This window comes from Ranitomeya imitator, chromosome 2 (assembly GCF_032444005.1).
Source record: "Ranitomeya imitator isolate aRanImi1 chromosome 2, aRanImi1.pri, whole genome shotgun sequence".
Lineage (NCBI taxonomy): Eukaryota > Metazoa > Chordata > Amphibia > Anura > Dendrobatidae > Ranitomeya > Ranitomeya imitator.
The window spans coordinates 637,537,083-637,825,440 of NC_091283.1; the positions used below are offsets into that span (position 1 = coordinate 637,537,083).

Genomic DNA, 288,358 nt, shown 5'->3' on the forward strand with positions numbered 1-288,358 from the left:
ATCCGTATTTTTGGGGCTTCCATAGACTTTCATTGACGTTTTATTTGCGCAATACGGTGACAAACGCAGCATGCTGCGATTTTCTACGGATCAGTTTAATACGGCAGATAGGAGCTGGGGCATAGAGAATAATTGTACCGTATTTTTTGCGAGTTTTACGGACGTAGTTTCTGCGCTCTTACGTCCGTAAAACTCGCAAGTGTGACGCCGGCCTTATTTGTATGCTATTTTCATATTCTCTTTTTTTCATGTTTTGCCAATATCCGGTGATATTGGAGGGAAAATAAAGAAATGTGTCTGTTTCACATTTTTAGTATAAATCATTTTATTGGTCACAGCAATAAAGATTAAAGGTAAACATTACAAACTGGTAAATCTGTGCAATGGTAGGCGGTAATTACAAGTCGAACAAGAAGAGCATTGTTGTAACAATTAAATCTTATACTTTAACTGTCTGGTTAATAATGCTATTGGCTGACCCGAGAATATGAGATAATAATAATAGAAAACATCCGGGATAGCTGGTAACCGTTGATATGTTCTTTTGTATTCATTTAAAATACTATATATATATAATCAAACTGGATATGGGGAAGACAAACATAGAAAGGGGAAAGGAAGAAGGACAAGAAGAAGGGAGGAATGGAAGAGGGTGGGGGAAATTCGGGGAAGCAGTGTGGCTGCCTCCGTATCCTAGCGGACAGAACACACGTTAAGAAACGGCCCGGATGTACACGAGAACAAGCTATACAATGTGTCGGGTTCTGGAAACCCAGAGGTCTAGTTCAGGAGTTTCCCTAAAAGCGATCCAGGGGGCCCATATGTTGTAGGTTTTTTCTGCGTTACCTGGTGACTGGTTTATCAGCTGCTCCATTCTATAGATGTTATTAAGTTCTGCCACAAATTCTGTACGGGAAGGAAATTTTTCTTGTTTCCAAAACCGAGGAATTAGATTTCTGACTGCAGTAAGAAAGTGTCTAAGGATACCCTTCTTGAACCTAGATATTGACAAGTCGCATAGAGACAACAATGCTATACTTGGTGAAGGTTGGATCTGTATGATAGACAGCTTGTTATGAAGTTCAAAAACAGCCAACCACAAATCCTTTATGGGGGGGCAGTCCCACCAGATATGCATGTAAGAGCCTATCTCCTTTAGACATCTCCAGCAGGTGTCAGGGGTCGTGGGGAACACCGCATGCACCATGGAGGGGCATCTGTACCATCTTGCTAGAATCTTATAGCTCCTCTCCTGTGATACCGCGCATAATGACGATCTAGATGAGAAGAGAAGAATTTTTCCCCTATCTTCAGATGACAAGGACCTTCCCAGATAGTCCTCCCACTTCGAGAAAAACAATGGCCAACCCTGCAGTGGAGCCCTCCCCTCTTGGAAGATTTTATACAGCAGCGAGACAGTATGATCCGGGGGATTTGCTGATATACAAAGCTTCTCAAAGGGAGTTAGCGGTCTGCTGATATTGGCTTGCTTAGAGATTGAGTGGATATAACTTTTTAGTTGTTCATAGAAGAACCAATCAACAGAGTGTGATTCCTCCTCTAGGAATAATTCCCGAAGGGTCTTCATACCAGTTTCTTTTAAGTAGTCATGGATGATGGGATTGGAATCTTTTCTCTTATGTAGAAATGTCTCTCTATTCAGCCCCGCCGGAAAAGCAGAATTGTCATAAATTGGAATTAAGGGGCCCGGGAGAGTTGTGATCTGAAGGTCTTTGTTTCGGTTTTTAATAAGAAGCAGTATGTTTCGTGTGAGGAAGGGTATGTAAGTGCCTGGTCCTGGCCCCCTGTCTCCTGTCCAAAGAACAACTCGGGAGTCGCATCCATTAAGATCGTTTTTTAGGTTTACCCATTTTTTGTTGTTTTTACTGTGATAAAGGTCTAGAATACAAGTTCCCATTGATGCGTAGCTATAAATTGCGAGATCCGGGAGACCCAATCCACCCGTCAGTTTAGATCTACTTAATGTTGTATATGAAATACGCGCCCGGTCATGAGACCAAATAAAACGAGTAATCATTTGTTTGAGGCGGGAAAAGAAAGAAGCCGGTAGGTATAGGGGGATTGTTTGGAAAAAATATAAGAGGCGAGGCAGGAGGTCCATCTTAACTGCGTTGATCCTACCCAGCCAGGACAATTGGAGCCTGTGCCATTTCTCTAAATCTGAGTTTGTTTTCTGTAGGGTTGGTGCTAGGTTGGTTTCGAACAACTTAGATGTTTTGCTTGTAATTTTAATACCTAAATAAGTAAGGGAATCAAAGCACCATTTAAATGGGAAGGTCTTCCTAAGATGATTTACCAAAGGGAGTTGGAGTGAAATGTTTAGGATTTCGGATTTATGGGAATTTATTTTGAAGTTGCTTAGAAATCCGAATTTATGTAGCTCCGAAATGATGTTTGGTAGACTCGTAGAGGGGGCCGTAATATATAACAGGATGTCATCTGCAAAAAGCGCTAGCTTATGTTCTTCGGAACGAAGTTTTATACCAGTGATTGATGGGTTGTTTCTCAAGGCCACAGCTAAATGCTCCATTGTTAGAATATATAAGAGGGGAGAGAGAGGGCCCCCCTGTCTTGTACCATTCCTGATCGGGAACATTTCCGATAGTGTGCCATTTACCTTGACCTGAGCACTAGGGGAAGAATACAGGGCGGAGATCCTACGCAGCATGTTCTCTTTTAGGCCAATTTCCTCTAGAGTCTGAGAAATAAATTCCCAATGGACCCGGTCAAAGGCCTTTTCAGCGTCAATTGACATGATACACAGGGGGTCCCCCTCTCTGCCCGCTCTGTCAATTAGAGAGATGGTTCGGATTGTATTATCCCTCGCCTCTCGCCCTGGGACGAAGCCCACCTGATCCTGGTTTATTAATTTCGGTAAAAGGGGACATAGTCTATTGGCTAACATTTTTGCATATATTTTAATGTCTAGGTTTATTAAGGAAATCGGACGGTAATTGTCGCAAGTAGAAGGATCCTTGCCCGGCTTAGGGAGAACTGTTATGTGAGCGATGAGTGCCTGTGTAGGGAACGAGCCCCCAAGAGAGACATAATTACATGCCTTCAGGAATATTGGGCTAAGCAGTGAGTTGAATGACTTGTAGAAGCCTGCTGAGTACCCATCAGGGCCCGGGCTCTTGCCCTGTTTCAGGGCGCTGATGGTTTCAGACACCTCCTCCACTGAAAATTCCTTTTCAAGATCAAGTAGATCACCTTCAGGCAGAGTGGGTAGTTTATGTTCCTGTAAATATGATTTGATTTTATTACGGAGAGAATGTAATGGAGCCTCTTTATAGTGTCCTGCTATGTTATATAGAGATTTGTAGTATTCACTGAAGTTGGAGAGAATATCTCTGGTATTAAAAACTTTCTTCCCCTCTTTGTTTTTAATAAAAGGGATGTAAGTGTTGGAATTGCGTTGATTGAGAGCTCTGGCCAAGAGTCTACCACTTTTATTGCCGAGCTGGTAGAAGCGGCTCTTAAGTCTTTCTCTGAGGCATTTGGATTTTTGGTCTATTATAGATAGCAGTTTTTGTCTGGCCGAGGAGAGCCTAGTAAATGTGCTAGCCTCAAGATCTCGTTTGTGTTTGTTTTCTAATTGGTGTATTTGTTCTGTTAAGCTAAGTATTTCCGCCGCTCTTTCTGTTTTTAGCCTAGCGCCATGAGAAATGAGGACGCCTCTTATTACACTTTTCAACGCCTCCCATTTTACAGTGGGGGACGTGGTGTCTTCCTCGTGGTCAGTCAGGAAATCTGTGATTGTTTGATCAATCTTGGATTTACATATGGGATCTTGTAACAGATTTTCATTCAAGCGCCAAGAGAAACCTGGTCTTGAGGCAGAATGAAGTGAGATTGTTAAGTAAATAGGAGCATGATCTGACCACAGTATCGACCCCACATCCGCCTTTACCTGCATGTCAAGCAACCTATGAGAAACAAAAAAGTAATCTATTCTACTGTAGGTGTTATGTATTTTTGAGAAGAAGCTATAGTCCTTGGTTGTTGGATTAAGAACCCTCCAGACATCTACCAGTCTCATGCTGCGCAGCTGGGATCTTATTTTTTTAATAGAAGATGCAGGATATGAAGACTTACCCGAAGAGACATCCACCGCAGGGTTTATAGGAATATTAAAGTCGCCCCCAAGTATCACAGGAGAGGAACCGGCAAACTCCTCAAGGCGTCTTTTGCATTCGGCTCCAAACTTCTGTTGCCCTTGGTTTGGAAAATAAACGTTAGCGATTACAAGTTTATGAGCTGCCCATGTGATGAGTAGGAAGATATATCTGCCATTTTTGTCAATTTGTGAATCTAAGATCTCAGGCACAAAGGATTTGTGGAAGGCTATTGAGACACCTTTTGACTTTGAAAATGGATTTAGGCAGTGATACCATTTAGGGTAATTTTTCGTAATACAGTGTGGCACCACACCAGTTTTGAAATGTGTCTCTTGGAGCAGTAATACAGATACCCCCTGTTTGTGACTATCAAATAGGACCTGTCTTCTTTTTTCCGGTATGTTTAGCCCCTTAACGTTGAAGGAGCAAAATTTAATTTCATCCATTATCAAATACCTGTACGTCATTCCGTAATACCATGCGCCCCATCCGCCAGAACACGCGACAGCCAGGGGTAGTAGGGAAGAAACAATAGGAAGGAAGGGAAAAAGGCGGGGTAGAGAAGAAATAATAGAACATGGAAAGCATAAAAGAAGGTGCGTTGGGATTGACGCACCGGGTCATACTTTACATCTGTGTAGTTAGGGCAAAAGAATGGAGGAGAGGTCTCCTCCCCTCCCTTCACCCGCGCACCTTAGGTGAGTAAGGGAAGCCAAGGGAAACACTGACCCTCCCAGCCCCCCCGAACCTGGTAGGTCCCATAAACGAGAACTTATAAACACATAACGTTTGGTTAAACATGATAATAGTCCCTGCACCGGCGAAATGTCCCGCATGCCATCAGCGAATGCAAAAAAAAAAAAAAGGAGGGGGGGGGGAAGGGGGAGGGGAGGGAGGGAAGGGGTGGGAATTTAGGGGGGAGGGAAGAAGGACAAATTCACCGATGACAGGCAGGACACCACGTGCCCAGGTGCTTAAAAAATAGAATCAAACCTCCAAGGCGAGCCCATGGTAAGACAGGCCGCCCCACCAGGAGACTCATCTGATTAACAATAAGTGTTCATGAGACTACTCAACTGCAGTAGAGTATCTAAATGCATTGCAGCAATGAATAAAAACTACTTGGAACTAAGAAGAGACTGAAACAAGAAAAGAGAAAAAAAAAAAAAAAACTTCATGGAGGCTCTGAGGAGCCTTCGGTAGTATGGCGATTCTTGGAACGGGGAACCTTGAGCCACTTTGGAGGAGCATCTGGGAGTGTAGGAGCCAGAGGCCAATCCGGAAGATTTATTAATGGAAGTTCAAACGTGCCCAGGAAGTTAGCCAGGTCCCCAATCCGGCGGAAATATGCGCTTTTGCCACCTTTGGATGCTGATAGTTGGAATGGGAACCCCCACCTGTAGGGGATGTCTCTTTCCTTGAGAACCTCCAGCAAGGGCTTCAGAGCTTTGCGCAAAAATAGAGTGCGCCTGGATAGATCTGATAGGAGTAGGATTGGCTGACCTTCAAACTGGAGGGATCCCTTTTTCCTAGAGGCCATCATGATGGCCTCCTTAACTCTGAAGTAATGTACCCTACAGATGACGTCTCTGGGGCGTGACTCAGACGTGGGTTTAGGACCAAGGGATCTATGAATCCTATCGAACTCGATGGTGTTGTCCTCGTGGTCGCCGAGAATGTCCAGAAATATTCTCTGGACTGTACGATCTAGGTCCTGAGGACTGACAGATTCTGGTAGGCCACGTATACGGATATTGTTACGCCTATTGCGATTTTCCAGGTCCTCAAGACCAGATGACATTTCCTCCAATTTCATGGTGTGGTCCATTAAGATTTCTCTGTGGGCCTGAAGTTCCTGTGAGATATTCTCCTGGGTCTTTTCCACATCTTCTATACGCGATGTGAATTCTGTCTGCAAATTATGTATCTCCTTTTTGTACGAGTTCTCAAGCCTACACGCAAAACTTTCCAGGTCCGTTTTGGTTGGAAGAGCTTTAATGTATTTACTCAATTCAGCTATATTCATGTCCTCCGGCATGTCTTCATCTCCGCCACTGTTGTCTGTTGATTTTTTAGGGGAGATATGTGCGGTCTGTGGCTCTTTTGAGGAGGAACTATTTTTATGCGGTGTTTGCGACATTGCTGATCTGGTGTTCCTTGTTTGGAGTGGCTGGTTTAAGAACCGTTCCATATCCTCAATAGGAGGCTCCTTGTGTAAGCTTATGGGTTGCCCAGAAGTCTTCTTAGTTTTACCCATATATGTCTGCTGCTATTAATCGCCTGTGGTAGAGTTCAGGGGAACATGGGGGTGCAGCGATCACCGCATCAGGCAGAGCCCCCCATTAGCAAGCCCCCTCCGAGGTGCATTTAATTATAATCTTTAAATTAGTGGGGCATATACAATGTCCTGAGCCAGAAAAAGGAACCTCTAGATGTGATAAACAGTTCCAACACTAGGTGTCACCAGAGGTCTAAGTTTGTAAATTATAAGCTTGTTAGGTAGAGTGCTGAGGCTCTGCTTTCTGATGTAATGTAGATAAGGCACGATGACAGCCCAGTAAGGGGCTATGGTAGAGTGACTGCTCTGCTTCTACAGCAAGGATGGGAGTGCCTGCCCTGATATGGTGCTTCTCTATGAGGTGCTCCGTCCCCAAGATGGCGTCTATCCCTCCAGTGGCGGGAAAACAGTCGGCACCGACGGAGCAAAGGCGCACTCGCGGCAATCTCGCCGATGGAGCCCCAGGGGATCAAAGGATGAGACCGTCTCTCCCTCAACACCTCCGTGGCTCGGCGGGGGGTCTGCAGACTCCTCACTGCCGCCGCTCTCCTCACCACGTGCTGCCTGCCTGCAGGGGTTCCGGGTAAGCACGCCTGCGATGCTCTCTCCGTGGGTGTCGCGGGGAATACAGGGGCGGGATGGTCTCCCCTTCACTACCCCCTTAGCTTGGCGGGGGGTCTGCGGGCTTTTTGCTGCCGCCGCTCTCCTCACCATGCGCCGCCTGCCTGCAGGGGATCCGGGTGTGCACGCTCGCGGTGCTCTCTCTGCGGGTGCCGCGGGGAATACAGGGGCGGGAGAGTCTCCTCTTCACTACCCCCTTAGCTCAGCGGGGGTCCGCAAGCTTCTTGCTGCCGCCGCTCACCTTGTCACACGCCGCCTGCCGGGCCTCCCTGAGCCGGTAGCTGTGCCTGAGAAGTCTTCTTTGTGCCGGCCTATGCTCGATGCGCTGTGCTGCAGAGCCTCTCTGTGCCTACGGATCCGGTATAACTTCTCCGGGCACAGCTGGGGGTCTCCCTTAATCCAGGCTCGCTGCTAGGGAATTTCGGGTGGTCTGTGATGGTTTAAGGTCTAGGGGAAGACCTTTTATCTCCTATTTACTGGAGGAGCTCTCCACCATGCGTCCTTCTTCTCCGGCTGCTAGACACGCCCCCCCGTTTCACATTTTTATTATTTTATGACCTCAATTGACCACTTAATTCATTCTAAATGTATTTCCCTTTCTGTAACAATTATTATTAATTATATTGGACACCATTTCTTTCCATTAGGATGGGCCTATTAACCCCTTAATCCCATATGACGTACTATCCCGTCGAGGTGACCTGGGACTTAATTTCCAGTGATGGGATAGTACGTCATTTGCAATCGGCCGCGCTCATGGGGGGAGCTCACAATCACAGCCGGGTGTCAGCTATCGCAGCTGACATCCGGCACATTAACCCCCGGCACACTGCGCTCAAATATGATCGCAGCATTCCAGGGGCATAGGGAAGCATCGCTCAGGGAGGGGGTGTGCTTCCCTGAGACCCTCGGTACAAGGCAATGTGCTTACCTTGTACTGAGCGTCTCCTCCCTGCAGGCCCCGGATCCAAAATGGCTGCCGGGCTACTTCTGGGTCCTGCAGGGAGATAGCTTACAAGCTCCTGCTCAGAGCAGGCGCTGGTAAGCTAGGAGCAGTGCACGTCAGATCGCTGATCTGACACAGTGCTCTGCAAAGTGTCAGATCAGCGATCTGATCCTATAACATGATGTCCCCCCTTGGACAATGTGATAATGTAAGAAAAAAAAATATTTAGATGTGTAAAAAAAAACAATAATTCCTAAATAAAGAAAAAAAATTGTTCCCATAAATACATTTCTTTATCTAAATAAAAAAAAAACAATAAAAGTACACATTTATTATCGCCGCGTTCGTAACGACCCGACCTATAAAACTGTCCCACTAGTTAACCCCTTCAGTGAACATCGTAAAAAAAAAAAAAAACGCAGCAAAAAACAACGCTTTATAATCATACCGCCGAACAAAAAGTTAAATAACACGTGATAAAAAAAGACAGATATAAATAACCATGGAACCGCTGAAAACGTCATCTTGTCCCGCAAAAAACGAGCTGCCATATAGCATCATCAGCGAAAAATTAAAAAAGTTATAGTCCTCAGAATAAAGCGATGCAAAAATAATTATTTTTCTATAGTTTTTATCGTATAAAAGCGCCAAAACATAAAAAAATTATATAAATGAGGTATCGCTGTAATTGTACTGACCCGAAGAATAAAACTGCTTTATCAATTTTACCAAACATGGAATGGTATGAACGCCTCCCCCAAAAGAAATTCATGAATAGCTGGTTTTTGGTCATTCTACCTCACAAAAATCGGAATAAAAAGCGATCAAAAAATGTCACGTGCCCGAAAATGGAACCAATAAAAACGTCAACTCGTCCCGCAAAAAAAAGACCTCACATGACTCTGTTGACCAAAATATGGAAAAATTATCGCTCTCAAAATGTGGAGACGCAAAAACTAATTTTTGCAATAAAAAGAGTCTTTTAGTGTGTGATGGCTGCCAATCATAAAAATCTGTTTAAAAAATCCGGTAAAAAAGTAAATCAAAGCCCCCTTCATCACCCCCTTAGTTAGGGAAAAATAATAAAATTTAAAAAATGTATTTACTTTCATTTTCCGATTAGGGTTAGTGCTAGGGTTAGGGCTAGGATTAGGGCTAGGCATAGGGCTAGTGTTAGGGTTAGGGCTAGGGTTAGAGCTCTGGTTAGGGTTAAAGCTAGGGCTAGGGTTAGGACTAGGTTTAGGGTTAGGACAAGGGTTAGGGTTGGGGCTAGGGTTAGGGCTGGGGCTAAAGTTAGGGTTATGGTTGGGGGTGTGTTGAAGTTAGGGGTGTGGTTAGGGTTCGGATTAGGGTTAGGGGTGTGTTGGGGTTAGGGATGTGGTTGGGATTAGGGTTAGGGGTGTGTTTGGGTTAGGGTTTCAGTTACAATTGGGGTTTCCACTGTTTAGGGACATCTGGGCTCTCCAAACGCGACATGGCGTCTGATCTCAATTTCAGCCAATTCTGTGTTGAAAAAGTAAAACAGTGCTCCTTCCCATCCGAGCTCTCCCGTGCGCCCAAACAGGGGTTTACCCCAACATATGTGGTATCAGCGTACTCAGGACAAATTGGACAACAACTTTTGTGGTCCAATTTCTCTTGTTACCCTTGGGAAAATAAAAATTGGGGGGGGGGGCTAAAAAACCATTTTTGTGGGAAAAAAATGATTTTTTATTTTCATGGCTCTGCATTATAAAGTGTAGTGAAACACTTGGGGGCTCAAAGTTCTCACAATACATCTAGATAAGTTCCTTGGGGGGTCTAGTTTCCAATATGAGGTGACTTGTGGGGGGTTTCTACTGTTTAGGTACATCAGGGGCTCTGGAAATGCAACGTCACGCCTGCAGACCAACCCCCAGCACCAAGAATATGTTATGCAGTATATATTATGTATAATAGGTTCCATGTGAAATGCATCAGTCCACAGGCTGCGCCCCTGGGCAGAGGGGACACGATATTCCCCTTTTGTCCTCCCCCACCTTTGTAATCCCCACAGTAAATATCAGCAGGCTCCGGCCCCCTGCGGCTATTGTAATGTATGTCTGGCCTGCTTTTTCTATTGGCTTGCCCTGTGTATCTGTGTTATATATTCTGTGTGCTGTGAATAAAGTGTGTTCTTTTAGACTGGAAATACGTGGAGAAGTAGCTTTTATATGCTCTCACGTAATCAAGGAATTCCAGCCAGCGTCCTTCATTCAGAATCCAGCAAAAGCAGAGTGGACCTCCTGAAACACGGGGTGGTACTGAAAGAGCTACCCCAGCTTGGTAGACCCCGTTACACTGGTGGCAGACAGCGGGATACCCCTTCTACAGGAGGAAAGGAATGAATGGAAGACAACTACCAGAAGTTAAAGAGGACTACATTAAAAAATCTGGTGGAAGCCCGAGGGTTAATCGCCAGCAACAAAACAAAAGCGGATTTGATAGCAGCCATCATGGAACACGACAGTGCAGCGCCCCCCAATGTGAACGTGGAGGAGACTGAATTCCAGAGGGAGGTAAAGAACAGACTGGCGTTCTATGGCCCAAACCCTGCAGTAGAGATCATTCGAGAGGGGATGGCTGATGTGCGTACTGATCTGAAGGAAAAGATGGCCGAGCGGACCAGGATAAAGCTAGCCAAGATGGAGATGGCAGAGCAGACCAAAGTGGACCTGGCCAAGATGGAGATGGCAGAGCGGAGAGAGGAGAGTCAGCGAGCAGGGGGAGCTCTGGCCTCCGCCCAGGTACCTTCAACAGTAAGCCACAAAAAGATCCAGTATAATGCCTTCCGACAGTTGGGGGAGGCAGAGGAAGACATTGATGGCTTTCTGCAGGACTTTGAGCAGCAGTGTGCCCTTCATCAAGTGAAGCCGGAGGAACGGGTTCAGATTCTGGCCAGCAAGCTGACAGGCCGGGCAGCGGACGCCTATCGCACGGTACCTGATGACGACTGTATGGACTATGAGCGGATCAAAGAAGTGATCTTGGCCCGGTATGCGCTGACACCAGAGGCATACCGACAAAAGTTCCGCGGACTTATAAAACGAGTAACCGATACCCACGCTGAATGGGCCTGTAAATTACGGTGGTCACTGCTACAGGTGGTACAAGGGAGCCAAGCAACCACTAAGGAGGAGGTCCTCCAGCTCTTCTTGTTAGAACGATTCTTTAATGGACTAAACCCCGAGACACAGGAATGGCTTCGGGAGAGGCGGCCAATGACTCTTGAGGAAGCCGCTCGTCTGGCCGATGAACATCATGACGCCAGGAGGCCTCAGTTGTCCGGATCAAAGATGGTCACTAGGGGTCCGCCCATGGACCTGGAGGGCCCCAAACCACCGAAGATTGTAGGAGGACCAGCTAGAAACCCGACCTACCACAGTTCCCCTGGGGCGCGATGCCACACCTGCCGTCAGCTGGGCCACATGCAAAGACAATGTCCCAACCGGACTCAGCATACCCAGTGGCCAAAAGCGGGAACAGCTACCTTCCGCCGGACTGCTGTACACTGCTACCAAGGCGAAGCTGACCCGGCATTGGGGGCTACAACTAACCAAGGGCTGAAAAAGAGTTGTGCTTATAACATGTTTAAGCCCAAGAAATCACTCACAGCAACGAATATAAGTAATTCATATTTTTGTAATATCCATAGTTCGGTGATTAGAAACCTTATGATATAGTCTATATTTTTATTATTCCATATAGTTATAGATTTATAGAGCCATACTTTTGTTTTTTATTTTTTGGATGAGTTTTCGGTACTTGGGCAGCATCACTTGATTATGTATACTAATTTTTATAGGCTTATTATTATTATCTAAAATATATAGATGTCCTCTTATGATATAGTAATAATTTCTAGGTTATAATGCCCCCCTTTTTTGTACTATTGTTAGATCTATGTGATCTGATATGGGAGCTAGTATTTAATTGTGCATATAGCTCCGCAGCAACATAATGAAAGGATGCGAGAAATAGGATTCTATCTGCGGGCAGATACCATGATCACATGATGCGGTGTCCGATAGTGTTATTGTGGGATCATAATAAATATATAATTCTCCCCTATACAGCTTTGTTATTTTTGCCCCTTAATAATCTTTTATACATATACTTGCTATTTTGGTAGGTAGTTCCGGTTCTGTGTGCTCATGCCGCATCTTATGTTGTGCGCATGCGCCGCCGGGACCCTGTGGTCATGGCTGCTACGTCTCTGTGCCCTTGGCAACACCAGGTACACATCCTGTGCGTCCGGTCACGTGACGCGGCCGCTTGTGACTTCCGGGTTACCTAGGCGGCGCATGCGCCGTTTGCACTGCAGCTGCGGGCATCGGCGTTTCAATTAGTGTGGGCAGTATAAAACCCCCCCAGATATCAATAGACACTTACACCCCCTGACGAAGGAGTTTAGCGTCCGAAACGCGCGTCGGGGTGCACCATACACTATTTGGCGACCAGTCCATCCAGCCCATATACCCTAAAGTAAGTGGCTTTATATGTGAATTATTGCACCTTATTTAACCCCTTTACCCCCAAGGGTGGTTTGCACGTTAATGACGAGGCCAATTTTTACAATTCTGACCACTGTCCCTTTATGAGGTTATAACTCCGAAACGCTTCAACGGATCTTAGCGATTCTGAGATTGTTTTCTTGTAACATATTGTACTTCATGATAGTGCTAAAATTTCTTCGATATAACTTGCGTTTATTTGTGAAAAAAACGGAAATTTGGCGAAAATTTTGAAAATTTCACAATTTTCCAACTTTGAATTTTTATTCTGTTAAACCAGAGAGTTATGTGACACAATATAGTTAATAAATAACATTTCCCACATGTCTACTTTACATCAGCACAATTTTTGAAACAAACTTTTTTTTTTCAAGGAAGTTATAAGGGTTAAAATTTGACCAGCAATTTCTCATTTTTACAACCAAATTTACAAAACCATTTTTTTTAGGGACCACCTCACATTTGAAGTCATTTTGAAGGGTCTATATGGCAGAAAATACCCAAAAGCGACACCATTCTAAAAACTGCACCCCTCAAGGTGCTCAAAACCACATTCAAGAAGTTTATTAACCCTTCAGGTGATTCACAGCAGCAGAAGCAACATGGAAGGAAAAAATTAACATTTTACTTTTTAGTCACAAAAATGATCTTTCAGCAATAATCTTTTTAATTTCCCAAGGGTAAAAAGAGAAAATGGACCTCAAAAGTTGTTGTCCAATTTATCCTGAGTACGCTGATACCCCACATGTGAGGGGGAACCACTTTTTGGGCGCATGGCAGGGCTCAGAAGGAAAGGAGCGCCGTTTGACTTTTTCAAGCTATATTTGGCTGGAATTGAGATTGGACGCCATGTCGCGTTTGGCGACCCCCTGATGTGCCTAAACAGTGGAAACCCCCCACAAGTGACCCTATTTTGGAAACTAGACCCCCTAAGGAACTTATCTAGATGTGTCATGAGCACTTTTATCCCCCAAGTGCTTCACGAAAGTTTATAACGCCCGGGCGTGAAAAAAAAAATCCAATTTTTTCCACAAACATGATCGTTTAGTCCCCAATTTTTTATTTTCTCAAGGGTAAAAGGAGAAATTGGACCCCAAAAGTTGTTGTCCAATTTGTCCTGAGTACGCTGATACCCCATATGTGGGGGGACCACTGTTTGGGCGCATGGCAGGGCTCAGAAGGAAAGGAGCGCCGTTTGACTTTTTCAAGCTAAATTTGGCTGGAATTGAGATCGGACGCCATGTCGCGTTTGGCGACCCCCTGATGTGCCTAAGCAGTGGAAACCTCCCACAAATGACCCCATTTTGGAAACTAGACCCCCTAAGGAACTTATCTAGATGTGTCATGAGCACTTTTATCCCCCAAGTGCTTCACGAAAGTTTATAACGCCCGGGCGTGAAAAAAAAAAATCCTATTTTTTCCACAAACATGATCGTTTAGTCCCCAATTTTTTATTTTCTCAAGGGTAAAAGGAGAAATTGGACCCCAAAAGTTGTTGTCCAATTTGTCCTGAGTACGCTGATACCCCATATGTGGGGGGGACCACTGTTTGGGCGCATGGCAGGGCTCAGAAGGAAAGGAGCGCCGTTTGACTTTTTCAAGCTAAATTTGGCTGGAATTGAGATCGGACGCCATGTCGCGTTTGGCGACCCCCTGATGTGCCTAAACAGTGGAAACCCCCCACAAATGACCCCATTTTGGAAACTAGACCCCCTAAGGAACTTATCTAGATGTGTCATGAGCACTTTTATCCCCCAAGTTATTCACGAAAGTTTATAACGCCCGGGCGTGAAAAAAAAAATTCCTATTTTTTCCACAAACATGATCGTTTAGTCCCCAATTTTTTATTTTCTCAAGGGTAAAAGGAGAAATTGGACCCCAAAAGTTGTTGTCCAATTTGTCATGAGTACGCTGATACCCCATATGTGGGGGGGGACCACTGTTTGGGCGCATGGCAGGGCTCAGAAGGAAAGGAGCGCCGTTTGACTTTTTCAAGCTAAATTTGGCTGGAATTGAGATCGGACGCCATGTCGCGTTTGGCGACCCCCTGATGTGCCTAAACAGTGGAAACCCCCCACAAATGACCCGATTTTGGAAACTAGACCCCCTAAGGAACTTATCTAGATGTGTCATGAGCACTTTTATCCCCCAAGTGCTTCACGAAAGTTTATAACGCCCGGGCGTGAAAAAAAAATTCCTATTTTTTCCACAAACATGATCGTTTAGTCCCCAATTTTTTATTTTCTCAAGGGTAAAAGGAGAAATTGGACCCCAAAAGTTGTTGTCCAATTTGTCCTGAGTACGCTGATACCCCATATGTGGGGGGGGACCACTGTTTGGGCGCATGGCAGGGCTCAGAAGGAAAGGAGCGCCGTTTGACTTTTTCAAGCTAAATTTGGCTGGAATTGAGATCGGACGCCATGTCGCGTTTGGCGACCCCCTGATGTGCCTAAACAGTGGAAACCCCCCACAAATGACCCCATTTTGGAAACTAGACCTCCTAAGGAACTTATCTAGATGTGTCATGAGCACTTTTATCCCCCATGTGCTTCACGAAAGTTTATAACGCCCGGGCGTGAAAAAAAAAATTCCTATTTTTTCCACAAACATGATTGTTTAGTCCCCAATTTTTTATTTTCTCAAGGGTAAAAGGAGAAATTGGACCCCAAAAGTTGTTGTCCAATTTGTCCTGAGTACGCTGATACCCCACATGTGGGGGGGGACCACTGTTTGGGCGCATGGCAGGGCTCAGAAGGAAAGGAGCGCCGTTTGACTTTTTCAAGCTAAATTTGGCTGGAATTGAGATCGGACGCCATGTCGCGTTTGGCGACCCCCTGATGTGCCTAAACAGTGGAAACCCCCCACAAATGACCCCATTTTGGAAACTAGACCCCCTAAGGAACTTATCTAGATGTGTCATGAGCACTTTTATCCCCCAAGTGCTTCACGAAAGTTTATAACGCCCGGGCGTGAAAAAAAAAATTCCTATTTTTTCCACAAACATGATCGTTTAGTCCCCAATTTTTTATTTTCTCAAGGGTAAAAGGAGAAATTGGACCCCAAAAGTTGTTGTCCAATTTGTCCTGAGTACGCTGATACCCCATATGTGGGGGGGGGACCACTGTTTGGGCGCATGGCAGGGCTCAGAAGGAAAGGAGCGCCGTTTGACTTTTTCAAGCTAACTTTGGCTGGAATTGAGATCGGACGCCATGTCGCGTTTGGCGACCCCCTGATGTGCCTAAACAGTGGAAACCCCCCACAAGTGACCCCATTTTGGAAACTAGACCCCCTAAGGAACTTATCTAGATGTGTCATGAGCACTTTTATCCCCCAAGTGCTTCACGAAAGTTTATAACGCCCGGGCGTGAAAAAAAAAAATCCTATTTTTTTCCACAAACATGATCGTTTAGTCCCCAATTTTTTATTTTCTCAAGGGTAAAAGGAGAAATTGGACCCCAAAAGTTGTTGTCCAATTTGTCCTGAGTACGCTGATACCCCATATTTGGGGGGAACCACTGTTTAGGCGCATGGCAGGGCTCAGAAGGAAAGGAGCGCCGTTTGACTTTTTCAAGCTAACTTTGGCTGGAATTGAGATCGGACGCCATGTCGCGTTTGGAGAGCCCATGATGTGCCTAAACAGTGGAAACCCCCCACAAGTGACCCCATTTTGGAAACTAGACCCTCTAAGGAACTTATCTAGTTGTGTGGTGAGAATTTTGAACCCCCACGTGCTTCACTAAAGTATATAATGCCCAGGCGTGAAAATAAAAAATCCTATTTTTTCCTACAAAAATGATATTTTAGTCCCCAATTTTTAATTTTCCCAAGGGTACCAGGAGAAATTGGACCCCAAAAGTTGTTGTCCAATTTGTCCTGAGTACGCTGATACCCCATATGTGGGGAGGAACTACTGTTTGGGCACACGTTGGGGCTCGAAAGGGAAGTAGTGACGTTTTGGAATGCAGACTTTGATGGAATGTTCTGCTGGCATCATGTTCCATTTGCAGAGCCCCTGATGTGACTAAACAGTAGAAACCCCCCACAAGTGACCCCATTTTGGAAACTGTACCCCCTAAGGAACTTATCTAGTTGTGTGGTGAGAATTTTGAACCCCCACGTGCTTCACTAAAGTTTATAATGCCCAGGTGTGAAAATAAAAAATCCTATTTTTTCCCACAAAAATGATATTTTAGTCCCCAATTTTTAATTTTCCCAAGGGTACCAGGAGAAATTGGACCCCAAAAGTTGTTGTCCAATTTGTCCTGAGTACGCTGATACCCCATATGTGGGGAGGAACTACTGTTTGGGCACACGTTGGGGCTCGAAAGGGAAGTAGTGACGTTTTGGAATGCAGACTTTGATGGAATGTTCTGCTGGCATCATGTTCCATTTGCAGAGCCCCTGATGTGACTAAACAGTAGAAACCCCCCACAAGTGACCCCATTTTGGAAACTGTACCCCCTAAGGAACTTATCTAGTTGTGTGGTGAGAATTTTGAACCCCCACGTGCTTCACTAAAGTTTATAATGCCCAGGTGTGAAAATAAAAAATCCTATTTTTTCCCACAAAAATGATATTTTAGTCCCCAATTTTTAATTTTCCCAAGGGTACCAGGAGAAATTGGACCCCAAAAGTTGTTGTCCAATTTGTCCTGAGTACGCTGATACCCCATATGTGGGGAGGAACTACTGTTTGGGCACACGTTGGGGCTCGAAAGGGAAGTAGTGACGTTTTGGAATGCAGACTTTGATGGAATGTTCTGCTGGCATCATGTTCCATTTGCAGAGCCCCTGATGTGACTAAACAGTAGAAACCCCCCACAAGTGACCCCATTTTGGAAACTGTACCCCCTAAGGAACTTATCTAGGTGTTTGGTGAGAAATTTGAACCCCCACGTGCTTCACTAAAGTTTATAATGCCCAGGCGTGAAAATAAAAAATCCTATTTTTTCCCACAAAAATGATATTTTAGTCCCCAATTTTTAATTTTCCCAAAGGTAACAGGAGAAATTGGACATCAAAAGTTGTCCAAATTGTCCTGATTACGCTGGTACGCCATATGTGGGAAAAAACTGTTTAGGCACACGTTGGGGCTCGAAAGGGAAGTTGTGACGTTTTGGAATGCAGAAATTGTCTGCGGTCGTCATGTTCCGTTTGCAGAGCCCCTGATGTGCCTAAACAGTAAAAAAAAACCACAAGTGACATCATTTTGGAACCTAGACCCCCCCCCCCAAGGAACTTATCTAGATGTGCCCCCTTTTTGGAACTAATGTACGCTTTCTTGTAAAGTAAATTAGTAGTGCATGGAGGTGTGGTACAATCTGAAGCAATCCTTCATACACAGGCCAGGTTTTTCGGGGCAGGTGTCGCATTGATAAATGGTGTCCTTGCGTATTCCCCTTTTGTAACACACTCGGCACCTTTTTTGCGGCTTACCTTTTCTGCCGGTTGGCGGGACCACCCCCGGAAAATGCTGGCCTGGTACGATACGAGCACTTTCAGTTCCGGAAGTACTGGGGCCCTCTCCTTCCGGAGTACCAAATATCAGGGCCTTAACCACTACCTCCTGGAACTGAAGGTACGACGTATCGGTGTGGCGTGCACATCGTAACAGCAGGAAAGCGTTGAGCATTGCCATTTGTACGATGTGGACGGCCAACTTTTTGTACCACACCTTGGCCTTTCTCAAAGCACTGTATGGTTGGAGGAGTTGATCAGAGAGATCAACCCCCCCCATGCTTTTGTTGTAGCCCAGTACACAGTCCGGTTTGCAGACCTGTGTAGAGGTACCCCGTACAGTGCTGAGGGCTCTGCCATCACCATGTATGGTGGTCAAGAGAAGGACATCCCTCTTGTCCTTGTACTTGACCACCAGCAGGTGGTCGCTACATTGGGCCTTGCTCTCACCTTTTCTGAGCATCTGCCGAAGTAGCGTCTTTGGGAGGCCTCTCTGATTTTTGCGCACAGTACCGCAGGCTGCGGTACCTCGCGCAGAGAGGGATTTGTAGTGTGGGATGCTGGTATAAAAGTTATCAGTATAGAGGTGATAACCTTTATCCAGCAGTGGGTGCACCAAATCCCACACGATCTTCCCACTCACTCCCAGGACAGGAGGACACTCAGGGGGTTCAATCCTGCTGTCCTTCCCTTCATACACTCTAAACCTGTGGATGTACCCTGAGGCACTCTCACACAGCTTGTAGAGTTTGATTCCGTACCTGGCCCTTTTGTTGGGCAGGTATTGACGGAATCCGAGCCGCCCCTTAAAATGGACCAAGGACTCATCCACGCAGATGTCCCTTTTGGGCACGTACACTTCAGAAAACTTTTTGTTGAAGTGTTCGATGACCGGCCGAACTTTGAACAGACGGTCAAAGTTGGGGTCATCTCGTGCGGGACACTGTGCATTATCGGAATAATGCAGGAATTTATGGATGGCCTCAAAACGTCTCCGAACCATGGCCATTCGGAATACTGGAGTGTTATATAAAACATCTACACTCCAATATTGCCGCATTTCTGGCTTCTTCACGATCCCCATGTGGAGGACCAGGCCCCAAAACTGCATCATTTCAACTGCGTCTACAGGAGACCAGTTGGAAAATGATGTACCGGGGTTTTGCTCCAAAAATTGACGAGCATACAAATTAGTTTGCTCCACCATGAGGTTAATAAAATCCTCAGAGAAAAAGACTTTGAAAAAGTCTGTTTCTGTGAGGCCCGTGGTGTCAAACTTGATTCCTGATTCTGCCACAAAATCAGGAATCAGTGGCTCGTAATTTTCGGGGGGCGAGGTCCATGTGGGTTCCGCAGTGGGGAGCGCTGGTTCAGGAGTGGTGGGGGCTGCCTCATCTTCTGTCCTGGGGCGTCTGCGTGGTGGTTCCGCAGGACCCGAGGAGGAAGAGGAGGAGGAGGAGGAAGAGGATGAAGAATCAGAAAAGTGAAGAAAAGTGGGATCCTCTCCCTCGCTATCAGTGTCGGAGGCAAGGAAAGCATATGCCTCCTCCAATGAATAGCGCTGTTGGGACGAACGGGACGAGCGGGACATTTTTGTGTGAATATGGTGATTGGGTGCACTTTATTGATAACTGTATGTGTATGTGTGGGGGGATAGTGATTTGTGCAAACTTATCTGAAAAGAAAATGCTAAAAGGAGAAGAAAAACCTGTAAAAAAAAAAAAAAAAGGCAGGCACAAACTCTGATAAGAGAACTGCGTCACTTATCAAAGTTTGGCGGCTGCGGGATGTGTGTACGGAGGTTGCGCAAAAAGGCTGAAGGGAAAAAAGCGAGCGCGAGAGTTGATCGGTGAACTGCGTCACCAATCAACGCTCGGCGGCTGTTAAATGGGCGCACGGAAGGAGGTGCAAAGGGGGGTAAAAAGAGGGGGAAGGGAGATGGGGGTGGAAGTGGGGATTGGGCAGGGATCAGTGATCAAAACGTACGGTTGTAGTCAGGTGGCGCAAAAGGGGGGTAAAAAAAAAAAAAGGAAAACGGCAGGCACAAACTCTGATAAGTGAACTGCATCACTTATCAAACTTTGGCGGCTGCGGAATGTGTGTACGGAGTTGGCGCAACGGGGGTGAGGGAAAAAAAGCGAGCGCGAGCGTTGATCGGTGAACTGCGTCACCAATCAACGTTCGGCGGCTGTTAAATGGGCGTACGGAAGGAGGTGCAAAGGGGGGTAAAAAGAGGGGGAAGGGAGATCGGGGTGGAAGTGGGGATTGGGCAGGGATCAGTGATCAAAACGTACGGTTGTAGTCAGGTGGCGCAAAAGGGGGGTGAAAAAAAAAAAAAGGAAAACGGCAGGCACAAACTCTGATAAGTGAACTGCGTCACTTATCAAACTTTGGCGGCTGCGGAATGTGTGTACGGAGTTGGCGCAACGGGGGTGAGGGAAAAAAAGCGAGCGCGAGCGTTGATCGGTGAACTGCGTCACCAATCAACGTTCGGCGGCTGTTAAATGGGCGCACGGAAGGAGGTGCAAAGGGGGGTAAAAAGAGGGGGAAGGGAGATGGGGGTGGAAGTGGGGATTGGGCAGGGATCAGTGATCAAAACGTACGGTTGTAGTCAGGTGGCGCAAAAGGGGGGTGAAAAAAAAAAAAAAGGAAAACGGCAGGCACAAACTCTGATAAGTGAACTGCGTCACTTATCAAACTTTGGCGGCTGCGGAATGTGTGTACGGAGTTGGCGCAACGGGGGTGAGGGAAAAAAAGCGAGCGCGAGCGTTGATCGGTGAACTACGTCACCAATCAACGTTCGGCGGCTGTTAAATGGGCGCACGGAAGGAGGTGCAAAGGGGGGTAAAAAGAGGGGGAAGGGAGATGGGGGTGGAAGTGGGGATTGGGCAGGGATCAGTGATCAAAACGTACGGTTGTAGTCAGGTGGCGCAAAAGGGGGGTGAAAAAAAAAAAAAGGAAAACGGCAGGCACAAACTCTGATAAGTGAACTGCGTCACTTATCAAACTTTGGCGGCTGCGGAATGTGTGTACGGAGTTGGCGCAACGGGGGCGAGGGAAAAAAAGCGAGCGCGAGCGTTGATCGGTGAACTGCGTCACCAATCAACGCTCGGCGGCTACTAAATGTGCGCACGGAGGCGGCACAAATGGGGGTGGAGGGGGTAAAAAGAGGGGGAAGGGGGGATTGGGGTGGATGAACGGAGATTGGGGTGGATGAACGGGGATTGGGGTGGATGAACGGGGATTGGGGTGGATGAACGGGGATTGGGCAGGGATCAGGGATAAAACTTACGTTTAGTTGTCTTCTTTCTTTAGCAGGGATTGTGGTGCTACAGGCTGCTGTGGCACCACAATACCCAGCACGGCAGGGAGATCCAGGCACAAAATCCAGCAGGGAGATCCAGCAGTATGACCGCTCTGTAGGAATCCTCAGCTAGAATGAGGACCCTGCAGAGCGGTCATACACAGGTCAGGCAGGTGACACAGACAGGTCACAGAGCGGTCATGCTGCTGCTGTGACCTGTCATTGGTGGGATCGACCATAACATCGATCCCACCAATCAGAGCTTTCCTGGTGACCTGGCTGTGACCTGCCTAGGATCGGATCTGTTCGCGCCATCCTAGGCAGGTCACAGCCAGGTCACCTGCAGGGCACAGAGCGGTCACAGCGTGATCGCCGCTGCGCCCTGTGATTGGCGCGATCGACGATGACATCGATCGCGCCAATCGGCTCCTGCAGGCCCTGCTGGGCCTGCACTGTGTCCTATCCTAGGATCGGTGCTATTAGAGCACCGATCCACGCAGGTTCCGGCAGGGCACAGCGCGGTAATACCGCGCGGTGCCCTGCGATTGGCGCGATCGATGCGATCGGCGATCGCGCCAATCCGGGGTGTTCTTGCCGGTGCCTGGCGTTGCCAGGCACCGGACCTAGGATCGAGTACATCGGTACTCGATCCTAGCCTGTGACCTCATTGTTTCAGCCGCTCCGATTGGCTGAAACAATGAGAATGGCTGTGATTGGCTGTTCAGAATTGAACAGCCAATCACAGCGATCGAGAGGGCGGGTGGGCGGCGACAATGCCCTGGATGCCGAGGCCATCTCCCCCCAGGTGAGATGGCGTCGGAATTTTAATGCGATCACCGCGACTTAAGTCGCGGTATCGCATTAAAGGGCAGGACGTACTATCCCGTCAAGGGTCAGATAGGCCCAGGGCACCTCGACGGGATAGTACGTCCAAGGTCACAGAGGGGTTAAGAGAGTCTCTTTTGCACTTTATGCAGTTGCACTTTCTCCTTAGTTTGCACCTTTATTGTTCTTATTCTTGGATGCACACTGTTGCACTTTATTACGAATTTTTATACACATTTTAAAACAAAAAAATGTTATCTTTTTTCACTAAAAACTTTTTTTCATAATAAGTCCTTACTGGTACTAATATATTTATACAATAGGTCAGCCAAATAGGTATGGGCACTAATTGATATTACATACATATATATTAAATGATATAATTTTTGTTTTTAATAATAAAATAATTTTTTTATGTATACCATGCAATAAATAAAATATGAATTACTTATATTCGTTGCTGTGAGTGATTTCTTGGGCTTAAACATGTTATAAGCACAACTCTTTTTCAGCTCTTCTGTAGTGTTGTACTACGTTGTTGACACATTTTGGTGATCCTGGGTATCGTGATTTTGGGTTTTATATATCTATATATTTATTATTTTATTTTCTGTGGTACCTCAGTACAACTAGTGTGTTTTACTAATAACTAACCAAGGGGTGGAAGACATGGAGGAAGTGCTGCATGAAGTAGACCCCGTGCAGGCAGCCCTGGCAGATAATCGACAACAGCATCGACAGGTTGTGTGGGTTAATGGGAAACGCATGCAGGGACTAAGAGATTCCGGAGCAACTTTGACCCTTGTGAAGCCTCATCTCCTCCGGGACCAAGAGAAGACGGACCGGACAGTGGCAGTCCGTGTAGCAAGGGAAGCCATACATCGACTGCCCACTGCCAGGATTCACCAGAACTGGGGAGTTGGGGATGGCCTTGTTGAGGTCGGCTTGATGGAGGATTTGCCTGCAGACGTTTTGCTGGGAAATGACTTGGGGCCCATGTTGCCTGTGGTGTGGCTTTCCAAACCCTCTGAGTTGGGGTGTGACCTCCGGTACCCTCTGAGTTAGGGTGTGGCCTCCTTATCCCTCTGAGTTGGGGTGAGACCTCCGGTCCCCTATGATTTGTGGTGTGGACTCCGGCATCCTCTGAATTGGGGTGTGGCCTCCAGTACCCTTTGAGTTGGGGTTTTGCCTCCAGTACCCTCCGGTTTGGTGGATGAGTTGAGGGCTGAGCTGGGGTGTAGCCTCCGATCCCTTTTGAGTTGGGCTGCTGCCTCCGCTACCCTCTGAGTTGGGGTGAGGCCTCCGGTACCCTCTGAGTTAGGTTTGTCCTCCGTTACCCTCTGAGTTTGGGTCTGGACTCCGGTACTATCTGAATTGGGGAATGGCCTCCTTAACCCTCTGAGTGGTGTGGCCTCCGCTCCCCTCTGAGTTGAGGTCTGGCCTCCATTACTCTCTGAGTTGGGGTTTGGCCTCCAGTCTCGTCTGAGTTGGGGTGTGGCCTTCAGTACCCTCTGAGTTTGGGTGTGGCCTCCATTCCCGTCTGAGTTGGGGTTTGGCCTTCAGTCCGCTCAGAGATGGGGTGTTCCCTCTGAAACCCTCTGAGTTGGAGTGTGGCCTCGGTACCCTCTGAGTTGGGGTGTGGCCTTCATTATCCTCTGAGGAATTTGTGTGTGGCCTCCGATACACTCTGAGTTGGGGTGTGGCCTCTGGTACCCTCTGAGTTGAGATGTGGCCTACGGTCCACTCTGAGTTGAGGTTTGGCCTCCAGTACCCTATGATTTTGGGTGTGGCCTCCAGTCTCGTCTGAGTTGGGATGTGGCCTTCAGTATCCTGAGTTAGGGTGTGGCCTCCGGTCCGGTCTGAGTTGGGGTTTGGCTTCCGGTCCATTCAGAGTTGGGGTGTTTCCTCCGTACCCTCTGAGTTGGGGTGTGGCCCTCATTATCCTCTGAGTTGGGGTGTGGCCTCCGGTACCCTCTGAGTTGGGGTGTGGCCCCTGGTACCCTCTGAGTTGGGGTGTGGCCTTCATTATCCTCTGAGTTAGAGTGTGGCCTCCATTACCCTCTGTGTTGGGGTGTGGCCTCCGTTCCTGTCTGAGTTGGGGTTGGGCCTCTGGTCCACTGAGATGGGGTGTTGCCTCCGAAACCCTCTGAGTTGGGGTGTGGCCTTGGTACCCTCTGAGTTGCGGTGTGGCCTTCATTATCCTCTGAGTTGGGGTATGGCCTTCGATACCCTCTGAGTTGTGGTGTGGCCTCTGGTACCCTCTGAGTTGGGGTGTGGCAACTGGTCCCCTGTGAGTTGAGGTTTTGCCTCCATTACTCTCTGAGGTGGGGTGTGGCCTTAAGTACCCTCAGTGAGGGTTCAGTTCAGAGCTCCCAGGCTCGAATTCATAAGAGGGCGCCCTCTGCTGGTTGTCCTCATATGAACTCGAGCCTGGGAACTTTCTAGGAAAGTTCCCACGATCTAGGGACAACCAGCAGAGGGCGCCTCACCGCAAATGAAGGTAAATATAGGTCATTGACCTACTTTACCTTCATTCCCCGGGGTTTTGCAGCCATGAACAACGCTGCATTAGCAGAGCTCGTGGCTGCAAAATATTTTAACCCCTTCAGATGGATTTACATTGTTGGATGTTACAGATCTTTGGAAGGAATGGATATTGTTGGTTTATTTTTTTTTTTTGTTACAGATCGAGGGTCTTCAGTGAGTGGATTGAGCGTAGAATAAAATATTACAACAACCTTTGTGATTTTTTCATTAAAATAATTTTGAATAATGTGTTTGTGTTTTTTTTAACCCTTTACTACTATTGGATTAATAATGGATAGGTGTCATAATTGACGCCTCTCCATTATTAATTTGGCTTAATGTCACCTTACAATAGCAAGGTGGCATTAACCCTTCATTACCCAATATCCCACCGCTACACGGGAATGGTAAGAGAGTGGCCAAGTGCCAGAATAGGCGCATCTTCCAGATGTGCCTTTTCTGGGGTGGCTGGGGGCAGGTGTTTTTAGCCGGGGGGGGGGGGCCAATAACCATGGACCCTCTCCGGGCTATTAATATCTGCCCTCAGTTACTGGCTTTACTACTCTGGCGGAGAAAATTGCGCGGGAGCCCACGCCAATTTTTTCCGCCATTTAACCCTTTAATTTAATAGCTAGAACGGCCAAATTTTGCATATACACACTACTAACATTAGTAGTGTGGAATATGCAAAAAAAAATGGGGATATGAGATGGTTTACTGTATGTAAACCATGTCTCATATCATGTCGGGTTTAGGAAGGAGATAGCAAAAGCCGGCAATTGAATTATCGGCTTTAAAGCTATCTAGCGCTGTATGAAGTATTAACCCCTTCACCCCAAAGCCTGTTTTCACCTAAGTGACAGGGCCAATTTTTACAATTCTGACCACTGTCACTTTATGAGGTCATAACTCTGAAACGCTTCAACGGATCCTGGTGATTCTGACACTGTTTTCTCGTGACATATTGTACTTCATGATAGTGGTAAAACTTCTTCGATATGACTTGCATTTATTTGTGAAAAAAACAAAAATTTGTCGGAAATTATGAAAATTTAGCAATTTTCAAACTCTTAGTTTTTATGCCCTTAAATTAGAGAGTTATATCACATAATATAGTTAATAAACAAGATTTCCCACATGTCTGCTTTACATCAGCACAATTTTGGAAACATAATTTTTTTTTGTTAGGACGTTATAAGGGTTAAAAGTTGACCAGCGATTTCTCATTTTTGCAACAAAATTTGCAAAACCATTTTTTTACGGACCACCTCACACTTGAAGTGACTTTGAGGGGTCTATATGACAGAAAATGCCCAAAAGTGACACCATTCTAAAAACTGCACCCCTCAAGGTACTCAAAACCACATTCAAAAAGTTTATTAACCCTTCAGGTGCTTCACAGGAATTTTTTGAATGTTTAAAAAAATTGAACATTTAACTTTTTTTTCACAAAATTTTTACTTCAGGTCCAATTTGTTTCATTTTACCAAGGGTAACAGGAGAAATTGGACCACAAAAGTCGTTGTACAATTTGTCCTGAGTACGCCGATTCCCCATATGTGGGGGTAAACCACTGTTTGGGCACATGGCAGAGCTCGGAAGGGAAGGAGCGCCATTTGACTTTTCAATGCAAGATTTGCTGGAATTGAGATCGGAGCCCATGTCACGATTGGAGAGCCCCTGATGTGCCTAAACAGTGGAAACCCCCACAAGTGACACCATTTTGGAAAGTAGACCCCCTAAGGAACTAATCTAGATGTGTGGTGAGCACTTTGAACCTCCAAGTGCTTCACAGAAGTTTATAATGTAGAGCCGTAAAAAAAATTTTTTTATTAATTTTCACAAAAAATGATCTTTTTGCCCCAAATTTTTTATTTTCCCAAGGGTAAAAGGATAAATTGGACCCCAAAAGTTGTTGTGCAATTTGTCCTGAGTACGTCGATACTTCATATATGGGGATAAACCACTGTTTGAGCGCATGGCAGAGCTCGGAAGGGAAGGAGTGCCATTTGACTTTTCAATGCAAAATTGGCTGGAATTGAGATCGGACGCCATGTCGCATTTGGAGAGCCCCTGACTTGCCTTAACAGTGGAAACCCCCCACAAGTGACCCCATTTTGGAAAGAAGACCCCCTAAGGAACTTATCTAGATGTGTGGTGAGCACTATTAACCCCCAATTGTTTCACTAAAGTTTAGAATGTAGCATTGTGAAAATTAAAAAATCATTTTTTCTTTCCACAAAATGATGTTTTAGCCCGCAATTTTTTTTTCCCAAGGGTAACAGGAGAAATTGGACCACAAATGTTATTGTCCAATTTGTCCTGAGTACGCTGATACCCCACATGTGGGGGGGAACCACCGTTTGAGTGCATGGCAGAGCTCGGAGGGAAGGAGCACCGTTTGAAATGCAGACTTAGATGGAATGGACTGCAGGTGTCATGTTGCATTTGCAGAGCCCCTGATGTACCTAAACAGTAGAAACCCACCACAAGTGACCCCATATTGGAAACTAGACCCCCCAAGGAACTTATCTAGATGTGTTGTGAGAGCTTTGAACCAACAAGTGTTTCACTACAGTTTATAACGCAGAGCCGTGAAAATAAAAAATATTTTTTTTTCCACGAAAATGATATTTTATCCCCTATGTTTTTATTTTCCCAAGGGTAACAGGACAAATTGGACCCCAAAAGTTGTTGTCCAACTTGTTCTGAGAACGCTGATACCCCATATGTTGGGGGGAACCACTGTTTGGGTGCACGGCAGAGCTCGGAAGGGAAGGAGCGCCATTTGAAATGCAGACTTAGATGGATTGGTCTGCAGGCGTCATGTTGCATTTGCAGAGCCCCTGATGTACCTAAACAGTAGAAACCCCCCACAAGTGACCCCATATTGGAAACTAGACCCCCCAAGGAACTTATCTAGATGTGTTGTGAGAGCTTTGAACCAACAAGTGTTTCACTACAGTTTATAACGCAGAGCCGTGAAAATAAAAAATATTTTTTTTCCACGAAAATGATATTTTATCCCCTATGTTTTTATTTTCCCAAGGGTAACAGGACAAATTGGACCCCAAAAGTTGTTGTCCAACTTGTCCTGAGAACGCTGATAACCCATATGTTGGGGGGAACCACTGTTTGGGCACACAGGAGAACTCGGAAGGGAAGGAGCACTGTTTTACTTTTTCAAAGCAGAATTGGCTGGAATTGAGATCGGACGCCCCCTGATGTGCCTAAACAGTGGAAACCCCCAATTATAACTGAAACCCTAACCCCAACCCTAGCCCTAACCCTAACCCTAGCCCTAACCCTAGCCCTAACCCTAACCCTAGCCCTAACCCTAGCCCTAACCCTAGCACTAATGGGAAAATGGAAATAAATACATTTTTTTACATTTTATTATTTTTCCATAACTAAGGGGGTGATGAAGGGGGGTTTGATTTACTTTTACAGCGTTTTTTTGGCGGATTTTTATGATTGGCAGCTGTCACACACTAAAAGACGCTTTTTATTGCAAAAAATAGTTTTTGCATCACCACATTTTGAGAGCTATATGAGGTCTTGTTTTTTGCGGGACGAGTTGACGTTTTTATTGGTAACATTTTCGGGCAAATGACATTTTTTGATCGCTTTTTATTCCGATTTTTGGGAGGCGGAATGAACAAAAACCAGCAATTCCTGAATTTCTTTTAGGGGGGGCGTTTATACCGTTCCACGTGTGGTAAAATGGATAAAGCTGTTTTATTCTTCGGGTCAGTACGATTACAGCGATACCTCATTTATGTAATTTTTTTTATGTTTTGGCGCTTTTACACAATAAAAACTTTTATATAAAAAAATAATTGTTTTTCCATCGCATTATTCTGAGAGCTATAACTTTTTTATTTTTCTGCTGATAATGCTGTATGGCGGCTTTTTTTTTGCGGGATAAGATGACGTTTTCAGTGGTACCATGGTTATTTATATCCCTCGTTTTGATCGCGTGTTATTCCACTTTTTGTTCGCCTGTATGATAATAAAGCGTTGTTTTTTGCCTTGTTTTTGTTTTTGTTTTTTTTTGCGGTGTTCACTGAAGGGGTTAACTAGTGGGATAGTTTTATAGAGCGGGTCGTTACGGACGCGGCGATACCAAATATGTGTACATTTATTGTTTGTTTTTTTTTACACATAAATAAATGGATTTATTGGGAAATGTTTTTTTTTTTTTATTTGGGGATTTTTTTTTATTTTTTTTTACACATTCTATTTTTTTTTTTTTTACTTTCTAACATTGTCCCAGGGTGGGACATCTCTGTATTAGATCAGATCGTTGATCTGACACTGTGCATAGCACACTGTCAGATCAACGATCTGACAGGCAGCTTAGCTGGCTCTCCAGCGCCTGCTCTCAGCAGGCGCCGGCTAGCCAGGTCACTTCATGACCCGGAAGGAGTCCGGCGGCCATCTTGGATCCGGGGACTCCTTCCGGGTCACCGGAGCAACGCGATCTCATTGCGTTGCTCCGGTGGGAGAGCGATCCCCCTCTATGCCGCTGTCACTACTGACAGCGGCATCAGAGGGGTTAAATGCCCGCGATCGGCTATAGCGCCGATCGTGGGCATTGCTGCGGGGTGTCAGCTGTCATATACAGCTGACCCCCGCACCCGATCACCGCGGCGCTCAGCGCGAGACCGCGGTGATCGGTGCGCCGTACTAGTACTGCTGCTGGCACTAATGCAGTGCCGGCAGCGCAGTACTAGTACGGCGCATGTCGCGAAGGGGTTAATATATATATACATATATGTATCTACTGACATATATATATATATATACATATATATATACCTATTCTATGTGTACACATTTATTCTACCTATTCTACTGTAAGCTGTCAGTGTGATTTTACTGTATACCGCACTGAATTGCCGGCTTTTCTCTCTAACAGCGCTGCGTATTTCTCGCAAGTCACACTGCTGGTCCGTGTGTAATCCGTATTTTTGGGGCTTCCATAGACTTTCATTGGCGTTTTTTTTGCACAATACGGTGACAACCGCAGCATGCTGCGATTTTCTACGGCCGTAGAAAGCTGTCTAATACTGATCAGTAAAATACGGCTGATAGGAGCAGGGGCATAGAGAATAATTGGGACGTTTGTTAGGCGAGTTTTACGGACGTATTTTCTGCGCTCTTACGTCCGTTAAACTCGCTAGTGTGACTCCAGCCTAAGGGCTCCTTTTCACTTGTGAGAAATACGTGCGAGTATCGCAGGTTGAAACCAAGCTCTTGGGCTGCATTTGGGAGCAGAGCGTGCAACTCCATGTATTGCTGTGCGGCTGCACGCTCCGCTCCGGAGTGCCGGTGCCAGAGGTTGGTTTTAACAAGCGAGACTCGCACTTATTTCTCGCAAGTGAGAAGGAGCCCTAAGGCTATGTGCACACATAGGAAAAGTGGTGCAGAATTTTCTGAACAAAATCTGCATCTCCTGGCAGAATCCGCAGCTGCGGATTTGCCGCAGTTTTTATGCAGATTTTGTGCGGATTTGCCGCGGTTTTTATGTGGATTTTGTGTGGAATTGATGCGGATTTTGTGCGGATTTTCTGCGTTTTTTGCCACTGCGGATTTCTATCATGGAGGGGTGCAGAAACACTGCAGATCCGCACAAAAGAAGTGAAATGCACTTCTTTTAAATCCGCCGCAATTCTGCACTGATTTTTCTGCACCATGTGCACAGCTTTCTTTTTTTTTAACATTGATTTACATGGTACTGTAAATCACAGTGCGGATCTGCAGCGTTTCTGCACAGAAAAATCCACTGCGGATCCGCGGCAAATCTGCATCATGTGCACATAGCCTAATTGTTCTACTCCTGGTTTTGGCTTACAAATACTGAGGTAAAAACTCACCAAATACTGAACGTGTGAATGTGGCCTGATTAGAATGTATGTCCAGCTTTAGGTTTTTTGATGCTCCAGGGTTTACCTCTCATGATCATACCTGCACCACATACTAAAATACATTGCAATATACCATCACGTGCCTACACGATCATGTTTCTTTGAGGCCGGGTCTATATAGTAACATATTCCTCACAATGCATCTGTAGTCCTATTCAAGACTGCGTCCAAATTATATATATGTCACAATTGTAGAATCTCAAGGAACAAATAAATTGTGTGAAATAACAGCAGTTATTAAGGATGATCGAATAGCTTCGGATAAGTGCTTATCTGAATAGTTATAGCGCTTACCGAATAGCAGCATCGGTAACCTGGATACCTGGAGCGCTCCCGATAATCAGCTGCATGTGTCACGGCTGTGTGACAATCACAACAAACAGGCTCTCCATGCGTGTGTTGTGACACTGAAACAGCCGTGACACATGCAGCTGATTATCGGGAGCGCTCCAGGTATTCGGTAAGCGCTGTAGCTATTCGGATAAGCACTTATCGAAAGCTATTCGATCATCCCTAGCAGTTATCAATTGTCTAAATGCAATACCTCAAGGTGGCCACGAGGGCCTGACTGGTCTACATCTGATTAATTGCAAGTGAGTGGTAGAATGAAGTATATAATTAGTAAGGCCATGTGCACACCCTCAGTATTTGGTAAGTTTTTTACCTCAGTATTTGTAACCAAAACCAGGAGTGGGTGAGAAATACAGACGTGGTGACATGTTTCTATTATACTTTTCCTCTGATTGTTCCACTCCTGGTTTTGGATTACAAATACTGAGGTAAAATACTGACCAAATACTGAACGTGGCCTAATTAATATTATGATAATTAGCTGACAACCCTGCTATAAACCTGGCGACTTCTGACATCCATTACCCTAACCATGTGACACCCTAGTTTATATGTATGACCCATAAGTTACATGGCGCCTCCCAGTCTATAACAATCCCTCCCTGAGTGCTCCTCCCTGCACAGAATGGCAGCCTTAAAATTTTCAGATGGTTTGTGGTTGCTGCTCTTTGCCATGTGGCTCCTGCTTGGGCAATATACTGACTCCAGTGGGACAGACTATAAGTGTGGGGAGGAAGGGGTACAGCTAACGGTGGCCCCAACTTATCTGGGGGAAGAAGTCTCCTTCCAAGTTCGAGGTGAGCATCTGGTGGGCATTGGTGTAAAGGGGATTTCAAGGAATAGTCTAAGGCTATGTGCACACGTTGCGGATTAGCCTTAGGAATTTCTGGTGCGGATTCTGCCTCTCCTGGCAGAAAACGCACCGGCGGATTTGTTGCTTTTTTGTGCGTTTTTGCTGCGGTTTTTCTGCGGATTTGCTGCGGTTTTTTTACCCCTGCGGTTTTCTATAATGGAATGGGTACAAAAGCGCTGAAGATTCACAAAAAAGTGACATGCTACTTCTTTTAAACCGCAGCTTTTCCGCAAAATGTGCACAGCTTTTTTTTTTTTTCTCATTGATTTACATTGTACTGTAAATCCTTTGCGGATCTGCAGCGTTTCTGCACCACAAAAAACGCTGCGGATCCACACAGAATCCGCAACGTGTGCACATAGCCTAAGGCTTTGGTCTTACAATTAGTTTTTGATGTTGCAGATTTTCTGCACCCATTAAGTACAATTTTACTTGTATTTGTTTCTTTGTTGGCAGAACTGTGTTGTCTGCAACTTTTTGCGTGAATATATATATATATATAATGTATATATGTGTTTTATTCTCTATCAGTCTATATCACTTATAAACATTACTCAGAATGGCATATGAATGTTGATAGATCTGGCACAAGTTCAGAGTTGCTCAATTGTTGCCTTTATATTTTTGTGGGCCTTTTAAAGGAAAAAGTCGCACATTTCCTGTAAGATGTAGCATGTCAGTCTTTGCTTGTGCACAAAGAAATACAGACTTTGTACTCCTACGGTTTTAAGTACTTTTGCAAGTGATGAATAAGTACTCATTCAGACGCCAGTGTTTTGTTTTTGTTTTTTTGGTTTTTTTTTGTGTATAATTAACCCCTTAGCGACCGCCGATACGCCTTTTAACGGCGGCCGCTAAGGGTACTTAAACCACAGCGCCGTTAATTAACGGCGCTGTGGAAAGTGTATAGCGCTCCCCACAGGCCGATTTTCTCCGGGGTCTCGGCTGCCGAGGGTAGCCGAGACCCCAGAGAACATGATTTTGGGGGGGGTTTTTAACCCACCCCGCATTTGCGATCGCCGGTAATTAACCGTTTACCGGCGATCGCAAAAAAAAAAAAAAAAGCGATCTCTTTTTAATTTCTCTGTCCTCCGATGTGATCGCACATCGGAGGACAGAGAAAAGGGGTCCCAGGTGGCCCCCCAATACTCACCTAGCTCCCCCGATGCTCCTCGTGTCTCCCGGTGGGCGCCGCCATCTTCAAAATGGCGGGCGCATGCGCAGTGCGCCCGCCGGCCGGCACCGGGAGAATCTTTGGGGTCTCGGCTGCCGGGGGTAGCCGAGACCCCAAAGAGCATGATCGGGGGTCGGTTTTAGCGACCCCTGTTTTGCGATCGCCGGTAATTAACTGTTTACCGGCGACCGCAAAAAAAAAAAAAAAAAAAAGTAAAGTGTAATTCTCTGTCCTCTGATGTGATCGCACATCAGAGGACAGAGAAATAGGGGGATTCGGGGACCCTAGCATACTCACCTAGGTCCCTGGATCCTCTTGCTGCTCCTCCTGGCCGCCGGCAGCAGAACATGGCGGACGCATGCCCAGTGCGCCCGCCATCTGTCTCCATCTGCCGGCCGGCAGGAGAACAGCAGTTAGGGGTAGGGTTAGGGGTAGGGTTAGGTTAGGGTAGGGGTAGGGTTAGGTTAGGGGTAGGGTTAGGTTAGGGTTAGGGGTAGGGTTACGGCTAGGGTTAGGTTAGGGGTAGGGTTAGGTTAGGGGTAGGGTTGGGGCTAAATTTAGGGTTAGGGTTGGGGCTAAATTTAGGGTTAGGGTTGGGGCTAAATTTAGGGTTAGGCTTCTTTCACACTTACGTCGGTACGGGGCCGTCGCAATGCGTCGGCCCGACATACCGACGCACGTTGTGGAAATTGTGCACAACGTGGGCAGCAGCTGTAGTTTTTCAACGCATCCGCTGCCCAATTTATGTCCTGGGGAGGAGGGGCGGAGTTACGGCCACGCATGCGCGGTCAGAAATGGCGGATGCGACGTACAAAAAAACGTTTCATTGAACGTTTTTTTGTGCCGACGCTCCGCCAAAACACAACTGATCCAGTGCACGACGGACGCGACGTGTGGCCATCCGTCACGATCCGTCGGCAATACTATGGGCAAAAAACGCATCCTGCGGGCACATTTGCAGGATCCGTTTCTTGTCCAAAACGACGGATTGCGACGGAATGCCAAACAACGCAAGTGTGAAAGTAGCCTTAGGGCTAGGGTTAGGGTTGGGGCTAAAGTTAGGGCTAGGGTTGGGGCTAAAGTTAGGGTTAGAGCTGGGATTAGGTTTAGGGTTTGGATTAGGGTTGGTATTAGGGTTAGGGTTGGCATTAGGGTTACGCTTGGGATTAGGGTTAGGTTTGGGATTAGGGTTAAGGTTAGGGTTGTGATTAGGGGTGTATTGGGATTAGGGTTAGGTTTGAGGTTAGGGTTGAGATTAGGATTAGGGGTGTGTTGGATTTAGGGTTTTGATTAGGGTTATGGTTAGGGTTGACATTAGGGTTGTTTTGGGGTAAGGGTTGTGATTATGGTTAGGGTTAGTGATTAGGATTATGGATCAGGTTGGGATTAGGGTTAGGGGTTGGAGCTAGAATTGGGGGGTTTCCACTGTTTAGGTACATCAGGGGGTCTCCAAACACGACAGCCAATTTTGCGCTCAAAGTCAAATGGTGCTCCCTCCCTTCTGAGCTCTGCCGTGCGCCCAAACAGTGGGTTACCCCCACATATGGGGCATCAGCGTACTCGGGATAAATTGGACAACAACTTTTGTGGTCTAATTTCTCCTGTTACCCTTGTGAAAATAAAAATTTGTGGGCAAAAAGATCATTTTTGTAGAAAAAATGCGATTTTTTTTTTTTTTTTTTTTTTTTTTTTTTTTTTTTTTTTTTCCACGGCTCTACGTTATAAACTTCTGTGAAGCACATGGGGGTTCAAAGTGCTCGCCACACATCTAGATAAGTTCCTTAAGGGGTCTAGTTTCCAAAATGGTGTCACTTGTGGGGGGTTTCCACTGTTTAGGCACATCAGGGGCTCTCCAAACGCGACATGGCGTCCAATCTCAATTCCAGCCAATTCTACATTGAAAAAGTAAAACGGCGCTCCTTCACTTCCAAGCTCTGCGGTGCGCCCAAACAGTGGTTTACCCCCACATATGGGGTATCGACGTATTCAGGAGAAATCGCACAACAACTTTTGTGGTCTAATTTCTCCTGTTACCCTTGTGAAAATAAGAATTTGTGGGCAAAAAGATCATTTTTGTGTAAACAAAAGCGATTTTTTTATTTTCACGGCTCTACGTTATAAACTTCTGTGAAGCACTTGGGGGTTCAAAGTGCTCGCCACACATCTAGATAAGTTCCTTAAGGGGTCTAGTTTCCAAAATGGTGTCACTTGTGGGGGGTTTCCACTGTTTAGGCACATCAGGGGCTCTCTAAACGTGACATGGCGTCCGATCTCAATTCCAGCCAATTCTGCATTGAAAAAGTCAAACGGCGCTCCTTCACTTCTAAGTTCTGCGGTACGCCCAAAAAGTGGTTTACCCCCACATATGGGGTATTGGCGTATTCAGGAGAAATTGCATAACAAAATTTATGGTTACATTTCTGTTTTTACACTTGTGAAAATAAAAAAAATGGTTCTGAATTAAGATGTTTGCAAAAAAAAGTTAAATGTTCATTTTTTCCTTCCACATTGTTTCAGTTCCTGTGAAGCACGTAAAGGGTTAATAAACTTCTTGAATGTGGTTTTGAGAACCTTGAGGGGTGTAGTTTTTAGAATGGTGTCACACTTCATTATTTTCTATCATATAGACCCCTCAAAATGACTTCAAATGTGATGTGGTCCCTAAAAAAAAATGGTGTTGTAAAAATGAGAAATTGCTGGTCAACTTTTAACCCTTATAACTCCCTAACAAAAAAAAATTTTGTTTCCAAAATTGTACTGATGTAAAGTAGACATGTGGGAAATGTTATTTATTAACTATTTTTCATGACATATCTCTCTGATTTAAGGGCATAAAAATACAAAGTTTGAAAATTGCAAAATTTTAAAAATTTTCGCCATATTTCCGTTTTTTTCATAAATAATCGCAAGTAATATCGAAGAAATGTTACCACTAACATGAAGTACAATATGTCACGAAAAAACAATCTCAGAATCAGCGGGATCCGTTGAAGCGTTCCAGAGTTATAACCTCATAAAGTGACAGTGGTCAGAATTGCAAAAATTGGCCCGGTCATTAAGTACCAAATTGGCTCTGTCACTAAGGGGTTAAAAAAATGGACTAGCCCAACCCAATCAGTGTTTTGGACCAACTCTTGGTTGGTGTGTTTTTGAGCAAAGGGGTGTTTTTCATATGAGAATTTCTCATGCATCTAATTATGAATGGCATCTGTGTGCAGTCCATACATTTTTTTTTTTTTTTTCCCAAGGCCCCAAAACTGGCATTGTGGCATTTAAGCTGTGACTAAGCTCCAAATTGGACTTATCTCCGAGATGTTTTAGCATGGACCTCCGTTCCCAAATATACAAGCATATGTAAACCGCCCCATAGACTCTATAACAGATATGCATTACATCCATTAAAAAAATGGACAGAACCTGTAAATGAAAAGCTAAGTCCGAAGACTAAGGCATCTGAATAACTAAAACTATGCTTATAATAATGAACATTAAAAAATAAAGGAATGGGGCCTAATGATTGCGGGTTAGGATAGCACACTGCACTACAAGTCTACATGTGGGAATAATGTTGTAAAATAGAATTTAATTTGTCATTTGATGTAAAAAAAAGTTATGAATACTTTGCAACTTTAATGTGAAATTGTACTTGGTCTAATTAAAATTAATAACTGCTGATGCATAAAAATGAATGAGATATGAAAAACAACTTTTTTGGAGACACTCGGATAACTCTATATTTTGGTGCTTATGTAGGCTGTGGCCAAGTTCACATGAACGTTTAACCTCTTTACAAAATTTGCAGCATATATACGTCATGGAAGGGGTAGGCGTTTCCGACCAATGCAGTATATTTACATCAAGTCAATCATGCAATCACTATGATTAAACGCACAGTGATTGCATGAAGGTACCTGCTGTTTCTGACAGCGGGACACCAGGACTCATCGCCTTGGGGGTTCGCCACGCCCCATACTCCACGCAACTACGATCACTGTGATTCTCTTCAATTCTGAACAGAAAATCACAGCAATTTCAGTGTTTCGGGCAATTACATTGCCTGAAATATTGAAGTTCTTTAACAGCACTAATCATAGGCTGGTGCCTAGCAACGCCAGTGTTACCAGCCCCAGCACTGATTGGTGCAATTAGACGATGACAGCGATTCCTACCAATCAGTGTGACTGCTCTGCACTTAAATAGTTCTAGCTTTGCCACAGACAAATTTTGCCTGTGCCATTGCTGCTGCTGTGCCTGTTGCTGTTAGGGTATGTGTCCACCTTCAGGATGGCCGGCGGTTTAGTCGGAGCGGCTTTGCAGCTCTGCGCTAAGCTCCGCCCTTTCTGGGGACACGATGATGCCGGATGTGTTTGCAGCTGTAATGACCAGAGGTCCGAATATGATCCAGTGAGTCACAAACCAAGACCAAGGCAGAAATCTCCAACGGTATTTACTCAAAGGCAAAATAATCAAGGTAATATGGAGAATATTAAGGCAGATGCACCCCAAAGATACACTAGCTCAGCAGCAGCTGAAATCACTGTGCCACTCCAAGGTCTCCTGAGAACTGTATACTACAACAGACTAGTAAGAAATTTACCTAACAGGCAACTAAAAACAGGAACAAGTGTAAATTGAATGTAGTGTTATTAAGGGAGCCCCTGGAATGGCACATTGAGTATAACTTACACAACTCTAATATAAGATACACCTCTAAAGTAACAACTTAACACTCTGAGCAGAGATACCCGGGTATCTATAACAATGGTACCGTATCATGAGATAGATTTCCTCTCAGGCAGGAATCCGCACAGGCTGTAGCCAGTCCATATCTTCAGCGCCAATAAGTTACAGCAAGCTCCTCTTGTCTTGTCGGCCGATGCCGAGCCCAAACGCCGGGGACTTAGTTAGTGGTCTCACGATGTTGTCTCTGCTTCTGTAGCTCCTAGGAATGCTTCCACGACAATCCGTCCATCTCTGTATCAGCCGTCTGTCCAGACTTGTTTCTCCACTCAATGCACAGGGAATCCACAGACTTCCAAATTCGTACTGGGTTCTTAGTAAAGTCTCAGTCTTTTCTTAGATAAAGGGTTAGCTCTTCTCCAGGAAACGTTAGCAACACAAGTCTCTCACAGAGTTAAACAAAAGGTTAGCTCTTCTCCAGGGGAACGTTAGCAACAAAAAGTCTCTCAAAAGCTTCTTTTCCTCCAAAAACACTTGCAGGAAATCCACACACAGTCTCTTCTTTTAAGATCTCACAGCAGCTTCTCCTTTGCTTCCCGCCTTTTCTCTCTCAGCTCACTTCCTAGTTTCACTTCACACACGAGACACTGGACCCCACCCCCCAGCACACATTGTCTCTGGGAGTTTTGCACTGTCTGTCTTCTGCTGCAACAGGCAAAAACCACAGGGTCCTAGTGCCCTCTCAGTGGGACTACAGTTCACCCTCTTACACAGTGCCCCAGAGATCTGGTCGTTGCAGTATGACACTCTGCCACTAAGGTGAGTGATGGTACGTCTGATGGCACTGAAGGAATTCTAGTGACCAGGTATCACCAGCACACATTACACTTCGGCCACTAGGGGGAGCCAAGGGCTTTATTTATTGGGCCACTCCTCACACTGGTAAAACTAGGGGTTGGATAGGAAGTTAGTCAGAAGCTGACTGGGTTGGATTCAGGCAACATCCCGTGGCAGGGGGTGTTGCAGGGAGAAGATACAGGGGGGTCCCTGTCAGGCGTGGGAACCTGGCAGGTACCTAGTGAACAGAGCAGAACGTTACGGAACCGCGCCTGCACACCCCGCGGCGGTATCCTAAGAAAGAGACACTAAGCGAAGGATATTATGGAACAGTGAGAAAAGAGATCTAGCACAAAGGAGAGCCAGTAGGAGTCATGCTGTGAGACCGAGCCAACATCATACTGAGGCGTGTAGCCGGAACACCGAGGGAGTAACTGACTCTACACTTTACTTCAAACTCCGCAGGACAGTTAATTATAGGTTGGCTGTCTCACCTAAACACCTACGAAGACATAGGGGGCTGTTGTGAATTCTGTGGCCAAGCTCCCTCCTGTGGTCGAGAGTGGTACTTCGGCTGGTTCTGTCTATGAGCTTCCTTTGGTGGATGAGAGTGGTACTGCAGCTTCTGAGTTTCCTTCCTCAGGTGATGAGGTTAAGTCGTTAGGTGCTGCTCTATTTAACTCCACCTGGTGCTTTGATCCTGGCCTCCAGTCAATGTTCTAGTATTGGTCTTGCTTCCTCCTGGATCGTTCCTTTGGCCTGTCTATCCTGCATAAGCTAAGTTTTGCTTGTGTTATTTTTGTTTGCTATTTTTTCTGTCCAGCTTGCTATATTGGTTTTTCTTGCTTGCTGGAAGCTCTGAGACGCAGAGGGAGCACCTCCGTACCGTTAGTCGGTGCGGAGGGTCTTTTTGCCCCTCTGCGTGGTTGTTTGTAGGATTTTGTGTTGACCGCAAAGCTATCTTTCCTATCCTCAGTCTATTCAGTAAGTCGGGCCTCACTTTGCTAAATCTATTTCATCTGTGTTTGTATTTTCATCTTACTCACAGTCATTATATGTGGGGGGCTGCCTTTTCCTTTGGGGAATTTCTCTGAGGCAAGGTAGGCTTATTTTTCTATCTTCAGGGCTAGTTAGTTTCTCAGGCTGTGCCGAGTTGCATAGGGAGCGTTAGGCGCAATCCACGGCTACCTCTAGTGTGGTGTGATAGGATTAGGGATTGCGGTCAGCAGAGTTCCCACGTCTCAGAGCTCGTCCTTTGTTTTTGGTAATTGTCAGGCCACTTGGTGTGCTCTGAACTTCAATGTCCATTGTGGTTCTGAATTACCTGTTCATAACAGGGGGCAACTGTGGGAGAGGGGCGACTCTAGGGTCCCGGAAGAACTCCAGGCCTTCCCGTCATACGGGTGCGTCCTAGCCATAACATACCTGGGGGACGTTGAACTAGAAACATCTGGAACGAATTAGAAAGAACGAACGAACGAAAACAGAAGTTGAGGACTATTCCGAATGCTCAGCAGGGTAGCACTACAACACCCAGGCGCTATTGGTAGGCAACGATTTCCACCTGCAAAGGGAATTCTAGATGTGCCCATCGGACCGGCCGGTCTCAGATAGCCCTGTTAAACGTGCTCTAGATTGAGGATCCTGAAGTCTGCAGTAAAGAGACTGCAACCTTGTGTCCTCGTTATTGACTGCACCTCACACCATCACCATCCACCTCACTGGGAAGCCCTGGGGACATACTTCACCTGTGGGAAGGTATACCATCCAGCTGCCATTCCATCACCCCAGCGGACCCCACAGCAGCGTCGGTCACCCTGACCGAACACCACAGGTGGCGTCACGAAAACCTTGACAGACTCCTATCCCTGATAGACTGTCCCCTTTTACTGGACGCCCCTTAGCAGGGTCGCGGACCAGGTCTAGCCACCGTGACAGCCTCAGAACCGAACTAGAGAAGCCCGGTACCGAGAACGCGTGGCCCTGTCTGGGGGCCCTCCATGTTCATAGCACACATCCGGGATCATCGCACCCATCGCATAGGGCCCTGTGCTATATCTTGTGGCGACCTCCCTATTTGAGGTGGAGCCGCATATTCATGACTGTAATGGGAGGCTCCACGTGACCGCATACAGGAGAAGCTGCGGCCAGGACAGGACACTGCGAGGGAGCGGGCAGGCGCACAGGGGGTGGGAGGGGGGTGGGGACAGGGATCTTTATTTTAAACACGAGAAACAAAAAAAATTAATTTTTCATATCTTCTCTACAGCAAACGCTGCTGCAGAGAAGATATGAATCGCGGCTTCAGCACCATGTGGGGGCTTACTGTAGCGCTGTCTCCTGCACGGCACACAGACAACGTCCGTGTGTGGTACGTGTTTTACACGGACCCATTGACTTTAATGGGTCCGTGTAATCCGTGCGCTCCCACGAACACTGACATGTCTCCGTGTTTTGCACACGGACACACGGTCCGTGAAAACACGCTGACATGTGCAGAGACACATTGATTTCAATGTGTCTACGTAAGTCAGTGTCTCCGGTACGTGAGGAAACGGTCACCTCACGTACCGGAGCCACTGACGTGTGAAACCGACCTAAGTGATACGGAACTGCCATGCAGACTCCCCAGTACAAAAAATGAGCCATGGACCTTACTTCCTGAAAATTGACCAGATTCTGGATTTTGTGGTGCAATCAGGAATCCAATTCTACACTACCGGCCTCACAGAAATTGACTTTTCAAAGTCTTTCTCTGACAACTTTGTTGATCTCATGGTGTCTCAGACAAACTTTTACGCGCAGCAATTTTTATAATTTGCCATCTGGTCCCTGTAGACTCCTTAGGCTATGTGCACATATTGCAGATCCATAGCATCTTTTTTGCTCGGAAATACACCAAATCCGCAAAGGGTAGCTCAAGCAATGTTAATCAATGGGAATCCTGAATTGGTGTGCACATGCTGCAGAAAATTCTGCACTTATTCACAGCGTTTTATTTTCTGCAGCATGTCAATTCATTTTGCGGATCTGCAGCGTTTTTCGCACCTATTGACTTACATTGAGTCAGTCAAATCCGCAGCTAAACCACATGTGTAAAAAGATTTGCATGCTAAAAACACTGCAGAAAGGAAACGTCAGGAGGAAGAGTGTGTGGGTGAAGAATGTGTGTGGGGGTGGGCGTCTGGTTGTGGGTGCAGCCAGGCATCGTTTGATGGGACTACTGCTCCCATCCGGCTATGTCTGCTGTCACATATAACAGTGACAGCATGAGTCAGTGATGGGACAGTAGTCCCATCATCCGGCGACTGTGTTCAATTGTAAAACAAAAAAAAGACCACTCTACCTAGCCTCTGGTGATACTCCCGCAGTGTGAAGTACATGAAGGGCTAATAAACCTATTGAATGTGGTTTTGAGGGGTGCAGTGTTTTGAATGGTGTCACTTGGGTATTTTGTCATTTTGCTCCCAATCCTCCCCCCCCTCCCTCCCCCCCTTAAATCACTTTAATTTTGTTGGAAAAATAAGAAATTGCTTATCAACTTGTAACCCTTCTAACGTTCTAATTTTTTTTGCTTGTTTCAAAAAGCGTGCTTACACTGTGTTCCAAATTATTATGCAAATAATATTTCCTCATATTTTCTCTAAATTACCTATCTGAATTGCAGTCATTGTTATTTTCCAGTCATCTACTATTCTAGTATAATTGCAATGTTTTGGAACAAACTGCCTATGAAAACAGTATCTTTTTAACCCCTTCACGACATGCGCCGTACTAGTACTGCGCATGCCGTGTCACCCCCTTTGATGTGGGCTCCGGCAGTGAGCCCACATCAAAGTCGCGACATGTCAGCTGTTTTGTACAGCTGACATGTGCGCGCAATAGCGGCGGGTGAAATCGCTATTCACCCGCCGCTATTAACCTGTTAAATGCCGCTGACAAACACAGACAGCGGCATTTAACCGGCGCTTCCGGCCGGGCGGCCGGAAATGATGTCATCGCCGACCCCTGTCACATGATCGGGGGTCGGCGATGCATCAGGAAGGTAACCATAGAGGTCCTTGAGACCTCTATGGTTACTGATGCCGGCCTGCTGTGAGCACCCCCCCTGTGGTCGGCGCTCACAGCACACCTGATGATCACTGCTATGTAGCAGAGCCGATCAGGCTATGCCAGCTTCTAGCCTCCCATGGAGGCTATTGAAGCATGGCACAAGTTAAAAAAAAAATGTTTTTAAAAATATGAAAAAAATATAAAAAATATAAAAGTTTAAATTACCCCCCTTTCGCCCCATCCTAAATAAAACAATTAAAAAAAAAAAAACCTACACGTATTTGGTATCGCCGCATTCAGAATCGCCCAATCTATCAATAAAAAAAAAGCATTAACCTGATCGCTAAACAGCGTAGCGAGAAAAAAATCCGAAATGCCAGAATTACGTTTTTTTGGTCGCCGTGACATTGCATTAAAATGCAATAACGGGCGATCAAAAGAACGTATCTGCACCGAAATGATATAATTAAAAATGTCAGCTTGGCACGCAAAAAATAAGCCCTCATCTGACCCCAGATCACGAAAAATGGAGACTCTTCAGGTATCGGAAAATGGCACTTTTTTTTTTTTTTTTTTTTGTAAGCAAAGTTTTGAATTTTTTTTCACCACTTGGATAAAAAATAACCTAGCCATGTTAGATGTCTAGGAACTCGTAATGACCTAGAGAATCACAATGGCAGGTTAGTTTTAGCATTTCATGAACGTAACAAAAAAGCCAAGCAAAAAACAAGTGTGGGATTGCACTTTTTTTGCAATTTCACTGCACTTGGAATTTTTTTGCAGTTGTTTTGCATGTGGACAGAATACCCTCCCAGAGCTGTTGCTTAGATGTGAACTGCCTCCCGCCATCATAGCCACTCCTTTTGATGATGCTCCAGAGGTTCTCAATGGGGTTGAGGTCAGGGGAAGATGGTGGCCACACCATAAGTTTGTGCTCTTTTATGCCCATAGCAGCCAGAGATGCAGATGTGTTTTTTGCAGCATGAGATGGTGCATTATCATGCATGAAAATGATCTTGCTACAGAAAGCACGGTTCTTCCTCTTGAACCATGGCAGGAAGTGTTTTAGAAACTCCACATAGATTATGGAGTTCATCTTTACCCCTTCAGGGATCATAAAGGGGCCGACAATCTCTCTCACCATGATTCCAGCCCAAAACATTACTCCACCTCCTCCTTGTTGGCGCCTTAGCCGTGTTTTCATGGGGTGTCCATCAACCAGCCATCCTCCACTCCATCCATCTGGACCATCAAGCGTTGCCCGGCACTCATCGGTGATCAAAACAGTTTGGAAGTCAGTCTTCATGTATCGTTTGCCCCACTGAAGCCGTTTCTGCTTGTGCGCAGTGGATAGAGGTGGTCGACAGGATGGCTTGCGCACAGCTGCAAACCTCTGAAGGACCCTGCATCTTGTTGTTCTGGGGACGTTGAAGGCACCAGCAGCTTCAAAAACTTGTCTGCTGCTATGACAAGGCATTTTTGCAGCTGCTCTTTTAACCTTACGCAATTGCCTGTTGGAAAGAGTCCTCAATTTTTCCTTATCAGCACGCACATGTGTGTGCTGGGAATCAGCTACATACTTCTTGATTGTGCGATTATCACGATGAAGTGTCTTGGCAATGTTGATTGTAGTCATGCCTTGACCTAAATACTCCACAATTTGTTGCTTCTCAGCAGCCGACACATCCTTTTTCTTTCCCATTTTGGCCAAAAACGTAGGCTGCTTCAGGCCGGTTTCACAAGTCAGTGGCTCCGGTACGTGAGGTGACAGTTTCCTCCCTATGGGAGGTGGAGCCGCATATTCATTACTGTAAATGAGCGGCCCCACGTGACCGCATACAGGAGAAGATGCGGCCAGACCAGGAAGCAGCGACAGCCAATGAGGGAGGCGGGTGAGTATTTTCAGAACAGCGGAGGGGGCGCACAGGTTGGGCACATAGATCTTTATTTTAAACACTTATTCATATTTTCTCTGCAGCAAACGCTGCTGCAGGGAAGATATGAATCGCGGATTCAGCACCAGTGCTTAATGTAGCACTGTCCCCTGCACGGCACACGGACTGCACACGGACAACGTCCGTGTGCGGTACGAGTTTTACACGGACCCATTGACTTTAATGGGTCCATTTAATACGTGTGCTCCCACGAACACTGACATGTCTCCATGTTTGGCACACGGAGACACGGTCTGCAAAAAATCACTGACCTCTGAACAGATGCAGTGATTTTTATGTGTCTACGTGTGTCAGTGTCTCCGGTACGTGAGGAAACTGTCACCTCACGTACCGGAGACACTGACGTGTGAAACAGGCCTTAGTAACATTAGAACATTGCGGACAATATAGACAAGGATATGTACTTTGTCTCTGTGTGGTCAATACAGATTGTCGTTGTTCCCTTTTAGCCGAACCAATGTCGGCTCCAACCAGTATATTTTTGATGTTTGGTGGTCTCTTATAACACATCAAATGAGGTATTGAAAACTCTGGAATAAACGGGTAAGCTTTACCCAATAGTGGCCAATGTTCTAAAATACAATTTTTAAGAAAATTAGTATATGGATGGTAAGTAGTTACAAAGGCGACTTCTTGGTTTATTAGTCTGTATAGAAGATTGTTCCATAGCTTTATCCACGACAGCAAATGGATAACCACGATCCAAAAATTTCTTCCGCACTTCAGAAATGCGATGGTCTCTCAAGTCAGTCACAAAACGTTAGACACGATGAATCTGGGATTTGGGTAATGATCGTTTGACATAAACAGGATGACAGCTAGAGAATTCTAATAAGCTATTTATATCCATGGGATTCATATAGAGATCAATCTTCAATGTACCGCCTTCCCTAATCATCACCAAGGTGTCCAGAAAATTGATACTGTAATGATCTTTAGATGTTGTAAATGTCAAGTTAGGTATCTGAGAATTCATGTCCTGAAAAAATTGTCAAAGAGGACTCGTCTTCTGCCCCATATCAAAAAAACGTTGTCTATGAATCTCTTCTAATACAATGAGTGATGTCGATAGATTGAGTATAAACAAATTGCTCTTCAAAAAATAGCAATAGCAAAAAAGTAGCTCGGGATCCCTGTGTTGCACTGCGCATGCATGTATTTTGCCTTTGGGTTTTTCAGTACTAGATTCGGGTCTTTGACCGGATATTACGTTGCGGTTTTGCAGCATTTATACCCAACTTCTGGCATTTGTCTACACTCCACCGCTCCCAGTCACTGGACGCACACTGGCACCGCGCTGTTACAGGTATCGTTAGATTGCGGTTGTTATGAGATTACTTTAGCTTATGCTTAATTGAATTTCGGTCTGCAAGTGATTATTCTTTTGGTCTTTAGTGTTACCCTAATATACTTCCTGACATAGGATATACAACATACTGCATCTTTATACAGGTACTCATTTTCCAGTCCCCAGTGTGTTTCTTTGGGCAACATCTTGGTGGTTTAATTCTTACTTTCTGTTGGCTCCCTGTTTTCTTTTTTAACTTTTTTATTTTTTGTCTTGTTGGGTCTCTTCTTGGTATCGATATATCTTACTGTCTACTATCATCCACCGGTTTGAAGAATTATTTTATAGTGTTTTTCTTGGGACATTACAGTGGCTTTTTCTTGGGGCTATACATTGGTTTCTGGATTTTGGCTATATGGATTTTCACTACCATATGATGTTTTATTCATTATTGTGTTTTTGATTGATTATGTTATTAATCTCTTATTATACATTGTTTATTTGTTATCTATTATAGACTTCCTTGAGAAAGGCAAGATTTGCCGAAACGTCGGTCTTTGAGTCTGTTATGTTATTGAGAGGCAGTGAATAAATCCACTATCTTCAAATGAGAAAAATACTGTGAACTTTTTTTCTTGCAGTCTATTCTCATATGTATATATATTCTTTGAGTTGTCGCTGCAAGGTCTTTTGTTTCGCTTGGTTACCGGGTTACCTGTACTTCCGGTCAGCGGTTATATTTACTTTGATCCTAGTAGCTATATACATGTATCTCTCAGCTTAGTTTACCGCTCCATATCGCGCTTTTTCTTACCCGTATCCATTTGCATGTATCCCCTCTCTTTTCTGTTGTGTATGCGGCTCTGTAGAGCTTACCGCTCGTCTTTGTGTATTATTTTTTTTTCTAACGTTGCCTAATTACCACCACTTCCGGTCGGGCGTTCTATGCTGCCTTAATCCCTCTTATATACAGAAGGTTCGCCGTATAATCATATCGTATGAAGGACACTTTTCCTTTTCCTCCTTCCTCCCCTTGTTTTACCGCGCCGTTTATAGTAACCTGTGTGCTCATTACAGTGAGCGGCGCTCTGCCTTGGTTGCTAGGTAGCGGTTACTTCCTGTTTTCATGGGACGCATGACAGGAAGTTCCTCCATTGCTCACGGAGGTATTTGCTCCACATGGAACCCGACGTGTGACATCATTTAACCAGTGAGTTTCTCTGTTACCCGGCATTTCCTTGTTTTGCTTGTGTTAGCTATGCATATATTATGTAGTATACAGCGCGCAGGATGAGCGCCGATATTGGCTCTTGCCGCATTTCAATCAACCACAGCTGCCATGTGTTAATTAGCGCCCTATAGGAAGTGTGATATGTGCTTACGTGCCCCTTTTTTTTCACACTTGGTTTCCTATTTAAGTATGGCCCTGGCCGCAGTTACTCTATGCAGGACAGCATAGAGGGTGGCATGACTTTTTGTCCCTCCTTTACCAGCACTTAGCAACACCTCCTTATACAAGCAGGTCCCCTGATGACTTGAGCTTGGAAGAAATGCGTCTGGATGACAAGACGCAGCTATTCAGCGCGGCTTTTTTAGTGCATTTCCGCAATGTGGGCACAGCGGTTCCTGTTTTCCATAGGGTACATTGTACTGTACCCTGCATGGAAAACAGCTGCGGACCCGCAGCGGCAAAATCGCGGCGGTTCCGCAGTTAAAAATGCATAGTGTGAACATGGCCTAATTGAACAGCGGGAATATTGCCTCATTAATGTTTATGCACCCGACACTGCTAATCCCTCTCTTTTCGCTAGACTCATGGAAGTTGTTCATGGCTGGCGTCCCACTAATATATTATTGGGTGGAGATTTAAATACCCTTTATGACATCTGCATCTCATGGCAACACAAGTCTCATTCATACTAAAATAATGACACAACAAAATATTGTGGAATAAAATTGGTCGTGATGTTTATTCTTGGGTAACTTAAATATAACAGTAAACATACCAATTGAACAATTCATATAAATAACCAAACATTCCAAGACTCCATTAAACAATCCATCCAGGAACTGGATGATTTTCCCACAATATAAACATCACGACAAAGAGAACAGCTCAAGGGAGGGAGGGTGGGATCTTCTTCTTCAGCACTCGCCTCAGAGTGCCTAAAATCTGCCAAGACAGGCTTTAAATACACCGGCAACAGCCCAGCAACGCACTGTCCACCAATGAACAGCGGTTAAAAGGGCGCTAAAACAGACTGGACTAAACCAGTGCTTCTAAAAATAACTTAAATTTACCCAGCAACTCGCTTCAAAAATTAACCCTTTCACAGAACTATTCCATCAACATATTCATAGCCTGTGTGGCCATGAGACACCCCCCCCCCCCCCTTTATTCCCTAATTCTTATGGGGGGGGGCTGCCATGGCAACACAAGTCTCATTCATACTAAAATAATGACATAAAATATGGTGGAATAAAATTGTCCATGATGTTTATTCTTGGGTAACTTAAAAATATAACAGTAAACATACCAATTGAACGATTCATATAAATAACCAAACATTCCAAGACTCCATTGAACAATCCATCCAGAAACTGGATGATTTTCCCAAGAGCCTCTACTCAGAGTTGAGGCCCCCCAAAAAACACACAGCCATTTCTCCACAATATTTTGTAAATTCAGGTTAAAGATGTCAAGGCCAATGTTGGCTAAGTGAGAAAAATCCTGGTGATACAACCCCGGTAAAAAACCTTGGAGGTCATCATGCCTAAAAGAAAAACCATTGACTAGTGGCAAGAACTTTTCCATGCTTCTATTAACTCTCTTGCGAACTTTATCCATAAATCTGAATTCTGGAGTATTCCACAAAAGCCTGGGAATGATCTCGGAAACAACAAAACCTGGATAAGGAAAAGATTGCCTAAGACTAAGAATATCGGCACGCATGATGGCTAATAAGTCCAGGGTCTTTAGTTTCCCGAGATCATTCCCGCCCGCAAGAAACACTACCAAGTCTGGGAATGGAAACAGATTAAAACATTTTTTTAAATTCTAAATCTAAATTAGACCATCGTAAACCACAAACTCCATGTCAGAAGATCTGCATCTTAGAAACATCGAAAGACAAATTTTTGGAGTAGCATCGTTGACACGCTCTCTTCTGGGCCCAATAAATGAAAGCGTGACCGATGACCCAAATTATGAAGGGACCTGAAAATGAAATACAGATTAGTCATCGTATAAATCATGCCGAATATAAAGTTTAAACCTCCCCAACTCCCATTGTCCAATTTGCCTGATTTGGGAATCACAAAAGCCGGCCCTAGACGCCTCCGTAGCTGCTCCAATCCTGAAGTAATGAGATGTTATTCTAAGATGTTGCTTCTCTAGAACTCTCAAACAATTCTTCAGAATAAAATTAAACTGAAAAATTGTAGGTGGAGAACCGTCCTTATGCAAAAATAACGGCCCTCCTTTTTAGTTCTAACAAGTAGCCATCTTTTAATGTTTGACACCGGACAAATAGCAGTATCAGCAAAAGAAGCAATTTTCAAACTTGCTCCCCTGGCCAACTGATCTGTTTTAGACCTTTTAATGAATAAAATAATAAAATTGTCCCTGAGTTTTTAATGTGAAAGCAGTAAACCTGAGGGTTGCGATTTTGTACCAGATACCACCTCCCCTATGCGGAGGGCCCCGAAAAATGTCAAGCAAAACGCAGCATAAAATAGGCTTAGGGCCGAGCAAAGATCTTTCAACAGTGGCAGAGAAATTGGGCATCTGCTGTCAGGCTGAAAGCTACCTTTCTTGTAGCCTTTCAGAGGCTGCTTAATCGGAAAAAGGGAAGCCAAAGATGATTCGCTGCCAAGTCTAAGAAAAAATGAGACTCCCGCTAGGTGTTTGGTTACGGCAGAATGATAGGCCCTGAGTAATTAACGACTCTCCGAACTTCAGAACGGAAATAGTGCTGGCTACCTTTTTAGGATTAAAAACATTTAAACTACAAAATTCAGTCCATAATTTCCATGCAGCCGAATAACTGGCCCATGATCGAACAGATAACGAATTTCTAATAAGATAGGGGATCAAATTGGAATCACTTTCCAAATAGACTGAGGGCAGGGTGTCCCTTCCTGATCTGCATCGGCCCCCTCCCTGTGCGATGCTTCCCTATACCGCCGGCACACCGTGATCATGTTTGATCGCGGTGTGCCAGGGGTTAATGTGCCGGGGGCAGTCCGTGACCGCTCCTGGCACATAGTGCAGGATGTCAGCTGCAATAGGCAGCTGACACTCGGCCGCGCTCCCCCGCGTATGACTTACTATCCCATCGGTGGTCATACAGGCCCACCCCACCTCAACGGGATAGTACGTCATATGTCAGAAAGGGGTTAAGATCCCAGTGGCGTATCTGGGGGAGGGGGCAGCCGGGGCATGTGCCCCGGGCGCAGCCAGCAGGGGGGCGCAGTCGGGCCGCCTGATTCGGCGGTCCGCGGTGTCTCCCCCGGCAGCTGCATTCTGCCGCCCCCGGTCTGGGAGTCAGCTGTTCTCTGTGCCGACTGTCAAGCTGACAGCCGGCACAGAGAAGCTGCAGAGCGCCGGCTCCCAACGTGTGCAGAGGTGGAGGGGAGCCCCTGCAGAGTGGCTGCGGCAGGCAGGGAGAAATCCCTGCAGCTCCGCTGCCCAGCGATCGTTCTTCCTGCTTCCTCTTGCTTCCTCTCACACAGATGCGCCGCTGGATGACGTCATCATTCAGCGGCCGGCTGTGTCAGAGGAAGGCGATGAGATGCTGCGGCAGAGAGCGAGGAGAGGTGAGAGGGGTGTGTGAATGTGTGTGTATGTGAATGTGTGTGTGAGAGAGAGAATGTGTGTATGTGAATGTGTGTGGCTCAGTATTGGGGGGGTGTGTGTGTGTGTATCGCGCTGCAGGGGAATGTGCAAAGAAGTGAATGGTGTGTGTGTGTGTGTGTGTGTGTGTGTGGGGGGAGGAGAGGGCAATGATGGGGCTGACGGGGAGAGAGCAATGATGGGGATGGTGGAGGAGGAGAGGGTAATGATGTGGCTGACTGGGAGAGAGCAATGATGGGGATGGTGGAGGAGGAGAGGGTAATGATGTGGCTGACTGGGAGAGAGCAATGATGCGGATGGTGGAGGAGAGGGCAATGATGGGGGGAACATGTCCTTGGGGGGGGGGGGCCGAAATGAATTCTTGCCCCGGGTGCCAGAAACCCCAGATACACTTCTGTAAGATCCACATCACATAAACGTACTGAAACAGGAAAGCTCTCACCCCTTCGATGGTGTCTGGCGTCTGAAGGTCCATCATGTGTGCAGCCTGCGCTCAAGCCTTTCGTGTTAGGTGAGCCTTTCTTCAGGGTCCTTGTCCTGGCTGGGTCGCAGGCTTGGGGGTGCTTCATGCAGGGCGCTCGCTGTGGATGAAGGAGCTGCCCGGATTTTCAAATTTAGCGCCGCAGGCTACCCCTGATGACGCCGCCGTTGCGTCTCCTTGCTGAGGTGGGAAGTCTTGCGCCGGGCTGCGAGACTTCCTATCAGAAGGCGGACGGGACTTCCTGCTCGTCTCCGTCTGTCGGCTGGAGCGTGACACCGATTGAAGGTGAGTATGCAGACCTGGTCTTCCATCTTCTGCCGCTGCTGTGGGAGTCGGCTGCCGCTTAGGTAAGCTTGGGTTAGAAGGAGGAGGGAAGGCTTCTGGAGCTGCCATTATAGGTTTTACAGCAAGGCAGCTCCTCAGCCATTCCGCTCCGTCCTCTTCCCCAGCCCTTGACAGGATCTTCTGAAGTAAATCTTCCATGGAGCTGGTATCTTCTTTCTTCAGCACTCTCCTCAGAGTGCCTAAAATCTGCCAAGACAGGCTTTAACCGCTTCATGACCCAGCCTATTTTGACCTTAATGACCTGGCGGTTTTTTGCAATTCTGACCAGTGTCCCTTTATGAGGTAATAACTCAGGAACGCTTCAGCGAATCCTAGCGGTTCAGTGTCATATTGGGCTTCATGTTGGTGGTAAATTTAGGTCGATAATTTTTGCGTTTTTGTGAAAAAAAAATGGAAATTTGGCTAAAATTTTGAAAATTTTGCAATTTTTATTCTGTTAAACGAGAGTTATTAACTATTTTGTGTCACATAAATAACATTTCCCACATGTTTACTTTACATCAGCACAATTTTGGAAACAAAATTTTTTTTTTTTTTGCTAGGAAGTTATAAGGGTTAAAATTTGACCAGCGCTGTGATTAAAATACTCACCTAGCTTCCGGATCCCTCACTGCAGCGTCCTCTCCTGGCCGCAGCGTCTCTTGTATGCGGTCACGTTGGGCCGCCGATTACAGTACGGAATATGCGGCTCTGCCCCTTTGGGAGGCGGAGCCGCATATTCATGATTTTAATCAGCGGCCCCACGTGACCGCATACAGGAGACGCTGCGGCCAGGAGAGGACGCTACAGCGAGGGATCCGGAAGCTAGGTGAGTATTTTAATCACAGCGGGGGGGCGCACAGGGGGTGGGAGGGGGGGGGGACCTGGATCTGCATTTTAAACACTAATATTCATATGTTCCCTGCAGCAAACGCTGCTGCAAGGAACATATGAATCGCGGCTTCAGCACCGGGGGGGGGGGGGCAGCGCTTAATGTAGCGCTGTCTCCTGCACGGCACATGGACTGCACACGGTTAATGTCCGTGTGCGGTACATGTTTTACACGGACCCATTGACTTTAATGGGTCCGTGTAATCCGTCCACTCCCACGAACACTGACATGTCTCCGTGTTTGGCACACGGAGACACGGTCCGCAAAAAATCTATGACATCTGAAAAGATGCATTGATTTTTGTGTCTACGTGTGTCAGTGTCTCCGGTGCGTGAGGAAACTGACACCTCACGTACCGGAGACACTGACGTGTGAGACTGGCCTTACAACGAAATTTACTAAGCTATTTTTTTTAGGAACCACCTCACATTTGAAGTCAGTTTGAGGGGTCTATATGGCTGAAAATACCCTAAAGTGACACAATTCTAAAAACGGCACCCCTCAAGGTACTCAAAACCACATTCAAGAAGTTTATTAACATTTCAGGAGCTTCACAGCAGCAGAAGCAACATGGAAGGAAAAAATGAACATTTAACTTTAGTCACAAAAATGTTTTAGCAACAATTTTTTTATTTTCCCAAAGGTAAAAAGGGAAACTGGACCCCAAAAGTTATTGTACAATTTGTCCTGAGTACGCTGATACCCCATATGTGGGGGGAACCACTGTTTGGGGACACGGAAGGGAAGGAGCGCCATTTGACTTTCAATGAAAAATTGGCTCCAATCTTTAGCGGACACCATGTTGCGTTTGGAGAGCCCCTAAATATTGGAGCTTCCCCACAAATGACCCCATTTTGGAAACTAGACCCCCCCCAAGGAGCTTATCGAGATGCATAGTGAGCACTTTGAACCCCCAGGTGCTTCACAAATTGATCTGTAAAAATGACAAAGTACTTTTTTTTTTCACAAAAAAATTATTTTGGCCTCAATTTGTTCATTTCCACATGGGCAACAGGATAAAATGGATGCTAAAATTTATTGGGCAATTTCTCCTGAGTACACCGATACCTCATATGTGGTCACAAACCACTGTTTGTGCACACGGCAAGACTTGGAAGGGAAGGAGCGCCATTTGACTTTTGAATGAAAAATTAGCTCCAATCGTTAGCGGACACAATGTCTCGTTTGGAGAGCCCCTGTGTGCCTAAACATTGGAGCTCTCCCACATGTGACCCCATTTTGGAAACTAGACCTTCCATGGAACTAATCTAAATGTGCGGTGACTACTTCAAACCCTCCAGTGCTTCACAGAAGTTTACAACGCAGAGCCGTGAAAATAAAAAATCATTTTTCTTTCCTCAAAAAATGTTTTAGCAAGCAATTTTTTATTTTCACAAGGGTAACAGGAGAAATTGGACCCCAAGAGTTGTTGCCCAGTTTGTCCTGAGTACACTGATATCCCATATGTGGGGGTAAAGCACTGTTTGGGCACACGTCAGGGCTCGGAAGGGAGGGAGCACCATTTGACTTTTTGAATGCAAGATTGGCTGGAATCAATGGTGGCGCCATGTTGCGTTTGGAGACCCCTGATGTGCCTAAACAGTGGAATCCCCTCAATTCTAACTCCAACACTAACCCCAACACACCCCTAACCATAACCCTAACCACAGTCTAATCTTAACCCTATTTCCAACCCTAGCCCTAATTCCAACCCTAACACTAAGGCTATGTGCCCACATTCCGGATTCGTGTGATTCGGCACCATTTTTGAAAAATCCGCAGGTAAAAGGCACTGCATTTTACCTGTGGACTTCCAGTGTTTTTTGTGCGGATTTCACTTGCGGATTCCTATTGAGGAACAGGTGAAAAACGCTGCAGAATCCGCACAAAGAATTGACATGCTGCGGAAAATACAACACAGCGTTTCCGCGTGGTATTTTCCGCACCATGGGCACAGCGGATTTGGTTTTCCATAGGTTTACGTGGTACTATAAATCTGATGGAAAACTGCTACGAATCAGCAGCGGCGAATCCGCTGCGGATCCGCAGCCAAATCCGCACCATGTGCACATAGCCTAATTCTAACCCTAACCATAGTTCTAACCCTAATTCTAGCCCTAACCCTAGCCCTAGTGGGGAAAAAAAATATTTTCTTTATTTTTGTCCCTACCTATGATGATGGGTGATAAAGAGGGGGGGGGGGGGGGGGGGTATTTATTTATTTATTTTTTTATTTTGATCGCTGTGATAGGTTCTATCACAGCAATCAAAATGTACTTGTAACGAATCTGCAAGATGGCGGCGCACATGGAACAGATGGACGGACACCGGGAGGGACACAGAAGGTCGGTAAGTATGATGGGGGGGGAGATCGGACTGCGGGGGGAGCGGACAGTAGGACGGAGGTGAGCGGAGGACCGTTTATGACCGGACGGAGGGGAGGAGATCGGTGGCGGGGGGGGGGGGGCAGATCGCGGTCTCCAGCCATGGCTGATGCTATTGCAGCATCGGCCATGGCTGGATTGTAATATTTGATGAAATATTACTATCGCTCTGATTGAAAGTGAAACGTCACTTTCAACAACCAATCAGAGCGATCGTAGCCACGGGGGGGCGAAGCCACCCCCAAGTACAACTCCCCCTGTCCCTGCAGGTCGGGTGAAATTACAATTAACCCTTTCACCTGGCCTACAGGAGCGCGATCCGACCATAACTGATATGCTGCGTCACAGGTTGGATTGGCACAGGTTTTCTTGATGCATACGGTGTCAAAGGTCGGGAAGGGGTTAAATACACTGGCAACATCCCAGCAATGCACTGTCCACCAATGAACAGCCGTTAAAAGGGCGCTAAAACTGACTGAACTAAACCAGTGCTTCTAAAAATAACTTAAGTTTAACCAACAACTTGCTTCAAAAATTAACCCTTTCACAGAACTATTCCATCAACATATTCAAAGTCTATGTGGCCATGAGACCCCCCCCCCCCCCCTTTATTCCCAAATTCTTATGGGGGGGGGCTGCCATTCTCCTACTGGAGCGCTCTTTACCTTGCTAGATAGGCTTGATCTAGTTGATGCTTGGAGATGCTGCCACCCTTCGGAGAGAAAATATACATTTTATTCTAGAGTACATGATGTTCATACCCGCATTGATTACTGGATATTCTCGTCCCCTCTTCTTTTCTTCTTGAAAACAGTTGATATACTCCCATCGGTTATATCAGATCATTATCTGGTTTTACTTATTTTGGAACTCCCCACTAGTAGAACTGTTTTTCTTTTCGTTGGCGTTTTCCCTCATATCTTTATACTTCGGATGACTTCAAACGCTATATAACTGGTTTGTGGGAGACTTTCGTGGAGGATAACTTTGAACACTTGGACGATATTAACCTATTTTGGGACACTGCTAAGACTCTGCTAGGGGGACATATTATCTCCTTTGTGTCTTAAAAAAAAAAAAAAAAAAAATTGTTCTCCCTGCAGCCTCTTAGACCAGTTTACTCAGGCATATAGGGATTTTAAGCTACATAATACTCCCTCTTTCAGAGAGCTTGTCTTACAGCTAAACAAAAAATAAAAACACCCTCCTGCATGAACAGGCACCAGGGCCGGACTGAGCATCGGGCACTTCGGGCAAATGCCAGAAGGGCCGGTGCTTGTAGTGGGCCGCTCGATCAGCGCATGCTGGCTGAGTGGCAAGTACCAGCATCAGAGAACAGCAGCATGCAAGCTGAAAGGTAATACCTGCCTGTGAAACTGCTTCTTTAGCTCTCACTGGAAGCACACAGCGCAGTGACATTATCTCGTGTGTGTGTGTGTGTAATGTGTGTGCAGTATCTGTAGTGTAATACTTGTGTGTGTAATGTGTGCGAGTTATCTGTAGTGTGTGTGTATAATGTGTGTGCGGTATCTGTAGTGTGTGTGTGTGTATAATGTGTGTGTTATCTGTAGTGTGAGTGTGTAATGTGTGTGTGGTATCTGTAGTGTAGTACTTGTGTGTGCAGTATCTGTAGTGTGTGGTATCTGTAGTGTTTGCGTGTGTGTAATACTTGTGTGTTTGAGTAATACGTGTGTGTGTGTGTGGTATCTGTAGTGTAATACTTGTGTGTGCGGTATCTGTAATGTGTGTGTGCGCGGTATCTGTAATGTGTGTGTGTGTGGTATCTGTAGTGTGTGTGTGTGTGCGGTATCTGTAGTGTGTGCGGTATCTGTAGTGTGTGCGGTATCTGTAGTGTGTGCGGTATCTGTAGTGTGTGCGGTATCTGTAGTGTGTGCGGTATCTGTAGTGTGTGCGGTATCTGTAGTGTGTGCGGTATCTGTAGTGTGTGCGGTATCTGTAGTGTGTGCGGTATCTGTAGTGTGTGCGGTATCTGTAGTGTGTGCGGTATCTGTAGTGTGTGCGGTATCTGTAGTGTGTGCGGTATCTGTAGTGTGTGCGGTATCTGTAGTGTGTGCGGTATCTGTAGTGTGTGCGGTATCTGTAGTGTGTGCGGTATCTGTAGTGTGTGCGGTATCTGTAGTGTGTGCGGTATCTGTAGTGTGTGCGGTATCTGTAGTGTGTGTGTGCGGTATCTGTAGTGTGTGTGTGCGGTATCTGTAGTGTGTGTGTGCGGTATCTGTAGTGTGTGTGTGCGGTATCTGTAGTGTGTGTGTGCGGTATCTGTAGTGTTTGCGTGTGTGTAATACTTGTGTTTGAGTGTAATATGTGTGTGTGTAATAATGAGTAATGTGTACGTAATGAGCCTGTGTTGTCCACCATGTGTGCTGTGTACATGTATGTGTGTGACTATTTGATGTGTATGTAATGAGCTTGTGTTGTCCAGCATGTGTGCGGTGTACATCATATATGAAGTGTATGTAATTCATTGTATGTGGGCTGGTGAATTTATTTTTTTTGTGCCAGGGCTGCTTTTTGGTCCCTGTCCGGCCCTGATAGGCACACAATCAATTAGCCCCTCAATGTAACTGATATTTTCGGTGGGGTAATAAACCAGGTCGTCTTTTGGCATCCTTGACTAAGTCATTCAAAGCAGCTATTAGAGTCTCTAATATTACATTACCCGATGACTCTATTACCCATGACCCGACTCAAATCTGTGTGGTTTTTAGAGATTTTTATGCAGATCTTTATGGCCCATCCCTATACTCCAGGGAGGATGGATACAAATTTTTACATAAGGCTCGTCCGACAACTTTCCACTTCCCAAAGGGAAACCTTAAATCAACCGATTTCTCCTGGAGAGGTGGGTTCAGTCATCAATTTTCAAAGTTGTTTAAAGCACTCGGCCCAGATGGGTTTTCTGTGGAATTTTATAAAATGCTACCACCTTTACTCATTCCCCACCTAACTTCTTTTTTCAATCATATTATTGATTCGGGTCCTATGCCTGACCGATTCAACAAGGATTGTTTATCTTTGTTGTTAAAACCAGGCAAGGACCCACTTCTTCCTGCCTCGTACTGTCCAATCTCCCTTCTAAACGTGGATTTTAAATGGCTTACCAAAATCCATCGCCAATAGACTTAAGTCAATTCTTCCTGATATTCTTACCGCATCTCAAACGGGCTTTGTTCATGGTCGGTCTATCACTTATAATATGAAGACAGCATTGGTTGCAATTATTCATAGTTACCAGGCCAAAGCCAAGCAGCATATATTGGTCAGTCTTGATGCTGATAAAGCTTTTGATCAAGTGTCCTGGTCTTGTCTCATTTGAACGCTTAACCCCTTTCTGCCATTGGACGTACTAATCCATCCATGTGGGGTGGGCCCTACTTCCCATGGACGGAATAGTATGTCCAGCGCGATCAGCTGCGCTCACGGGGGGAGTGCGGCTGATCGCAGCTGGGTGTCAGCTGACTATCACAGCTGACATCCGGCACTATGCCAGGAGTGGTCATGGACCGCTCCTGGCAAATTAACCCCCAGAACGCTGCGATCAAAGATGACCGCAGCATTCTGGTGGCACAGGGAAGCATCGCGCAGGGAGGGGGCTCCCTGCGTGCTTCCCTGAGACCCTCGGAGCAACGCGATGTGATCGCGTTACTCCGAGGGTCTCCTACCTCCTCCTCCCTGCAGGCCTGGAACCAAAATGGCCACAGGGGGCAATCCGGGTCCTGCAGGGTGGTGGCTTTCAAGCACCTGCTCAGAGCAGGCACTGGCAAGCCTCCCTGCAGGGCCTGTCAGATCGCTGATCTGACACAGTGCACTGCAAAGTGTCAGATCAGCGATCTGATCATATATATAGTGATGTCCTCCCTGGGGAAATGTAAAAAGGTTAAAAAAATGTTTACATGTGTTAAAAAAAAAAAAAAAAAAAAAAAAAAAAATATTCCAATAAAAACATTTCTTTATGTAAATGAAAAAACAATATAAGTACACATATTTAGTATCACCGTGTACATAACGACCCTACCTATAAAACTGTCCCTCTAGTTAACCTCTAAAGCGAACACCGTAAGAAAGGCAAAAAACGACGCTTTATTATACCGCCAAACAAAAAGTGGACTAAAGCGATCAAAAAGATGGATATAAATAACCATGGTACCACTGAACACGTCATCTTGTCCTGCAAAAAACAAGCTGCCATACAACGACATCAACGAAAAATTAAGTTATAGTCCTCAGAATAAAGTAAAGCGAATTTTACCAAACGCGGAACGATATAAGCGCCCCCCCAAAAGAGATTCATGAATAGCTGGTTTTTGTTCATTCTACCTCACAAAAATCGGAATAAAAAGCGATCATACAAGTCACATGCCCGAAAATTGTACCAATAAAAACGTCAACTTGTCCCGCAAAAAAACAAGAGCTCACATAACTCTGTGGACCAAAATATGGAAAAATTATAGCTCTCAAAATGTGGAGCGTCTTTTAGTGTGTGACGGCTGACAATCATAAAAATCTGCTAAAAACCCGCTATAAAAGTAAATCAAACCCCACATCATCACCCTCTTAGTTAGGGAAAAATAATAAAATTTTAAAAAATGTATTTCCATTTTCCCGTTGGGGTTGGGGCTAAAGTTAAAGTTCGGATTACATTTACGGTTGGGATTAGGGTTAGGGGTGTGGTTAGGGTTAGGGTTGGGATTAGGGTTAGGGGTGTGTTTGGGTTAGCGTTTCAGTTAGAATTGGGGGTCTCCACTGTTTAGGCACATCAGGGGCTCTCCAAACATGACATGGCGTCCGATCTTAATTCCAGCCAATTCTGCGTTGAAAAAGTAAAACAGTGCTCCTTCCCTTCCGAGCTCTCCCGTGTGCCCAAACAGGGGTTTACCCCAACATATGGGGTATCGGCCTACTCAGGACAAATTGGACAACAACTTTTTGGGTCCAATTTCTCCTGTTACCCTTGGGAAAACACAAAACCGAGGGCTAAAAAATGTGTGGGGAAAAAAAGATTTATTTTCACGGCTCTTTGTTATATACTGTAGTGAAACACTTGGGGGTTCAAAGTTCTCACAACACATCTAGATAAGTTCCTTGGGGGGGTCTAGTTTCCAGTATGGGGTCATTTGTGGGAGGTTTCTACTGTTTAGGCACATCAGGGGCTCTGCAAATGCAACGTGGCCCCTGCAGACCAATCCATATAAGTCTGCATTCCAAATGACGCTCCTTCCCTTCCGAGCTCTGCCATGCGCCCGAGCGGTGGTTACCCCCCACATATGGGGTATCGGTGTACTCTGGACAAATTGTACAACAACTTTTGGGCTCCAATTTCTCCTGTTACCCTTGGGAAAATACAAAACTGGGGGCTAAAAAATAATTTTTGTGGATGAAAAAAAAGAATTTTTATTTTCACGGCTCTGCGTTATAAACTGTAGTGAAACACTTGGTGGGTTCAAAGTGCTCACCACACATCTAGATAAGTTCCTTAGGGGGTTTACTTTCCAAAATGGTGTCACTTGTGGGGGGTTTCAATGTTTAGGCACATCAGGGGCTCTCCAAACGCAACATGGCGTCCCATCGTAATTCCAGTCAATTTTGCATTGAAAAGTCAAATGGCACTCCTTCCCTTCTGAGCTCTGCCATGCACCCAAACAGTGGTTTACCCCCACATATGGGGTATCAGCATACTAAGAACAAATTGTACAACAACGTTTGGGGTTCAATTTCTCCTGTTACTCTTGGTAAAATAAAACAAATTAGAGCTAAAGTAAAATTTTTGAGAAAAAAAGTTAAGTGTTTTTTTTTTTTTTTTTTTTTTTTGTAGAAAAATATTTTAGAATTGAGTCCTCAGTGGTTGATAACTTTTTAATGGCTAACTGAAAAGATGGTAACAAACTGCAAGCTTTCGAGACTACTCAGGTCTCTTCACCAGGCATAGACTAAAAGAAATTCTGGAGAATCACATATTTATGCACAACACATCATAGAAAAAAAAAAACATGGATAAAACAGGTGACATGAAGCAGAATTACCATGAGTGATAAACAGTTATGTCCATAAATATTGAACCAGTTCTTAGATAAGAAATGTTTTATTGTCCTCTGATTGGGGTCTGGTTCTGTTGGGATGACCCCACATGGTCCAAGGGGCAAATTCCTTAGTTCCTTAGTTGATGTAAAAAGACATAAATCCATGCGACACATTCATTCCTGCACTAAGACTGTCAAAGGTCATCATCGGTTTATATTCCCATATTCTCCTGTCTCTCAGATTTGAAGTTACCTTTTAAAACAAGGAATTTCATGTCCATGGTGCTATGATCGGGGAGACAAAAATGTTTGGCCACAGGTAGATCCATTCTTTTTTCTCTTATTGTGTGGCGGTGAGAATTCATTCTTGTTCTAAGCTCTGCACTCTGCTCTGCACTCTGAACTCTGCAGTGATATGGAACATTTTTTCAGGAGACTGCGCCTGAGGGAATATTTCAATGATACAGAAGATTCAGAACCCACCTGGACTGAAGGAAAATGGATCCTTACAACAAAGAGGTCAGACTGGACACCTCCACCTAGACGCAACCCTCATTTGGATATATAGACTCCTTCATTTGATAAAATCCACCATCATAGATACTAACAGGAGACAAGCATCCAACATCAGTGAAAAATAGTGAAAAACCAGCTCACCTATTAGGCATTTGTTGTGGGGAAGCCCGGATACCGTGCAGTCATCACGTGGAACGATAAGGCAAACAGGAAAAGAAATCCAGCTTCCAAAAATATCAAGATTTATTGAGGATAAAATCCAAAGTCCAATGACATGGTTCACAGGAGAATGAGTAGCAGCAGGCTACGCGTTTCGAACAATGAGTTATTTTTCAAAGCTGCTCACTATGCATCACAGTATGGTTAAATAGCAGCTGTGACAAATCACAGTGAGTAAACCTATCACCTAACACATAAGTGAATATATACAATAAAAACATCAAAATAACAGAGAAAGAGGAAAATTAACATACAAGTGCATCAAACATTACATACAAGCTAAACAATGTTGATATCTTAATAGTGGAACATGATTTCTTTGCGAGCATTCAAGCCCGCAGGATAGCAAGTGTTAAGGCAGAACATCCAGTAAGCTTCACGCGTCATTAAGCGTCTTTTGAAGTCTCCTCCTCTGGCTGACATCGCAAGCTTCTCAATGCCGACAACCCGGAAAAATGCTGTGCTCCTCTGGTGACAGGTAATAAAATGCTAAGAGGCATAAGACATGGAGCGATTACTGTCAGTAGAGACAACAATGTCAGTAATATGCTCAGAAATACGGATCTTAAGCGTACGAGTAGTGCAACCTATATAACGCAGTTTGCATTATGTGCATGTTATCATATATACCACATTTCTGCTGTTACAATTAATAAGTTGCTGAATTCTATATTCCTGTCTGTTGTCGCTATCATGAAAATGTGCAACAACAGAGTGAGCACATGTTCGGCATCTAGGGGCACCGCAGCGGTAAAAACCTGTATGATATAACCAGGTGCGAGAGACATTACCAGAATTGAAAAAACTGGGAGAAAGAATGTCAGATAAAGTGGTGGCCTTCTTTGCAACCACTTGACACCCTGAAGACAAAATCTTGGAAAGAATTTCGTCCTCATATAGAATAGGAATGTTTTTTAGAATAAGAGATTTAATACTATTATATTGAGGACTGTATTTAATAGAGCAAAATATATTTTGATTTTGATTAGAATTCCTCTCCTTATCTTTTGGCAAGAGCATATCGCTCCGTTTTTTCCTTTTCACTATATTTTTAGCTCTATCAAGCGACCAATTAGTGTAGCCTCTTTTTTTTTAGTCTCTTGCAGCACGAATCAATTTCTTGCCTGAGAATACCAGCATCATTGCAGTTTCTAGTTATCCTGGTTAATTCACCTACTGGTATAGACTTAATAGTATGTCCAGGATGGCTACTAGACGCATGCAAGATGCTGTTACCAGACAATGGTTTACAATATGTGGAAGTGGTGATAACATCACCTACAATACCACGCAACGTCAGATCTAAAAAAGAAATTACATGTGAATCAGTGTTGCAGGTAAAATGAAGATTGAATTCATTGGAATTAAAATAACTCAAAAGTTCCGGTAAGGCAGATACATCGCCACTCCAAATAAGGAGCATATCATCGATGTATCTGCCATACCAGAATATATCCAACAAAAACGGATTACAGTCCGAGTATAGAAACAATTCCTCCCAATATGACATGACCAAATTGGCCACGGATGGTGAATGTTTACCTCCCATAGAGACTCCTTTGCATTGGAGAAAAAACTGTTGGTCAAGAGAAAAATAATTGTGAATCATCAGAAAATAGCTTGCATAATGTAATTGCACAAATCAATAGTATAATTGCTATATTTGTGCAGATGAAATTCAAGCGCTTGAATGACAATATTCTGTGGAATACATGTATAAAGAGAGATGACATCACAGCCTATCCAATGAAAACTGTCACTCCATACAGTATTAGAAAGTTGGTGCAAAACATCCCTTGAGAGTCTCAGAAATCCTGGAACTCTCATGACAAGAGGCTGCAACAAAGAGTCCACCCATTGACTTAAATGTTCCATAAGGGAACCCATCCCGGATATAATAGGACGCATTGGAGGAGGTGTAGTACCCTTATGCACTTTGGGCAAGCCGTACATCGTAGGTATAATAGGGTGACCCACCTTCAAATATTCCACATGCGTTTTAGTTAGTATACCCAAAGCTGCACCATCATCTACTAGGCTAAACAATTCATTCTTAAATATGCACCGGATCAACGGTTTGACCTGTTTCATACATTAATGGACGTTAACAGATTCATTCGTAACTTAACAGTTAAAAGACATTTCTTTGGACAGGAATCGGTTACAACTGTGGGTGTTTCTGCTGTTCAGAATGAATATTGTGATCTCACATTTAATGAGCAATGTCTATTGAGAAATTTGAATGATCTAAATAATCTCAATGTATCCTGTTGTGAGTTCTGTTTTTGGGCTCCCTCTGGTGGTTACTGATGGTACTGGGTGATTTGTGTTCTGGTGTCCACCTGTTCTATTAGGATTTGGGAGTTTCCTATTTAACCGGGCTTTCTTGTCATTTCCCCGCCGGCTATCAAGGTTATCAGAGTGTTTTGTTACCTCAGCTTCTGGCTTCAGTAATCTTCAGGACAAGCTAAGTTTTTGATTTTCTTGTTCCACGTTTTGCTTTATTTTTGTCTTGTCCAGCTTGCATATAATTGTTTCTTTGCTGCTGGTTGCTCTAGTGGGCTGTAATTGCTCCTCATGATCCATGAGTTGGAACATGAGCAAGTAATTACAGGATGGTTTTTTGCTGACCGCGCAGTTTACTTTTGTATCCTCTGCTATCTAGTTTTAGCGGGCCTCATTTTGCTGAATCTGTTTTCATACTGCGTATGTGCCTTCCTCTCATTTCACCGTCATTATATGTGGGGGGCTGCTATTTCTGTGGGGTATTTCTCTGGAGGCAAGAGAGGTCTGTGTTTCTTCTAATAGGGGAAGTTAGATCTTCGGCTGGTGCGAGACGTCTAGGATCAACGTAGGCACGTTCCCCGGCTATTGTTATTTGTGTGTTCAGGTTTAGGGTCGCGGTCAGCTCAGGTTCCATCACCCTAGAGCTCGTTGGTGCTTGTCCTTTTGTGATTCCCTGCCATTGGAATCATGACAGTATCCATGAATAGAGATGTAAATCAAGCTGAACAATTTAACACCAAAAATCCATTATTCTATCCCATTCAATCGAGAGTGGATTGCATGGACAGATTTCAAGCTGTTATTGAACGGGATTTGAGATCCCTAGATATATCTGTTCAGCAGAAAACATGTAAAGGTAATCTCAATTCGAAGCAGCGTAAAGCTCTTCAAGAAATCCGAAACATGGACGAGATCACTATAAAAAAGGCAGACAAAGGTGGTTTAATTGTAGTGATGGACACTTCTACATACAAAGATCAAATTAATTGTCTGCTCAATGATAGTACGACATATAGGAGATTGCCTTCAGATCCCACACTTTCTTTTTAGAATGAATTGTTTAGCCTAGTAGATGATGGTGCAGCTTTGGGTATACTAACTAAAACGCATGTGGAATATTTGAAGGTGGGTCACGCTATTATACCTACGATGTACGGCTTGCCCAAAGTGCATAAGGGTACTACACCTCCTCCAATGCGTCCTATTATATCCGGGATGGGTTCCCTTATGGAACATTTAAGTCAATGGGTGGACTCTTTGTTGCAGCCTCTTGTCATGAGAGTTCCAGGATTTCTGAGAGACTCAAGGGATGTTTTGCACCAACTTTCTAATACTGTATGGAGTGACAGTTTTCATTGGATAGGCTGTGATGTCATCTCTCTTTATACATGTATTCCACAGAATATTGTCATTCAAGCGCTTGAATTTCATCTGCACAAATATAGCAATTATACTATTGATTTGTGCAATTACATTATGCAAGCTATTTTCTGATGATTCACAATTATTTTTCTCTTGACCAACAGTTTTTTCTCCAATGCAAAGGAGTCTCTATGGGAGGTAAACATTCACCATCCGTGGCCAATTTGGTCATGTCATATTGGGAGGAATTGTTTCTATACTCGGACTGTAATCCGTTTTTGTTGGATATATTCTGGTATGGCAGATACATCGATGATATGCTCCTTATTTGGAGTGGCGATGTATCTGCCATACCGGAACTTTTGAGTTATTTTAATTCCAATGAATTCAGTCTTCGTTTTACCTGTAACACTGATTCACATGTAATTTCTTTTTTTAGATCTGACGTTGCGTGATATTGTAGGTGATGTTATCACCACTTCCACATATTGTAAACCATTGTCTGGTAACAGCATCTTGCATGCGTCTAGTAGCCATCCTGGACATACTATTAAGTCTATACCAGTAGGTGAATTAACCAGGATAACTAGAAACTGCAATGATGCTGGTATTCTCAGGCAAGAAATTGATTCGTGCTGCAAGAGACTAAAAAAAGAGGCTACACTAATTGGTCGCTTGATAGAGCTAAAAATATAGTGAAAAGGGAAAAAACGGAGCGATATGCTCTTGCCAAAAGATAAGGAGAGGAATTCTAATCAAAATCAAAAGATATTTTGCTCTATTAAATACAGTCCTCAATATAATAGTATTAAATCTCTTATTCTAAAAAACATTCCTATTCTATATGAGGACGAAATTCTTTCCAAGATTTTGTCTTCAGGGTGTCAAGTGGTTGCAAAGAAGGCCACCACTTTATCTGACATTCTTTCTCCCAGTTTTTTCAATTCTGGTAATGTCTCTCGCACCTGGTTATATCATACAGGTTTTTACCGCTGCGGTGCCCCTAGATGCCGAACATGTGCTCACTCTGTTGTTGCATATTCTTTTCATGATAGCGACAACAGACAGGAATATAGAATTCAGCAACTTATTAATTGTAACAGCAGAAATGTGGTATATATGATAACATGCACATAATGCAAACTGCGTTATATAGGTTGCACTACTCGTACGCTTAAGATCCGTATTTCTGAGCATATTACTGACATTGTTGTCTCTACTGACAGTAATCGCTCCATGTCTTATGCCTCTTAGCATTTTATTACCTGTCACCAGAGGAGCACAGCATTTTTCCGGGTTGTCGGCATTGAGAAGCTTGCGATGTCAGCCAGAGGAGGAGACTTCAAAAGACGCTTAATGATGCGTGAAGCTTACTGGATGTTCTGCCTTAACACTTGCTATCCTGCGGGCTTGAATGCTCGCAAAGAAATCATGTTCCACTATTAAGATATCAACATTGTTTAGCTTGTATGTAATGTTTGATGCACTTGTATGTTAATTTTCCTCTTTCTCTGTTATTTTGATGTTTTTATTGTATATATTCACTTATGTGTTAGGTGATAGGTTTACTCACTGTGATTTGTTACAGCTGCTATTTAACCATACTGTGATGCATAGTGAGCAGCTTTGAAAAATAACTCATTGTTCGAAACGCGTAGCCTGCTGCTACTCATTCTCCTGTGAACCATGTCATTGGACTTTGGATTTTATCCTCAATAAATCTTGATATTTTTGGAAGCTGGATTTCTTTTCCTGTTTGCCTTATCCAACATCAGTGCCCAGGAGAGAAAGGCAATACAGTCTCTGAAAACCAACAAAGAAATCATCATCAAACCTGCTGACAAGGGAGGTTCAATAGTCATGATGAACACATCAGACTATATGAAGGAAGCAAACAGACAACTTAATGACACACGCTGCTACAAAAAATTGGGAGTCGTAACCTACACAGGACTATTACAAGGAACTAAACAAGTTGGTATCTTGTCTGCCTGACAAATCCACAAGAGCCGATGACCTGATACCAGAAAATCCAAGAACAGGGATATTCTACATTCTTTCCAAAATCCACAAATCTGGAAATCCAGGAAGACCAATTATTTCATGTGTGGGCACCCTTACTGAGCAGGTATCTGGATTGGTAGAGGGTATTCTTAAACCCCTGGTAAAGGATACACCCAGCTTCATTCAGGACACAACCTATTGAATAAACAATCAGCAATAGGTCCTCTATCAGAAGGAACCATCATGGCCACCATGGATGTGGAATCTTTGTACTCCAATATCCCACACCAGGATGGATTAAATGCCTGCAAATTATTCCTGGAAAATACAGGGACTGATGCGGATTCTGTGGTGAAACTTATAAAATTCATCCTCACCCACAATTACTTTGAATTTAACAACAAGATCTATCTACAGGAGACTGGCACAGCAATGGGAAGTAAAATGGCACCACAGTATGCAAATCTTTTCATGGCCAAGCTTGAAAGTTACTTTTTGTCCTCCTCTCCCATCAGGCCTCTGGCCTACTACCACTACATTGATGACTTTTTTAATCATCTGGACGGAGTCTGAGCCACAGCTGAAGACGTTCCATGGACAGTTTAATCAATTTCATCCTACCATCAAATTGACACTCAACTACTCCTGCACTGAAATTAAGTTTTTTGGACACCACCATTAAGCTGCAGAACAATGAAATAGACATCCCTGTATCAGAAACCAATCGACTGTCCAACATACCTTTTTTAAATGGGACAGTTTCCATCCAAAACACACAAACTCTATTGTCTACAGCCAAGCTATCAGATACAATCGTATATGTTCCAATCCAATGGATAGGGATGAACACCTTGGTCGCCTCAGAAAGACCTTTTTGAATCAGGGCTACCATCCAAGAACAATTGAAAACCAGATTACAAGAGCCACCAGAATATCAAGGAATCACCTGCTACATTAAAAACCTAAAGAAGAAAATAACTGGGTACCTCTAGTAGTCACCTACAATCCAAATCTGGAGGTGCTAAGGGGAGCTGCACGGAAATTACAACCTTCACTACAAAAAGATGCCCGCTTACAATTCATTTTTCCAGACTCCCCAACTACTGTGTTTTAGACAGCCCCCAAATCTAAGAAGCATCATTGTCAAAAGCTCCCTGTCCTCTCCAACCGTTACAGGAACCTTTCCTTGCAATCAGAAAAAATTTAAAACCTGTCCATTTCTAGTGACCACAGACAAGATAAAGATCCTCAATTCCCATCAGGACTACAAGATACCAGCAGGTACTTTCAGCTGCGTCACTTCTAATGTGGTGTACCTAATTATTTGTACTAAATGTCCAACTGGGGGTCTGTATGTGGGGGAGACGGGGCAAAAGCTTAGAACAAGAATTAATTCTCACCGCCACACAATAAGAGAAAAAAGAATGGATCTGCCTGTGGCTAAACATTTGTCTCCCCGATCATAGCACCATGGACATGAAATTCCTTGTTTTAAAAGGTAACTTCAAATCTGAGACACAGGAGAATATGGGAATATAAACTGATGATGACGTTTGACTGTCTTAGTGCAGGAATGAAAGTGTCGCATGGATTTGTCTTTTTACATCAACTAAGGAACTAAGGAATTTGCCCCTTGGACCATGTGGGGTCATCACAACAGAACCAGACCCCAATGAGAGGACAATAAAACATTCCTTATCTAAGAACTGGTTCAATATTTATGGACATAACTGTTTATCACTCATGGTAATTCTGCTTCATGTCACCTGTCTTATCCATGTTTTTTTTTTTTTTTCTGTGATGTGTTGTGCATAAATATGTGATTCACCAGAATTTCTTTTAGTCTATGCCTGATGAAGAGACCTGAGTAGTCTCGAAAGCTTGCAGTTTGTTACCATTTAATGGCTAACTGAAAAGATGGTATCAACCACTGATGACTCTCAATTCTAAATATTTTTCTATCCATTGGCTAACATGGTACCTAAATATAAATATCTCTCTCTCTCTCTCTCTCTCTCTCTCTCTCTCTGTATATATATATATATATTCTATCTATATGTATATCTATAGATCTATATATATATATATATATATATATATATATATATATATATATATATATATATATATATATATATTTTTTTTTTTTTTTTTAAACATTCCAAGAATTCCTGTGAAACATCTGAAGGGTTAATAAACGTAATAAACTTCTTGAATGTGGTTTTGAGCACCTTGGGGGGTGCAGTTTTTAGAATGGTGTCACACTTGGTGATTTTCTTGGTTATTTTCTATCATATAGACCCCTCAAAGTGACTTCAAATGTGATGTGGTCCCTATATTTAACCCCTTTACCCCCAAGGGTGGTTTGCACGTCAAAGACCAGGCCAATTTTTACAATTCTGACCACTGTTCCATTATAACTCTGGAACGCTTCAACGGATCCTGGTGATTCTGACATTTTCTCGTGACATATTGTACTTCATGATAGTGGTAAAATTTTATTTGATATTACCTGCGTTTATTTGTGAAAAAATCAGAAATTTGGCGAAAATTTGGAAAATTTCGCAATTTTCCAACTTTGAATTTTTATGCAATTAAATCAGAGATATGTTACACAAAATACTTAATAAGTAACATTTCCCACATGTCTACTTTACATCAGCACAATTTTGGAACCAAAATTTTTTTTGGTGAGGGTGTTATAAGGGTTAAAAGTTGACCAGCAATTTCTAATTTTTACAACACCATTTTTTTTTTTTAGGGACCGCATCTCATTTGAAGTCATTTTGAGGGGTCTATATGATAGAAAATACCCAAGTGTGACACCATTCTAAAAACTGCACCCCTCAAGGTGCTCAAAACCACATTCAAGAAGTTTATTAACCCTTCAGGTGTTTCACAGGAATTTTTGTAATGTTTAAATAAAAATGAACATTTTAACTCTTTTCACAAAGTTTACTTCAGCTCCAATTTGTTTTTTTACCAAGGGTAAAAGGAGAAAATGGACCCCAAAAGTTGTTGTACAATTTGTCCTGAGTACGCTGATACCACATATGTGGGGGTAAACCACTGTTTGGGCGCATGACAGAGCTCGGAAGCGAAGGAGGGCAATTTGACTTTTCAATGCAAAATTGACAGGAATTGAGATGGGACACCATGTTGCATTTGGAGAACCACTGATGTGCCTAAACATTGAAACCCCCCACAAGTGACACCATTTTGGAAAGTAGACCCCCTAAAGAACTTATCTAGATGTGTGGTGAGCACTTTGACCCACCAAGGGCTTCACAGAAGTTTATAATACAGAGCCGTAAAAATAAAACAAAAAAATTTCCCACAAAAATTATTTTTTAGCCCCCAGTTTTGTATTTTCCTGAGGGTAACAGGAGAAATTGGACCCCAAACATTGTTGTCCAATTTGTCCTGAGTACGCTGATACCCCATATGTGGGGGGGGGACCCCTGTTTGGGCACATGGGAGAGCTCGGAAGTGAAGGAGCACTGTTTTACATTTTCAACGCAGAATTGGCTAGAATGGAGATCGGACGCCATGTTGCGTTTGGAGAGCCCCTGATGTGCCTAAACAGTGAAAAACCCCCAATTATAACTGAAACCCTAATCCAAACACACCCCTAACCCTAATCCCAACGGTAACCCTAACCACACCTCTAACCCAGACACACCCCTAACCCTATCCCAGAATAGAAGAAAGACAGCGCCACAACGGTCAGTGATGAAGACCTTACGTGTTTAATCTGCCTCCTGCGGCGACGTTTCGGTACAATAACCTTTATCAAGCACAGTGTAACACATGTTCCAACCACCATTATATACAAATAGCACCACCCCCTATTTAGCGGTACACCAATAGGGATACAGCACCATACTGAAAAAAGACATACATATAAATACATATCAAAATCACATTACAAATACTTTAACAATGACTATACCTAATCTAACAAAGGTCTACTAGCTCCGATCGCTCTAATGTCAGAAATCCAGCCCACAATAGCACAGAAAGCTTCCCCACCTTACAGTTGTAAACAAATGACGTTCCTCCAACAGACATGCAGCATTCCCCGTAACCAGGATACCAGCCAACCCCCAAGATGACCTCAGAACGGCTGCTGTCCAATCATATTCACAGTTCCTTGTCATGTGATCGCAAAAGTTCCAGCATACAGAGTGCATTACTGCGCAGGTCCAGTCCTCTCTCCTTGTTGTCCTGACGAAAATATCCACTGCGCCTGACTGAAACGGTGTTCGTGTGGGACCAAATCAAGAGCGGTACTGCGCAGGCTCCAAGTCCTCACCAAGCGCTCGTATACTTTGAAAGGCAGAGGCAGCAGTGCACATGTCCCACATAACTCGGGTGCATCGTAGAATAATCAGATATCTGCAGATGTACTTTACTAATGTCTTTACTTCCACAGTAATAGAGAATCCAGCAGCGCAAGAGTCTGTTAGCATTAAACCTGGAAACTCATGATAAAGAAGCAATGATGGCAAGAATGCTAATTAAAAAAAAAAAAAAAAAAAGGGCACAGGCAAATCTATATAGAACAGCACCAACACATCAATAATAAATATAAGCATATATATGTATATATAGAGAAATCGAGCATTTATCATATCACAATCTTATACATATAAAAAACACTTATCTCATTATACGATGTGGATAAAAGGCTAAGGAGATATTATACATGTCTGTAACCATACCAACATAACCAATAGTCTTCTCTCAAGGAAAAAGGCAACAAAATGATGAAGGAAAAAAGGAAAGAAAAGGGGTATAGCAGCACATTTTCAAAAGTGAAGAACACTATTGCATATAGAGGAGAACGTCTATTATATATAGTCCAAATTACTTGGTCGGCTGAACTCCCAAAGCGAGCATTCATCAATACAAATAGAGTAAGTATACTACAGCTCATAAAGAATGAGACTCCTAAAACCAGAATAGAAAAGTATATAACATAGTTAAAAACAATATACTAAAAAGGATACTGCAGAGAATATAAAACGGATGCTAAAGACAACAGCTCTGTTGGTACTCTATGTTCATTCCCCTAGGATGCAGGGTGTCAAGCTCAAAAATCCATCTCAGTTCTTTTCTCTTCAAAAGTGCAATACGGTCTCCACCCCGTCGCATCACCGGTACATCATCAATAACTCTGTATCTTAATTGGTTGACTGACCCATTTCGTGAAAATGTCTCGGTACAGGTAGTTCCAATATTTGAGTCCTAATTGTACTCTTGTGTTTGCTGATCCTAGCCTTGACCTCCATTGTGGTCTCCCCCACATAGAAGAGACCACAAGGGCAGGTCAAGACATATATCACAAAATTGCTCCTACATGTGTACCGTTTCCTGATCTCATATCTTTTACCGGTATAAGGATGACAAAACGAAGCCCCCTTAATCATATTACTGCAAGATGCACAGCCTAGGCACGGAAAGTTGCCAAGACTAGGTTGGCTCAATGTCATTTGTAGGTCTCTCTTGGAACTCCCAATATCAGATAAAACCAATTCATCTCTCAAGTTCTTATTCCTCCTATAAGAAAACAATGGAGGTGTTTGAAATCCGGCAACATTAGTGTGGCCCCTGCTCAACAAAGGCCAATGCCTACGTATAATGTCTGAGACACTAGAACTCATGCCACCATAAGTGGTTACAAAAGGGATTCTTTTATTCGACTCAACCCTTTCTTTAGGGGCCAAAAGATCTTCACGTCTAACGGTCAAAGCCCTCGAGTAAACCCTTGATAGAAATTTCCGGCACATTTCTTCTACAGGGCCTTCTCAAAAAATTAGCATATAGTGTTAAATTTGATTATTTACCATAATGTAATGATTACAATTAAACTTTCATATATTATAGATTCATTATCCACCAACTGAAATTTGTCAGGTCTTTTATTGTTTTAATACTGATGATTTTGGCATACAACTCCTGATAACCCAAAAAACCTGTCTCAATAAATTAGCATATTTCACCCATCCAATCAAATAAAAGTGTTTTTTAATAACAAACAAAAAAACCAACAAATAATAATGTTCAGTTATGCACTCAATACTTGGTCGGGAATCCTTTGGCAGAAATGACTGCTTCAATGCGGCGTGGCATGGAGGCAATCAGCCTGTGACACTGCTGAGATGTTATGGAGTCCCAGGATGCTTCAATAGCGGCCTTAAGCTCATCCAGAGTGTTGGGTCTTGCGTCTCTCAACTTTCTCTTCACAATATCCCACAGATTCTCTATGGGGTTCAGGTCAGGAGAGTTGGCAGGCCAATTGAGCACAGTAATACCATGGTCAGTAAACCATTTACCAGTGGTTTTGGCACTGTGAGCAGGTGCCAGGTCGTGCTGAAAAATGAAATCTTCATCTCCATAAAGCATTTCAGCCGATGGAAGCATGAAGTGCTCCAAAATCTCCTGATAGCTAGCTGCATTGACCCTGCCCTTGATGAAACACAGTGGACCAACACCAGCAGCTGACATGGCACCCCACACCATCACTGACTGTGGGTACTTGACACTGGACTTCAGGCATTTTGGCATTTCCTTCTCCCCAGTCTTCCTCCAGACTCTGGCACCTTGATTTCCGAATGACATGCAAAATTTGCTTTCATCAGAAAAAAGTACTTGGGACCACTTAGCAACAGTCCAGTGCAGCTTCTCTGTAGCCCAGGTCAGGCGCCTCTGCCGCTGTTTATGGTTCAAAAGTGGCTTTACCTGGGGAATGCGGCACCTGTAGCCCATTTCCTGCACACGCCTGTGCACGGTGGCTCTGGATGTTTCCACACCAGACTCAGTCCACTGCTTCCTCAGGTTCCCCAAGGTCTGGAATCGGTCCTTCTCCACAATCTTCCTCAGGGTCCGGTCTCCTCTTCTCGTTGTACAGCGTTTTCTGCCACATTGTTTCCTTCCAACAGACTTACCATTGAGGTGCCTTGATACAGCACTCTGGGAGCAGCCTATTTGTTGAGAAATTTCTTTCTGGGTCTTACCCTCTTGCTTGAGGGTGTCAATGATGGCCTTCTTGACATCTGTCAGGTCGCTAATCTTACCCATGATGGGGGTTTTGAGTAATGAACCAGGCAGGGAGTTTATAAAAGCCTCAGGTATCTTTTGCATGTGTTTAGAGTTAATTAGTTGATTCAGAAGATTAGGGTAATAGGTCGTTTAGAGAACCTTTTCTTGATATGCTAATTTATTGAGACAGGTTTTTTGGGTTATCAGGAGTTGTATGCCAAAATCATCAGTATTAAAACAATAAAAGACCTGACAAATTTCAGTTGGTGGATAATGAATCTATAATATATGAAAGTTTAATTGTAATCATTACATTATGGTAAATAATGAAATTTAACACTATATGCTAATTTTTTGAGAAGGACCTGTAATCTATCATCGATACGAGTTTCACATGACACAATCCTCCTCACCCTCAACAGTTGGCTCCAGGGAAGGGACTCAACCATCCTACGTGGGTGTGCGCTAGAAAAATGCAAGAGGTTATTCCTATCCGTTTCTTTAACATAAAGATCCGTATGTAAACACCCTCCAGACTTGTATACACAGGTGTCAAGAAATTGCATCTTATCCTGAGAACAATCCATAGTGAATCCGAGACCAGGATGTATATTGTTCAAATAATGGAAAAAGATCAAGATCATCCCTGTCACCATCCCATACCAGGAAAATGTCATCAATGTAACGCCGCCAGCCCCTAACATGACCCCAAAAACACGAACCGTACACGTGTTCGCCCTCCAAGACAGCCATATAGATGTTAGCATAAGTGGGGGCCACATTGGACCCCATGGCTGTCCCGCGGCGCTGCAGGAAATAATCACCGAAGAGAAAAAAATTCCTCCCCAGGATGAACTCCAGCAGCGCCAGGATGAACCGTGCACAATCCGGAGCCATGCCGGAGCCAGCGAGCGTCACACTGACCGCAGACGTGTACGGTTCTTTATGTTAAAGAAACGGATAGGAATAACCTCTTGCATTTTTCTAGCGCACACCCACGTAGGATGGTTGAGTCACTGCCCTGGAGCCAACTGTTGAGGGTGAGGAGGATTGTGTCATGTGAAACTCGTATCGATGATAGATTAGAAGAAATGTGCCGGAAATTTCTATCAAGGGGTTACTCGAGGGTAGACCTTGAGAAATTTAAACAGCGGGCTTTGACCGTTAGACGTGAAGATCTTTTGGCCCCTAAAGAAAGGGTTGAGTCGAATAAAAGAATCCCTTTTGTAACCACTTATGGTGGCATGAGTTCTAGTGTCTCAGACATTATACGTAGGCATTGGCCTTTGTTGAGCAGGGGCCACACTAATGTTGCCGGATTTCAAACACCTCCATTGTTTTCTTATAGGAGGAATAAGAACTTGAGAGATGAATTGGTTTTATCTGATATTGGGAGTTCCAAGAGAGACCTACAAATGACATTGAGCCAACCTAGTCTTGGCAACTTTCCGTGCCTAGGCTGTGCATCTTGCAGTAATATGATTAAGGGGGCTTCGTTTTGTCATCCTTATACCGGTAAAAGATATGAGATCAGGAAACGGTACACATGTAGGAGCAATTTTGTGATATATGTCTTGACCTGCCCTTGTGGTCTCTTCTATGTGGGGGAGACCACAATGGAGGTCAAGGCTAGGATCAGCAAACACAAGAGTACAATTAGGACTCAAATATTGGAACTACCTGTACCGAGACATTTTCACGAAATGGGTCAGTCAACCAATTAAGATACAGAGTTATTGATGATGTACCGGTGATGCGACGGGGTGGAGACCGTATTGCACTTTTGAAGAGAAAAGAACTGAGATGGATTTTTGAGCTTGACACCCTGCATCCTAGGGGAATGAACATAGAGTACCAACAGAGCTGTTGTCTTTAGCATCCGTTTTATATTCTCTGCAGTATCCTTTTTAGTATATTGTTTTTAACTATGTTATATACTTTTCTATTCTGGTTTTAGGAGTCTCATTCTTTATGAGCTGTAGTATACTTACTCTATTTGTATTGATGAATGCTCGCTTTGGGAGTTCAGCCGACCAAGTAATTTGGACTATATATAATAGACGTTCTCCTCTATATGCAATAGTGTTCTTCACTTTTGAAAATGTGCTGCTATACCCCTTTTCTTTCCTTTTTTCCTTCATCATTTTGTTGCCTTTTTCCTTGAGAGAAGACTATTGGTTATGTTGGTATGGTTACAGACATGTATAATATCTCCTTAGCCTTTTATCCACATCGTATAATGAGATAAGTGTTTTTTATATGTATAAGATTGTGATATGATAAATGCTCGATTTCTCTATATATACATATATATGCTTATATTTATTATTGATGTGTTGGTGCTGTTCTATATAGATTTGCCTGTGCCCTTTTTTTTTTTTTTTTTAATTAGCATTCTTGCCATCATTGCTTCTTTATCATGAGTTTCCAGGTTTAATGCTAACAGACTCTTGCGCTGCTGGATTCTCTATTACTGTGGAAGTAAAGACATTAGTAAAGTACATCTGCAGATATCTGATTATTCTACGATGCACCCGAGTTATGTGGGACATGTGCACTGCTGCCTCTGCCTTTCAAAGTATACGAGCGCTTGGTGAGGACTTGGAGCCTGCGCAGTACCGCTCTTGATTTGGTCCCACACGAACACCGTTTCAGTCAGGCGCAGTGGATATTTTCGTCAGGACAACAAGGAGAGAGGACTGGACCTGCGCAGTAATGCACTCTGTATGCTGGAACTTTTGCGATCACATGACAAGGAACTGTGAATATGATTGGACAGCAGCCGTTCTGAGGTCATCTTGGGGGTTGGCTGGTATCCTGGTTACGGGGAATGCTGCATGTCTGTTGGAGGAACGTCATTTGTTTACAACTGTAAGGTGGGGAAGCTTTCTGTGCTATTGTGGGCTGGATTTCTGACATTAGAGCGATCGGAGCTAGTAGACCTTTGTTAGATTAGATATTGTCATTGTTAAAGTATTTGTAATGTGATTTTGATATGTATTTATATGTATGTCTTTTTTCAGTATGGTGCTGTATCCCTATTGGTGTACCGCTAAATAGGGGGTGGTGCTATATATATATATATATATATATATATATATATATATATATATATATATATATATATATATATATACATACATGCATGCATGCATGCATGCATACATACATGCATGCATGCATGCATGCATACATACATGCATACATACATACATACATACATACATACATACATACATACATACATACATACATACATACATACATACATACATACATACATATATACATATATACATATATACATATATATATATATATCTCAGACGGAAAAACCCTTAGACAAAATATATATATTTTGTCTAAGGGTTTTTCCGTCTCTGTCTGTCAGTCTTTCTGTCCGGGAAATCCCACGTCTCTGGTCGAGGCCTGGCGGCCTCGACCAATCAATCAGCAACGGGCACAGTGACGATGATGTCATAATGGTTGCCTCGACCAATCAGCGACGGGCACAACGACGATGATGTCATAATGGTTGCCATGGCGACGATGATGTCATAAAGGTTGCCTCGACCAATCAGCGACGGGCACAGTCTGCCGCAAATCCTGGAATCATTGTCCATATACTACGGGGACATGCATATTCTAGAATACCCGATGCGTTAGAATCGGGCAGCAATCTAGTTTGTATATAATGGTGGTTGGAACATGTGTTACACTGTGCTTGATAAAGGTTATTGTAACGAAACGTCACCGCAGGAGGCAGATTAAACACGTAAGGTCTTCATCACTGACCATTGTGGCGCTGTCTTTCTTCTATTCTGGGATATGGACTTGCAGCCGGGCTGGACCCCTTGGCATTGACTTGCGCCAATATGCGAATGGAAGCTGTTTGGACATAGGGTGCGGTTTTTCTCTTTTTGGATTTCTACACCCCTAACCCTAATCCCAACCCTATTCCCAACCATAAGTGTAATCTAAACCCTAACCCTAACTTTAGCCCCAACCCTAACCCTAGCTCTAGCCGGAAAATGGAAATACATTTTTTTAATTTTTTTTATTTTTCCCTAACTAAGGGGGAGATGAAGGGGGGTTTGATTTACTTTTATGGTGGGTTTTTTAGCAGATTTTTACGATTGGCAGCCATCACACACTGAAAGACGCTTTTTATTGCAAAAAATATTTTTTGTATTACCACATTTTGAGAGCTATAATTTTTCCATATTTGAGTCCAGAGTCATGTGAGGTCTTGTTTTTTGCGGGACGAGTTGACGTTTTTATTAACATTTTCGGGCACGTGACCTTTTTTGATTGCTTTTTATTCCGATTTTTGTGAGGCAGAATGACCGAAAACCAGCTATTCATGAACTTCTTTTGGGGGAGGCTTTTATACCGTTCCGCGTTTGGTAAAATGGATAAAGCAGTTTTATTCTTCGGGTCAGTACTATTACAGCGATACCTCATTTATATCATTTTTTTTATGTTTTGGTGCTTTTATACGATAAAAACTATTTTACAGAAAACATAATTATTTTTGCATCGCTTTATTCTGAGGACTATAACTTTTTTATTTTTTCACTTATGCTGTGTGGCGGCTCGTTTTTTGTGGGACAAGATGACGTTTTCAGCGGTACCATGGTTATTTATCTGTCTTTTTGATCGCGTGTTATTCCACTTTTTGTTTGGCGGTATGAGAATAAAGCGTTGGGGTTTTTTTAGGAATATTTTTTTTTTTTTTTTTTTTTTTACTTTGTCCCAGGGGGGGATATCACAGATCGCTGATCTGACGGTGTGCACAGCACTCGGTCAGATCACCGATCTGTCTGAGAGCTTTGTAGGCTTACCAAGCGCCTGCTCTGAGCAGGCACTTGGTAAGCCACCTCCCTCCCTGCAGGACCTGGATGCCGCAGCCATCTTGGATCCGGGCCTGCTACAGGGAGGGAGGTAAAGAGACCCTCGCAGCAACGCAATCACATCGCGTTGCTGCGGGGGTCTCAGGGAAGCCCACAGGGAGCCCCCTCCCTGCGCGACGCTTCCCTATACTGCTGGCACACCGCGATCATGTTTGATCGCGGTGTGCAGGGGGTTAATATGCCGGGGGCGGTCCATGACCGCTCCTGACACATTGTGCCGGATGTCAGCTGCGATAGGCAGCTGACACTCGGCCGCGCTCCCCCCGTGAGCGTGGCCGATCGCTATGACGTACTATCCCGTCGAGGGTCAGATAGGCCCAGGGCACCTCGATGGGATAGTACGTCTAAGGTCAGAGAGGGGTTAAAAGAAGAAAAAATTTTACTGGTCAACTTTTAACCCTTAACTCCCTAACAAAAAAAATGTTGGTTCCAAAATTGTGCTGATGTAAAGTAGACATGTGGGAAATGTTACTTATTAAGTATTTTGTGTGACATAACTCTGTGATTTAATGGCATAAAAATTTAAAGTTGTAGCGTTGCGAAAATTTTCAAAATTTTCGCCAAATTTCCTTTTTTTTACACATAAACGCAGGTAATATCAACTAAATTTCACTACTATCATGAAGTACAATGTCACGAGAAAAATTCAATATCACTGGGATCCGTTGAAGCGTTCCAGAGTTATAACCTCATAAAGGGACAGTGGTCAAAATTTTAAAAATTGGCCCGGTCATTAACGTGCAAACCACCTTTTGGGTTAAAGGGGTTAAATATAGACTGTTTGGCTTTACTTTCTGTCATGGTTCACACCGTGCTGCCAACACTGTCATGGATCTCTTTATCGCCCCCCTACTCACACCAATTTGTCACGAACTGGGGTTGTTTGGTTGCCTCTGGTTCCTTCTGAAGGGGATTTATCTATATCCCACTTCCCAGTTCCGGTTTGTAACTTGCAGCTCTCCGGCGCCCCCCTTACCCTCAGGTCAGATTAGGTACTGCACCTAGGGTAATTAGTCGCCAGAAAGGCTGCCTGCTATGTACTGGCTATTGGACACAGTGCAGCAAGGGCAATATAACTACTCCCACACAGGCAGGAACAATAATTTTCAACATCGCTGCAAAGATTCCCAATCGCACAGAACAAGTGCTGCCACTAGCTCCGATTAATGGCTCCGGAGCCAACCCAAATCAGTAGCGTAATTCACGTCAGAGGACACAGTTCGTTATAGAGCAGAAGAGACAAGCTAGCAATTAAATATTTTACTCCATCAAAAAATTAGGCAGTGTTTACAAAGTATAAAAATATATTAGAAAGGAGACCATTTGAATATACATTAGATTACAAAATAAAATAGGATTAAAGAAAAGAGCATACTTACAGTTTGTCATGGTATCATCTTGTCTGGCCTGTGGCTTAGGAGGATAAATACATCCAGATGCATGGAACAGCTTTGCCAAGCTGGTGTTAGATCGCTTCCCGGGCCAAGACTGAAGGCTGTGCTAAGAGTATAGTGACTTGTATACTGCTGAGCTTGTGACATCACTAAAGGGCTGGTTAATGATAGGCTCAAAGGCATTCCTGAGTGAGAGAGGAGGGACAACGGGTGGCTTTGCAAGATTGGTCACCTGCAGTTTAAAGCCACACCCTGCTCACACACTAGTTTCAAGTTACCCAGTGTCGCTGCTCTAGGCTTTGCCTTTAGGTGGAGGAATGCAGAGGGGGGAATGGGGGGTCGCAGCTGCATTGTGTGTGTAGAAAGCCATGTCCTTCTGAAACTAAACTTATATGGCATTTTTGGCATTCTTGTGACCGACCTCTTGAAAGCTACATTACGTATTAACTCCATGTTACCGTATGATGGTCACACAACCATGACTCTCGATATTTCATAGAGCATATAGCACCCCAGAGATTCAATATATTGTAAAATGTCCCCCTCAGGTGATTTTTTTTTTTTTTTTTTTTTTTTTTCCCCCCGCCCTAAATGTTTACATTCTCCAGCTGATAGTTTTCATTGTCTCTGGGACTGTCCAAAAACATGGGCGGTCTGGCATGCACTCTTGCAACATCTCACTAATGCATTTGGTGTATCATAGTAGCATAGTTAGCAAGACCGAAAAAGACATTTGTCCATACAGTTCAGCCTTTATTCCGTCAGAATAAATCCCAAGATCTACATCCTTCTAAAGAACCTAATAACTGCAAGATACAATATTGTTACGCTCCAGGAAGACATCCAGGCCTCTCTTGAACCCCTCGACTGAGTTCGCCATCACCACCACCTCAGGCAAGGAATTCCAGATTCTCACTGCCCTAACAGTAAAGAATCCTCTTCTATTTCAGACGCAGAAAATGCCCCCTTGTGACTGTCACCTTCACTGGTATAAACAGATCCTCTGAGAGATATTGTCCCCTTATATACAGTGCCCCGGGCCCCGGAACTTTTCAACCTTTTCTCACATATCATTCTTCAAACATAGATACCAAATGTAAATTTTTGGTGAAGAAACAACAAGTGGAACACAATTGTAAAGTTGAACGAAATTTATTGGTTATTTTAAACTTTTGTGAATATTCAAAAACTGAAAAGTGGGCAGTGCAATATTATTCGGCCCCTTTACTTTCAGTGCAGCAAACTCACTCCAGAAGGTCATTGTGGATCTCTGAATGATCCAATGTTGTCCTAAATGCCTAATGATGATAAATATAATCCACCTGTGTGTAATTAAGTCTCCGTATAAATGCACCTGCTTTGTGATAGTCTCGGGGTCTGTTTCAAGCACAGAGATCATCATGAAGACCAAGGAACACAACAGGCAGGTCCGTGATACTGTTGTGGAGAAGTTTTAAAGCTGGATTTGGATACAAAATGATTTCCAAATCTTTAAACATCCCAAGGAGCACTGTGCAAGCGATCATATTGAAATGGAAGGAGCACCATATCACTGCAAATCTACCAAGACCCGGCCGGGTCTCTACACTTTCATCTCAAACAAGGAGAAGACTGATCAGAGATGCAGCCAAGAGGCCCATGATCACTCTGGATGAACTGCAGAGATCTACAGCTGAGGTAGGACAGTCTGTCCATAGGACCACAATCAATTATACACTGCACAAATCTGGCCTTAATGGAAGAGTGGCAAGAAGAAAGCCATTTCTCAAAGATATCCATAAAAAGTGTCATATAAAGTTTGCAACAAGCCATCTGGGAGGCTGTTGTGAATTCTGTTGTCGGGCTCCCTCCTGTGGTCATGAATGGTACTTCGGCTGGTTCTGTCCATGGACTTCCTCTGGTGGATGTTTCTGAGTTTCCTTCCACAGGTGACAAGGTTAATTCGTTAGCTGGCTGCTCTATTTAACTCCACTTAGATCTTTGCTCCATGCCACCTGTCAATGTTCCAGTATTGGTCTAGTTCACTCCTGGATCGTTCTTGTGACCTGTCTTCCCATCAGAAGCTAAGTTCCTGCTTGTATTTCTTTGGTTTGCTATTTTTCTGTCCAGCTTGCTATTTTTATTGTCTTGCTTGCTGGAAGCTCTGGGACGCAGAGGGAGCGCCTCCGCACCGTGAGTTGGTGCGGGGGGTCTTTTTGCGCCCTCTGCGTGGTCTTTTTGTAGGTTTTTGTGCTGACCGCAAAGCAACCTTTCCTATCCTCGGTCTGTTCAGTAAGTCGGGCCTCACTTTGCTAAATCTATTTCATCTCTGTGTTTGTATTTTCATCTTTACTCACAGTCATTATATGTGGGGGGCTGCCTTTTCCTTTGGGGAATTTCTCTGAGGCAAGGTAGGCTTTTATTTTCCTATCTTCAGGGCTAGCTAGTTTCTTAGACTGTGCCGAGTTGCATAGGGAGCGTTCGGCACAATCCACGGCTACTTCTAGTGTGTTTGATAGGATTAGGGATTGCGGTCAGCAGAGTTCCCACGTCCCAGAGCTCGTCCTTTTGTTATCAGTAACTATCAGGTAATTCCATGTGCTCTTAACCACCAGGTCCATTATTGTCCTGACCACCAGGTCACAACAGGAGGCACACCAAACATGTGGAAGAAGGTGCTCTGGTCAGATGAATCCAAAATTGTGCTTTTTGGCAACAATGCCAAATGATGTTTGGCGTAAAGGCAGCATAGCTCATCACCCTGGACACATCATCCCCACTGTCAAACATGGTGGTGGTAGCAGCATTGTTTGGGCCTGCTTTTCTTCAGCAGGTACAGGGAAGATGGCTAAAATTGACAGGAAGATGGATGGAGCCAAATACAGGACCATTCTTGAAGAAAACCTGCTGGAGTCTGCAAAAGACCTGAGACTGGGACAGAGATTTGTCTTCCAACAAGACAATGATCCCAAACATAAAGCAAAATCTACAATGGAATGGTTCACAAGTAAACGTATCCAGGTGTTAGAATGGCCAAGTCAAAGTTCAGACCTCAATCCAATCGAGAATCTGTGGAAAGCGCTGAAAACTGCTGTTCACAAACTATCTCCATCAAACCTCACTGAGCTCGAGCTGTTTGCCAAGGAAGAATGGGCAAGAATTTCAGTCCCTCGATGTACACAACTGATTGACATACCCCAAGCGACTTGTAGCTGTAATCGCAGCAAAAGGTGGTGCAACAAAGTATTAAGTTAAAGGGGCCGAATAATATTGCACGCCCCACTTTTCAGTTTTTGAATTTCCACAAAAATTTAAAATGACCAATAAATTTCGTTCAACTTCACAATTGTGTTCCACTTGTTGTTGTTTCTTCACCAAAAACGTACATTTGGTATCTTTACGTTTTGAAGCATGATATGTGGGAAAAGGTTGAAACGTTCCAGGGGGCCGAATACTTTCACAAGGCACTATACTTACACATGGTTATTAGATCGCCCCTCAGTCGTCCTTTTTTTTTTTTTTCCTAGACTAAATACTAATTTTGCTAATCTCTCTAGGTATTGTAGTTTCCCCCCACCCCCTTTAATTTTGTTGCCCTCCTTTTGTACTTGCTCTAGTTCCATTATTTCCATCCTGAGCACTGGTACCCAAAACTGTACACCGTACTCAATGTGCGGTCTAACCAGGGATTTGTACAGAGGCAGTATAATGCTCTCATCATGTGTTTTAATTCACTCAATGATCCTGCTTGCCTTGGCAGCCGCTGCCTGGCACTGGCTGCTCCAGGTAAGTTTATCATTAACTAGGATCACCAAGTCCTTCTCCATGTCAGATTTAACCAGTGGTCAGTGTGTAATGGTGATATTGGTTCCTTCTTCCCATGTGTATAACCTTACATTTATCATTGTTAAACCACATCTGCCACGTCTCGGCCCAAGTTTCCATCTTATCCAGATCCATCTGTAGCAGAATAGTATCTTCTCTTGTATTGACTGCTTTACGTAGTTTTGTATCATCTGCAAATATCAATATTTTACTGTGTAAATGTAACACCCCAGGTAACCGGTTGTTAGTGATATTGCCTTCTTTTCGGGGAGGACGATATCATGCTTGGAGGCAAGGAGGATTCCCTTTACCAGGTAAGCACCTACACACAACACATTCTGAATCTAGGCCAGAAGAGGAAGATCAGGACCCGGATTCAGGGGAGCTTCCCTAAGCTTTGTGTTATGGTCTGGAGGAGGAATTAGTTTGTACAGGGAGACCAAGGAGTTAAGTTGGAGAGAGACACTGAGGAGAAAGGAATTCTGAAGCAGAGAGCAGACTACGGAGCTGTGTAGCCAGGACTGAGCTGCAGCTCTAGGAAAGGACTAGAATGCGAGGGTTTGTTGCATGTAGTGGAGCAATTTAGGGAAGAAGCACAGGAGTGGAAAAGGGCTCAGAGGGGAACTGTGACCAGGCACCCTTAGAGCCGAAGCGCAGAAAACGGGCACTGGGAGCCCGAGACTTTTGTGGGGCTCTAGGACACTTAGCAGAACTGGAGGGCATTAGACTGTATGTTACTTGCCCACACGACACAAAGAGATGAAGCAGCACCTGAAGAGCCCGGGTTGTGATAGAGACCCTGTAAAACGGCTCAAGCTGCCCATCATACGGGTACCTGTTCTAGGACAGGAGTGAGAGGACTTTGCCAGCAAGATTTAGACAGAAGGGACCTCGCATACTAGAGCGAGTAGGAAGGCTTATGGACCTCGCCTGGGAGAGGTATCACCTTTGCCTCAAGCCGGCAGGACCACATCACCACCCGTGCCTGGTATCCTGGACTGTGGACTGCTTCTACCAGAAAGCCAGGTAAAGACTTAACAACTGTGTCCTCCACTTATTTGCTGGCATACACCATCCTTGCCATACACCTTGGGAGCCCTGGGGACCCTTCTTAACCTGTGGGAAGCGTCACCGATCTTGCTGCAGCAACATAACCCCAGAGGACCTTTTTAACCCCTTAAGCCCCGAGGGTGGTTTGCACGTTAATGACCGGGCCAATTTTTACAATTCTGACCACTGTCCCTTTATGAGGTTATAACTCTGGAACGCTTTAACAGATCTTGGCGATTCTGACATTGTTTTCTCATGACATATTGTACTTCGTGGTAGTGGTAAAATTTATTCGATATAACGTGCGTTTATTTGTGAAAAAAATGGAAATTTGGCGAAAATTTTGAAAATTTCGCAATTTTCCAACTTTGAATTTTTATGCCCTTAAATCACAGAGATATGTCATGCAAAATACTTAATAAGTAACATTTCCCACATGTCTACTTTACATCCGCACAATTTTGGAACCAAAATTTTTTTTTGTTAGGGTGTTATAAGGGTTAAAAGTTGACCAGCAATTTCTCATTTTTACAACACCATTTTTTTTTTTTTTAGGGACCACATCTCATTTGAAGTCATTTTGAGGGGTCTATATGATAGAAAATACCCAAGTATGACACCATTCTAAAAACTGCACCCCTCAAGGTGCTCAAAACCATATTCAAGAAGTTTAACCCTTCAGGGGTTTCACAGGAATTTTGGGAATGTTTAAATAAAAATGAATATTTAACTTTTTTTCACACAAAATTTATTTCAGCTCCAATTTGTTTTATTTTACCAAGGGTAATAGGATAAAATGGATGCCAAAAGTTGTTGTACAATCTGTCCGGAGTACGCTGATACCCCATATGTGGGGGTAAACTACTGTTTGGGCGCATGGCAGAGCTCGGAAGGGAAGGAGCGCCATTTTACTTTTCAATGCAAAATTGACTGGAATTGAGATGGGATGCCATGTTGCGTTTGGAGAGCCCCTGATGTGCCTAAACATTGAAACCCCCACAATTGACACCATTTTGGAAAGTAGACCCCTTAAGGAACTTATCTAGATGTGTGGTGAGCACTTTGACCCAACAAGTGCTTCACAGAAGTTTATAATGCAGAGCCGTAAAAATAAAAAAATCATATTTTTTCACAAAAATGATCTTTTTGCCCCCAATTTTTTATTTTCCCAAGGGTAAGAAGAAATTAGACCACAAAAGTTGTTGTGCAATTTGTCCTGAGTGCGACGATACCCTATATGTGGGGGTAAACCACTTTTTGGGCGCATAGCAGAGCTCGGAAGGGAAGGAGCGCCATTTGACTTTTCAATACAAAATTGACTGGAATTAAGATGGGACGCCATGTTGGTTTGGAGAGCCCCTGATGTGCCTAAACATTAAAACCCCCCACAAGTGACACCATTTTGGAAACTAGACCCCCTAAGGAACTTATCTAGATGTGTTTTGAGAGCTTTGAACCCCCAAGTGTTTCACTACAGTTTATAACGCAGAGCCGTGAAAATAATTTTTTTTTTTTGCAAAAATGTATTTTTTAACCCCCAGTTTTGTATTTTCACAAGGGTAACAGAATAAATTGGACCCCAAAAGTTGTTGTCCAATTTGTCCTGAGTACGCTGATACCCAATATGTGGGGGGGAACCACTGTTTGGGCGCATGGCAGAGCTCGGAAGGGAAGGAGCGCCATTTGGAATGCAGACTTAGATGGATTGGTCTGCAGGCGTCACGTTGCATTTGCAGAGCCCCTGATGTACCCAAACAGTACAAACCCCCCACAAGTGACCTCATATTGGAAACTAGACCTCCCAAGGAACTTATCTAGATGTGTTGTGAAAACTTTGAACCCCCAAGTGTTTCACTACAGTTTACAACGCAGAGCCGTGAAAATAAAAAATCCTTTTTTTTTCCCACAAAAATGATTTTTAGTTTCCCAAGAATAACTAGAGAACTTGGACCCAAAAAGTTGTCCAATTTGTCTCGAGTACGCTGATACCCCATATGTTGGGGTAAATCCCTGTTTGAGCGCACGGGAGAGCTCTGAAGTGAAGGAGCACGGTTTTACTTTTTCAATGCAGAATTGGCTGGAATTGAGATCGGACGCCATGTCGCGTTTGGAGAGCCCCTGATGTGCCTGAACAGTAGAAACTCCCCAATTCTACCTGAAACCCTAATCCAAACGCACCCCTAACCCTAATCCCAACGGTAACCCTAACCACACACCTAACCCTGACACACCCCTAATTCTAATCCCAACCGTAAATGTAATCCTAGCCCTAACCCTAGCCCTAACCCTAGCCCTAACCCTAGCCCTAGCCCTAACCCTAGCCCTAACCCTAGCCCTAACCCTAGCCTTAACGGGAAAATGGAAATAAATACATTTTTTTTTTTATTTTATTATTTTTCCCTAAGGCTAGGTTCACATTGCGTTAGGGCAATCCATTTAGCGCTAGTAGATTGCGCTAACGCAATGTCTTTTTAGGTGTCGCGTTTAGTGGTCGCGTTAACGTCCCCGCTCTGGAAGATCCTTGTTTGGGTCTGTGCGGGTTTTTTTGGCCTTATTTTGGGCTTTTGTGAGTAGGGGGTTATCCTATATCCCCTTGTTTTAAATGTTTTTAAGTGTGTTTTGCCTTTTGCATGTACATTTTGTTCAATAAAGCTGTGATTTGGTATTGACTTGGTGGTGATTCCCATTTATAAGGCCTACCTTTTTTTCTTTTAGTATAGCTCAGTAGTGTGTGGCCTCCACGTGCCTGTATGACCTCCCTACAATGCCTAAGCATGCTCCTGATGAGGCGCCAGATGATCTCCTCCCAAACCTGAACTAAAGCATCCGCCAACTCCTGGACAGTCTGTGGTACAATGTTTCGTTGGTGGATGGTGCGAGACACATGATGTCCCAGATTTGTTCAATCAGATTCAGGTCTGGGGAATGGGTGGGCCAGTCCATAGCTTCAATCCGTTCATCTTGCAGGAACTGCTAACACACTCCAGCCACATGAGGTCTGGCATTGTCCTGCATTAGGAGGAACCCAGGGCCAACAGCACCAGCATGGGGTCTGAGGATCTCATCTCGGTACCTAATGGCAGTCAGGCTACCTCTGGCGAGCACATGGAGGGCTGTGCGGACCTTCAAAGAAATGCCACCCTACACCATTACTGACCCACTGCCAAACCGGTCATGCTGAAGGATGTTGCAGGCAGCATATCACTTTCCATCTGTGAAGAGCACAGGGCGCCAGTGGTGAATTTGCCAATCCTGGTGTTCTGTGGCAAATGCCAAGCGTCCTGCAGTGTTGGGCTGTGAGCACAACCCCTATCTTTGGATGTTGGGCACTCAGACCATTCTCATGAAGTCGGTTTCTGACCGTTTGTGCAGACACATGCACATTTGTGGCCTGCTGGAGGTCATTTTGCAGTGCTCTGGCAGTGCTTCTCCTGTTCTTCCTTGCACAAAGGCTGAGGTAGCAGTCCTGCTGCTGGGTTGTTGCCCTTCTATGGCCCCCTCCACATCTCCTGGTGTACTGGCCTGTCTCCTGGTAGCACCTCCAGCCTCTGGACACTACGCTGACAGACACGGCAAACCTTCTTGCCACAGCTCACATTGATGTGCCATCCTGGATGAGCTGCACTACCTGAGCCACTTGTGTGGGTTGTAGAGTCCGTCTCCTGCTACCACGAGTGTAAAAGCACAACCAACATTCAAAAGTGACCAAAACATCAGCCAGAAAGCATTGGTATTGAGATGTGGTCTGTGGTCCCCACCTGCAGAACCACTCCTTTTATTGAGTGTCTTGATAATTGGCAATAATTTCCACCTGTTGGCTCTTCCATTTCCACAAAAGTATGTGAAATTGTCAATCAGCGTTGCTTCCTAAGTGGACAGTTTGATTTCACAGAAGTTTGATTTACTTCGAGTTATATTCCATTGTTTAATTGTTCCCTTTATTTTTCTCAGTCTCCCATGACCGCACCACGGAGAGAGGGGATCTGCCCTTCAGAGACAGGAAACCTACAGATAAAAGGGCGGTACCTTTCTCACATCAGTTGGTTTCCTGTCCCTAACTGGGAAACTTCAGTGCGGTACCTGCTTGAAGATTGTGTCAGATGACGATATGGGATCGGGGCTAGCCAGTCGAAATCCGGCAGCGAGGAGGCTCCTGCCGCGGCTGGTCTGGTGTTCGAGGCCGCCACCGCTGGAACCGATGGGTTCTTCAGGGTGAGCGGGGGGAGCACTGCCACCGCTACAATAGGGAGATGGGGGCTCTCGGGACTCCGGGACTCTTTCACTCTGAGAGGTGTACAAAGATGGCCACCGCTTCGGAAGTAAAACTGAGCTTCCGGGTCCCTGAGGCGCGCGCATGCGCAGTAAGAACGCTCCCCTTCTGTTGCGGCGCAGAAGGGGGGGGGGCGGCCGGAAATGCTGGAGGTGGTAGCAGATTTAAAAAGGGGTAGAGTGCACACAGTCCCCTATAAACCATGGAGGACAGCGACAACCATCAAGACCTGGAACCGCAGCCTAGGCAGCAGCACCAGTGCCACCACAAATAGCAATTGGAGCTTCCTAAAGACAAAGACAGAAGTGGGTCCCGCAGCCACTCTACACAGCACAGCAGATCTGCTACACTGAGCAAGCCGCCATCCCTGGATCTTCCTCCACAACATCCTATCTCCCCTCCAGAACCGGTACCTGCATCCGCATCTGAATGGTAAGTGATCTTCGAGAAAGTTCTCTATTCTAATGGGGTTCCTTCTCTTCAATTACTAGGAAAAGAGAGCGGGAAAATGAAAAATAGGTGCTGTCCTACTTGTAACAAAGCTTTGCCGGTATCCTGGAACAAAAAGCTTTGTAACTCCTGTATCCAACAGTTATGTGAAGATTTTGCCTCTGAACTAAACTTTGTAATCAGATCAGAAGTTCAAAGTGCCTTTGCATCCCTTAGTAAAGGGGAAAAAAAAGGAAGCGGTATACTCTCAATCTGACCGTTGTACCTTGGAAGACGCTGACTCGGATAGATCCGATTTCTCCTCCTCTTCCTCAGATGAAGAATCAGGTCGCCACTGCTTTCCCTTAGATGAAGTAGATACCCTAGTGAAAGCTGTGAGATCTACTATGGGAGTAGAAGACCCTCGTCCTGATAGAACTGCGCAGGATATAATGTTTGGGGGATTGGGACAGAAAAAACGGAGAGCTTTTCCTTTAAACCTGAATGTCCAAACCCTAATAAAGAAGGAATGGGGAAAAAACAGACAGAAGAAACTCCTCAGTACCTTCTCTTAAAAGGAAATATCCTTTCAAAGAGGAAGAGTCCACATCCTGGGACAAAGCTCCTAAACTGGATGTTGCCGTAGCCAAAGCCTCAAAAATTCGCCCTCCCCTTTGAGGATATGGGTACACTTAAAGATCCCTTAGACCCTTAGATAAAAAGGCAGATGAAGCGATGGCCGGGGGACCACCACGGTGCAGGAAGGCTACTGTACACAAGATGAGGTGCAAACAACAAAGGATAGATTTATTGGGAGACAGGGAATGGAAGGGACAAGGAAGGTGCAAACAGGAGTTTACAATAGCAAAAGTTAATGCACATGAGTTATCTTGTCTGTAAAATAGCACAGTGCTTCAACAATTACAAACTCAGAATCTGTCTCACAAGCAACTTTACACAATAAAACATATATTGATGCTACTCTGCATATAAACTCCCTGGCCTTTACTATGCAAGCCACACGGCTACCGTGCTCTAACTACTGAAGCCTGCACTAGGCCCTAACAGGTGCACCAAACAGGAACAAACTCATGGTGATGTTGGGGACACAGGTCAAGTCCCAGGGGGCCCCCGAAGTCCAAAACGGTGGTGCGCACGGATTCCTGTCAGCTCTGCAAAGCGTGGTCTTCTCTTTGCTCCTGGAAACCGTAAGTCCCCTTCTCAGTATCTTCGTGGCTTCACAAACCAGCACAGAACACCCACCCTTTGCTGTAACCGGGAAAGTCTATTTAGCAAACGCAGTTCGTCTCAAGCTGTGTAATCTTTCTTGCAGCCAACGACTCTTCCTTGCAGACAGAACAGCACAAAGTTCTCTCAGTTCCCTCTGAAACTTTCCCTCCACACGCTGCTTCAGCTCCACCCCTGCACACAGCCCCGACCAGTTCATAGCAAACCTAAGAGCAGGGGAGAACAGCAGAACATACCATCACACCAGACAAGGGGATGCAGCCTCTTAAAGTGACAGCGTGTTTCTTATTGTCCATAACAGCACCACCCTCTTACATGGACACCTTTCTTAAAGAAGCTTGGGAATCAGCAGGGGGTAATTTGAGACTAGCTGTAGCAGCGACCTGCTTCGAGATCCCCCTACGCTATGCTACTAGGGGGCAGAGGGTACGGGTGCCCTGGGCCCAGGACTCTGATGGGGCCCACCTGGAGCTACGCTACTGTAAGTATATCGGCGCACGCAGAGCGCCGATGCAGTTACATTCTGGTGCAGAGCAGGGAGAATCAGGAGATCAGCGGGAGTAGCACAGGAACCAGGATGAATAGAGGCGAATATTTTTTTTTTTTTTTTTAATGGGTGCTGCCGCCTTATTACAGGGTCTGTCTATGGGGGGGTTCCTTATTACAGGGTCTGAATATGGGTATCTGCCACCTTATTACAGGGTCTGTCTATGGGGGGTCCTTATTACAGGGTCTAGCTTTGGGGATCTGCTGCCTTATTACAGGGTCTGAATATGGGGATCTGCCGCCTTATTACAGGGTCTGTAGGGGGGGTCCTTATTACAGGGTCTAGCTTTGGGGATCTGCCTCCTTATTACAGGGTCTGTCTATGGGGTGCTGCCTTATTACAGGGTCTGCCGCTTTATTACAGGGTCTGCCTATGGGGGTGCTGCCTTATTGCAGTGTCTGCCTATATGGGGGTGTTGCCTTATTACAGGTAATGCCTATGGGGGCTGCCTTATGCTATAGTCTGCCTATGGGGAGTGCATTATACTATATTGTGGACTATTTGGTGCATTATGCTACTGTATATGGAGGCTATCTAGGGGGCCATCATACAGTGTGGAGATTACTGAGGGAGTCATCTTGGTGTTGGAGCCATCAAACAGTTTGGGGCCACCAAGGGGCCATTATACTGTGTGGGTGGTACTATACAGTGAGGGGGCATTATATTGTGTATAAGAGAGCATCATGCTGTGTATAGGGGAGCTGTACAGGGGGAGACTTGGGACATTATTAAATGTAAAGTGGGCACTTATTGTTATAGGGGAACTCGGGTTACTGTGGCTATCAAATGGGCATTATTGCTTTCTAGGGGGCAAAATATGGGCACTGTTTTCTAGGGCACTTGCACCCTGAATTACTATATTGTAGAGGGTTGCTTTAGAATTTAGAGGGCACAGAGAACCACAAAGCAGGGGCAGTAATAGGGACACATATGGCAGCAGCGGCTCAGTATTGGGGTATCAGGGGCAGTAATGGGGACACATATGGAAGCAGCGGCTCAGACCGGGGTCATCGGCAGGATGAGATGTTTGTGCAGGTTGGGAATAGATGGTCATGGGGCTGGAATATGAGAAGTGAAATGTCTTTGTTGTATTCTCTGCAGGTGAGTCTTGGCTGGAAGAAGTTGTCATGCCGGTCTGGGCCAGATGGGAAAAGATGGAGAAAATGAACGATTCCATCAGAAAGAACGTCAGTGGTAAGACATTATCTGTAACTCTGCTGTGATCTCTTATATGTTCTGTAGGACTGGTATCTACCACTGACCATATGGCGGTAATATCCATGGTCTTTATATAGAGATGATCTTCAGTAACATCAGTCATCTGCTGAGCTTCTCCTCCACTATTGGGGTGCGTCAGAGTTGTAATCAAGGTTACCTGGTTAGGGGCCCACTCAGAAGTTTCGCCCCCCCCCCCCCCCCCCCCTACCCCTGAACCAAAACCCTAGCTACTCCTCTGGGTAGACCAGTTGGAGAAACAGATTAAAGATGACGTACCCAGAAACAAAATATTAGAATCTCCTCCTGTAATAAGGGATGCAGCAGCTTTTTTAGCGGATCCTGTCCGCTTAACATCTAAGTCCGCAGCCCTCTCTAATTCCGCCTAGGAGAACCCTGTGGCTTAAAAGCTGGCCAGGGGATCTTCAAACAAAACTTAAATTATGTTCCATTCCCTGCAAGGGAAAATTCTTGTGTGGTGACACTCTGGAAGATGTACTCCAGAAAGCGGGAGATAAGAAAAAGGGGTTACCGAACCTGGGACCGAAAATTCTTCCACAGAAGACCCCCCTCCCCCCCTCCCCCGGAGTGCAAAATAGGATGAAAGAACGAGGACAGGGGGTTCCTTTTTGGTAACTCTTCTTGAAACAAAAAACCCTCTAAGTGACATTCTCCCCAGGGTGGGGGGGGGGGGGGACTAGCTTTGTTCCTTCCAGCCTGGGAAAAATATCAAACAACTCATGGATTCATGGATGACAGTGCGCATGATCCACCTAGCTTCCCTTTTCAGCAACAGATTATCCAGATTTCCTCCTTGGGCACTGGCGCAATGGGCCAACTAGGTTTCAATGATAGGGTAGATATGGCGGTGTTCCAGCAGTAAGTAAAACAGCTAGTGTCCGGCTGTTGCTGTTTAACATATGACCATTGTGTGTGCGCAGGTGGTTGGTGTAGTATTTGAGCGCATACAGGTACTTAAATGTGAATGAATAAATCTCTCTCCTGCCTGGTCACAGAGAAAAGAAAGTTGTTTTTTTTTTGTTTGTTTTTTGTGAATTAGGCAGGAGTGGAGTATTGATGTTTCTCTGTTGTTATGGACGCTCGGGATGATGTGTAATGATTTTGTTTTTAATTGTGCATATTTTAATGTTTTGTATTTCTGGTGGTGTGGGAGGGGCTGGACGGGGGGAGGAGTGTATTGTGGCTGGTATTTCCTTTCCCTTCCATGCCTTCACACATGCTGACCCGTAGAAGCGCAAGCACAGCGCGAAACGGCTGTCGTTTGCTTCTGCTCACATGAGCTCCTTTACTCACTTCCCCGGCCATGAAGTTTTTATATGAAGATTGAATAAAGATTGCCAACTTTTAGATTGGTGAGTGCCTTCTTTTTTTCTTGCCTGTACTCAGCGATGCATATTACCACGTTCCTATCCACAAACAATTCCGAAGAATTTCTCAGGCTAGCAGTCTCCATAAATGGACAAATATGAGAATTCCAGTACAAAGCGCTCCCCTTTGGGATATCGATAGCTCCCCGGGTGTTTACAAAGATGGTGGCAGAAATGATGTCTCATCTAAGGGAGCAGAACATATTAATAATCCCTTACTTAAAGGGACTCTGTCACCTGAATTTGGAGTGAACAATCTTCAGCCATAGGGGTGGGGTTTTCGGGTGTTTGATTCACCCTTTCCTTACCCGCTGGCTGCATGCTGGCTGCAATATTGGATTGAAGCTCATTCTCTGTCCTCCATAGTACACGCCTGTGCAAGGCAAGATTGCCTTGTGCAGGCATGTACTACGGAGGACAGAGATTGAACTTCAATCCAATATTGCAGCCAGCGGGTAAGGAAAGGGTGAATCAAACACCCGAAAACCCCGCCCCTATGGCTGAAGATTGTTCCCTCCAAATTCAGGTGACAGAGTCCCTTTAAATGATTTTCTCATAGCAAGCGACTTGGCCCAAAACTGCAGAAAGCAGAAGGACAGAGTAATAAGTATCTTGACAAACTTGGGCTGGCTTATAAACCTAAAAAAAAGTCAAGGTTAGAGCCCTGCAGGATCCAAGAATTTTTAGGGCTAACATTGGACTCTCACATCCAAGAGTGCCAGCTTCCAGTCTGCAAAAAAAAGCACATTATGGGCATGGTAGCAAGAACTCTACACAATCCCTCCATGACATTAAGGAAAGCAATGCTGCTATTGGACTCCCTTTCATCATGCCCACCAGCAGTACACTGGGCACAATTGCACACGAGAGCTTCAATGGGATATACTAGAAAAGCAATCGATACTAAAAAAATCTAGAGGGCCACATAACTCTAAATTCCTCCTCTACTCATTCCCTACTCTGGTGGGGAAAATGCAACAACCTATCCAGGGGATCCCCTGGGTGACAAAAGTATCCCACCGATGCAAGTCCCATGGGTTGGGGAGCTCACATAGGGAACAAGGTTGCTCAGGGGGATTGGGGAAGTCCGGAACTAACAGCCTCCTCAAACCAGAAAGAGCTTTGGACTGTGGGTTAAGCTTTTTTTTTTTTTTTTCTGCCTTACATACGCGGACATCATGTCTGTATATTTTCAGACAACCAAGTAACAGTGGCATATATAAGCCATGAGGGGGGAAACCAGGTCTCAAACCTATTGTAACTCTCTGCACTACATATCAAAGGATCAAAGAATCAGAAAGCAGATTATCTGAGCCATGCTCAACTGAAACAGGGAGAGTGGACTCTAAATCAGTCCGTTTTCAACCAAATTACAAAAATATGGGTAACTCCTGCAATAGATTTGTTCGCAAATTTCAAAAACACAATAAGGGCATTCTACTCCCTAAACCCCAAGGGGAATCCTTGGGTGCAAGATGCTTTCTTAATTCCGTGGACTCACAACCTAACATATGCCTTTTCCCCCGATTATCCGAATTCCGGAAGTTATACAGAAAGTCAGGTCTCTGTGGCTTATAGCTTGCTGACAGGGTCCCCTCTCTCCTGTCCTAAGACAGATGTCTGTACGATAGGCAGTTTGAGCCTGTTTATAGGATCTCTTAGATGACCCGGCTCTTAAGGTTACTGCTTCACCTCAGACTTGTTACAGGCAATTGACATATAGTAATATGCCCTCCGGTTCTGTTGCGCATTCTGGAGAACAACACTGCCTCGGGCTCCCGGTACCCGGCTTCTGTGCTCTGGCTCTGAGGGTGTCCTTCCGCTGTTCCCCTCCTGAGCCCTTTCCTACACTGTGCTTCTTCCCTCTCGGCTCCTCCACAATTCAACTCTTTCTGCCTCTCACTCTATCCAGGGGTAGCAGCTCCCTCGTGGCTGCTCGGCCCCTACGTCTGCTCCAGACGTCCTCCTGCTCTCCTGGAGACAGCCTCCCTCCACGGTCTCCCTCAGACTGCTCTAACTCTTCCTTCAGACCAGGAAGCTTGTAGCTAAGGGAAGCCACCTGAATATGTGCCTGAGCTCCCCCTCCTGGCCTAGATTCAGATGTGTGGAATGTGAGTGCCTTACCTGATAGACAGAATCTCCCTTGCCTCCAAGCGTGATATCACCCTACCCAAAAGAAAAGCAACATCACTGCAACCACCGGTTACCTGGGGTGTTGCAATAACAACATCTGCACGCAGAGTAAGCGACATTCAAGCCCTATCCGCAAAGATCTTAGATGATAGTCATCCTTAGGGTACCGTCACACTAAAACGACGCTGCAGCGATACGACAACGATGTCGATCGCTGCAGCGTCGCTGTTTGGTCGCTGGAGAGCTGTCATACAGACAGCTCTCCAGCGACCAATGATCCCGAAGTCCCCTGGTAACCAGGGTAAACATCGGGTTACTAAGCGCAGGGCCGCGCTTAGTAACCCGATGTTTACCCTGGTTACCAGCGTAAACATAAAAAAAAAAAACACTACATACTTACATTCCGTGTCTGTCCCCCGGCGCTGTGCTTCTCTGCACTGTCAGTGAGCGCCAGCCGGAAAGCACAGCGGTGACGTCACCGCTGTACTTTACGGCTGGCCAGCGCTCACCAGTCAGTGCGGGAAGCTGAAGGCGAGGGACATGACCAGACACCGGGAATGTAAGTATGTAGTGTGTTTTTTTTTTTTTTTTTTTTACGTTTACCCTGGTTACCAGTGAAGACATCGCTGAATCGGCGTCACACACGCCGATTCAGCGATGTCAGCAGGAGATCCAGCGACAAAATAAAGTTTCAAACGATCTGCTACGACGTACGATTCTCAGCGGGGTCCCTGATCGCAGTAGCGTGTCACACAGCGAGATCGTAAATATATCGCTGGAACGTCACGGATCGTGCCGTCCTAGCGACCAAAGTGCCACTGTGTGACGGTACCCTTAAACCCGACCCAGCCTATTTACCCAAGGTGGCATCTAAATTCCACAGATCTCAAGTCAAGAGGTATCCCTTCCATCTTTTTGTCCAGATCCAAAAAATAAGAGAAAGGAAAAAGTTCCACACCTTAGATGTTAAAAGATGTGTGGTTCAATACCTAGAATCTACCAGAGGTATAGGAAGGAAGGTTTGGTTTGTCTGCTTCCAGGGACCCAGAAAGGGATTCAAAGCGTCCAAGGGTACCTTGGCAAGGTAGATAAGGGATGCAATAGCCTTGGCATATTCATCCATGGGGAATACCGTCCTGAATGGCTTAAAGGCCCATTCCACAAGGGCCATAACAACCTCATGGGCTGAGAGGTCAGAGGTATCAATAGAACAAATCTATAAAGCGGCCACCTGTCATTACCGTCAACCTTCTTCAAACACTATAGATTATATCTAGCCTCTGTCTGACTTGACCTTTGGGAGAAGGGTTCTTCAGGCCGTGGTCCCTCCCTAAGCTTATAGTCTCTGTAATTCTCTCCATGGTGCTGTCATGGGGGACTGAGAAAGTCATAGTTACTTACCGATAACGGTATTTCTCAGACCCCATGACAGCACCCGCTTATTCCATCCCGTCACGTGTGTGGTGAGCACCTTTTTTATTTTTTAAGTTGTGTGTTTTGCATAAACACTGTGTATATTCTGTTAAACAAATACAATATGCATACAATTTTTCTTCTCTCACTTCCTCAATGTGGACAAATCCTGAACTGCTCATCTTTCCTCCATCTCATAGATCTTCCATACCTGACCTATCTATCGCAATTAACGACATCACGCTTTCCCCCGTACCAGAAGTCCGCTGCCTCGGAGTAACCTTTGACTCGGCCCTGTCCTTCAAACCGCACATCCAAGCTCTTTCCACTTCCTGTTGCCTCTAACTCAAAAAATATCTCTAGAATCTGTCCTTTCCTCAACAGTCAATCTACTAAAATGCTTGTGCATGCCACCATCATCTCCCGCCTTGACTACTGCAACATCCTTTTCTTTGGCATCCCTGCTAACACCCTTGCACCTCTCCAGTCCATCCTTAACTCTGCTGCCCGACTAATTCATTTCTCTCCTTGCTACTCCTTCGCTTCCCCTCTCTGCAAATCTCTTCACTGGCCCCCATTCCCTCAGCGTATCCAGTTCGAATTACTAATACTGACCTACAAAGCCATCCATAACCTGTCTCCTCCATATATCTCTGAACTAATCTCCCGATATCTTCCCTCATATAATCTCCAGTCCTCCCAAGACCTCCTTCTCTCCTCCACACTTATCCGCTCCTCACCCAACCGCTTCCAAGACTTCTCCAGAATGTCCCCCATCCTCTGGAATTCTTTGCCCCAACACATTCGACTATCAACCATATTCAGATCATTCAGATGGAACATGAAAACCCACCTCTTCAGGAAAGCCTACAGCTTGCCCTAACCCCGCTGCCTCCTCACCACTACTGAAGCTACCGCCTCACCAACACCGATGCTCCTACAACCCTCAACCTATTGTCTCCATCCCCACCATCCTGTAGAATGTAAACCCGCAAGGGCAGGGTCGTCACCCCTCTATCAGTCTGTAATTGTTTACTTGCTTACTGCAAGTGATATCTCTAATTTGTATGTAACCCCTTCTCATGTGCAGCTCCATGGAATCAATGGTGCTATATAAATAAATATATTTTAAATGCCATAAAGCTGCACATATGCAAGTATCCTCTGGCCAGAATTGTGGGGGCTCTTACAGGAGTGTATGCAAAAGCGGTATCCCAATTTTCTTTCTACTTTCTAGATCCCTTTCTGGGGCTGGCTCAAAAAAAAACTTCTTGCATAACTACAACTGCATTTGTGTTTCTAACATTATAGTATATATTATAGTGTGTGTACATATAGAGTGCTCTCAGTTTGAGACAAAATAGGAATCTTGTGGGTGTGATACCCACAAGATTCCTATTTTGTCTCTCAGACTGAGCACTCTATATATTTTTCTACTGGCTAACATGGTACAAAACCACTTTTTTTTTCGTTTAACATTATAGTAACGTGATGGCCAAACAAGACTCTCTCTTGGGTTTTGCAGATTAATCAATGATAAAGGCCTACAGTATACTTGTTTCTTGCACTTAGTCGAGATGGAGGATATTAATTCCAAATGGGTGATCATCTTTATTCTCCATTAGAGTGAGGGTGAATGAGAATCTTGTACAGACGCAGCAGCAGTTTGCTGGAAGACTGTACAAGGACCGCTCCTCCCTTAAAGTTGCCCAATAGCATCATTTTTGTACAAACTGCTGACAATTTTCTAAAATGAGTAATGGTGCATACCACTACCCTTCTGCTCCCCGTCAACGCCTCTCTGGTCTCTAATAATCTGTTTGAGGCTCCAGCAGTAATGTGCTGTTATCAGAGGTCATAACTGCAGGCCATGATGCGCAGTAGAGGTCATGTGCTGACACATCGTAGCTGGATCTGGGAAAATGGACTGGTAGAACAAAGAAAAGTCTATAGTAGAATGGAAGGAGACTTGTAAGTGGTGACACTTTCATTTATTATTAGAGGCTTTTATTTTTTTTTTATATGCATGGAGAACCCTTTTTAGGATGGCAATGTTGGGACACATTATTTATTATTATAGCGCCATTCATTCCATGGCACTTTACATGTGAAAAGGGGTATACATAATAAAATAGTACAAAATCTAAGGCCATGTTCACACCATCCTTTTTTTTTCATGCGGAATCGCCGTGATTTTCCCGCTGCGGGTCCGCAGCTGTTTTCCATTCAGGGTACATTACAATGTACCCTATGGAAAACAGGAACTGCTGTGCCCACATTGCGGAAAATCGCGAAAAAAGCCGCGCTGAATAGCCGCGGTAAAAAAGAAGTACCATGTCACTTCTTTTTGCGGAACTGCAGCGGTTCTGCACCCATAGACCTCCATTGTGAGGTCAAACCCGCAGTAAAACCCGCAGATGAAAAAAATATCTGCGGGTTTTCTGCGGTTTGTGGTGCAGAACCGCTGCAGTGTGGCTGCACCCCCCGTGCCCCAATCCCACCCCCCATGCTCCGATGCCACCCCCCTATGCTCTGATGCCACCCCCCCCCTGTGCCCTCATCTCCCCCCCTTATACTTACCCGGCCTCCCGGTGTCCGTCCGGCCGTCTTCTCCCTGGGCGCCGCCATTTTGCAAAATGGTGGGCGCATGCGCAGTGCGCCCGCCGAATCGGCCGGCAGATTCGTTACAAAGTGCATTTTGATCACTGAGATAGGTTATATCTCAGTGATCAAAATAAAAAAAATAGTAAATGACCCCCCCCCCCCCCCCCTTTGTCACCCCCATAGGTAGGGACAATAAAAAAATTAAGAATTTTTTTTTTTTTTTTTCACTAAGGTTAGAATAGGGGTAGGGGTAGGGTTAGGGTATTTTCAGACATTTTAACCTAAAAAACTTCCTAGAAAACACACACTCTCTGCATAGAAAACTGCATAAAAAAAGCACCAAAAAAAGGACCTGCGTTTTCTGCAAAGAGCTGCGGTTTTTAGTCCTGAAAAAAAAAAGGAGGGAAATCAGGAACGTGTGAACATAGCCTTAAACGATACAAGTCATGACTGGTACAGGAGGAGAGAGGGCTCACAATCTAAAAGATTGATTATATATCGGCTGGTCTCTCCATTTAGGATGCCTCTGACATTGTCATGGATACACTTGATTGAAAATGTAATGCCTAGATTGCATTGGTAAAAAATACTTTGTATTTAAGCCACATAAATGGTAATGCCGGGATATGATCTTAATTTAGGGGACCTAAATGGTAATGTTGGAAACGTGTTTTCTGTCTCTGGGGATTATTTATTTTTTTTTATCATTTTTTTTTTCTCCACAGATGAGTTTGATATGGGCTATGATCTACATGGCTGTTTGTCAAAATGCGTTCTCTCAACACGCAGTCCAAAAGGAGAAAGCATATTTTACATTTCTTACACAATATGCCAAGCTGTTCGGAAGGTGGGTGAAAGTATAACATCCAACTTCACAAATAAGGTTAAAGGGAACCTGTCAGGTCCCCCATGCCCTCCATTCCAGCAGCAGTCACACATATGTATGACTAAATTCCCTGACTAATCAACCCTTTATAATGTTGAATGTATATAAAGAGCAGCCAACAGCACTTCAATATTCAGATGCACGCTCCAGTCGAAAGACCCAATTGGAGATAAACAGTCCAATACATAAAAGGAACAGCATCCAGTCTGGGTGATTAAAAAAATCACAATACCTGTATTCTGCCATGATGTGACGTTTCGACCAAAAAATGTCGAAATGTTGCCTCATGGCAGAATAAAGGTATTGTGATTTCCCCCCCCCGTCTTCCGGACTGGATGGTCAGTTAAATCAATGTTTTTTAAAAAGTATTTATAGGGTCTGATTTTCCTTTGCTATGTAACAAAAAAGAAAAGCATTACTGCAAAAATACGCACTCCATCAAAGAATACAAACAAAATAAATAAGATAAATAGACTGATTTTATTAACAGATCAAAAAAACACACTACAAAACGATAAAAACACAATTAAAAACAAGTAGACAACATCACAACAACACAGGTGATAAAGACCATACCTAGATGTAATAAGGCGACTAAACACAGACCAATTGGCTCATGGGGTGTATGCGCTAGTAATGCCTAGAAAAAATAAATCAAAAAATCGTGCCATATAGGTCCCTAAAGAACCAATCAAAAAAAAAAAAAAAGGCACAAAGATTTAATCTATAACAATAAAAATAGGCAAGATATGAGCCAAAGAAAGGGCTGAGAATCCACCAATATACAATAATATCACTAGATATTTAAAGCATAAATAGGAGGAAACCCCCCCCATAGTAATACAACCTGGTGGTACGATGTCCCCACGCGTATCGCCTGGCAGACCAGGCTTCGTCAGGGAAGGTGCCAGTTGAGCTGTCTATCAGCCTTAAATACTATTAACAGATTAACCTAATCCAGTTCCGGTGTGGGCCGGCGACATGAGGTAGGAGGACCATAAACAACTGGGAAACAAGTTGCAGGAGAGGTAAGGATAGAGCGCCAACACCCAACATCAGCAGGCGTGCAATTAGCAGGTAAACATAAGCACATAGGAAACAAGCTGCAGAAATGACTCACATAGAGCGCCACAGCGCATAACGTCAGCAAGCGTCCAAGAGATGGTAACCAAGGCGCAAAGCGCCTGCGCCGATGACTAGCGAGCCGGAGTGAGCCGCTCGTGCGCAAAGAGCCCCAAAGGGATAACAGAGGAAAAATAACCAAGGCGCATGGCGCCTGCGCCGATGAATAGCGACCCAGAATAGACCACACATGCGCAAAGACCACAAAGGAATAGCAGATATGGCAACATGCCATATACTAGAATAGGGACGTGAGGACTAATGCGTCCGTGGCAACGATGTATATATAAGTGCCAGTATACAAAAAGGGGCTCATAATAAAACCCACCCTCACAAAGAGGAGGGGAAAAAAGGCATATGGGCTACGAAGCAATATATATATGTGGGCTGCAAAAAGATTAAAAAAAAAATAAAAAAATAAAATAAAGGAACACAAATAACGCACATGTAGAGCCATTCAGACCCAGACATCCCCCAGGGGCAACCATAAGCACATCTCACATACATCCAAACAAATCCAAAAATGAGACAACGCATTGCAAATATAAAATATTTGTGCATGAAAATAACGCATACAGACATCAAATATTTGCGCATAGAACTGAATCCAGAATATAAGTTTATTAGAGAATAATAAAGGTGGATAAATAATACAAAAAACCGACCATATTATATGATAACACATTCAAAAATAATAGAGACAATAAGACAATATAAGGACTGAAAAGGTATATATGTAAGAAATAAATAAAAATACAACCCATGAGCCAATGAACTTTATAAAGTCTAATGAGCGCACCCCTTGAGCCAGACCTAGGTGTAGGTGGAAACCAAAATATAAGGGAAGTGACTGCAGGCCTCAATGAAGAACTGCTATTCACTGGATTCCTCGGTTGACTTCCTGCTTTCGGGATTAGCACATTTTGGCTGGAGCCGTGTTCCCCGCTTAGGACAAGTGGTCATTGGGTCACTCTTTACAGCTTGGTTGACGTCCGCTGTCGGTGGCATCTTTATTGTTATCATGTGCTTACACATTTCTTTTGTTCCATTTGGATATGTGCCTTTACTCCTAGTTGTTTGCCTTTTATAGAGGGATTTTTTCCCTTATATTTTGGTTTCCACCTACACCTAGGTCTGGCTCAAGGGGTGAGCTCATTAGACTTTATAAAGTTCATTGGCTCATGGGTTGTATTTTTATTTATTTCTTACATATATACCTTTTCAGTCCTTATATTGTCTTATTGTCTCTATTATTTTTGAATGTGTTATCATATAATATGGTCGGTTTTTTGTATTATTTATCCACCTTTATTATTCTCTAATAAACTTATATTCTGGATTCAGTTCTATGCTCAAATATTTGATGTCTGTATGCGTTATTTTCATGCACAAATATTTTATATTTGCAATGCGTTGTCTCATTTTTGGATTTGTTTGGATGTATGTGAGATGTGCTTATGGTTGCCCCTGGGGGATGTCTGGGTCTGAATGGCTCTACATGTGCGTTATTTGTGTTCCTTTTATTTTATTTTATTTTTTTATTTTTTTTTATAAATCTTTTTGCAGCCCACATATATATATATATATATATATATATATATATTGCTTCGTAGCCCACATGCCTTTTTTCCCCTCCTCTTTGTGAGGGTGGGTTTTATTATGAGCCCCTTTTTGTATACTGGCACTTATATATACATCGTTGCCACGGATGCATTAGTCCTCACGTCCCTATTCTAGTATATGGCATGTTGCCATATCTGCTATTCCTTTGTGGTCTTTGCGCATGTGTGGTCTATTCTGGGTCGCTATTCATCGGCGCAGGCGCCATGCGCCTTGGTTACCATCTCTTGGACGCTTGCTGACGTTATGCGCTGTGGCGCTCTATGTGAGTCATTTCTGCGGCTTGTTTCCTATGTGCTTATGTTTACCTGCTAATTGCACGCCTGCTGATGTTGGGTGTTGGCGCTCTATCCTTAGGGTACCGTCACACAGTGCAATTTTCATCGCTACGACGGTACGATCCGTGACGCTCCAGCGTCGTAACAATATCGCTCCAGCGTCGTAGACTGCTGTCACACTTTGCAATCTACGACGCTGGAGCGATAATTTCATGACGTATGTGCGATGTAGAAGCCGTTGGTTACTATGCGCACATCGTATACGATATATGTTACACCATGCAATCATGCCGCCACAGCGGGACACTAGACGACGAAAGAAAGTTTCAAACGATCTGCTACGACGTACGATTCTCAGCGGGGTCCCTGATCGCAGGAGCGTGTCAGACATTGCGATATCGCTCGAACGTCACAGATATATCGCTCGAACGTCACGAATCGTGCCGTCGTAGCGATCAAAATTTCACTGTGTGACGGTACCCTTACCTCTCCTGCAACTTGTTTCCCAGTTGTTTATGGTCCTCCTACCTCATGTCGCCGGCCCACACCGGAACTGGATTAGGTTAATCTGTTAATAGTATTTAAGGCTGATAGACAGCTCAACTGGCACCTTACCTGACGAAGCCTGGTCTGCCAGGCGATACGCGTGGGGACATCGTACCACCAGGTTGTATTACTATGGGGGGTTTCCTCCTATTTATGCTTTAAATATCTAGTGATATTATTGTATATTGGTGGATTCTCAGCCCTTTCTTTGGCTCATATCTTGCCTATTTTTATTGTTATAGATTAAATCCTTGTGCCTTTTTTTTTTTTTTTTTTTTTTTGATTGGTTCTTTAGGGACCTATATGGCACGATTTTTTGATTTATTTTTTCTAGGCATTACTAGCGCATATACCCCATGAGCCAATTGGTCTGTGTTTAGTCGCCTTATTACATCTAGGTATGGTCTTTATCACCTGTGTTGTTGTGATGTTGTCTACTTGTTTTTAATTGTGTTTTTATCGTTTTGTAGTGTGTTTTTTTGATCTGTTAATAAAATCAGTCTATTTATCTTATTTATTTTGTTTGTATTCTTTGATGGAGTGCGTATTTTTGCAGTAATGCTTTTCTTTTTTGTTACATAGTTTGTTTATTGCTGCTTCCGCACCCTCATAGTTTTGTATCTATTGGCATTTGTTATTAGCAGTGCGCTCGACTCTTTTGCTTATTGATTTTCCTTTGCTAACTAATGCAGTAACTATGCTAATGCTTTGACTAGTCGATGGGGTGTTAGTTTCCACAGAATAGTCAACCCTCTTTGCTTGTTATTATACCCCTGAGGATGTGATAACATAATTTGCATGAGGTGGAGTCATCGCCAGCTTCTGTAAATCTCGCTCATGTGTGCGGCTCATTTCGGCAGCATCACTTCGCTTCTGTAGCCGGGTGCACGATTTGCACAAGATTTTCAGGAGCTGGCAATGACTCCAGCTCGTGCAAATTATCGCACCCACAAGTATGTGATAACCTGAAAAGAGGGCTGACTATGCTTGTGAAACGAACATCCCCTCCACTAGTCAGTCCTAATTGGCATAGGAAAAGCGGACTTTTAAAATAATTTTTTTAAAACCTTGATTTAACTGAATAACATTAAACAGGGCTGGTTGGGCAGGGAGTTTAGTAATACATATGTGAATGCTGCTGGGTTGTAAAGCATGGGGTACCTGACAGGTTACCTTTATAAAGGATGCAGCAACCACTGTCAACTAGCACTTATTGTACGTATACATGTCCTTGTCAGGTCCATGGTCACGCATAGATTCTTATCTGAGTTCTTGTTTACTATACAAAATTTAGCCACTAGTGGATTCTGGTACAGTATATTCTATGGGTACAAGTCAAACACTCAACTAATCTTGCTGTTCAATCAGAACCAATATCTAAATGCGTGCGTGAGCAAGAAGATTTTTCATAAAGTATGTAGTGCCTAAATGTTTGTCCTCTGCTCAACCTGTAGGAAGGAGAGTGGCTTCTTCTTATAAGACTGGTTGGCCAAGCAAAATCCGAAGACCTTGATCTAATTTGCCCGAAGCCAAAACTGAAACGTCCAAGAGGAATGAATCATACACAGAGACCTCGCACTACAAAAATGTCTAAGCTCACTACTACAGGCCATCTCTGGAAGACGACACCATATAGAACATCTAAAAGCCCTACTGTAACTAGATTACCGTTACAGACAACTACAATTAAAACTGCCAAAATTATAACTGACAGAACCCATGAAGACACAGTTGTAACATGGCCAACAGAAGACTTCAGAACCACAGTGGTAGGTGCCACTAAAGATGTGGTTTCCCGCTCTGCACAACAAACTGAGGAATTGTCACAGAAAGTCACATCTTCAAAGCATACGGATTGGGTACCAATAACAGAGAGTCCTGGTAGTATTAAATTCATGGTCTGCATTTGTCTACATTTTTGCGACTTTTCCTTTTGATACTTTTCTGAATTTTTCAGATACGTGGACTTCTTCAGAGTGTATGATACCAAAAGGGAGGATAACTTGCCTGAATGCTACGGTATCTCGTGATGTGTGTTTAGGTTACAGTTGCTGCTATGATCCTGTAGACTCAATTAATCCTTGCTACTATGGACATACCAGTAAGTATTCGGAAATTGTTAGGTTTGTCCTAAAACATCTACTAGTGCAGTCTCGTGAGTATTCAATGCAAGTGATCATCTTTTATAGCCTTTCTCAAACACACTTCTCTCTGTACTTATGGGTTACAGAATTTAGCGAACACATGTTGGTTATACCTTTTCTATAAGAGGTTATCAGAATACAGAAAACTGTAATTGTAAAAAAACACTGCAAAAAGCCATTCAACATGTAAAGATATGTGTCGATTAATACATTTCTGCACCATAATATCATTCTGCAGTGTGGTTTTTGAGTTAAGAAATGTGTATCTGCCAAATGGTCAGGTACAGCCTCAAAAATAGCTGGCTGTTACAAATTATTGGCATCAAACCGTTTTATACAAATGGATAGTATGCAATTTATAAATCCTTTTTGTTTCCTTCAGTAAACATTCACTGCTTTCCTGATGGGGTTTTCCAACTGATACTGTCTCGTTTTGTGACCAACCCTCCTCTGCGGTTATCTTCCGTTGTTCTGGGTCCTGGCACTTGTCCCTCTCCTAAAATGTTGGGAGATTTCCTGGAATTTAAAGGTCATCTATCCTCATGCAGCACCCTGCGGGTGAGAAACCTTTCTCTATGACCTTTACAAGTCCTCTCTCATTGAGATTACTGAAGGTCTATTTCTTTCAGTTTCTCGAACGTCCGGTGTTTGAATTGTTTCTAACTGCAAAGCAAGATGTTCTGGTCTCACCTTTAGGATCTATCACCCGAGACAGCAGTCTCACGTAAGTGTTTTTCTAATATGTATGGACTTGTGCTGTTTCTATAGTGGTCTCTAATAAGACACTGTAAGACTTTACAAATGTTTTAAACTGTGACCTGTATAAGAGGTCCCAACATTTGGTCCCATTTAGTTGCAAAGCTACAGTTTCACAGATTCTTGTATTACTTTGGTATGTGCTGCCCAAATCCTGCTGACTTTGTCGACAGGGGATTGTCTCCATAATTAGACAAAGTTGCCTGATATTGCATCCTCATTAACTTCACTTTACAAGAGTGACACTGTTTTATACAATCAAAATGATTCAAGTAGACATTCTAATGCTCAAAGACCTCCGCCATAATCCAAACTTTCCATTCCTGTCTCCAAGACTTTTCTTGTGCTGGACCAGGTCTCTAAAATGCACTAGCCCAGTGAGAGGTTAATTTCCAATGCCCATAATTTTAAGTATGATGTAGAACACACCTTTTTAGGGGTCATAGTTTTGCACGTATATATTCATTTGTTAATAGATTTCTCAAAGAATTTAAGTTTGAATTTTGGGCTTCTATGATGAAAATAGAGATGGGAGATGCACCGCTTTGTTTAGAACGGTACAGGCTTTAATTTGAAATGTCACAAGATTGTTTTAGTTTTTGTGGAGTCAAAGTCAAAATTTTGATGCTCTATTTTGAAAAGTGATTATAAAATTTTCAAAAAAGTGTGATTTTCTAAATAGTCTCCTCATACGTTGCAATATTAAACATACGTAATTTTTTTTTCTGACACTAGACGTCCTTTTTCAAGTTTTTAATTAGAGTATAGTAATTAAATCCTCAGTCTATCAAATGAACTATTTTCAACAGTTAATAGTAAGTCTGTAAACTGAGCTTTTATCAACAAGATCGGGCAGCATGGTGGCTCTGTGGTTGGCCCTGCAGCCTTGCAGCGCTGGAGCCCTGGGTTCAAATCCTACCAAGAATAGCATCTGCAAGGAGTTTGTATGTTCTCCCCGTGTTTGTATGGGTTTCCTCCGGGCACTCTGGTTTCCTCCCACATTACAAAGACATACTGATAGGGAATTTAGATTGTGAGCCCCATCGGGGACAGTGATGATAATGTGTGCAAACTGTAAAGCGCTGCAGAATGTTAGCGCTATATAAAAATAAAGATTTATTATTATTATTATTATTATTATTATTATTAACAATTTGTCCCTTCTACTGGGTGAGCTTTTATCTTGTCAGCAATCTTAACAATCCTCGTTTCCTTTTGTGTTGAGTATATCTGGCTGTTACGGTGTTTGGCTCTGCCTGAGTTATATCTGTCTTTTTGTTTACTTTTAATGTGTTGTTTTCTTGGATACACAAAGTATTGGGATGGACCAGAGGGTGCAGAAAAGACACTTCTACTTCTTCTTTTTCACAATCTTTGGAGAGTACATTAGCTGCCACCAGCGCCAATCATATTCACAGGTCACATAACCAGTTATGTCATCCATTGCCAATCTTGTGCCACCTTCAATAACTTCATGGACTTAACTGTTGTTGCTGAATGTAAAAATGTTTTTTTTTTTCACTCAATGGAATGAAAGTGTGGTGATGTTGAGTCCCTTCAATGGATTCGGCTTCCTTTAGCCAATGTTTTAACAAATTCTCCTCTTATTCATGGTTCTGGTTTGTTCAGTACATGAACTAGATGTTAGGAATTTTTTTCTTGCTCCAGTTGAAAAGTTGTATTGGTGTTAAGATTTGGTCTGAATATGGTCTTTTGGAGGCTAGCCTGAGCTGCAAGATGTTTCATGGGACTTCTTAAACCATCACATACACCTTTGCCATGAGCTGTGGCAAAAAAGTGCCATTCAGCTTCCACTCAAATTTTTCTTGTGACGGCAGACATAGTTTTAATAGTGTGTCGAAGAGCCATCTGAGAAGTAGTAGACCTTGCCCAAACTTGGTAGGATGTCAGATTTTGTTAGGGAAATATGTGTGTGTGTATATATATATATATATATATATATATATATATATATATATATATATATATATATATATATATATATATATATATATATATATATATATATATATATATATATATATATATATATATATATATATATATATATATATATATCTCTATCTATCTATCTATCTATCTGTAGGTAGAGTTAGTTAGTTGCTGGCTGAGCTCGGCTCAGCTAGTTCCAGACAGCCTGAGGAGGACAGAGGGTCCATGGAGCTGTGCATGCCCTCAGAGCTGCAGCTCCCAGAAAGACATTTTGAAGGCAGAACTGTATTGCAGCGAGCGTGAAGGAAGGCAAAGGAGAGGATACCAGAAGAGGTCTAGCCCCGAACAGGCTGCCTCCTTCTGAGGCGCAGAACACCGAGGGAGTAAGGACCTCTATGCCTTATTTCAGAGACCGGCAGGACAGCTAGTTGCATGTTACCTGTCCGCACCTACACCCAGGAGGCACGGTGACACCCCACAGAGCCGGGTTATCTAAGAGACCCTATAAACAGGCCCAAGTCACCAGTCATATGGGTTTTGTCCTATCCTATACGGGGGGGACAGAGAGAGAAAGACACTACATCTGTGAGACCCTTATGTGAAGCCATAGGCAGTAAGGGACTACACCACTGCAGCGCTAGGGAAGGCTATTGATTTCCACCTGGACAAAGGGGACTCTGGACTTGCCTCTGAACCTGCCGGACTCTGCCTGCCCTGTGGTCTGGTGCCCTGGACTGTGGATGCTGAAGTCTTCAGTAAAGGGAAAGAGACTGCAACCTTGTGTCCTCATTTTTCACTGTGCCATTCACCATTCACCATCTACATACTGGGAAGCCCTGGGGATATACTTCACCTGTGGGAAGGTATACCATCTAGCTGCCATAACATCACCCCAGGGGACACCTTAAAGCAGCGTCGGTCACCCTGACCGAATACCACAGGTGGCTTCACGAACACAAACTTTATCCCTTTTAAAGACCTTTGTCTTTTATACGGACGTCCCAGGGCCACAGACCGGGTCAGCCACCGTGACATCCCCTTTGCGAACACCGGACCCGGTACAGAGTACCTCCCAGCCCTGACGGGGTGCTCAACATGCACTTCCGGTTTCTTCTTTTTACAACCTCCCGCTCCCTGAAAGGTGTGCAGAACATGCTGAACCCATAGATGCCTGCTCAGGACTTGGATGGGGAGGAGGGAAAATTATATGGCGCTGGGGGCAGGGTTTATTCCTATATAAATCTTCCGGAAGACACCTCCAGGTAAGGCTAATCCCTACAGTATGGATGGTGTCTGCTTCCTGCCCTGCATCTGCAGAGCCCAGCATTGCCCCAGCCTCACTAAGTCTGAAGAGGGGGGTTCCTAGTCCAGGGTCCTGGGTACAGTGCAGTAGTGGGGTCCCTTTTTGGTTATACTTCTCTCCATTTCTCTTCCAAGGGAGTCAAGTCTGCCCACAAAAACCCTACTAAGAAGGTTCTCAAGTGTGCCATCTGCAATAAGAAGAATCCCTCTCATTGGGAGAAGCTATGTCAGGAGTCTTCGGATAAGGTGTTCAGGGCTGAACATCCCTGATTCCTAGATGAAATGCGTACCCTGGTCAAGCAGGAGGTTCAGTCCTCCTTAGCTACCCTTACACCTCCTCCTTCTCTGGGGCCATCCCCCCCTAAGAAGAGAAAGATCCAAATTGAAGATTCTGACCCAGATTGTGAGGGCTCTTATGGCTCAGCTTCAGTAAAATGGGAGGAATCATCATCCCATAAGATATTGGAGGCTAAGAAATATCTTCTCTCCACAGCATAGGAGGGTCCTCCAACCTCCAAGCAGATTTCCTTAGTCGCCAGGACATACAGCTGGGAGAATGGAGCCTGAACCAGGGAATCTTCCAGATGCTGGTAGCAAGATGGGGTCTTCCAGATATCGGCTTATTCGTCTTAAGCCAAAATACACAGGTTGAAACCTATTTCTCTCTGAATCTCAGGGACAAGTCCAGGGGAGTGGATGCCTTCACTCTGCAGTGGAACTTCCAGTTAGCCTATGTGTTTCCTCCAATTCCAATGCTGGTGAGGACTCTATGGAAAATCAGGTACCAACCATCCTAGTGGCTCCTATGTGGCCATGAAGCAGCTGATTCTGCCTTATCGATCTTCAGGCAGACTGTCCAGTTCAGTTACCACTGGAAACCAACCTTCTCTCGCAGGGACCTCTGCATCATCTGGATCCTCAAAAACTGAAATTAGCTGCTTGGTTACTGAGGTCCTTGTGCTACGCGCACAGGGGCTTTCGGACAACATAATTCCTAATGTATCAGATCCAATCCACCCCAACATTTCACACATATTGGACTTCTTACAGAAAGGGTTAGAATTAGGCCTCAAGCCTAGTACCTTGAAAGTTCAGGTCTCTGCCTTGAGCTCTATTTGATCAGGACTTGGCTAACCATTGTTGGATAAAAAGGTTCATGGTGTCAGCCCTTAGACTAGTCCCAGGAAGCAGTCTGTTATCCCCTCATGGGATTGAAATGTAGTCCTCAAAGGTCTCTCACACAAACTCTGTTTGAACCTCTATCCTCCTGTACCATTCAGCTTCTGTCTTTCAAAGCCGCCTTCTTAGTCGCTATAATTACGGCAAAAGTAATATGGAATTCTGGCATTGACTACAAGAGAACCTTATTTAATAATTGGAGACGATTGTATAGTTCTCCATCTTGATCCATCTTTTCTGCCCAAGGTAGTGTCTGATTTTCACTGTTCTCAGGACATCGTCCTCCCCTCCTTTTGCCAGAATCCAACAAATGCAAAGGAAGAGGAATTCCATACTCTCGATGTTCAGCGTACGATTTTGCACTGCCTACAGCAAACCAAATCATGGAGAATTGATCAGAATTTTTGTTCATCCATTGGGTCGAAATAAGGAAAAGAAGGTGGCAAAGAGTAGCATTGGATCAAAAGGGCTATATCCGAAACATATCTAGCCCAGAATATGACACCCCCCTCTGTGGTCAAGGCTCATTCTACAAGGTCTACCTCAGCCTCCTAGGCTGAAAGAGCTGTCGAATCTACCGAGCAGATTTGCAGGGTCGCTACATGGTCTGCACTTTACACCTTTACAAGACACTATAGATTGGACTTATTGTCCAATAGGGATTTAGCCTTCAGCCGAAAGGTTCTTCAGGCCATTGTCCCCCTGGTAGTGGAGAACTGGTTGGTATTCCTCCTATGCTTTTGTAGTGAAAATAGAATGTCTTACCGGTAATTCGGTTTCTAGGAACGACTTCCACGACAGCACTACTTCCCTCGCCTATGTTCCTTGGATAATTCCTGGGAATCTAAAGGTAATCTGTGCTATGGTGTGTTGTAAGTCACTGGCGAAAAGGTGGGAGGGACTTTTAACCTTTGTGCTTCCTGTCCTATTAGGGCATGGAGACAACCTCCTATGCTGTCGTGGTAGGTTGTTAGAACTAGTCTTACTGGTTATTCAGTTTCTATCATGTGTTTTTTTTTTTTTACAACTTTGAAAATTAATTAAACTAAAATTTACCTCCCGGGAGGTGGAGTCAAGAAATGGCTGCATTTTAACAGAGCTAACTGGCTGTGGAAAAAAATCCCTCTCCATCCCCTTAACTGGAGCATCAAAAAGCCGGGATAAGGACCGGACAAGGACCTCCACTAACAGACCCAGCGCTCTGGAGACCCTGGGGTCGATAGGCGCAGGCAGCGCCATACAAAGCTATAAAACTCCAGAGGAGAGAGCAAAAATGCCAAGGACCACATTACACACCGGGTCTTGAGAGGAGCACAGGGGCTGTGGACTGGATGGATGTCCATCTGCGGGTACCTGGTGGCGGTGTGAAAGGTGGGAGGAAATCTGAGGCCAGAACGACCAGGTGAACAGTGGTGAGTATTGGAGGCGAGTTAGCATTGTGCAAGCGCCATTTGTCCCCCCCCCCCCCCCCCTCCTGAAACTTGAGGGAGCAGTGCAGGAATAAATAAAGGCTGAATGAGCCCTGAGGCTCCTCTGATTAAAGACAATTCGGGACACTAGTGAGACAGGCTGGGAAACCCCCTGAACTGGCACATGAGTGTGCTAGAAACTGGGAGAGACCGTGACCCTGGAACACCACTACCCCCAAGGTGGGGAATGTAATATAACACCATTCACAACTTAGAGGAGATAAGACAATAGCACACTTAACACCTCTGAAACCCCCTTATCATGTGCCTGCTCCAATGATTTGTACCAAGGGACAAGAACATTGAATCTGTATAACGTTTATGCTAGGCACTGTAGAGTTTCTGTGAAAAGTTTATTACATCCAGTTCTTTGAAGTCTCTATTTCTTTAAGCCTACCATCACTGCAACAGAAGCCAAGGTGGAATACATAGGTACACACTCTGCCCTAGTGCTGCTCCAACCAGTCATAATGCTGAATCAACAAATACTACTCTATGTATCTCACAACTACCAGCATCTTGGCTGCTCTGCCTTACAATGCTATGTGTGATTACGAAGTCGCCAGTGATGTCACTGCCATCTATACAGGAATACATGAGTGACTCTTTACACCATGGATTAATTTGTGGCCAAAAATAGCAAGGAAGGCAGACCCTTGACACGTACCCAAACCGCAAATTCCCCCACAAAGCTGGCAAGTGAAAACAGCATAGACAACCCATAGCCCAAGCTATAATGGACCGTCTAATGCCAGAGATTGAAAACCGGCTGTCAGCTTTCCAGGTCTTGCCGGAGGAGAGAGTGTCGCAAGTCAATACACAGGGGTCACATGTTGTGGAGGCGGAGCAGAGTGTTTCTGATCTGGAGGAAGCTTTAAAATACCTCACAGGATGACTAGAGGCCAAAGAAAAAGAAAGCTCTTTTCTATTGGACAAGGTCAATGACCTAGAAATGGATATCGCCACAATAATTTAAGGCTGGTGGGCCTCCCCAAGTCGGTCCCATCATCTGATCTCCTTAACATCGCATCAGAATGGCTTCCAAAACCACTGAATTTTAAACCCATCTTCAGGGGAAATTGGGACTGAGAAAGCAAGCCCACCGTGTGGGTCCACCAAGGAATGGCTAGAAAGACAGACCACGACCGGTCATATTTAGGGTCCTGGACTTTCAAGACAAGATATGAATACGATCAGCCTTCAGGAAGAAATGGAAGTTATCCTAGAACAACAACGAGCTCCTTCTTTTTCAGGACTACGCTGCGGCTCTGGCAGCGAAAAATAAAACCTTCTGCCCAGCATGTAAACAACATTTGGTTTGGACTGCAATACCCGGCTGTCCTATGTTTTACCATATCCAGAAAGAAATGGGCTTTTGATGATCCAACAAAGGCCCTAAACTATCTACATTCAGAGATCCAGTCATAACCTCAGAATCTGGATGACACTTGAACACGTGGCCACTATGCTTGTTCATTTCTGTGATGTCACTGAATTTTAAAGGCAGTGGCTATTTTCACAAATGTTTTAAATTACCGTTATGTTAGGTTGTTTTAACTTTTTTTTTTTTTTCAAGTTATTACAGTTTGTGGGAAGAATTATGGTTGACAAGGGAGGGGGAGGGTCTCTGCGTGCTCCTATACAGATTTCAGCAGCTCCAACACTTACTTGCTGGGATGAGTGGGGAGCTGGAATACAAATATTGATTTCATGGCTGTTTCCGCGCTGAGGGATAGGTTAGCGGCAGATACAGCCAACTCAGAGGTATCCATAATGCAATCTCTTTATTGGCGTTCTTGGAACGTAAACGGGCTTAACTCCCCTTCAGAACACAAACTAGGATAAATAGGATTCACAAAAAAGTGGCCAGACAACATCTACAAATGAAGAGGGTGGATGAGTTACGAACTCTTTTAGCTCCTTATTGTCATGGTTTGGACAGGGTTAATGCCCTGCCCTCTCAGGGTTAATTGTTGTGGCCTTCTTTTGGATCTGGGAGGGATATTTATACCCATGCTGGACTAGGATTCTCTGTCAGTTATACTTTCGGTTTGTTTGTGCCTGACCCCCTGGTATGCATACTGTGTTGTTTGCTCTCCGTGCTCGTTCTGGTTTGTTTGATTCTCTCGGCATGCACGCCCCCGGAAGAAGCTAAGGGCGAAAAGGGGAGCACGAAATCACCATACACCATCTAATTTATTGCCTACATACCGGCGATTCACTGCTGCCAGGTAATACCTTCTGATATTTGTTCTTTATATGAGGATTGTCCATGATGTATGCCCTGTCAGGGCACCACTAAATGTTTAAATTCCACTGCATATACTGGGCACATACAGCAATGCGTTGATAGCACTTAATAAGCATTATGCTCTTATTGTTGCAGCGTTTTTTGGCATATACCTAAGCTGTCAGGTAATACCTCTTGAGCCTGATGTTGTATATGAGAATAGTCCATGAAGTACGCCCTGTTCAGGGCACCATTTGAATATTTAATCTTGGTATACACTCCGCATACATGGCAATGTTATGATAGCACAAGCTAATTTTTAACGGACACTATGCTCTATTCTACGCCGTGTTTTTGGGCATATACTTAAGCAATTTGAATTGGGGTATTAACTCTGTGTCTCCCCTGGGTATTTTTTGTATTTTATGTACCGTACCTTTTTTCTTTTCTTTTTTCAATAAAATAAGTTATATTTTTGATAACTCTTGGTTCTCTTCTTTGGGCTCAGGGGTTAATTCCTACGGAGTTTCCTGTTTGTTGTATATATGTTGTGAAGTGCCAAACCAATTTTGTATGACATTTGTTTAGTAAGCAACTTTTACTGTCATTTCCTACTTCCTCATAGACTGTGGGCAGAGCCTTCACTCCTGTGAATTGTTGATCTGAGTTACTTGATAACATATTATCTTGTTTGTACATTTTCTTCTGCATTGTAAAGTGCTACAGAGTATGTTGGTGCTCTATAAATTACTATTCAACACCCATTGTAAACTTGGAGTGTTAGTTGAAATTACACCTTTTCTGCTTTGTGCCATTAAAATAATCGAGAACAATGTTAAGTAGCTCAATACAACTAATATAACAAGTGGTTTCTCCAAATTCCACTCAAAATACTTTTACTGACTAATTGTTCAACCACTTCAAAAGAAGCATCCTTAGTACTTGGCAGAGAACGTTTTCCCTATTATGAACTGCTACAAAAGGGATGTATAGCCAAACACTAGCAACTCAGAGGAATGTTGGCCCATTCCTCATAGACAATGGTGTTCAGTTAACTAACTTTCTTGAGTTTGCACATTGTAATCACCTTTTTCAAATCCCACCAAAGATCATATTTTTTCGACTCTGTTGGCTGTGCCAACCACTACAGAATCTTCTAAGACTTCTTCTGAAACCAAGCCTTGAGGTCATTGTCATGTTGTAGGTCCAATGACTTCTAACCATCAGCTTCCTCACAGAAGACATGATTTCTGCTAGAATTCCTTGATGCTGTATTGAATCCATCTTGCTCTCTGCATGCTGCAGGTTTCCAGTGCCAGAGGAAACAAAACGGCCCCAGAGGTTCAGTACTTAAAGGGACACTGTCACCTGAATTTGGAGGGAACAATCTTCAGCCATGGAGGCGGGGTTTTGGGGTTTTTGATTCACCCTTTCCTTACCCGCTGGCTGCATGCTGGCTGCAATATTGGATTGAAGTTTATTCTCTGTCCTCCATAGTACATGCCTGCACAAGGCAATATTTCCTTGTGCAGGCATGTACTACGGAGGACAGAGAATGAACTTCAATCCAATATTGCAGCCAGCATGCAGCCAGCGGGTAAGGAAAGGGTGAATCAAAAACCCAAAAACCCCGCCTCCATGGCTGAAGATTGTTCCCTCCAAATTCAGGTGACAGTCCCTTTAATAGTCTGTGTGTCTAATATATAGGAGAAAAAGAGGTAGCACTCTAAACATAGCAAAAAAAAAAAAAGTGAAAATGTGTTCTATGCCAAAGACACACATCGTTTTGGTGCAAAGCCTTGATCTTGAGAATCCTTTTCCTTAGATTTTGGACTACTCTTAATAACCCAAGACTATTAGTGAACTGAAGTGCTTTTAAGTCGCCCTGCGGGCTAGAGGTACTCTGTACCGGGTCCGGTGTTCACAGGGGGATGTCACTGTGGCTGTGACTCAGTCCGTGGCCCAAGGCGCCCATGTAAAAGGGAAAGGTCTTTAAAGGGATAAAGTCTATTGTTCGTGACGCCACCTGTGGTATTCGGTCAGGGTGACCCGACGCTGCTTTAAGGGGTTCGCTGGGGTGATGTTATGGCAGCTAGATGGTATACCTTCCCACTGGTGAAGTATATCCCCAGGGCTCCCAGTGTGTAGATAGTAGAATGGTGAGAGGTGCAGTGAAGAATGAGGACCCAGGATTGCAGGCTCTTCACCTTGGTTACTGTTGGTTTCAGCAGCCACAGTCCAGGGCACCAGATCACAGGGCAGGTAGGGTCCGGCCGGTTTGGAGGCAAGTCCAGAGTCCCCTTTGTCTCCAGGTGGAAATCAATAGCCTTCCCTTGCGCTGTAGTGGTGTAGTCCCTTACTGCAAAGCCTCTCGTAAGGTCCCCACAGATGTGGGGTGTGTGTCTCTCTCTCTCTCTCTCTAGATGTATGTATGCATCTATCTATCTATCTACATCTATATATATATATATATATATATATATATATATATATATATATATATATATATATATATATATATATATATATATATATATATATATATATATATATATATATATATATATATAATCTATCTCTCGTATGGGATAGGACAAAACCCGTATGACTGGTGACTTGAGCCTGTTTATAGGGTCTCTTAGATAACCCGGCTCTGTGGGGTGTCACCGTGCCTCCTGGGTGTAGAACCACAATAGTAACACCTTTCTGGATAACACAAAATTTTTCAATATAAATATATATATATATATATATATATATATATATATACATATATACATATATACATATATACATATATACATATATACATATATACATATATACATATATACACATACACACACACACACACACACAGTGGGGCAAAAAAGTATTTAGTCAGTCAGCAATAGTGCAAGTTCCACCACTTAAAAAGATGAGAGGCGTCTGTAATTTACATCATAGGTAGACCTCAACTATGGGAGACAAACTGAGAAAAAAAAATCCAGAAAATCACATTGTCTGTTTTTTTAACAATTTATTTGCATATTATGGTGGAAAATAAGTATTTGGTCAGAAACAAAATTTCATCTCAATACTTTGTAATATATCCTTTGTTGGCAATGACAGAGGTCAAACGTTTTCTGTAAGTCTTCACAAGGTTGCCACACACTGTTGTTGGTATGTTGGCCCATTCCTCCATGCAGATCTCCTCTAGAGCAGTGATGTTTTTGGCTTTTCGCTTGGCAACACGGACTTTCAACTCCCTCCAAAGGTTTTCTATAGGGTTGAGATCTGGAGACTGGCTAGGCCACTCCAGGACCTTGAAATGCTTCTTACGAAGCCACTCCTTCGTTGCCCTGGCGGTGTGCTTTGGATCATTGTCATGTTGAAAGACCCAGCCACGTTTCATCTTCAATGCCCTTGCTGATGGAAGGAGGTTTGCATTCAAAATCTCACGTTACATGGCCCCATTCATTCTTTCATGTACCCGGATTAGTCGTCCTGGCCCCTTTGCAGAGAAACAGCCCCAAAGCATGATGTTTCCACCACCATACTTTACAGTAGGTATGGTGTTTGATGGATGCAACTCAGTATTCTTTTTCCTCCAAACACGACAAGTTGTGTTTCTACCAAACAGTTCCAGTTTGGTTTCATCAGACCATAGGACATTCTCCCAAAACTCCTCTGGATCATCCAAATGCTCTCTAGCAAACTTCAGACGGGCCCGGACATGTACTGGCTTAAGCAGTGGGACACGTCTGGCACTGCAGGATCTGAGTCCATGGTGGCGTAGTGTGTTACTTATGGTAGGCCTTGTTACATTGGTCCCAGCTCTCTGCAGTTCATTCACTAGGTCCCCCCGTGTGGTTCTGGGATTTTTGCTCACCGTTCTTGTTATCATTCTGACCCCACGGGGTGGGATTTTGCGTGGAGCCCCAGATCGAGGGAGATTATCAGTGGTCTTGTATGTCTTCCATTTTCTAATTATTGCTCCCACTGTTGATTTCTTCACTCCAAGCTGGTTGGCTATTGCAGATTCAGTCTTCCCAGCCTGGTGCAGGGCTACAATTTTGTTTCTGGTGTCCTTTGACAGCTCTTTGGTCTTCACCATAGTGGAGTTTGGAGTCAGACTGTTTGAGGGTGTGCACAGGTGTCTTATTATACTGATAACAAGTTTAAACAGGTGCCATTACTACAGGTAATGAGTGGAGGAAAGAGGAGACTCTTAAAGAAGAAGTTACAGGTCTGTGAGAGCCAGAAATCTTGATTGTTTGTTTCTGACCAAATACTTATTTTCCACCATAATATGCAAATAAATTGTTAAAAAAACAGACAGTGATTTTCTGGATTTTTTTTTCTCAGTTTGTCTCCCATAGTTGAGGTCTACCTATGATGTAAATTAGACGCCTCTCATCTTTTTAAGTGGTGGAACTTGCACTATTGCTGACTGACTAAATACTTTTTTGCCCCACTGTATATATATATATATTACATTAAAAGTACCCGGTGTACTAAAAAGCAAGTGAGTAAATCATTACTCATAAAGTGAAGAAAACCAACATCATATTAAATTATTTGATTTTAAGTCTGGTATAAGTATTACTGTTGTTGCTATGTTGTGTGCACACTTTTAATATATTTTTTGTTACTATTGCTACTGGTATTGATAAAGGCATTTTAGTTATTACTCTTGCCTGGGATTTTTATGGTTCTCCATGGTGTTGGTTTTCTTCTCCTGGGTGTTGGTGCGGACAGGTAACGTGCAATTAGCTGTCCTGACGGTGTCTGAAGTAAGGCTTAGAGGTCCTTACTACCTCGGTGTTCCGGCTACCGGCATTCTGCGCTTCAGAAGGAGGCAGCCTGCTCGGGGCTGGTCCCCTTCTGGTATCTTCTCCCGTGCTCTGCTTTCCTGCACGCTCACTGCAACATATTCTACTTTCTAAAATGTCTTTCTGGGAGCTGCAGCTCTGAGGGCATGCACAGTTTGGTGAACCCTCTATCCTCCTCAGACTGCTGTCTGGAACTTTCTGACTTTCCCTACAGACTACCAGATAGAGATTATATATCTATCTCTCCTAGTAAATAGGATCAAAAGCTCCCCCTGGTGGCCTGGAGTATGAATGTGTTGCATGCTTGGGGTACCTGGATGCAGTTATCCATCCTTGCCTACAAAAGTAGCATCACCTTCCCCTGGAGGAAAGCAATACCACTGTGATGACCAGGACCCTGGGGCGCCACACGTTTCCCATGAGGAAACGTAGCACATGCCTCAGAAATGTTGGCCAAAACTGGTGGGCATCATGTTCCCAACAGGTTATACAGCTAAAGCTGCTGTACTAAAGATTCTTGTCTTGAATAGGGTTGACTATGTTTGAGACTGCAGGAGTCATTAAAAGTGGCATTTTGAGTTGAATTTAGTGAAAATGCTCCTTTAGCAGAACTTACAAACCGTTTCAGTACCTCAAATAAGTCCACCCCATATGGCAAATTAGGTTTAGTTTGTTTTCAATTTTACAATAACTATTGGTTTAAGCTTTGCTGCAATAAATGTCGTGTGTTAAATATTTAAAAACTTTTCTTCTTCCAGGGTTGTTTCTCAGTGCATGTATAATAACACCTTGTCAAATATTTCTCTGGTGGTGCTAACCCCACAACTTCCTATGGTGACCAGTACGGGGGTTCTGCGTGTGGAGCTTCGCATTTCTAAAGGTAACTAGACCTTGGGTTCAATATTAGTAATGTGTATAGGACTTCTATTTGATACACTGAATTTATAAGCTGCAGTTTTAAAGGTGTTCTCATGAAGATTATCCATTCTCTAAAGATCCACTGTACTGATCGCCCTTAGTCCAGTTCCTAGAATTGTTTTGGAACACTTAAGCTAACTGTATATTTCCACGGCAGTGGTAATGCATGGACTAGCAGAGTTTTCTAGAGCTAGGGACAGCACGCTGACATTCATATGCCCTCATGGCATGTAAAGTCTTTTGGAAAGCATCAATGGTAAAAAAAAAAAAGACTATAATTATTGAGGCATTATTATTATTTATTTATATAGCACCATTAATTCCATGGTGCTGTACATGAGAAAGGAGTTACATACAGGGTTATAGATATCGATTACAGTAAGCAGGTTTACATTGACAGACTGGTACAGAGGGGAGAGGACCCTGTCCTTGCGGACTTACATTCTATGGGATAGTGGGGAAGAGACAGAAGGTAGGGGCGAGGCGGCGGCTCTGGCGATGGTGAGGCGGCAGAATGGTTATTGCAGGCTGTAGGCTTTCTTGAAGAGATGGGTTTTCAGGTTCCGTCTGAAGGAGCCGAGGGTGGCGGATAGTCGGACGTGTTGAGGTATGGAATTCCAGAGGATGGGGGATATTCGGGAGAAATCTTGGAGGCGGTTGTGTGAGGAACGAATTAAGTGTGGAGGAGAGTAGGAGGTCTTGGGAGGATCGGAGATTACGTGAGGGAAGATATTGGGAGATTAGTTCAGAGATATAGGGAGGGGACAGGTTGTGGATGGCTTTGTAGATCAGTGTTAGTAGTTTGAACTGGATTCGTTGGGGAATGGGGAGCCAGTGGAGGGATTTGCAGAGGGGAGAAGCAGGGGAGTAGCGAGGAGAGAGGTGGATTAGCCGGGCAGCAGAGTTGAGGACAGACTGGAGTGGTGCAAGAGAGTTAGCGGGGAGGCCACAGAGGAGGGTGTTGCAGTAGTCGAGGCGGGAGATGAGGGCATGCACAAGAGTTTTGGTAGATTGTGGGCTGAGGAAGGAACGGATTCTGGCAATATTTTTGAGTTGGAGGCGACAGGAGGTGGCAAGAGTTTGGACGTGCGGTTTGAAGGACAGGGCAGAGTCGAGAGTTACCCCGAGGCAGCGGATTTCAGGTGCGGGAGAGAGTGTGATGCCGTTTACCATAATAGATAGGTCAGGTAGGGGGGATACGTGAGATGGGGGGAAAGATGATGAGTTCGGTTTTGTCTACATTGAGTTTTAGGAAGCGAGAAGTGAAGAAGGAGGATATGGCTGACAGACACTTCGGGATTCTGGACAGCAGGGAGGTGACATCTGGGCCAGAGAGGTAGATCTGAGTGTCGTCCGCATACAGGTGGTACTGGAAGCCATGGGACTTTGAGTTGTCCTAGGCCAAGAGTATACATGGAAAAAAGTAGGGGCCCTAGGACAGAGCCTTGGGGGACTCCAACAGAGAGAGGGCGGGATGAGGAGGTGGTGTGGGAGTGGGATACGCTAAATGTGCGGTCGGAAAGGTATGAAGCAATCCAGGACAGGGCAAGGTCTTTGATGCCAAGGGAAGAAAGAATCTGTAGCAGTAGGCAGTAATCGACTGTCGAAAGCAGAGGACAGGTCAAGGAGGAGGATGGAGAACTGTCTGTTCGCTTTGGCTGTGAGTAAGTCATTAGTAATTTTTGTCAGGGCCGTTTCGGTGGAGTGGTGGGGGCGGAAGACAGATTGGAGGTTGTCAAGGAGAGAGTTAGATGAGAGGTGGGAGGAAATTTGAGCATGGACATGCTGCTCAAGGAGTTTTGAAGCAAACGGGAGCAGTGATATGGGGCGGTAGCTTGGCATAGCAGTTGGGTCAAGGTTAGTTTTTTTGAGGATGGGTGTGATGGTGGCATGTTTGAAGGCCGAGGGGAAGGTACCAGAAGAGAGTGATAGATTGAAGAGATGGGTTAGGGCTTTAATGAGCATGTTAGTGACGCTGGGGAGCAGGAGGGAGAGGATGGGGTCAAGTGCACAGGTGGTGAGGTGCGATTTGGAGAAGAGGCGAGTAAGCTCTCCTTCAGTGATGTTGGAGAGGGAGGTTATTAGGGAAGGGCAGAGGTCTGGTATATGGAGGCCAGGAAGGAAAGGTTGCAGGACATAAAGAGATCGTGGATCACATGGAGTTTGTTGCATATAGAGCGAGCATTCCAAAGTGCCCCAGAGAGGGGAAGCAGGGGGGTGGGGGTCAGTGTAACAGATTTTAAGTGTGAGGGGTTGCAATAGTTTCTCATAGTGTGAGAAGGATAGGGGTGAGGATTAGTGATGAATGAGAGGGGGGGGCAGGAATGGGGGATGTGTCGCCAGCAGCAAGAATAAGCAGAGAGAGAAGCAGGTGGGTGATTGAGAGTGATTGGCTTATATTATATTTTGGTTAGAGAGCAGGTCTGCAGATGAAGCGAGGTGGGGGTAAGAGAGGGGGAGATAGTTATGTGGTTTGAGGGTGCAAGGGTATGGGGTTAGTGGAGAAAAACAGTGGGGGAAATGTGAGCATGGTTACAGAGTAGGGGAGAAAAGGAAAGGCAAGTAAACTTAGAAGACAGTGTTTAGTCTTACCGTCTGGCCGATTTCTGGGCTATTTCTGGTATATTTCAGATGACACACTTAAAATATGTCACTTGAAATTAACATGTTACACTTTCATGTTGCAAAATTTTTTTATTTTTTTTTTTACAATTGTTGCTCTAAAGAGCAGCTAATGCCATGTGTTGAGTACCTTTTTAAATTATTATTATTATTATTATTATTATTATTATTATGGTACAGGTTCATCATTTTCCACTTTCTACGCATCAGAAGACTTTCCAATACAGATTCAACTTCGTGAGCTTGTGTTCTTGGAGGCTCGTCTTCTGCAACCCTCCGATCCCAGACTGCACCTCCGCCTCCACCACTGCTGGGGAGCTCCAAGCACAGACCCGACAACTACACTGAGATGGCTGGTTATATATGATGGGTAAGTCACCAAATGGCAATCTTAACTTGCCATTGCCTTTTCTAGTTTGGCTATTCCATCAATGACTGTTACATGAGTAAAGTGTTGATTAATTTAAATCCTGCTGGGAAGATCTCACAATAGCTTATCTGCCATGTAAGACCTGAGTACTATGAATGTGCATGGACAGTGTGAGGTGTCTTGCTTCAATGCAAAACATGTAAGCTAGAGCTGTACTTTAAAGCTGGGTTACAATAAGGCCACGTTCACACACCGTATTTGGTCCGTATTTCACATCAGTATTTGTACCAAAAAACAGGAATGGGTGATAAATACAGAAGTGGCGATATGTTTCTATGAAACTTTTCCTCTGATTATTTCACTCCTGCATTTTGGCCTACAAAATGCTGATGAAAAAACTGACCAGATTCTAAATGTGGCCTAGCAGAATGTTGCTCCAGAAATGGTATTTTTTGTGAAGCAACCTGGAGCCTGTTGTCTGTGTATTCTGAAATGAAAGGGAACGTTATCTCGCACTTGTGTTGAGAAAGGGTCACATGGGGAAACAAAATACACACACTGTGTGTACGGTAAAGTTTCTCAGGGGGCCAAACCTATTGTACCACTTTATTTTAGTAACAGTAGGTAAAAAATATCCCAATACATTTTTAGCAAAACACTGCCATTCATATGCACATTATATGGATTTTTACGATTTGTTGATTTTAATTACATAATTTATCTTGAAAGACATGTGATTTATAGTAAATGCCAAGAAGTTTCCCTATAATTGATTTTCGTATATAGATTTGGCTTGGCTTGGTTCCCCAAGGGCATGCTTAGTTGTGTAATGCTGCGGGTGGTTGTTCCAGGTGGCTGAATTGGAGCAAATGTTATATTTAATAGCAGAAGTAAGAATAAAGACAAATCAAAAAAACGCCCAAAGCTGAGATCATGAGATGTATGTAAATCAAATGTAACAAAATGGAGATTGTGTTGCATGAAATATTATCTTCACATACGATATTTGAACTCAATTAGTTCGTTTGAAAAATAAATGTCCTGTTTTGAGTAGATTCTTTGAATTTACAAAGTAAAAGCTTTATGGGCCTGTGAGAACAAAAAAGAGCTCAAGGTGCAGGCTCCTCAAAGCCTTTTTGTATCACCATCTCTAGGCCACTTTTCATTCAAATTTCTATATTGCAGATGTAATGAACTCTAACATGTCCAGCCCAATAAATTGCATCTTGTCCATTCTGATTTATTTTTCCCTCCTCACTGTGAAAAAAGGGTATAGAGGAGTCAGAAGGAATAGTTATCCCTGAACAAGGGAAGAGGGGAGTAGTAACATGGTAACATAGTTAAGGTTGAAGGAAGACTATAAGTCCATCTAGTTCAACCCATAGCCTAACCTAACATGCTAGAACATGTTGATCCAGAGGAAGGCGGAAAAAAAAACCCATGTGGCAAACAATAAGCTCCACATTGGGGAAAAAAAATCCTTGGTGTATGGCAATATGCCAACCATACTAACAAGGTAATAAGAACAAGGATAAAGGAAAATACAAATCCTACAAATATGCACACAGAAACAGCAAAAAAACACCGGAGAGTGGAGGATGTGGGAAAAAAAACAAAATAGAAGACTGAGGATTTGCATACAACCAAACCCAAACTGTCTTGCATAAATCCACCAAACACCTTTTCAACCAACTCTTCACCAACTCCTGAACCATGAAGCAATGAAGCTAACTCTAGCAATGCCTGCTTGCCAGAGGCCAGTTCAAATAGGAGAGCAGCAGATTAACCCCTTGCACTTCTAGAAGAAACCTGCACCGTTTAATATGAAGAACTGTTTCTAGTCAGTGCAGAAGCATGAGAAATCAGACGGCACGGTCTTCTGGCAATTTTGCTGCAGTAAACCCATGACAATTTGTGGATTTGGTTGTTTCCTCAAAGCACAGGGCCCAGAAGTGAAATACTGTAGATATTGCTGTATTAAACTATAACATTTTAAATGTTAAAGCACGTAGTATTACAGTGAAAATGCATGCAAAGCTCCCCAACAATAGACGTGGCTCTGGAGCTATGGAGTGTGTTGACTAATAAATTAGGCCTTATACAAACCGTATTCCTCAAAGCTCCTATAGAGACACTGGAGCATTGTATCCCGGACCTCAAACTTAAAAATTGGAATTTACCCCAAACCACCTCAATTGGGAACTTGTATGAGGGGGAGGAATTAATTACTTTTACATCATTGAGAGATAAATACAATGTTCCTCAAAGGGATTTTTACAAATATTTGCAGATCCGGCATTTCCTAACTGAAAGGAAACTTTACGCTATGCTGATGAACCCGACATCACAGATTAGGGTGCTGTCCACAAGCTACGACTGTATGTTGGAGAATACCCTGCCCTCTCTAACTACATACCTGCAAAAGTGGGAAAAAGACCTAAACTGCACATTCACACCGGATCAGTGGAGGGCATCCTTCTTAATTATTGGAAGCCAATCTAAATGTACTAACCACATAGAAAACGCAAGGAAATTGTTATATAGGTGGTATTTCACTCCCAGTAGATTGTCTAGGATGTTCCGCAGTTCCCCAGACACGTGCTGGAGGTGTGGAGACCCCTGTGCAGACATGTTACATATATGGTGGAGTTGTGACAGAATTAGACGTCTGTGGGAAGCCGTAGATCATCTGATGTTCCAGATTTGTGGTATACCGGTGAATCTTAATGCACAGCAGGTATTACTCGCGTCGCTATTGATTTGGACTCGTTTCCCTATGAGTTCCGTACAGTGATTGTACATATTATTGTAGCAACAAGAATCAAAATTGCTAGTTAACTGGAAAAACTCCAAGTGCCCCTCACTGCCCGAGGTTGTATCACTGATCAACGAAAATTGCCTATCAGAAAAAATAATCGCTACATCTAATAATAATATAGCTCAATTTCATAAAAAATGGAACAATTGGTTATCTTTCCGTTTAAATACCGTTCTTAAATAACTTTGCAGATTTGCATATAGAGAATGTGATTGGATAGTTATTGTAATGTCACCATTTTCCCTATCCTCTTCCCTTCCCTATTCCCCATAACGTTGTGTTAATTATTAAGAATTTAATGTCAATAAGATGTAATGCTCGACACAATTTGTAAATAAATAAAAATTTATGTTTAAAAAAAAAAAAAAAAAAAAAAAAGAAAATGCATGCAAAGCACTGTATAACCAGTGTGTGGGATGGCACAAAATCTCATGCTAGGTCAATTTTTTTTTTCTAGTAGTATACATTGCTTATTGTAATTTTGTGTAAAGTTTTATGTAAATGAGAATGAAATGGTGATTGAGTGGAGTATTCTCTACCCCCCCTTCCTCCCATGACAGCACATCAGAGGATGTAAACTCTCTCTAATAAGCACAGGAAACACAGAGGTCAAATAGTCTCTCCCACATCCTCCTTCCAGTGTTTTTTATTTTCATTGCCACGACCGCACCCACTTGAGAGAGGGGATCCGCCCCTTAGGAACAGGAAACACTATGGAGAGAATAAAAGGGGCGGTCCCCCTCGCTCCCACAGTTGGTTTCCTGTTCCTAAGGGGACCCATGGAGAAGAGGATACCTAGCCTGGATGCCGCCTGTGCGGTTTGCCTATGAGGATGGCAGGGGCTCCAGTGGTGGAAGCGGCGTCGGGGGTCCTGGTGTCAGTTTTCCCCCTCTGCTGGCAGGCTCCGTGAGGCCAGGGCAGGAGGTCGCATGGATCACGGGCAGGAGGACGCATCAGCGGGCCTGCGGCAGGTAATTATTCTCCGGAGCGCGATGCTGCTGCTGGCGATGTGCGCGGGTGTGTAGCTGCCATTTGGCCCCCCTGGAGGTGATGTGGAAGCGTCTAGAGTGAGAGAAGAGATGACGCCGGGCAGTGCGCACGAGATCCAAGATGGCTGCGACCCGGAAGTGGTGATGACTTCCGGGTTCAACAGGAAGAAGATGGCAGCGCCCAGCATTTAAAAGACGCTGGTGCTGATTCCTCAGCGTCCAAGCATGGCGATGCCACCTCAGGACTCAGCGGTGCCTTAAGAGGACACAGCTAATTTCCCTCGCAGCAGCACAAGCAGCGGACGAAAATCCTCCACAAAGAGATCTAAAGAGAAGAGATCTGACCGATCTTCATCTCAGCCTGTGCCTGCATCTCCTCCTCTACGGCCGGTACCTTGATCATCTGCTTCACTGGGGTGAGTGTGTACCCTCCCTATTAAGCTGATTATGGACCCTCTTATTTATATACCCTAGGCAAAAAGATCGGAAAAATCGAAGCACAAACAATGTGCCTTATGTACCCAGCCCCTCCCGGATAATTATACAAAGAAAATGTGTTATGTCTGTATTGAGAAAACGGTACGGGAGGAAGCCTCTGTAAGATCCGAAGACATCAGACAGATGATTAGGGACGAGTTACGGGCTTTCCATAGTTCAGAAAGTATTCCTGATTCTAGGAGCAGAAAGTATAATTCGCCAAGGTCAGATCATTCTTCTGATAAAGAAGATACGGATGCCTCCCTGGAATATATTTCCTCAGAAGGGGAGCAAGATACGTGTTTTACTACAGAGAGCATAGATAATCTGGTGAAGGCTGTATGTAACACCATGGGTATTAAAAGCAGTAAAGATCCTAAAACACCACAGGATATGTTTGCAGGATTGTCAGAAAAGAAAAGGCCTACCTTTCCCGTAATAACTCCAATCAAAGATTTAATTAAAAAAGAATGGGAGAGTCAGGGGCAGAAAGGATTACCATCTTCGTCAAAAAGATGTTATCCCTTTAAGGATGAGGACATGTCTATCTGGGCCAAAGCCCCAAAGGTAGACGCGGCGGTTGCATCCACGTCCAAAAAATCCTTGCTCCCTGTAGAAGATTCAGGTTCCTTACAAGACCCACTGGATCGTAAGGCCGATACTTTGTTAAAACGAGCATGGGAGTCATGTTCTGGGGCATTTAGACCGGCTATATCAGCTACATGCACTGCAAGGTCCATGTTAGTCTGGCTTAATGACCTGGAAGAGGATTTAAAAGGAGGACTATCCAGAGAAAAATTGATCTCTTCCTTACCCCTAATCCGAGGCGCTACAGCATTTTTAGTGGACTCATCTGCTGACTCGATTAGATTGGCTGCCAAATCAGCAGGCCTAACTAACGCAGCTCGTCGAGCCCTGTGGCTAAAAAGCTGGAAGAGGGACGCCCAGACAAAAACAAAATTATGTGGCCTTCCTTGCCAGGGGGAGTACCTTTTTGGTACAAAGTTAGATGAGATCCTAACCAAAGCGGGTGAAAGAAAAAAGGGGTTCCCTAATAACTATTTTCCGTCCTATAGGAGAGCCTTCCGGAAGCCTATCTTTAATAAGAGAAGGGATTTCAAAAACCAAGACCGCTGGGCAAATAAGGATAACAAAGAGGCTCCTTTTTCGGGAAACGTCCATTTAAAATGGAAGATAAACCACTTTAATATGGATCTACCAGTAGGTGGTAGACTATCTCTTTTCACCCAACAGTGGCATGCAGTAACCTCCAACTCTTGGGCAACTAGCCTCATAACCTCAGGCTTAAAATTAAGATTTGCCCGAGTCCCTCTGGACTCATTCCTGTTGACTTCTGTGAAGTCTCAATCTCAACAACCGTTTTTGGAACAGGAAATAATTAATCTCCTTTCCAAAAAAGTATTTGTGGAAGTCCCGTATCATCAGAGGGGGGAAAGGTTTTTACTCCCCTTTATTTTTGATCCCAAAACCTGACGGATCATATAGAACTATAATAAATCTAAAAAAGCTGAACATCTTTCTGGAAAACCAGACCTTCAAGATGGAATCGATCAGGTCCACGGTTAAACTTCTATTTCCGGAGTGCTTTATGGCAGTCCTCGACTTAAAAGATGCATACTATCATCTGCCAATTTATATTGAACACCAGCAGTATCTGCGTGTGGCAATAATGATTAATGGGCAAATACATCAGCCATGCCCTTCGGACTGTCAATAGCTCCCAGAGTCTTTACTAAATTAATGTCGAAGGTGATGTCGATTTTAAGATTAAAAGATACCCTCATAGTTCCATATCTAGATGACCTTCTGGTAGTTGGAAACTCCCCCTCACAGTGTAAACAGAGCCTATCTAACACAATCTCATCCCTGCAGGAAATAGGATGGTTGATTATCTCCAACAACCCGTCAAACGTTCTTGGGTCTTATCCTAGACTCTGAATGTCAGATGTTTCCTTCCAGAATCCAAACAGTCTATAATAATAAAAAAAAGTACAGTCGGTGATTAATAACCCTGTAATCTCCCTTAGGGATGGTATGTCCCTTTTAGGTTCCTTTACGTCGTGCATTCTGGCGGTTCCATGGGCTCAATTCCACAGTAGGCGGTTTACAATATTTAATTTTACAGGAAGAAGGAAAATTTCAAAGCCATTTAGGTAGTCGTTTATACCTCCCATTAAAAGTAAGAGTCCCTCTATTGGTGGTTGGAGCCAGATCATCTGGTCGGGGGAGTCTCTTGGGTAATTAAACCTTCGAAGATAATTTTTACTGACGCCAGTCCTACTGGTTGGGGGGCACATCTAGAGGACCAGATAGTTCAAGGCCAATGGTCTGCTAGTGAGTCAGATGATTCGTCTAACGAAAGGGAACTAAAAGCAGTTTATTATGCCATATGTAAATTCCTTCCGCAGTTACACGGAACTCACACAAGAATACGATCAGACAATATGACTTCTGTGGCATACATAAACCATCAAGGAGGAACGAGATCAGGAGCTCTCAGGTCTATATCAAACGACATTCTTTCTATAGCCGAAAGACCTCTCCTTTCATTGTTCGCACTACACGTCAGAGGAGTGGACAATTCAAAGGCAGATTTCCTCAGCCGTCACACTCTCCATCAGGGAGAGTGGGTACTCAGTCGGCGTATCTTCATGATGATAGTCAAGAAGTGGGGCACTCCCGACATAGACCTTTTTGCAACAAGAGACAACAGACAGGTCAAAAAGTTTGCTTCATTGTTCCTCTCCGACAACCCCGATATCCTGGATGCTCTCCAAGTTCCATGGACATTCCGGCAAGCTTACGCCTTTTCTCCATTAATACTCCTTCCAACTGTAATCAGGAAGATAAGGAAAGACAAAGCGAACATAATCCTAATAGCACCATTCTGGCCCAAGACACCATGGTTTTCCTGCCTCAGAGCCATGTCGGTCTCAGATCTGTGGATTCTTCCAGAGACTCAGGACCGTCTCTCTCAGGGTCCCTTCAACCACCCTCATGTGAAGGGCCTACAGTTGACAGCCTGGTGTTTGCAAGGCAACTATTAAAACTGAGAGGTTTTTCAGAGAGGTTAATTGATACCCTTTTACTTAGTAGGAAGATGTCTACAACAACCATATATGTAAGAGTATGGAAAAAAATTCTAACTTTCTACCCTACAGCTCTGTCAGGAGAGGTTCCTATTTCTGCTATTTTGGAATTTCTCCAGAAGGGGCGTGACTTAGGCTTATCATTCAGTACGCTAAAAGTACAGGTTTCGGCTCTAGGAGCCCTATATAGTCATAACGTTGCGGAAGACAGATGGGTAGCACTGTTCATTTCAGCATGCCAAAGGGCAGAACTGATCCAAATTCCACACAAACCACCATGGGATCTTAATCTAGTCCTAGAGGCCCTAACAGGGGAACCATTCAAGCCGATACACTCGGCCCACATAAAATTTGTATCTCTTAAGAAAGCTTTTCTTGTCGCTTTAGTATCAGCCAGAAGAGTAAGCGATATTCAGGCATTATCGGTAGACCCTCCTTTTCTGTCAATGTTCCAGTATAGGATTGTTTTAAAGACAGACCCTTCTTACTTACCTAAAGTAGGGACTAAATTCCACAGATCCCAAGAAATCTTCCTTCCTTCCTTCAATAGTAACCCCAAAAATCAGGAAGAGGAAAAGTACCATACTTTGGATGTAAAAAGGGCAGTAATAGCTTACCTAGATAGGACTAGTCTCTGGAGGAAGAGCAGGGCTCTTTTTATTTCCTTCCAGGGCCATAACAAAGGTTCTGGTGTAACGAAGAACACGTTATCTCGGTGGATTCGGGATGCAATTTGCTTGGCCTATCTAGCAAGAGGACAGAACCCTCCTGAGACTGTAAAGGCACACTCTACCCGGGCGATGTCTTCTTCCTGGGCTGAGAGCGGAGGTTCCAATAGAACTGATATGTAAGGCTGCAACCTGGTCTTCTCCTACTACTTTCTATACTCACTATAGATTGGACTTGTCTTCCTCATCTGACTTGTCCTTCGGTAGATCAGTTCTTAACACGGTGGTCCCTCCCAAATGACTATCTCTGTAAGTCTCTCAAGTGGGTGCTGTCGTGGCGAGGAGAAAACACCGGATTACTTACCGGTAATGCTCTTTTATAGAGCCACGACAACACCCCTTCACTTCCCTCCCTAATAATTATTCTTTCATAGGAGCACTGTTAAGGGTGAATGGTTCTTTTAGTTAGCTATACTTATGTTAACTAAAGATAAACAATGATATTGGATTGCCTACTAATACTGGTGGGCAGTTCCTCTCATTCTCTGTAACCCAACTGTGAGAGCGAGGGGGACCGCCCCTTTTATTCTCTCCATAGGGTTTCCTGTTCCTAAGGGGCGGATCCCCTCTCTCAAGTGGGTGCTGTCGTGGCCCTATAAAAGCATTACCGGTAAGTAATCCGGTGTATTCCTGTCCCTATCAGGGATGAAGAGGTCATCCGAGGGTGTGCTGTGCCGCAATGGGCACCCAGGGAGATTAAAAATAGCTGGGTAGCAGGGGACTGAGTGGGCCTATCTCTCCTCTCTGAACACTGCTCCCGTCTCCATAAAGGACTCTGGACTCCTCTCTAGTCTGTGCTTTCAGGCAGAGTCTGAGGGGTTCCTAAGGCTGGATGATGAGGCTAGAGGAACGCACCAAATATAAAGGAAGATCTAAGGTGCGTTCGCAGCCCGGGGTCCACCGTGCAGAGAATATTACCTGCTGCTCGGTAATGGCATACAGTATATGGCGGTATAATGAGAACACACGGGTTAATGTCACCCGATATGTATGGAGATGGACCCTGTTGCGTCACAGAGCCACTATACCGCTGAACTAACTCGTGTTCAGTCACAGAACTCTACTTCAAGGACAGAGTTAGAGCCCCTCTAGACCCACTAGCATTCTGCGCCGTACCTGTGGTACCAGGAAAAAACTATAAACTACCTCTCTGGCCAAGACGTCACCGCTCTGCTGTCCAGAATCCAAGAGTGCCTATCAGCCATATCCTCCTTCTCCTCTCGCTTACTCAAACTCAACGTGGACAAATCTGAACTCATCATCTTTCCTCCATCCCATAGATCTTCCTTACCTGACCTATCTATCGCAATCAATGACATCATGCTTTCCCCCGTACCGGAAGTCCGCTGCCTCGGAGTAACCTTCGACTCTGCCCTGTCCTTCAAACCGCACATCCACGCTCTTTCCACCTCCTGTCGCCTCCAGCTCAAAAATATCTCCAGAATCCGTCCTTTCCTCAACCGTCAATCTACTAAAATGCTTGTGCACGCTCTCATCATCTCCCGCCTTGATTATTGCAACATCCTTTTCTGCGGCCTCCCTGCTAACACCCTTGCACCTCTCCAGTCCATTCTTAACTCTGCTGCCCGATTAATTAATCTCTCTCCTCGCTACTCCTCTGCTTCTCCCCTCTGCAAATCTCTTCACTGGCTCCCATTCCCTCATCGTATCCAATTCAAATTACTAATACTGACCTACAAAGCCATCCACAACCAGTCTCCTCCATATATCTCTGAACTAATCTCCCGATATCTTCCCTCACGTGATCTCCGGTCCTCCCAAGACCTCCTCCTCCTCCACACTTATTCGCTCCTCATCCAATCTCCTCCAAGACTTCTCCCAAATATCTCCCATCCTCTGTAATTCTTTGCCCCAACACATCCGACTATCAACCACATTCGGATCCTTCAGAAGGAACCTGAAACCCCATCTCTTCAGGAAAGCCTACAGCCTGCACTGACCCCGCTGCCGCCTCATCACTACCGAAGCTACCGCCTCCCCAACACCGGAGCTCCTGCAACCCTCAACCTACTGTCTCCTTCCCCATAATCCTGTAGAATGTAAGCCCGCAAGGGCAGGGTCCTCGCCACTCTGTATCAGTCTGTCATTGTTAGTTTGTTTACTGTAAGTGATATCTGTAACTTGTATGTAACCCCTTCTCATGTAAAGCACCATGGAATCAATGGTGCTATATAAATAAATAAATAATAATAATAATAAATTTAGCGCACTGGCGGACACTACTAATCGCTTTAACTAGGGACTGGAAAGTGCACTAGTTGTGCATGGTGCCGCACTGGCGACCGCTGCTTATGATGCAGTAGGAAACGTGCTCACTGCTGGATGACACTTAATTGGCGCTAGTCAGCTCTAATTACCCTCACTCAATCAACAACGCTAGGGAAGGGATTCAATTAGGAGCTTTCACCAGAACATACATACACACCACGTCTTGAGGTTATACTAGTGCATGGCCATGCAAACCTTTTATATTTGCAGCCTTCCAGGACCTTCCCAGTGGTCCAATCTGAGCCGCTTGAGGACCTGAGCAGATGACCCCCCGACCTCCAATGAGAGGTCCCACAGGCATGCTCCGTAGGCAAAAAGCAGGACTTAGTCCCAGGAACATCTGCTCGCCGCTGGTTACAATAGCTGGACCTGGGACGGCAGCAGTAACCAGACACACAGCATCAGTTTTGAACAGCTGACATGTGCATCTAAAAGCCGTGGGTGGAATCACAATCCACCCACGGCTGTTAACTAGTTAAATGCCGCTGTCAATCTGACAGCAGCATTTAACTTGCCCTTCTGGCAAGCATGCCAGAAATCCCGCCCCATTGGTGACCCCATCACGTGATTGCGGGTCACCGATGGGTTGGCATGACAACCAGAGGTCTCCAGCAGACCTGTATGGTTGTCATAGCCGGATTGGCGCTCATTTCAAGTGAGCATTTCTGCTACATACAGGCGATCTGATCATTGCCTGTGTGTAGCAGAGGCAATTGGACAACTGCAGCTTCTAGTCTCCCATAGGCTATTGAAGCATGCAAAGTGCAAAAAAATAAATTAAAAAAAGTAAAAATAAAAAATATACAAGTTCTAATCGCCCCCCTTTCGCCCTGCCCTATTCAAAATAAAGCACTTAAAAAATCAAACCTACACATATTTGGTATCTCCGCTTTCAGAATCACCCAATCAAGCTATAAAAATAATTAATCCGATCAGTAAACGGCATAGCGAAAGTCAAGTTATAGCATTAAAACGCAACAATGGGTGTTCAAAAGATCGTATACACACCAAAATGGTATAATTGAAAACGACCCCAGATCCTGAATGGAGACGCTACGGGTCTCAGGAATTGATGCGTGTTTTTTTTTTGTTTTGTTTTTTTTACAAACCTTTTGGATTTTTTTTTTTTCAACAAATAAATAAAAGAGAACCTAGACATGTTTGATGTCTTTGAACTCGTAATGACCTGGAGAAGCATAGTGGTAGGATAGTTTTAGCATTTGCTGAACATGTTAATCCAAAAAACTGTTGTGGAATTGAACTTTTTTGAAATTTCACCTCACTTGGAATTTTTTTCCCCGTTTTTGAGTACATGATAGGGTAAAACCAATGGTGTCTTTCAATAGTACAACTTGTCCCACGGAAAACAAGCCCTCACATGGCCATATTGATAGAAAAATAAAAGTTATGACTCTGGGAGGAAGGGGAGTGAAAAACAAACAAATGCAAAAACGAAAAAGGGCTCCGTCATGAAGGGGTTAAGATAGAAAGATCCTGCGTGTTTAAGGCTGCTTTCACACATGATTTTTTTGCAGTCAAGCACAATCCGTCAAATGTTGGAAATAAAACGGATTTGTCGCAGTGTGTGAAAAACTGATGCGACGGATCCGCTGATACAGCTAAATGGATCCTAAAAAAATTAGGCATGTTTGGTTAAAAAAAAAACAGAATTCGACGGACACAAAATACGTTACTATGTCCATTTTCTCCAGCCGCTGGAAAACCAATTTTCGACGGATCTGGCGAAAAACGGATGAAACGCGAGGTCGTCCATTGCAATCTGTCACTAATACAAGTCTATGAGGAAAAAAAACTGGATCCGGCGGCAACTTTTGCCGGATCAGTTTTTCCTAAATTCGCTGGATTGTGTCTGATGGCAAAAAAATGATGTGTGAAAGCAGCCTAACATGGAAGGTTCAGGTACTTCCTGCTCTGCATCTGCAGAGCCCAGCGCTGTTCCGGTCCCAGTAAGCAGTCTGGCACTGGGAGTCCATCTCCATGGTACAGGTGCGGTATATGTTATAGAAAAAACAAGCAATATTCCTTATGAAAAAGGAGGAAGTCCAACTCTAATAACAGTGGGAGGCAGCAAGTAGGACTAAAATGTAACAATTAATTTAAAAAGGTCTAAAAGGAGACCAAACTATGTTCAGTTGTTGTTGTTTTTTTTTTTTTTTTGTCTTTTTCCTCCCCATCACCTATCACTGCTCCTGAGAGGGATCCTACCCTTGTGAAAATGAATAATTTGGGGCTAAAACATTTTATTTTTTTATTTTTTTTTAAGATCATACATGTCAAAATGTGGCCTGCAGTTGGCCTGCAAGAAAATGCCAAATGCCTACTAGTTTCTAATTCCGTCCGTTACACTTAAAAGTCCCGCAGGAAGTGAACAGAAAAGCACAAATTCAAAATCATATCATAAAATCAACTTTTATTAAATAATTTAAGATGTAAATTAATCGCCCCCACGTAAGGGCAATGGGGTACTCGGTACCGGGTCCTTCAGTTCCTTCAGCGAAGATGTCACGGTGGCCCGACCCGGACCGTGGCCCTATGAGGGGCGCCCACTTAAAAGGCAGAGTTAGTATGGAATGAGATTCGTGACGCCACCTGTGGTATTCAGTCAGGGTGACCGACGCTGCTTTGGTGTCCGCTGGGGTGATGTGATGGCAGCTAGATGGTATACCTTCCCACAGGTGAAGTGTCTCCCCAGGGCTTCCCAGAGGTGTAGATGGTGATGGTGTGAGGCGCAGTTAATAACGAGGACACAATGGGTGCAGTCTCTTTACCTTTTACTGAAGGTTTTTGCATCCACAGTCCAGAGTACAGGATTACAGGGTAGGCAGGGTCCAGCCGGTCTGATGACACTTCCAGAGTCCCCCTTATCCAGGTGGAAATCAGTAGCCTTCCTACTAGCGCTCGTGCGTTGTAGTACCCCCCTGCTGAGCAACTCTGTAAGGTCCTCACAACTTTTGTGGATGTTTTACTCTGTCCCCCAGATGGATAGGACAAACCCGTATGACGGTGGTGGCCTGAGGCTATTTTATAGGGACCCGAGACGCCCCTCCTCCACAATTGCCACCGTGTCTGCTTAGGTTCTTAGGTCGGACAGCCAACTTGAAATTAACTGCCCTGCCGGTCTCTGAAGTAAAGCATAGAGTCTATTACTCCCTCGGTGTTCTGGCCACCGGCCCGCGCTCCAGAAAGAGGCAGCCTCTCCCAGGACAGGACTCCTTCTGGTTTTTATTATCCTTCTGCCGTGACTTCGTGTCTCGCTCCCTACAACACAATTCTCCTCGTGTCCTTTCTTAGGATGCTGCAGCACTGGTTGCAGGTGCAGCTCCGTATACCCTTGGTCTCCTCCTCAGACCGTAGTCTGGATCCGACTAGAGATCACTCTAGTCAGCTCGACCTGGAGACCTTTCTCTCTGTCTCCAGCCAGGAACTATCCTCTCCTCCTTGTGCCTAACTTCCTATCCAACCCACCAGTTTTACCTTATGTGAGGAGTGGCCTAGTAAATAGCACCCTTGCTCCCCCTGGTGGACTGGAGTGTGAAGTGTGCTGTGGGTCCTGTGATACCTGGCAGGGTGAACTCCTTTGGTGCCATCAGACGTAACATCACTCCACCTGGTGGAAGAGCAACATTACTGCTACGACCAGGACTCTGGGGCGCTGCATAAACAAATTGCAATTCACCAGACAAAAAACCTATTACCTCAGATGTGAAAGTGTAACTGACGGAATTAGATGTTATGTGATGCACACTATTATTGCTGGATCATTTTTTGTGATAAGTGCAAATGTCTACTAGACCTGACCCACCGGTAGACAAAACATACACAGCTAATGCTACAAATCCACTCTGGTTACCACAAGGCTGTTTAAAGCATGCCCTGTAGTAACAAGCTCCCCGGCTGTGATGCACTTCTTGACCAGTAGTCACCTGAGCCAGAAGTTCCATTCTCTTCTCCCTACATCAGCACACCTTCCCCTTGTGTTTACCTATGCATCTAAGCACACCTGGCGTCTACTGCCCTCTATCTCCTCCACAGGCTGGGCACAGGTATGCTATTGAGGTTATGCTCGTGCATGATTTAAATCCGTTTTAAATAACCACAAAAGGAAATTAATCCATCTCAGTATGGTATGTTGTGTAATCCAAGAAAGCCTAAAGGGTCAAAGCCTCACTAGAAATGACCCCTCTCTAGCAGGTCAATAAAACGCAGCTTTTATTGTACTACATTATTTTATATGGTAATGAATTAAAATGACAACTCTAATTTGCCACAAATAGATTAGAATATATACATCGAATATTCTAATTTATGGCAAATTAGGATTGTCTATTTCATTATCCCATAAAACTACAATTTTAATGTAGTACAATACAATTGAGTATTTTTTACCTAATTACATACAACAATGAACCACTAGCGTTTTAGACTTTTTTATTTTATATATTTTTTTTTTTAATCAAGGTTGGCCCATGACTTTATCCAAGTTCTTAATTTTGGCACTGTGTATTTGAATAACAATTATCCTTTTTGATTCTGATAATTGTTTATGTCAAGGGAGTTTAGACATCCATTTAAACAAGGCTGCTGAAGAATATGGAATGCAATACTTCTTGCCTCCCAAGTGAAGGGGAAAAACCTAAATAAAATTTAATTTGGCCCCCAGTCTTAATCACTGTCTTTTTGCCACAACTCTTTACAGGCATTATAGTTGCTGTCCCCATTTGGTCTTGCACTCTAAATTCCCTATCAGTATGTATTTGGTGAGTGGGAGGAAATCTGACTACCCAGAAGAAACACACGCAAACAAGGAGAACATACGAACTACTGCTGATGTTGTCCTTGGTGGGTTTTCAACCCAGGACACCAGTGCTGCAAGGCTAGAGTGCGAACACTTGAGACACCATGTTGCCCACATTGTTTCTTGACACTTGCTCTTTCAATTGGTTTCCTCCCATTTATTTTCTACATGAGGAGGAAGACTTGGTCTGGAAGTGACATGTACTTCATTTATTTTGGTAGGATTTCTGGGAATAGCTCCTAAATAATGTCTTTGACTTTTAATAGGAATTCAGGCTTCAGGCAGACTTTGTGGTCCAATTTTAAGTTCTGAACTTCTGAAGCTTCTGTTTTTAGCTAAATTGATATTGCTCCCAGAGCCTCATACAGTAGTGAATTGAAGTGTTTATTTAACACTTCTAGATTGCCAGTAAAATGAAATTTGTTATCTAACTAAGATATAACAGTTTTGGATGAGGTCTAATGCTATATTGAAATGCAATGGTGAAAACTGGCACCCCTGCCTAGTGCTTGTATGTATGCATGTATGTATATATATATATATATATATATATATATATATATATATATATATATATATATATATATATATATATATATATATATATATATATATATATATATATATCTCTAAAGGGAAAGAATTAAGATTAAACAACCACGAGACGGATTTCATCAACCCAGGTAGCATTTTAATCAGTCTAACGGTGCCGACCTGACAATGCCTGTAGGTTACTGTGCACAATCCTGCTGTCAGGTTCCCTTTAAACTAAATATGTGGAATTACTGTAAAATGACTTTGAGTCCTACTCTAGAATTATAAACACTGATAAGAGATGCAGAAGTGGAAAGAACTATCAGGGTATGTGTCCACGTTCAGGATTGCATCAGGATTTGGTCAGGATTTTATGTCAGTATTTGTAGCCAAAACCAGGAGTGGGTGATAAATGCAGAAGTGGTGCATATGTTTCTATTATACTTTTCCTCTAATTGTTCCACTCCTGGTTTTGGCTTACAAATAAGAGTTATAGAAGACCAAAGTGTGTGAACATATAAACCCTCTATAAAAGCAATGTACTCAAATTTAATTGATTAAAAAAACCATTATCCGTGCGATGTGGAAACAATCAATAATCAATAAATAAAGGCCCACTGTATTGAACAAATGCCCTTAAAATTCTTTCTGATAATACCAACTTTAGACTTTTAAACCCCTGCTCTTAGCTTGAGCGGATACTGCCGAACGTGGAGGTTTGCTCCCCCGCTCATCAGCGGCTGTCCCTCACTCTCCCTTCGAATATATGTATGTATGTAGATCACTAAATTAGAATATCAAATAGTTAATTTTCAGTTATTCAATACAAAAATATTTATTATATATTCATTACAGTGATCTATTTGAAGTGTTTTTTTTGTTAATGTTGATGATTATGGCTTACAGCCATTGAAAAGTGCCTACTTTGCAATTAATAATGTCCCGAGTCTCCCCTGTACAGCTCCCCTGTACACAGTATGATGCTCTTATACTCAGTATAATGCCCCCTCACTGTATAGTATCACCCACACAGCATACTGACCCCTTCGTAGCCCCCAAACTGTTTGATGGCTCCAACAATGTATGATGCCCCCCTAGAAAGCCTCCATATAGCATAATACACCAAATAGTCCTCAATATAGTATAAGGCACTCCCCATAGGCATCCATATAGTATAATGCAGTACTCATAGGCCTCTATAATATAATGCATTCCTCATAGGCAGACTCTATATAGTATAATGCACTCCACATAGGCCTCTGTTGTGAATTCTGTGGCTGAATTCACTCCTGTGGTCACAAGTGGTACTGCAGCTTCTGAGCTTCCTCCCTCAGGTGTTCTGGTGAGCTCGTTAACTGCTTCATTACTTAACTCCGCCTGATGCTGCTATCCTTGCTCCTTGTCAATGTTTCAGTGTTGGATCTGAGCTTCTCCTGATTGTTCCTGTGACCTGCTGCTCTGTATAGCTAAGTGCTTTTTGCTTTTTTGTTGCTTTTTTTTCTGTCCAGCTTGTCTTTTGTTTTGCTGGAAGCTCTGAGACGCAAAGGGTGTACCGCCGTGCCGTTAGTTCGGCACGGTGTTTTGTTTTTTTTTGCCCCCTTTGCGTGGTTTTGCTTTAGGGTTTTTTGTAGACTGCAAAGTTCGCTTTACTGTCCTCACTCTGTCCTAGAATATCGGGCCCCACTTTGCTGAATCTATTTCATCCCTACGTTTTGTCTTTTCATCTTACTCAGTCATTATATGTGGGGGGCTGCCTTTTCCTTTGGGGAATTTCTCTGGGGCAAGTCAGGCCTATTTTTCTATCTTCAGGCTAGCTAGTTTCTTAGGCTGTGCCGAGTTGCCTAGGTAGTTGTTAGGCGCAATCCACAGCCGCTTTTAGTTGTGTTTAGGATAGGATCAGGTGTGCAGTCTACAGAGTTTCCACGTCTCAGAGCTCGTTCTTGTATTTTTGGGTATTTGTCAGATCACTGTGTGCGCTCTGATCGCTAAGCACACTGTGTTTCTGGATTGCCTTCATAATACCTGTCATTAGCAAACATAACAGGCCTCCACATAGTATAATGCACCAGATAGTCCTCAATATAGTGTAATGTACTCCCCATAGGCCTTCATAGAGTGTAATGCACTCCCCATAGGCCTACTCTATATTGTGCAATGCACTCCCCATAAGCCTACTCTATATTGTGTAATGCACCCCCATAGGCAGACTCTATAGCACAAGGCAGCCGCCATAGGCAGACTCTGTAGCATAAGGCAGCCACCATAGGCCCTCTATAGCACAAGGCAGCCGACATAGGCAGACTCTGTAATAAGGAAGCACACCCCCATAGGCAGACTCACTAATAAGGCAGAATCTCTAATAATGGAAGATAACGTAGGCACAACTCGCTAGTGATGCTCAAGTAGGTGCCCAAACCGTGCTAGTAGAATAGAAAAACTTGGCACACACAGGACGTAGATGCGGTGAAATTTAATGCGGTGAAATTTAATGAGGTAACAGTACATACAATAGTAGATGTTTCGGTCAATTTTTTTACCTTCATCAATGTACTACCCTCTTGCTAATATTTAAAGGCTCAGGGTCATATCTGGGAGAATACCCCACACTATAGATCAGGAATGTCGTAATGACACCAGGTCAGAAGATGTGAACAGTGAGGAATGGACGCAGTATCCACTGCTTGTCCGGTGCCCCCATACGCTGACTCTGAAGTATAAGGCATCCCCCCATTGGCAGACTCTGTAGTATAAGGCAGACCTCCCTGTCATGATAATATAAATATGCCATATTCTGAGTTTACTTCGAGAAGGTTCCATGGCTTTAGACACATGCTGTGGGCTTTCTGACTCCCCTCTCTTCCCCCCTAGCTGCCTGTGGGTGAATACACTTCTCCTCTGCCTGCCAGCTCTGTGTAATCCTATACTTCTTCCCCCCTCCTTCAGGAATGTTAATTAGCAGAGCTTGGCTCTTTTTGTTTGCAGCCATGCGCTTTCTATTTTGTGAGTTATTCCTGATGAATAATTCGACCCCAGATGGTGACAGATATAAAACTTACATATTCCGAATGTCCATCGTTAGAGATTTCAGTGGGTTATACATCTATGATTCAAACCCAACGGAGTTCAAGGAACGGATTTCTCCATAAGCAGGTCATGTATCCACTTCGTGTTTATACTTAAATGAACCCCCATGTCATGCTAAGCATGATAATTTTGTCTGTCTTTGAGGTTCACCCTAAGAGAAATGGGTAATAGCAGGATTTCCTATCTTTCAGAAAGGGGAGTATTCAGCTACCCAGTGAGGTAAACACAGGGGGGAGTATCTTGGTTTTGGGCACAGGTATAAGATAGTGGGAGCTTATTTTGCACAAGACTTTGTCCAGGGAGCTAGTTGAGAGACGCTCTGTGATGCATTTTGATGTATCGCCCCTCCCCCGCACCGCATGGTCTGCTATGAAATTACTTATGCATCTGTAAGTGTTTTTTCTTCCTCTTTTATTTTGTAATTGTTTGAACATATATAATTGTCTCCTTTTATAATACCTTTTTATATGCATTTGTAAACACTGCCTAACCTTTTTTTGGAGTAAAAATTATCATATTTGCTAGTGTTGTTTTCTCTGCTCTAAAACTTACCCGAACGCCTCTGACTTAAGCCATTGCTACTGATTGGGTTGGCTCCTGACCCGTTATTAAATAAGAAATAGGAGCTGGTGGCAACAGAAGTGTCCTGAACTTTTGGAGGAAACTGGCAGTGACTGACGGCGTTGATGATTATTTTTCCCGCCTGAGCAGGAGTAGTTATATTGCCCTCGCTGTAGTGTGCCCAATAGCCAATACATAGCAAGGCAGCCTTTCTGGCGACTAATTATCCTAGGTGCAGTTCCCTGACTGACCTGAGGATAAGGGGGCGCCAGAGAGCTGCAAGTTCCAAACCAGAAGTGGGATATAAATAAATCCCATTCAGAAAAGAACCGGGCGCAACCAAACAACCCCGGTTCGTGACATATAGGTGGCATCAGTGGGATAATCAAAAATATCCCCCTGTGATTCATGACACCCCCCCCCCCATCGACATGATCTGTAGTATAAGGCAGACCGCCCCCATAGGCAGACTCTGTAGTATAAGGCAGACGCCCCCCATAGGCAGACTCTAGTATAAGGCAGCCCCCATAAAAATAAATACTCGCCTCTCTTCTTCCTGACTCCTCCGCTGCTCTGAGCGCCCGCTGTCCGTGTCTGCTTTGGTGATGCTGACAGAAGGAGCGTAGTGCTCCTCTCATCAATGCGGGCAGCTGTATCAATATGTAGCCGATACAACTGAGCCTGCAATGACAGGTGGGGGGCCCACTGCTGGCACTGGGCCCCACACCTGCTCAGGGGCCCCATAGTGGCCGGGCGGCAGAGCAGGGAGATCGATTCTCCCTACTCTGCCACAGAATGTAACTGTGCACACGCCGATACAGTTACAGTAGCGTAGCTCCGAGTGGGCCCCCTCAGAGCGCGGGGCCCGGGGCGATGGCCCCCTCTGTTCCCCTGGTAACTACGCTACTGGCAAAGGCTAAAACTGCCTACTCGACTTCAGCCATACAGGGTGTATTGCTAAGTAGATGCTCTATTTTAGTAGATTTCCACTTCTCCCTAAGTTTGCTGTGCTATTGGCAAGCTACACCCCTCCTGCTTAAACACTTTAATACCGCTGTGAGTCTAGCAGATTCTAAAAGAAACAATTGCGTAGCCCTTGGTGAGCCACTGGGTTACCATGGCAGCTAAGGTCCCTGACGCTGCCATCTTGGTTGTCCTATGAAGCCCCAGTGGGCTAAAATATAAAGCTAAGATGAAGAAAATTATGGTAATAAAAATTAATATTTCTGTCCACAGGATGCAGCAGTCTCTCTAGGGTGGGCTTTTATAGGCTTAAGAAACAGATTTACTAGCTTGTTTTCACACTGCATTTAACCTCCACATTCAAGATACCTGCTATTGCTGGTACAGATTATTAGTGTGGTTTGTATTTTTTTTTTTTTTTTCATGGCTAGTGGCACCCCTGGATAGAGGCGATTTTAGACAGTTACTTACAGAGCTGGACAGGTCTTAAAGGAAACCTGCCATGTACAACAAAAAAACAATACTCTATTAACTAGTAGATGTGGGTTCAATCTGCAGGTTAATGGAGTTATAAAGCCCACTGCACTGGAGACCTGGCTACCAGGAAGAAATGAACTTTATTCCTTTTAGGAGTTTTGGGCTTTGAGTCACCGTTCAGTACATGACTAGCGGTGGCTGTAACCACACCCCGGAACTGACTGACAGCCAGCTGTGTACTGATGCACTGTTGAGTAGGCTGTTGGTCAGTGCCAGGGTGTGGTTACTGCTGTCACTCACTATGTACTGAGCTGTGAATGAATCCATTCTAGTCACGCCTCTGACTGAAAGAAATAGACTTAATTTCCTCCCAGTAGCCGACCTTTCAGTGCAATGGCCATGCAGCTTTAGAACACTTGACAACATATCTACAGGTTAATAGCAGTTCTTGTTCTGGCTGGTTCCTTTTAGATGACTAGTGGGTCGCTAGGAAAATGCACTGAGCACAGAACATTCCACTGTTCAACTTGGTGTACAATACACCACTGTGTAATGTGCACAATTTTCTTCTAAGTAAGATTTAATTTCCTATGGTGACCCACAAGGAATATGGAAGGTTGGCCACTTAACGGTAAGGCATAAGCTAGCGAACTTGCTTGATTTTGGCCATTTTGCTGATGTTCACATATTTTCATACTCTGTCCTTTTTTATTAAAATACTTGGCCACCACATATAGAATCTTTCGATGTAAACTCATCTAAACTTAAATTTTTATCTTTCTCAGTTTGGAGACCAGATAACTGTAGGAAGGATACTCTTGTTTTGCAGATGTCCATTTTTAGAAGATGACCCAGTGACTAAGATTCTGCCAGGATCCATTCCCTCAAGCTATCAAAGATTTGAAGTGTCGGCCTTTACTTTTGTTGGCATTCCATATAACCCACAGGTACAACTGATAAAATTTGACTAAAGGCCCGTTTAGATTGGGTGGCTGATATCACCCTGTTAATGTGTGTATATGAACTATATGAAAGTAAATTTGGTACTTGCTTACATGGGCTGGAGGAAAAAATATGACGAACTGCCGTCATAATCAGCAGCATCTATCGACCGCACATTGCCCAAGGTAAACAGGTAACTTATATGCCAGCGTATGATTTAATCACCCAGTAAATGAGCATTTTGCTTACTTTACACATGATTGGCAGAAGGCTTACACCGGTGGACAATCTGCCAACAAGTGTTTACTTAGATCCCTTGTTTGATAAATATAGACCCATCTATATGGGATTTAACTGGAAATTAAAAAAGGGCTAAAGCTGGTTATATATAAATCCAATAAATTGGTCTACAGGCATGTTGGCAATCATGCCAATCTCAACCTTTTTCATTGCTTTGTCTAGCCACATGATATGTTGTCTACCTAGTAGTGGTGGTGCAGAGAATTTTTGTCATTGTCCCATTCACTACAGTGTCTACGTCATCTTTTAGGCCAATTAACTGGAGCAGCGGTTGTGGAACTGTGGGGGACTTGCCAGATCAGTATATATTGTTCAATTTTACATTCCCTACTTTTAAGGCCATTTAAAAAAAACAAATCCTGGACAACCCCTTTTAGTGTATATTATGGAAATGATACAGAAAAAATATATTTTCCAGTTCACCAATCCTCACAGCACCATGGAGGATGTCCTTCTTATCCTCATTGGGACAGGAAATGAGAGGTTAAAAGAACCCTCCCATCTCCACCCCTCAGTGTTTTTTTTTTTTCTTCTTTTTTTCCTCTCCCAATGTGGATAGGAATGACGAGATGAAGCTCCTATCCCTGGCTGCAACGGCAGATTAGTGTGGATCAGGGGGCCCAGCCTTTCCCTTCCTGTTGTCAAGAAATCTGCATCGACACCCTCTGATGGGGGGTCCCTCAGCCTACCTCAGTGAAGCACTGCTCCTGAGTTACGAGCCGCTTCCTTCTGCCTGGGGGCTCTCTGCTCTGACATCTGCCTCCGGCACGCTGAAACCCTGCGGGCATGCTTCCGGCGACGTCCTCTCTGCAAGCCAGGCAGAGCACTTCCGGGTCGCAGCCAGCCTGCGTTCCACGGTGGAACGCAGGAAGGAGGATCCGGTGAGGACATCGCCAAAAGAGATCAGAGATGGGTATCCTATAAATAGGGTCCTGAAATGTGTGTAGGCTGCTCTACTGTGTGCTTAGGACATGGAGGATCATACGAAGACTGATATTGGCCTGGAGCCAGGGGCATGTGAGTAAGTTTGTAAAGACACCCACTCTAAGCCCTTACCACACACACAAAAACACATGGCCTCTATTCTGTGAATTCTAGGGGGGAGGGAACCCCTGTCTCGGCAACTCCTAAGAAGGATAGCAAGAAGTCAAGTAAGGGTAGAAGATGTGCTATCTGTAACATCAAACTACTAGATACCTGGCAGAATCACCTATGTGAGCCCTGCATTTCTTCTAAAATTATCAGAGAAGAGCAGACTTCTTTGCTGTCGGTCATGAGGTCCATAATCAGAGAGGAGGTCCAGACCTCAATTTCTGGGACTGTATACGCTCATGCCTCACAGCCCGAATCCCAGAGTGGGTGCCGTTAAAGACCAAGGGAGATATAGGTGTCCTCGGAAGAAGAAGAAATGATGTTGGATGAATCAGACCAGGAAGAGATACCTCCTCTCGTTGACGCTAGGCTAGCAGTAAGGGAATTCTTTCCCTCTTTATCCAGGCCTTGGAGAAAATCTTCCCCAGTCGCTAGGGTTCTGAACATAGTAAAAGAAGGTCCGAAGATTGGACTTTTACCACCTGAGGCGTCAAAACTTCGTAGTGACACTCCACAGGAGGACATCAGAAGAACTGACACTGGAGGAAGAGATCATGGGTCTAATAAGAAAACTGTTCTGTGAGAGATCCTGGAGGAAGAAAAGGGAAGGGGATTTTATTCCCCACCTCTTTTTGATAGTTAATAAAAAAAAAAACTGATGGTTTCTTCAGAACTGTCATCAATCTAAAAAATTTGCTACTACTGAACACAGCCATAAAGCTACTATATCACAACTGTTTCATGGCAGTCATCGATTTTAAAGGATGCGTATTACCACAACTCAATTCATTCAGACCTTGAAAAATACCAAAGTAGTCCTGTACATTCAGGGGGAAATCAAACATTATCAATTCTTCCATTCCGGTTGTTGGTGGCTCTGAGGATTTTCTCCAAGATATCAGAGGTGACTGCCTATCTTCACACTCGGAACACCAGTATCATCCCTTACCTGATCTTCTTAGGAATAACCCTAAAGAAGGCAATGACCCTATTTAGGATTCCTGACCTCCTGCATCCCAGCCGTAAGATGGACCCAACGCTACATGAGATGACTGGAGTGGGAAATTCTGTCAGCATAGATTGCTAAAAGGACATTTAGAAGGGAAGGTGGAACTTTCTTTATACAGGTGCTTCTCACAAAATTAGAATATCAATAATTTTTCAAGCTGGTGTTCTAATTTACTGAGATAATGACTTTTGGGTTATAATTGGCTGTAAGACATAATCAACATTTAACAGAAATTAACACTTCAAATAGATCACTCTGTTTGTAATGACTCTATGTAATGAGTTTCACTTCTTGTATTGAAGAACTGAATTAAATTATCTTTTTGATATTCTAATTTTGTGAGAAGCACCTGTCACTCTCTTGGTGGGCAGACAGGGTAAACTTTACATTAGGGGTCCAATGGGTAAGGCTGGTAAATGATATACTTACAACCGATGTGAAATCACACAATTCAGGGGGTCTTTTCCGCTCTCGAGAGAATCCAGGCATCGAATCTGAAAGGGCTGTGGAAAGTGATCTAAGAGGCTTTCTTCACTTCCTTCTGGGTCGCCATGTTCGGGTCATATCTGACAACCGGGCTACGGTGGCGTATATCAATCACCAGAGGAGAAATAATGTCCCACTTTCCCAATGATGGCAGCAAGCAAACTTCCAGCTGCCCCTTACAGCATTGCATATAAAAGGGGTAGAGAATACTAAGGCAGACTTTCTGAGCCACAAATAGCTGAAATGGGCTTTGAACTCCCAGGTGTTTCAGCAGATAGTTCTCACATGGGAATGGCCGGAAATAGACCTGTTTGCCGACAAGCAGAACAAAAAGGTAAAGTTCTGTTCACTAGACCCAAGGGAAAATCTGTACACACTAGATGTCCTTCAGATTTCCTGGAACTTCAGGATTGCTTATGCTTTCTTTCTGATAGCGATGATTCCGACAGTCGTGAGAAAGATCAGAGAGGATCAGGCCAGGGTGATTCTGATAATTCCATTTTTGCCAAAAAGACCATGGCATTTCCTGTTAAGGGCAATGTCTTTCAGATCCAGGGATCCTGCTGGAGATCCCGGACCTTCTTGCTCAAGACCCAGTATTCGACACTCCATTTTGAGAGGACAATATGGAGTCAGAAAGGTTTCTCACCAGGGTTATTCTCCACCTTTATTAAAGAGTAGGAAACCGCTAACAAGGATTTATGGCAGGACATGGGGAAAAAATGTTCTAGAGTTTTCAGGGTGGCCTCTAGGGCATGGGTGGGGAACCTCCAGGCCCCCCGAGCCATTTACGGCCCTTGATGACCTTTTATCGGCCCCCCGGACAGATTCTCAGGGATCGCATTCTTGGGCAGGGAGCTGTATTTTGATTGCCACCAGCTTGCTCTAGGGTATAAGGCTCCAATAGGTCCCATTCTAGAATTCCTACAGTATACTTGTATACTTCTGACCACATTCCGACTAGACGTTCCCGCCTCGCTCAGTTCATTTTCATTGAGTGAGGCCACACATATCTAGTCAGCACGTGACCGCACGTATGTAAAATGCAGTGCGAATTGTGAGAATTCAAAGTCTGCAGTCACAAAGAATGGCTGCAGACTCGCCACAAACCTAGACATTCCCTTTAATGCTCCTAACAGAAATAAAAACATGAGAATTAGTATAACAAATAAATAACATTTACATCCAGGTACGTATTTATATATTACGTCATATCTGAAGTACTTCTGCTTCTTTTCTTCATCTTGTCCAGACCCCATGATGAGTTTTCTTATCCACTGACTGCCATCTTCTCTGCTCTTTTTTGCAGAAAATCTCCACATGATACCCCTATAGAGCCCAGTATTTATGCTGTACTCTCATCACACTCCCCCCCCCCCCCCCCCCCCCCTGCTCCTTGGTTTACTGTCCTCTCCTGGCTGTGCCGTTACACTGTCTCCCCATGCTACACATGCACACATCCCATCACCCTCACTACCCGTACTGTCCACATACATTTTTCACATCGCTACTCAGACTGTGTCCGCATACATTCCTCCGTTCGCTCCCCATACTGTCTGCCCCATCCCCCCATACGATTTCCTCATATATGCCCCCCATTCCCCCGTACTGTTTCCTCGTACATTCCCCCCATTCCCCCATACTGTTTCTTCATCCTCCCCCTTTGCTTTTCATTTTATCCTCAAATCTCCCCACACACAATAAATCCCCCATCCCCACTCAAATTCTCCCACACACAATAAATCCCCCCCCATCCCCACTCCAATTCTCCCCCCACACAATAAATCCCCCCCCATCCCCACTCACATGTGTAGTAAAATTAATAAGGCAGCTTTATTCTTCGGGTCAGAACAATTACAGTGATGCCACATTAATATTTTTTGTTGTTGTTGTTTTACTGCTTTTTCACAAACTATTTTATAGAGAAAAAATTGTGTGTGCGCGACAGCAGCCAAACATAAAAACCCAATATAAATCTGGTATCGCTGTAATCTCACCTACCTGAGGAATAAAGTCACCTGATCACTTTTATTGCACGAGGAACGCTGTAAAAAACAAAATCAATTCTTCACCTGCTGTTTTTTTTTTTCCCCCCATTCTGCCTCCCAAAGATCGCAGTAAGGCTCAGCACGCATTTATCCTGCTCTCTGTGCTGAGCGCTTACACCCGAGTTTCCGTGTAAATCTCTGAAATACGTAATTCAGATGGAACCCCCGGTGGAAGATTCCCTATGAGGCAGATGGAGGTACTGTGGACATCATAGGACCTGTGATCCGGCGGTGTCTGTCTTTTTTTTAGTCATACAGTCACCCAGTTTTGTGCACCTCTGAAAAGGACACCACTGAACAGAGGCCAGACGGAGTCCAGCGTAACTCTGCTGCCTCATTATAGTGAATGGATCCCTTGGGGGTTTCATCGGAATCACATCACTCAGAGATTTAGATGGAAACCCCAAAGTCGTCAGCGTAGAGCGCTGGATGAATGTGATCCCTAACGTTATGTAAAATGTTCCCAATAAAAGCTTCGTCAATCCACAAAAAAAAGTCCCCACTCAGGTCCATCATTTGTTAACGGAAAGATAGGGGGCTTCCACGTTACTGCCAATACAAAGCCTCTGGAAAAGCGTTATGGCTCCTCACCCCCTAAAAGAAATTCTGCGCTCCCAAATTCAAATGTCTCCCTGCTTTCTGAGCCCCACAGTGTACCTAAATGTTTGGCATTTCTGTAGTGAAGAAAGACCGCCTAATTTACGGGTGCATGTCTCCAGAAGCGTGGGCTGGGCATATCGTACTGGTGACTGCAACATACTGGTCAGTACAATGGCAGTTTGCAATTTTCACTCAGCAACATCCATTGCTACTAGTTTCTGGAAAACACTTGAGTCAAAATCAACACTACACTTTTAGATAAATTCCCAAAGGGGTGTAATTTCCAAACTGGGGTCACTTGAGGGGGATTCTGCTTTTCTGGCATTTAGGGGCTCTTTATATGGAGTCCAGAAACTATTCTATAATTCTCCAAGAGTCAAATAGCGCTCCACCACTCCAGAGTCTCTTTGTTTCGCTAAGCAGTACTGTACAGCCACATATGGGGTTTTGCCAGTTTCAGCAGAAATTGTGTGACACATATTGGCACCGTTTTTACCCATTTCCCAGTGTGAAAATGTCAAATCTGGGGCTAAAACCATTTTTTGTGATAAAAAATGTAATTTTTTTTTCTTCACTGCCCAATGGTATAAAATTCTGCTAGACACTTGTGGTGTCAATATGATCACTGAACTCATTGGGAGGTGTAGTTTGTAAAATGGGGTCACTTATGGGGGTTTATGTTGATCTGGCACCTCAGGGGCTCTGCCAATGTGACATGGCCCCTTCAAACCAATGCAGGAAAATCTGCACTGTAATATGGCACTCCTTCCCTTTTGAACTTTGCACTGTGCCTCAAACGTAGTTTTCGACCACTTAGAGTATTGATGTACTCAGGAAAAATTGCAAAACAAATTGTACTGTTCGTTTTCTCCTATCGCCCCTTTTGAAAATTGCAAACTTGGGGTCAAAGCAACATTTTAGTAGAAAAAAATAGTAATATTTCATTTACTCAGCCCAATTTTATTCAAGTTAGTGAATTGCTTGAGGGTTAAACATACTCTCTACTCCCCTAAATTAATTCCTTGAGAGGTATAGTTTACAAAATGAGAGAACCTGTGGTGGTTTCTGCTATTTTGGCATGTCAGGGGCACATCAAACGGGACATGGTATCTGCAACCTATTGCAGCTAGAATAGCGCTCATTCTCTTTCCAGCCCTACCATGCGCCCAAGCAGTCATTTTTTCAACAAATTTGAGATACTGGAAAATTAGCAAAACAAATTTTGGCATCCCTTTTCTCTGGTTACCATTGGGAAAATGTAAAAAAAATGGGGCTGAAACAATATATTTGTTGGGAAAATGTTTTTTTTTTTTTTTTTTTCACAGCTCAACATAATAAAATTCTGTGAAGCCCCTGAGGTTTTAAGTTGCTCACCACACATCTAGATAGAGTCCTTGAGGGGACTAGTTTCCAAAATGGGGTCATTTGTGTGTGTGTGTGTCTGCGGGGGGGGGGGGGGGGGGGGGGTTCCACTGTTTAGGTACCTCAGGGGCTCTGCAAACACGACATGGTGTTGGCTATTGATTTAAGCCAATTTTGTATTCCAAAAGTTAAATAGTGCTCCTTCCCTTCCAAGCCCTGCCATGCACCCAGACAAGTTTTCCTCCACATATGTGGTATCGGCATACTCAGGAGAAAATGCACCATAAAATTTTTTTGTACGATTTCTCTGGTTACCATTGTGAAAATGGAAAATATGGCGATAAAGAAACATTTTTGTGGGAAAAAGTTAATGTTCATTTTTTCCTTCCACATTCCATTAATTTGTGAAGGGTTAATAAACTTCATGAATCTTGTTTTGAGTACCTTGAGGGGTGCAGTTCTTAGAATGGTGTCACTGTTGGTTATTTTGTCATATGGGCCCCTCAGTCACTTCAAATGTGATGTGGTCCCTAAAAGAAAAATAAATTTGTAAATGTTATGGAAAAATGAGAAATCACTGGTCTACTTTTAACCCTTATAACTTCATAACACAAAAATTGTGCTGATGTAAAGTAGACATGTGGGAAATGTTGTTTATTAACTATTTTATGTGACATGACTCTGGTTTAAAGGGCATACAGATTAAAAACTTGAAAATTGTGAATTTTTCAAAAGTTTTGCCAAATTTCCGATATTTTCAGAAATAAATGCAAGTGATATTGAACAAATTTTACCACCATCATGAAGTACAATGTCACACAAAAAAATCTCAGAATCCACGGGATATGTTGAAATGTTGCAGAATTATAACCTCTTAAAGTGACAGTGGTCAGAATTGGAACGGTCACCAAGGCAAAAACAGCCTGTGGTGCAAAAGGGGTTAAACCAGGTTAACAGCTTAGTCGTGTCACAAACTTGTTTTATATTCAATGACCATTCTGATCCTTGTTTTGTAGGTTTATTTCTTCTGTAGTGTTTCGGTTTGTGTGCCATCCTCATCTGAAAGCTGCACATCAGACTGTGCTAATCTCACACGCAGTAAGTTAATGCATCATGCTTTCTGGCATTCATTAAAGCGAACCGGTCAGCAGGATTTTGCTCAGTAAACTACAGACACTGTCAGGTTGGCGCTGTTAGGCCAGAGTCACACTTGCGAGTGTGATGTGAGAAACTCGCGCATCAATACCCGGCGGGTACAGGAGTGTGCGGCTGCATGTATTTCTATGCAGCCGCACACTCCGGTCCCGAGTGCTGGCGGCAGTGCCCGGGTATTGATGCGAGAGACTCGCGCAAGTTTCTCACATCACACTCGCAAGTGTGACCCCAGCCTTATACTGATTAAAATTATACCTGGGTTGATGAAATCTGTCTTGTGGTTTAATCTTTATTTGTAGTTTTCAGTTAATGAGATTCTCATGCTTCAGGGCAGCCTGTGGTCCTCTGCTTACATATTCATCTTATGACAGGTTACTGATCCTTCAGTGACCTGCCACCTATTTTACATGCTACATATACTATTGTGGGGTTAGGAAAAAAAAAAGTAACTTCATCAAAGTAGAGCTGGCAGCGGCACCTGCACTGTAGTATGATACATGTCCATATGTCTCTATAGTTTGTCTATACTATTGTGGGGTAAAAAAAAAAAATTTGGCTCCATCAAAATGGTGCTTGCGCAGTAGCATCTATCAGAACGCGATAGATGCTACTGCGCCGGCGCAATTTTGATGGTTCCAATTTTATATTTTTTTTTATCACCCTAATGTAGGCATAAAGCATAAAGGCATGGATCATGCTGCAGCACAGGCACCGCTACTACTGGCGCCATTTTGATGACTTTACTTTTTTAATTTTTTTCTAAACCCACAGTAGTATATGCCGCATGTAAAATAGGGGGCAGGTCATTGAAGGATCAGTGACCTGTCATAAGCCCGTACAGATGCATATGTAACCAGAGCACCACATAAAAATCCCAAGACCCCGCCCCACCCCAACTGGCCGCCCTGAAGCACGAGAATCTCATTATCTGAAAACTACAAATAAAGATTAAACCACAACTACAAGATGGATTTAATCAACCAATGTATCATTGTAATCAGTATAACGGTGCCGACCTGACAGTGTCTGTAGTTTATTGAGCAAAATCCCGCTGTAAGGTTCGTTTTAAAGGGAATCTGTCACCAGGTTTTTACCAGCTAATCTGAGATCAGCATAATGCATAGAACCGTATTACAGCAATGTCGTTTTCTTCTGTAGTTTTGATCTGCTGCTAAAAGTGATTTATCACTACAGGACTAGTAAATTTACTATCATGTAGAACTCCATATTAATGAGCTCTGTATAACCTCGCCTCTACCACTGATATGACATAAGGGTATACGTGACTCAGGGGAGCTTCACTAACGACCCCTTGATCCTCCACTCCTTAACGAAGCACTAAAAGGTCCAATCCCTTAACACTAAACAAAATCTCCCCCCCCCCCAATAAACACATTAGACATATTGGATTTAAATGGCCACAGCAGCCTTTATTAGCATTTAATACAAAACAAATCATAACAGTAACCTCCCGAGGAAAGGGGTGTTGTCCTCGAAACCCCAACAATGTAAACCTCAAATATCCAAATCCCAACTTTTGGCCCCTCTGGTTGTCTTACCCCCAGCCGCTATGCACCAGCTCAGAGGCAAATAATGACTAACCTGGCCAAAGCAAAAGACCAGTTCACACGTCACTTGGGTATCTCCTCCACGGCATTATCCAAACAAACCCCGTCCAATTAAATTCCCCCAGGGGGGAGTCCAGGACCTTTCAAGATCACCACCACCAATCTGCCATTTCCACATTCCACCAACTTCAAGGACCCCCCTGCCACCAACATTAATGTTCTGACACCTTAAAGATTTATGTCCCCCCAATACTTATGGCTGGGGGCCCAGTATGGCCTTTCTGAAAGCTTTCTGTGTACACTGTACATATGTAGGGTGGGTAGAAGATGACGTTGTGACAACAGAAGTTGATTGAAATTGTTTGTTGATTTGTGTGATCAACAAGGTTCTATTGTATTCTTTTGGCCGGCATTGTGATTTTTGGTTCTCCTAGAGACTCTGTCTCAAGGCTGTCCATGGGAATGGGGGAGGCCTGTCCACTAGGGGGACCATTACCAGTATAGGGATACAGTTTGCACTACACAGGAAATCATATAGTTAATTCATGGGATTGGCCCACTGGTTGGGATGGGCTACATTAATTTATAGGGGAAGCACTTCCTGCAGTGGAGAATTAGTCAAGAGCTGAGTGAGGCATTTAGGAGAGTCAGGTGTGTGGTAGTTCTGAGGAAAGTTCTAGAAAATGATGGGGTCAATGTGTTCTAAGAAAACTGATGCAGCAGAGGCAGAAGGGTTCTTGCAGTACAAGTTTCCTAACAATAGGAAGTCATACCCCATGCTTTGTGTGGACGGCGGGACAGTCTTTGGCCTAGGGCTCAGAAGAGATATTTAGTGTTGTCTGTCTCCCTGATGAAGATGAGAGAGAAAAAAGCTCATTCCTTGATGAGGAAGATGTCAGCTGGGTCACAGCGAAAGCGAAGTATGCTGAGCTTCACGGAAACTTATGTCGGATAGGAACCTCCTGGGACCAACAGAAGATGTTGAAGCAGGTGCAGGTCGGACAGAATTGAGGCAAGGACTGATTATACACAGGACCAAGGGAACATCACCAGGATGGGACTGTCTCTCAGTATGTATGCTGCTTCTGTGTATATCCATATTACACAGGACAGACAAACCTGTTGTACTGGACCTATGGTCTCATGTCATATCTGAAGCCAGACTCTGTCCTATGGACGGGGAGGTGACAAGAACTCCCGAACATCAAGTGAGTGAAGAACAAACTCCACAGCACCACACACCTGTCTGACTCCTGTTTAGAAGAGGGGTTTTAGGACAAAGTCAGTTCCGGCCTACAGAAAACCTGCCCTGTCCTCCTCTTTCAGGTAACCCTGCTCACAACGCCACTTGGAGTGGACAGGGCCGGTTTGCTGTGGGCTGGAACTGACTTCTCTTCATCCTGAAACCTCTCTTCTAAACAGGAGTCAGACAGGTGTGTGTGGTGAATGTGACATCGGTCTTTATTTGTACTCAGTAGTTCTGGGTACTTTTCCATCCATGGGATCAGATCCATCTGCTGCTACAGATATGACAGGAGGTCATAGGTCCGGTTCAACAGGTTCGGCTTTACTGTGTAATAAGGAATAAGGATACAAGCAGTTGCGGCATACATATTGAGACCATCCCTTCTTGGTGATGTTCCATTGGTCTTGTGTATAACCAGTCCTTGCCTCTGTCCTGCCCAACCTGCCCCGCCTCAACATCTTCTGTTGGTCCAGAAGCCTGCTATCTGGCATAAGTCTCCCTAAGACTCACCATCCTTCTCTATTCACTGTGACCCAGCTGACCTCTTCCTCATCAGGGAGGTAGACTTGATGCTCAATGTCTCTTCCGAACCCTAGGCCCAAGACTTTCCTGGCGTCCACACAAAGCGTGGGACGTGACTTCCTACTCTTAGATTTGTACTGCCAGAACCCTTCTGCCTCTGCTGCATCAGTTTTCTTAGAACCAGTTGACCTCATCATTTTCTAGCACTTTCCTCAAAACTACCTCACACTCCTGACTGTTCTAAGCTCGTCCCTTGGCTCTTGATGAAGAATAATAATAATAATAATAATAATAATAATAATAATAATAATAATAATAATAATAATTTTTATTTATATAGCGCCAACATATTCCGCAGCGCTTTACAAATTATAGAGGGGAATTGTACAGACAATAGACATTACAGCATAACAGAAATACAGTTCAAAACAGATACCAGGAGGAATGAGGGCCCTGCTCGCAAGCTTACAAACTATGAGGAAAAGGGGAGACACGAGAGGTGGATGATAACAATTGCTTTAGTTATTCGGACCGGCCATAGTGTTAAGGTACTGTCACACTAGACGATATCGCTAGCGATCCGTGACGTTGCAGCGTCCTCGCTAGCGATATCGTCCAGTGTGACAGGCAGCAGCGATCAGGCCCCTGCTGGGAGATCGCTGGTCGGGGAAGAAAGTCCAGAACTTTATTTCATCGCTGGACTCCCCGTAGACATCGCTGAATCGGCGTGTGTGACACCGATTCAGCGATGTCTTCACTGGTAACCAGGGTAAACATCGGGTAACTAAGCGCAGGGCCGCGCTTAGTAACCCGATGTTTACTCTGGTTACCAGCGTAAAAAAACAAACAGTACATACTTACATTCAGCTGTCTGTCCCTTGCCGTCTGGTTCCTGCACGGAGTGCTGGCCGTAAAGTGAAAGCAGAGCACAGCCACAGCGGTGAGTCACCGCTGTGTGACTCACCGCTGTGCTGTGCTTTCACTTTCACTTTACGGCCAGCACTCAGTGCAGGAACCAGACGGCAAGGGACAGACAGCTGAATGTAAGTATGTACTGTTTGTTTTTTTACGCTGGTAACCAGGGTAAACATCGGGTTACTAAGCGCGGCCCTGCGCTTAGTTACCCGATGTTTACCCTGGTTACCGGGGACCTCGGGATCGTTGGTCGCTGGAGAGCTGTCTGTGTGACAGCTCTCCAGCGACCAAACAGCGACGCTGCAGCGATCCGGATCGTTGTCGGTATCGCTGCAGCGTCGCTAAGTGTGACGGTACCTTAAGGCTCGGGTATTCATGTAAAGCTGCATGAACCAGTTAACTGCCTAAGTATGTAGCAGTACAGGCACAGAGGGCTAATAACTGCATAAAGTGAATGAGAACATGATGCGAGGAACCTGATGTTTTTTTTTTTTTTTATAAATAGGCCACACAGGGATCGTTAGGTTAATGCATTGAGGCGGTAGGCCAGTCTGAACAAATGAGTTTTTAGGGTACGCTTAAAACTGTGGGGATTGGGGATTAATCGTATTAACCTAGGTAGTGCATTCCAAAGAATCGGCGCAGCACGTGTATAAAGTCTTGGAGACGGGAGTGGGAGGTTCTGATTATTGAGGATGCTAACCTGAGGTCATTAGCAGAGCGGAGGGCACGGGTAGGGTGGTAGACTGATACCAGGGAGGAGATGTAGGGTGGTGCTGAGCCATGGAGTGCTTTGTGGATGAGGGTAGTAGTTTTGTACTGGATTCTGGAGTGGATGGGTAACCAGTGTAATGACTGGCACAAGGTAGAGGCATCGGTGTAACGGTTGGTGAGGAATATGATCCTGGCTGCAGCATTCAGGACAGATTGGAGCGGGGAAAGTTTGGTAAGAGGGAGGCCGATTAGTAGAAGGTTACAACAGTCCAGACGAGAATGAATAAGTGAAACAGTCAGAGTTTTTGCAGAGTCGAAAGTAAGAAAAGGGTGAATTCTAGAAATGTTTTTGAGATGCAGGTAAGAAGAGCGAGCCAGTGATCGGATGTGGGGGGTGAATGAAAGGTCAGAATCAAGGATGACCCCAAGGCAGCGGGCATGTTGCTTTGGAGTAATGGTGGAACCGCACACGGAGATGGCAATGTCAGGCAAAGGTAGGTTAGTAGAGGGAGAAAACACAAGGAGTTCAGTTTTTGACAGGTTTAGTTTCAGATAGAGGGAGGACATGATGTTAGAGACAGCGGTAAGACAATCACTGGTGTTTTCTAAAAAGGTCGGTGTGATATCAGGAGAAGTGTATAATGAATACTCCACTGTAGGAAGTGCTTCCCCTATAAATTAATCTAACCCCTCCAAACTAGTGGGATAATCAAATGAATTAACTATGATTTCCTGTGTAGTGCAAACTGTATCCCTAAGCTGGAAATGGTCCCCCTAGTGGACAGACCTCACCCTTTTCCCAGGGGCAGCCTTAAGGTAGAGCCTCCAGGAGAACCGAAACACAATACCAGCCTTAGGAATAAAATGGAACTTTTTTTAATCACACACAAAAGTCTAGAACAAACAATATCAATCAACTCCTCCCCTGTTGCCACAACCTCTTCTTCTTCTACCCTTCCACCCCCCTTACACATAGGTAGAAAGATGCCAATCTAGTGTGCGTGGTTATACAAAACTGCACATTTAGCGATCTGGTAGTTCTGCAACAGATGAAACACGGATTTTATAAAAACTTCAGCAAGCTGCCCAGTATGTGACACATCACTGGAATCTGGGTTTCTGCCCCTACAGAATGCTCAGACGAATGGCAAAAATCTGGTGCCAGATTTTTTTTTTTTTTTATCTTTAAATAAAATTTATGCATGGAATCAATTTGTCTGTGTTCCGTGGGGAAACTGTATGAAAATGAACGCTCTCCTAGAGGGAAGAAAACTTTCGGTACTGTGTGTTATTTGGGGGTAAATGTTATTCCTCCCAAGCCCTTAGTTGCCTCAGCTGCTTGCACATTGCATTGAGGCATTGCTGCCCAACTCAAATACTCCGAGAATGCTTGGGCCCTCCATACACATTAGTCTAAAGTTGGCACAACCTGAATATTTCATGTGTATGGAAGTTTCCAGACTCATCAGTTGGGATGAAATGGATGGTCCGGGACTTTAAATTTAAAAACAGCTAACATAGAAAAACTGAAAAAAAACACATACCATAAGGATAGCCTTCCCAAAACCTGTCCGATGACAAATGCACTAGCAGGATGCCTTTATTAGTGGGGGCCTGCTGCATCCTGCTAGTGCATTTGTCATCAGATAGGTTTTGGGAAGGCTGTATCCTTATGGTATGTGGCTTTAAATTTAACCAGCTGGATCGCTTTATTTTTGGGAGAAGATTCCAGCAGTCTCTTGCCTCTCCATTAAATACACACAAGGCTTTGCGTTTTTTTCTGCAGGCAAAAAGGTGATCTCTTGGCAGTAAAATTACCCCAATTCAAAGAGCAGCATTTTTGCTTCGTGGCACTTTTTTGCATTTTTTTTTTCTTTTCATGGGTGAAAAAAAAACATTGAATTTGAAATCTGTAGTGTCAATTCTGTCATAGGGGAAAAAAGTGCATGAAATTTATGAACTCGCAGCTTTTGCTGCAATTGTAGAAAGCCGCTTTTTAACGCTGCAAAAAAAAAAAAAAAAAAACACTGATCATAGCCTAAATCCTCCGCTGAGTTTTTGTGTAGCACAGAGCCATAACAGAAAGCCTTTCATGGGTGGGGATGTGTAAGTATCAAGATACTCAGTTTTCTATAGTTAAGATCTGAATGGTTGCTGGTGTTGGCAACTGTTCGTTTTCCTTATTTACGGTGGCATGTGAAAGTTTGGGCACTCCTGGTCAAAATGACTGACTGAACAGTTAAACAGGTTGAAGATTAAATGATCTCCACAAAGGGGCTAAAGTTAAAGATGACAAGATAGAGGATTTAGTGCCGATAATGATAAAAATTCAAGGTGTTCAAATAAACAAGTGGTGTGGTTTAATTCAACGCGTTTCAAAGTTCAAATGACCACTTCCTCGGGACATAACCACAAGTGTACCTGGTATCTTGCCATATTGATACGGTCTCCTGCGAACCCATGAATCTGCTGCAGCTGGAATCCTCATTGAGATCTATATGCCTTACCAATAGATCTTAGGTTGGTGCAATTTGAATTAAATGAAATGTGTCCATCAGATAAGACCCTATTGCACTGATTTCTTCTACAGTTTATGCAAATTTAACGATTACACATTTCCTTTGTATTTTAGGAGTATATATATATATATATATATATATACACATATATATATATACACAATTTTTAAACAGGCTGCTTCACCCATGGAGATTTGTGTGCTCAGATGACTTTGATCAAGGTCTCAGACTTTAATTAGCCTGTTAGTTATAGCTTGCTCAGTATCATCATTAGGAAAGGCAAGGCTATGCAAATTTCCCAACTTTATAAAAATCCAGCTTCCTCTAACCTTGGGCCAAAAAATTGTAGCCACGGGTTCTTCTGAACAGCTGCCTAGCACTTTAGCACTAGGAATCTCACAGAACTGGAAGAATTTGCCATGAAAAAGTGGATGAAAATTCCTCAAACAAGAAATATGAAAAGACTCTTGGCTGGCTACAAAAAAAAAACTTACAAGCTGTGCTACTAGGTACTAACCATGCTTGGTGCCCAAACTTTTGCATCAGCTCATTTCATCTTAAATTTTAAAAATTAGAAAAAGGAAAAATATATAAGAAGCGGTGTAAGCTATCCAAGTAGTAGACCACTTCATTAATGGTTGGCAAGATATTATTTTACTAAAATTCTGTGCCTTTTTTTTTCTCCACACATTTGATTATTGTGGCCAAAGAGTTCTATTTTAACCTGATTGGTTCTCGAGACTTGTTTCCAAAATGTATCAGCCTTGATTACAGGTTCTTTTGCATGCTTCTAAAGCTGAATTTTATACTGAGGACACATGAGAGGTTTTCTTCTGGTAACTCTTCCATGAAGACCATATTTGTGCAGGTGTCTCTGAACAGTAGAACAAATGTACCACAACTCCAGAGAATGCTAAATGTTTCTAAAGGTCTAAGGCTAGGTTCACACTAGCGTTGCGCCGCCCTGCGTCGGCGACGCAACGCGCGACGCACGTAAAAACGCGCGCGTTTTGCGACGCGTGCGTCGTTTTTGACGAAAATCGGACGCACAGAAAATGCTACAATGTAGCGTTTTCTTGCGTCCGACGCTAGCGTCGGAAACAACGCACGTGGCAAAAACGCCACCAAAACAACGCACGCGTCCCCTATGTTAAACATAGGGGCGCGTCGCCGCTGCGTCGCCGGCGCAACAGCGACGCACATTGGCGGAACGCCAATGTGAACGTAGCCTAATGCAGTCAAGCGGGTGTTCTGATTTGCCTCTCTGGCAATCCTACAAGCAGCTTTCATTTAAATTTTGCTTGGTCTTCTAGACCTTATCTTGAACTCCACTGATCCTGTTAACTAGCATGTCTCTTGTTTACATTTTGAACTGAGGAAACACAGCTTGAAAACTCCTTTCTATTTTCTTATAGCCTTCTCCTGCTTTGTGGGCCTCCACCATTTTCATTTTCAGAGTGATCGGCAGCTGCTCAGAAGAACCCATAGCTACAATTTTTTTGGTACAAGGTTATAGGAGGCTGGATTTTTATAAAACTGGTTAAAAATTTGCATCACCTGGCCATTCCTAACAATGATGGGGTTATAGCTTGTTCACGAACAGGCTAAGGTCTGAAACTTTGGTCAAAATTATCTGCGCAAAATTATCTGAGCACACATCTCCAAGGGTGCACAAACACTTGCATCATCCCATTTATAAAAAAAAATTTTTTTAACAAAACAAAACTTTTTTTTCCCTAAAACACAAAGGAAATGTGTCATCTTTAACTTTAGCCCTTTTAGAGACCATTTAATCTTCAACTTGTTTAACTTTCCCTAGTCACAGTAATTTTGACCAGGGGTGCCAAACTTTTACATGCCACTGAATCTCCACCAGTTTTTATGCATCCAACTCAGTTTCGAACTAGGCACTTGTCAAATCAACTGCTAACGTGGTCAATGGCTCCTTCCCTACAGTGGTGGGCTTTGATGCTAACATAAGCAAAACTGTTTTTATAGGTCGCCGTGCTCAGAGTGATACTACTTTGTACGTGGTGGGCACAACTGGACCCCTGGTTCTCCATCGGGAGCAAGAATTAGGTAACTAAACTTTTAACCAAGGCTAACCATTATTCAAGATACTAATACAGGTCTTACAAATGTCTCCTCAGGAGTGACTAGTCTCCAGAACCTGACCTCAACCTTCCCAGGAGTCGTCATTGCTGTCACGTTCCTCCTCTTGGTGTTGCTTCTGCTGGTGCTCTTAAAGTTAAAAGTGATTTTGCACAGTAGATGTATCTGAATGCAAAATAAATGCATTTGTCCCTCGTGATGACATCGTTTTACATGGTCTATACGTCTAGCGATGACAAAACTGTTTTTAGAGAAAATCTGATCTGATGTCCTAAACCTCAAGCGGTTCTTTTTCTGGTATGTGACTTGTAAAACTGCTTATAGTCTTTGGTTATTTGTGGTAGCCTTGCCTATTACCATTTTTGCAGGGACTTAAAGGAGCTTTCCAGGCACTTGATACACTACCCCCTCAGGTCATGAACAAGTCATAAAGCTGTATATATTTAGCCCAGATTTCCTTTTAAGGAAGAGAATTTGTGTATTGGATCAAATTAGGTTCTGAGAACTCCAATGTACTGCACAACCTCTGAAACTATTCTCTAAGCATTTAAAGACCCCCAATGGCCTGCATTTTTTATTGTCACTATACATAATGGCCAGAGATCAGTACACTGATTTTCTTCATTGCTGGGCATGGGGAGTGCTGGGGTTGGTGTGAAACACTCCTCCCCTGCCTTTCCATTGGTGTGGGATAGACCAACTCCTATGACAACTATGCTGTGTCCATTTACAGCCAAAGCAACACGGGAGGTGTGATTGAGACTTGCCATAATTCTACGAAGCCATGCATGCCTCAATCGACCTCCGTGAGGAGAAATGGGAGCAGATGTCAGTATATAGTGACTATACCTTGGTCACACAAAATTGGGCAGAGACTTGCTTAATCACCATTTTTATTGGTGATCAAGAGGAGAGTTGTCTCAGCAGATGGTCTAATGCAGTGGCCTCTTACCTTGGACTCTTCAGTTATTCCAAAGTGCGATTGTAGGTGGTAGAGAGCCACAGGTTGGACATTTCTGGTGTAATGTATCAAAATGTGCATATAGGTTAATTTTTAATTCTCTGAATGTCACTGAGAAAGTAAAGCCCTGAACTTGTCTTATCCTGTAGTATTCCTTTTTAAAGGCTCTGATCTTACTGCTAGTTATTTACTTTCATCTTGATATTTCAGTCATAAAGCAATTGTTTTATTCTTTTGCTATATTTTTTTTTCTTGAAATAAAGATTAATTACAAAAAAAAGTGTGGCCTCTGAGATAATTAAACAGGAGCACATTTGATTCTCAAGGATTGGGTAGTGAAGCATGCAATGAATGCTGAGGAGGCCATGTGTGGAGTGTCGGACAGGTGCTAGCTTTCATGCATTGTTAATGTTGGATAGATCATTGATGCTACAGCTGGTAGGTAGCACACACTTGGGGTCCAAGTGAATAATGATGAACTCTATACAAAGATTGCAATCAATGTTTAATGTGCAGGATAAATAGTCCCAGTCTGCAGAGTGTTTGAGTCCTCCCCCTCTGTTTTAGTCACCAATACTGAAAATATATATATATCTATATATATATATATCTATATATATATCTATATATATAATCTATCTCTCTCTCAAGGATTGTGCAGGGCTGATGCGCATTGTACTATTCCAGATGGAGCTGGCTTGGACCCTTCTTGGTTACATTGTGGAGATCACACCCAGTTGCTGAAGAATTGTTTGAAGAGCGGAGACTCGTTGCCCTCAGACACTACTTGGACCTGAGGATAAAAAATGTTTAACAAGATATTGAGCTCCATAGCAAGTTCAAAAAGGATCCCTAATGCTAATGGGTTTTGACACTTAAAGGAATCTGTCAGGAGGATCCAACCCTCCTAAGCCGTCTATATGGGCATGCAGGTCATAAAGTTGAATAAAATGATACCTTATCTGCAATATTTTATACATATTAGTCCATATAAATTTTAACAGAACACATTCGAAGGTCCAATACAACAAAAAGACGGCCCCCCAAGAATATTATTCAGGGCACAAAATGTTTAGTTCAAAATATATAAAGTTTATTTAACCATAAGTACAACTTCATTTTTTTTTAAAAACATACATAATATCAAAATGTGCAAGTACCTCTGATCCAAAAGAACAACCAGTTTTGTGTGTGCTTAATGGTTAGTCCTGACATGCATACTGACTACCAATCTAATACATACCGTAACTTATTTTAGGTCGGATCATTTAGTAACAATTGCTATGCAGGCTCTAGATATATCTTTGCAAGGTGATATATTTACTAACTCCTGTCCTAATTAGGCAAGTGCCGATCATGAAGGGACTTTTTACTTAATATAGGGGCTTAAGAAGTAGCGTTATACGTACTACTCTATTGCGTACGAGCATTATCACAGTCAGCCCTGTGTAAACTCCTGCACATAGACATGCACTTTTGCACATTGGCACGTTAAATATTTATTAAAGCAGTCACCTTGCAAAGATATATCTAGAGCCTGCATAGCAATTGTTACTAAATGATCCGACCTAAAATAAGTTATGTATTAGATTGGTAGTCAGTATGCATGTCAGGACTAACCATTAAGCACACACAAAACTGGTTGTTCTTTTGGATCAGAGGTACTTGCACATTTTGATATTATGTATGTTTTTAAAAAAAAATGAAGTTGTACTTATGGTTAAATAAACTTTATATATTTTGAACTAAACATTTTGTGCCCTGAATAATATTCTTGGGGGGCCGTCTTTTTGTTGTACTTATCTGCAATATGATGTCTTATTCCAGAAGAGTCAATATTTCTTAACCTGTAAATTGGATGTGAAGATTTTATAGGCTAGACATTAATTTCCCTGAGACTCTGCCTCCAGAGCCCCTTGTAAATAAGGGGGACCTTATCAGTGTGACAGTCAGCTCTCCTGATCTACACTGGTCATGCCCCCTTCTAGTTAAAGGGAGTGTCACCCCCAAAATCGTATGAGCTGCGGCCACCGGCATCAGGGGCTTATCTACAGCATTCTGTAATGCTGTAGATAAGCTCCCGATGTAACCTGAAAGATGAGACCCGTTGAAGCGCAGTAGCGTGAAACGGCCGTCGTCCTTCTGTTCCAAGTTCTCCCAGTGTACCTGCACATGTTTTGATTAAAGGACTGTTTGCATTTTGGACCGGTGGTTCACTCCATTTTTTTTTTTTTTTTTTTCTTTGTTTTGAAAGGTTATATTATACTCGCCCAGGGGCGATCCGGGTCCGATGGGCATCGCGGTCCGGTCCAACGCCTCCAGAGCAAAGTACTGCAGTGCACAGGCGCTGGGAAAGGTCAGAGAGGCCCGGCGCCTGCACACTGCAGTACTTTGCTCTGCCCTCAACAGGGCAGACAAAGTGCGCCGGAGCCACGGCAAGAAGACAAGAAGAGGATGTCATCTCATGAAGATAGGAGGCACTGAACCCGGATCACGTCGCCCATCGGACCCGGACCGCAGCGGGGACCGCCCCTGAGAGAGTTTAATATAACCTTTATTTCTCATCTTTCAGATTACATTGGGGGCTTAGCTACAGCATTACATGGCCGCAGCTCATATATGATTTTTGGGGTGACGGACTCCCTTTAAAAGAAATTCTGGAAGCAGATTTTCAGATCAATTTCCGGCCCATTGATCTTATTAGCACATGTGCATATTAAGAAATATATGGACTCCTCTGGAATAAGACATTATCTAGCAGGTAACAAGGTGTCATTAAGACAGAGGGAAACTCGTTTGCTCTCCTCACTCACCACCCCCCAGCATTTTTTTTTCTCTCCTTCTGCAATGTTCGTTTTATAATTTGCTATATACTTACACGTGCCTTAGTGTGTGCCTTTTGATAGATTTGCAAGATTTGCATACATAGAGGGAACAAATCTAGATGTGTGATGCAAAGAGCTGTAGAGATGTAACACAGAAGCTAAGCTGGAATTTAGTTGGAACGACTGACTCACCTGAGTTTTTGGAGAATATTTCATTAGTGTCAGGAACTCATTGGCTATCTCCAGTGACTGGTCCCGTTCTTCTTTATTTGCTTTCTTCCCTGCAAAAATCACCCTGCTTGTTAGTGTCATTTTCATTTGATCCCCAGTACATCAAAATTTTACTGATTATTAGTTATCCTGTCCATTATCATAATGTGACATATTTGGAAATGTAGGGAGAGTGATATTAAAGAGAATCTGTCTGTAGGATTTCACCCAAAGTATTTATCTGCATGCAGATCTTTCAAAATCTAGTCCATAAATACCTTAACCTGTTCCTCCATTAATGAGAAATCATTGTTTGAATTGGTATGTAAAAGTCCATGAGCTTTTGATTGCTGCTCATTATAAGCCATGAATACCTTTCCAAACGTAGAGTTTCCCCGCAGTGTCCAGGATGAAACAGTCCTCTGATATTAACTGCACTTTTCGGAAGATTGCCCCATCCGCCACTCGAGACACCTGCATCTTGCCGCTTGCATTTGACACCTGTGCCATTTGACAACGCCTGTGAGACTGTAGCAAGTACTTGGTGCCACATTAAAGCATTATTTGGTGTATACCTGATAAAGCACAGCTCCTCTTGTATGGATTTTATCTGCTTCCTTGTCATCCTCGACACATCCTTCTTTGAGAGATTCTGGTCTTTTCCCCAAAATCTAGAAATTACACAAATTCTCTGATTATCTGCTTGAAGGTGGCAATACATATATCTTTTGGGTATATATTGCACATTTAGTGGACTATATATTTCACTACCACTCTTGCTTTTTTTTTTTTTTAACCGGTAATTAAAATATTTCACCGCTGTAGTGACTCTTAAAATCCAAGTCCCCTGTCTGATATTCACCTGCCGTCTGTTTACATCTACTTTCGCCACTGCTCCAGAAAGTCTACTGCATTTGTTATTTTGGTGACCACCTGTCTACTCCGGTGTTTCAGGCAAAGCTCCGGAGGTCACTGCTTTGCCTCTGGAGTTTCGGAGGAACGCTGTTGCACTGAAGCTGACAGAGTTGGGAGCTAACCATGCAGTCCTGCTATCCTGGCCAGCTTCACAGCATTACTAACTCTAATTTAAAAATAAATAAATTGCAAACACTGCGCATGTCTCAGCAAGACTGCCACGATTAACCTAGGCAACAAGCAGTAAGGAAGTAAAAATGTACAAATTCCTTTTTGTTCTTGAAAAATTGAGCATTTTTAATATGTAAATTGCAATGTTTTCCTTTTTTCTTCTTTTCTGTATAAGCAATTTGCACCTTATTTTGGAGTGTTGGGCATATCATTGCAATAGAAATGCAGTTGGGCTATTCCCCTTTCTGGTGTTTTGACCAATTGTCACAGAAGAGACCCAAGTGCTTGAAAAACTCAAATGTGCTTTTCATCCTTTGGGGTTTCCCTTTCTTGACAAGCCCATGTTGGGCAGTGGGTCATACCTGAATCATTTCTTCTGGCTCCTCCCCTTCTTGTATAATTTCCACCTTTGCTGCTCCACGACGTTCACTGTCTCGTATCTGATTGGCCAGATCCTGTGCTCGGTTCCTCTCCAGTATATTTGACTGAGACCCTGACCAGACATAAATAACCTAGGGAGTAATGAGAACAAGGTCTGTGTTATTAGACCTATGGCGCCATCACATAGAGGGAAGAGCATTAAGCTATTGGCTCTCTGCTCGCAATGATGAGGACCCTACTAGGATATATGGACAGGGTTCATCTTCATGAGATAAATGGAGTTTCTCAGACTGTCTTACGATATTGCTTGATTATTGCCACCTTCATGATCAATTGAGAACTGGATGTAAAGCATTGTGGAATATTCCTCATACTTGCGTGCACTCTTTTCTTGCACTTTGGTTTGGAAACATGTTTAAAACTAAGCTTTTGATTCTAGTCATAGGTTGCAATAACTCCTCTCCAAGCGTCAATGATGCCTGTAAGAGCTTTTTTTACACTTTACAATCGGACTTATGTATGAAGTATCTACACCTGAGCCTGAATGCTGAGCAGATGACAGGGAAGCCATAAGTGGACTGCACCGTAAGATCTGAATCTGGTGTCCTAACAGATATTAGCATCTGTACTAGAGGGAGCTGGTGACCCACAGAGGTGGTGCTGGGAGGACACTAGGTCTCTAGCATGGCGGGTTGGTAAATCTAATAAAGGGATTCTGTCAGCATAGAATGACTGTTCAAACCAAATACAGGTCATTGGTGCATCATGGCTGTCCCAATCATTTATACACCGTTGCATCCGCTTGTTTTCCATATATCTCCGCCCTTCTCTGGATCCATAAAGCCAGAGCGGTCAATCAAAGAAGAGGGTGAAGATTGGGGGGTAGAGGTTGAGGGGGAAAAAAAGCAGGTGCGAAGGTGTATGTAAATGAATGATCACGCCATGGTGTACCTAGCGCCTGTACTTGGTTTGAACAGTTATTCTGTTCCCACCGAATCCCTTAAATGGAATCTATTACCAAGTTTTTATTGCCCCATCTGAGTGCAGCATGATGTAGGGACAGAGACTCTGATTCCAATGATATATCATTCGGCTGCTTGTTGTAGTTTTCATAAAATCACCTATCTACTGCAGTGAAGCGATGGCCAGCACCACCCTCCTACAGCAGATCTACCAGTTCTCTTAATCTTGAGCTCTTTATAACTCCGCCCACACCACTGATTAGCAGCCCTCTGTATACACTCTACATGGACCAAAAGCTGCCAATCGGTAGTGGGGGTGGGGTTATACAGAGCTCATGACTACCTGACAGCAGGGTTACTAGTCCTCTAGTGATAATGCCCTGTTAATAAAACCGTGATTTTTATCAAAACTACACAAAGTAGCCTAGTAAGTGACATATCCCTCAAATTGGGGTCTTTACCTCTACATTATGCTGCTCTCTGATTAGGTGGCAAAAACCTGTTGACCGATTCCCTTCTTCAATGGGTCTTTAAAAAGGAAATTGGTGAAGGAGAGGGTGCCGGGAATGGCAGAGGCTGCATGTGTTAGAGGACCAGCACTTAGTGTCAGGCCGGCATCACATTTGCAATTGCAATACCCAGCACTGCCGCCGCTTCGGACAGAGCATTCAGCTACATAGAAATTATGTGTAAGACTCACGTGAGTTTCTCGCATTGCACTCACAAGTGTGATATCTGCTAATTATTGATTTCTTTTTTGACCCTACTCCCAGGCTCTACGTAAGAATTGGCCATGTTTGGACTCCTATAGCCTCTGTCCAGAACATCTAGAGCTTAAAGCTTAGGACAGAAGAGGGGGCTGTGGCAGTAGCTGCATGGAGCAGGCAGAATAAAGCCCCTTTTCAAGAACCGTATATGGACCCTTTTGCAGTACAATGCACCCCCTTTGTCTGTGCCAAAAGTTGCTTGAGACTTTGGAGTTGAAAGCAGGCCCTGATGTGTCCGCCCTGATGTGGAGGCTGCCTGAGCGCCAGCCGTCTGTGCCGCATCTTCAGTGTGTTACGTATGTACAAAGAGTACTCGTTGCCTATAAGGGAACCTGTCACATGAAAAAACGCTATTAACCTGAAGATATTGGGGCTAATAGAAATCTGCCCTGCTGTGCTGTGACTCATTTGTCATTTATAGGCAAACACATAATTATTGCCTAAAAATACTAATCGAATAAGCTGCGTATTTTTACGCGGGTATTAAATATATAGTATAGTATGATCTCTAATTATTTATATCTGTGGATCTATGTTCACATAAGACTTACAGCAACCCACTGGTTCCTGGGCCTGTTCTGCACAAGGAGACTAAGGATTATCTGAGCCCACTTAGAACTGTGCATCCCTGTAATATTTCTAGGGTCCATCATGCGTATTACAAATAAGCAATTGTAGTGATTGCCTAGTGACCGCAACATGCCCAGCGTCAGCCCGGATGCAACGCCCCCGTGCAAGTAGCATGCATTCCCCCCATTCAGAGTGTCGCTTTGGCCCCATTTCCTTTCAGAACGAGGGAACAGATAAATTACAAATGACTACTTTATGAAAGTCAATGTAATGCAAAGTCCTCAGACGGAGTTAGAGATTTTTCTGCCACTTTTAAACCATTGTAATCTATTTTAAAATTTTGCATGCAACTTTTTGATCACTTTTTATTTTATTTTTGACAAGGCAGCATTAACAAAGTAATTATAGCATTGATTTTTTTTATATTTTTGCATTGTTAATGAACGGAGATAAATAATAGTATAGGTACAAAGTGATACCAAATGTGTTTTTGTGACTTTTTTTTAATCAAACCATTTTTTAGTTCTTATTTTTAACACTTTAAATATTTTTTTTGTTTAGATTTTACAATACTTGCTAGTCTAAAAAGAGGACTTGAACCTGTGAGAATATAATGTACTACATAGGCTTAGTATTGCACTGCACGTAAGACCCTATCCCCAGAGGGATTTGATATGATGCTGCTGTATATGACAGACACGGTGGCCCATGAGGACTGGAGTTTTGCACTGAGTATCAGTCAGAATCGTAGATAGCAGTGTAAATCCCTGTATAGCAGCAGGCTATGAAGCTTATAGACAGCTGTCTCCTCTGCCTGAAAGTCTATCTGACCTGAGAATCATCACCATCACTGTGATTGTAGCCATAAACTGCATCTTACGACCTCTCCATGATGATCCCACAAATGGGGGGGACTTTAAATGAGTGTAAACTCAGTAACACAGGAGAGCATTTCCTGAAAACATGTATCACACTATTTTTTTCAGAAATGACCTTGTTGTAGTGGCGGAAGAGGGTGATTGACAGGCTAATGCCTATTAAAAATCTTCCCTTCTGCATTTACACAGAAAAATTATATGGCAGATGACCTGTTTAGGGATAATATAGATTATACAATACTTGTTACTTGCATAAGCAGCAAAAAGTGCATTGCCACCTATAAAAACGAACACCACTAAAACAGCCCTCAATCGCTGGGTTCAGAGGACCTGGAATTCTGCAGGAATTAGATACCTTTTTATATCTAACTAGCTGAAGAGCCCGGCGTTGCCTGGGCATAGTAAATATCTGTGGTTAGTTATAGCACGTCACTTCTCTTATTTTCCCATTACGCCTCTCATTTTCCCAATCACATCTTTAATTTTCCCCCTCACATCTCTCATTTTCTCCCTCACACCTCTCATTTTCTCCCTCTCCTCTCATTCCCGCCTAACACTTGTCATTTCGACCTCACATCTGTCATTTTCCGATCACTACACTATTTTCCCTCACTCCTCTCATTTTGCACTCACACCTTTTCATTTTCACCTCACACCTCTCATTTTCACCTCAGTATACACGTTTGTCATCTCCCTTATATATAGTATACACCTGTATGTCATCTCCTGTATATAGTATATACCTGTATGTCATCTCCCCTGTATATAGTATATACCTGCTGTGTGTCATCTCCCCTGTATATAGTATATACCTGTAGGTAATCTGCTCCTGTATATAGAATATACCTGTGTGTCATCTCCTCCTGTATATAGTATATACCTGTGTCATCTCCTCCTGTATATAGTATGTACCTGTATGTCATCTCCTCCTTTATATAGTATATACCTGTGTCATCTCTCCTGTATATAGTATATACCTGTGTGTCATCTCTCCTGTATATAGTATATACCTGTGTGTCATCTCTCCTGTATATAGTATATACCTGTGTGTCATCTCCCCTGTATATAGTATATACCTGTGTGATCTCCTGTATTAGACCTCGTTAACACGTTATTTGCTCAGTATTTTTACCTCAGTATTTGTAAGATAAATTGGCAGCCTGATAAATCCCTAGCCAACAGGAAGCCCTCCCCCTGGCAGTATATATTAGCTCACACATACACATAATAGACAGGTCATGTGACTGACAGCTGCCGTATTTCCTATATGGTACATTTGTTGCTCTTGTAGTTTGTCTGCTTATTAATCAGATTTTTATTTTTGAAGGCTAATACCAGACTTGTGTGTGTTTTAGGGCGAGTTTCGTTTGTCAAGTTGTGTGTGTTGAGTTGCGTGTGGCGACATGCATGTAGCAACTTTTTTGTGTGTCGAGTTGCATGTGACAGGTTAGTGTAGCAAGTTGTGTGCAGCAAGTTTTGCGCATGGCGAGTTTTGCGCGTGGTGAGTTTTATGTCTGGTGCCTTTTGAGTATGTGCAAGTTTTGTGTGAGGCAACTTTTGCATGTGTTGCAAATTTTGTGCATGTGGCAATTTTTCCGCATGTGCAAGTTTTGCGTGTGGCGAGTTTTCCATGAGGTGAGTTTTGCACTTGTGGCGAGTTTTGCGTGAGCTTATTTTTGCATGTGGCGAGTTTTGCGCGTGGTGAGTTTTGAGCGGCGACTTTTGTGTTTCGACTTTTATGTGGCGAGGTTGGTGTATGTGTGGTGAAATGTGTGCTGAGGGTGGTATATGTGTTCAAGCACGTTGTAGTGTGTGGCGCATTTTGTGTGTGTGTTCATATCCCCGTGTGTGGTGAGTATCCCATGTCGGGGTCCCACCTTAGCAACTGTACGGTATATACTCTTTGGCGCCATCGTTCTCACTCTTTACGTCCCCCTTGTTCACATCTGGCAGCTGTCAATTTGCCTCCAACACTTTTCCTTTCACTTTTCCCCATTATGTAGATAGGGGCAAAATTGTTTGGTGAATTGGAAAGCGCGGGGTTAAAATTTCACCTCACAACATAGCCTATGACGCTCTCAGGGTCCAGACGTGTGACTGTGCAAAATTTTGTGGCTGCAGCTGCGACGCCTCCAACACTTTTCCTTTCACTTTTTCCCCATTATGTAGATAGGGGCAAAATTGTTTGGTGAATTGGAACTCGCGGGGTTAAAATTTCGCCTCACAACATAGCCTATGACGCTCTCGGGGTCCAGACGTGTGACTGTGCAAAATTTTGTGGCTGTAGCTGCGACGGTGCAGATGCCAATCCCGGACACACACACACACACACACACACACACACACACACACACACATACATATACACACACACACACACACACACACACATATATATATATATATACACACACACATATATACATATACATATATATATATATATATATATATATATATATATATATATATATATATATATATATATATATATATATATATATATATATATATATATATATATATATACACATTCAGCTTTATATAGTAGATATTCAAGGATTCCAAAACGACAAGCTCTGCACCACAGGACTGGTGCACAGCAAATGTGCCAATATCCAAAATGGTAAAAAAAAAAAAAAAGCCCAGAAATTTTAAACTTGTAACGATAACCTTTATTGCGAGCAAAATTTTTAGTAAGAAATGCTATTCTCAAGCATCTCAATAGAAATAACCTGACCTAGCCAAAAATTGTTTGATTGGGGATCGCTCCAGTAAAACTAATCAGATCGGCTTCTATGATGAGATCACTTCCACACTACACCGGGATAAGGACTTGGATGTTGGCTATCTGGACTTTTCAAAGACATTTGATCCAAGGTGGTTGGCATATAAAATGAGAACTATGGGACTTAAGGTACCGTCACATTTAGCGACGCTGCAGCGATCCAGACAACGATACCGATCGCTGCAGCGTCGCTGTTTGGTCGCTGGAGAGCTGTCACACAGACAGCTCTCCAGCGACCAACGATGCCGGTCTCCTGGTAACCAGGGTAAACATCGGGTTACTAAGCGCAGGGCCGCGCTTAGTAACCCGATGTTTACCCTGGTTACCAGCGTAAAAGTAAAAAAAACAAACACTACATACTTACCTTCCGCTGTCTGTCCCCCGCGCTGTGCTTTCCTGCACTGACTGTGAGCATCGGGCAGCCGGAAAGCACAGCAGTGACGTCATCGCTCTGCTTTCCAGCTGGCCGGCGCTCACAGTGCAGAGAAGCACAGCGCTGGAGGACAGACAGCGGAAGGTAAGTATGTAGTGTTTGTTTTTTTTCTACTTTTACGCTGGTAACCAGGGTAAACATCGGGTTACTAAGCGCGGCCCTGCGCTTAGTAACCCGATGTTTACCCTGATTACCAGTGAAGACACACACGCCGATTCAGCGATGTCTGCGGGAGTCCAGCGACGAAATAAAGTTCTGGCCTTTCTGCTCCGACCAATGATGTCACAGCAGGATCCTGATCGCTGCTGCGTGTCAAACTGAATGATATCGCTAGCCTGGACACTGCAACGTCACGGATCGCTAGCGATATTGTTCAGTGTGACGGTACCTTAAAAGGAAAATGTGTAATTGGGTTAACGATTGACTCAGTGATGGGAAACTGTGGGTGGTTATTAATGGAACACACTGATTGTGTCACAGTGAACAGTAGTTTACCACATGCATCAGTATTGGGCTCTCTTCTTTTAAACCTATTTATTAATCACCTTGTAGAGGGCATAAAGAGTAGAATTTCAATATTTTCTGAAGATACTAAGCTCTGCAAGGAAATCAACACAAAGGAGGATAATTAAATAGCATAGACATGTTTAAAGAAATGAGAGATTGGGCTTGTACATAATCGTAAGCTCATGCACTATGGCCTAGGAATCAAAATGCAAAATTACATTTTAAATGTTAAAACACTGAAAAAAATCTGTCACTTAAAAAGGTTTTAGTATATGGGTGGACAGCAAACTGAACTTTAGTGACCAGTGCCAGGCAGCTGCTGCCAAACCACATAAAATCATGGGATGCATTACAAGAGACCTACATATTCATGACCAGTTTTGCCTTTATACAAGTTACTAGTGCCTCCACACTTAGAATACTGTGCATAATTTTGGTCTCCGAAATACAACAATGACATAGCTAAACTAGAGCAGATACAGAGAAGAGCAACCAAGGTTATTAAGGTAATGGATAGACTGTGATATCAAAATAGTTTATTAAACTTGGGGTTATTCAGTTTGGAAAAACTAAGGCTTAGGGGTGACTTTATTACAATGTACAAATATATAAGGAGACAGAACAATCTATCCAATGATCTGTTTACTCCTTGGTCTACGATAATGACAAGAGGGTGGCATTATGTATGTTTTTCTTCACAGTAAGGGCAGTGCCCTCTACTTTCCAATTCCCCTTTATAAGTGAGATCACACAACCAGGATCCTCCACACCCATGATCACAGCATATTATTATTACCTTTGCAGTGTCCAGAATAAAGCAATCTCCAGTATTGAAACTTTCCCACGTCAAGTCAGTCTCAGTAGCCCGAATTTGTTTCCTTCCCCTCACATGGTACAGATGGTTGGCAGGAGCAACTGCATCCTTTTGTGGTTGTTGAAAACCTGAAGAAACTCCTCCATCCTATAACATACAGAAATGTTTGGGAATGATCAGAGTCACTATCAGTACGGTTTCTTTAATCTGGAATCCCATATCGGAAAAAACTATCAAGTCCCATTGATGCCAGATACAAAGAATTTCTTAGGTTGCTATAGGTATTGTATTTTCATTGGATTACACAACAAAGCAATAAAGTCTGCCTCTTAAAAAGCTGGAATGACAGCTAGTGATGAAAACATTACAGCTCACAGAGTGGTCTATGAGATTCTGTCTATGAAATAAACTACAGTACAGCTAATACATGTGCATAGTTTTATATGTTACAAGAAATGATACCCCTTCCATCCAGACGCCTCTCACCCAGCCAAATGGACTTTGCACTGACAACGGGCAGTACCCTAAAACACCATGTCTGCAAATTGAGATTTTGGTTTTGGCTTTTATCCTAAGTCATGTGACAAGGCTCGATAGGGAGTCGGTAACGACTTTTATGATTGCTACTTGCTATAAGTGACACGAGTTCCAATCATTTTCCTCTCTGAAGAGATAATTTGCAAGAAAGTCTGTAAAACATATGCACAATTCTTTGCCAGCTGTGAAATGCATAGCTCCCAACCATCCCGTATGTAGCAGGACCGTCCTGATTTTGAGACTCCGGCCCGCAGTCCCGACCAGGAGCTTCTTTTCCCACATGGTACTAGTGAGAAGCAGCTGACATGCCCCCTCTGTCTACCCCTCTTTGTTCAGAGAGTTCAGCTCTTCGTACTGCTTACGTTCTCCTGGACTGAGGTATTTTCTACAGCCAGAAGAAGAACAATGACCTCCAGCAGAAGCAGCTCCTGTGTGCTCCGTTGTGGCCTCTCTCCGAGTCCCCATGTTCCTGCATATTATGACAGTCAGTCACCGCAATGAAGAAGCAGGTACACATGAGGACACAGATAGCAGCCAGAACGGAGGACACAGGAGCTGTTGCTGCTTCTGCTGGAGGTGACCCTGAGGAGAAGACACAATTGTCTCCTCTTCTGCAGGTACAGCATTTGATCACCAGTGACATGAAAGATTAGCCTAAACAGTTGAAACCCCCACAAGTGACCCCATTTTTGGAAACTATATACCTCAGGGAGTGTATGTTTAGCTGTGAAAATAATAAAATCACATTTTGTTCACAAAAATATTTGAGCCCCAAATATTGCATTTTCATAAGGGTAACAGGAGAAATTGCACCATACAATTTGTTGTGCAATTTCTCCTGAGTACGCTAATTCCCCATATGTGGGGGAATACTACTTTTTTAGGAACAGTGCAAAGCTCAGAAGGGAAGAGGCGCCATATTGGAGTTCAGATTTTGCTTGAATGGTTTGAGCGTGCCATGTCACATTGGCAGAGCCCCTGAGGTTCCAGAACAACAGAAACCCCCCATATGTGAACTCATTTTACAAACTACACTCCCCAAATAATTCATCTAGGGGTCCAGGGATCATATTGACACCACATGTACCTCACAGAATTTTATACCATTAAGCGGTGAAGAAAGAATTGTTTTTACCACTAAAATGTTGTTTTAGACCCAAGTTTTTAAAATTTTTAAGGGCTAATAGGAATTTTGTTACAACAAACTGAGGTCCATTTTTTCCTGAGTGCGCCAACACCCTACATGTAACCGGGAAAAATTTTTTAGGCACAGATCAAAAGCCCAGAAGGCAAGGAGCCCCAGATTTTACTGTTATGTTTTGCAGATGCCATGGTCCACTGGGAGAGCCCATGAGGTGCCAGAACAGCAGAACATCCCATTTTACAAAGTACACACCTCAGTGAATTCATCTGAATCATATTGACAGCATGGGGTGTCCCTAAATTTTATACCATTGGGCAGTGAAGAAAAAATAACTACATTTTTACCACCAAAATTTGGTTTTAGCCCCAGATTTTACATTTTCACAAAAGTGGGTAAAAATGTCACCAAAATTTGTCCCACAATTTCTACTGAATGTAGCAATACCCATATGTGGCTTTATAGTACAACCTAGCCATGTGGAGAGACTCTGGAGGGACGGAGCGCTATTTGCCTCCTCGAGCGCAGATGTTCCTAGAACAGATTGCAGTCTCCATATACAGAGCCCCTAATTGCTAGAAGAGCAGAATCCCCCCACATTTTGGAAACTATACCCCTTGGGGAAGTTATCTACAGGTGTAGTGACTATATTGACTCCATGGGTATTTTCCAGAAACAAGCAGCACAACCAGCCTGTGCTTCTGGAGGCATGCACCCGTAACTTAGGCACGCTCTCATCGCTTGAGAAATGCCAAACGTGGACGCAATATGTGCTTTAGATACACTGTGGGGCTCAGAAGGGAGGGGGCATTTGGATTTGGGAGCAGAGAATTTGCTGAATTTCTTTTGGCGAGTGAGGAGCCTTTTTGCTTTTCCAGAGCCTTTGTACTACCAGTAATGTGGAAGCCCCTATATTTCCCTTAACAGATCAGATGACAGACCTGAGTAGAGACTTGTTTTTTTGTGGATTAAGTTAAAGCTTTTATTGGGAACATTTTACATAATGTTTGGCATTACATTTATCCGGCGCTCTACGCTGACCACTTACTTTGGGGTTTCCATATAAATCTCTAAGTGACGTGACAGATGAAACCCCTGAGGGATCCATTCACTATAATGAGGCAGCAGAGTTACTCTGGACTCTGTCTGTCCTCTGTTCAGTGTCCTTTACAGAAGTGCACAAAACTGTGGCCGACAGCACTTTTATGCAATCATAAATGCAGCGCCCCAGAGTCCTGGTCGTTGCAGTAATGTCGTTCTTCCACCAGGGGGAGTGATGTTACGTCTGATGGCACCAAAGGAGTTCACCCTGCCAGGTATCACAAAACACACAGCACACTTCACACTCCAGTCCACCAGGGGGAGCTAAGGGTTCTATTCACTAGGCCACTCCTCACACAGGGTAAAACTGGCGTGTTGATTATTAAGTTAGTCAGAAGGAGAGTCGGAAGGAGAAGGAGAGGGACAGAGAAGCAGACTGGGCTCGGCCCAGGGAATACCTGTCAGGCAGGCAGAGGGAAAAGGTGGAACATCGGAGCTGCAGACAGAGGGTCCCTGTCAGGGGTGGGATCCTAACAGAGGTCTAACAAGACAGAAAGACACGGAGATTCCCCTGCAACCCATGCGGCAGCATCCTAAGAAAGGACACAAAGAGAATTGTGTTGTAGGGAGTGAGCCACGAAGTTACAGCAAAAGGAGAACAAAAACCTGAAGGAGTCCTGTTCTAAGAGAGGCTGCCTCCTTCTGGAGTGCGGGCCGGTGGCCGGAATACCGAGGGAGTAATAGACTCTACGCTTTACTTCAGAGACCGGCAGGGCAGTCAATTCCAAGTTGGCTGTCCGACCTAAACACCTAAGCAGACACGGTGGCAATTGTGGAGGAGGGGCGTCTCTAGGGTCCCTATAAAATGGCCTCAGGCCACCACCGTCATACGGGTTTGTCCTATCCATCTGGGGGACAGAGAGAGAAACACATAACATCCACAAAAGTTGTGAGGACCTTACCGAGTTGCTCAGCAGGGGGGTACTGCAACACACGAGCGCTAGTAGGAAGGCTACTGATTTCCACCTGGATAAGGGGACTCTGGAATTGCCATCAGACCGGCCGGACACTGCCTACCCTGTCATCCGGCACTCTGGACTGTGGATGCTGAAGCCTTCAGTAAAGGTAAAGAGACTGCACCCAGGGCCGGCGTCAGCACCCGGCGTACCGGGGCAAATGCCGGGGTCCTGAACAAATTGGGGGCCCACTCGTGGGGCAGCTCCCCCAGCAGCTTCGGCACTACTTGAGCTCAGCCGTCACTTAAATAAACATGGCCACGCACAGTGCAGTGTGCAGCGATGTCTCTGCAAGTAATGACGCGGCCGGGCGGACACACAAGCAAAGTTAAAGGCACAGTGTCTGCCTGACCGCATCATTAGAAGCAGACACAGCTGCAGCATGCACTGTGGGTGGCCATGTTTGTTTAAGTGAGAGCCATCAATCAAGCAGCGCTCCCTCCACAGCCACATGCCAGAGGAGCCTGATGGGTGACAAGCCTGGGGGAGGTGAATGAGGCTTGTGTGTTGTGTCTGTCTGTATGTCTGGGTATGCTGTATGATGTGCATATCTGTGTGTATATCAGTGTGTTTGACTGTACATATTTATGTATGTTTGTGAATTTGTCTTCAAAAATATGTATGTAAATATCTGCGTATTGTATGCGTGCATGTCTGCGTATTGTGTGTGTGTGCGCATGTCTGCGTACTGTATGTGTATGTCTGCGTATCGTGTGTGTGTGCATGTCTGCGTATTGTGTGTGTGTGCGCATGTCTGCGTACTGTATGTGTATGTCTGCGTATCGTGTGCGTGCGCATGTCTGCGTACTGTATGTGTATGCGTATCGTGTGTGTGCATGTCTGCGTATTATGTGTGTGCGCATGTCTGCGTATTGTGTGTGTGTGCATGTCTGCGTATCGTGTGTGTGTGCATGTCTGCGTATTGTGTGTGTGTGTGCGCATGTCTGCGTACTGTATGTGTATGTCTGCGTATCGTGTGTGTGCATGTCTGCGTATTGTGTGTGTGCGCATGTCTGCATACTGTATGTGTATGTGCGTATCGTGTGTGTGCATGTCTGCGTATTGTGTGTGCATGTCTGCGTACTGTATGTGTATGTCTGCGTATTGTGTGCGTGTGCATGTCTGCGTATTGTGTGTGTGTGTGCATGTCTGTGTATTGTGTGTGTGCATATCTGCCTATGTGAAGGATGAGGGGGAAGGCTAGGCCCTATGTAGTATATCTTTATTTCTCCGCTGTATCTGTGCATCATGAATCGTGGTATGTGGGCCCATTGAGACTCTTTTGCCCGGGGCCCACAAAATCCTGGAGTCGGCCCTGACTGCACCCATTGTGTCGTTATTCACCGCGCCTTGCACCATCCACCATCATCATCTAAGCCCTGGGGATATACTTCACCTGTGGGAAGGTATACCATCTAGCTGCCATTACATCACCCCAGCGGACCCCTAAGCAGCGTCGGTCACTCTGACCGAATACCACAGGTGGCGTCACGAACACTACCGTTATCTACGAACTCTGCCTTTTTATTGGGCGCCCCTCATAGGGTCACGGTCTGGGTCGGGCCACCGTGACATTATCGCTGAGGGAACTGAAGGACCCGGTACCGAGTACCCCATTGCCCTTACGTTGGGGCGATCCATAAAAAGATGGACATCCCCGGATCACAGGTCAGATGGCATCAACAGTGCCTCCATCTGCCTCATTATAGAGAATCTTCTGCCAGAGGTTTTGTCTGTATCACATATTTCAGAGATTTACACGGAAACCCTGATACAAGCGCTCAGCGCAGCGCGCAGGATAAGTGTGCGCTGAGCCTTACTGTGATCTTTGGGAGGCAGAAATAAAAAAATAAACAGCAGGTGAAGAATTGGTTTTATTTATGTCATACGCCATTCCATGTGTGGTATAAGTGATTAGGCGACTTTGTTATTTTGGGTGTGATTACAGTGATACCAAATTTATATCGGATTTTTATGTTTGGCAGCTGTCACACACTAAAAGACGCTTTTTATTGCAAAAAATAGTTTTTGCATCACCATATTATGAGAGCTATAATTTTTCCATATTTTTGCCCACAGAGTCATGTGAGGACTTGTTTTTTCCGGGAAGAGTTGATGTTTTCATTAGTACCATAGTTGGGCACATGACATGGGAGGCAAAATTAACAAAAAACAGAAATTCAGGATTTTATTATTTTTTTGGGTGAGGAGGGGAGGAGTTTATGCCGTTCTGCGTCTGGTAAAATTGAGACCGTTTTATTATTCGGGTCAGTACGATTACAGCGATACCCCATTTTTAAATTGTTTTTACGTTTTGGCGCTTTTACACAATAAAAACAATTTTATAGAAAAAATAATTTACAGCATTTTTGCATTGCTTTATTCTCAGAGCTATAACTTTTTTATTTTTCCGCTGATGATGCTGTATGGCAGCTTGTTTTTTGCGGGAGAAGTTTACATTTTCAGCGGTACCATGTTTATTTATATCTGTCTTTTTTATCGCGTTTTATTCCACTTTTTGTTCGGCAGTATGATGATAAAGCATTGCTTTTTGCTTTGTTTTTTATTTATCTTTTTATGTTCACTGAAGGGGTTAACCAGTGGGACAGTTTTATAGGTCGGGTCATTGCGGAAGTGGCAATACCAAATGTGTACTTTTTTGTTTATATTTTTTTTTTGCACACAAATATTTATGCGTTGTTTTATATTTTTACAATTATTTAAAAACATTTGTTTACTTTTTTTTTACCTTTTTACTTTGTCCCACTATGGGACTATCCTTTTTTGCAGGCTGATCGTTGTACAGTATGGAAATGCAGCAGCATCCCCATGTTGTACAAACTGTCAGCTCTGCACTGACAGAGAAGCTTACTGATCATGCACTGCACATGATCAGCAACTTTCCTAACTCTGGTGACCCGGATGTTGTTATGGTGACATCGGGTCACCATGGCAATGATCGGGACCTCATGGCGTCTCCAATCCAAAGGCAGATGGGCTATTGTCTCTCTGCCGGCTCCCAGAATGCTGCAATCCCATTCAATTGCAGCATTTTGGAGGTTAAAGTGCCAGGAACAGTGTGTGACCACTCCTGGCACTTAGTGCTGGGTGTCAGTTGTCAGAATCAGTTGACACCCAGCGGAGATCGCCCGCGCACAGCTCGTTTACGTGGGCGATCGAGATGACGTAATAATCCGTCCCTGGTCAAATAGGCCCAGGGAACAAGGACAGATTATTACGACATATGTCAGAAAGGGGTTAATTCATTACTTGTTGGAAATAAATATTTATTCTGTTTTAGATTCTGGTTCACAAAACAATGTAATCGGCAGTGCTGAATGGGTGTGGTGGTGGAGTGAACATGGGTGTGGTTAGGGGCATGGTCTAAAAAATTGACACGACGCGCTAATTGTGCCAAAAACTTGGGAGGAAATGTTGGGAGGTATGGAAATGTAAAATGAAAACAACTAATATATGCAATAACTTTATTTCAAAAAGTAGGATTAAAAACTAACACCACGCCCAAACCCCTTGTAGTGGGAGTGGGTCCATAAAAACCTGGCTTGATAATTTGAGGGCAAAAAAAGGGGGGAGCAAAAAATGGGATGAAAATTCTACACGTCCCTAGAGTGCTCCCTGCCTGTCTGCGGAGGTTGGCACCCTCTTGGACGCAATATGGCACCCCAGCTCCTCGACGGCTAGCCCTATAAGCCCTATGAGTCCCTTTATGTGGAGATGCTATATCACTATTGATCCACCTAAATAGCCCACAACACAGGGCCCAAAGAATAAAGATACACACGTTAAACCAAAACCAGGTAGTAATTCACCAGCAACACACCTCAGCCCCCATGGGCGTCCTGCAACCAGGCACAGCACGTATCTCCGATGTGACTCAAGCACACGGAATTCTAATTTCCCATATGCCTCCTGAGGAACCACATCATGGGGGGGAAACGCATAGAGGCGAAACCTGAACACAGATAAGTGTATTAGGTTTTTAATTGTCTTTTTGTTTTTTTCACCAACAGTGAACTTGCAACCAGTGTATATACACGCATGAGTGCTTTTGCTATTGGGGATATAACTTTAATTGTACCAATGGTTTAAATGTGTCCTCATTTATGTGTATACTCCTAGGTGGTGGAAGTGCTATATTCATCCTCCACCTTGTGTAAAAGTTACTATTTAGTTCTACTGGCCATTAGGTATATCCTAGTTATTTCTGGTTTGTCTTTAAACAGTCCTTATTTTTCTTTATGGTCTGACCGAGTTAGAGGGGTTCGTGGCTACGGGTCACTAGGTTAGCCCCTTAAGCACCACCTTTACACAGGATCCCCCAACCCGTGTAGGGATTCAGTAAGGGTCAACAGGGATAGCCGCCGAGGAGCGGGGGCGCCATTTGCGTTCAAGAGGGTGCCAACCTACGCTGATAGGCAGGGACGTCCGGCTAGGGACTCTATAGGGTGTACTTGCCTTAGCAATAGATTGTGTACTTGAGTGTATAGGGCTTGTGTATAGGGCTTTTGGGGGCTGAGGTGTGTTGCTGGTGAATTACCACCTGGTTTTGGTTTAACGTGTGTATCTTTATTCTTTGGGCCCTGTGTTGTGGGCTATTTAGGTGGATCAATAGTGATATAGCATCTCCACATAAAGGGACTCATAGGGCTTATAGGGCTAGCCGTCGAGGAGCGGGGGCGCCATATTGCGTCCAAGAGGGTGCCAACCTCCGCAGACAGGCAGGGAGCACTCTAGGGACGTGTAGAATTTTCATCCCATTTTTTGCTCCCCCCTTTTTTTGCCCTGAAATTATCAAGCCAGGTTTTTATGGACCCACTCCCACTACAAGGGGTTTGGGCGTTGTGTTAGTTTTTAATCATACTTTTTGAAATAAAGTTATTGCATATATTAGTTGTTTTCATTTTTTTCTTTTGTTGATACTAATTTTGGACTATTGGATATTATACTTCTTTGAGGTATGGAAATGTATAATGTAACACAGGCACATGTAAGACAGCATTTAATTAAATTTGCGCTCAATTTAAATGATGGGGGTACAATCTACCTAGTATATGTCACTCTCACTTACCAAATAAGTAACTCCCCTAGGAAAAAAAGACATGAACTCTGGAGTCTCGTTACCCTGTGTTTCACGGTTCTGAGTGGGTTTTTCACCCAAGTGCATGTGAAGCTGAGAACTGTAGATGGCGCCAGCAGCCCTCTCATCTACCGAGGTTCCATTTCCTGCCATGAAGCATAAAGATATAGGTGAAACGAGACACCAGAAATGATGCATCCTATCACTAGCTTAAAGGGAAACTGACAGCACGATTTCACTTCCCCAAACTACTTATATGCGTATGTAGCTCTTGTCTGGATTTGTCTTTGAAAGATTTACATGTGCACATATATAGTTTAGAGGGTAAAATCCTGCTGAAACATTCCCTTTAATTGAGGATTTAAGAGAATACCAATTTGTAACACATATATTCCCTAAAAATATCTAATAATATTGAGTATGCAGAATACCTCTATGGGTTTTAACAGTAAAAGAGACTATAAGTAAAATGTGCACTGTTCAACAAATTTTGGGTCAGCGAATTTTTTAAAACTTTTAAGTGTGCACTCCTAGAAATTCTCATTTAACCCCAACGTACCCACTTACCTTCAAAATAGTGTCACATTTTTTTTTAAAGGGAACTGACATCTTTTTTTTCTTTGTCGCATGGATCTCCCAATAATAATTTCCTGCCCATTTCCTACATTTACAATATAATATCCTATTCCTTCCAAGGGACATAAAAACAGAACCTCACCGTTCCAGACGTAGATGTAGCTGCCTTCAGGTGAGTTAAAGACCAGGAGGTAGGTGTCTCCGGAGTGAAACACGCCATGACTCTCAGTGGGCACAGGAATTAACTTCATCTTTTCGATGCGGAATATCTGGAGCCCTGGTTCAGCTATCGATGAGGGAAATCTTAGATCTCTATGGTTGGAAAAAAAATGTAGACGGTATAAAGATACTTCCATGAAAAATGTGCTACGTCAGACAAAGTAAACTGCCTAATACTGAACAATGGTAGAAAGTGAATGACATTGAAGGTCCTTAGAGGGGTTCAAGGGGTTGGCCCACCATTTCATATACAAGATGAATAATTGCAATTAATATGATTTAAAACTAACGATCCAGTGTAGAATAATGACAATCACTTAAATAAGATGGTGTCACTTGGTTTTAAAAGTATGTAGCAATGTGAAGGTCCTTCTAATGAGCTGAGTAATGTCCTTAGTTCACTGCAGAGGAGCCAAAAGAATTAAATACCTTCCATGTCCTTTCTAATGACCACTGGTTCAGGTTCCCTATGCCAAGTACTGTCAGAAGGGAGTGTGTGACCAGCGCTCAGCTCATTAGAAGGACCTACAAATTGCTATATACTGTGACAACCAGGTAGCTCTACACTATGTAAGAAACCGTCAGAACTCTTCACCCAACAGTTTTTTTTGGAGGGAGTGTTTGTCAACAACATGCATTTGCAAATTTTCATATTTTTTTTTTTTTACTATATAGTGGATGTGCTATGTACACTGTGTTCCAAATTATTATGCACAAAGAGTTTAGGGGTGATAAGGTTAGAATTTTTTGTTTGTCATTTAAACTCATTGATGGTGATGTGTGTCAAGGTTGTTTATATCACTGAAAGCAATTGCAGATACCTGTGCAAAGTAGTTTGGCAGGTGTGTCCAAATAAAGGCAAGACTACTTAAGAGGGCTGTTCCACATTATTAAGCAGCCTACATTTTTAGCCAAAATGGGAAAGAAAAAGGATGTGTCGGCTGCTGAGAAGCAACAAATTGTGGAGTATTTAGGTCAAGGCATGACTACAATCAACATTGCCAAGACACTTCATCGTGATCATTGCACAATCAAGAAGCATGTAGCTGGTTCCCAGCATACACGTTTGCGTGCTGATAAGGAAAAATTGAGGACTCTTTCCAACAGGCAATTGCGTAAGGTTAAAAAAGCAGCTGCAAAAATACCTTGTCATAGCAGCAGGCAAGTTTTTGAAGCTGCTGGTGCCTCCAATGTCCCCAGAACAACAAGATGCAGGGTCCTTCAGAGGTTTGCAGCTGGGCGTAAGCCATCCTGTCGACCACCTCTATCCACTGCACACAAGCAGAAATGGCTCCAGTGGGCCAAATGATACATGAAGACTGACTTCCAAACAATTTTGTTCACCGATGAGTGCCGTGCAACGCTCGATGGTCCAGATGGATGGAGTGGAGGATGGCTGGTTGATGGACACCCCATGAAAACGCCAACAAGGAGGAGGTGGAGTAATGTTTTGGGCTGGAATCATAGGGAGAGAGATTGTCGGCCCCTTTATGATCCCTGGAGGGGTAAAGATGAACTCCATAATCTATGTGGAGTTTCTAAAACAACCCTTCCTGCCATGGTTCAAGAGGAAGAACCGTGCTTTCCGCAGCAAGATCATTTTCATGCATGATAATGCACCGTCTCATGCTGCAAAAAACACATCTGCATCTCTGGCTGCTCTGGGCATAAAAGAGGACAAACTCATGGTATGGCCACCATCTTCCCCTGACCTCAACCCCATTGAGAACCTCTGGAGCATCATCAAAAGGAATGTCTAGGATGGCGGGAGGCAGTTCACATCTAAGCAACAGCTCTCGGAGGGTATTCTGTCCACATGCAAAACAATTGAAGCAGAAACTATCCAAAAACTAACAAATTCAATGGACGAGAGAGTTCAGAAGCTTCTTTTGAACAAGGGGTCCTATGTGCAAATGTAACATCACCTAGAATAAAGTTTTCACTTGAAAACTGTTTGATTTCATTTTGTAATAAGCTGATAATGCTTATAACTTCACAATTGACCATTTTTTTGTTCAAAATTAAATAAAAAAGGTTGAAAACTCTGCTGTGCATAATAATTTGGAACATGCATTTTGAGTGTTTATTTTTTTTTTAAAGATACTGTTTTCATAGGCAGTTTGTTCCACAACATTGCAATTATACTAGAATAGTAGATGACTGGAAAATAACAATGACTGCAATTCAGATAGGTAATTTAGAGAAAATATGAGGAAATATTATTTGCATAATAATTTGGAACACAGTGTAATGGTGGGTCAACCGCTTTGAAGGGGCCGTACATAGATCCTACCCGGCCAACTGTTAAGTTCAGTGAAAATAGCCACAAAACAGGTGATAGCAGTCAATGGGGATCCGACAGCTGGGATCTCCACCAATCAGCAGAAAGGGGAACTTTTATCCTCTTTAGCAGGAGTTGCAATGTGCATGTGTAACCTACTGTGCCGCCGAGCACTGGGCTTTGTTTTTTTTGGCAGCCCTATAGAGGGGGAAGGTAGCAGTGGTTGAGTGTCCAACCTGCCACTCTAATTTTGCAACTGAGATAAAAGTTCTTAGTTTGGTGCAGGTCCCAGCACTCAGACACTCTGCAATCAGCATGTTATCACCTATCCTTTGGATGGGTAATAACTTGTTTTCAGTGGACAACCCCTTTAAGTCATTGGTGGTTAGGTGAAAGGCTCATTAGAATGAATGTGATTTGCGAAGTGGGATAGCAAGAAGAGACAAGTTGAGGTTACTCAGTGAAAAAGGAAACAGGCTGGGTGGGTAGCGGAAGAATTGAGGGGAGGAAACCGAAATGTATTAAGAGATTGAGAAACAGATGAAGTGAAGAGGGATTAAAAACTGTTACTAAATAATGTTAGACTGGAAATATTGATTTTTGCTGTAACATCGGAAAGTCACGTAAATTGGTGAAAGGTGTCAAGGAATAAAAATGTCCGAAGACCAAAACCTCATCCTTTCAGAGAATGAAGTACAAATGTCAGTGCGCCCAACTACAACCTTAGCCTCTCATGTCAGTGACGCCTTCACATGACTCCCCCAAGGCACTTCATATGATCCAAAATAGGAGTGTCGGACAAGCCTGTATATGCAACATGAATTGTCTATTCTTTCTGAAGTAGGTGCGCCCTGGTAAGCCATCATGTTTCTCCTGCTGGGTGTTGTGTATCTGGCTGTGAGGGTATCGGGTGACAGGCTCACACACACTGTCTGCAGACTGAGCTCTTACTTTGCACTGGGACCTCCGTACATCTTGACTCTGTGAAAAGAGATGGACAGATTAATGAACAGCTCAAACAGCTGCAGGCTGGTCCCTGGACTAAACGGTGGAGTCTTTTTTTGCTTGGACCCTTTGCCCATGGGCAAGGTTTGCACACTATGTCCAGTGGATGTAGCTACGTAGTACTACCTTCGCACTATCCCCCCAATGCAGGTTTTTAGCCCCCCTAACGCTCACCTTGCTTGTCTTCACTCTTTCTTCCTTGCTGTATTCAGTGGAGCTCTTCACCACACCCTGCTAGTTCTTAAGTCTGTGGCTTTTTTGAAAAAATAAGAAAAAAAGGAGAGGGAGGGTAGAGTATGACTCAATATCATGAGGGAGAGCCGCAGACAACCCGCCTGCCTGCTGCAACAGGAAGGAAGGAGAAAATAAACTTTTTACCTTACAGGCTGATAGGTAATAGTATACTACTACTCACCCCCACTCACCGGGGAGAGCGGGCAGGATGATGGGAGGAACATTGTCTGCAGGGTATCTGTAAATGCCAGACAAGCAATGACCCCAACACTGGGCACAGCAAAGAAATGTGATAGATAGAAAGATAGGATGTGCAGGTTAGGGTTTCTTATCGAAGTGTGATTAGGTGCAAGTTTCGATGACTGCATTGAAAAAAGGAAACACCGCAGCACTCTGAAAGAGCTAAGATATATGCAAACACTAAAAATATTAAATCTAAACTGTTAATACTCAGTCAGATGGGGCCGATTATCCCCTTAAATACCGCTGTCAATCGCGACAGTGGTATTTAGGTTGTTGCAAGAGGGTCACAAGACCCCCATAGTAACCAATGGACCTCCGCGATGAGATTCGCAGGTCCCGATGGTTACCATAGTACCCTGAGGTCATGTGTCAGTCACTGACTGACTGCTCTCATGCACTGCAGTACACTGGTACTGCACTATGAGACCTGTGAGCAAAGTAAAAATTATACATGTCCGAAAGTGGGACTAAGTGAAAAAGTAAAAAAAACACAACAAGTGCACACAAATCACAAAAAATCCATTTCGCCACTCAAAACACAGCGCTTGTGATGAAACAAAAATAAACAAAAAACATACACATAATTTGCATCGCAGCGTCTGGAACGACCCGCTCTATAAAACTGGCACGTTATTTATTCCATTTAGCGAACGGAGTAAAAAAAAATAATAAAAAACACATGCCAAAAATGTTGCCTTTTCAAAATACTGACTCACAAAAAAATGAATAAAAAGCGATCAAAAAGTCATATGTAAAGAAAATTGTATAAATGAAAATGCCAAACCACCCCGCAAAAAAACAAGCCATAATATGGCACATTCGGCAAAAAAATAAAAAAGTTACAACTCTTAGAATATGATGATGCAAAAACAAATTCATTTTTTGTAAAATATTGTTTTTAGTATCTAAAAATAGCAAATCATAAAAAACTATATAAATCTGGTATCTCTGTAATCATACCGACCCGACGAACAAATCGGTGTTATCACTTTTACTGCATAGTGAACGGTACGAAAAAAAGAACAATAACTGAATTGCTGGTTTTTGTTCGTTCTGTGTCTGAAAAATCTGAATAAAAAGAGATCAAAGATATTATGTACCCCCAACTGGTACCAAAACCATCTGCAACTCGTCCCACAAAAATAAGCCCTCACACAGCTCTGTTCAACAAAAAATTAAAAAGTTACAGCTTCCAAAGTATGGCAACAAAAAACTACTTGTTATAAAGAAGCATTTTTTATTGTGTGATAGCAGTAAAACCTAAAATAAACTATTATAAATCTGGTATCGCTGTAATTGCACTGACCCGAAGAATAAATCCCCTTTATCTACTTATACCGCACGGTGAACCGTGCAAAAATAAGAATAAGAACTACTCTTGTACTGCTGTCTATTTGTTCATTCTACCTCCCAAAAATCGGAATAAGGCTCGGCTCGCATTTATCTTGCGTTCTCCGCAGATCGCTTATGTCGGGGTTTCCGTGTAAATTCCCCAAAACCGCAATTCAGACAAAACCCCCTATGGAACCCCTCACTTATGAGGGAGATGGAGTCACTGCACCAAATAATCAGCAGTGAGGGACCCAGCTTCCCAGGTAAAGGCCAACCCTTCAATATAATAAAGAAATTGTAGGCAGAACACCAATTTGAAAAAGTCTGAACTGAAACGTCACCATTATGGGCTATTAACCCCTTCAAGACCGGAGGTATTTTCGTTTTTGTGTTTTGCTTTTTTGCTCCCCTTTTTCCCAGAGCCATAACTTTTTTTTTTTCTGTCAAAATTGCCATGTGGGGGCTTGTTTTTTGCAGGACGAATTGTACTTTTAAAAGACATCATTGGTTTTAACATATCGTGTACTGGAAAATGGGAAAAAAAATTCCAAGTGTGGTGAAACTGCAAAATAAGTGGAATTCCACACTTGTTTTTTGGTTTTACCATGTTCACTATATGCTGAAACTGACCTGCCATTATGATTCTCCAGGTCATTATGAGTTCATACAAAATATACCGTGTGCACTACTGGAAGGGGTGGTGCTAAGGTTAGGTTCCCACACCTTTGTACAATGTAAACAAGAACCTAGCACTCAACTGATGCTTTAGTGCAGCTTTTATTGTAGTGGTACACAAAACGTTTCGGTCCAGTCTACGGACCTTCGTCAGTAACTACAAGTGAAAACCAAAATTTATACAAAAATTATATACAAATTACCAAAAACTAAAGTAAATACAAAATAAAGTATATACACAAGATGTTGTAAAGAGATAACAGCATCAATATAAACAATCTGATCAAATGTATGCATGAAATATATGCTGGGGAGAAAACCCCGAGTATCCAGGCTTAATATGTTCCACCTTGGCCGAATAATGAAGGGTTAACCAGAGATGATAGAGAGGGGGGGGATACATACCGTACTACAGAATTATAAGAGGGACCATAGGGTCAGAAGTCACTAAAAAGCAGCGTCTGTCGGTGTAAAAGAGTACCGTAAGGAACCCCTAGGGGTTAGTGGTGAAAGTGGTATGAGGAAATATGAGGTAAGACATACCTATTATGTGAGCCCGATGTGAGCGGTACTGCAGGTGAATGATAAGGTAAAAATTACATACCGAACCAACAATGTCCGGGCAGGACAAGTGCTAGTACAAGGGGTTACCTGAGGAGACCGGTAGGAAAGGGGGCGCTGACCGACGCGGAGTCCACCGTTCGTCTGATCAGGAGAAAGTGAAACCGCCGTCTCATAGGAAGGAGGCGGGACCGGCAATGCCCGTGGACCAATCAGCGGCTGAACGGCAACCGGAAGTGACATAGCGCTAGAGATGTGCAAGTGTACGGCTATGTGAGGGGATCTGTGGTAATACTACCGGAAGTGACGTCGCGTTGTCATGGCGGCGGGGTGATACACTACCCTGGAGAGGGAATGGAACCGGTGATAGCGCTAGGGGAGAAGATAAAGGATGTAGGGAAATAAGACAGGAGGAGAATGGAGTGATAAGCAGCTGAGGTGCCTACACGGAGATGCTGTAATAGGTGAACGATCTCCAAGGTGCTGGGTGCTCCTAGGATCAATAATGCTGCTTTGTGACACGATCTGTAAGAGGTGGATAACAAGCAGGGTCCGGTGAGACATGCGGATGGTGCAAGAGGGATCTCAGTAAAGACGACTCTAATGGTAAAAGAGAGAAAGTATTAGCAAACGGCATAATGTACACCTATAAGATACATTGTTAAGAAGAGACTGATAAAAAAAGGGCTAATAGAAATAATAAATGTAGTCCATAATATCCTGTGGAGAAAGTTACATAATAACACAATGCTAATAGATATGACAATATAGTTTCAGAGAAAAGAAGCCAGATCATAGTCTCTGTTAAGTCCCAAGGGGTGGAGGGTCTCCAATGTATGAATCCAAAACGCCTCCCTCCGCTTGAGGCGAGCAACTCGGTCGCCACCCCGCCGAACAGGGGGGGTGTGTTCTATGACCTGGAACCGTAACTGTGAGACGTTATGGTCCTGGTTATGGAAATGAAGGGGGATGGGAAGCAACAAGTTCTTACAGCGGATGGTAGATTTATGTTTGGAAATCCGATCGCGTATAGGTTGCGTAGTTTCTCCTATGTATAGGAGTCCACAGGGGCATTTGATTAGGTAAATAACCCATGAAGTGGCGCATGTGAAATAATCCGGAATGCGGAATGACTTCCCAGAGCGAGGATGGTGAAAGCTGGAGCCTTTAAGCACATTGTTGCATTGAGAGCAGTTAAGGCATGGGAAAGTTCCGGTACGCGGACTCTGTAAGAGCCGTTGACGGGGAGTGGAAATACCTGATCCCAGGTCTGCCCTAACTAGAGAATCTTTTAGATTGGGTGGGCGTTTAAAACAGGGGAGGAAGGGGTTCTGGAATTCTTTTACGTTGGGGTAACCCTTAGACAACAGGTGCCAATTCTGGCGTATAGACCTGTGTAAGATGTACGCAAACGGATGATATGTATGAACGAACGGTATCCGATTGGAGGCTTTATTGGGTCGAGGGGTAGAGGGGGCAGCAGCCTTTTCAAGTACAGAAGATGGATAACCCCGTTGATTAAACTTAGAGGCCATTTCCTTGAGGCGGACCGATCTGAGTTGTGTGTCAGACACAATCTTGGAGACCCGATGGAACTGGGATTTGGGGACTGAGTTTTTTGTGGCCGGAGGGTGAAAACTCGTGAAGTGTAACAGACTGTTACGGTCTGTAGTCTTAGTATAGAGATCAGTGGTAATGGAGCCATCAGGTTGAAGAATGACCATGGTGTCCAAGAAATTAATCTGTGTAGTACTGTGAGACATAGTAAAAGAAATACCTGGCCACGCCGTGTTGAGCCAGTCAAAAAAACGCGCGAGGGCTCGGCTCGTTGGAAGCCCTCGCGCGTTTTTTTGACTGGCTCAACACGGCGTGGCCAGGTATTTCTTTTACTATGTCTCACAGTACTACACAGATTAATTTCTTGGACACCATGGTCATTCTTCAACCTGATGGCTCCATTACCACTGATCTCTATACTAAGACTACAGACCGTAACAGTCTGTTACACTTCACGAGTTTTCACCCTCCGGCCACAAAAAACTCAGTCCCCAAATCCCAGTTCCATCGGGTCTCCAAGATTGTGTCTGACACACAACTCAGATCGGTCCGCCTCAAGGAAATGGCCTCTAAGTTTAATCAACGGGGTTATCCATCTTCTGTACTTGAAAAGGCTGCTGCCCCCTCTACCCCTCGACCCAATAAAGCCTCCAATCGGATACCGTTCGTTCATACATATCATCCGTTTGCGTACATCTTACACAGGTCTATACGCCAGAATTGGCACCTGTTGTCTAAGGGTTACCCCAACGTAAAAGAATTCCAGAACCCCTTCCTCCCCTGTTTTAAACGCCCACCCAATCTAAAAGATTCTCTAGTTAGGGCAGACCTGGGATCAGGTATTTCCACTCCCCGTCAACGGCTCTTACAGAGTCCGCGTACCGGAACTTTCCCATGCCTTAACTGCTCTCAATGCAACAATGTGCTTAAAGGCTCCAGCTTTCACCATCCTCGCTCTGGGAAGTCATTCCGCATTCCGGATTATTTCACATGCGCCACTTCATGGGTTATTTACCTAATCAAATGCCCCTGTGGACTCCTATACATAGGAGAAACTACGCAACCTATACGCGATCGGATTTCCAAACATAAATCTACCATCCGCTGTAAGAACTTGTTGCTTCCCATCCCCCTTCATTTCCATAACCAGGACCATAACGTCTCACAGTTACGGTTCCAGGTCATAGAACACACCCCCCCTGTTCGGCGGGGTGGCGACCGAGTTGCTCGCCTCAAGCGGAGGGAGGCGTTTTGGATTCATACATTGGAGACCCTCCACCCCTTGGGACTTAACAGAGACTATGATCTGGCTTCTTTTCTCTGAAACTATATTGTCATATCTATTAGCATTGTGTTATTATGTAACTTTCTCCACAGGATATTATGGACTACATTTATTATTTCTATTAGCCCTTTTTTTATCAGTCTCTTCTTAACAATGTATCTTATAGGTGTACATTATGCCGTTTGCTAATACTTTCTCTCTTTTACCATTAGAGTCGTCTTTACTGAGATCCCTCTTGCACCATCCGCATGTCTCACCGGACCCTGCTTGTTATCCACCTCTTACAGATCGTGTCACAAAGCAGCATTATTGATCCTAGGAGCACCCAGCACCTTGGAGATCGTTCACCTATTACAGCATCTCCGTGTAGGCACCTCAGCTGCTTATCACTCCATTCTCCTCCTGTCTTATTTCCCTACATCCTTTATCTTCTCCCCTAGCGCTATCACCGGTTCCATTCCCTCTCCAGGGTAGTGTATCACCCCGCCGCCATGACAACGCGACGTCACTTCCGGTAGTATTACCACAGATCCCCTCACATAGCCGTACACTTGCACATCTCTAGCGCTATGTCACTTCCGGTTGCCGTTCAGCCGCTGATTGGTCCACGGGCATTGCCGGTCCCGCCTCCTTCCTATGAGACGGCGGTTTCACTTTCTCCTGATCAGACGAACGGTGGACTCCGCGTCGGTCAGCGCCCCCTTTCCTACCGGTCTCCTCAGGTAACCCCTTGTACTAGCGCTTGTCCTGCCCGGACATTGTTGGTTCGGTATGTAATTTTTACCTTATCATTCACCTGCAGTACCGCTCACATCGGGCTCACATAATAGGTATGTCTTACCTCATATTTCCTCATACCACTTTCACCACTAACCCCTAGGGGTTCCTTACGGTACTCTTTTACACCGACAGACGCTGCTTTTTAGTGACTTCTGACCCTATGGTCCCTCTTATAATTCTGTAGTACGGTATGTATCCCCCCCCTCTCTATCATCTCTGGTTAACCCTTCATTATTCGGCCAAGGTGGAACATATTAAGCCTGGATACTCGGGGTTTTCTCCCCAGCATATATTTCATGCATACATTTGATCAGATTGTTTATATTGATGCTGTTATCTCTTTACAACATCTTGTGTATATACTTTATTTTGTATTTACTTTAGTTTTTGGTAATTTGTATATAATTTTTGTATAAATTTTGGTTTTCACTTGTAGTTACTGACGAAGGTCCGTAGACTGGACCGAAACGTTTTGTGTACCACTACAATAAAAGCTGCACTAAAGCATCAGTTGAGTGCTAGGTTCTTGTTTACATTATGAGTTCATAGACACCAAACATGTCTACGTTCTTTTTTAAGTGGTGAAAAAAAATCCAAACTTTTGGTTAAAAAAAAAAAAAGCGCCCTTTTCCGAGACTTGTAGCATCTTCACTTTCCGTGATCTGGGGCTGGTGGAGGGCTTATTTCTAACGAGGCTCAGCAACTATACACCGGGGGGGTCAGGGCACAGATAACAGTCACACACCCGTGGTCTCTCAGGTGGCCCACGCACAGCACTCACGGGCCCGTAACGCTCAGCACCTTGCTATGTCAGGGTCAGCGGGCACACTGCACGTCTCTGTGCACAGTCTCTGCTGGTGGCAGCGGGGATGCCTGGGCGCGGGCCTGCACTTCTGCAGTGCTCGAGGGACGGGGCACTCATTTCTCCCTATTACGGGCTCTCTGTTCCTGCCAAGTCTGACTGCTTCCGCACGCGCTGTGGCTTTTTTAGCTTAGCCACACCCCCACACCCTCTTTTCCCGGATGCAAATGTTGGTCCGGTCCCCTAAGCTTTCCCCCGGATAACAGAGGTGACAGCCCCGACAGTTCCGGACCCGGCGCAAAGTACCCACAGCTCGGTCCTCCTTCTTACATACAGATAGAAGAGTGCAAGTCGCTAGATCACAACCCAATAGTCTCAACAAATATGGAAAAGAGACAGCTCTTCAAGCTTTATTTAATGTATATCACTCTTTCTATTCCATATTCTTAGCACCGGCAGCTGCGGGAAGTTAGGAGATTATTGGGAAGAACAGCACAGCGCTACACACTGTTTTGTAGCTATTGCCAAGAACTGCAACTCACATTGCATAAATTGGAATAAGAGAAATAGCAGATACACTACCTGTCAAATAATGTTTAATCATGTAAGAATCATGAATGAAGACATTGCCCTTCAGCCTAAGGGGCAAGTATTACCATATTAGCATCGTAAGTTCCCTTTTCTGGAAGGACCAGTCAGGTAACTTTGTGAATGTTTTAAATGGTCCAACATCGGAATGAACTAATCAATTTTCAGATCTCTGGTAGCAGAAAAGAGGGTCATTTTCATGATAGATATGAGATAGATAGATACATACAAATAATATATAAAAAAAGGTAGGCAGCACTCCAAGTAAAGTGTACAAAAAGTAGAGGTTCTTTATTGACCAACCTCAAATGCAAAGTACTAGCTCCAGAAAAGAAACAGTGGAGAACCTTTCTAGATACAGTAGGTAGATACTTTATGTAGAAAAAAAGAAGCACTGCAACAGCAATGGGTGCAAACTCTTTTCAAGCCTCAACCTATTCGATGGTAAATATCATCCAAAAAAGACATCACTACATAGAATCAAAGAAAAAATGGAGATGTTCTTATTAATGCATGTCTGAAAAACAACAATGTGCAGGTCCTCCTGGAACCTATCTCAAGCTTATTTTAATAACTTGAATATTGGGGAGGCTAAGAACGGCCCTGTACTAGGATGGTGCCCTTAGAGTAGAGTATATGCTATGCAGGTGCTAAGAGTGACTAGGTGATGTCCCTGATTTCAGGAATTCGTGCAAAGTATTCCGTATTAAGCGACATGTGTCATAGGAACTTGTGAACGGTGGACCAGGTAGTGAGTTTAAACATACACAAGTATGAACCTCATATCTCTACATTTTCATTGAGTCTTAGATGGATAGATTGATGGATACAGTTGTGCTCAAGAGTTTACATACCCCGACAACATTTTTGCTTTCTAGGCCTTTTCGCAGAGAATATGAATGATAACACCAAAACTTTTTATCCACTCATGGTTAGTGGTGTAAATCATAATGACCACCCAAAACATTCAAATGGCTATGATCAAAAGTTCACATACCCCATTTCTTAATACCGTGTATTGCCCCCTCTAACATTAATGACAGATTGAAGTCTTTTGTGATAGTTGTGGATGAGGTTCTTTATTTTCTCAGACGGTAAAGCTGCCCACTCTTCTTGGCAAAAAGCCTCCAGTTTCTGTAAATTCCTGGGCTTTTTAGCATGAACTGCGTGCTTCAGATCTCCCTAGAGTGGCTCAAAGATATTGATGTCAGGAGACTGAGATGGCCACTCCAGAACCTTCACTTTGTTCTGCTGTAGCCAATGACAGGTTGACTTGGTCTTATGTTTTTGATTGCTGTCATGTTGGAATGTCCATGTATGTGTTATGACCTGGTGGTTAGGAGCACCCGGAATGACCTGATAGTTAAACCTCATACAGGACGAGCTCTGGGATGTGGGAGCTCTGCTGACCGCAAGCCCTAATCCTATCACACACACTAGAAATAGCCGTGGAGCGCTCCTGACCAGACCTAGGCACCTCGTCACAGCCTAAGAACTATCTAGCCCTAGAGATAGAAAATAAACCCTACCTTGCCTCAGAGAAATTCCCCAAAGGTAAAGGAAGCCCCCCACATATATTGACTGTGAGTAAAGATGAAAGTCACAAACGCAGAAATGAAACAGGTTTCAGCAAAGGGAGGCCAGACTTACTAAATAGACAGAGGATAGGAAAGGTAACTTTGCGATCAGCACAAAAACCTACAAAAGACCATGCAGAGTGTGCAAAAAAGAGGGGCCACTCTGCATCCCAGAGCTTCCAGCTAGCAAGACAAAATCATGAAAACCAGCTGGACAAGAAAACAATGAACAAAGAATGACTATTAGGAACTTAGCTTCTGCAGGAGAAGGCAGGTCACCAGAGAGATCCAGGAGCAAACTGAACCAATGCAAAAACATTGACAGCTGGCATGGAGTAACGATCTGAGAGGAGTTAAATAGAGCAGTCAACCAAAGGATAAACCACGTCACCTGTGTAAGGAAGCTCAGAAGCAGCAGCTTCACTCACAGCCACCAGAGGGAACCCATAGACAGAACTCACCGAAGTACCATTCACGACCACAGGAGGGAGTTCGACAACAGAATTCACAACAGTACCCCCCCCCTTGAGGAGGGGTCACCGAACCCTCACCAGAGCCCCCAGGCCGATCAGGATGCGCCAAATGAAAGGCACGAACAAGATCGGCAGCATGAACATCAGAGGCAAAAACCCAGGAATTATCTTCCTGACCATAACCCTTCCACTTGACCAGGTACTGGAGTTTCCGTCTCGAAACAAGAGAATCCAAAATCTTCTCCACCACATACTCCAACTCCCCCTCAACCAACACCGGGGCAGGAGGATCAACGGAGGGAACCATAGGTGCCACGTATCTCCGCAACAACGACCTATGGAACACATTATGGATGGCAAAAGAAGCTGGAAGATCCAAACGAAATGACCCAGGATTAAGAACTTCAGAAATCTTATATGGTCCAATGAAACGAGGCTTAAACTTAGGAGAGGAAACCTTCATAGGAACGTGACGAGATGACAACCAAACCAAATCCCCAACACGAAGTTGGGGACCAACACAACGCCGGCGGTTAGCGAAACGTTGAGCCCTCTCCTGGGACAATGTCAAATTGTCCACCACATGAGTCCAAATCTGCTGCAACCTGTCCACCACCGCATCCACACCAGGACAGTCCGAAGGCTCAACCTGCCCTGAAGAGAAACGAGGATGGAAACCAGAATTACAGAAAAAAGGAGAAACTAAAGTAGCTGAGCTGGCCCGATTATGAAGGGCGAACTCAGCCAAAGGCAAGAAAGACACCCAATCATCCTGATCAGCAGAAACAAAGCATCTCCGATATGTCTCCAAAGTCTGATTAGTTCGTTCGGTTTGGCCATTAGTTTGAGGATGGAAAGCCGAGGAAAAAGACAAATCAATGCCCAACCTAGCACGAAAGGCTCGCCAAAACCTCAAAACAAACTGGGAACCTCTGTTCGAAACGATGTTCTCCGGAATGCCATGTAAACGAACCACATGCTGGAAAAACAATGGCACCAAATCAGAGGAGGAAGGCAATTTAGACAAGGGTACCAAATGGACCATCTTAGAGAAGAGATCACAAACCACCCAAATGACCGACATCTTTTGAGAGACAGGGAGATCCGAAATAAAATCCATAGAGATATGCGTCCAGGGCCTCTTCGGGACCGGCAAGGGCAAAAGCAACCCACTGGCACGAGAACAGCAGGGCTTAAGGTACCGTCACACTTAGCGACGCTGCAGCGATACCGACAACGATCCGGATCGCTGCAGCGTCGCTGTTTGGTCGCTGGAGAGCTGTCACACAGACCGCTCTCCAGCGACCAACGATGCCGGTAACCAGGGTAAACATCGGGTAACTAAGCGCAGGGCCGCGCTTAGTAACCCGATGTTTACCCTGGTTACCATCCTAAAAGTAAAAAAAAACAAACAGTACATACTTACCTACAGCCGTCTGTCCTCCAGCGCTGTGCTCTGCACTCCTCCTGTACTGGCTGTGAGCACAGCGGCCGGAAAGCAGAGCGGTGACGTCACCGCTCTGCTTTCCGGCTGACCGACGCTCACAGCCAGTACAGGAGGAGAGCAGAGCGCAGCGCTGGAGGACAGACGGCTGTAGGTAAGTATGTACTGTTTGTTTTTTTTACTTTTAGGATGGTAACCAGGGTAAACATCGGGTTACTAAGTGCGGCCCTGCGCTTAGTTACCCGATGTTTACCCTGGTTACCAGTGAAGACATCGCTGAATCGGTGTCACACACGCCGATTCAGCGATGTCTGCGGGGAGTCCAGCGACGAAATAAAGTTCTGGACTTTCTTCCCCGACCAGCGACAGCACAGCAGGGGCCTGATCGCTGCTGCCTGTCACACTGGACGATATCGCTAGCGAGGACGCTGCAACGTCACGGATCGCTAGCGATATCGTCTAGTGTGACGGTACCTTTAGCCCGAGCACAAATCCCACAGGACTGCACAAAAGAACGCACATCCCGTGACAAAGAAGGCCACCAAAAGGATCTAGCCACCAAATCTCTGGTACCAAAGATTCCAGGATGACCAGCCAATACTGAACAATGAATCTCCGAGATAACTCTACTAGTCCATCTATCAGGGACAAACAGTTTCTCAGTAGGACAACGGTCAGGTCTATCAGCCTGAAACTTTGCAGCAAACGCCGCAAATCAGGGGAAATTGCAGACAAAATTACCCCTTCTTTAAGAATACTTGCCGGCTCCGGAACACCCGGAGAGTCAGGCACAAAACTCCTTGACAGGGTGTCAGCCTTCACATTCTTAGATCCCGGAAGTTATGAAACCACAAAATCAAAACGGGAGAAAAAGAGCGACCATCGAGCCTGTCTAGGATTCAACCGTTTGGCAGAGTCGAGATAAGTCAAATTCTTGTGATCCATCAAGACCACCACGCGATGTTTAGCTCCTTCAAGCCAATGTCGCCACTCCTCGAATGCCCACTTCATGGCCAACAACTCCCGATTGCCCACATCATAATTTCGCTCAGCAGGCGAGAATTTTCTAGAAAAGAAGGCACCGGGTTTCATCACCGAGCCATCAGAACTTCTTTGCGACAAAACAGCCCCTGCTCCAATTTCAGAAGCATCAACCTCCACCTGAAAAGGGAGCGAAACATCTGGCTGGCACAACACAGGGGCAGAAGCAAAATGACGCTTCAACTCCTGAAAAGCCTCTACAGCCGCAGAGGACCAATTGACCACATCAGCACCTTTCTTGGTCAAATCAGTCAACGGCTTAGCAACACTGGAAAAGTTAGCGATGAAGCGACGATAAAAATTAGCAAAGCCCAGGAACTTCTGCAAGCTCTTCACAGATGTCGGCTGAGTCCAATCGTAAATGGCCTGAACTTTAACAGGGTCCATCTCGATAGTAGAAAGGGAAAAAATGAAACCCAAAAATGAAACCTTCTGAACTCCAAAGAGACACTTTGACCCCTTCACAAACAAGGAATTTGCACGGCACGAAGGACCTGGAACACCATTCTGACCTGCTTCACATGAGATTCCCAATCATCCGAAAAGACCAAAATGTCATCCAAATATACAATCATGAATCTATCCAGGTACTCTCGGAAGATGTCATGCATAAAGGACTGAAACACAGATGGAGCATTAGAAAGCCCAAATGGCATAACCAGGTACTCAAAATGGCCCTCGGGCGTATTAAATGCCGTCTTCCATTAATCACCCTGTTTAATTCGCACAAGATTATACGCACCACGAAGATCTATCTTGGTGAACCAACTAGCCCCCTTAATCCGAGCAAATAAATCAGACAGCAGCGGCAACGGGTACTGAAATTTGACTGTGATCTTATTAAGAAGGCGGTAATCAATACAAGGTCTCAAAGAACCATCCTTCTTGGCCACAAAAAAGAACCCTGCTCCCAATGGTGACGACGACGGATGAATATGACCCTTCTCCAAGGATTCCTTTATATAACTCCGCATAGCGGCATGCTCTGGCACAGATAAATGAAACAGACGGCCCTTAGGAAACTTACTACCAGGAATCAAATCAATAGCACAGTCGCAATCCCTATGAGGAGGTAGGGCACCAGATTTGGGCTCTTCAAATACATCCCGGTAATCTGATAAAAACTCAGGGACTTCAGAAGGAGTGGAAGGTGAAATTGAGAGCAATGGAACATCACCATGTACCCCCTGACAAGCCCAGCTGGACACAGACATAGATTTCCAATCCAACACTGGATTATGGACCTGTAGCCATGGCAACCCCAAAACGAGCACATCATGCAGATTATGCAACACCAAAAAGCGAATATCCTCCTGATGTGCAGGAGCCATGCACATGGTCAATTGAGTCCAGTACTGAGGTTTATTCTTGGCCAAAGGCGTAGCATCAATTCCTCTCAATGGAATAGGATACTGCAAGGGCTCCAAGAAAAAACCACAGCGCCTGGCAAACTCCAAGTCCATCAAATTCAGGGCAGCGCCTGAATCCACAAATGCCATTACAGAATAGGACGACAGAGAGCAAATCAGAGTAACGGACAAAAGAAATTTTGACTGTACTGTACCAATGGTGGCAGACCTAGCGAACCGCTTAGTGCGCTTAGGACAATCGAAGATAGCATGAGTGGATTCACCACAGTAAAAACACAGTCCATTCCGACGTCTGTGTTCTTGCCGTTCAGCTCTGGTCAAAGTCCTATCACACTGCATAAGCTCAGGCCTATGCTCAGAGAATACCGCCAGATGGTGCACAGCTTTGCGCTCACGCATGTGCCGATCGATCTGAATGGCCAAAGACATAGACTCATTCAGACCAGCAGGCGTGGGAAATCCCACCATGGCATCCTTAAGGGCTTCAGAAAGACCCTTTCTGAAAATTGCTGCCAGGGCACATTCATTCCACTGAGTAAGCCACTTTCTAAACTTCTGACAGTACACCTCCGCTTCATCCTGACCCTGACACAAAGCCAGCAAGATTTTCTCTGCCTGATCCACTGAATTTGGTTCATCATAAAGCAATCCAAGCGCCAGAAAAAACGCATCCACATCACGCAATGCCGGATCTCCTGGCGTAAGGGAAAATGCCCAGTCTTGAGGGTCACCACGCAACAAAGAAATAATGATTTTTACCTGTTGAACGGGGTCACCAGAGGAGCGGGGTTTCAAAGCTAGAAACCGTTTACAATTATATTTGAAATTCAAGAACCTAGATCTATCCCCAGAAAATTAGTCAGGAATAGGAATTTTAGGCTCTAACATAGGATTCTGAACCACAAAATCTTGAATGTTTTGTACCCTTGCAGAGAGATGATCCACACAAGAGGACAGACCTTGAATGTCCATATCTACACCTGTGTCCTGAACCACCCAAAGGTCTAGGGGAAAAGAAAGACAAAACACAGTGCAAAGAAAAAAAAATGGTCTCAGAAGTTCTCTTATCCCTCTATTGAGATGCATTAATACTTTGGGCCAGCTGTACTGCTATGACCTGGTGGTTAGGAGCACCCGGAATGACCTGATAGTTAAACCTCATACAGGACGAGCTCTGGGATGTGGGAGCTCTGCTGACCGCAAGGCCTAATCCTATCACACACACTAGAAATAGCCGTGGAGCGCTCCTGACCAGACCTAGGCACCTCGTCACAGCCTAAGAAATATCTAGCCCTAGAGATAGAAAATAAAGCCTACCTTGCCTCAGAGAAATTCCCCAAAGGTAAAGGAAGCCCCCCACATATATTGACTGTGAGTAAAGATGAAGGTCACAAACGCAGAAATGAAACGGGTTTCAGCAAAGGGAGGCCAGACTTACTAAATAGACAGAGGATAGGAAAGGTAACTTTGCGATCAGCACAAAAACCTACAAAAGACCACGCAGAGTGTGCAAAAAAGACCTCCGCACCGACTCACGGTGCGGAGGGGCCACTCTGCATCCCAGAGCTTCCAGCTAGCAAGACAAAATCATGAAAACCAGCTGGACAAGAAAACATAGTAACATAGTAACATAGTTAGTAAGGCCGAAAAAAGACATTTGTCCATCCAGTTCAGCCTATATTCCATCATAATAAATAAATACCCAGATCTACGTCCTTCTACAGAACCTAATAATTGTATGATACAATATTGTTCTGCTCCAGGAAGACATCCAGGCCTCTCTTGAACCCCTCGACTGAGTTCGCCATCACCACCTCCTCAGGCAAGCAATTCCAGATTCTCACTGCCCTAACAGTAAAGAATCCTCTTCTATGTTGGTGGAAAAACCTTCTCTCCTCCAGACGCAAAGAATGCCCCCTTGTGCCCGTCACCTTCCTTGGTATAAACAGATCCTCAGCGAGATATTTGTATTGTCCCCTTATATACTTATACATGGTTATTAGATCGCCCCTCAGTCGTCTTTTTTCTAGACTAAATAATCCTAATTTCGCTAATCTATCTGGGTATTGTAGTTCTCCCATCCCCTTTATTAATTTTGTTGCCCTCCTTTGTACTCTCTCTAGTTCCATTATATCCTTCCTGAGCACCGGTGCCCAAAACTGGACACAGTACTCCATGTGCGGTCTAACTAGGGATTTGTACAGAGGCAGTATAATGCTCTCATCATGTGTATCCAGACCTCTTTTAATGCACCCCATGATCCTGTTTGCCTTGGCAGCTGCTGCCTGGCACTGGCTGCTCCAGGTAAGTTTATCATTAACTAGGATCCCCAAGTCCTTCTCCCTGTCAGATTTACCCAGTGGTTTCCCGTTCAGTGTGTAATGGTGATATTGATTCCCTCTTCCCATGTGTATAACCTTACATTTATCATTGTTAAACCTCATCTGCCACCTTTCAGCCCAAGTTTCCAACTTATCCAGATCCATCTGTAGCAGAATACTATCTTCTCTTGTATTAACTGCTTTACATAGTTTTGTATCATCTGCAAATATCGATATTTTACTGTGTAAACCTTCTACCAGATCATTAATGAATATGTTGAAGAGAACAGGTCCCAATACTGACCCCTGCGGTACCCCACTGGTCACAGCGACCCAGTTAGAGACTATACCATTTATAACCACCCTCTGCTTTCTATCACTAAGCCAGTTACTAACCCATTTACACACATTTTCCCCCAGACCAAGCATTCTCATTTTGTGTACCAACCTCTTGTGCGGCACGGTATCAAACGCTTTGGAAAAATCGAGATATACCACGTCCAATGACTCACCGTGGTCCAGCCTATAGCTTACCTCTTCATAAAAACTGATTAGATTGGTTTGACAGGAGCGATTTCTCATAAACCCATGCTGATATGGAGTTAAACAGTTATTCTCATTGAGATAATCCAGAATAACATCCCTCAGAAACCCTTCAAATATTTTACCAACAATAGAGGTTAGACTTACTGGCCTATAATTTCCAGGTTCACTTTTAGAGCCCTTTTTGAATATTGGCACCACATTTGCTATGCGCCAGTCCTGCGGAACAGACCCTGTCGCTATAGAGTCACTAAAAATAAGAAATAATGGTTTATCTATTACATTACTTAGTTCTCTTAGTACTCGTGGGTGTATGCCATCCGGACCCGGAGATTTATCTATTTTAATCTTATTTAGCCGGTTTCGCACCTCTTCTTGGGTTAGATTGGTGACCCTTAATATAGGGTTTTCATTGTTTCTTGGGATTTCACCTAGCATTTCATTTTCCACCGTGAATACCGTGGAGAAGAAGGTGTTTAATATGTTAGCTTTTTCCTCGTCATCTACAACCATTCTTTCCTCACTATTTTTTAAGGGGCCTACATTTTCAGTTTTTATTCTTTTACTATTGATATAGTTGAAGAACAGTTTGGGATTAGTTTTACTCTCCTTAGCAATGTGCTTCTCTGTTTCCTTTTTGGCAGCTTTAATTAGTTTTTTAGATAAAGTATTTTTCTCCCTATAGTTTTTTAGAGCTTCAATGGTGCCATCCTGCTTTAGTAGTGCAAATGCTTTCTTTTTACTGTTAATTGCCTGTCTTACTTCTTTGTTTAGCCACATTGGGTTTTTCCTATTTCTAGTCCTTTTATTCCCACAAGGTATAAACCGCTTACACTGCCTATTTAGGATGTTCTTAAACATTTCCCATTTATTATCTGTATTCTCATTTCTGAGGATATTGTCCCAGTCTACCAGATTAAGGGCATCTCTAAGCTGTTCAAACTTTGCCTTCCTAAAGTTCAATGTTTTTGTGACTCCCTGACAAGTCCCCCTAGTGAAAGACAGGTGAAACTGCACAATATTGTGGTCGCTATTTCCTAAATGCCCAACCACCTGCAGATTTGTTATTCTGTCAGGTCTATTAGATAGTATTAGGTCTAAAAGTGCTGCTCCTCTGGTTGGATTCTGCACCAATTGTGAAAGATAATTTTTCTTGGTTATTAGCAGAAACCTGTTGCCTTTATGGGTTTCACAGGTTTCTGTTTCCCAGTTAATATCCGGGTAGTTAAAGTCCCCCATAACCAGGACCTCATTATGGGTTGCAGCTTCATCTATCTGCTTTAGAAGTAGACTTTCCATGCTTTCTGTTATATTTGGGGGTTTGTAACAGACCCCAATGAGAATTTTGTTACCATTTTTCCCTCCATGAATTTCAACCCATATGGACTCGACATCCTCATTCCCTTCGCTAATATCCTCCCTTAAAGTGGACTTTAGCCAAGACTTTACATAGAGACAAACCCCTCCTCCTCTCCGATTTTTACGATCCTTTCTAAACAGACTGTAACCCTGTAAGTTAACTGCCCAGTCATAGCTTTCATCTAACCATGTCTCGGTTATTCCCACTATGTCAAAGTTACCTGTAGATATTTCTGCTTCTAGTTCTTCCATCTTGTTTGTCAGGCTTCTGGCGTTTGCGAGCATGCAGTTTAGAGGATTTTGTTTTGTTCCAATCTCCTCACTGTGGATTGTTTTAGAAATGTTCTTACCTCCCTTCTGAGTATGTTTTCCTGGGTCGTCTTTGTTCAAGTCTAATGTTTTTCTTCCCGTCCCCTCTTCTTCTAGTTTAACGCCCTCCTGATGAGTGTAGCGAGTCTTCTGGCGAATGTGTGTTTCCCAGGTTTGTTGAGGTGTAGTCCGTCTCTGGCGAGGAGTCCATCATACCAGTAATTCACACCGTGGTCCAGGAATCCGAATCCTTGTTGTCTGCACCATCGTCTTAGCCAGTTGTTTGCATCAAGGATCCTGTTCCATCTCCTGGTGCCATGCCCGTCTACTGGAAGGATAGAAGAAAAAACTACCTGTGCATCCAGTTCCTTTACTTTCTTCCCCAACTCTTCAAAGTCCTTGCAGATTGTCGGTAGGTCCTTCCTTGCCGTGTCATTGGTGCCAACATGTATCAGAAGAAATGGGTGGACGTCCTTGGAGCTGAAGAGCTTTGGTATCCTATCGGTCACATCCTTGATCATCGCACCTGGAAGGCAGCATACTTCTCTTGCAGTTATGTCCGGTCTGCAGATGGCTGCTTCTGTGCCTCTCAGTAGTGAGTCTCCCACCACCACCACTCTTCGTTGCTTCTTGGCTGTACTTTTTGCTGTCACTTGTTGCTGTGTGCCCTTTTCTTTTTTGCTTGCTGGTATTGCTTCATTCTTAGGTGTGCCATCTTCATCCTCTACAAAGATTTGATATCGGTTCTTCAGTTGTGTGGTTGGTGATTTCTCCATGGTCTTCTTGCTTCTTTTGGTCACATGCTTCCACTCATCTGCTTTTGGAGGTTCTCTGACACTTTTTGCACCTTCTGTGACCAGTAGAGATGCTTCTGTTCTGTCTAGAAAGTCTTCATTCTCTTTGATGAGTTTCAAAGTTGCTATTCTTTCTTCCAGACCCCGCACCTTTTCTTCTAAAAGGGCCACTAGTCTACACTTCTGACAGGTGAAATTGGATTCTTCTTCTGGTCGATCTGTGAACATGTAGCACATGCTGCAGCTCACCATGTAGGTTGTCACATCTGCCATGTTGCTCCTAGATCCTGCTGACTTGCTGTGTGTTTTCCTCCTTGTGTAATCTACTCAGCCAAGCTCTCTTGCAATAATGTCCTACAGGCAAAAAATTGGTGATGCTTTCGAAGCAGCTGGTCCCGGCTGTACCCAACGATCTTCTAGCTTAGGGAGACTTCGCTTCTCCCAGAAGGCACCTGGAATATGCAAATTAGCCTCCTGAAGCTTGAATCCCTGGTTTGGTGATGCTTTCGAAGCAGCTGGTCCCGGCTGTACCCAACGATCTTCTAGCTTAGGGAGACTTCGCTTCTCCCAGAAGGCACCTGGAATATGCAAATTAGCCTCCTGAAGCTTGAATCCCTGGTTTGGTGATGCTTTCGAAGCAGCTGGTCCCGGCTGTACCCAACGATCTTCTAGCTTAGGGAGACTTCGCTTCTCCCAGAAGGCACCTGGAATATGCAAATTAGCCTCCTGAAGCTTGAATCCCTGGTTTGGTGATGCTTTCGAAGCAGCTGGTCCCGGCTGTACCCAACGATCTTCTAGCTTAGGGAGACTTCGCTTCTCCCAGAAGGCACCTGGAATATGCAAATTAGCCTCCTGAAGCTTGAATCCCTGGTTTGGTGATGCTTTCGAAGCAGCTGGTCCCGGCTGTACCCAACGATCTTCTAGCTTAGGGAGACTTCGCTTCTCCCAGAAGGCACCTGGAATATGCAAATTAGCCTCCTGAAGCTTGAATCCCTGGTTTGGTGATGCTTTCGAAGCAGCTGGTCCCGGCTGTACCCAACGATCTTCTAGCTTAGGGAGACTTCGCTTCTCCCAGAAGGCACCTGGAATATGCAAATTAGCCTCCTGAAGCTTGAATCCCTGGTTTGGTGATGCTTTCGAAGCAGCTGGTCCCGGCTGTACCCAACGATCTTCTAGCTTAGGGAGACTTGAAACAAACAATGAACAAAGAATGAATATCAGGAACTTAGCTTCTGCAGGAGAAGGCAGGTCACCAGAGAGATCCAGGAGCGAACTGAACCAATGCAAAAACATTGACAGCTGGCATGGAGTAACGATCTGAGAGGAGTTAAATAGAGCAGTCAACCAAAGGATAAACCACGTCACCTGTGTAAGGAACCTCAGAAGCAGCAGCTTCACTCACAGCCACCAGAGGGAGCCCATAGACAGAACTCGCCGAAGTACCATTCACGACCACAGGAGGGAGTTCGACAACAGAATTCACAACATGTATGTCCCATGCGCAGCTTCCAGGCTGATGATTGCATATTTGCCTCAAGTATTTGCTGATAACATGCTGCATTCATCTTTCCTTCAACTTTGCCCAGGATACCTGTGCCTTTTCAGCTCACACATCCTCAAAACATCAGCGATCCACCTCTGTGCTTTACAGTAGGAATGGTGTTCCTTTCATCATAGGCCTTGCTGACCTCTCTCCAAATGTAAGGTTTATAGTTGTGGCCAAAAAGTTCAATTTTGGTCTCATCACTCCAAATTACCTTGTTCCAGAAGTTTTGAGGCTTGTCTCTGTGCTGTTTTGCATATTGTAGGCAAGATACTTTGTGGCATTTGCACAGTAATGGCTTTCTTCTGGCGAGTCGACCGTGCAGCCAATTTTTCTTCAAGTGCTTCCTTATTGTGCATGTTGAAACAGCCACACCGCTAGTTTTCAGAGAGTCCTGTATTTCAGCTGATGTTATTTGTGGGTTTTTCTTTGCATCCCGAACAATTTTCCTGGCAGTTGTGGGCTACAGTTTTGTTGGTCTACCTGACCGTGGTTTTGTTTTTACAGAGCCCCTGATTTTCCTTTTGTTAATCAGTTTGAACGCTGCAGACTGGCATTATCAATTCCTTGGATATCTTTTTGCATCCCTTTCCTGTTTTATACAGTTAAACTACTTTTTCCCCGTAGATCTGAGAACTCTTTTGCTTTCCTCATGACTCACAATCCAGAAACATCAGTGGCTGGATGAAAAATGCAAGAGTCTGTCTGAATTCCAGAAACTCACTCAGCTTTTATGCACACACACTAATTACAAGCAAACAGCTCACAGGTGAGGATGTTACCTTTAGTAGCCATTCAAACCCATTTGTGCCCACTTCTGTGTATGTTATCAGACCAAATCACTAGGTTATGTGAACTTTTGATCAGGGTCATTTGGATGTTTTGGGTTGTCATTATGATTTAAAAAGAGAAAACAGTAGTTTGACAATAAATGGCTTCATCCAACCTCTAACCATGAGTGGAGAAAAAGTTTTGGTGTTATCATATTCTCAGAAAAAAGGCCATGAAAGCAAAAATTCTGCCGGGGTACGTAAACTTTTGAGCACAACTGTACATAGATAAATAAATAGATGATAGATACAGGATAGATACATAGGTAGATGATAGATACTGTATGTGATAAATAGATATGATAGATAGTTAGATAATAGATAATAGTTACAGTACCTTGCAAAAGTATTCAGCTCCCTGGAACTTTTTAACCTTTTCCCACATATCATGCTTCAAACATAAAGATACCAAATGTAAATTTTTGGTGAAGAATCAACAACAAATGGAACACAATTGTGAAGTTGAACGAAATTTAGTGGTTATTTTAAATTTTTGTGGAAATTCAAAAACTGAAAAGTAGGGGGCGCGCAAGGCACTGTAGATCGATAGATAATAGATATATATGTGATAGTTAGATAATATATAGATAAGATGATAGATATGTGATAGTTAGATAATAGATAGATAGATGAAAGATAATATATAGATATGTGATAGATAACAGATAAATAGATAATAGATAGTTAGATAATAGTTAAATAATAGATGGATATGTGATAGATAATTGATTGATAGATACAACAAATGGAAGCAGCACTCCAAAAATAATGCAAATTATAAGACTTTAAAGGACCATGCATTCGACATTTAGATTCATAGTGTGAACCTTTCTCAAGCTTTAGAAAGGTTCACACTATGAACCATAACATTACCCCATGAGCCCTCAAAGTCCTATAATTTTCACTATTTTAGGAATGCTGCTTACATTTTTTTGCTTCTTCTATTCAGATTAAGCTTATGCCTGGGAAGCTTCGCAAACCCATTTGCTCCTTTTTTATATATATAACTGGTGCTGCTTTTTTTTTCCTTTTTCATGGTTTTTCTGGTTTTTATTTTTAGATTCTGTCTCTCACAGTTGAAGTGTACCTACGGTAAAAATTACAGACCTCTCCATTCTTTGTAGGTGGGAAAACTTGCAAAACTGGCAGTGTATCAAATACTTATTTTCCCCACTGTAGATAGATAGATCGATATTACAGCAGCACTATAATTGCAGCAGCACTATATTTGCACATTTTTACAAAGTAAACTGTAAGGCAATACAATCACTACAATGGCATTGGATGATTGTGAACAAATATAGTAAAAAAGACAAAGGTTTAAGCTATAGATGGATGGGTGCTCACAAGGGAGGTCAAATAATAATGACAAAGAGCATGACAATAAGGCCAGGTTCACACTGCGTTAACAGCAGCCCATTCAACACATGCGTTAACGGGCTGCTGTTAACGCAAGTGCCGACTTTTGTCATACCGCTAGCGCAGATAGAGCTAGCAGATGCTCTATCTGCGCTAGCAGTAACGGACCCAGAAACGCTGCAGCCTGCGTCCCAGGGTCCGTCACTCAATGACAGCACATCGCTAGGGCACGCCCATTATGGGCGTGTGCTAGCAATGCGTCCGACATAGGAAGTAATGGCGGCGTTAATGGACTGCGTTACACCGCATTATGCCGCGGTGTAACGTAGTCCGTCTAATGGACGACCAAAAGGTAATGTGAACTTGGCCTAATCACCACTTATTGAATTATGCAAACGCTAAGTAAACAGGACCTACACCAAATTCATCCATAGCAGAGACCTGAGTATTCCTTGTGCAGCACCCCCAGGTAACCGGTTGCTGCAGTGATGTTGCCTTCCCTTTGGGGAGGGTGATGTCACGCTTGGAGGCAAAGGGGATCCTATCTATCAGGTAAGGCCTCTTTCACACTTCCGTCTTTTAGCTCCCGTCGAAATCCGTCGATTTTTGAAAAAACAGAATCCAGCAAATTTTTCTGCTGGATCCTGTTTTTTTCCCATAGATTTGTATTAGCGACGGATTGTGACCGATGGCCATCCCTTTCATCCATCGTGTACTGGATCAGTCGGAAAACTGCTGTCCGTCGGGCGGAGAAAACGTTCAGAGGAACGTTTTTTTCTGCACGCCGGAAAATCGCTCAGCGATGGATCCTGTGTTGCGCGTCGTTGGCTATAATGGAAGCCTATGGACGCAGGATCCGTCGCTGACTGTGAAAAGCAGGAATCCAGTGATGGGTCCCGTCTTTTGAAACTGAGCATGCGTGGAAGAATTTCCAGTCGGAAATTCTCTCTCGCTTGCTCTCTCTCTCTTTTTACTATTGATGCTGATGCAGCATCAATAGTAACAAGATATAATGTTAAAAATAAAAAAAAATAAAAAATTGCAATAGTCTTACCTTCCAGCGTCCTGAGCAGCGTTACCGATGCTCGCGATGCATTGGATGGATGCATTGCGAAATGACCCGATGACGTCGCGGTCTCGTGAGACCGCTACATCATCAGAGGTCATTGCACTCAAGGCATTACTGGGAACGCCAGCTGCTGGGAGCATCACCAGCATCGGTAACGCTGCGCGGGATGCCGGAAGGTAAGAATATTGCGACTTTTTATTTTTTTTAATTTTTAACCCGGGTTGTGTTGTGTATGCATTTTCGCAGCAGAAAACCGCTGCGAAGACGTATACACAACAGGTGCACATAGCCTCGACGGGTCCGTCAGAAAAATGGGACCAGTGCACTTGTTTTTTACAATCTGCACAGGATCCGTCTTTTCAACATTTTGATGGATCCTGTGCAGTTTGTAAAAACGGAAGTGAGAAAGAAGCCTAAGGCACTCGCATTCAACACCGTCTGAATCTAGGCCAGGAGGAGGAACTCAGGACCCGGATTCAGGGGAGCTCCCTGACACTTTATGTATCCTGGTCTGGAGGAGCCAGTCAGTCTCAGGGAGTCTGAGAGACCCAGTGGAAGGAGACAGGTGGTCTCCAGTAGCTGAAGGACGTCTGGAGCAGACATTGGGGCCGAGCAGCCACGAGGAAGCTGCTACCCCTGGAAAGAGAAGCAGAAGGAGAGTTGAATTGTGGAGGAGCTTAGAGGAAAGAAGCATAGAGGAGGAAAGGGCTCAGGAGGAGAACAGCGGAAGGACACCCTCAGTCAGAGCGCAGAAGTCGGGAACCGGGAGCCCGAGGTCATGTTGTTCTCCAGGACGCGCGACAGAACCAGAGGGCAAAGTACTATGTCAATTGCCTGTAACAAGTCTGAGTTGAAGCAGTGACCGTGAGAGCCGGGTCATCTAAGAGATCCTATAAACAGCCTCAAACTGCCTATCGTACAGACATCTGTCTTAGGACAGGAGAGAGGGGACTTACACTGAGCTTTAAGCAGAAGGGCCTAATTAACTAAACGGCGCTAGCAGGAAAGGCTTACGGACCTCACCTGGTAAAGGGATCTCTTATTGCCTCAAAGCCAGCCGGACCACAGCTACCCTACACCTGGTACTGAGTACTCCTACTACCATCAGTAAACCAGGTAAAGACTTGCAAACCTGTGTCCTCATTCTTTGTGCATTTATCGGCTTACACCATCTTGCCATACACCTGGGAAGCCCTGAGGACCCCGCTTCACCTGTGTGTAGCATTACCATCTTGCTGCCACAACATAACTACAGAGGACCCCTTTAAGCAGCGTCGGTCCCTACTGACAAAACACCACAGGTGGCGTCACGAACATAGACATTACAAATCCCTTTAAAGACCTTTCCCTTTAATTGGACGCCCCTTAAAGACCTTCCCCTTTAATTGGACGCCCAGGGCCACGGACCAGGTCGCAGCCACCGTGACATCCCCTTTAAGACCGGACCCGGTACCGAGTACCCCGCTGCCCTGGCAGGGCGCTCCACTTGCACCTGGGACAAACCCGTGATGCAGAATGACCTCTCGATGATGACACACTTCAGTCATTAGCCCACATTTACTTATGATGTCTAATAGGGAGGGCAAACCTAGACCGAACAGTAAGGAGATCTGTCAGTAGGGCTCAGTTAGTAGTTCAGTAGATGCATCTGTAACTTCTGTATAAAAAAAAAAAGGGGGCACTTGCGGAATTTTATGTCTGGGGCAAATCACTGCTGGAGCATCATCTACAAGGAGCCAGAAAGTAACAAACTAGATACACTGACCTTTACTGTGTCTCCTGTGCTATTTGGCGTGCCCCTGGTATTACCTGGCTGGTAATGTTAGAAGGACCATTGCTTGTATAGTTAGTGCCCAGCACTATATGTTCTGAGACGGTGTACCTCAATTAATATCAGCGTCCTCACTATGGCCCTGATTTATCATTTGTTATTAATTGAAGTCTTTTTTTCATATTGTGGTATTCGCTGACGGTTTTTGGGCCAAATTCTTTATAAGTCGTGTGTTCTGGATAGCGGTCTACACTGCGTGCAGAATTATTAGGCAAGTTGTATTTTTGGATCACATGATACTTTTTATACACGTTGTCCTACTCCAAGCTGTTCAGGCTTGAAAGCCAACTACCAATTAAGTAAATCAGGTGTTGTGCATCTCTGTAATGAGGAGGGGTGTTGTCTGACATCAAAACCCTACATAAGGTGTGCTTAATTATTAGGCAACTTCCTTTCCTTTGGCAAAATAGGTCATAAGAGAGATTTGATGGGCTCTGAAAAGTCCAAAATTGTGAGATGTCTTGCAGAGGGATACAGCAGTCTTGAAATTGCCAAACGTTTGAAGCGTGATCACCCAACAATCAAGCTTTTCATGGCAAATAGCCAAAAGGGTCACAAGAAGCGTGTTGGGCAAAAAAGGCGCAAAATAACTGCCCTTGAATTGAGGAAAATCAAGTGTGAAGCTGCCAAGATGTAAGGATTCGGACAGAAATCCGAGAGTGGACCCTCTGGGTCGTGACTCTAGAGCCCCCGGGGTCGAGCGGACCAGATGGAATCACCCCCTATACAGGGAGCATTAGGAGCAGGACCTCGGGGGAATGGAGACACAACAGCTAGAGCCAAAGGGACGACCCAAGATAGATGGAGACTACAGAGCTATTAGAGTGGCGGGGCATAAAAGGAAAACAAGACTTAACTGAAGATGACAGGAACACAGACGATGTAGAACACGGCAGGACCACAGGACTTGGCAGGGCACAGCAGGAACACGGAACTTGGCAGGACACAGCAGGAACACGGAACTAGGCAGGACACAGCAGGAACACGGAACTTGGCAGGACACAGCAGGAACACGGAACTTGGCAGGACACAGCAGGAACACGGAACTTGGCAGGACACAGCAGGAACACGGAACTAGGCAGGACACAGCAGGAACACGGAACTTGGCAGGACACAGCAGGAACACGGAACTAGGCAGGACACAGCAGGAACACGGAACTAGGCAGGACACAGCACTGAAACAAAGCGAATACTGAGCAGGGAAAAGATATCGGAATAGGGGAGCCTAGGACATAGGGACACTGACGGCAGACAGTGCACCTACAAAGCAAAGGCGTCTTACCTAGGAAGACGCCGGGAAGAAATACCCGATGGGCGCCGCCATGTTGGGGCGGAGCCAGCTGGTCGCGACCTCCCAGAAGGCTCTGCGATGGAGGAGACGCGACCGCGCATGCGCAGTGAGACCGGACGCCGTGAGCCGGCGAAGGAGGAAGCAGAGCGGCGCGGGACAGGATTGCTAGTGCGCCGAGTGATGAGAGAAGCCGGGTAAGTATGTGCGGCGGTCGTAACACAAGATGCCATTTGCCACCAGTTGTGCCATATTTCAGAGCTGCAACGTTACTGGAGAAACAAAAAGCACGAGGTGTGCAATACTCAGGGACATGGCCAAGTTAAGGAAGGCTGAAAAACGACCACTTTTGAACAAGAAATATAAGATAAAACGTCAAGACTGGGCCAAGAAATATCTTAAGACTGACTTTTCAAAGGTTTTATGGACTGATGAAATGAGTGACTCTTGATGGGCCAGAGGATGGATCAGTAAAGGGCAGAGAGCTCCACTCCGACTCAGACACCAGCAAGGTGGAGGTGGGGTACTGGTATGGGCTGGTATCATCAAAGATGAACTTGTGGGATCTTTTCAGGTTGAGGATGGAGTGAAGCTCAACTCCCAGACCTACTGCCAGTTTCTGGAAGACAACTTCTTCAAGCAGTGGTACAGGAAGAAGTCGTTATCGTTCAATAAAAACATGATTTTCATGCAGGACAATGCTTCATCAGATGCCTCCAACTACTCCACAGCGTGGGTAGCCAGTAAAGGTCTCAAAAAAGAAAAAATAATGACATGGCCCCCTTGCTCACCTGATCTGAACCCCATAGAGAACCTGTGGACCCTCATAAAATGTGAGATCTACAGGGAGGGAAAACCGTCCACCTCTCGGAACAGTGTCTGGGAGGCTGTGGTGGCTGCTGCACGCAATGTTGATCGTAAACAGATCAAGCAACTGACAGAATCTATGGATGGAAGGCTGCAGAGTGTCATCATAAAGAAAGGTGGCTATATTGGTCACTGATTTTGGGGGGTTTTGTTTTTGTATGTCAGAAATGTTTATTTCTAAATGTTGTGCAGTTATATTGGTTTACTTGGTGAAAATAAGCAAGTGAGATGGGAATATATTTGGTTTTTATTAAGTTGCCTAATAATTCTGCACAGTAATAATTACCTGCACAAACAGATATCCTCCTAAGATAGCCAAATCTAAAAATAACCCACTCCAACTTCCAAAAATATTAAGCTTTGATATTTACGAGTCTTTTGGGTTGATTGAGAACATAGTTGTTGATCAATAATAAAAATAATCTTCTAAAATACAACTTGCCTAATAATTTTGCACGCAGTGTATCTCATATCCAAGCACTCTATTTGCAGGTGATTTTAGAGTATTCCCACTGAAGTTAGACGCTTCTGTAGTTCTGGCGAGTGAACACGTACACATCGTACAATCTCAATTATTAGATCAGTGGGGATGTAAGCTGCATCCTTACTGATCACACTTATGATGTCTTACTGAATTGTCATGGACTTTTCTGGGCAAAACCTAGAACCTTAACCCTTAGCAGCAAACCCTAAACAGGAAACCAAAAGTCTCTTTCTTCAGTATAAGATGGTAGACATTAAAGGGATTGCCCGGACTTGGGGTACAAGTCTGGAGTCATTGTATATGACTGCAGACTTGTGAATACTCACAGTTTGAGGATTCTCCAGTGCCAGAAATGATCAATCACGTGACCTCACGTTTGCAATTTGCAGACACCTGACCACATTCCAATTAAACATAACCTGACTCACTCAACCCACTTGTATCGAGCGAGATCGCGCATGTCTAATGAGCATCTGACTGCATGTATGCAAATCGCATACTTGCAGTTGCACGCCTGCCTGCTTCCGATACCGGCACCAGAGAATCCTCACTGTGTGCAGCATGCGCCCTGTGAAGATTCATAAGTATATACAATCACATACAGTGACTGCAGACTTGTGTCCTAAGGCCACAAGGCAATTAAACCAGGTATGTCTCTCAAACTTATAAAAGAACTTGGTCAAGAATTTTCCAAGTCCAATTTGGGTCATCAGTAGTCAGTAGAAGTAATCTGTCAGCTGTTGTGCAATTATAAGTGGTTACGTGGATTTCCCAGTACTCCGGGCACCATTTTGCATCTTGTTTTATGCAGTAATCAAACTTGCTTCGTGGTAGCACTTCCTGCAGTATTTTACATCCTGTTTCATACAGAAGATGAACACTCGCACACCCTTCCATGTGGAATTTACAGAGGACATGATCTAATGATTTGGGGGGAGGTGGGCATGTAAATACACTGCTAAAAAAAAATAAAGAGAACACTTAAACAACAGAATATAACTCCAAGTAAATCAATCTTCTGTGAAATAAAACTGTCCACTAAGGAAGCAACACTGATTGACAATCAATTTCACATGCTGTTGTGCAAATGGAATAGATAACAGATGGAAATTATTGGCAATAATCAAGACACAATAAAGGAGTGGTTCTGCAGGTGGGGACCACAGACCACATCTCCGTACCAATGCTTTTTGGCTGATGTTTTGGTCACTTTTGAATGTTGGTTGTGCTCTCACATTGGTGGTAGCATGAGACGGACTCTACAACCCACACAAGTGGCTCAGGTACTGCAGCTCATTCAGGATGGCACATCAATGTGAGCTGTGGCAAGAAGGTTTGCTGTGTCAGTCAGCGTAGTGTCCAAAGGCTGGAGGCGCTACCAGGAGACAGGCCAGTACACCATAAGACGTGGAGGGGGCTGTAGGAGGGCAACAACCCAGTAGCATGACCGCTATCTCAGCCTTTGGGCAAGGAGGAACAGGAGGTGCACTGCCAGAGCCCTGCAAAATTACCTCCAGCAGGCCACAAATGTGCATGTGTCTGCACAAACGGCTAGAAACCGACTCCATAAGGATGGTCTGAGTGCACGATGTCCACAGATGGGGGTTGTGCTCACAGCCCAACACCGTGCAGGACGCTTAGCATTTACAACAGAACACCAGGATTGGCAAATTCGCCACTGGTGCCCTGTGCTCTTCACAGATGAAAGCAGGTTCACAGTGAGCACATGTGACATATGTGACAGAGTCTGGAGATGCCGTGGAGAGCGATCTGCTGCCTGCAACATCCTTCAGCATGACCAGTTTGGCAGTGGGTCAGTAATAGTGTGGGGTGGCATTTCTTTGGAGGGCCACACAGCCTCCATGTGCTCTCCAGAGGTTGCCTGACTGCCATTAGGTACTGAGATCCTCAGACCCCTTGTGAGACCATATGCTGGTGCGGTTGGCCGTGGGTTCCTCCTAATGTAGGACAATGCCAGACCTCATGTGGCTGGAGTGTGTCAGCAGTTTATGCAAGATGAAGGCATTAAAGCTATGGACTGGCCCGCCCGTTCCCCAGATGTGAATCCGATTGAACACATCTGGGACATCTTGTCTCGCACCATCCACCAACGTCACGTTGCACCACAGACTGTCCAGGAGTTGGCGGATGCTTTAGTCCAGGTCTGGGAGAAGATCCCTTAGGAGGCCATCCACCGCCTCATCAGGATCATGCCCAGGCATTGTAGGGAGGTCATACAGGCACGTGGAAGCCACACACACTACTGAGCATAATTTCCTTGTCTTGAGGCATTTCCACTAAAGTTGGATCAGCCTGTAACTTCATTTTCCACTTTGATTGTGAGCATCATTCCAACTCCGGACCTCCGCGGAATATTAGTTGTGATTTACGTTGATAATTTTTAGGTTTTATTGTTCTCAACACATTCCACTATGTAATGAATAAAGATTTACAACTGGAATATTTCATTCAGTGATATCTAGGATGTGGGATTTTAGTGTTCCCTTTATTTTTTTGAACAGTGTATAATGAATCATTGGGGACATGTAATTATAATCAACCAGGGGAGCAAGAGGTGCGCAGTGGTGGGCCATTGAGGACGAAGGAGAGTGATGGGTAATGAATTGGAGAAAAGTGTACAGTGGCTAATTAATTCATAAATTTATTGGGCAGGGAAAATTGGCTATAATTAACGGGTTTACAGTGGTGAATTATCAACTTACATTTGAAATGGTGGGTTGCATAATAACTAGTTATATATTAATGGTGGATGCACGTCTGTATTCATTGGCGCAATGTGGGAGATTTCTTATTCAGGAAATCAATGTATACATATATTTGACCATTTTGTTTCCAGGGGTACAGTGATAAGTGCAGCAAACTCTGCAGTGACCGAGACAGCCAGTAATTTACCGCTGATGTCTCATCTGGTTACAGCCTTTTTCACCCAATATATATATATATATATATATATATACTAGATTGTGGCCCGATTCTAACGCATCGGGTATTCTAGAATATGCATGTCCCCGTAGTATATGAACAATGATGATTCCAGAATTCGCGGCAGACTGTGCCCGTCGCTGATTGGTCGAGGCAACCTTTATGACATCATCGTCGCCATGGCAACCATTATGACATCTACGTCGATACTGTGCCCGTTGCTGAATCAGAAACGTGAGATGTCTACGTCCTTTATGACATCATCGTCGCTGTGCCCGTCGCTGATTGGTCGAGGCCTGGCGGCCTCGACCAATCAGAGACGCGGGATTTCTACGTCGATGCCGTGCCGGTCTCTGATTGGTCGAGGCCTGGCGGCCTCGACCAATCAGAGAGCCGGGATTTCCAGGACAGACAGACAGACAGACAGACAGACGGAAAAACCCTTAGACAATTATATATATAGATATATATATATATATATATATATATATATATATATATATATATATATATATATATATATATACTGGTATACACTGGTATTTATATTTTATTAGTTATTTCCAGGTTTGTCCATCTTCTTTCTGTGTTTGTTATGTCTCACTTTTGCCTTTTTTGGCTTTTTATGACCATGCTGGTCTTGTTTTTGTCATAAATAAACATAATATAAAAATAATCTATGTGTTGTGCCTTTCTTTGTAGGTGTATTTATATTGTTCGGCTAACCATTTAGGATATATTATAGGTGTTTTGCTCTTTTTTTTTGGTGATAAAGGGTTCATTGTAGATCTATTGTGAAATATATTATTCTTCTTATACTTCTGAAAATTAAACCACAAAAACTAATTAAAAAACGTTAAAGTACCACCGCTAAATAATACTAATAAAAACTACAGCTACACAAAAAAAAACCCCTCACACATCTTCGGTCCTATAAAATGAAAAAAACTTAAAAATCTTCCAGAAAACTGGGAAAACAAAGGAAAGTATTTTTTCCTCAAACTTTTTTTTATTGTAAACGGTAATAAAACATAGAACTATAAATACCAATTATCAATCTTATTAATTTAATGCCAAAGACCTAAAGGGGCATGAAAACACCTATAAAGGAAAAAATGTTGACCTTCATGATGTTAAAAATGCATCCTCTTTATGAATTCGTAAATTCATAGAGCACCACTTAAAGGGCATCTCTCAGTAGGATCAACCCCGCTAAGCCATGTATATGGGCATGTAGGTCACAGGGAAATGAATAATGATCTCGATATCGGCGATCCGATGTATTGTTACACTGATATGCGTGAGAATTTGCCCCCAAAACATATTTTACATGTAAGAAGACGTTACCGGCACTGGCAGACAGCGACAGAAAAGGGCCCCTGTGCAAGAATAGTATATGGGCCCTTTGCAGTCCAATAGCGCATCATGATGTCCAATTCCACCTGTTTTGGAGATAGAAATGGGCCCCCAACCTCTCACGTTGCACCAATGATATGTCCGCCCATTGTTACCAGTCTGAGACATGTAACTAACACAGAACATAAACTGAACCTTGTCTCCTCACAAGCACATTAGCGGCTGCAGTTCTCACAGCTCTGCTGTATTGTAGCAATATTACAACCCTGTCTGCCTGTGAGCTGGACGCAGTAGCAGAGAAGAACCTGCAGATGTGTGCGGTATAATCACACACAGCTCTGCAGTGAGATCAGACTGTCTGTCATTACATGTCTCACACCACTGGTAACGCCTTCTTTCATTTATAATAAGCTCAGGAGGCGGAGTCTCATACAGATCTATGTCCCGCCCATAGCCTGGAACAGCTCATTTACATATAAAAAAAAAAAGTTGATTTCTCTGGAATAAGACATCATGGAACCATCAGCTTCCTATGACCTAGATGCCTATATAGACGGGTTAGGAGGGATCCTACTGACAGGTTCCCTTTAAAAATAAAACACAAAAAGAAGAAAAAGACAAGATGGGTACTTGGTGCAGCAGGTATACCAGTAAGGCCTCATTCAGATGTCCGTGTTGCATTTGTTTTGTTTTTTCACAGATAGAACATGTACAGATTGTAATCTTAGGGGGCTGTTCGGGTCCATTTTTTCCAGCAGCACAGACAAAAAGGGCCAATACAGGTCTATGGGTCGGAGAAAGACACAGCACACGGATGGCATCAGTGTGCAGTCCGTATTTCACGGCAGCTAGGCCTATACACGTGACAATCAAACCTATAAAACAATAATTGCTCAGTACCTATGTCATACCCCATATCCAATGATGTATGATTTAGCACCTAGCCCCGAATGATAGCTACAAAGTAAAACGGCCCCAGAAACAAATGATTACGCACAATCGCATGGACTAATGGAAGCAAAAACCTAAATAAGCCATTTCTTATGGCCAAGCTCCTGCTGTTGTGGTGCGACTGACCAGGAAAGTGATCCTAGTAGAGGAGCGGAACCCCGGACTGCATCAAGTGTCCCGCCGTTCCCCTCGTATGTTTCGCCACGAAGGCTTGGTGTATGTCAGGATCTATGGAGGACAGACGACGAGGACCAGGCTGTTAGAATGGAGTGGTGGCTGTGCATGAAGTCTCCAGCAGTCCCATAGACAATGATGCTTCTGCACAGGTATAAATCATTGCAGTGCTTTTATATCTGTGATCAAAGTTAATAATAATCTTTAATAATCTTTATTTTTATATAGCGCTAACATATTCCGCAGCGCTTTACATTTTGCACACATTATCATCACTGTCCCCGATGGGGCTCACAATCTAAATTCCCTATCAGTATGTCTTTGGAATGTGGGAGGAAACCGGAGTGCCCGGAGGAAACCCACGCAAACACGGAGAGAACATACAAACTCTTTGCAGATGTTGTCCTTGGTGGGGTTTGAACCCAGGACTCCAGCGCTGCAAGGCTGCTGTGCTAACCACTGCGCCACCGTGCCGCCCAAAGTTAAAAAAAAAAAAAAAAAAAAAAAAAAGAAAGTTCCATAGATGGACAAAGTAAAAAAGTTTTTAAAAAAATAGTAAAAAAAATTACAAAATAATAAAAAAAAATTATCCCAATAAATACACATTTTTATGTAAAAAAAATAAACAAAAAAAGTACACATATTTGGTATCGCCACGTCTGAAATGTTTTGATCTATAAAATTGTTATATTCGTTAACCCCTTCAGTGAATGCTGTAAAAAAAATGAAAAAAAAAACCACGGCAAACTATGGTTTTTCATTATACCGTTGGACGAAAAAAGTGGAATAAAACTTTTAAACCCATTTGGGCCAGGCTGGAGTGCCCTGAATTTAATGCAGGCCATCACTATCGGTGTATTCGTGAAGATCAATGGCCCAAACTCATTTAACCCTTCCAATAACGCCCTTCAGTGCCCACTTTGATGCCCCGTTTTTGTGCCAGTTTTATGACTTTTGCAGCTGCTTTTAAGCGGTCACATTCGGGCACCTCGCTGCATTGTGTTTCATTATTGTAATTTTATATTTTTGTAGTTAAACATGTAAAAAACAAGAAAAAAAAGACACTGGGCTAATAAGTCACACATGATGACTGCGAGCTCTGGTGATTGGTGAACACTTTTCCCGCCTCCATCGTTCCTGACACCGAGCAAGCGTAGTCGTGGTACTTCCGTCTCTCACCAGCAGGTGGCGGTGTGTGCTCTCTTGTAATTACTCCGCTGGGTCCTTGGGATCATTGCGCCTGCGTGCATAGGCATAGGCAGAACTACCCTTCCCAAAATGCATTGCACCAGGTGACCCGGAAGAAGCCAAACGACGAAGCTGATTGCGAGGGTGAGGCTGCTGTGTCTAAGTTACGCGGAGTAACGAGCTATGTATCTGTCTTCTTCATGGTATGTGTGTGCTCATGTCCTGCACAGTATTACAGGGTGCGAGTATAGTCTGGGGAACTACAAGTGCCAGCATTGTTGTAAACACTCGTCTTAGTAAGTCATGGGACTGATGGCTCACTTATAGTACATTTTGGGGTCGTGTTACAGTTTCCCTTATGACCTGGGCTCTTAAAGGGAATTGTAGGATATCCCCTGTGCTAAGGATGGGGAATAAGTTTCCGATCGCTGGGGGTCCGATGTCTGAGACCCCCACCAACACAAGCACTGGAGGCCTATGTGATTAGAGCGGTGGTCTATCAGTCTTCGTTATGGGGGTGTTGAAGGTGGTCTGTATCTGGGGGTCCCATAGAGAATGCATGGAGCGGCAGTGTGCGTGGTGGACCCCCGCTCCATTCATACAGGGCCCAGTTCTTGCCCAGTGTTCTGGTAGCGGAGCGCTGACGAGCTTGGTCCTGCCCCTGCTAATTCAGATTTGTTTGTCTGTTTTCTAATTTCTCACAATTTACAAGATCTCTGTGTGATATCAGTGAGCGGCGGCCATTCAGCGGTTGGATCCGTCTCTGATCGTGCCCTGCTAGCCACCAGCCGGTCATGACTTCTCGGGAGGCCGTTCATTGACTGCAAGCAGAGATGTGGCTAGTCGGCATAGAGGCTGTGGGGAGACGACGCCACCTGCTGGTGGCACAGATTCCGCTTTCTGTACAGTAACACTTTCCCCTCTTGATCTGACAGATGTTCCCTCCAGCTCGCTGACCAGGGTAGAGCACCATGGATAACCGCTTTGCCACAGCTCTGGTGATTGGCAGCGTCTTATCTCTCCTGTCAGTGATTTACCTGTCTGCGGCAGTGGGCACAGTTTCCTGGTACCATTATTTCACTTCCTCCGTCCTCGACAATGTCAGTGAAACAGCTGCAAATGAATTCTTAACTGAATTGGAAAGGGCCAATGAGAAGGCATACACGGACGCTCTGTACCACTGCAACGGGAGCCTGGGGCTATGGCAGCAGTGCATCACCTTCTCCCAGCAGCACAGCGAGGGTGCGTATCCTCAGGGGCTTCCTCCTAAGCTTGGCTACACCTTGGTGTACTCATTACTCCTGGACTTGTAGAAATATCATTCATCCTATGCAGGGGTTTCCCAGCTAATAACGTTGTTTCTGGGCTCAGACTGTGATAAAAATAATAGAACACTTCAGATAAAGGAATGGTCTTATATTTGGAGGATGTGCGTTTATAATAGTAAATGCCCCTATAAGCAAAGTGCGGGGAGGAGAAGTCATAGCGTTTCATCTCCGGTCAGTTGCATCAATCCTTTTCCCCTCCATTATGAGCAGATAGATCATGGGATCACGGTGTGACTAACAGTCCATTACATGCTCTCATCTGACTTCCTTTGATGTTTAAGGTGACAGCATCACCTATTAAATCCCTTCTGGCAGCTCACAGGACCCTCCCCTCTTCATCCAATTCTGCCCTCCCTGTCCCACTATGTTTTCCCACGGAGCTGAAGATATAATGAAAGAGAGCAGTAATATAATAAGTGAGTTCATAGAATGAATAGCACAGAGTAATAAAAATTCCCTTACTAAGACAGCCTCTCCATACCTATTCTGTGTATGCAGAAGAAAATGTGTTTCCCTGAGAGACTTCACACAAATAAGGACTTGCAGGGAGAAACTTATCAACAGCAGGAGACAGGCAGAAGCTGCATTACACTTGAGACTGCCGAGCATGCGTTGTCGCGTAGGAGACTCTGCGGCCTCCGAGCATGCGTCGTGGCGTAGGAGACACTGCGGCCGCCGAGCATGCGTCGTCGCGTAGGAGACACTGCGGCCGCCGAGTATAGGAGACTCATAGGCTGCTATATATACACATCACAAAGGCCACACAGAGACTCTGCTGTATACATTGGGAAGCATTAGTTCTATCTCAATTATCAATCACTGGTTGCAGTTGGAGAGGAGGAAGAGTAATATGATGAGACTTGACCCCTTTGCAAAGCCAGAGACATAATTAGAAATGGGTAAAAAAAATGGAATCAAGATGGCGGACAACCTAGAGCTGGCATATCTACTAACATAGTTATACACAACAGCAGCTACATTATTCTTTAAAAATAACTAATGCTTCACCATATAGGGAAAAAAATAATGGAAAGCCAGTGATTCTCCTGAAAGAAGTTCTGTCACCAACATAGCGCACTGTAAATCAGGCCACACTAATACAGTGTAAAATTTGAGCACCCCTGGTCAAAATTCCTGTCATTGTGAACAGTTTAGGCTAGTTTCACACTAGCGTTTTGACGATGCGGAGAAAAAAAAGAAATTGCTACCAGCTGCGTCGTACGCTGGTCGCCGCATCGTCAAAACGACGCATGCGGAAGCATCCGCATACAGCCGCACAACCTGCGTACCTAATGTTAAAGATAGGTTCGCAGGCCGCATGCAGATTAGGCGGAGCTAGCGGTGGAGGTGCAGCCGAGGGCGGGGCTTCACGGAGGAAATCCGCAGCCCTCCGCAGCTCCTCAAAATGCTAGTGTGAAACTAGCCTAAGAAAGTTGAAGATGAAATGATCTCTAAAAGGCGTAAAGTTAAAGATGACACATGTCCTTTGTATTTTTGGCACACAAAAAAATATTGTCAATTTTTACATTTTAAAAATTACAAAAAGGAAATGGGCCGATGCAAACGTATGGGCACCCTGCATGGTTAGTACCTAGTAGCACCACCTTTTGCAAGTAGATCAGAGGACTGTGAGGGCCATTGTAAAACCTTCAGCTTGCGGCTTTTGATGTAGTCCATTGTGCATTTTGACATGTGTTTAGGATCATTATCCATTGTCAGAAGCCATCCTCTTTTAAACTACAGCTTTATTACAGGTGGTGTTATGTTTCCATCAAGAATTTCTTGACATTTCATTGAATCCATTCTTTCCTCCGTGAAATGTACCTTGTGCCTTTGGCTGCAACACAACCCCAAATCATGATTGATCCACCCCCATGCTCAATGGTTGGCGAGATGTTCTTTTCCTGAAATTCTGTGTCCTTTTTTCCCCACACATACCTTTTGATCATTGAGTCCAAACAGTTCTACATTAACCTCACTGGTCCACAGGAATTGTTTCTGAAATGTACAAGACTTTAGATGTTCTTTTGAATACTTCTGACCCTCAATTGAATTTTGAATACTTTTGACCCTGTGAGGACACAGGAGAGGTTTCTTCTGATGACTCTTTGATGAAGACTATATTTTTTGCAGGTGTCTCTGAACAGTAGAACAATGTACCACAACTCTAGAGTTTGCTAAATCTTTCTGAAGGTCTTTTGCTGTCACGTGTGGGTTCTGATTTTCTTCTCTAGCAATTCTACGAGCAGCTCGAAGTGAAATTGTTCTTGATCTTCCAGACCTTATCTTGACCTCCACGGTTATTAACCGCCATTTCTTTATTACATTTTAAACTGAGGAAAGGGCAACTTGAAAATACTTAGCCATCTTCTTGTAGCCTTCTCCTGCTTTATGGGCCTCCGCTATTTTCATTTTCAGAGTGATAGCCAGCTGCTTAGAAGAATCCATGGCTGCTGTTTGTTGGCACAAGGTTAGAGGAGGCTGGGTTTTTATAAAGCTGGGAAATTTGTATCACCTGGCCTATCCTAATGATGATGGTGAACAGGCTATAACCCTCACAGACTAAGGTCTGAAACCTTGGTCCGTTATCTGAGCACACAAATCTACAAGGGTACTCAAACTTTTGCATCGGCTCATTTTCCATTTTGTAATATTTCAAATGTAAAAAATGACTTCTTTTTTTTTTTGCCTAAAATGCAAAGGAAATGTGTCATCTTTAACTTTAGGCCTTTTAGAGATCATTTCATCTTCAACTTGCTTTAACTGTTCGCAATAACAGTAGTTTTGACCAGGGGTGCCCAAACTTTTACATGCCACTGTATACAGTCTTTAAAGTGTTAATTAGGGTCCATAACTATAAATGGCAGGAAAGGTAATGTATACGCAGGAGGCCATTTATTGGGTAATCTAGCATTCTTTAGGCTAGTCTAATAGACCTCTGTCTCCATACATTGATGAACAGTACTCTGAACTTGTCTTGTATCCTCCTTTATTTAACAGATGCCTCCTCTGAATTGCGCTGCGTCTCACTGTCTTTCTCGGATCAGTTCTTGGAAAAATACACTCAGCCCGGAAATCACAACACCGAGATTGACCTGATACGTACATGTAAGTAACCACATATAACGGGAGTGAGCATTTGGCCGATGCTTCAGGGAGTCAGTCATGTGAATGTAGTCAACCAGGGTATTACCTAGGACTCTAGTCATTGGCGCTGGGAGTCCACAGTGAGCCCGACCTTATTTGCCCGGTAAAGTTAATACTGGCCATGAGAAGAAGTACGGTAGTTTAGTAGGTTTCACCAAAGCTTATAGTGTATATTTGTGCCACCTTTTCCTATCTGTGGAATATCGTAGATTTGTAGTAATGGTAAGTGCCCTCACCCTCCTGACAATGGCTGATCTTGGTAGGGTAGTTGAGGTCCAAACTAGGAAAGCTATAAAAACCTTGTGTGATACATTTTTTTCAGATCTGTGGCGCTGCCAGTTCCTGCTCCCTCTGGTCGCACTTGGCCTAATATTTTTTGGAGCCATTATCGGTCTGGCTGGCTGTGTGTGCCGCAGTTTGTACCCGGCTCTGGGAACTGGGGCCTTGCATCTACTGGCAGGTAGGTAATGGTTTTCTCTGTACTCTCATGCTTATCACCGGGTGCTTCAGTCTCACTCCTCTCCACCATGCCTCTGCCTTGCAGGTGTGTGCACATTGGGAGCCGTTCTGTGTTTCTCCAGTGGGGTGTATATGCTGCAGAAGAGTCTGCCCCCTCCGTCAGAGGTCCGGGGAGAATATGGCTGGTCCTTCTGCTTGGCTTGCGTCTCCTCACCTCTGCAGATAATGGCTGGAGCCCTGTTCCTCTGGGCATCTCGTGCTAGTCGGAAAGAGTACTCCTTGATGAAGGCTTATCGGGTGGCATGATGAAACGGACCATGAGAAGGACTACTCACACTGGCAGGTGTTGCGGTGCCAGGATTCAAATGCAGGTCATAAGAGTCCATCTGAAATGTTTTCTGATGTTTTTATTTTTTTTACCAGATCCAGCTTGAAGCACCAGGGTTTAATGCAACTATTACAATTCCACGTAACCAGTATTTTGAGGCGTATTTACCTCTATTCCCGAATTCAGAGTAATGGTATCTAAAAGGCGTTTGCTTAGAGTTGGGGGCATTGCTCCCAGTGCCATGGCATAGAAAGCTGCATCTGTTTTAGCCACAGTATATGACCTATGTATAATTCGTATTATGTCATTACAAAGATGGATAGCTTTGCTAAAATCCTTCAATCCAAAGATATGCTCTCTATAGCCAGCAGTATGCTTCATGTATCCTAGCTCATATCTCGTTCCAATATATTAGGTTTCCTGGCTGTATACCATATATAGCTTCCTCAACATCAGTTTAGCTTTTTTAATTTAAAGGAACAGTCCAGCATAACTGGATATCCCTACTGCAGGACCTGAAAGGGCGCTACATCGCTTATCCTTGGTGTTCTTGGAGTACTGCCTCACCCCTTTAGGCTCTTTCTTGGTGGTATCACACTATATTCATTTTTTTCTTAGAGCTTTCCTTTAAGTTTTTTCTATCTGACATGATCATGATTTTTTTTTTTTTTAATTCCTACCCAAAAAGTATATTCTATTTGATAGAATGGGGCATTAAATGGCCGCTAACATGTATTGTGTATGAGGGCCCAGACACATGACGAAGAGAAGGATCTTTGTCATCCTTCTGTTCTCCATGCAGGTGAGCCACGGCATGTGTATGTGGTGGTCTGCATGATGTATCGCCTGGATAGAGATGGGCACACTAGTGCATAGCCTGGCAAACATGCAGTATGCCAGCTATCTCCGAGATGAACAAGATCGCTGGTGTGTACTGGCCACTTTAGTATGGGAGCCAATGTTACTGCTCCTCGCAAAAAAAGAAGAAATGACCCAACTTAGGGATTTTTAGGGGTTGGAGATTTTTTATTTTACGTCTCTTCATGCCAGGGGTAATACTGATCCTGACTATCGATATGTTAGCTATCACACTCAGCTCCCACGAAGGACTTTTAATATGAAGGTTTTTTTTAATGGCTGTTCTAACTTATTTGTGTATGGTCGCGTGTGTTTTATGTTTGCTTTATTGTATATCCTTGTGATTAGCTTGGGCAGCTGCAGCTATGTTTTTAACTGCGTCCCTTATGCTTTATCCGGTCACAATTAAAGGATTTGACACCCCTGACCCCCCCCCCCCCCCCCAATACACCACTCTTGGCTGATCTGCAATATCAGTAAATGGATGAGAATGGTGTGATTTCTGATCCTACCTTTTAGCTGGACAGTGTTGTATGCAGTCATTTACAGGAGCACATACTGTGTAGATGCCCACCACCCGACATTGTGCACATTAAGCTGCTTACCACCCCGTGAAATCTGCAATTTGATATAGAAGTAACTACTCCGTAAACGATTGGATATCACTCGGGATGGAAAGACATGATGCCACTGAAGTATAGCAAAGTATGTGCTTGTAGATTGTATATTTTGAAGTTGGAAAATGGAAAGTGATTCTGAAAAAACAGATCTCCGCTGCAGCACATTTTACTTGCACACTATTTTCTTATGTTCCCTACAACTTCTTAGTTTGACCACTAGGGGCATTGTCGCAGTGGAGTTCTGTATATATTTTTTTATTGGTCCTATTGCTAATATAATCGTACCTTCTGTTATACATGCCTTTTACTTGCGTTGGCAGTCTCTCTAAAATATTGATAGAGAATAAGGGAAGGTAGTTAAGTGCACCTTTCATGTTTTGTGTTCACAGCTCCTCCACAATTCCATGCCTCCTTAACAGTCTACAAATAACACCTTCTCTTTTGCCCCCTACCTCCTTATAGCTTATTGTACAAGTAGAGGGCAGACAGAGGAACCACGGCTCCAGCAGCAGACTACATAATATTTGGTTGTAGTCCGTTACCATGGAGACATTGGTGCCTGCTGCTCATATGGAGACCTAACAGCAGGAGAGTCTTATATAGTTGCTTGGTTTTAATTTTTAATGCTACCGAACACTAAAAAGACAATACAAATCTATTGGCCAAGTATCCAAAGAACTATTAGGGATTGTGCTACACAAACCTAATGATTCCTGCATAATCTACAAGCCCCATGAAAATCCGCTAATGCTGAACATACATACTATATAGTTCTTGGAGTATTACAGTGTAGTAACAGAGGACCTAATGATGCCACGTAATGTGCGGTTTTACAGCGGTTGCAAAAACAAAACAACTAAGCATTGATAACCACGAAGGAAATAGCGCTGCAGCAATATCACTAGTACAATGCCTTGATTTATACACTAGGAAGGCCCAGGTCAGGTAACATCATCCTCTTGTACCCAAGTCTGTATGTGTCATCTAGCAATACCTTGTAAGAGCAGAATGGTCAGGGGCTCTTACGTGGGACTCCGACGTCTATCTGTGGACTTGTGTTAGTACCAAGCTGTTAAGTAGATTTGTGTGTGTATATAGATGATGTGCCTCACTGTGTTAATGGCTGTACCGGCAGTGTTCTCAGTTTCCTGTCTAAACACTCCGAACTACTGTGATTAAAACTCCTTTAGGATTCAGAAGTAATAGAACATTTATTATACAAACCATATCCCATTTATATTTGGTACACAATAAAACAATCTGAAAAACTAATGAGTCTCTGTCCTGTGCGTATCTCTAAGGAATGACTGACTGCATACACAAGTAATGTTCTTCCTTCATGTCATAGGTCACTTGAAGTTACTTTTTAGCTTTTAAGAATGGTTCATGTAGAGCATCGAACAGTCTCTTCGCCTACAAGGGATAAAAAAATAAGGAATGGAGGTTACAAGAGAAGATGAAATATTGGCAATCGGTTGATCAGGCAGGAGTTGTCCTTAAAGGGAATCGGCCAAGTGAAAAAAGCGCTACTAAGGCTACTTCCACACATCCGTCTTTCGCCATCAGGCTCAATCCAGCAAATTTTGAAAAAACTGGATCTGGTGAAAGATGCCGCCGGATCTGTTATTTTCCCATAGATTTGTAATAGCGCTGGATTACTTTACGTTTTGTCCGGTTTTCGCCAGATGTGCAGGTTATTACCGCCGACCCTGCCTGGCGCCAACACTCAGAGCCATGTTTATTTCCCCCACCCACCAGCATTTGGCTTCCAGTCATAGGGGTGGTGCTGGCATAATTTCAGTTTCCGCTCTGAGTATAGAAAATGGCGGCTATAACCGCACCCCAGCACTGACAGCAGGATCCGTTATAGGGTTGGCAGTCAGTCAGTGCAGGGGGTGCAGTTACAGCCGCCGCTTTCTATACACTGAGCGGGGACCGAACCCCAAACTCACTCGAGAGGAATAAAGTTCATTACCTCCAGACAGTGAGGCTCTTAAGTGTGGGTGCCAGGCAGGTTCATTGACCCCATAGCTGCTGGTTAAGTGTTTTTTTCACGTGACAGGTTCCCTTTAACTGACATTTTACTGTGCAATGCCCAATAATTGGAAATGTAGTGGTATATATGACCAAAGGCAAAGTAATATATGGACAGATCAGGTGGGAATTTCAATATGTTACTCTGCGCTGGTTAATAGGAAGGTTTGTAAACATAAGACCCGCTATGTCAGGGGTGGGGAACATCAGGCCTCCATTATCTTTTATCCGGCCCCCGGGTAGATTCCCGGAGACTGGTTCTTTGGGCCTACAGCTGTGTTTTGATGGCCACCAAACCGTTGATTTCTTCTTGCTCTGTGAGCACACGCACCTAGTACTCACTGCTGACAAATGATTACGTCCTGACACCGTGCCAGCATCAGGACATACTTTGTGGGCAGAGTTAGCGTGCTACTTGTACGCCCCGAAAGGATGGTATACATATCCAAATGGCCCTTGGTAGAAAGAAGATTCCCCACCCCTGCCCTACGTGACCATGCAGGAGACCTAAAAATACAGGTTGGATGTATTTTTCTACATGAATAAGGCGAGCGCGTCTTTAGTCATGAATGTAGACTAGCCCCATGCAACACTCCTGTTTCCCCATATTTAAGATCTAACATCAGACTTACTTTTTGGGGTCCAAGACCTGGACAAAGAGAGAGATCTTCTCGAGATGCATTGGCAAGGTCAGCGAGAGTCTGTAGGGTACATGTTCATTAAGCAATGCACACATAGTGAAAATGTGGAATTGACAGATTTAACCAATTACTGCCCTTAACCTGCCGCATAGTAAGAGTACGGCACAGGTTTATAAAGCCCTACAACATTGACTTTTCATTAGTGGGTTGGATCCATCAATATGAACGGACTAAACTTTTCTATCAGGAGCTATACCATCTACAAGTCTGTGGCTATTGCCACAGTATAGCCCAAATTACCCATTTATTGAATGGTGGGGATTCCAGGGCTTGGTCCTGCCACCTATCAAGCGGGCCAGTAAAAGGTAGTCACAAGAAACTATCAGTGTTTAAAAGTATTCATCCTTAGGGTATGTCCCATTATTGCCATGAAAACCACAGCATTTCACTGTCCCATGAAAGTGAGTATTTCTAAAATCTTGTGCACACCCTGCTTATTTTTTTCCTTGTAGGTTTGAAGCCGTTTCACACCTGCAGCACGTCAATCTATCCAGCTTTATTGCAGCATGTTTTACCTATTCCAAATGAGAAAATGCATCAAAAATGTGTATCTTTTATGCTGTGCTTTTGTTGGCCCAACACTTCAGTGTTTGCAGCAAATGCCTAACGTGCAGATACACTTAAGGCATTAAAGGCTATTTCCCCCTAAAGTCTAAAAATTTCTGGTAAATCTTGGTCCTGTTCTGTCAAATTCTTAAATGTATTGGTAGCCAGGTTTTTGAGCTCCTGACTATCAAATCTGGATAATTACTAAGGGCTACGTTCCTAGCTCCTCTATTGTGACATGGCCAGGCACAAAACAACTGTTCAAACCAAGCACATGCGCTCAGTGCACCTTCCCACCTATCTCCATCCTACTGTCTGTGATTGCCAGGCCTAGCTTTACAGAAAGCGCAGCCCAGCAAGCTGCCCGGACACTGCAAGGTTGCACCTGTGCTTGGTTTGAACAGTCATGCTGACAGACTCATTTTCAGGTAACCCCGTGTCAGCTGCAGTAGCAGCCATATTGTCTGTCAACCAGATGCCCCTGAAACGGATACAACTAGAAAATTTATCAGCAATGACCTCAGGATAAATGTCACCAAGTCATACACAATGTGGGATCTACAGGTGAAGAGATGTGACAGAAAACTGACCCCAAATGTGGTGAGTAAAGTGCAACTGTCTGTCTTGTTCACGGACTTCACGGTGGTTAGGCAATCTGTGATCTGTAACAAACCAGATAGATATATATATATGGGTCATGCTTTTATATTACACACACTAGCCACAGCGCAAGACCCGCAATGGATATGACCAGGTGCCCCTATAGTGTCCTGCTCACCCTGGACATGAAGTCACTTTCCGTCCTTTCTTTGAGGACATCCGCCGGCTTCTGTTCATAGCACTTGTACGTCTCCAGGTATCTTGCGGCCTCCTCTGGACTATAAGAAATGGCAATTTACTTGACTAAATACACACATCTATAGATCTATCTACCAGAAGTTGACATGAAGCCTTTTGAGCAATTAGAATTTACATCTATGCAGCCCAATCCCGGTGGGCTATCTGTGTGCACATATAACGCAGCCCACTCTTACCTCCAGCTCAGTACCAGTGTACAGTCTGATAGGATACAGATCTTTGCCAGCTCTTTTAGAGTAAAATGGGGGTCTTTCTGTAAAAGTGTGCAGAAGAAAAAGAAATAACTTAGGATTTAATAATCTGCCTCCCATCATTTAAATAATGCCCAAGATTACATACTTACCACATCCACCAGCACCAGAAGAACACGGAGCGCATAGGACTGACCCAAAGACCGCAGCCGCGTGTGTATATATTCAGGATTTAGGTTGTGATATCGCAGACTAGATTAGCAAAAGAGGAAAGGATTGTGGAACAGAAATGAATGCAGAAACTGACAGGTATGGAAAATGGAACATTTCTTTATAAACTCTGCATCAAGCAAGTTGACAATTTTGGGCAGTGTTTATGTGCCAGTGGATGTTGAAAGCTGAGGAGCACTAGGTCTATAAGGTAAGCAGGGCTGTGCAGCCGGTAAGCCAAACCTCCGATTCCGACTCCACAGCCCTGAAGGTAAGTGATAGTGAAAGGTTGTACTGCAATTGTCACACTGTCTTTAGAAGTTCTGCCTGGTTTGCATGTGTTTCTGTGATTATAGAAAATGTGCCTATAGGTAGGCAATGTGATAACACAATAGACAGAAATCAATTTCAGATATTCGACTTTTCAATGACTCGCCAGTCCAGCATCTATCATTCCAGGTATATGGTTCACGTGACCACTGCAACCAATCACTGGCCTCAGCAGGGATGTTGGCCTGTATGGTACGTGACTTCTGAGGCCAGGGGCTAGCAGCAGTGTTGGTGTGAATGATGACCGGCATAAGACCAGATGCAGGACTGATGGGGACTATCCAATTGACAGCCCTGGAACAGCGGGAGATTTCAGAGGCGAGATATGGTCATACCTCCCATTCCAACTCATATATATATATATATATATATATACCAACTGCTTTAGTCTTACTAGTGAATGACATTTCCAATATATTATTTAAATAAAACTAAGCAACAACTATTGATTCACCTGAGAAAAAAGGCACAACATGTCTCTCCAAGTAGATAATCTGGCACAATTTCTCCAAACTCCCAAGGAATATTTCTAACATGCTTCAGAAGTGGGTTACCCCTCTGCAAAAAAGAAAACAAAAAGTACTATTAGGACAGATTAGTAAAAGACCCAAAGTGTATCATAAGCCACTCCATCATGGGAACTACTAGACCACAGGGAGAGCCCTACTGGATAAGCACTGGGCTTAGGCTAGGTTCACATCGCGTTAGTGCCATCCATGTAATGGGGCGTTAAACAGATGTGCTAACGCTGATACACAAAATCTTTTTTCTACGTTAACGCATGGTACCATTGCGTCGGCATGCGTTAGCAATAGAGGTCTATGCACAGCAAACGCGTCTGTTCATTGTGCGTTAAACCTAACGTACCCAAAAACGCGGTAGACCGTGTTCGAGGGTGCGTCACAAAGTAACGCATCATCGCTAACGCATGCCGATTTTGACATGTGCCCCCTCATACCGTGAAATCGTCCCGGGGGCGGGTCTTTCCTTCCTAATCAGACGCAGCACAGCCGTCAACCATGGTCTGTGCGCGCCTTCATTAGCATTCCTGGCGCCTGCGCTGTATTTTTTTCCGGGCATGCACAGTTGCGCTGCCCTTCAAACTTAGGCTGGGTTCCCATTGCGTTATGGGACCGCGTTAAACGGACAGCGTTGCACGGCGAAATTAACGCCGTGCAACGCGGCCGTTAACGCGCCCATTCACGCTAATGGGAACGCGCTACACTAGCGCGTGCCATGTTCGGCACGCGCTAGCGACGCGCCGGAGATTCCTGGCGCGCCGCGGACGCTGCTTGCAGCGTCCGAGGCGCGCCCGCGGTCCGTTCCCCGCTCTCGCAGATCGGGGATCTGCGAGAGCGGGGACATTACCGCGACCCCGAACGCGGCCCCATAAAAAACATTGCGTTAGCGCAATCCGCTAGCGCTAAACGGATTGCACTAACGCAATGTGACCCTAGCCTTACAGCGCAGGCGCCAGGGATGCTAATGAAGCAAGAGGAGGCGGCACCCGGCGCGCAGAGGCCATGGTTGACGGCTGTGCTGCGTCTGATTAGGGGTGAAAGACCCGCCCCGGGACGATTTCACGGTATGAGGGGGCACATTTTATAAGTGTTTATTTCAGCGTGTGCAGGGAGCATAACTAAAAGAGCCACCTTGTCAGAATGCAGCATTAGTGCTGCACAAGGTGGCTCTTTTAGTTACAAACGCCTGGGGGGGTGACAGGTTGCCTTTAATGGATCCGTTACATAGCGTTAGTGCAGCTTAGTAAATTGTTCCCTTAAACGGATCGCCCTAACGTAATGTGAACCTAGGCTAACACATTGCAATAATGGTCACTATCAGGCACAACACTCAGGTGGCCACAGTCAGGACAGATGGGTGCCTAGGCATCTGTCCACTATGTAAAAAAGAGAAAAAAACAAACATACCACGTGACATTTTTTTGTAGTGGCTCTGTATAAGAAAACACAGATAAATGGTTTGCAGACTTTTAGACTCAGCCAAGTGAACAGGGTCCTATGGGAATGCAAAAGGGAATCCTTCAGTAGGATCAACCTTCCCAAGTCGTCTATATGGGCATGTAGGTCCTAGGAAGCTGAACAATATGATTCCTTGATATCGGATATCTTTAAAAAAAAAACATGGATTTCATTGGAATATGTCAATGAGCAGTTCCAGGCACTGATCTGCATGAGAATCTGCCTCCAGAGATTATTATATATAACGGAGAGTCACCACTGTGGCTGCACCTCTAGCGGACACAGTGTGCACTTAGCCTAAGAACTGGCACTTGCACGGACTTTGTATTCAGCTTTTGAGAGTTATCTACACAGCGGGCTAATGCAGCAGAGACGGTTAAAAAGGGCTAGTGCTTTTAGGAAGCTGGCTAACTGCTGAAAGCTGTTGCAGCGATTATTTTCATGCCATGACTAAGAGCCTGATATTTACATGCAGTAGGTTGGAAACGCACCGGCTTGTAGCATTCTACTATTTGTGAATTTATTATACAGCACAAGTTTTAAATGACAAACTCACGTCCACAAATGAGTAAAATTACAAAGTGCTTATAATAACACGTAACCTTGCAGTTTAGCCTTTATTAAAAATCCTCTACATTCTGAAGAATTTTAAATGATATAATTGCAGCTTGTTGCTAGGTAACCGGCCACCTTGCAGTCCCAGTCTGGCCAATTACCTAGGCAGGGAACACATGGCACAAATAGGCTCTATGCTTCACTTGCCGCTCTGAAGATTGCCAGGTCACTGGATTAAATCAGTCTCAGTGTCCCTGCCATTCTCTTAGGCTGCCTCTACCATCAGCCTGTGGATCAGCGGTGCAACCACGCCGCTTCTCTGACCTGTCAATCTTCAGGAGTACACCACCAACAACAACAAAGCAGGAAGCAATGTGCTTCTGACGACTAACTTAAGAACACCCCTTTAATAAAGAATTGTTATGTTCTACTGACACAGTTGAGGAGTGTTGGAGCTGCATTTTCTCCTGTTGTTTGGATCTAGAGACATGGTGCTAAGAAGTATCCGAACAAGAGAAATAAAAGCAAAGTGTTTACAAGGTTCAGTCTCACCATTTAATTTGATTTCATCTAAGGGCTGCATTACTGAATATACAGTGAATATACCCCTTAGTGGTATCTACACCAGAATGTTGGTCTTTATGTTTGCATGAAAGAAGCAAGCAGAGCTTGGAGCCCTCTAAGGATCATTTATGAAATCAGCCCTAGGATTCTGCAGCAATGTAGACTAACTGAATGAAAGATAGCCTTTCCTACACGTTGTTCCCTATTCTGCGTTACCTGTCTTGGGCTGACCACAATACAGCTCCTCCCACCTCCAGGCTTAGGATTTGGGATGGCTGCCTCTTCTGTCCTGATCTTAGGATCTTCCTTTTCATGTAGATTCAGGGCCAAGGCTGTGCTTTCACTTCGAGACTTTGATTCTGAGCCTAAATCTGTCTTCTCACACTGGACCTTCAGTTCCAAACCCTGATGCGTCTCCTCACACTGAGGTTTCTGTCCTGGACCCACACCGGACTTCTGGCATTGAGGTTTCCGTTCCGGCACTTTAGACTCCTTCTGAAAAATGTAATCTGCATAACTCCCCGAGGAGCCCACCCTGGGAGGTTGAACTGCAGATCGGGCTTGGAATAGGGAACGCACCTAGTGACAGAACACAAAGGGGGATTTTTCAAGGCTCTGCATTCGTTTTTTGATTCACACTACATTGATTTTACACTACATAAAACATTTCCTTTATTAGTTTTGCATTTTAAAAAAATCTGAAAAAAATGATCAATAAAATCAAGATATAGGGATTTTTGTGTGTACTCACCGTAAAATCCTTTTCTCCGAGCCACTCATTGGGGGACACAGGACCATGGGTTATGCTGCTGTCACTAGGAGGCTGACACTAAGCTGAGACAAAAAAAGGTTAGCTCCTCCCCTGCAGTATACACCCTCATGCTGGCTTCCAGAGACCCAGTTCAGTGCAAAAGCAGTAGGATAATAACAACAAAATATCAAGTAACATTAGAGTATAACATGTCAACAAAACAGTCAAAAACTAAAAAAGGTAACGAGCCGTAAGGCTACCAGGGTGGGTGCTGTGTCCCCCAATGAGTGGCTCGGAGAAAAGGATTTTACGGTGAGTACACACAAAAATCCCTATTTCTCCTTCGCCACATTGGGGGACACAGGACCATGGGACGTCCCAAAGCAGTCCCTGGGAGGGAAACAATACACCAAATAACTCCGTGTACCATCTGACTACAGATGCGCAACAGCCGCTTGCAGGATACGCCTGCCAAGGGCCGCGTCCGCAGAGGAGTGAATGTGAACATTGTAGTGCTTTGAGAAAGTATGCAGGCTGGACCACGTTGCGGCCTTGCAAACCTGCTCCGCTGTTGCCTGGTGCCGGATGGCCCAGGAAGCACCCATCGACCGAGTGGAGTGTGCTCTAATCCCCGCCGGGATAGGGCTGCCCCTGACCGAATAGGATTCCTGGATAGCAGATCGAATCCATCTGGCTATCGTGGCTTTAGACGCAGCCAAACCCTTTCTGTGAGCACGAAAAGGGCGTCCGATTTTCTGAAATGAGCCGTTCTGGAAATGTACCTCCTAAGGGCCCGTACCACATCCAGGGTATGAAGGGCCTTCTCAACCCTGTGTTTGGGCTGCGGGCAAAAAGAGGGAAGAATGATATCCTCGTTAAGATGAAAAGATGAGACCACCTTAGGAAGAAAGGCCGGAGAAGGACGTAGGACTACCTTGTCCTGATGAAAGGCAAGAAAAGGAGCCCGGCAGGATAAAGCTGCCAACTCTGAGACCCTTCTGATAGACGTCACAGCTACCAGGAAGGCAACCTTCCAGGAGAGTACAGAAAGCGGAACGTCCTGAAGGGGTTCAAACGGAGGTTCCTGAAGAACCCCCAGGACCAAGTTGAGATCCCAGGTCTCTAACGGCATTCTGTAGGGGGGTACAACATGGGAGACTCCCTGAATGAAAGTCTTGACTTGAAGGTTGGCGGCGATCCTGCGCTGGAACAGCACGGATAACGCTGATCTGACCTTTGAGGGAACTTGGTGCCAAGCCGGAGTCCAAACCGGACTGAAGGAAATCCAAGATGCAAGGGATAGAGAAAACGAGCGGAGGGTGACCTCGGAGCCTGCACCATGAGAAGAAGGTTTTCCAGGCGCGGTGGTAAATGGAGGCGGAAGACGCCTTACGAGCGCATAACATGGTGGGAATGACCTGCTGAGAGAAACCAGGTTTCAACAGCCACGTCGTTAAACGTAGGGCCCGAGCTCTGGTGGCAGATCGGTCCTTGGCGAAGCAGGTCTGGGCGGTCTGGTAACCGCCAGGGAACGTCGGCTACGAGCTGAACGAGCTCCGCGTACCAAGCGCGACGTGGCCAATCTGGAGCGACCAGAATGACCGGAACCCCCTCCGTCTTGATCTTTCGGATCACCTTCGGCAGTAAGGGAAGGGGAGGAAACACGTATGGGAGATGAAACTGATGCCACGGGGATATCAGCGCGTCCACTCCTATAGCCTGGGGATCCCGAGAACGCGCAATGAAGTTGTGGACCTTGGCGTTCAATCTGGATGCCATCAGATCCACGTCCGGGGTCCCCCAGCGAAGGCAGATCTGTCGAAAAACCTCTGGATGGAGTTCCCACTCCCCCGAGGCAAGGCCCTGGCGGCTCAGAAAGTCCGCCGCCCAGTTTTCGACTCCCGGAATGTGCACCACGGAAATGGTGGAATGGTTGGTTTCGGCCCAACGAAGAATGTGGGAGGCTTCCTGCATCGCCGCCCTGCTGCGGGTACCCCCCTGGTGGTTTATGTAAGCCACCGCTGTGACGTTGTCCGATTGGACTCGTATTGGGTGACCCGCGAGCAGGGCGTGAAAGCGACTCAGGGCAAGTCTGATCGCACGAATCTCCAGGATGTTGATAGGGTGCTTTGACTCCCAAACTGTCCAACGGCCCTGGGCAGAGTGGTGAAGAAACACCGCACCCCAGCCGAGGAGACTGGCGTCGGTAGTTACCACTAACCAGCGGATCGGGAGAAAGGACTTCCCCTGGAGAAGAGATGGACCCAGGGTCCACCATACAAGAGATTGTCTGATCCGCGGAGACAACGGGCAAGGACGGTCGAGAGATGAGAGACTCCTGTCCCAGTTGTCCAGCAGAGCCTGTTGCAAGGGGCGGAGATGGAGTTGAGCGAAAGGAACCGCTTCGATTGCTGCAACCATCTTTCCCAGGATCTTCATGGCGAACCGAATGGGTCGCAGGCGAGGATGGCGGAGCGTTCGGGCTCCTTGCTGAAGCGCTTGGGCCTTGGACCGAGGAAGCAAGACCAGACCCCTTGAAGTGTCCAGGATCATTCCCAGAAAGGAGATCCGTCGGGCAGGAACGGGAGAGGACTTGTCCAAGTTGATCAACCAGCCCAGGCGCGAAAGAGAATCCAAGGTAATGTGGACGCTTGCCTCGCAGGCCTGATAAGGCGGACCCTTTATGAGGAGGTCGTCTAAGTAAGGCACCACGACGACTCCTCGAGAATGAAGAATGGCCATGACAGCCGCCATGACCTTCGTGAATACCCTGGGTGCCGTGGCAAGACCGAAGGGTAAGGCCGTGAACTGGAAATGGTCCTCTAGAACGGCAAAGCGGAGGAACCATTGATGTGGCGGGAATATTGGAATGTGAAGATAGGCATCCTTGATGTTTGTCGATGCCAAGAATTCCCCTCTTTCCATCGAGGAGATGACCGACCTGAGCGATTCCATCCTGAAGTGCCGTACTTTTACGCACTTGTTCAGGAGCTTCAGATCCAAAATGGGGTGCACTTTCCCGTCCTTCTTTGGCACGACAAAGAGGTTTGAGTAGACACCGGAACAATGACCCCGCTCTAGCGGAGGGAGTGAATGGCGCAAAGGAGGGCGCGAGACTGAGCTCCCAAACTGGGGAGACGAGAGGGAAAAAACCGAGTTGGAGGAGGAGCAGAGAACTCTATTTTGTAGCCAGACGACACCAGATCCCTGAGCCATTCGTCATGAACGACGGAGAGCCAGGCTTGCTGAAAAAGAAGTAGGCGTCCGCCTACTCTGGTGGTATCGACTGGCGCCGTTCCCGAGTCATTGAGAAGGGAATCTGGGGGGTCTGGAACCTCTGGCCCTGGGCTGCCAAGGCTTTCCTCGCCAGGACGGATTCGGCCTGAAAGAGGGACGAACGTCTCTGTCTGAGCGGGCGGATCAGTCAGATCTGGAAAATCGGCAGGATTGGACCAGGCTGGGCTGGTACGAAAGGGCCGAAAGCGAAAATATGGCTGGCGCTGGAAGGCCGCCTTGGGCCTCTGTTGGGTAAGGAACTTGCTCTTTCCCCCTGTAGCGTCGGAAATAAGCTGGTCTAGCTTTTCACCAAAAAGACGCCCGCTCTGAAAAGGGAGAGAAATCAGAGATTTTTTAGAGGAGGAATCTGCGCGCCACTCTCTGAGCCAAATAGCCCTTCTGATAGTGATGGCGTTTGAGGCCGCTGATGCTGCGCAATTCGCTGCATCGAGAGATGCGTACATCACGTAATCACCAGCCATGGCCATCTGTTTAGCAAGGTCTGCCATCTCAGACGGGAGATCCTGTTCATGAATGGATTTCGCTAGAGCATCCGCCCAGGAAACCATTGCCTTGGCCACCCAAGCCACGGCGAAGGAGGGAGATAGGGAAGAACCTGAGGCTTCGTACACTGAGCGAGCTAGGGAATCTAGCTGGCGTTCAGTGGGACTCTTAATCGAAGCGCCATCTGGAACGGATAGGAGCGTTTTGGAAGCAAGGCGCGAAACCGGAGGATCTACTAGTGGGGGATCCGTCCAGTCTTTCACGAGATCTGCTGAAAAAGGATACTTCGATGCCAGGTCCTTTTTTCCCGTGAAACGCTTATCCGGACGCTCCCTGTGTCGCCTGACTATATCCAGAAAATCTGGGTGAGAGGCGAAAGTCTTATGAGAACGCTTGGTTCTAGTAAAGGAGACTGCGTGGTCCGGAGCAGAATTAGAGTCATCGTCCACTTTAAGTGCGTGATTGACTGCTACAATGAGGGAGTCAACCGTAGATCTAAACTCCGGAGCCTCCGGGTCTAAGGATACATCAGACTCATATTCAGAGTCGTGAACGCTGCGAGCCCCCAAAGAGGGTGAGCGAGAGGTGGAGCTGCCAGAAGCTGAGTGGCGAGATGAGCGCTCAGGAGAGGTAGTGCGGATCCGTTTTCTGGATGACCGTGCCTCTTTCCGGAGAGAGCGGCCCCTGCTGGCCGACGATTCCCCTGTTACGGAGGGATCTCTTAACACCTGTAACGGATTGCCCCGTTCCCCAGGAGGGTTCTGAATGGATTTGATGGCATTGGCTAAAAAATCCACGGACTGCGAAAGTGACGCGACCCACGCGGGGGGACTAGGTACGCCGGAGTCGGTGGAGGGCTCCTGGGCACATGGGGCATCGCAGGCTGAGCAGAGGGGGGAACTTTGAGGCCGAGGAAGTGGAGCCTGGCAGGTGGTACACGCAGAAAAAAAGGTCATATGCACCTTAGAGGATTTTTTAGACCTTGACTGGGACATGGTGTACCTAATGCAAAATAGACCACAGGGGGGGCGTGGCCTGAACGTTCATGTGAGCGGACGCGTGACAGAGCGCTCCCGCTGCCAAAGTTAATATTATCCTTATAAGCCGCAGCTGAGCGGCGATTCACAGCGCTTACCGGCTGCAGGAAAGTCCCGGGAGTGCGGCGGTGTATAGCGGCGGCCCCGAGGTCAATGAGTATGACCAGGAGGAGACAAAGAGACGCCGGAGCCGGCGAGGCAGGGACCGGCCAAGATGGCGCCGACGCCAGGGAGAAGGCGGAGAAGGACAACGCGGCATGCCAGAAGAGAATGGCGGCGGCGGCAAAGCTCCAGCAGTTTGCTAGAGTGGAAGCCGCAGGGAACACAGGAAAAGCAGAGGAGGACGCCGGAGCTGACACAGACACAGAAGGAGAGGAGGAAAGCCCAGCAGAGGAGCAGGAGGTACAACAGGGGAGCAGGGATGGTGACATGGCGGTGGTAGTAGGGGGACCTGAAGATAAGGAGTCAGGAGCAGAGCCCACCCTTAGAGATGTCTTTGCACTGGTATCATCCTGCAAACAATCCCTGACCCAGCAGATACAGGAGGTTAAAGGGGATACAGCCCAGATAAATGCAGCCCTGCAGAAGATTGACAAACGTGTGGGGGCTGTGGAGGAAAGAGTGAGCACGGCAGAAGACCATATAGTGCAGCTGCAGAAAGCGGAGAGGAAGTTTGCTCAAACAATATCGGAGCTAGCTGCAAAAAATGAGGATCTGGAGAATAGGTCCAGAAGAAATAACATTCGCATAGTGGGTGTCCCTGAAAAAACTGAGGGGAAGAATCCCACGGAGTATATTGAAAGCTGGCTCCTTGAGACTTTTGGTGATGCAGCACTGACAAAAGTATTTGCGGTAGAGAGAGCCCACAGGGTCCCACCGAAACCACCTGTCCCTGGAGCGAATCCCCGTACCATGCTTGCCAAAATCCTAAACTACAGAGACAGAGACATTATCCTGAGGAAGGCTAGAGACATGACGGATCTGACAATTGGAGGTCAAAGAATTGCTATTTACCCTGACTATTCCGCCCTGGTACAGAAACAACGGATGATGTTCACGGGTATCAAGAGACGGCTGAGAGAACTGGGAGTGCAATACTCCATGATGTTTCCGGCACGACTGAGAGTGGTAGCGATGGATAAGATTCACTTTTTCCAGACGCCGGAGGACGCTACCCAGTGGATAGATCTTAACGCTAAAAAACTTAAAGGGAAAGGAGATTGAAAATGTGGGGCGGGTTGGTCGGGAGGTATCTTAATTCTTTCAAAAAGGGGATAAAAAGAGATTGACTGACAGTACACTGGTAATTGAAATGTGAAGGTTGAAGGGTGGAGTTGGGTATTACTCAGGGAACGCACTGGGAGAGCTGGTGCGGCGGTGAAATATGAGGGAGGAAGGGTGTGCAGCGTACTAAAAAGTTTATTTAGTTTCTTGCAGTTGTAATATAATACAGGTTTAATTATACTGTTCTTCTAAGAATTGCGCCGAATTCTGTTATAAACGGTAGCGGGAGGCGGAAAGAGAAGGTTTAGCAAGAGTGTTTGCAACGGGTGATGGTGCCCCACTCTTGATAAGAGGCAGAATGTATAATATTGGGGGGTGTGGGGGAGGGGGGGGGAGGGGTGAGGGTGGGGAGGGAAGTTAGACAGCTCAGAACCGGGAGTATTGACATAACTAAGGATGATGAGTCACATAATAGGGGACCGCTTTAAGATATTGAGCTGGAATGTGAGAGGCCTGGCGGATAAGTCTAGGAGAGCTGCGAGCTTGCAGTATGCGAAGGATCAACGGGCTTCTATGATATGCTTGCTAGAGACGCACTTGATACAGGAGAAAGTGGACGTACTAAATAGACGTTGGATACAGAAAGGGTATCACTCTACCTTCTCGACGTACTCAAGAGGTGTGTCAGTGTTGGTGCCGGTGGGAGTGCAGTATGAAGAGGTGAAAGTATGCGTGGATGCTGAGGGTCAGTATGTGGTGATACAATGTATATTGTATGGAGTGAGATTGTGTGTTGCGGCAATGTATATTCCACCTCCATATTCAAGTAAGAAGATCAGGGAGGTATTGGAGAGGGTGGAACGATGGGAACCACTGCCACTCTTAATTATTGGGGATTTGAACAATATATGCGATGACTTTTGGGATAAAAATAAGAACGCCCAGAATAGGTCGGAGGGGCACACTACAACATTTGGAACCTATGTGCGTGAATTAGGCATGATTGATCTATGGAGAGTCAGACATGTTGGGGAGAGAGGATACTCGTGCTATTCGCCGGCTCATGCTACGCTATCCAGAATTGATATGGCACTGGGTAACCGCCTGTTGGACACAATGGTGGGGGAGGTGCGTTATCTGCCGAGGGCCCTTTCGGATCATAGTCCAATTGAGGTGGAGGTTAGGTTGTTGGGGACACGGACTACAAGCGGGAGAGAATGGAAGATCCACCCTAACTGGTTACAGAGTATTGACTTGGACGGTATAGGGAAGGAGGTGACGGAATTTTTTGCGTTAAATGATGGGAGTACTGATGCTCTGACTGTTTGGGATGCAATGAAAGCGTACCTGAGAGGGCTACTTTTTAGAGACATTAGTAGGTGTAAGAGGAGGACAAGGGAAGCGGAGAGAGTGGCATTGGAAGAGTTGAAAGCCGCGGAGGACGAGATGGTAGTACTGGGGACCTCCGAGGCAGAGAAAAGGTTGAGAACAGCGCAAAATTGTATGGAAAAGATTCTGCTGGCAAAAGCTGAAAGGAAGCGGGAGTTTCAGAGGGTGGCTTATTTTCAGGAGGGAGAAACAGTGGGACACATGCTATCGGTGGTAGCCGCGGCTCAGCGTAGTACCTCATATGTACACTCGTTGGTTTCGGATGGGGGGAGCAGGGTATCTGAAACACCTGATATTATAAAGGTCTTTGCGGACTTTTACGCGGACTTATATTCCTCCAGGGTCAATGAGTCAGCCGGAGATACGGAGACTTTCCTTGAGAGTCTGGGTCTTCCGAAATTGAGTGAGGAGGATAGGGTGAGCCTCGATGCCCCTATCACCGAGGAGGAACTGAGTCGGGCGCTGAAGTCTATGGCCAATGGGAAGGCACCTGGGGTTGATGGGTTACCAGCCGAAATCTATAAAAGTTTGGAGGAAGTGCTGATTCCCAGATTAAAGTTAGTACTGGAGGAGGCTGGATGTAAAGGGTATCTCCCAGCATCTATGAGGGAGGCTATTATAGTGGTTATTCCGAAGGAGGATAAGGATCTGGGGAAGCCTGAGTCATATCGGCCAATCTCTCTGTTAACCATCGATGTCAAGCTCTTGGCCAAGGTGTTAGCTACCCGTCTGTCTAGTGTCATTACTAACCTTGTGCATCCGGATCAGTCTGGTTTTATGCCTGACAGATCTACAGCGGTTAATCTGCGGAGGCTGCATATGAACCTGCAGCTGAAGTCTGACAATTGTGGCCGAAGGGTTATTGCATCCTTGGACGCCCATAAGGCGTTTGACAGTGTGGAGTGGGGATATCTCTGGCGGGTGTTGAAATGTATGGGTATTGGCCCGCAATTTGTGGCGTGGACTCAACTGTTATATTCACTACCAACAGCTAGAATTAGAGTGAATGGGGAACTTTCTCAGCCTATAAAGCTGGCCAGAGGTACGAGGCAGGGTTGCCCACTGTCGCCCCTTCTGTTTGCCTTAGCTGTGGAGCCATTGGCCGCCAAGATCCGACAGTCGGATGAAGTCCCTGGGTTCAGTTATGGGAGTGTTGAGGAGAAGATTGCGTTATATGCAGACGACATCCTACTGTTCCTAGCGGACCCGGATGAAGCCTTGAATGGGGCTATCGAGATCGTTGGGAAATTTGGAGACTTATCGGGATTGAGGATAAACTGGGATAAATCGGTCCTCTTTGAGGTGGATGGGGTGGAGGAGAGCAGAAGTGAGCCATTGGGAGAGGGGCGGCTTAGGGTGGTATCCCTTTTCAGATACCTGGGAATATGGATCTCGATGCCAGTTACAGAGTTTCTGTATAGGAATTTGACACCTCTCGTGGGCGCCCTTAAAGCAAAAGTGGATGCATGGAATAAATTGCACTTATCGGTGGTGGGGAGGGTTAATCTAATTAAAATGGTTCTGATGCCCAAATTACTCTACGTCCTACATAACGCGCCAGTTTGGATTCCACGTGGGAAATTCCGGCAGATTAATGCTCTATTTAGAAGTCTGATATGGGGGAGGCGGTACCCACGTATTCGCCTGGAGACGCTTCAGCGACCCAAGGAAGATGGAGGATTGGCTTTACCCAATCCTGAGTTATACTTTCTTGCAGCCCAGAGCCAGCATTTGAAGGGCTGGGCGCGGGAGGCGTCTGCCAGTGCGGTGCAACACTTGATGGAGAGGGTGACAGACCGACGACCGGTAGCGCAGTGTCTGGAGGATGGTTCCTTGGGAGTATTGGGGAAATTATACCCAACTATGTTTTTGATATATAAATTATGGACCAGACTGCGACAGATTCGGGGGGTTACGGGGCTGACTAAATTTACACCGATATGGTTTAATAATAATTTGGTTGAGTTTGCGGCCCTTGGAGTGCTGACGGAGTGGAGGGCCAAAGGAATCCACTTGGTGGCTCAGATAGTTCAACAACGAGGATTAAAGTCCTTTTCGCAGCTGCAAGGGGAGTTTGGACTGAGACCGACTGGGGAGTATCAATATGCTCAGATGAAACATGCTTTTAAAGCTCAAAACAGGGGCGGTGGTGTTGAGATCCAAGAGGACATAGTTCTGGAATATGTGTGTGGGGAAGGATCCACAAGGGGAGTCATTACCACCCTTTATAAGGACCTTCTACATGCATATTTGTTAGACTTCCCTTTAAAAGCGAGAGCGAAATGGGAAAGAGATTTAGGCCCAATGGAGGATGAAACCTGGGAATCGGTGTTGGAGTCGGTTCCACGAGTGTCGCTGAGCGAGCCGTATAGACTATCGCAGCTGTACATCTTGCACAGAGTCTATAAATCACCGGAAGTGTTGTGCAGAGCGGGGTTGCGTGCTGACTCTGAATGCCCGAGATGTAAGACTGGGAATGCAGGAATATACCACATGATGTGGACATGTCCAAGACTGGTTGCTTTCTGGTTGGTGGTAATGAGCCGTGTGGAAGGGGCGTATAAATGCAGAGTGCCGAGAGATCCGATAGTGTGTATACTGGGACATGTAGAGGAAATTAGAGTGGATAACACCTGGAAGATAGCAATAGCTAGGCTATTATATATGGCAAGGAAGGTAATAGCAAGGAACTGGATCAAGTAGGAACCGCCTACGAGGGGTGAATTCCTGAATTATGTTAAACATGGTCTCAATCTGGAAAAGGGGGTCTATAAAAGACGTGGGAAAATAGAAACGTTTGACAAAATGTGGTCTCCGTGGCTCGAGCTGGGATGAATAGTTATGGGAAATGGGAGAGTGAGAGCCTCTGAAAGGAAGAGAGTGCTAGAGGAACAAGCGAACATAAGTGAGTCAAATGGCTCAAGGAACCATCAATACTGGTAACAAAAGTATAACTGGGAAGGAGCTGTCAGGGGAGGGGGAGGTTTGGGTATGGTTGGGATTGTTGGGGGTTTGGAAAATGTTAAAATTTTTGTAAAATACTGGACAGTGCATACATTGTATTGTGCATGTTTGCTTTCAATAAAAAACTATTTAAACAAAAAAAAAAAAAATAGACCACAGGGTCTATAAACTACGGAAGCGAGGGCGGCACTGCAGAGGAGAGGCTGACGTAGTCTCCTTAACCGAGGTCCTGTGTCCCGCAGAAGACGTAGGCGACGGCCGGCGATAACAGCGCTGCACGTGGGGGAAGCTGCGGCTGAGAGAGCTGGAGCTGCGGCGTGCAGTGAAGGAATCCAAGATGGCCGCCGAGATCAGGGAGAGAGATCTCGCAGGCAGCAAGAAGCGCCAGGACCGGGGGGCGGCGCCGCAAGATGACGCGAAAGAGGGGGCGGAGCCTATCGGGATGCGGCATGCGGCTAGGCCGAAGCCGAGGACTAAATTTGCGGCTTCGGCCCGGCGCGCGGCCGCTGATGGCCGGAATAAAAGGGGCCCAGAAAAAAGTGTGCCACCACTAAGAGAGAGCCCTCCGGACCGCAGAACCGGCGACCCCCCATCCCCCGAGACACTTACCCCGATGGAGCAGCTGCTGCACAAGGGGCCTGAGGTGAGGAGTGCCTGGGGTGAAAGACAGGGACGGTGCAGGGGTTGGGAAGCCTCCATCCACCAACCCCAGAAAGGGGGGTGGAGAGGAACCGTCCACCACCTGAATCAGCCGCATAAACAGTGGTGATGCAGAGTGGGCTGCACGGACGCCACGGGTAATAGTGCCTCTGTACAGCCGAGGGTGAAACCTGGTGGACAGGGCTGATGTCCGGCAATAAAAAGGCCTGGCTGCAGAAGAGGATACTGGAGGTAAAACACCAGTGCTCGTCTGTACTTCGTGGGGAGATCGGCGCCCGTGAAAGGGACCGTCGCCCAAAAGGGTCAGCTCAGGCAGTGGCTCCCACGTCGCAGGAGAGGATACGGAGAGGTGAAACTCCCGTGCTCGCCTGTTGTTGGTTCGGGGGAGATCGGAACATGAAAGAATCCGTCGCCCCCTTCGTCCAGATAGAAAGTAAAAATCAGTGTGCCTCCTACGGACACTAAGCTTGAACTGGGTCTCTGGAAGCCAGCATGAGGGTGTATACTGCAGGGAAGGAGCTAACCTTTTTTTGTCTCAGCTTAGTGTCAGCCTTCTAGTGACAGCAGCATAACCCAGGGTCCTGTGTCCCCCAATGTGGCGAAGGAGAAATACTCGTTTGTTACCTATCCCAAAAGCTATAACCAATATCCAATCAAAAATAGAAACGCTTCTAACCTGGTTGGCTGCAGCAGGCAAGACATTGAAACGGGTAATCATCCCATTTACCATCTCTTCTGCCAGAGGCTTCTCACTTACACAAATAAGAGACCTCTTGCTTTGCACCGATGAGGGGCAAACACATCAAAACACGTGTCTGCAAATGGAGTGTCTGATTTAACTTTTCACCCTAAGTCATGGGTCTATATTGACTTTTAGGATTGCTAGAGTTCTTGTCCTTGTCCTCTCTGAAGAGGATATTTGCATATCCCTACCTTATGATACACCTTCATTAATTAAAAGTCTATATGCAGTTAAATACCAGACTAGTAGTGATGTCTACCTATTAATTAGGCACTTTACTGTATATACGTATTTAACTTTCAATCATAGTGAAGATATCTTCTCACCGGAAGTCCTTCAGGTTCCTGAGAAGGAATAATGAATCGTTTGTGTTCTCCTTCTGCGGACTTAGTGTCTTCTCTCGGGATTTCCATCTTCAGGCTGGTTGATCAGTGTTTCCCAGTATCTAAAAACCTGAAAACACAGAATAAGTATCAGGTTCAACATATAACGCCTATCATAACGGATGACTGATGTGATATAATAATAATCTTTATTTTTATATAGAGCTAACATATTCTGCAGCGCTTTACAGTTTGCACACATTATCATCACTGTCTCTGATGGGGCTCACAATCTAAACTCCCTATCAGTATGTCTTTGGAATGTGGGAGGAAACCCACGCAAACTCGGAGAGAACATACAAACTCTTTGCAGATGTTGTCCTGGGTGGGATTAGAACCCAGGACTCCAGCGCTGCAAGGCTGCTGTGCTAACCACTTAGCCACCGTGATATTCATTGTATGTACCAGAAAAATACAGAGCCCTGTATTTTTGCTATTCATCCATCCAGCACACCTTTCCTACAGGCAATATGCTATTTCCACTGAAAAAGATTTGTAATCATGTTATGTGTGTTTAATACACGTGCATTTTTTTCCATAATTGGCATTGACTGCCCTCTATCTGTAGGACTATATTCATTAGTGGAAGTGCCACCTAACTAGATCTGTGGTAATTTGGGTTCCGACTAAAGGTACCGTCACATTTAGCGACGCTGCAGCGATCTAGACAACGATGCCGATCGCTGCAGCGTTGCTGTGTGGTCGCTGGAGAGCTGTCACACAGACAGCTCTCCAGCGACCAACTATGCGAAGTCCCCGGGTAACCAGGGTAAACATCGGGTTACGAAGCACAGGGCCACGCTTAGTAACCCGATGTTTACCCTGGTTAACAGTGTAAATGTAAAAAAAAAAACCACTACATACTTACATTCCGGTGTCTGTCCCCCGGCCTCAGCTTCCTGCACTGACTGTGAGCACAGCGGCCGGAAAGCAGAGCGGTGACGTCACCGCTGTGCTCTGCTTTACGGCCGGCCGGCGCTCACAGTCAGTGCGGGAAGCTGAGGCCGGGGGACAGACACAGGAATGGGAGTATGTACTGTTTGTTTTTTTAACGTTTACGTTGGTAACCAGGGTAAACATCGGGTTACTAAGCGCGGCCCTCCTTTGGCCACATCCCACACTGATGACCGCTGTATCGTGCCCTTCAGAACCAGATGATGAATGCCTCACAACTCCAGGCACATTTAACGGAGGTGAGAGGCACCCAAGTGTCATGTCAGACCATATATCAGTGTGGTCTGCGTGCTAGACGACCTGCAAGGGTGCTAGACGACCCGCAAGGGTACCTGACTGCACTACCAGGCACAGGCGTCATCGTCTTGCTTAGGCCAGGGAGCATCTATGTTGGATATGGGGCCAGTGAACCTTAGTGCTGTTCACTGATGAAAGTCGATTAACACAACTTAAGGCTTCTTTCACACTTGCGTCGTTTGGCATCCGTCGCAATCCGTCGTTTTGGGAAAAAAACGGATCCTGCAAAAGTGCCCGCAGGATGCGTTTTTTCCCATAGACTTGTATTAGCGACGGATGGCCACACGTCGCGTCCGTCTGCAACGGATCTGTGTTTTGGCGGACCGTCGTCACGAAAAAACGTTCAAGGGAACGTTTTTTCGTACGTCGCGTCCACCATTTTCTACCACGCATGCGCGGCCGGAACTCCGTCCCCTCCTCCCCGGACTTCAGAATGGGCAGCGAATGCGTTGAAAAACTGCATCCGCTGCCCACGTCGTGCACAAATTTCACAACGTGCGTCGGTACGTCGGCCCGACGCATAGCGACGGACCCGTACTGACGCAAATGTGAAAGTAGCCTAACACGTTGAGTGCTATGCATCAGCCACTGTTTGTTGTCACCAGAGAAACATCTGGTGGTGGCGTTACAGTGTGGGCAAGAGTATCTAGTCCATACACAACTGCCCTACACTTTGTGAATGGCACAGAGACAAGCTCCTACTACTTGAATAACATCATTAATCCAGTCTTTGTGCCTCTGCATGAATAACACAGGTCTAATTTCATCTTCATGGATGACAATGCTCCAGATCATAGAGGGAATGCATTCTGGAGACCACCTCAAATGGAGTGGCCTGCACCTTCTCCAGACCTGAATCCCATAGAAAACCTATAGGATCAGCTGAGTTGCCGTATAGAGGCCTATCACTCTACCCCAGAACCCCAATGATCTTAGGGCTGCCCTTCAATAAGAGTGCCATCCCTCAACACACAACAACTCGACTTGTGAACACCACAAGACATCGTTGTCAACCTGTAATTGATGCTCAAGGCCACATGACAAGTTATTTAGACATTGACATTTGGGGGGATATATTCACCACTCTTGTTGGCTTTTGTCTCAAAAATTATTTCATATGAGGAAATCACCAATGCATGCTTCTACTTAATCTAACCTGTCACCAGGATTGACTCATAAGAGATACAGCCACCACCTTTCAGGTATAATATATATTCTATAATGCTGTATATCTGACCCCCAACCCGATCGAATAGATAAGTAGAGCTTTTATTATACTCACCTGCGGGGTGGTCCTAGGGGTATCGCTCTTCTTGGTCTGGCACCTCATTTCTTGTGATGTTGTCCTCCTTCATGCTTTGTGTGGATGACGCATCCCTGCATCATCCACACAGTCTCCCCGCCATTGTGCTCCTCTAAAGGCGTACTTATCTGCCCTGTTGAGGGTAGAGCAAAGTTCTGCAGTGCGCATGCACCAGGCCTCTCTGACCTTTCCCAGCACCTGCGCACTGCAGTACTTTGCTCTGCCCTCAACAGGGCAGATAAGTACGCCTGTACAGGAGCACAATGCAGGGGAGATTGTGAGGATGACAAAGGGCGCGTCATCCACACGAACCAAGAAGGAGAACGGCATCGCAAGACAAGACCTGCTACACCCCTCGGACTGGAAACCCCCGCAAGTGAGCATAATAAAAGGTCATTTTCTTGTCTGGAAGGTCAGTTTGGGGGCAGATATACAGCATTATAGAATAATGCATATCAGGCCTGAAAGGTGGTGGCCGTATCTCATACCAGTCAGACTTGGTGCAGGTTCCCTTTAAATGACCTACTTTCATGATAAAATATCAATGCAGCGTGAAGTTTATACATTTTCCATAAATTTCCCCTGAAAGCCAAATATCCCTTTTTGTGAGTAGTAGTGTGTATATATATATGGTAATCCAAAGCTACAATCCACCCTCTCCCCCGCCTTGGGGGTTGCTCAAAAGTTAGTTTTCTAGACAAGACAATTGTTTTTCATTAGTGAAAGATGGCAACAAAACAGTGTCACAGGTGACCACATTGTCACCAGCATGTGTCACCCCCCATTCACAATAAATGCTCCTACACAAGTCTCACCATCATCAGATCCCGGTGATGTCCCCATGCTCCATAGCGCCTCCTCATGGACGCCTCCTCCTTCTCCACAGGGGAAAGGGATGCCGTTCTACAGTAATAATCTCTGCAAAAAAACATTGTACAATGTGAAACCTAAGGTAATCGCAGTGCGGAGAAGGAAACATTAGCATCTGCCCCTATTCTATTACACAGGATGACCTGGCACTTGTAGTTCTCCAACATATCTATATGCATTTATATACACACTGTATCATCACTGTCCAATCCAATAGATGCCCTGGCTGTCTGTTCTAGTGTCATGTAATGCTGAGACTTGTAGTTCTTATCCCTCACTAAGACTATGTCAATACTAAATCTGGCTTACTGATACAGGTGTAAGCATGATGGGACTTGTGGTGCCTAATCCTCCCCTATAAGTACCATATAGCACATTATTAACCCTCTCTCTATGTAATAATCCCTTCCTGCTTCCAGTTTCCTGATCATAGAGCTCCCTGCATGCTGGGACTTGTAGTCCCGCGCTTCACCCCGTGCACACTGCTCGTTTTCCCCACACAGCTATATAATAACAATATTACACTTCTATTTCCCACTTCTCCCTGTCAAGTACGAAAGTCAATTCCCCTGCAGTCGCATAAAACTACATCCGGGGAAGCAGGAAGTACAAGAATGCAGTGTATGCTGGGAAACGTAGTCCTAGCTGCAATCTTTATACATCCACTATACCCATAGCCTGCGCTTAGAGTCGGCCATCTTTGTACACCTCTGCTAAGCTACAGAACCTATCTGACACTAGAGGAGTCATTCTGACAGGGTTGTACTGAAAACTAAAGCTATAAGGCAACTAGGGAGATGTTTAGAGCCAGTCACAAAGCAGGAAGAAGGGTTGCTGCTCACCATAGTAATTAATTACATTTTGGCTATTAGGCATTCAGAGCAGGTTTGCACAATGTAAGCTGCAATAATCCTGCTTATATTCCAATATAGCCATGTATTTTATGGCCAGTGCAGACTACGCATCATTTCCACCACCGAATAATTTTTGTCCTATTTCCAACCAAATATATTGATCCTTTGCAGCCCTGTTCACGTTCCTGACTTCAGCTTCTCTGTTATGTTCTAGAAAGTGATTTTGTGTGTAATAAACAGAAAGGCCTCATTGATTATAATGAGGTCTGCTTAATTACCATTAGTTGTTGGCTTTTTGAACAAAGAAAATGGCAGGAGCCCTATTATGGTTATGGACAATGGGGCCATTCTGGTTTCCATTGCATCTCTCAAATAACAACGGCTTTCCTCATAAGGCCACGTGCACACGTTGAGTATGTGGTCAGTATTTTACCTCAGTATCTGTAAGAAAAAACAGGAGCTTGTAATAATATAGAAGTGGTGACGTGTTTCTATTATACTTTTCCTATGATTGTTCCTCTCCTAGTTTTCGCTTACAAATACTGAGGTAAAAAACTGACCAAATACTGAACGTGTGCATATGGCCTCAGTGTTCTATCTGAGGTTTTCACGGAGAGAACCAATCCCCAGTATGGCCTAGCTATGTGCATGTTCACATGTTCGATTGTCCACCATTAGCAAAAAAAGTGGAGATTTGTCTATTTTTCGAACTAATTTGTGGATCAAATTCACCCTCATTCAATTAAATGGGTCCATGCAAAAAAAAAAAACTTGTCAGCCCAGTGTTGTCTGTGTATCACCCAGCATTTGATATTAAAAGCTCTGGAAGAACATTTTTTTTAATTATACGAGAAAAATGGATGACACAGACCAAAATGGATCCAGCACACTGAGGAAAAATAGTAAGTTTTCACAAACGCATATAATGGACCAGAGAAGTGGAAAAACAGCCGGGAACAAGGCCAGCTGAGGATTCTTACCCAAATTTGGCCATACTTTAGTAAACATGAGCAAAGCACCATTTAATATAATATTTAAACCCTCCGGGACTGACCAATTTTTGGCCTTCATGACAAAGCATTGGTTCTTTTTCTTCCTTTTTTTTGACTATTGCATTCAAAGTGGCATTACGCTTTTATTCTTCACTCGATGTAAATGTATGAGGGCTTGTTTGTTACACAATGAGTTGTAGTCATCAGATGCGCCATTTTGTTATCAGAAGCACCATTTTGAAGCCTGAACCAGTTAAATGAAATGTCAACAGACGGAACATGCACAGCAATTTCTCTTAGTTATTGCTGTGCATATCTTCATTCTTTTCTGTTTTCTTTCCCTTTAAGCGCTTTGTCAGGCAGGTTCCATGCTGAAGTCTCCAGATATATAAAAAGAAAACATATGCATACAGCGAAAACGGACAGTGAAAACGGACCCATAAATTTGCATTGCCGATTGTGAGCCGACACTCGGATCAATATCCAACATGTCTCCACGATTCTGCACCGACTTCTCCGTCTGAAGAAAAAATCTGACATGTGAACACCCCCATAGACTGCCATAGGTACGAGTGCTATCCATGAAAAAAATGGATAGCACTCATACATGAAAAACTGATGTGTGTATGAGCTCTTAGTTTGAATGGGACTCAGTTACCCAGACACTTGTTTAAAATAATTCTTAAACTGCGTCAAAGGCTCCCCAAACTTATGTAACAGCAATCTAACACAACTTGCCGGATTTTTGTGGAGGCTGAAAAAAACTTAGATTTTTTTTTTCTTTTTTGAAAAAATATTTTGATCCATCAAGTATTATGGGCTTTGAGGTCCTCTTTTGTGTAATAATACAACACACCCAAAAATCGTTAAAACATTTTGCTGGGCTACATTTCACAGCCATACACTATTCTGTAGTGTGAAGTAAATTTCTGTGATCTCTAAAACTGCTGAAAAGCTTTTAAAACCTTTGTAGGCTTCCATTTCTCAGACATACAGTGTTACGTGATCTGTGAACATTTCTGTGATTTCTAAAAGTGAACAAAACCTTTTAAAAAATGTTTAGGCTTCCATATCTCAGACATACAGTTTTGCATGATCTGAAAACATTTCTGTAATCTCTAAAACTGGAAAAAAAAGCATTGAAACATTTTTCTGGATTGAATTTGATTACGCGTTTCAAACGCTCACAAGCATCCTTTCTCAAAGCTACATATGGTATGTCTCCCAATATACTTAAACAATAATGCCACCAATGAGAACCATTTTTCATGGCATATTGTGCTATTTTATCATGTGACACGAGAAATGGTTCTCATTAGTGACATTATTTTTAAGTATATTGGGAGACATACCATATGTAGCTTTGATAAAGGATACTTGTGAGCGTTTGAAACGCGTTGCTTCAGGAACTGTCATGTGAACCTTGGGACTTGATTAAATTAAGGATGTTCTAATAAACTATAGAATTTCATGATGCTGGATATAGTAGTATACAGCACAGCCCACATAGTAGTATACAGCACAGCCCACATAGTAGCATATAGCACAGCCCACATAGTAGTATATAGCACAGCCCGCATCTCTCCCCCCCTCCTAGAATGGCCCCACAGTCCAGTAAAAAAACAACAGACTCCCCACCTCTCCTCGCGCCCGCATTGCTCCTTGCTCGTCTCGGCGGCTGACGCTGCACTGCCTGGCACACAGTGAGTGCGCAATGACGTCATCGCGCACCTGCAGTGTCAGAGGCAGAGCGGTGAATGACGGGAGAGGGAGCGTCAGGTGACGCTCTGTCCTCCATCATTGCTCTGAACTGTACCGGCAGACGCCGGTATAGTTCAATGCAGTGGCAGGGGAGTCAGCGCTGGCAGCAGGCAGGCCCCCTTGCCTTACAGGGGCCCCATAGCGGCTGCGTGATGTGCCGCTAGTTGGGGGAGCGGAGGCCCCAGGCAGATGACTGGTCTGCCTGCCCTTAACGCCGACCCTGCTTGCAGGCATCGTACACTTGTTCCACTTGTTAGAATGGGACTGGTGCGCACAACCTGCCGATCACACATGGATCCCGGCTGGAATCAGTAGATGTGACGTAACCTGCTCCCAGGGCTAGACTGGCCATCTGGAAATTCTGGGAAATGCCAGAAGGGCCTGTCTGGTCGTGGGCTGCCTTGTCTGCTACGTTCTTAAGAGAATCAGGGTTCTCAAGACACCCATACTGTTAAGAGTTGTGATGAAGCACAAAGTCGCTGACTCCATCACTTACCCCAGCAGGCCTCTGGTATCATTAGAAATATTGGTCTTGTAGTAAATCTTGCTTTCCTCTATCCAGGGTAATATTAGTAATATATCCCATCTGGTGCGTGGGGACGGGGACAACATGGGACTGTGTGATTTCAAATGCCAGGGCTGATTTTCAGTCCCAGTCCGTACCTGCCTGCTCCTGTCTCCTCTCTATGTAGAAATGAGTGAAGAGTGATTAACCCCTTCCCGACCCATGACGCCACGTAGGCGTCATGAAAGTCGGTGCCAATCCGACCCATGACGCCTATGTGGCGTCATGGAAAGATCGCGTCCCTGCAGATCGGGTGAAAGGGTTAACTCCAATTTCACCCGATCTGCAGGGACAGGGGGAGTGGTACTTTAGCCCAGGGGGGGGTGGCTTCACCCCCCCTTGGCTACGATCGCTCTGATTGGCTGTTGAAAGTGAAACTGCCAATCAGAGCGATTTGTAATATTTCACCTAAAAAACTGGTGAAATATTACAATCCAGCCATGGCCGATGCTGCAATATCATCGGCCATGGCTGGAAACACTGATGTGACACCCCACCCCACCAATCGCCCCCCCCCCCCATAAGCCACCGATCAGTGGTCCGCTCCCCTCCGTCCTGTGCTCCGCTCCACCGTCCTCCTGTCTGCTTCCCCAGTGCTCCTATGCCACCCCCCCGTGCTCCGACGCCCCACCCCACGTGCCCCGATCTCCCCCCTTATACTTACAGAGGCTCCCGGTGTCCGTCCGTCTTCTTCATGGGCGCCGCCATCTTCCATAATGGCGGGCGCATGCCCAGTGCGCCCACCGAATCTGCCTGCCGGCAGATTCGTTCCATGTACATTTTGATCACTGTGATAAAACCTATCACAGTGATAAAAAAAAAAAAAAGTAAATGAACCTCCCCTTTATCACCCCCATAGGTAGGAACAATAATAAAATAAAGAAAAATATATTTTTTTCCACTACAGTTAGAACTAGGGTTAGGGTTAGGGAATGTGCACACGTATTCTGGTCCTCTGCGGATTTTTCCGCAGCGGTTTTTATAAATCCGCAGTGCAAAACCGCTGCGGATTTACTGCGGTTTTTCTGCGGATTTCACTGCAATTTTCTATTGGAGCAGTTGTAAAACCGCTGCGGAATCCGTAGAAAGAAGTGAAATGTGCGGAATGTAAACCGCTGCGTTTCCGCACAGTTTTTTCCGCAGCATGTGCGCAGCGTTTTTTGTAAACTCATGGGAAACTGCAGCGACGGAAACACTGTGGATCCGCAGCGTTTTCCACATCGTGTGCACATACCCTTAGAATTAGGCTATGTGCACACGGTGCAGATTTGGCTGCGGATCCGCAGCGGATTGGCCGCTGCGGATTCGTAGCAGTTTTCTATTAGCTTTACAGTTCCATGTAAACCTATGGAAAACCAAATCTGCTGTGCCTATGGTGCGGAAAATACCGCGCGGGAACGCTGTGTTATATTTTCCGCAGCATGTCAATTCTTTGTGCGGATTCCGCAGCGTTTTACACCTGTTCCTCAATAGGAATCCGCAGGTGAAATCTGCACAAAAAACACTGGAAATCCACGGTAAATCCGCAGGTAAAACGCAGTGCCTTTTACCCGCGGATTTTTCAAAAATGATGCTGAAAATTCTCACACGAATCCGCAACGTGGGCACATAGCCTTAGGGTTAGGGTTGGAATTAGAGTTGGGGTTGGAATTAGGGCTAGGGTTGGAAATAGGGTTCAGATTAGGCTTGTGGCTAGGGTTATGGTTAGGGGTGTGTTGGGGTTAGGGTTGTGGTTAGGGGTGTGTTGGGGTTAGGGTTTGGATTAGGGTTTGGATTAGGGTTAGGATTATGTTTAGGGTTGGGATTAGGGTTAGGGGTGTGTTGGGGTTAGGGCTGTGGTTAGGGGTGTGTTGGGGTTAGGGCTGTGATTAGGTTATGGCTAGAGTTGAGATTAGGGTTAGGGGTGTGTTGGGGTTAGTGTTGGAGTTAGAATTGAGGGGTTTCCACTGTTTAGGCACATTCCAGCCAATCTTGCGTTCAAAAAGTCAAATGGTGCTCCCTCCCTTCCGAGCCCCGACATGCACCAAAAAAGTGGATTACCCCCACATATGGGGTACCAGCATACTCGGGACAAACTGGGCAACAACTATTGGGGTCCAATATCTCCTGCTACCCTTGTTAAAATAAAAAAAACTGCTTGCTAAAACATCATTTTTGAGGAAAGAAAAATTATTTTTTTATTTTCACGGCTCTGCGTTGTAAACTTCTGTGAAGCACTTGGGGGTTCAAAGTGCTTAACACATATCTAGATAAGTTCCTTGGGGGGTCTAGTTTCCAAAATGGGGTCACTTGTGGGGGGTTTCTACTGTTTAGGCACATCAGGGGCTCTGCAAATGCAACATGACGCCCGCAGATCATTCCATCAAAGTCTGCATTTCAAAGCATCACTACTTCCCTTCCGAGCCCCAACGTGTGCCCAAACAGTGGTTTACCCCCACATATGGGGTACCAGCATACTCAGTGCAAACTGGGCAACAACTATTGGGGTCCAATTTTGCCTGTTACCCTTGTGAAAATAAAAAATTGCGGGCTAAAAAATAATTTTTGAGGAAAGAAAAATTATTTTTTATTTTCACGGCTCTGCGTTATAAACTTCTGTGAAGCACTTGGGGGTTTAAAGTGGTCATCGCACATCTAGGTTAGTTCCATGTGAGGTCTAGTTTCCAAAATGGGGTCACATGTGGGGGAGCTCAAATGTTTAGGCACACAGGGGCTCTCCAAACGCGACATGTATCAGCTAACGATTGGAGCTAATTTTTCATTCAAAAAGTGAAATGGCGCTCCTTCCCTTCCAAGCCCGGCCGTGTGCCCAAACAGTGGTTTACCCCCACATGTGGTATCGCTGTACTCAGGAGAAATTGCCCAATAAATTTTAGGATCCATTTTATCCTGTTGCCCATGTGGAAATGTACAAATTGAGGCCAAAATAATTTTTTTGTTAAAAAAAAAGTACTTTTTCATTGTTAAGGATCAATTTGTGAAGCACCTGGGGGTTCAATGTCCTCACTATGCATCTAGATAAGTTCCTTGGGGGGTCTAGTTTCCAAAATGGGGTCACTTGTGGGGGAGCTCCAATGTTTAGGCACACAGGGGCTCTCCAAACGCGACATGGTGACCGCTAACGATTGGAGCTAATTTTTCACTCAAAAAGTCAAATGGCGCTCCTTCCCTTCCGAGCCCTGCCGTGTGCCCAAACAGTGGTTTACCCCCACATGTGAGGTATCAGTGTACTCAGGAGAAATTGCCCAACACATTTTAGGATCCATTTTATCCTGTTGCCCATGTGGAAATGAACAAATTGAGGCAAAAAGAAATTTTTTGTGAAAAAAGTACTTTTTCATTTTTACAGATCAATTTGTGAAGCACCTGGGGGTTGAAAGTGCTCACTATGCATCTAGATAAGTTCCTTGGGGGGTCTAGTTTCCAAAATGGGGTCACTTGTGGGGGAGCCCCAGTGTTTAGGCACACAGGGGCTCTCCAAACGCGACATGGTGTTCGCTAAAGATTGGAGCCAATTTTTCATTGAAAAAGTCAAATGGCGCTCCTTCCCTTCCGAGCCCTGTCATGCACCCAAACAGTAGTTCCCCCCCACATATGGGGTATTGGCGTACTCAGGACAAGTTGTACAATAATTTTTGGGGTCCAGTTTCTCTTTTTACCCTTGGGAAAATAAAAAAAAATGTTTTTAAAAGATAATTTTTGTGACTAAAAAGTTAAATGTTCATTTTTTCCTTCCATGTTGCTTCTGCTGCTGTGAAGCACCTGAAGGGTTAATAAGCTTCTTGAATATGGTTTTGAGCACCTTGAGGGGTGCAGTTTTTAGAATGGTGTCACTTTTGGGTATTTTCAGCCATATAGACCCCTCAAACTGACTTCAAATGTGAGGTGGTTCCTAAAAAAAAGGTTTTGTAAATTTTGTTGAAGAAATGAGAAATCGCTGGTCAAATTTTAACCCTTATAAATTCCTAGCAAAAAAAATGTTGTTTCCAAAATTGTGCTGATGTAAAGTAGACATGTGGGAAATGTTATTTATTAACTATTTTGTGTCACATAACTCTCTGGTTTAACAGAATAAAAATTCAAAATTTGAAAATTGCGACATTTTCAAAATTTTAGCCAAATTTCAATTTTTTTCACAAATAAATGCAAAAATTATTTACCTAAATTTACCACTAGCATGAAGCCCAAAATGTCACGAAAAAAACAGTCTCAGAACCGTTAGGATCCGTTGAAGCGTTCCCGAGTTATTACTTCATAAAGGGACACTGGTCAGAATTGCAAAAACGCCCAGGTCATTAAGGTCAAAATAGGCTGGGTCATGAAGGGGTTAAAACGGAATAGTTACAATTGTACCTACTCAGCCGGACGAAGGTTAATGATACGGAATGTCACAAAAGTGAGTACACCCCTGCACACAACGCTGAAGATCTGACACTTTGATACAATGTAAAGTAGTCAGTATACAGTGTGTGTAAATTTGATGTGCCCTCTAAATGACTCAGCACAGCCATTCATGCCTCAGTGGAAGACTGAGGTTTACCCATGTGCACTTAGGAAATTTGGCTCAAATGGTATTTGTGCAAAACCGTGTTGCAGCTTTTTTTCCATTTTGCGCTTACTGTCTTCCCCCCCTTAATGGACCTACAGACATGCCTAGGACTCAAAAGAAAGGCCTATCATTTCCTCAACTTCATCACAATATATACTCCCCTCCTACACCAGTGATGTCAGAGCTGCTAGTCCGGGATGTCACGGTGAGATTTGTGTGCCATGTGAACGCTACACTAAATTAGCAGCCCCTGATTGGTTGCAGTCTTTACTCTTTCATCAGGCAGATGTCTGTTCTGACAGAATATTGATGAGTTGCAGTCGATCAGTGGCCACTGATTTACTGCAGTGGTCATGTGACACAAATGTGTATAGATTGTTTATTTTCTTCTATGGGGCCCTTTAAGCACGGGTTGTCCAGTAGACAACATTCTGAAATGATCAGCATTTTAATTGAAGCAAATGTTAGAAAGATGAGTCTTGGCTCTGTTTCATTGGTGTCAATGTCAAGTTTTTGCCTTTGGCAATGGTACAAGCGTTTGTCACATCTTCCAGAACCTGCATCTTCTGCTTCTGTTGCCAGGCACCGCCATATTCACTCTGTGGATGGCGCTGGTGATTGAGGAGATTTCAGAACCAGAAGTTCTAGATAACATAGGCTATGTCCAGCCGCTAAGGTTAGAGAGAGTTGGGACCTGCTATGCTGTCCAGTCTGACAGTTTGGGTGTGTGTGTGCTGTCCAGCTGAAGTTAGCAGCTCCCTGCACCTACCAAGTGGAGGGCACAACATCCTTCTAAAGTTTTCAGCTTGCTACTGGAAGCTGCCAGATATAGCTTTTTGCTTCCCTGGTTTAGGTCTGTGATTTCTGCTCCTGTTTTGACCTCCGCTTGTTTTTTACATTCCTCCTGCCTGACAATTTTGTACCTTTGTGGTCCTCTTGGTTTTGACCCAGCTACCTGATTATCCTTTTATTTATTAATTATACATTGCTTATATAGCGCTAACATATTCCGCAGCGCTCTACAGTTTGCACACTTCATCATCACTGTCCCCAATGGGGCTCACACTCTAAATTCCCTATCAGTATGTCTTTGGAATGTACAAGTAAACTGGAGAACCCGGAGGAAACCCAAGCAAACACAGATGTTGTCCTTGGTGGGATTTGAACCCAGGACCCCAGCGCTGTAAGGTTGTATTGCTAACAACTGAGCCACCATGCTGCCCATCCTTCCTGCCAGCTTGCGCTACCAAACAGCAGCTGAATCTGTGGCGCTTGCCCAGGGACCCTTGTTTAAGTTCAGATCCCTGTATAGGGGCTAAAGGGTGAAGACCAGGGCAACACCAACGCTCTGGGAAACTGAGTAATTGCACCAAGCCTGTTCTTAGTGGCAGAGCTGCCAAGCGACCACCGACAGAGCAGCGTTCTAATTCTTGCAAGTAGTAGAAGTCATAGTCACTTGCAATACTTGAAACAGCATCCCACAGAAAAAAAGACCCCCTAGTCACTAAAGGGATATTCTCATCTCAGTCATTCATATCTATGCACTGGCCACAAGTTGTCACTGTGCTGCTTTGTTTCTATCACTACATTGACTTCTATGAGAGTGCAATCAGTATAGCACAACCCACTCAGCTGTTTCCAGAGCTCCTACTGTTTGTAGCCAGCGCATAGAGGCAGATATTTCTGTCTCACCCATGAAAGGCTCAGATGTGAATACCCTATGCTAGAAGAGTTCTATATATTACACTGGGTGTACATATCATACAATTAATTCCAATATCTGATATTTTATTATAGGAACAATGAGACACACTAGAGTTTATTAACAAAAGTTTTTAATGGCATCATGTTCCCAACTCATTTTGGTGATTCTTTAAATAGCAGCCATGCAAAAGTCCGAGATGGTTGAATATACAGTGTCTTTGGGTACAGAAACACTGCCTCTTACACACCCCTCTCACCTATAAAGGTGCTATCATTGCTTCCAGTATGGAAATCATTAAGATGCGGCACCAAATACCATTACTACATGGAATTTTAAAGATTTGGACATACCACCCGAAATACCTTTTTACTGTAAAGGATATGATTTAGCTTGGGCGACCTATATTAATGGCTCAGTGTTTGGACTTGGAGAGAGTCCCTTAGATAAAGAAAGCTAGCTAGGGAAGATTAATAGGTATAGCTTGGTTGGAAGAGAGACTGGGAGGAGGCAGTGTCAGAAGATCCAGATGGAGAATACTTCCCGAGAGATGCCAGGCCATTAATCTGCAATACACATAAGAAACAGTTATTCCCTGGTGAATCTAGATGTGGGAAGGTAATGTCAGTGGTTGAATCATACAGCTCGGTAAAGTGTTGCAGTCATTTCAAGACTGTGCAAAAAAGGAACCTCGAGTGTTAGTCACCTATGGCCTCCTGACCAGCTTTTCTACCATAATGATGATCCTAACAATTATATTTGGCGTGGATAGGAAATTGCCTTAGAAGACCTACAAAACTGAACAACTTGCCCTAGTAAGAGGTGTTAACCCCTTAATGACTGGAGCTTTTTTCGGTTTTGCGTTTTTGTTTTTCGCTCCCCTCCTTCCCAGAGTCATAACTTTTTTATTTTTCCATCACTATGGCTCTGTGAGGGCTTATTTTTTTGCGAGATTAGTTGTACTTTTGAATGATACCATTGGTTTTACCATGTCGAGTACTAAAAAACGGGAATAAAATTCCAAGTGCGGTGAAATTGCAAAAAAAGTGCAATCCCACACTTGTTTTTTGTTTGGCTTTTTTGCTAGGTTCACTAAATGGTAAAACTGACCTGCCATTATGATTCTCCAGGTCATTACGAGTTCATAGATACCAAACATGTCTAGGTTATTTTTTATCTTAGTGGTGAAAAAAAATTCCAAACTTTGCTAATAAAAAAAAAATATTGGGCAATTTTCTGATACCTGTAGCATCTCCATTTTTCATGATCTCGGGTTAGACGAGGGCTTATTTTTTTGCGTGCCGAGCTGACATTTTTAATTATACAATTTTGGTACAGATCTGTTGTTTTGATCACTCGTTATTGCATTTTAATGCAATGTCGCGGCGACAAAAAAAAACGTAATTCTGGTGTTTTTAATTTTTTCTTGCTATGCCGTTTAGTGATCAGGTTAATACTTTTTTTTATTGATAGATCAGGCGATTCTGAAGGCGGCGATACCAAATGTGTATGTTTGATTTTTTTTATTGATTCATTTTGAATGAGGCGAAAGGAGAGTGGTTTGAACTTTTATATTTTTTTTATTTTTTTCACTTTTGCCATGCTTCAATAGCCTTCATGGGAGGCTAGAAGCTAGCATAGCCTGATCGGCTCTGCTATATAGGGGCGATGCTCAGATCACCTCTATGTGGCAAAATTACTGCATTGGTATGAGCGCTGACCACTGGGTGGTGCTCATAGCAATCTGGCATCAACAACCATAGAGGTCTGCTGTAGACCTCTGGTTGTTATGCCGACGCACCGATGACCCCCGATCACGGGACGACGGTCAGCGGTGCGCGCATTTCCAGCTGAATGGTCGGAAGTGCTTGTTGAATGCTGCTGTCAGAGTTTGACAGCGGCATTTGACTAGTTAATAGGCGTGGGCGGCTCATGATTCTGCCTACGCCTATTGCGGGCACATGTCAGCTGGTCAAAACAGTTGACATGTCCCGGCTTTGAGGCGGGCTCACCGACAGAGGCCGCATCAAAGCGGGGGTTCTGTCATCGGACATACTATTCCGTCCGGTACCAGAATGGGGTTACTATTGTGGTGTGTAAATAACGATCACATTGTACAAACTGACACGAAATATAGAAAAACTCAAGGCACAGCGCACACAGGTACTTATGTAAGGGAGGAAACCATCACCACCAGTGTGCACCAATAGGAATTGTACTGGACCATCGGAAAACCAGCAATAAGAATGAAGAAAAAACCGACAGACAGTCCAAAATGAAATATGCTATAACAATCTTTATTATTAAAATATATATATATCAACCGAAAAAATGGTGCGGTGAGAAGATACCATAAAACGACACACCAGGGACAGAAAAATATGGCAATAAAAACAATTCAAAATTCAACCACAATGGGGATTTTTTTTATATACATGCATAATTATATATATGTATGCCATATAATCATAAATGGCAGAATACCAGATATAACCAATAAAGTGCATGTGCAAAATCGAAAGGTGGCTGCAGCGAAAAGGGGAAAATGTATATGGGGCAGATTAATATGTGCAGTGACACCGAGTATGGAAGCCCACATAATAGTGGGCAATATGTGAGCCAAATAGCAAAGTGCCAAACAAATGAATAAAGGAAAAAGAAAGCCACCTGGTATTACCTGCTTACTGTAATGGTAGTCCCTGGGATGTGCCGAGCCCCGACGCGCGTTTTGGCATCTGCCTTCGTCAGGGGGTGGCAACATCCAAGGGATCGGCGCTCTCTGATGATCACGTATGTCGGCGCGCGTCGCTCCACACCCGCTCCCTCCTTTCATTGGCCGCTCACTCTTTATATACCTCATTTTCCTATACATTTTCCCCTTTTCGCTGCAGCCACCTTTCGATTTTGCACATGCACTTTATTGGTTATATCTGGTATTCTGCCATTTATGATTATATGGCATACATATATATAATTATGCATGTATATCAAAAAAATCCCCATTGTGGTTGAATTTTGAATTGTTTTTATTGCCATATTTTTCTGTCCCTGGTGTGTCGTTTTATGGTATCTTCTCACCGCACCATTTTTTCGGTTGATATATATATATTTTAATAATAAAGATTGTTATAGCATATTTCATTTTGGACTGTGTGTCGTTTTTTTCTTCATTCTTATAAACTGACACGAAATCATTGTGTCATCACATCCAATGGGCAAGGAGTGATACAAACCTTAGCCCTCTTGAGGAAGGCCTCCTGGGATGCCTTCTCATTTTCTACCTTCCCAAGCCAGGCAGAAAGTGCTGAAGCCTGCAAAGCACGGCCGTACGAGAATGACACACGCCAGGGGCGTACAAGATTGCAGCGATTCATGGCATTCAGGTTGAGGGATGCCTCTTCTTCACTTTGACCTCCAGACAGGAAGCAAATACCTGGAAAAAAAGTCAATGTAAAAATAATTACCAAGGAGGAAAGCGGAAGGAATGAAATTTTACATCAGAGGATAGGAAATATAAAAGAATAGGAAGGAAGAAGTAGAAGTCCTGTGTAGGTTTTATTCTACTGATAAAAAAGCCATATTCAGATAGTCCCCTAATTAATATGCTCCCCTACGTAGACCCCCAAAGTGGTTACAAACAACATCTCTTGCACTTGAGGATCTGACACATCTAAGCCCAACTGTTTGACTACCCACGCAGCCAGACCCTTCCACAGATTACAGCTGATTAGTCTACTACGGCACAGAGGACCTTAAGTATCCAAAGTGAACATCCCTTTTAATGGGCCAGTCAGTGTGACTCTTTGGAAGGAAAGAACCTCCTCCTTGGCTCTTGAGACATAATACATTATTTTTATAAGATGATGTAGGAACACAAAATTCCTATAGAGACATGTTCAGAAACATTGGGGCAGAGTCATCAACCCAATGCCGTGGATTGATATAAAAGGCTTTTGCCCTATAGGTCACCTGAGCCGATCCCTTAATAACAGACTTTTATTGTTTTTAGAGAAAAAGATGGAATTTGGAAAGTAGTCCAATAGTATGATCTGGAAAACTCAGTGAGAGACAGAGGGGCTTCATTACCGGGTACTGCGGCAGGAACGGTTCGTCTCAGAGCTGTAACAGTTGCCATAGCGACCTGCTCTGGGGTGAATTTTTGGGGACAGGATTGTCCTCCTGTAACCATGTTTGGTTTTAAGAGTGTTCCCTCAAGATATACGTGATGTTGGATGAGGGCAGCGTACACGGCAGACAGCACCTGTGCCAAGAGATGTACATGCATTTACACGACTCCCAGAACCCATACATCAGTGACAAGAATATTACAGAGGGTCATCTATCCTTATGCCAATAAGCCCAATCAATCACATTCAATTGCTAAAGTTGAAGTGTAGTGAACGGTGTCTGCTGTCAGGAAGCAATAATGAAAGGGAGACACTGTGTGCTCGCTGCCGACTCCTTCATCGTCAGTGTGCATGCGCAGCGCCGCGGTTAGGGTCTAGGCAGCATTCACACCGGCCAAGCTTGCACTGTCTGTGTCAGGGGCCTGCTCAGTAAGCAAATTGAGGGGGCGTATAAAAAGATCAAGCACTTGGCCACACCAAAGGTGAACTGAAGCCCCCTCATTTGCATATAAATGCGTTTTCAAACCAATTACAACAGTGAAATGTACACTACTAATAAGTTCTTTATAGGGGCTAAGCCCCCTATATAACGTTTTTTTTTTATATTAATTTACATTCTAGGGATGACAGACTATGGAATGTCTACTCATTCTGCATTCATCAGTAGAATGATGAGGTTGCTCCCCGTATCTATCATATGGTTACATACATGTGATAGTTGGACACCATCATCTGACATGTCACATGTAGATCTAGTGCATATTTCTCAAACTGGAGGGCCTGGCGCATCCATGCATTTCATGGACAACCCATGGATTTCAATGAACACTGTAAAATTTTATTTTTCCTGTTGTGCTGCTGCTGAATAATTGACCACTTGCTGTTGAACAACCCTATAGATTGCAGGTTATTCTTGGGGTTCCAGCAGCCGGACAACTTTTAAACAACTTACAGATGACCCTGTAAATACACACATTTGTCTGTGAAAGGTCATTGGCCTCATTGCTGCCGTAATGCGAGTCTTCCACTGACTATATGATTTAGGTCGAATTCACATGTCCTTGAAACAAACCATACTTGGATTGTAATACCTGGCATGTCAGCAGATCACCGGACATGATCTGATTATGATATGAAGCAGTTAGATCATCTGAGGCAATCTGACCATGGTCCGCATTTCGAAGATGTGTGAATAAGGCTTTAGATTATAAATGCTAGTGTTCTGGACAACAACAAGCTAGAATTAATCTCTACTTTCTGCCAACATGACCATTAGGCTAAAGTCTCATTGGCATCTTTCCCAGACTTATACCTTGAATGTGTAAAAAACACATGTTAATGTTTAACAAGGATGTAGACTGTCCATGAACTACAACACCCAACATGGTTAAGAGAAGGATCTGGAAATGTAATCAAGCTTACCTTTTCTGTCTCATATTGGCACCTCTGGAGGTCATGTGACCCATCGGACAAAATTTCAGGTTCAACAATTGGCACCAGACCATTCTGAAAGACACACGTAGAATTAGGAAGAATAATAATACTAATAATAACAATTTTATTTATGTTAGCGCCACCATATTCGACAGGAAGTTAGTTTTACTTGTGGGCGGTTTTCACCAAATTTCGCAAAGTATTGCACAATGTGATAAATGTAACACTTCCCACTTGCTGTACTGCAGTTTGTGACTTTTTAGAAAATTGCAATTCGTAAATCTGGCTTAACCCTTGTATGCACAGCTGATTATACTTTAATAACTTTATAAAAGTGTAACATGGCAAAAAGTCGCAATTTTTATTTGTGCAAAAAGAAGTTTACTCATTTATTAGCCAGATCAGAGAAAGACTACAAGGAGGACCAAAGCCAGGTCACTGCTTCATTTCACCTGCGGAGGCACTGCTGGGAAAATGAATACTTCCTTCTAAGTTCCTTCACTAATCATAGCTGATTGTTAGAGGTTACAGCATTGAGGTGCCATGTACTGTTAACAAACAGGGATTGTACAAAGCATAATAACCGCATAGGCTAAACATGGTTTCTAAAGATGCCATAGCCGCACACTGTGTGTATTAAAAACACGGCTGGGTGTTACCAATTGGGTATCTGTCACCACACAGTCTGGTACAGTCGTCATTTTTGACAACCAGTTTGTCATATGGAATGGAAACATAGTTATTTCTTTATTACTTTCCTAGACGGTATAACCAAGATACAGAGCAAAGCAGTGTTAAAAATGAAAGATGCTTTAAAATTGGTATTTCATAGGGAACACAGGTATAAACTAAAATGATCAGTAGGGAGCGTTTGCTTGCTGTGACAGTAAGCTATGCTTTCTCCATCAGAACCCTGAGCTTGCCACATTTTATCTTAGATGCAAGGTCTGGTGGGTTAATAACTGCCACTATTGCCGCTTAATCAGCACTTTCTCTCGTGAACAGCACATACTGTACGTGCCAGAGTTCAAGAGAAGTGATCTTCTGAAATTGTGCCAGATGAAATAAAGATAAAACCAGAAGCCAATATAAGGAGCCACTAGATAGAAAAAAGAGATGCAAAAGTAAGAGTAGGCAAAAAAAAAAGACTTACCTGTTGGCAAATGCTTGCATAGCGTGCCAACACATTAGCATTTTCGTAAATGGCAAGGCTTGAGGGTGCATGGTCTGTGATTTTCAGCACACATCGCCACTTGGCAAAATCAGCACCATCCTTTTTATACTGAGCACATCTCTCTCCAAGTCCATCCAGACCTGAAATTGTAGCAACCAAGAATTTGGAGGAATGTTGGCAAAAACCAGATTGGAAGAGTTATTTAGAGATCTAGGTACTGACCCTGAGTGGTAGTCTCTCCATCAGTCCCAGCGAGGACAGCTGTGCCTTTATCTACCTGTGAAAGACAGGGCATACAAGATAGTTCAGACAGATGGCATCACTTATCATCACTCAACAGAAGAGAGAAGTGGTAGAAGATGGACCTTGATTCCTACGACAATGCCAAGATCCTTCAGAAGTTTGGGGAATGGGACACCACTGTTGGACTTTTGGTATAGTGTTTCATGGAAAAGAATGACTCCACCAATGCTGTCATTCAATTTGGCATCAGATGTAAAGAGAATATTACGGAACAGACGTCTATTTTCTTCTGTATTTTCTACGTTGATGCGCTTTAAGCGGCTGCCCATGGTCCCTGAGAGGAAAGGTTGGTTGTTATTATGTCCTATCAGGAGTGGAGATATTTCACTACAAGGTCAAGTCACAGAATAAATTAAAAAGCCTCTCCATTAGATGGAATGCATGAAGTGAATAATGGCACCTACTGGAAACACACTACAGAGAAGCTCTGCTCTGATCATTCAGCTAGTTTTGAAGGTCCTTAAGGAAGATCTGTCGCTTTCCAAAATAAATACAAATCCATGACTTCTCCATATTCTGATGCTCTCTGTTTTGTGCTTCTTTGTTCCTTTGCAGAGACATTCACATTTGTTGCTTATAGGGCGCTCTCAGACGGCTATAAAAATTGGATGGAGATCGCAACACAGTGCATGGACTGGCAGTCAGCTCTCCCTAACCCAAGCGTGACAGCTTCATGTATTTCTATGCAGCTGTCATGCTCGAGTTGAGAGAGCCAACGGCCAGTCCGAGCACTGTAGTCCAATGTCGGTGCGCCCTTAAATCACAGTATGTGAAATATCTGCTTGTAATTCAACTGGCATTTCTTCTGAGTTCTCACTGGGGGTGTTCACTTTCACCCCTTCCTCCCAGACACAGCTCGATAGAATCTGAGACTGATTAGCTGCAGAGTTGTGACTGTCAACGTCTGGGAGGAAGGAATGAAAGTGCACTCCCCCAGAAAAGACTCTGAAGAAATGCCCAGTTCCACTACAAGCAGAGATTTCACATAGTGCACTCCAAAAGCAAAAATTTTGAATGTCTGTGCAGTGAAGTTATGCAGTGCAAAATGGAATAGAACAGCGGAATCAGTGAAGCCCAAGAATTTTTACAAAGAGTAGAACTTAATTTTTTTTTAGCAAGCAACAGGTCCTCTTTAAAGAGATTCGCGCCAGACCTTTATTTTTTATTTTACACTGGAGGGCATCATTGCTATCACAAACACTTACCCGTAGACTCATCTGCTGCCAAAATCCCACAGCCACCTTTAACAATACGCTGAGCAATCTCTGAGAGTTCCTTCTTCTGTTCAGGAGTGAGTGCTGCAAATTGGTGGGCCATGTTTGGTGATCTGTTAAATACAAGGGATTCATCAAGTATTAAATATAAGCTCCATATAAAATATGAAATCTATCACCAGCGTCATGAAATAGTATTCAGCATCCAGACTTTATATCTCACAACCACTTTGAGGTTACAACCCACCTAGTAGCCACCCAAGGAGTTTATGATACATAGATTTTATGATGTTTTGGGAACATGATTATTCAATCAGGTAACTACATTGAAATAATATTAGTTTGATACTTAGTATTATGAGTTGGGGTCCTGGGTTTGAGTCTGGCCAGAGAAAAATGTCTGCATGGAGTTTTTTTATGTTTAGGTTGTGTTTGCTGGGTTTCCAATTTCAGGCTTGCACATACAATGTGGCTGCCATGCAACTCCAAAAGGGCTTTGACCCATATACAGTCTCAGCTCCTATTTTGTCCCGTAACTTCACCCATTTGTTATATGGGGGGTCCATCTTCCCCGGTATCTACTATATAATTGTCTAAGGGTCACTTCCGTCTGTCTGTCTGTCCCTCTATCACGGTTATTCATTCGCTGATTGGTCTCGCCAGCTGCCTGTCATGGCTGCCGTGACCAATCAGCGATGGGCACAGTCCGGAAGAAAATGGCCGCTCCTTACTCCCCGCAGTCAGTGCCTGTCGCCCGCATACTCCCCTCCGGTCACCGCTAACACAGGGTTAATGTCGGCGGTAACGGACAGTGTTATGCCGTGGGTAACGCACTCCGTTACCGCCGCTATTAACCCTGTGTGTCCCCAACTTTTTACTATTGATGCTGCGTGTGCAGCATCAATAGTAAAACGATGTTAAAAATAATAATAATTTTAAAAGAAAAAAACCTTATTCTCACCTTCCTCCGTCGCGTCCTCTCCTCGGCACTGCAAGCGGCAGGTTCCGCTTCCAGAGATACTATGGGAGAAGGACCTTCCATGACGTCACGGTCATGTGACCGCGACGTCACGGTCATGTGACCACGACGTCATGGAAGGTCCTGCGCTCATACCAATCCTGGGACCGGACACCGCACACAAGCGCCGGAACTACAACAGGCTCTTCGGATGGTGAGTATGTTTCTTTTTTATTTTTTAATCTGTTACATACGTGACTGGGCAATATACTACCTGGCTGGGCAATATACTACGTGTCTGTGCTATATACTACGTGACTGGGCAATATACTACGTGACTCTGTGCTGTATACTACGTCGCTGTGCAATATACTACGTGGCTCTGTGCTGTATATTACGTGGCTGTGCAATATACTACGTGACTGGGCAATATACTACATGACTGGGCAATATACTACGTGGCTCTGTGCTGTATATTACGTGGCTGTGCAATATACTACATGACTGGGCAATATACTAGGTGACTGGGCAATATACTAGGTGACTGGGCAATATACTAGGTGACTGGGCAATATACTACGTGACTGGGCAATATACTACGTGGCAGGGCAATATACTATGTGGCAGGGCAATATACTACGTGGCTGGGCAATATACTACGTGGCTGGGCAATATGCTACGTGTCTGTGCTGTATACTATGTGACTGGGCAATATACTACATGGCTCTGTGCTGTATACTACGTCGCTGTGCAATATACTACGTCGCTGCGCAATATACTACGTAGCTGTGCAATATACTACGTCGCTGTGCAATATACTACGTGACTGGGCAATATGCTACGTGACTGGGCAATATGCTACGTGACTGGGCAATATGCTACGTGACTGGGCAATATGCTACGTGACTGGGCAATATGCTACGTGACTGGGCAATATGCTACGTGACTGGGCAATATGCTACGTGGCTGGGCAATATTCTACGTGGCAGGGCAATATACTACGTGGCAGGGCAATATACTACGTGGCTGGGCAATATACTACGTGTCTGTGCTGTATACTATGTGACTGGGCAATATACTACGTCGCTGTGCAATATACTACGTCGCTGTGCAATATACTACGTCGCTGTGCAATATACTACGTGGCTGGGCAATATGCTACGTGGCTGGGCAATATGCTACGTGGCTGGGCAATATGCTACGTGGCTGGGCAATATACTACGTGGCTGGGCAATATACTACGTGGCTGGGCAATATAGTAAGTGGCTGGCCAATATACTACGTGACTGGGCACTATAGTACGTGGCTGGGCAATATACTATGTGACTGGGCAATATACTACGAGGACATGCATATTCTAGAATACCCGATGCGTTAGAATCGGGCCACCATCTAGTCTACAATAAACAGCTGAATGGTAGAAAAATACTTACATTTCTATATACAGCCTCCAATAAGAACTGTGACCAGACACACATAATTACAGAATAGTTCGCTTCTCCCTGGTGTTAAATGGCAAACAGTAGCCTACATTCAATTGCCTCCAAGTAAGTCACTATTTTTGTAATTTGGTGCCTATAGATCAGCCCCACACAAATAAATTGGGCTGAGCTGCAGTACCAGTCACATCCATGGATTAAAGTGGCACTGTTTTTAGACAAGTAGACCTCTTTTCTAATCCTGGTTAGCTGCATGAAAAGGGTGCCCCACTACTAAAAGTGCCATCACCGTCCGATCAATTGGGGAGAGTGCAGATTCTGGTCTATCACCAATCCTTAAAATTATGGTAATCAGTGCAAAACTGCACCATGAAAAAGCCATCTAGGTGATCAAAAGTGGTTGGAGGTTGTACCCCACTGATCATGGCACATCTTTCCGATAACACGGCCTCTGTATGTAAAGGCAAACAAGAACATTACAAAAACAGGGTGTAGGTGTGATGTCTACCAGGAACCCCCTCCCCCAAAATAAATACATCTCCCTAATATGATTCCTGCAGATCTCTGCACCAAGAACTTCTACACTGATACAGCTCATCCTGTAGAGCACGTCACCGCACCCACTATATACATATACACACGTCAATATGGTTGATCTGCTTATATCCAACTGTGGAGCATCACTGCGCTTCTTCTAGACATATACATTAATGCAGCCAGTATATAGAATCAATCCCTCCTATTACACATGCATACAGTATAGGAATCCCTACAGATTGCACTTACTGGTGTGGTGGCTCTAGGGTGGCAGGCAGACTGGTGAGAGGCGGGGCGGGCACAGCCACATCACACAGTTTTATATGCTGGGACACCTATAGGGGTATGGGCTGTGTATGTGCTCTGCTCCTCTATAGGCTCCTTCCCTGCACACTCCTTCACAGGGAGCCACTCACTGTCAGACAGGCAGGATTTGGCTATGGAGGGAGGGGAAATGTGTAATTGTGGACAAAGGTCATCCCTGAGGGGAGACAATTATACAGCATGTACTCAATGCCGAAAGACAAGACTACATTTTCTGCTGATTTCCAAACTCAGATCACATGAGGGTCTCTAGGATTATTTGCACTAATGCAAAGTGTAGATTTGCATGCTGCTATCTCAGTTTGATTGAGGTTGGACATAAATTATGCACAAAAAAGCGGCACCTTAACAAGTTATCTCAAATAGATGTTCTGCACATTAAGCATTAATTCCCATTATGAAGAATCTCTTGCAAACATTTCGGAGATGAAAATCAGTGCCAATGAGGTTTAGATGGATGAGAAAGTTGCCAAACTTTCCGCAAAAAAATCCACCGCAGGGTAATTCACCTCCCCAAAGCGTTCTTGTTAAACACAGACCACATTTCAGTCTTTAAAGAGTTTTTTTTTGCATTCACTCTACGACTGCAGATTTGGTATTATTTATTTAGCTTACTTATGTAGCAACATTAATTCCACAGCTTTTTATAGGCATTATCATTCCCATCCCCTTTGGGGCTCACAATCTAGATTACCTATCAGTATGTCTTTGCAGTGTCGGAGAAAAGCAGAGAATCTGAAGGAAACCCAAGCAAACAAGAAGAATATACAAACTCCTTGCAGATGTTGTTCCTGGTGGGATTTGAACCTAGGACCCCCAGTGCAGTGCTAACCACCGAGTCACTGTGCAGATTGATTAATTCTGTTTGTGTGCAACATGTACACTGTGTGAGGCAGTGAGCGAGGTCATATGCGAGGGTCGCTATGTGTCCCCCAGGATGCGCCTAAAAGCATATTGAGGCTTCTGGAGTGGATTGCAGTCACAGGCACAGCTGTGATTGCAATGCAAAATAAAAGTAAGTTTTGGTCTTGGGCAAGCTATTTGCCCAAGGCAGATTTAAGAAAACCCACCATGAGCTTTTATTTTTAGAGCGAACTACAGGATGGTATTGGGGTGGTCCGCTTCCTCCCGGCCAGGTTTTACAAGTGGCCTATGGCCACAGATTCCTTGTAAAAACCCTGTAGCAAAGGATTGGGTTTGTCAGTCTTGGTTTGCAAACTCGCAGAGCAGTAGGCTCTGCAAAGCTTAGCCTGTGTGAAGCAACATGGAGCCAAAAGGCCTGGCACCCCCCAGCGTGACACAGCAGTGCAGTCGCCTATGGCAACCAGTCTCCGATACGGACGTTCTTGATTCCCAGCTGCGATCTGGAGGATACCTTTTGTGTTCCAGTTGTAAGTTTCTTTGGACATTAAAAGACATTTGTTTTGAACGTTCCTGTGGTCACTGCCTATCTGTCACACTGCATCAACCCCGCTGCACTACAACTGTCAGGATTCTGCTCTGTTGCCTACTCAAATGAAATAAAAATTTGGAAAGACAAAAAGCGCAATAGGGTCTTATCCAATTAACAAAGGATGAGATAAAAGCAGAGTGTGCTCACCTGGTCGGGTTCTGACAATCACAACTCCTTTTTGGAAACTTGTTGTCATGATTCTGTTGTCTGATCTTACCAGGGGCTCCTACCCTTTCCCTGACACTAGGGGCACCCTAGCTAACCCTGCTTCCCAGGTTACATCTGATGGTGAAGATGCTGGGGCCATCTACCTTGCTGTACTCCTGAATCACCCCCCATCTGTCCCCTCCTCCTCCCAGGGAAGTGGTGAGGAACAGTTTACATATAGACACAAACCAGTCAAACAAGGAAGGACGTACAGGGATATCTTAATATAGCAATCATACAAATATGGACTCACAGACCACAGAGCCCACACTGGGTAGAAAAGGTAGGGAAACTAAATAGGAGAGGACAAGGGATTGCAAACAGCCAAAACATCAAGCAATCACAGAACTATTCACCAAAAACGCCTCTACCGAACAGCAAAAACTCCACTCCTTCACCCGACAGTACAAGATTTAGTACTAACAATCCAGATTGCCAGAGATGAGAATATATAGGAGAGGGGAGTGGCTATTTTTTTTATCCCGATAGCTGCACTTTCAGTAAGGACTCATACTCACCTGCGAGATCCTCGGATGAGTCTCGCATGTTAATACCTGGCACTGCACCCAGCACTCAGGAGCGGAGCGTGCGGCTGTATGTATTGCTATGCGGCTGCACGCTCCGATCCGAGTGCCGGGTATTGACGTGTGAGACTCATCCGAGTTTCTCGAAGGTGAGTACTGTATGTGTATGAGCCCTAAGATGGGTGTACAGCGTTGTAACGTAATTAACCTGCAGATGAACTCTATATTTGCAGTGCAGAGTAATAGCATGTGAGGACATAACACGCTCCCTTTAAACAGCCAAGTTGTTGGAGTTAGCGGAGATCCTAGAGGTCAGACCTCAAATTATGCCATGGCCTTCACTTTAAAGGAAGACCCAGGCTGCAGCCAACATTGCTTGCCCAACATTGTAACTTAGGATAGTTCTTCGTGATTAATTTATTCTGGGATCACAAAAACAAAACAAAACAGGCTTTTGAGTAGTATTTTCAGAGCAACAGAACGAATATGGTACAATCCACATTTTGGGTAAGTTCACACAAGGGGTTTTTGCTGCTTTTTTTTCCGCAGCAAAACCTGATCATGTTGGCAGGTAAGAAGCTGCGCCAAAAACACAGGTTTAGGTGCGTTTTTTCATGTGTTTTTTCTCTTTGTGCATGCCAATAAAGTTGAGTGCACACAGAGAAAAAAAAAACTTCCTGTAGATAGAATGAATAAGATAGAATAGATAGATTGATAGAATAGATAGATTGATAGAAAGATTGATAGGATAGATAGATTGATTAAATAGATTGATATAATAGATAGACTGATAGAACAGAATAGATACATTACCTGCGGTATCCTTTTCCCCGGCATTTTCCCACGGTACAGAGGTTACCTCAGGTCAGGCTGTGAGGGAGCGCAGGCTCATGACGTCACCTCTAGTTACTGAGCCTGCGCCCGCTGCGTCTCCTTCATTCCCCAATAGCTTACAGTCGGGAGCGGCCTCATTAGCAGCACTCCATGGTGTAAGCTTTATCTCCCCCAGATACTGCGTGGGACACTCGTTATATTTGACTGCGACAGGTCAGGAAGTATACTTTTGCTTTTTTATTTTATTTTTATTTCAGAAGATCGAGGGCTTCGCTTTGGAATGGCAGAATAATAAAGATTGCAAAACTGTGTGGTGTTTTATTTCATTAAAAGACATTTTTCTGCCTGTGTGTGTGTGTGTGTGTGTGTTTATTTAACCCTTTAACTGGTATAGGATTAGTAATGGATAGGTGTCTTATTGACACCTCTCTATTACTAAGCCGGCTTAATGTCACATTACAATAACAAGGTGATATTAACCCCTTGTTACCCCACTTGCCACCACTACAGGGCAAGTGGGAAGAGTCTGGCAAAGCGCCTTTTCTGGGCAGCTGCGGGCTGCTATTTTTAGGTTGGGGGGCCTATATCCATGGCCCCTTACCAGCCTGAGAATACCAGCCCCCAGGTGTGTGCTTTAGTAAGTCTGGATGTAAAAAATGGGGGAGACCCCACGCCGTTTTTTTAAATTATTTATTTAAATAATTTAAAACAAAAGCGTGAGGACCTCTCTATTCTTTATAACTGGCCTTGCTGAAGCTGACAGCTGAGGTTTGCAGCCCCCAGCTGTGAGTTTTGTCTGGCTGGTTATTAAAATTAGGGGGGGACCCACACTGTTTTTTTTTTTTAATTACTTATAGCGCAGGAGCGGCAGATGAAAACTCCCATCCACGGCTCCTGCTCTCACTTTAATTAGTGGCTGTAGGTGTCAGATGATGGGAGCAGTAGTCCCATCAGCTGACACAGACACCAGTGATTTGGGGTGAGTTTATACTTCCGATCACAGCTGAGCGCTCCTGCTGTCTTATTACAGCGGGGAGCCGTGGCTCTCTGACCGGCGGGGATGGTTTCCCCGCCGATCAGAAGCGGTGTTTGCCGCTCTGTCATGCATATGACAGCGTGTCAAACACTAATGTCGGACCCCCCATTCAAGTGAATGCGGATCGGGTCCGCTCTGCTGGATGACAGGCTGCATGGACGCATCATGCAACCTGCAATCTAGATGTAGCAGAGCCGAATGTGACATCACATCCGGTCTCCTTGACTTTTCTGCAGCAAATGCACTGCAAGAAAAGTCAACCTTGCGCATTTGCAGCGTTTTTTCACCACCCTTTCAAGTCAATGGGTGAAAAACGCTGAAAGAAATAACATGCCCTATGTAAAAAAAAAAACGCTGCAAAGCACAAAATACTGATGACACAAAAAACCAATGTGTGTGCATGAGATTTCTGAAATCTCTTAAAGGAACACTGTCACCTGAATTTGGAGGGAACAATCTTCAGCCATGGAGGCGGGGTTTTCGGATGTTTGATTCACCCTTTCCTTACCCGCTGGCTGCATGCTGGCTGCAATATTGGATGAAAGTTCATTCTCTGTCCTATGTAGTACATGCCTGCACAAGGCAATCTTGCCTTGCGCAGGTGTGTACTATGAAGGACAGAGAATGAACTTCAATCCAATATTGCAGCCAGCATGCAGCCAGCGGGTAAGGAAAGGGTGTATCAAACACCCCAAAAACCCCGCCTCCATGGCTGAAGATTGTTCCCTCCAAATTCAGGTGACAGTGTCCCTTTAAGGTACCTTCACACTCAGCGACGCTGCAGCGATACCGACAACTATGTCGATCACTGCAGCGTCGCTGTTTGGTCGCTGGAGAGCTGTCACACAGACAGCTCTCCAGCGACCAACGATCCCGAGGTCCCCGGGTAACCAGGGTAAACATCGGGTTACTGAGTGCAGGGCCGCGCTTAGTAACCCGATGTTTACCCTGGTTACCAGCGTAAAAGTAAAAAAAACAAACACTACATACTTACCTACCGCTGTCTGTCCCCGGCGCTCTGCTTCTCTGCACTCCTCCTGCACTGGTTGTGAGCACAGCGGCCGGAAAGCAGAGCGGTGACGTCACCGCTCTGCTTTCCGGCTGACCGACGCTCACAGCCAGTACAGGAGGAGTGCAGAGCACAGCGCCGGGGACAGACAGCGGTAGGTAAGTATGTAGTGTTTTTTTTTTTTACTTTTACGCTGGTAACCAGGGTAAACATCGGGTTACTAAGCGCGGCCCTGCGCTTAGTAACCCGATGTTTACCCTGGTTACCAGTGAAGACATCGCTGAATCGGTGTCACACACGCTGATTCAGCGATGTCTGCGGGAGATCCAGCGACGAAATAAAGTTCTGGACTTTATTCAGCGACCAACGACATCACAGCAGGGGCCTGATCGTTGTTCGCTGTCACACAGAACGAAGAACGATTTCCTTAACGATATCGTTGCTACGTCACAAAAAGCAACGATATCGTTAACGATATCGTTATGTGTGAAGGTACCTTTAGGCTTTGCTGGTACTGTAAAAAGCAGCTGAAAATTAGCATAAAAAAGCAGCAAAAAATGCTGCAAAAAAGCCCTGTCTGAACTTTTGGTGGCTTCTTTTCCCTAGACTGCAATCATTTGAGCTACTTATCTTCAGTGCCTCATAGATGCCTTGACCATCCCCCACATGTAATGACCATAGAGGAGTGCAAGGTATAGCATGCCGGCTTCTGAGGGGTGGCAGAGACATAGAACACCATGCACAGGGGGGGAAAGTTTAGTGAAACAGTTTTGAAAGAAAATTACAGCTTGACAGGCATCAGTGCAGTCAGTAAAATAGATATACTAAGCTAAATGTGCCAGAACTCAAGTGCAATTTGCACGTGAGCATAAAACAAAATAATCCTTACAAACCTTTCACTACTTCTATTATGTATATAGAAACTTTTTGCAACTCATTTGGAAGAGGATGTTGTTGAGTGGGAAAAGGGGGCAGGTTTTGCGTAAAAGAGGTGTGGGTTATGTAGCAAAATCATGTACCAAATGGTGTCAAATTAAACAAAACTTTTTTAAAAAAAAGCACTGAAGGCAAGATTACCTTGTGCAGGCATGTACTATGGAGGACAGAGAATGAACTTCAATCCAATATTGCAGCCAGCATGCAGCCAGCGGGTAAGGAAAGGGTGAATCAAACACCCGAAAACCCCGCCTCTATGGCTGAAGATTGTTCCCTCCAAATTCAGGTGACAGTGTCCCTTTAAGTTTACACATTTACACAGCCTAAAATTTAGACTGTTTCAGTAAATCTTCCCCATCATGAAGTAAACATCTACTGTAATTTACCCACAGCAGTAGCATAAGGGGGGCGTCTGGTGGCATTGGGGAGGGAGAGGGGTGTTTGCTCAAAGGGGCCTACCCGGAAGCATACCAACATAGTTAAGTTGTGTGGTAGTTAGAGCAGGGAGACTGCCTCTTTGCACTGCGCTCTCCTTTCTGTAGCCAACAAGTCGCTTTATGCCTGCAGTCTACAGAACGGCAGAGTGCTGCAGAGACAGAAGCATCGGCACATGCACAGGACGTCAGACACCCAATACGGTGATATCAATGCGTTGGACGTCTGATGTCCAGGGCATACGGCCTCTGTTTTAGGGGAGTAAATGATTTTTTTTTATTAATTAAACCATAAGGGGGTTCCAAAGTATGGAGGCATGATGTGACTGTGGATGCATCATAAAATATGGGGGCCTCTTACATTGTAGTTGCTACTGTCGGGGCCCTCATACAGTGCAGCACTTTCTGTGGGAACCTTCATAACCTGTAGGGATTTCTGTCGGGAGCCTCAATAAAGTGTGAGGTCCATTATATAGAGTGGTGCTATAGGATACGTTTATATATGATACGCTTAGAGTAACACATGCTGGGACTAGATAAAGGGCTCAGTGTAGTGTATCACATGATGGAATTAGATGTTGGGCTCAGCAGAGTGTATCACACAAGATGAGATTGGATACGCAGTATGTAACGTACTGTATGTAATGTGTGACCCTGCCCCACATAGTGCTCAATACAGTATAGTTGCCCCACGTAGTGCTCCCCAGTATAATGGCCCCACATAGTCCTCCACAGTATAATGGCCCCACATAGTGCTCAATACAGTATAGTAGCCCCACATAGTGCTCCACAGTATTTTGTGCACCACATAGTGTACCATAGAGTATAATGGCCCCACATAGTGCTCCACAGTATAACCTCCCCACATAATGCTCCACAGTATAATGTGCACTACGTAGTGTACCATAGAGTATATTGGCCCCACATAGTGCAACAGTATAATGGCCCTTCATAGTGCTCCGCAGTATAATGTGCACCACATAGCGCTCCACAGTACTGTAGGCCCCACATAATGTACCATACAGTATAATGGCCCCACATAGTGCTCCACACTATAATGGCTCTATATAGTGCTCCACACTACAATGGCTCCACAGTATCCCCACATATTGCTCCACACAGTATAATGGCCCCACATAGTGCTCCACACTACAATGGCTCCACAGTATAATAGCCCTAACATAGTGCTCCACAGTATAAGGCCGGCGTCACACTAGCGAGTTTTACGGACGTATGAGCGCATAAAATACGTCCGTAAAACACGCCTAACAAACGTCCCAATTATTCTTTATGCCCCTGCTCCTATCTGCCGTATTTTACTGATCAGTATTATACGGCTTTCTACGGCCGTATAAAATCACAGCATGCTGCGTTTGTCACCGTATTGCGCAAAAAAACGCCAATGAAAGTCTATGGGGGCCAGAAAAATACGGATTACACACAGACCAGCAGTGTGACTTGCGAGAAATACGCAGCGGTGTTAGAGAGAAAAGCCGGCAATTCAGTGCGGTGTACAGTAAAATCACACTGTAAGCTTACAGTAGAATAGGTAGAATAGGTAGAATAAATGTGTACACATAGAATAGGTATATATATATATATATATATATATATATATATCTATATATATAATTGTCTAAGGGTTTTTCCATCTGTCTGTCTGTCTGTCTGTCTGTCCTGGAAATCCCGCGTCTCTGATTGGTCGAGGCCGCCAGGCCTCGACCAATCAGAGACCGGCACAGCATCGACGTAGAAATCCCGCGTCTCTGATTGGTCGAGGCCGCCAGGCCTCAACCAATCAGCAACGGGCACAGCGACGATGATGTCATAAAGGACGTAGACATCCCGCGTCTCTGATTGGTCGAGACCGCCAGGAACGGGCACAGCGACGATGATGTCATAATGGTTGCCATGGCGACGATGATGTCATAAAGGTTGCCTCGACCAATCAGCGACGGGCACAGTCTGCTGCAAATTCTGGAATCATCATTGTCCATATACTTCGGGGACATGCATATTCTAGAATACCCGATGCGTTAGAATCGGGCCACAATCTAGTATATATATAATTGTCTAAGGGTTTTTCCGTCTGTCTGTCTTTCTGTCTGTCTGTCTTTCTGTCTGTCTGTCTGTCCTGGAAATCCCACGTCTCTGATTGGTCGAGGCTGCCAGGCCTCGACCAATCAGCGACGGGCACAGCGACGATGATGTCATAAAGGACGTAGATATCCCGCATGTATTCTCTGGTATATAGTATATACCTGTATGTCATCTCCCCTGTATATAGTATGTACCTGCTGTATGTCATCTCCTCCTGTATATACCTGTGTGTCATCTCCTCTTTTATATAGTATATACCTGTGCGTCATCTCCTCCTGTATATAGCATATACCTGTGTGCCATCTCCTCCTGTATATAGTATATACCTGTGTGTCATCTCCTCCTGTATATAGTATATACCTGTGTGTCATCTCCTCCTGTATATAGTATATACTGGCGGCCTCGACCAATCAGCAACGGGCACAGCGACGATGATGTCATAAAGGACGTAGACATCTCACGTTTCTGATTCAGCGACGGGCACAGTATCGACGTAGATGTCTTAATGGTTGCGATGGCGACGATGATGTCATAAAGGTTGCATCGACCAATCAGCGACGGGCACAGTCTGCCGCGAATTCTGGAATCATCATTGTCCATATAATACGGGGACATGCATATTCTAGAATACCCGATGCGTTAGAATCGGGCCACAATCTAGTCTAATATATAATTGCCTAGAATACTACTTCCTGTCCGGAGCTAATGTCCAGAGCTAATGTCCGGAGATAAGTGACATCAACAGTGTCCAGTGTCTGATTGGTTGCCGCCTGCTGCGAGCGACCAATCAGAAACGTGCCGTACTGTGACACACTCCGCCCGCCATTTTGGTGTGATTTTTGAATTTTTACCTCACAGCAAGTTTCTACTGCGTGGAGGCGGGCCCAGTGACGTTGCTCTTCAAGCTCCTGCCGAATTTCGTCAAAAAAATGATAATACCATTTACCAAAACTATATATATTTAGTTGTGAAGTGGTTCAGTGACATTTTCACACCAATTTTGAACTTTTGTTTGGTGTTTTCTCCATATACTGCCTATTATTCACTGACTGTTATACTGAGAGACTGCCGTTTATTAACCTCTTCTTTGCCACATTGGGTATATTGCTCTATTATTTGCCACATAAGGACATTGTCCATTATTGCCCAGCAATTTCTCTGCAATGTAAACTGCCTATTTATTAATATCTGCATTCCTGCAAAGAACTATTGCCTATTATTAACTGGCTATTTTCCTACTACCTGACACTGCCTCTTATTAACCTGTTGTTTGCCACCACCAAGCTTAAAGCTGTTTAGCTTAGCCAACATGAGCTCTAATAGTAAGGATACTAAAGACACAGAGCCCAAAGCTGCT

General features: G+C 44.4%; 5 protein-coding genes across 9 annotated transcripts; 2 read left to right on the forward strand and 3 right to left on the reverse strand.

Annotated features, from left to right (window-relative positions):
* Positions 1-6,714: 6,714 nt before the first annotated feature.
* LOC138665325 (zona pellucida sperm-binding protein 1-like) lies at positions 6,715-165,438 on the forward strand. Of its 2 annotated transcripts, none has more exons than XM_069752703.1 (12): positions 6,715-7,000; positions 101,287-101,408; positions 106,468-106,894; positions 106,971-107,114; positions 107,540-107,715; positions 107,787-107,881; positions 121,619-121,740; positions 124,581-124,770; positions 146,446-146,563; positions 154,472-154,553; positions 164,093-164,173; positions 164,245-165,438. In XM_069752703.1, the coding sequence occupies exons 2-12, from the start codon at positions 101,298-101,300 to the stop codon at positions 164,373-164,375; spliced, it is 1,677 nt and encodes a 558-aa protein (XP_069608804.1). In that variant the 5' UTR covers positions 6,715-7,000; positions 101,287-101,297; the 3' UTR covers positions 164,376-165,438. The 2 variants fall into 2 exon arrangements, with proteins under 2 accessions (XP_069608804.1, XP_069608803.1); XM_069752702.1 differs by lacking the exon at positions 6,715-7,000 and adding an exon at positions 76,931-77,029.
* Positions 165,439-165,788: 350 nt separating this feature from the next.
* CAPG (capping actin protein, gelsolin like) lies at positions 165,789-190,651 on the reverse strand. The gene is made up of 10 exons (XM_069752705.1): positions 190,477-190,651; positions 190,249-190,278; positions 186,940-187,109; positions 186,213-186,367; positions 177,371-177,535; positions 169,651-169,800; positions 168,778-168,873; positions 168,577-168,703; positions 168,185-168,273; positions 165,789-165,960 (listed from the first exon to the last, which is right to left on the reverse strand). Exons 2-10 carry the CDS (start codon positions 190,269-190,271, stop codon positions 165,895-165,897), a joined length of 1,041 nt encoding a protein of 346 aa, XP_069608806.1. The 5' UTR covers positions 190,272-190,278; positions 190,477-190,651; the 3' UTR covers positions 165,789-165,894.
* A 34,900-nt stretch (positions 190,652-225,551) lies between these two features.
* On the forward strand, positions 225,552-233,485 carry CLDND1 (claudin domain containing 1). 2 transcript variants are annotated; one of them, XM_069752710.1, is made up of 5 exons: positions 225,552-225,617; positions 226,409-226,715; positions 229,802-229,909; positions 230,271-230,408; positions 230,493-233,485. In XM_069752710.1, the coding sequence occupies exons 2-5, from the start codon at positions 226,445-226,447 to the stop codon at positions 230,711-230,713; spliced, it is 738 nt and encodes a 245-aa protein (XP_069608811.1). In that variant the 5' UTR covers positions 225,552-225,617; positions 226,409-226,444; the 3' UTR covers positions 230,714-233,485. The 2 variants fall into 2 exon arrangements, with proteins under 2 accessions (XP_069608811.1, XP_069608810.1); XM_069752709.1 differs by having other exon boundaries at positions 225,574-225,676.
* ERCC1 (ERCC excision repair 1, endonuclease non-catalytic subunit) lies at positions 233,406-257,129 on the reverse strand. Of its 3 annotated transcripts, none has more exons than XM_069752708.1 (11): positions 257,059-257,129; positions 256,481-256,583; positions 253,055-253,173; positions 240,398-240,760; positions 237,538-237,641; positions 236,696-236,795; positions 236,529-236,605; positions 236,273-236,372; positions 236,085-236,156; positions 234,880-234,948; positions 233,406-233,626 (listed from the first exon to the last, which is right to left on the reverse strand). In XM_069752708.1, the coding sequence occupies exons 3-11, from the start codon at positions 253,139-253,141 to the stop codon at positions 233,573-233,575; spliced, it is 1,026 nt and encodes a 341-aa protein (XP_069608809.1). In that variant the 5' UTR covers positions 253,142-253,173; positions 256,481-256,583; positions 257,059-257,129; the 3' UTR covers positions 233,406-233,572. The 3 variants fall into 3 exon arrangements, with proteins under 3 accessions (XP_069608809.1, XP_069608807.1, XP_069608808.1); XM_069752706.1 differs by having other exon boundaries at positions 253,055-253,181; positions 257,061-257,124; XM_069752707.1 differs by lacking the exon at positions 257,059-257,129 and having other exon boundaries at positions 253,055-253,181; positions 256,481-256,617.
* Positions 257,130-267,074: 9,945 nt separating this feature from the next.
* On the reverse strand, positions 267,075-278,517 carry LOC138665329 (fructose-bisphosphate aldolase B-like). The gene is made up of 9 exons (XM_069752711.1): positions 278,394-278,517; positions 275,202-275,323; positions 274,059-274,270; positions 273,916-273,970; positions 273,673-273,833; positions 272,508-272,591; positions 271,045-271,219; positions 270,192-270,391; positions 267,075-267,524 (listed from the first exon to the last, which is right to left on the reverse strand). Exons 2-9 carry the CDS (start codon positions 275,311-275,313, stop codon positions 267,429-267,431), a joined length of 1,095 nt encoding a protein of 364 aa, XP_069608812.1. The 5' UTR covers positions 275,314-275,323; positions 278,394-278,517; the 3' UTR covers positions 267,075-267,428.
* Between the last annotated feature and the right edge of the window lie 9,841 nt (positions 278,518-288,358).

What these genes read in the sequence shown, in the direction of transcription:
- LOC138665325 (XM_069752703.1), top strand. Translation starts at nt 101,298, where the DNA reads ATGGGCTATGATCTACATGGCTGTTTGTCAAAATGCGTTCTCTCAACA. An exon ending in TATGCCAAGCTGTTCGGAAG is followed by an intron (nt 101,409 to 106,467) that starts GTGGGTGAAAGT and finishes CTCAACCTGTAG; the next exon opens with GAAGGAGAGTGGCTTCTTCT. An exon ending in TGGCTGGTTATATATGATGG is followed by an intron (nt 124,771 to 146,445) that starts GTAAGTCACCAA and finishes CTTGTTTTGCAG; the next exon opens with ATGTCCATTTTTAGAAGATG.
- CAPG (XM_069752705.1), bottom strand. Translation starts at nt 190,271, where the DNA reads ATGTACGGAGGTCCCAGTGCAAA. An exon ending in AGCCAGAAGAAATGATTCAG is followed by an intron (nt 168,874 to 169,650) that starts GTATGACCCACT and finishes TGTAATTTCTAG; the next exon opens with ATTTTGGGGAAAAGACCAGA. An exon ending in GAGGAGCTGTGCTTTATCAG is followed by an intron (nt 168,704 to 168,777) that starts GTATACACCAAA and finishes CAAATGGCACAG; the next exon opens with GTGTCAAATGCAAGCGGCAA.
- CLDND1 (XM_069752710.1), top strand. Translation starts at nt 226,445, where the DNA reads ATGGATAACCGCTTTGCCACAGCTCTGGTGATTGGCAGCGTCTTATCT. An exon ending in GATTGACCTGATACGTACAT is followed by an intron (nt 229,910 to 230,270) that starts GTAAGTAACCAC and finishes CATTTTTTTCAG; the next exon opens with ATCTGTGGCGCTGCCAGTTC. An exon ending in GGCCTTGCATCTACTGGCAG is followed by an intron (nt 230,409 to 230,492) that starts GTAGGTAATGGT and finishes TCTGCCTTGCAG; the next exon opens with GTGTGTGCACATTGGGAGCC.
- ERCC1 (XM_069752708.1), bottom strand. Translation starts at nt 253,141, where the DNA reads ATGGAAATCCCGAGAGAAGACACTAAGTCCGCAGAAGGAGAACACAAA. An exon ending in TTGTGGTCAGCCCAAGACAG is followed by an intron (nt 237,642 to 240,397) that starts GTAACGCAGAAT and finishes TCTTTTTTGCAG; the next exon opens with AGGGGTAACCCACTTCTGAA. An exon ending in AAAGTGACTTCATGTCCAGG is followed by an intron (nt 236,157 to 236,272) that starts GTGAGCAGGACA and finishes GGTTTGTTACAG; the next exon opens with ATCACAGATTGCCTAACCAC.
- LOC138665329 (XM_069752711.1), bottom strand. Translation starts at nt 275,313, where the DNA reads ATGGCCCACCAATTTGCAGCACTCACTCCTGAACAGAAGAAGGAACTC. An exon ending in ATGCAAGCATTTGCCAACAG is followed by an intron (nt 272,592 to 273,672) that starts GTAAGTCTTTTT and finishes TGTGTCTTTCAG; the next exon opens with AATGGTCTGGTGCCAATTGT. An exon ending in CGTTCCTGCCGCAGTACCCG is followed by an intron (nt 270,392 to 271,044) that starts GTAATGAAGCCC and finishes CTTTTTTTCCAG; the next exon opens with GTATTTGCTTCCTGTCTGGA.